The sequence below is a fragment of the Hemiscyllium ocellatum genome, chromosome 2, assembly GCF_020745735.1.
Source record: "Hemiscyllium ocellatum isolate sHemOce1 chromosome 2, sHemOce1.pat.X.cur, whole genome shotgun sequence".
Classification (NCBI taxonomy): Eukaryota; Metazoa; Chordata; class Chondrichthyes; order Orectolobiformes; family Hemiscylliidae; genus Hemiscyllium; species Hemiscyllium ocellatum.
This window is the reverse complement of record NC_083402.1, coordinates 120,438,209-120,726,566: the sequence shown is the minus strand read 5'-3', so window position 1 is coordinate 120,726,566 and position 288,358 is coordinate 120,438,209. Positions and strand designations below refer to the sequence as shown.

The 288,358-nt window shown below is 41.3% G+C and overlaps 5 protein-coding genes across 7 annotated transcripts in view; 1 reads left to right on the top strand and 4 right to left on the bottom strand.

Moving 5' to 3' along the window:
- The window catches only part of LOC132824792 (coronin-2A-like), a 153,829-nt gene extending 129,904 nt beyond the window's left edge, over positions 1 to 23,925 (bottom strand). Inside the window, exon 1 of the mRNA XM_060839539.1 lies at positions 23,533 to 23,925. The gene's annotated coding sequence lies outside the window, so the exon portion shown is untranslated. The remainder of the gene's footprint in view (positions 1 to 23,532) is intronic.
- Positions 23,926 to 89,705: 65,780 nt separating this feature from the next.
- On the bottom strand, positions 89,706 to 168,838 carry tbc1d2 (TBC1 domain family, member 2). 3 transcript variants are annotated; one of them, XM_060839517.1, is made up of 14 exons: positions 168,486 to 168,838; positions 167,416 to 167,838; positions 156,280 to 156,427; positions 136,821 to 136,956; positions 126,963 to 127,102; positions 123,180 to 123,367; positions 119,323 to 119,706; positions 117,932 to 118,042; positions 115,180 to 115,361; positions 112,389 to 112,892; positions 101,845 to 101,965; positions 98,301 to 98,486; positions 92,903 to 93,024; positions 89,706 to 91,893 (listed from the first exon to the last, which is right to left on the bottom strand). In XM_060839517.1, exons 2-14 carry the CDS (start codon positions 167,806 to 167,808, stop codon positions 91,638 to 91,640), a joined length of 2,871 nt encoding a protein of 956 aa, XP_060695500.1. In that variant the 5' UTR covers positions 167,809 to 167,838; positions 168,486 to 168,838; the 3' UTR covers positions 89,706 to 91,637. The 3 variants fall into 3 exon arrangements, with proteins under 3 accessions (XP_060695500.1, XP_060695490.1, XP_060695509.1); XM_060839507.1 differs by lacking the exon at positions 168,486 to 168,838 and adding an exon at positions 168,307 to 168,446; XM_060839526.1 differs by lacking the exons at positions 98,301 to 98,486; positions 168,486 to 168,838 and having other exon boundaries at positions 167,416 to 168,447.
- Positions 168,839 to 175,745: 6,907 nt separating this feature from the next.
- On the top strand, positions 175,746 to 247,015 carry elp1 (elongator acetyltransferase complex subunit 1). Its single transcript, XM_060839496.1, has 37 exons — positions 175,746 to 175,868; positions 177,821 to 177,978; positions 180,596 to 180,748; positions 181,877 to 181,958; positions 184,113 to 184,193; positions 185,383 to 185,468; positions 185,954 to 186,053; positions 187,954 to 188,044; positions 192,364 to 192,487; positions 193,841 to 193,934; positions 195,875 to 196,105; positions 197,634 to 197,804; positions 199,589 to 199,688; positions 202,915 to 203,091; positions 203,691 to 203,797; positions 205,378 to 205,481; positions 206,047 to 206,100; positions 206,210 to 206,315; positions 206,661 to 206,776; positions 211,089 to 211,162; positions 211,991 to 212,069; positions 215,962 to 216,041; positions 216,723 to 216,854; positions 217,688 to 217,773; positions 218,556 to 218,704; positions 222,658 to 222,781; positions 224,834 to 224,931; positions 227,329 to 227,530; positions 228,410 to 228,471; positions 234,005 to 234,067; positions 238,711 to 238,771; positions 239,043 to 239,156; positions 239,267 to 239,378; positions 241,112 to 241,239; positions 242,643 to 242,797; positions 245,444 to 245,522; positions 246,635 to 247,015. Exons 2-37 carry the CDS (start codon positions 177,829 to 177,831, stop codon positions 246,694 to 246,696), a joined length of 3,987 nt encoding a protein of 1,328 aa, XP_060695479.1. The 5' UTR covers positions 175,746 to 175,868; positions 177,821 to 177,828; the 3' UTR covers positions 246,697 to 247,015.
- A 10,749-nt stretch (positions 247,016 to 257,764) lies between these two features.
- On the bottom strand, positions 257,765 to 259,060 carry LOC132826076 (actin-like protein 7B). Its single transcript, XM_060841760.1, has one exon. It carries the CDS (start codon positions 259,058 to 259,060, stop codon positions 257,819 to 257,821), a length of 1,242 nt encoding a protein of 413 aa, XP_060697743.1. The 3' UTR covers positions 257,765 to 257,818.
- Positions 259,061 to 269,753: 10,693 nt separating this feature from the next.
- Positions 269,754 to 270,915, bottom strand: LOC132826060 (actin-like protein 7A). Its single transcript, XM_060841758.1, has one exon. It carries the CDS (start codon positions 270,913 to 270,915, stop codon positions 269,755 to 269,757), a length of 1,161 nt encoding a protein of 386 aa, XP_060697741.1. The 3' UTR covers position 269,754.
- Between the last annotated feature and the right edge of the window lie 17,443 nt (positions 270,916 to 288,358).

Here is a 288,358-nt window from a genome sequence, read left to right as displayed (position 1 = left end):
GGTGTTTGGGAATTTTTTTATTCACACAGACACAGAATTAGAAGAATTCACCAATATCCCCAGAAATTATCATCGCTTCATTAAAGTTAAAATAACAAAACTTTAAGGAAGCATTAATTTCCTGGATAGCATAATACTTAATTCAACACAAGAAACTAGGCATGGGTTGGGAACAGAAATGTACATTTAAAAAAAAAACAAACACTTCTACACACAAAAAGCCATCATGCTAAATGTGCTTTCAGTGGAATGGTGAGGTAAGAATTAAACCGTTGCATGTTTGGCTCTAAATTTATAATATTAAGACAGCTTGAGATATGACAGCTCATAAATACAAATGTTTATGAAATAAAGCTGATCAATTTTGAATTACATAATTGATACAGTGTTCATTCCAATTGCACCCATCACCTTTTCCCCCTATGTAGCGAATCAGCATACAGGTTGGTCTGCTGTAACTTATACCCGCACATCAGGTGAGGCCAAGATTATTTCTATAGTTGAACTGTCTGCACAACACACCACTTGGACAAGATTGCAAGTGAGGATGGTCACTGTCAACAGACCTACACCTGAGCATTACGTCAGCCTCTTCAGGAAAGTGTGAAAATCTAAACTAAAACTAGCATAGAATTTAACACAAGAAACCTGTCCACTTAGCCTAACTCATCTACGCTGTGTTCATGCTCAACATGAAGCTCCTCACTCCACTGTATCTCATCAGTATGCCCTTCCATCCCTTTCTTTTTCATGCGTTTATTCACCTTTTTCCTGTGATATATCCATGTTATCCTTAACAAGCACTCCAAGTTGTTCCACAAAGCAGAGGGAGAAGGGAGAATAAATGTTCTTTCCTTCAAGCTATCTGAAAGAGATAAATTAGCTGCCATGAACTAACAATACCCTGATGGTCAAGTGCAAGGTAATCTGTAGATAAAACCACCTTTGCAGAAATTGCAACATAAACCCTGAGATTGGTGTGAGCTTTAAAGTGGCATTTAAATATCTACACAGCCAGACTGACCAAAAGAAATAAGACTGTTTAAATATCAAGAATAACATATGCTTGCTTTGCCTCATGCATCTTCCCACAGCACCTTATAATCAACAGATAGATCCAGCTAGCAAGAACTATTTTTCTTTTCATGAGGATTTTCTGCAAAATTGCAATAGTGAAAGAAAATTGCTTCCAAGTTAAAAGATTATACCTTTCATACTAAAGAATAGTATAAACTCTTCCCAAAGCTATAGCTAGATCAACCAGCGTAAAAATCTTCAAAAACTTGCAGCACAGAATGTCACACATAATGTTCAAATTTATTCCCTGCCAGAATAAATGTGTAAATATATGCCAGAATACATGTGTAAATATATCTGTCTATATACATAGCATGATTTAATTCACCTCTCATACACCAAAGTGAAATTAGAGGCAATCCACAGGCACTATTCAATTTAGAGCTTGGTAAGCCAATTGGAAAAGCAAATGAGCTCCAGGCAATCTCCACACCTTGACAGTAACACACAAGAGGGTCATCAGAAACGTACTCTGTGGGCTATTAGCATTAATTAATACATATTGGAAACAGAAGTTGACCAAAAAAATGATAGTCAAATAAAATAGTAAAGAAAAAATAAGTTCAAAGCTCACTGAAAACAGATGAAATAAAATGTCAAAATTCTCCTTCAAAGGTGTGGAAGATTAACTGACTAAAGTCCAAGATTTATCATGTACGTTTCAGAATAAAGAAGTTCACTGCACTGGTATCTCACTTAAATCCTGTTGCACCTTAGACAGTGCAGAATGTGGAAAAGTATTTACCAGAATTCATTATCCACAGTTCCATCTGCACTATACCTCACAAACATATACAGACAGAGGCACACTTACAGTAATGAGGAAGGGTTCACATGCAAACAAGAACAGCAATGCAACTGGAGTCCTAGTCAGTGCCAAGTAAATTGTTTGAAGCCACGTATGATTGAAAATACCCAGTAGATTATTCATGAATGGATTAGAAAGCAAGCCTCAGACATCCGTATGCATCTTATACCACCCCCTTCATACCAGGTAAGGAAAGGTCGACCTGGACGATTACAAAATAAAGCTAGCCAGCATTCTGAGTTTGTTTCAAATTTCCAACATCCTCAGTATTTTGCCACAAATCCTGGGGTCTGAGTGAACAGTAACACATATATAACAATGAAATTAGGTGTCTGCACTGATAATTTAATATTACTTTTGTAAAAAGATTACTTTGCAAAGTGCTGTGATTACTGGTACATGACTGAAATTTATTCAGTTATAACTTCCAAAAGGGAACTGTCTCAATATTTGACAGCAGAATAAATTAGTGTTATGAGAAAAAGAAAACAGGGAGAAGTGAATCTAACTGGACCGCTCAAAACACCCAACAATGAATCAATGGGCCGAACAGCCTTATTCTGTGCTGTATTATTCTACAATTCTCAAAGCTTCTCTCAGAAACAGAACTGTCATAGTGGATTCACATTACTTCACTGTCAAACTCCACCTGTTAGCAACCCATAAAGCACTCAGTATGCAGTTAGCAAACTGCATAGAAAGGCTTTTGTCCGCAGCCTGACTCCTTGTTTTGTTTCTTGTACAATTGCCTATGAGAAGAGGCCAAACGATCATTTCTATCGTAGGGTGTATGTTATCATGGTGGGTAGCATTTTTGTAAGCAGAAACCAGGTGGAAATATATCCAGGGACTAGAAGCATTGTCATATTTTCACACTGTAGGGATTCTATTAAAACAAAATAATCATTGTGCAAAAAGCCAGTCAGCAGATTCATGCTATACTGACTGGTATAGAATAGCATCCCAACTGTGAATATTATAGCAGCCGATTGGTATCCATAGGCAGGTTTCAGCGGCTTAGTCTGCTGGCAATTAAGCAAATAAAGTAATCCCCCACTTGGATACTGAGAGGACAGAAAGAATTGCATTTATATAGCACCTGTGATCATGAGATACCTAGGCACTCTAGGGATTCTATGTTTCTATGAGAAGACATCCCCATTGAACTTTGTAGCCAATCATGTACTGTACTTTTAAAGTGGAATCACTTCATTATGTAAGAATGATGGGAACTAATTATGACACAGCAAACACTCACAGGTAGGTAGGCTTTTTGATGCTGGCTGAGGAATTAGGGAATGAATCAGGCCATTTATCGCACACGAACAAGTACAAAATGATAAATTCTGATCAGGACAACAGGGAGAACTCGTCAATTCTTATTTAAAATAGTAATATGGGATCTTCGATGTCCGAAAGGCAGCACCTTCAACAGTGTCGAACTGGGTGGGTGGGTGTGTCAGCAGGGGTCAGATAAAAGATGCAATCACGTCTCAGGGGTGGGGCTTTAATGCACAAGGTTCTAAATCAGAGGCAACAATGTCACCCACTGACTCAGGAAGATTGAACTGATGGCTGCTTCCCATCACTATAAAAAGGAGAGGGAAAGCAGAGCTGCTTGAGGCTGTTAAAATCATGAAGCAATTTGATATAGTCATTTGAAGAGGAAACCAGACCCAGTAGCCAAACAAAAATCATCCATAATAAATCCCAATAGGAGCCTCAGGAGAATGATCTGAATTGCTTCCTAATGGAATCACCAAATAACACATTCATTTAAGAGGAAGCCAGATAAACACATGCAAAAGAGATTTTTTTCTTAAAATCCAGATATCAATGGGGTTGGATGAACAATGAAGGGGAAAAAGGTTCCTGTGAAGCATGACACTTTTTATTCAGAGGCAAATAGACTTTTCCTGTGCTCCAAGTTCTGTGTCTTGATTTCAGTTTTAAAGTTCACATGGAGTGAGGGCGAGATAGGGCCCAGTCGTTTACCCCACCCTGTTGAATTGCCCATCACTCACTGACTCAGTTAATATAAATACAATGGTCACTGGAACTACTAGAAGACTGCCAGTAGCCCTGGGACTGTGTCCTATCAGGTACAAATATCACGGAGACAGAAGCCGAGAAACAACTAATTTATTTTTTTTAAATCGGCAGTCCTGGAACCAGCTAATAGCATGTGTTATTTTGTGCAAGAGATGAGCTCTGATGCAAAATATATGATGTCACTGGAGGTTGAACATAGCAACATTCATAACCATAATGCAAAAACAAAAAGGATGTACATATCTATCCATGCTATTAATCATTTGCCCGTGCAGCAAGATATTTTTTCTTCAATTCTCACTATGAATTGTCTGCGGCTGCCGCATTCCTGTATGTGGGAAAATATTCTCCCCATTATTGCCCACACCACAGTGAGAATACATTGCAGCTTCCGTTCTGTACAGAACAGGCTAAGCCAATTCACTTGCACCCCAACACGCTCAGGAACTGGCACAGCCTCTTCACAGTCTAAGCAAAAACAGTGGCCTGCACCTTTTGGACTCAGGATCATCGGACACAGCAAATACGACCAAAGATCTGCTTTGGAGCCTCATGTGTATCCTGACGCACTGATCTCCATGGCAACTGCTCGGAAAGTTTGAACTTCTGACAAGCAACCACCCTGCTCCCTCTGGACCCTCCGTGAAAGTCTCAGAGACTTTATAAAGTTCTGATGTATTGACCTGAATAGTTACCCAGGAGATATTAGGCAGCATAATTCTAGTCTAACTCCTGGATAACCACACAACTGACCTTCCATGCCCTTCAATCAAATTTGCCCTCCAACTCCCTGACATCACCTGACTAACTGCCTACTACCCAACAGACCCACCTTCTGACCCAACTAGCTCCCATCACCCAACATTCCCTCCTGACTCACACATCCATTCATCAACCTACCAAGCTATCCACATACCTATTCATTCTAATTACCGTCCATTCACTCATATACCCAATCACTAACATTCATGAACTTGCCTTACAGCAGCTGGTGCTGCCAAAAAGCGGTACTGGTAAGCCTTCCCACCTCCTGACAAGCCAGCACTGCAACATAGCTCTCTGCAGGACTTTATGCTTTGCATTCCAGGCTCAAAAGACCTGACCAGAAATGCTGAGCCATGCCAGGGCACAGAAACATAAGAGCAGAGTGACAATCCTATGATGACTGATGCTCAGCCGAATATCCAGGCCAGTCTCACAGCATTATCAGTGTACTGTACTTCCTGTAGTTAATGTCAAACATTGACACAAATGACAGCTGAAATTTCTGTTTAATTTCCATTTATCCGATGCAACAGAAGGTTATAAATAATCAATGAATTTACTACATATATAACCATTTCACCAGCATCTGTTTTAGTCAAACAGATAGAATGGCATAGTGTTACTCTCAATGTAAGCAGCAGCAGCTCATTTCTGATGGATGGGCTTTCTACACAGTAATGAATTGACTCAAAGAAACTAACTTCTTTTATGAATTTCAAGTATCATTCAGATTATTTTTTAAATGTTTTCATATGTCACTGGCAAGGCCAGAATTTGTTGCCGGTCCGGATTTGCTCTCAAGATGATGATGGTGAGCCCTACTCAAAAAGTCGACTGCAGTCCATGTGACGTCAGGACACCTACAGTGCTGTTTGGGAGGTGTCCCAGGATGTTGACCCAGAGGCAGCAAAGAACAGCAATATGGTTCCAAATCAGTCAGTGTGTACCTTTTACTGGGGGGAGACGAGACAGAGAGAGAGAGAGAGAGAGAGGGAGAGAGAGAAGGTGTTGTAGGTTGTGGTGTTCCCATCCATCTGTTATCCATGATTATCCTCAATTGTATTTGCTCCATTACTGATGGCCATTCCTTCAGCTGCCTGAACCCTAAGCTTTTCCTAAATCTCACTCTCTCTTTTTATAACTGACTTTAAATGTTGGGCCTCATTTGACAGTTGCTACTTCAAGTATCTTGTTAAAGATGCTATGTTAATATTGTTGTCAGTGGCTTGGTGGCTTTGCAAAGGCATTTACAATTTTACACAGCTGAGATTTCTGTGCAATTTTGCCTCAAATCCAAATCTGCACGAAACAGTAAAAGAGTTGTCTTATTGTCAAACGATCATTCCCATTGAAATTCTCCAAAAGCTTATGGCATAAAAAGAAGTCACTTGACCTATCATGTCTTTAACACCCAAGAAATAAGTCATCCAACCAGATCCCACTCTCCAGCATTTACTCTGCAGGATAGAGGGCATGAAGCTGATAGATTTAGAAAGTGCTTTTAAAGGATGCTTGACTTGTTGTTGCAGTGCATCTTGTAACTGGTACACTGTTGTCGGTGGTGGAGAAAGGGAATGTTCAAGTTGATAATCTAAGGGAAAGAAAGATCTTGGCTTAGAATTGCTTTTTGTTATGTGCCCCATACTGTTCTACTATCCACCTTATAACACACAGTCTATCTTGCCTCCCCAGAGTCAAAGTATTATTCATTCAGCTGTCATGAACTAATACAATGTCAACACAAAGTCCACAAAAGTAATTATCGAACAGAATTTTTGTTTAATTACATAGTTACAACACCTATTTGCTCAGTATTAATAAATCCCTATAGACTGAGCTATGTCTATACAAGTTAATTTTAAAAAGTTTCCAAGTGAACACTCTTTTTTAAGAAAGTAATTCTACCCCGGCGCATTTTTTAATGGCAACAATTCATCTTGCCATAGTTGATTTTAATTTCATTATTGGGCTTATTCGATGTGAACAACTTTTGAGGTGCTAAAGTTGCAGCCTCTGCCTCTGAAAGTTAACTCAGCCACCATCTAACCTGTCAATGTCCTGACTCCAGTCACCCATCACTGCAGTGCTCACTGACAACTTCCTCCAGTGTCCTGCAGCACATTACCTTATAACTTCCTCCAGTACTAACAGTCTAACACCTCTACTCTCTTCCAATTCTGATCTCAAGAGTCTTCAACTTTAAATTACATTACTGTAGAAGGCAATGACTTGAGCTGTACAGGACCTAATTCCGACCCTAAACCTCACTGATGCTCAGGGAGTTTGATAAAATAGATGTGGAAGGGTTGTTTCACCCTGGGGGAGTCGGACCACAAGGTGCACTCTCAGAGATCACCCAATTAAGACAGAGATGAGGAGGACTTTTATTTCTCTCAGAGGGTAGTGAATCAATGGAATTCTTTAGCAATGAGGACTGCAGAGTCTCGGTCATTCATACTCAAGGCAGAGATAGAAAGATTTTTAAATCAGAAAGGGAATCAAGGGATATGGGGATAAAGGAAGAAAAGTGGAGTTAAAGGTTATCAGCTCAGCCACAATTTCATGAATGAAGGAGCAGACTCAATGGGCTGAATGGCCTACCACAATGTAACTATCAAGGAATGAACTGAATCTAGTTGAAGACAAGAGCCTCGTCTCATGAGAGTACAAGTGGTTTTCCTCTAATACATGAAAGGAATCGAATCCTGTGGATCCCTCCAAGAGGAAGATGATATAAGATCGGTCTTATAAGGAGAAACAACACACTTCACACAATATGATGAGCGGGAATACAGAAGGCTCATATAAAATTAAAATTTCTTGATTAACCCACATGCCTTTTCAGTCACTGTTTTATCTAGTCTCTCAGAATAGATTTCAATAATTTGTTAAGGTTTGAGAGGCTTGACAAAGTAGTCCATAGTAATTTAGTTTATTCATTGCTGTCATTTTAAACAAAAGGCAAATATTGTCAATCCGCCATGTAATCATTTACAAATAGCTTATAGGACAAGGAAACATGGACAGCATACTTACCTGAGCTGGAAGGATGTGGATTCAGGATTTCAGCATAAAAATCAAAAATGATGCTCCTGGAGTAGTGTTGACTGATCGTTATGTTGCCAGAGGTACTGTCTTTCAGATGTGGTGTTAAACTGCGACCATGTCCACCATCTCGGGTGCATTTTAAAAGAGCACACAGCACTATTTTAAAGAGGAACAAGGATGTCACCTACCGGTGTCCTAGCTAATGTTTATCCTTCAATCATCTCAAAATGCAGCATAACCACTAGAAGAGTGGCATCAATGTGCACCTTCCCCAAGAAGCGCTACAGCAATTCCCCAAAGTTCCTTTGAGAACACCTTCCAAACTCATGGCTTCTAACGCCCAGAACACGAGGGCAGCAGATTCATGGAAACATCAGCACATGGAAGTTCTCCTCAAACCACATACGATCCTGATTTGGAACTGGATCATCATTCCTTCACTATGATCAAAATCCTGAAACTTCCTCACTGACATAGCTGAGCAAGAAAAGCAGCTCACCATTAACTTAGCGAGGAGGGCTATTTGGGACAGTTAATGAATACCAGCCTAGCCAGTAATGCCAACACTCAAACAATTTAATTTTAAATGTTCATGAACTCCATTTTTTAAAATTCCATTGTGTTGTTCTTTGTTCCATTTATGTTTTATGTACATTTTTAAAATTCTGTTCATTTCCCATTTTTAGTCCCTCATGAAACAGCCTGACATCTATGATCAGTAGTGATGTTGACACTTAAAACAAAAATTGTTTATGAAGAATCGATTTTTCTTTCCACTCAGTAGCAAGGTTAAAGTGCGTTTCAGTTTATCTAAGTGATTTGTTCTGGGCTGGAAAATGAACGTTAACTATCAAATTCCTTCCACCCAGCAGCTGCCCACAAATTTGTGACGCAACTTCACAGAGTCCAGTTCCTTTCATTAGTACCTAACCATTCGACAGGTCTCGTAAACTTGTGATCTGACATCTTGTATAATGTACAAGGTTGTGATAAGATTATCACAAAAAGAAATACTTGCATTTATATAGCACCTTGTATATGAACAGAAGATGGAACAGTTGGTGGCAATGCAGCCCCTCCACAATTCAATCTGGCTGATCTCATCTCAGTCCCGACTCCATTTTCCTGCCTGCTATCTTAAACACTCAAACAAATGCCAATTAAAAATCTATTGCCTCTTTAAATTTACTCAATGCCCTTGCATCCAAAACACTCTGGGGGGGGTGAATGACTCTTTGAGAGAAGAACTATCTCATCATTGGTGTTTTAAATCTGCTATCTCTTATCCTGAAACTTGGACCTCTCGTTCTGCAAAGCCCCACAAAAGGAAGCATTTTTTACACAACTACTTTGTCAATCCTCTTTAGCATCTCATATACCTCATTAGATCTCCTGTCTTGCTTCTATACCCTGGAGAGTGTTCCTGCTCAATCTCTTTTCATAAGACAAACCCCTCTTCTCTGGGATCATTGTAGTGAACGCCCTCTGAACTGACTCCAATGGAACTACAGCCCTCCTCAATAAGGTGATTAAAACTGTACACAGGGAGTCCTTGTACAATTACAGTAACACTTCTCTATTTTTAAACTCTATTCTTTCTGCCAGAAATTCCAAAGCTTCTTTATCACCTGCTGTACTCGAATATTAATTTTCTGCACGTCACACACAATGGACACTCAGATCCCTCTGCACCAAAACACTCTGAAGTTTCGTAACCTGAGGACATCCCAAAATGATTACAGCCAGTGAAATATCTTTTGCCAGTGTAGTCACTGCTGTTAAGTAGAAAACACAATTTGTACACAGTTAGTGCCAAACTATAATATGGTGAACTGAAAATGTTCTTTTTTATGACATTGGTAGAAGAATAAATATTGTACCCTGAAATAGTGCTCAGGGATAGCAACAAGGAACACAAAAAAGCCATTCAGCTGCTCTGCCTGCAAAAAGGACAATGGCTGGTTCTGATTGTAATCTCTATAGTCCCACCTATCCCCAATAACCTTTCACCACAACCACCTTTACTCAACAAGAATCTGCTCTGCTTAACAGTATTCATGGACTCTGCTTCTACCATGTGGGTTTCCACAGACTCTGGTTTAAAAATAGTGACACCAAGTTCTTGATTCTCCTATAAAGAGGAAGCATTCTCTCCTCATGTACCCTGTTAAGATCCCTTGGAGTCTCACATGCTTCAAGTCGGCATGGCACAGTGGTTAGCACTGCTACCTCACAGCACTAGAGACCTGGGTTCAATTCCCACCTCAGGCAACTGTCTGTATCGAGTTTACACATTCTCCCCGTGCCTGTGTGGGTTTCCTCTGGATGCTCCGGTTTCCTTCCACAGTCCAAAGATGTGCTGGTTAGATGAATTGACCATTCTAAATTGCCTGTAGTGTTAAGTGAAGGGGTGAATGCAGAGGAATGGGTCTGGGTGGGTTGCTCTTCGGAGGGTTGGTGTGGATGTGTTGGGCTGAAGGGTCTGTTTCCACACTGAAGATAATCTAATCTTCTCAACCTCACCAGGTAGAAGCTGTTTTTGCTTAAATTTTTTGCATTGAAAGAATGATTTTAAATTCCTTATTGTTAAATTGTGTCAAGAGGGATAAGTGGCATCTAAACAAGACCTTGACCTCATTTTCTGATAAAGCGTCACACAAACGCATCATCATTTGTTGATGTTAAAAATCATACTAGCTTCCAAATAAATCTGTTGGACTATAACCTGGTGTTGTGAGATTTATAACTTTGTCCACCCCAGTCCAACACAACACCTCCAAATCATTTGGTGATGACAGAAAACATTAGCACATTTACAGGCTATTAACAAATGTAGATAAACAGCTTAATGTCTCCAGTAAGACAGTAAACAAGAGAATGCCACATGATTGCATTGATTTGTTATGGTCAACAACAATTTCTACACAACATTGTTCTTTTGTACTCAAGTTTACAAGTTGAGATGATTAAAAATGATAAAGGGATTCAAGTAAGATGGGGACCGAAAACCTGTCTCAGTGAGTGGAGAAATCAAGAACAAAAGGGCCAAATGTACTAATTAGATATTGGTCACTTACGAACAAGAGGAAGACATTTTTTCACATAAAAGATTAATGGAAATCTGAATGTCTCTCCTCATTCAATCATCTCTGGTCAACACTGAGTGGGGTATCAGTCAAAACTTCTGAGACAGAAGTGGGATTGTTTTAAACATCTGTTCATAGGAAACAGAGGCTGTTTCCTCTGAAACCAAAGTAATACCTTTCCAGCCTTGAATTAAATTGAACTTATTGTCACGTGTACAGAGGCACAGTGAAAAGCTTTGTCTTGCGAGCAATACAGGCAGATTACATAGTTAATTTGCATAGATAAGTAACTAAATAGGTAAACAGTGGCAAAAACTAAAACACAGGTACAGGCGAATGCTAAGAGTTTGTGAGCCCATTCAGTATTTCTTACAGCTTTTCTTTGAATTACCCTGGAACTCAGAACCTCAAAAGAGTCACATCCAAATTGAAACATTAACTCAGCATAGATGCTGCCATACTTGCTGGGTTTCTGCAGCACTTAGTTTTCATTCTGGATCTCCATCATCTCAGTATTTTGCTTTTATTTGTGGAGGTGGTAAGGGATCTGACCAATCTTTTAACCACACTCCAAAGTTAATTTCAGTTGTTGCACTGTCCTACAGGTTACCATACAAATTGAAAGCTGCCGCTACTCATCGTGCAACTGGAATCCTCACATTATCAACTGTCAAACAAAGAAGATAAACCCTCAGTCACTTCTTTACATGAACATGGGCCAGTTTTACACAATAACAGGATGCTTAATGATGTTTTTAATTTTAAAATTATAATTTATTCATAAAAAACCTTTTTATACATACATAGTTACAAATGGTTCTGTACATTGCACATCAAGGAAACAAACAAACATTGGAGTTTGACTATCCAAACAAACCAAAGGCATGTCTTACTTAAAACACACAACATTTACGTGCATTTGAGGCACTAGGAGCATCGGATAACAGAATGGACCCCCATTTCAGCAGAAATTGCAATGAGTTTGAACTGCCCCTGCATCTCTCAGTTCAAACAATATTTGCCCCCAAGGTTGCTTCATTATAAGCTCCCATTTTCGGTGAGGGTAATAGGACATAAAGACGAGAATGAATGAGGCAAGCAGCAGGACATCACCTTGACAATGAGATTGAAGGATTCGTAAATAAAGGTTTGGAGCGAAATGGGCCGGGTACTGGCAGGTGGGACTAGACTGGGTTGGGATGGTTGGTCAGCATGGACGAGTTGGACCGAAGGATCTGTTTCCGTGCTGTACAACTCTATGACTGTAAGTCTGAGAAAGATAGTGAATTCAAGAGGCTCAATTCAATATAAGAACGAGAAATACCAAAAGGGAAACAAAGACTGTCATAAGAGGAAGAATTATATTCTGTGTGCACTCTGCCAAAAAGCTGGTCTTTGGCTGATGGTTCACCCTGAACTGTTTTTCTTGGCAAATTTCATCAGTGGCAGTTTGCCACCCTCTTCCAATCTCAGGGAAGAGGGCAAGGAGGCAGATCCTAAATCAACATCAACAGGGCAGGAATTGAACTCATGATAACAAAACAAAGAACTCTGAAAGCTGAAGATCTGAAGAAAACAAAAACAGATATTGCTGGAGAAACTCAGCAGATCTGACAGCATCTGAACTAAAGAAAGGTCACTGGATTCGGAGCGTTCACTCTGTTTTCTCTCCACAGATGCTGCCAGACCTGTGAGTTTCTCTATCAAATTCTGTTTTTGTTTTTTATTGTTTGTTTTTATTGAATCCATGATGTTAATGTTGTTCTGAACTACATGCTGGCTATCTATGGAACTGAACTAACAATCTCTTCAGAGGGACATGGAGAATGAAAGCAAAAGATGAGTGAGAAAAACAAATTAAATTAAAATTTTAAAAATGGCATTTTTTAAATGTCTCCCTGAAGGTTCAAAACCTGATTTTTTTTACATTTGTAACGAATCATTTTCAGCGTCGTGACAGCTGGCTGACAGCAATTAACATCTAGCACATTAATATAAAGGCACTTAATTGCATGATAATTACTAACTTCACTAATGTCTGAACAGCAACTAATGGACAAATGCAACCAATTTGCCTGTTAAGAAAATTGGAATTATAAAAGCAAGATACAGTTTATGAAGCAGACCGATAATGGAAAGGTGCAAAAATTGGACAAATACATTAGAACATACACATTTAAACCTTGCATCTGCCCCTCAACTGAAGCTTCCATATCATATACATATGGTAATAATCTTGTTAATTTGTGAGAAAATATATTGGTCCATCGTTCCTCTTCAATTAACCTGTATTGACATTATTTAACCTGCTTTTTACAGCAAAGATTTGCTTTAGGGTTACATTTCATAAGCCTCATTGCAAGCTGCTGCTTTTACTTTCATGATTCAAACAAATAAATTAACGAATGTCAAACAAGAAATACAGTAAAGAAATTTAGAAATTTTGGTCTCTGAATGTAACAAGATATTCTTTTAAAAATATTAATATGATGTTTAAGTTTTGTTAAGTTTGTAGGCCTAAAATGTTGAACTTTATAGATTCTATATTCATTTCAGCATTAAAGGGTCTTTCACCTAAACCATGTGACAGTTCATTGCTAATGTCTCTTTTTATATTGTCTTTGAGCGCTTGGAATTTTTTTATTCATTCAGGGGATAAGAGTGTTGCTGAAAATGTGTTGCTGGTTAAAGCGCAGCAGGTCAGGCAGCATCCAAGGAACAGGAAATTCGACGTTTCGGGCATAAGCCCTTCATCAGATAAGAGCGTTGCTGGCTAGGCCAGCATTTAATGCCCATCCCTAAATTGCCAAGAGATAGTTTCCTTCCCTAAAGGGCATTAGTGAACCAGATGGGTTTTTCCTGATTATCATAAGACTCTGAATTCTAGGTATTTATTGATTTCAAATCGCACCAGCTGCTGTGGTGGGATTCGAACACGGGTCCCCAGAACTTTATCTGGGTCTCTGAACTAAGAGTCCAGCGATAATACCATGTGGCCATCACCTCCCCTTGCCCATTGAAAATGGTCAAAACAGACCATAAGGCAGGATGGAGTCGGTGGAGGCATGCGGTCTGTAAAGAATCTGTTCCTTGGCCAGGCCAGTGCTAATATGTACAATTACAAAATGAAACCATTTACAGTGACTGTACTAGGCTGAAACAAAATAACAGTTATGAGGACTGATGTAATTCAGTAAATTCAGGAGAGGGTGAATGCTATATAGTGCGAGATAGAATACTATTTACTGCAGTTTACTCTCTCGGCCCAGTATTTCCTCTGTGAGCATACAACTATAAATTTGAAAGGGTTCCCATTTTCCTGATGTCAAATTCTAGCCAAGAAATCTGTCCAATCTTTATAAGGATTTATAGCCTGTGGAAACATCAGAAGCAGATCAATAACACTTATCAAATTTTGAAGTTCCAGATCTTGCAATCATCATTTGTAAATATTGCATCATGTGAGACAGCCTACATCCAGATCCCATATGGGAAGAGAGCTACAGTGTTGGAGATGCCATCTTTGTGAAGAGGCAGTAAATTCAGGCCTGTCCTGGCTGCATGCAAAGTACCCCACAGCCACTATTTTGAAGAGCAGGAGAATTAAAAACTAAATTAAAAAGTGCTTTGCTGGCTACAGTTTGGGAATATGCTGAGGTTGAGGAACTTGCAATAAAAACACAAGTTTTTCCTTTCACCTACTGGGAACTCATTCATACCCAAAACTGCACAACTTTTAAAAATCACAATGTTCATGTTTTGCCAGGTTTGTTTATCAAGAAGAGGTTTTCTACTCTAGATTTTGAAGAAAGAAGACATACCTTGACTAGTTGCCAAAGGTCCTAGCAATTAAGCCGAATGAAATAGCAATTATTTGTTCTGCTATTGTGCAATGCACCTTGTTGTTTAAGAAAAACAACTTCTAAAATGCCTCCTAAAAGAGGTGATGTATTCTTATCCATTCATCACTAGATAGGCCCATGACAAAGGAGAATTGACTGAAGCAAACTACAGTACTACAAACAGTCCTTTCCACACATTAGTAAAGGTGTCAAACTCTCCAAATGTCAGCAGTGGTCATCTGGGAAACAGCACATGGTTGCAATGCTGCAGATCTGATTCCCACCACAAGAAAACCAGGAAAATCACAAGGGAAAAATCTCAAACCAGTGAATTTGATTATTCTAGGATTACATTGACAGTCTGCAGCTGAAATACAATATCTGTGGGAGCAGCAAAAGAAAAATGCAAGTCCAGCAAATTCAATCCAAATCCGAAACTTCATCCAGACGCTTCTAAGATGGAATGGGTTAAGAGTGTGTGCTAGGCAAAAGACAAAGACCGACAAGCAAGCCACACTTAGAAAATGATGTGGAGGTGCCATTGTTGGACAAAGTTAAAAATCACATAGCACCAGATTATGGTGCCACAGGTTTATTTGGAAGCACTAGTTACGGAGCACTGTTTCTTCGGCAGGTTTCGAGCTATAACTTGGTGTTGTGTGATCTTTAACTTTGTACACTTAGAAAATACAGAGGCCTTCACCAAGGAGGCTCTGTAGAAAGCAACGGGAGACTCCAGCAGGTGATGTTAGAGATCATGAACAAAGAACATTAAAGCTAAGGAACAGGCTCTTCAAGCATGCAAAGATCCAGTTCCTTTAAGTAAACCTGTCACCTATTTTCTAAGGATTTGTATCTTTTTGTTCCCAAGGTGAAAGTGAGTATTGCAGATGCTGGAGATTAGAGCCAAGAGTGTGGTGCTGGAAAAGCATAGTCAATCAGGCAGCATCCGAGGAACAGGAAGTTCAACAGGCAAAAGCCCCCCACAAGGATTCCTTCATTCCCAACGAAGAGCTTTTACCCAAAACATCGACTCTCCCGCCCCTCGGATGCTATCCGAACAGCTGTGCCTCTCCAGCACCAAACCTTTGGCCCCTTTTGCTCCCTGCCCATCATGACTTGATACATCTTGAAAGACGCGATCATTCCCACCTCTACCAACTCCGCTGGCAACGTGTTCCAGGCACCCATCACCCTCTGTTTGAAGAACTTGCCATGCATATTTCTCCTAAACCTTTCCCCTCTCACTTTGCACTTGTGAGTCCTCCATTCTGGGAAAAACTGTCTTGCTATCCAATCTGTCTACATCTCTCATTATTTTGTAGGCCTCAACCTCCTTCTTTCCAATGAAAATAATCCTACTCTACTCAACTTCTCCTCATAGCTAACACCTTCCATACCAAGCAACATCCTGGTGAATCTCTGCTGTACCCTCTCCAAAGCATCCACACTCTTTTGGTAATGTGGCGACCAGAATTATATGCAGTACCCCAAATGTGGCTGAACCAAAGTCTAATACAACTGTAACATGACCTGCCAACACTTGTACTCAATACCCTATTTGCTGAAGGAAATCATGTCGTATGCCTTCTTGACCACTCTATCGACCTGTGTTGTCACATTCAGAGTACAATGGACCTGAACACCCAGATCTCTTGATACATCAATTTTCTCCAGGACTTTTCCATTTACTTTATAGTTCACTCTTTAATTGGATCTTCCAAAATGCATCACCTCGCACCCGTCCGGACTGAACTCCATCTACCACCTCTCTACCCAACTCCCCAATCTATCTATATGACTAAAGGAAACGATCAGAATGGGAAAGCAAAGGAGTGAAATGGAGATCTCACAAGAAGCTGTCATAGACATTACAAGATGCAGCTGCAAGTTGTGATGAAAGAGCCAAAAAAGAAATTTAGACCAGGGCTACAGAATCACAAAGGTCTCAGAATTTAAGCTGAAAATAAGTAAATTTAGAAGAAATCGATCAAACGATTCTAGCACTAGAAGAGTCAGGTAAAATTCAAGATTTAAGGAGGACTGGTAGTTAAGCTGGGCAAGATTTATGATGATCGCAGCCAGAGAATGTTTGATGCTTTGGACTGTTAAGAAACAGGAAAGCACCCTTTCATCAGGGAAGAAGTGGGAAAATTCCAACTTGGCTGTAGAAAGTGGAAAACATTTTGATTACAAAAGGTAGGGAAATCCAATAAGCATCATAGAAACACAGTATCAAAAGATAAATAAATGAAATTTTAAAAAGCTTGACAGCAGTAAATCACTGCAAAACTCCCAATAATACAAGTTAAGACTTTATAGAAGAATTTAACATGGTCGCACAGAAATACAATAAAAGGATGACAGATAAAGGGAAAGCTGCACAAAGCTGCAAGCTTGACGCCAATTAAACAGAAAACATTTGTGAAAATAAAAGATAAGCTTAAGGAATAGAAGATTACAAATAATATTGTGATAATGCAGATAGATTTAAAACAGCTTACTGAGATTAATCAGCCCATTAAGAAATGGAAAAAGATATAATTCCTAGCATGCTCAAGGTCAGAACTCAACCATACAAAACACCAGACTGGACTTCATGGAGGCAAGACTTCTAAAAACACAGCATTTCCCTAAAATCAAAGTTAAAAATCACACATCAGATTATAGTTCAATTGGAAGCACTAGCTTATGGAGCATCACTCCTTCATCAACCACCTGATGAAGGGGCCAGTCTGATGTCCAGTATCTGCAGTCCTCACTTTCTCCTATCTCAATAGACAGCCTATTAAACTTAAACTTGACATCAATGTCAAGATCACTATCTATCAGACCAATTACCATAGCTGAAGCAGCAGTTATAGCTTATAGAGATGAGATTCCATGGCTCAGCTGAGACAATTGAAATGTCTATGTTGTTTTCAATCAATCAACTTCACTTTTGAACTTGCAGGCATATCATGGCTTCAAGTTCCTTCAGAGATTAGGAGTTTGACTACCTTTCAAAGAACAATTTGGTCCAGAAGTAAACCTTTGTCAAGCAACTAGATAAGAGGCAACCTGTAGAAGATTTCATTGTGTTTCTTATACTTTGTTGAGATTATCTACCATGGAGTGAAAGAAACATTTGATATGGCAAAGAAGCAAGCCAACAGAGGCTCAATCAAATTTGACAAGAGTGACAGACTGACCAAGACTGTGCTAGCATTCACTAGTATTGTGCTGAAGGAATACCACAGCAAAGATTCAGTGAGAACACATACCATCAGCATTTCACAATGATGGACAATTTTCAAACCATTTTTAACTATTCACACATCTCATTAGCACCTTGCTTAGCATTTAGATCTCTCTCTTAGCTTATCATCAGCTCTTTCTTTGTCTATCATTCCCTCTCTTTCTGGGTTCTGTCTCCAAGTATTCTATTCAATACCCTCCCACTCTGTCATCAGCATAAACTCAACCTTTCCCAGTTGTCTTCAATTCTAACAAAATGTCAGTGGACTCAAAGGGTTCACTCTGCATTCTCTCAACAGATTCTGCCAGACCTGCTGTGTTTATTCAATATTCTCCAGTTTTGTTTCAGATTTTCAGCATCCACAGTTCTGTGCCCTTATTCTAATATGAACTGCTCCTGTGGTTTAACGGCAATGTCCTTACCTCTGGACCAGGAGGCCTGAAATCAAGTCCCACCTACTTCTGAGGCACATAATATCTCTGACAGATTGCTTAGAAAATGACCTGCCCTTTGGCTGATTCCAAATGTGATAGAATCCGTACCATATGGAAGCAGTCCATTTGGCCCACTGAGTTACACCAACCCTTCAGAAAGCATCACACTCAGATCCATTCCACCACCCTAGCCCTCCTGCACATCGGGCAATTCAGCATGGCCAATCCACCCAACCTGCACATCTTTGGGCTATGGGAGGAAACACTCACAGACACAGGAAGAATGTGCAAAACCCACACAAACAGTCGTCTGAGAGTGAAATCGAGCCCAGATCCTTAATACTGTAAGGCAGCAGTGCTCACCACACAGCTACTATGCTATTCTAAAAAATCATCTCAAAATATTCCATGAACTCCTCACCCAGGCTATTACTGCCAATCTGAATTTTTTTTCAGTTTATTGATCGATTAGTCATCCATAACTGCGTTCTCCCTTTTTCATAAGTAGGGAGAAAGTGAGGACTGCAGATGCTGGAGATCAAAGTCGAGAGCGTAGTGCTAGAAAAGCACAGGTCAGGCAGCATCCAAGGAGCAGGGGAATCGATGTTTCGGGCACATGCCCTTCATCAGGAATCCTGATGATTGCAAATACTTTCAAGATACTCGGAGTGATCATCTGGGAAATACCACAGAAAGTACAGTATAATGCCATTCTTTCACTGTCACCGAGTGCAATCCTAGAACTTCCACTCCTCATCATGTGAAATGCAGTTATTCAAGAAAGCAACTCACCAGCCCTTTCTCAAGGGCAATTAGGAATGCAGAAGAAATGCTGGACCAAAGCTCACATTCAATGAAAAACCAAAAGCCTATGCAGAAATACTTAAGTAAACTGGATCTAACACGTGGACAACATGCACTGGCTCCAAGTAAGAACAAAGGGAGATATAAGATGGACAAACATCAAGGTACAACTACTTTGATTCAAGAAACAAAAACATTTTACAAAATAAAAAGATGTACAATTGTATTTCATGGATTGCAACATGATTTTGCAGTTCTGGTCACCTGAGTCCTTCAAGCTCACTTTACAAATTGAATTATTACATTACTGTCTGAGTACAGACGCCCATATACAGACACTGCTCAGAGATAAAAGGTCAAGACCCAGCTTGTTTGTCTTCTATCATCTTCAATACAACATGATAGAACAGTTTTACTGACTAATCATAGCAAGCAGTCTTTCTTGCAATTAGTCCACAACAGACCCAGACATGAGGCGAACTTTCAATCTTCTTATTTAGCCCATTTCTCTCATCCATACATTAACAGTTCAAAGACATCTAAATGATCTTTAGCACAATAGCTTTAGTAGTGTGCATTAAGTAAAATATGATAATTATCTTCCACCCACAGGACAGACAGTTGATTAAAAGTCATTGCTGCATCCTTTTGGAGCTTTGTAACAGCTCCAGTTCCTGAAATAGCGAAATGCAGTTGACTCTGTTGACCTGACCACTAGCTGTGAGAAGGCACAGTACAGAATATAAACAGAGTAATTTTTAAAATCCTCATTTTTAATACATTAGATAATACATAACAACAACAAATGGCCACACAGATATTTTCTGCTTGAAAAGGGGCTTTTACTTTGTATTTTTCCCAATGATCAGTTTCAGCAACAACCTTTATATATTTAGTACCTTTTGAGGTTATTAGATGGGCAGTGAAAGTGGATGGCATCATAGGAATATCCCTGTACTAGAAATCTAGAGGGCAAAGCTAACGCATTGGTCACATGGATTGAAATTGCATTGCAGCAGTGGAATTTAAATACAGTTAATAAATCTGGAATTGAAAACTTGTCTCAATGATGCTAGCTGTGAAAGCCTCACCAACTGTTGTAAAAATCCACCTGGTTCACTATGTCCTTTAGGAAAGGAAATATATGCGTGTCTCCAGATCCAAAACAATGTGTTTAAATCTGAAATGCCCTCTGAAAAAACCCAGCAAAGCATTTAAAATCGGAAGAAAAAAAATGCTGGCTTTGCCCATCCCCTATGCAAGAATGCTCTTCAAAATATCCCAAGGCACTTCACAGCATGATTAATCAAACAAAATGTAAGACAAGTTGCATAAGGAGCTAGGAGGATACACAACCAAAAGCTTGATCAAAGAGGTAGATTTTAGGGACTATTTAAAAAGGGGGAAAGAAGACAGAAGTGAAGGGAGTAAAGCGCAGAGCTTAAAGCCCAGTCTGCAATACATGCAGCTGCCCTTGTTGCAGAAATTAAAATCTGGGATGCACATTGAATCAAAATTGGAGGAGTGCAGATATGTTGGGGAGTTGGAAAACTGGAGGAGGCTAAAGAAATAGGGGACAACATAAAGTGGATTGAAAACAAGGTTGAGAGGTTGTAAATTGAGACTGTTTGAAGAATATTGTCATAAACTAATGCATAGCATTGAACAGTTTATCCTCATAATTTGACATAATGTTTAACTTTAACAAAGAGGGGAGAGAGGAATTGATTTGTGCTACAACTTATTTTTGAATCAAGTCAAATTTTATGCCCCCTCCGTATACATTCACACTCCGATTCTCTGCTAACCTGTGAATTTGAAGTTCAACCATCCAAGATCAGCTCCAAGAAATGGAGCATTTAATCAGAGCTGGCATTCCAAGAGCTGTACAAGACAGAGTCCTGCATCTCTGGAATTTTTCAAATTGATAAGATTGGTGCAAGGGGAGAGACTCTCCTGGGGAGGAAGGAACATTCTTGTATCCATTACATTGAAATTAGAATTACAACACTTTCTATTAACGCTGTTTGAAATTGGATTAAAGAAGGTGGGGCATAGGATGTATATCAATAATCGTTTGGAGTTTATACTGCAGGATTAACGGTTGGCTATTACATTTTAGATGATTTGCCACCACAAATTTAGATTAGCATTACAAATGCTTTCATTTTAAGCTCTTGATATTGTGGGGCAATCTCTCATCAAAATAAAGAGAAGGCACTCTTATGTCCACTGCCCTAGTGATCAAGTCTGCTGCACCCACCCACTTTTAACAAACATTTTCCTTGCCGGTATTCTTGAATTTCTGGACTCTTTACTAGATTTCAGCTCCACAGAGCGACAGACTAAGTCTTCATGTCTCCGGTTTCAGTCTCAGCACAGACCTGCCAACCATGCAAGTGTGACTGCAACACCACTGAGGCCCAGACCATCCTCATGCACACTTCCTGTAGGAGTGTCTGGTTACTCATCAGGACTATAAACCATGACAATTTTTAACTTCCTGACCTCATTGCCATCACCAATTGGATGCAAATCTGAAAATATTATGTTGTTGGTTGAAATAACTTGAATCTCTCTCGAAGACTGCTATCTCTAAAGCAGTAACTTCATTATAACATATTTACAATGATGAAAACAGTCCATTACACTAATGTCTTTCCATGCTACTTTCTCTTAGGCTCAAAGCACAAGCGTATATTATTTTCCATTCTATCAAAGATTATTACAGACACAATTCAATTCTGGTCTTCCTGCAATAGGGAAGATGTAGTTCAATTTGAAAGGGTGCAGAAAAAAGGTTTACAAGGATGATGCCAGGGTTGGAGGATTTGAGCTATAGGGAGGGGCTGAACAGGCTGGGGCTATCTCCTCAGAGCGTCGGAGGTTTATAAAATCATGAGGGGGCATGGATAAGGTGAATAGTCAAAGTCTTTTCCACCGGTAGGGGAATCCAAATCTAGAGGGCACAGGCTTAAGCTGAGAGGGAAAAGATTTAAAAGGGACCTAAAGGACAACTTTTTCACGTAGAGGGTGGTGCATGTAGAATTACAACATTTAAAAGGCATCTGAATTGGAACATGAATGGGAAGGGTTTAGAGGGATATGGGCTGGCAAATAATTTGATTAATTTAGGATATCTGGTTGGCATGGACAAGTCAGACCAAAGGGTCTGTTCCCGAAACGTCGAATTTCCTGTTCCTTGGATGCTGCCTGACCTGCTGCGCTTTTCCAGCAACACATTTTCAGCTCTGATCTCAAGCATCTGCAGACCTCACTTTCTCCTCAAAGGGTCTGTTTCCCTGCTATATAACTCCAGGACTCTGTGTTATAGGACTTACTTTTAACACACTCCATCCGACTACCTGCAACAACTCACATTTACAGTATATAGTGCCTTGAGCGTGAAAACATTCCCAGACGTTTCACAGGAATGGTCTATGACAAAATTTGACAAGTGATTTACTTAAGGAGACATGAAAACAGGGCGGCAAATGTTTGATCAAAGAGGCAGGTTTTAAGTACTCTTAAAACAGAATTCTGGAGCTTGAGACCTGGCAGTTTAAGTTAAGGTCACCAAGCCAAAGGACGGGTTGAGGTGAACAATTGATAAGAATTTAAGGAAGTCTGAGATCCAGGAGGGGAGAAGGTTAACGCTACTGTGTACAGGGTGGGGATCTTGGCGCCTGCGGGTTAGTAACCATGGAGAAAAATTTTCTCCACCAGAGGAACGAGGGTTTTGACGCTTAAAACTCACTGAATTAGGAATCTCGCATTTACTAAAACAACATATGCAGATGTCACACTCCAGTAGATCCAGGAGAGGGCAAGACTGAGTTTAGGAAACATGGCCAAATAATAAAAAACAACACGAGTTCTTTTTGAAAAAAAGCAACGTTCATCTCAGAGAAAGGGCAGGCAGAACAGCTTAGTAAACATACAGCAATATAAGTAAACATTTAACAATCAGAAAAGAATTATACATTTTCTTTTTTTGTGGGGGGGGGGAATGGCTAGGCGCCTTGTGGGTTCAGGATATTTTTGTTTAGAGACATGATCTTACTTCAAGAGGCTGAAGGAAGTGAGGGGCTGATTTTCATTGAACAGGTGCCGGCTTCAGCTCTTTTACCCCATCATTCTTTTATTATTAACGTTGCTGTTCTGGTCAAACAGCAACAAGGGTGGGAGATGATTTACCTTCATGCGCCAACAGAATAGGGTATTGTCTTATCGCCAGTCATGAGCATTTATACAACAATCTTACAGTTTAAATAATGCCCATGTAAAAGGTAACTGGTAGGCAGGAGGACAGGTGAGGTACTTAAGTCTCTATTTACATTGCATTGCCATGTTTTTTTTTTCTCTCGTTGTTTCTTACCTTGCAGGCACTCCTTCAGTCAGGTTTCACACACACACACAGCCAGGTAACAAGCTAAGCACCAGCTCAAGTTTCTTTCTCTCTCCCCCTTTTGTTCCTGTTCAAAAATATCGTGCCCGTTCCTCTGCCAGCAGCTTCCCGGGGGTGACTTGAAAGCCCTGAGCTTCTGCCGAGGTCCAATGTTCATTCATAAAACATGCCGTCAGTACCAGGCAGAACCGGGGGGGAGGGGGGAAGAGGTGGGGCTGGTTTAAAGAGAGAGGGAGAAAGGGCACCCAGAGAAGAGAGGGGCACACAACGTTGTAACCAGGACTGAGAGGGTAGCAGATAGTGATGATCCTCCTCCCTTTGTGCAGACTAGAGTTGAAAGCAGGGAGATTTAACAAGGCGGAGTCTCTCTCTCACACACACACACACACATACAGCAGCAGCTGCAGTATTCACACGTAACACAGCAATAACAGGGTGCGGCAATTTCCCGCATCTGTGCCGTTTTTTTCTTTAAATGTGTTATTTTCTGTGCATCCAAGTCTCTTCATGCAAAATAACATTCTGCATGCCTTCAGTCAGTAAGAATTCAACCTTGCACCATCATCCCTTTTGTCATTTAAGCAATTCCCCTTCCCAGACGTTTCCCAAGCCTCCTCTCTGTACCTGCAGCAATCTGCAAATAACTTCCAAACTCACAACATAGTGGGGAGATCTTGAAGCCCAGAAACAGGTTCTCCAGCTCTGGAGAAAATCTCGCCGATAATGACACGGGGTGTCCCCGAAAGACTGACTGCTCCTGGATCTCAGCAAATTCTTTCCATTCCGTCTAAGTGCCAGGCCAGGGCACGAGAAAAGGGGTGACTGGAAAGAAAAACTGGCATTGAGTATTTATATCTGACAGAAATGGCCTCAACGGGAGAATGGCATTGTCAAGCTGTAATGCAATGCTCTGCACGGATTATTTTGTTTTAAACTCCGTGTTCAAAAGTAAATTCTTTTATTGGTAAAAATATTTAAAGGACTTGACAAGGTAGATGTTGAGATTGGTTTTCACCTAGTTAGGGTACATAGACCATCGGGTCAGAGTAAAAGGTCAGACATTTAGCACACAGATGATGAGAAATCAGAGGATTGTGAATCTTCAGAGTGGTTTCACTTATTCAATACTGCAATCAGTCGATTTTTGGGAATTGAAGGATGTGGGGTTGAGACAGAAGGTCAGCCTTGAATTCATTCAATTTATTGGCTCATGGGAGACTGTCTTCCCTGGTCCAGCATTTATTGCTCATCCGTAATGGCCCTGGAGGTGGTGCTTTGAACTGCTGGAGTCCATGTGGCCCAGGTACATCAAAATGTGCTGGAAGAAGGGAGTTCCAGGATTCTAACCCCAGTGCCAGTGTGAGGGGACAGAGATATAGTTCCAAACCAGGATAGTGTGTAGGTTGGAGGGGAACCTGAAGATATTGGAGTTCCCATGTATCAGCTGTCATTGTCCTTCCAGATGGGCATGGGTATGGAAGGAGCTGTTGAAGGGGCCTTGGTGAATTGCTGCAGTGCCTGTTGTAGATTGTCTACATTTTTGCCACTGCTCACCCACTGGAGGGAGTGAATTTTGAAAATGCTGAATGAGGTGCCAACCCACTATGCTGCTTGCAGACAGAGTGGCCCAGGCCACTTTCTACCTATTACCTTCGTGGATGTTTGGTCAGATCAAAACAAATGAATATCAATTAATCTAAGAAAATGATGCCCTGTAGTTGCTGCAAGAATTAAAATGTATTTAATGTACCTTTTAGCAATAGCAGGATAAATGAACTCAATAATATTCATCCTCAATATGGGATGTAGGCATCTCCTCCTTTCTGATGTGCATTCTGTGTCTGCAATGACACTAAAAATCAGACACGTAAACTCCTGAAGTAAGACAAATGAAAATTCATTGCTCAATAATTGCTTAAACTAACTGGACTGTAGCTGATGGTATGATAACAATCTTGGAATCCAGATAACTAAAATAAGAATTACCATGTGGCTTTAAGATTCAATTTCTCAGCATTTTTTTCAAGTGGTCATACTACCCAATTCTCTCCCCTCTCACACAGTCCCACTCTTCCTGCACACCCCCATGACTATCCCACTCTCTCCTTGTGAGATAGTCCCAATCTCTACACCTTGATACTGTCCCACTCTCTCCTGCCCATGGCTCTCCCACTCTCTCCCCAGATACTGTTCTCCTTCTCCCCGAGACTGTTCCTCTTTTTGTCTCCCCTTGAAACTGTCCCTGTTCTCTTTTCGACACTGTCCCACTCTCTTGGTCTGAGTCTGCTCCATTCCCGTCCTGCCTCAATTCTGAGCCACTCCTAGTGCACTGTGGGTAACACTGTTCCCTCCAAGCTGTGGGTTCAAGGTTCACTCCAGAAACCTGAGCATCAAAATATAGGCTTACACTGCAGTGCAGTACTAAGGAAGTGCACATCTAGATAACATCTTGTGGGTAAAGAATGGGGCCTTTCGTTCATGATCAAAATCCTGGAACTTCCTTCCCTTTGGCATTGTGGATGTCCATACACCACATTGGGGGCTATGATTCAAGAAAGCAGCTCACTCACCACAGGAGCTATCAGGGATGGACAACAAATGGGTGACACTCTCATCCCAATAAACACACATTTCAAAGTAATGTCAGACATGATCAGAGCGATTAGTCCATCCACATATAATTGTGATGGCTCTGCCTTTCATAAAGAGCACTGTTATCATCTACAACTAACCTCTCAGAGGTTTGTAATATCTTAAGAGATGTAGTGAATATAGAGAAGAAAATCAGATGAACTAATTTGCAGTACTGCGGGAGGGGATATCTGAAAAACTCTTCTCTGGTCTTTTCAAGTGATCAAAACTAATCCAGGAAATCTCATCAACATAAACTTGTGGTACTGGGCACACACTTCTCACAGGTAGTAATGTATCTCCATCCTAACCAGGAAGATGTTAGCTTGCTATTGAATCAGTATTCATTGGAAGAGTCAGTAGGTTCACTCTAACCTGGAAAACAAGCAGCTACCTTGTTTTGTTCTCCTCAGTGTTATGATGAATCCTCATGAGACATTCCCCAATTTGTTATGGTTCCAGATGGGGCACATCAAATTGTCAAGCTCTGGGATGAGGACAGATGAATTGCTCCTCTTGGTTATTCCCCTTCAGTTGGTCAAAACAAGTTCATTTTAAAAGATCCTTTACTTTGTGGATGTCTTTCGCCCAGAACTTCAAGTAACTTCATTTTAAAAGAAGCTAATTTAACTGGGCTTTCCAGAATTAACAAAAAGAATAAGTTTATTTATTATTAAACATGAGAAGAAACCCACACACATTATAAATAAGAGCTGAGTCAAAGAATGATAGAGATGTAAAGCATGGAAACAGACCCTTCAGTCCAATTCATCCATGGTAGCCCAATCCAATCTAGTCCCACCTGCCAGCACCTGGCCCATATCCCTCCAAACCCTTCCTATTCATATACCCATCTAAATGCCTCTTAAATGTTGCAATTCTACCACTTCCTGTAGCAGCTCATTCCATACACATACCACCCTCTGAGTGAAAAAGTTGCCCCTTAGGCCTCTTTTATATCTATCCCCTCTCACCCTAAACCTATGCCCATCAGTTCTGGACTCCCCCACCCCAGGGAAAAGACTTTGTCTATTTATCCTATCCATGCCCCTCATGATTTTATAAACCTCTATAAGGTCACCCCTCAGCCTCCGACGCTCCAGGGAAAAAAGCCCTAGTCTATTCAACCTCCCCCTGTAACTCAATTCCTCCAACCTTGGCAATATCCTTGTAAATCTTTTCTGAAACCTTTGAAGTTTCACAACTTCTTTCCGATAGGAAGGAGACCAGAATTGCACACAATATTCCAACAGTGGCCTAACCAATGTCCTGTACAGCTGCAACATGACCTCCCAACTCCTGTACTCAATACTCTGACCAATAAAGGAAAGCATACCAAATGCCTTTTTCACTATCCTATCTAACTGCGACTCCACTTTCAAGGAGATATGCACCGGAATGCCAAGGTCCCTTTGTTCAGCAACACTCCCTAGGACCGCCCCATTAAGTGTATAAATCCTGCTGAGATTTGCTTTCCCAAAATGCAGTACCTCACATTTATCTAAATTAAACTCTGCCTGCCACTTCTCAACCCATTGGCCCATCTGAACAAGATGCTGTTGTAATCTGAGGTAACCCTCTTCATTGTCCACGACACCTCCAATTTTGGTGTTATCAGCAGACTTACTAACTACACCTCTTAAGCTCACATCCAAATCATTTATATCAATGATGAAAAGTAGTTGATCCAGCACCGATCCTTGTGGCACTTCATTGGTCACAGGTCTTCAGTCTGAAAAACAACCCTCCACACCACCCTCTGTCTTCTACCTTTGAGCCAGTTCTGTATCCAAATGGCTAGTTCTCTCCGTAATCCATGAGATCTAATGTTGCTCACCAGTCTCCCATGGGGAACTTCTCAAACGCCTTATTGAAGTTCATATAGATCACATCTACTGCTCTGCCCTCATTAATCCTCCTTGTTACTTCAAAAAACTCAATCAAGTTTCTGAGACATGATTTCTCATGCATAAAGACATGTTGACTATCCCTAATCAGTCTTTGCCTTTCCAAATACAGGTACATCCTGTCCCTCAGGATTCCCTCCCACAACTTGCCCACCACTGATGTCATGCTCACTGGAATATAGTTCCCTGGCTTGTCCTTACCACCCTTCTTAAACAGTGGCAGCATATTAGCCATACTCCAGTCTTCCGGCACCTCACCTGTGAGTATTGATGATACAAATATCTCAGTAAAAGGCCCAGCAATCACTTCCCTAGTTTCCCACAGAGTTCTAGGGTACTTCCTTCTCTGTAATATGGACATTTTGCAAGGTATCACCATTTATTTCCCTACATTCTATATCTTCCATGTGCTTTTCCACATTAAATATTGATGCAAAATATTCATCTAGTATCTGCTACATCTCCTGCAGCTCCACACAAAGGCCGCGTTGCTGATCTTTGAGGGGCTCTATTATCTCCCTAGTTACCCTTTTGTCCTGAAAGTATTTGTAAAAACCTTTGGATTCTCTTTAACTCTATTTGCCAAAGCTATGTCCCCTTTTTGCCCTCCTGATTTCTCTCTTAAGTATAGTCCTACTGCCTTTATACTCTTCTAAGTATTCACTCAATCTATCATGTCTATACCTTACATATGCTTCCTTCTTTTTCTTAACTAAACCCTCAATTTCTTTAGTCATCCAGCATTCCCTATACCTACCAGCCTTTCCTTTCATCCTGACAGGAATATACTTTCCCTGGACTCTTGTTATCTCATTTTTGAAGGCTTCCCATTTTCTAGCCATCCCTTTACCTGCGAACATCTGCGCCCAATCAGCTTTTAAAAGTTCTTGCCTATTACAGTCAAAATTGGCCTTTCTCCAGTTTAGAACTTCAACTTTTAGATCTTGTCTATCCTTTTCCATCACTATTTTAAAATTAACCCCAAAGTGCTCCCCCACTGATGCCTCAGTCACCTGCCTTGCCTTATTTCCCAAGAGTAGGTCAAGTTTTGCACCTTCTCTAGTAGGTACATCCACATACTGAATCAGAAAATGTTCTTGTACACATTTAACAAATTACTCTCCATCTAAACCCTTAACACCATGGCAGTCCCAGTCTATGTTTGGAAAGTTAAAATCCCATACCATAAACACCCTATCATTCTTACAGATAACTGAGATCTCCTAACAAATTTGTTTCTCAATTTCCCTCTGACTATTAGGGTGTATATAATACAATCCCAGTAAGATGATCATCCCTTTCTTATTTCTCAGTTCCACCCAAATCACTTCCCTGGATTTATTTCCAGGAATATCCTCCCTAAGTACAGCTGTAATGCTATCCCTTATCAAAAACACTACTCCCCCTCCTCTCTTGCCTCCCTTTCTATCCCTCCTATAGCATTTGTATCCTGGAACATTAAACTGCCAGTCCTGCCCATCCCTGAGTCATGTTTCTGTAATTGCTATGATATCCCAGTCCCATGTTCCTAACCATGCCCTGAGTTCATTTGCCTTCCCTGTTAGGTCTCTTGCATTGAAGAAGGGCTCATGCCCAAAACATCGATTCTCCTGCTCCTTTGATGCTGCCTGACCTGCTGCGCTTTTCCAGCTCTTGCATTGAAATAAATGCAGTTTAATTTATTAATCCTACCTTGTCCCTGCCTGCCCTGACTGTTTGACTTGCCTTTGTTCTCAACTCTATCAGCCTCAGATTGAAGTCTTTCCTCACTATCTCTCTGGGAGACAACCCCCTCCATGTTAGTAGTTTAAATTCTCCTGATTAGCTCTAGCAAATTTCCCTGCCAGTATGTTAGTCCACATCCAATTTCGTTGCAATCCATCCTCCTTGTACAGGTCACCTCTAACCCAAAACAGCTTCCAATGATCCAAAAATGTGAATCCTACTCCCTTACACCAGCTCCTCAGCCATGCATTTATCTGCTCTATCCTGCTATACCTGCCCTCACTACCTCATAGCACCAGGGGTAATCCAGATATTACTACTCTCGAGGACATCCTTTTTAAATTCCTGCCTAACTCTCTGTCATCTCCCTTCAGAATCTCAACCTTTTCCCTTCCTATGTCATTGGTTCCAATGTGTACAATGACCTCCTGCTGGTCCCTCCCCCCTTGGGAACATTCTGCACTCTCTCTGAAACATCCTTGATCCTGGCACCAGGGAAACAACACACCATTCTGATTTTTCACTGCTGGCCACAGAAACGTTTGTCTGTACCTCGGACTAGAGAGTCCCCAAAGACAATCGATTGTTTGGAACCCAACATACCTCTCATTACATTAGAGCCAATTTCAATACCAGAAACTTGGCTGTTTGTGCTACATTCCTCTGAGAATCCATCATTCCCTACATTTTCTAAAACAGCATACTTGTTTGAAATGGGGATAGCCATAGAAGACTTCTGCAGTACCTACCTACCTCTCTTACCTTTCTTGGAGTTAACCCATCTCTGTGACCATATCTGAGACTTTCCCCCTTCCTAAAACTGCCATCCATCATATCCCCTTGCTCTTGTAAATTTCTCATTGCCTCTAACTGCCTCTTCAACTGATCCAATCGATCTGATAGGATTCACAACCAACAGCATTTATTGCAGATATAATCCTCAGTAACCCATAAACTCTCCCTAAACTCCCACATCCGACAAGAAGAGCATATCACTCTACTAAGGGCCATTTTTGCTTCTTTCACTCTACAGACCCAGAAAATAGCACTGTCCTATTTCTGTACAAAACACTACTCCAGGTTAAATTAATACATAAGGCTTATATTTTAAGTTTAATCAAGAGACGTAGCTCAATAAAACATGTGATCAAGAAAGAACCCGCTCTACTCACTCCAGCAGACTTATTTTAAGGCCACGCTTTAAATTCCTCTTAATTGCTTCTGTGCTTTGACCTCACCCGGAAAGGTTCCTCCAAGATCAATTGTGAATTCCACTGTTTTTCAATTTTCCCAGATACTCTCCAATGTCCAGCGATACAAGAATTCAACAACAAAGGCAGTAATTGCTAACTCTGTCAGTTAGCAATGTGGGTTTCTCTCTCTTTCTCTCTCTCTCTCTCTCTCTCTCTCTCCTGCACTGACCTCACCATGTGCTTCCTTTGTCTGCTCTTCTCCCTTTTAAAACTGCTGTTGTTTTGACTTTTTTTTTCTCTCCAAAGTTCCAAAACAATGCAACAGCATATAAAACAGTAATTGCTGCTCCTGGAATTCGAGAAAATCACCTCTAGCACGTAAAATACCTCAAAAAAGAAGCAGCTCTTACAGCCAGAGAGTTTTTTAGTCCTCTATCTTGGATTACCGAGTCCAAGAAGATAATTGTGAAGGAAATGGTATGAGTCTGAATTGTTTGTGTACAGCAGGTACAATGATATTTCAGTCATTATTGGATGGCACAGTAGTGTTGATGTTGGCAGTTGTGCAGTTGGTTTTGAGATTCTTGGTTTTGCAAGTTGGTAGATATTCTGTTGATCTGCTTCCTTTCAATATGACTGAATTCCAAAATTCAGAGTGGGAGTGTGTCTTCCTCTGCAGTGTTTTACCTGCAGTGTAGGTGTATTTAATATGGATGTTCTCAAAGCTGTGACCACCCCTCCCCCCACCCCAACAGCACTGTAATGCAGACACTAGGATGTTCAGATAATAACACACAGACATATTGCTGAAGTTAATTTTTAAGATTGTATTTTTATATATTTCTGAAGGATAAAACAGGCAAGTTGACAGGAGGTGACTTTCTGATGAGAAGGTGGACAGCGAGTCTCTTATTATCTCTTCTTATTATTTAGATTAGAGTAGATTCCCTACAGTGTGGAAACAGGCCCTTTGGCCCAACAAGTCCACACTGACCCTCTGAAGAGTAACCCACCCAGACCCATTTCGGTCTGACTAATGCACCTAACACTATGGGCAATTTGGCATGGCCAATTCACCTGACCTGCACATTTTTGGACTGTGGGAGGAAACCGGCGAAAACCCATGCAGACACAAGGAGAATTTGCAAACTCCACACAGTCACCCAAGGCTAGAATCAAACCTGGGACCCTGGTGCTGTGAGGCAACAGTGCTAACCACTGAGCCACCGTGCCAGAGTGTCTCTCTCTCTCTCTCTCTGTTTGAAGTTTCCCCGACACTTTGCAGGTGCAACATTCCATGGGCTTCACACACGATATTGCCAGACAATCAACTGATATACAGTTTTCCTCTCTGTAGTCATCCTTTTCAAAAATAAACAATGTTTGAAATCAAAAGAATAACACGTCTATAAATATTTTGGGGTTCTGATCCATCATTGTAAAACCTGACTTGATTCTAATGGCCCTGGACTAAAGGTTGTGAGTTCAAGTCCCACTGCAGAGATTTAAATTCAATTCTCATGAACCACTGGGCTTGTCTGCTGGATGTCCAGAGTCATCACAAATGAGAAAATTTGATTATATCATCAGATTGCACAATTTTACATAACTGTCTAAACCAGGTTAACAGAATATGCACACTACGCGTGTTAGTTAACCAGAAAGGAACACTAAAGCTTGAAATCTACCCCCTTTGAAAACATCAATATACAAACAAACTGAAACACAAATAGACAGGATATGAAGGATGGGAAATGATTGGCAGATCAAGAAGAAACAGTTCAAGTATGATTAGTGAGTTTTCAGATGACACCAAAATTGGAGGTGTAGTGGACAATGAAGAAGGTTACTTCAGAGTAAAGTGGGATCTTGATCAGATGGACCAATGGGCTGAGGAGTGGCAGATGGAGATTAATTTAGATATATCTGAGATGCTGCATTTTGGAAAGGCAAATCAGGGCAGGACTTATACACTTAATGGTCAAATCCTGGAAAGCGTGGCTGCACAGAGACCTTGGAGTGCAGGTTCATAATTCTTTGAAAGTGGGGTTGCTGGTAGATAGGATGTGAAGGCCGTGTTTGGTATGCTTGCCTTCATTGGTCATTGCTTTGAGTATAGGAGTTGGAAGGTCATGTTGTGGCTGTACAGCACATTGATTTGGCCATTATTGGAATACTGTGTGCAATTCTGGTCACCCTGCTATTGGAAGGATGTTGTGAAACTTGAAAGAGTTCAGAAAAGACTTACAAGGATGTTGCCAGGATTGGAGGGTTATAGAGAGAGGCTGACTAGACTGGGGCTATTTTTCCTGGAGCTTCGGAGGCTGAGGGGTGATTTCACAGAGGTTTATAAAATCATGAGGGGTATAGATAGGGTAAATAGACAATGTCTTTTTCCCAGGGTTGGGGGAGACCAAAACTAGACTGCATAGATTTAAAGTGAGAGAGGCAAGATTTAAAAGGGACCTAGGTGCAAATTTTTCACGCAGATGTTGGTGCTTGTATGGAATGAGCTGCCAGAGGAAGTGATGGAATTGCAACATTTAAAAAACATCTGGATAGATATATGAATAGAAAGGGTTTCGAGGGGTATGGGCCAAATGCTGACAAATGGGACTTGATTTATTTAGGATGTCGATCAGCATGGTTAAGTTAGACCGAAGGGTCTGTTTCCATGCTGTATGTCTCTATGACTCTATAACAGTATCAGGCAAGAACTTTTAAAAGCTGATTGGGGGCAGATGTTCGCAGGTAAAGGGATGGCTGGAAAATAGGAAGCCTTCAGAAATGAGATAACGAGAGGCCAGAGACAGTACATTCCTGTTATGGTGAAAGAAAAGAGTGGAAGGTGTAGGGAATGCTGGATGATGAGAGAAATTGAGGGTTTGGTTAAGAAAAAAAAGTAGGCATAAATCAGGTATAGACAGGAGAGATCGAGTGAATCCTTAGAATATAAAGGCAGTAGGAGTATAGTTAAGAGGGAAATTGGGAGGGCAAAAAGGGGACATGAGATAGCTTTGGCAAATAGAGTTCAGAAGAATCCAAAGAGATTTTACAAATATTAAGGGCAAAAGGGTAACCAGGGAGAGAATATGGCCCCTCAAAGATCAGCAAGGCAGCCTTTGTGTGGAACTGCAGGAGATGGGAGAGATACTAAACAACTATTTTACATCAGTGTTTACTGTTGAAACGGACATGGAAAATATAGAATGTAGGGAAAGAGATGGTGACATCTTGAAAAATGTCCATATTAAGAGGAGGAAGTGCTGGATGTCTTGAAATGCATAAAAGTGGATAAATCCCCAGGACCTGATCAGGTGTACCCTAGAACTCTGTGGGAAGCTAGAGAAATGATTCCTGGGCCTCTTACTGAGATATTTGTATCAATGGTATTCACAGGTGAGATGCCGGAAGACTGGAGGTTGGCTAATGTGGTGCCACTGTTTAAGAAAGGTGGTGAGGACAAGCCAGGGAACTATAGACCAGTGAGCCTGACATCAGTGGTGGGCAAGTTGTTAAAGGGAATCCTGAGGGACAAGGTTTACATGTATTTGGAAAGGCAAGGACTGATTAGGGATAGTCAACATGGCTTTGTGCATGGGAAATCATGTCTCATGAACTTGATTGAGTTTTTTGAAGTAACAAAGAGGATTGATGAGGCCAGAGCAGTAAACGTGATCTATATGGACTTCAGTAAGGCGCTCAGTAAGGTTCCCCATGGGAGACTGGTGAGCAAGATTAGATCTCATGGAATACAGAGAGAACTAGCCATTTGGATACAGAACTAGCTCAAAGGTAGAAGACAGAGAGTAGTGGTGGAGGGTTGTCTTTCAGACTTGAGGCCTGTGACCAGTAGAGTGCCACAAGGATCTGTGCTGGGTCCACTACTTTTCAACATTTACATAAATGATTTGGATGTGAGCATAAGAGGTATAGTTGTTAAATTTGCAGATGACACCAAAATTGGAGGTGTCATGGACAGTGAAGAAGGTTACTTCAGATCTTGACCAGATGGGCCAATGGGCTGAGGAATGGCAGATGGAGTTTAATTTAGATAAATGTGAGGTGCTGCATTTTTGGAAAACAAATCTTAGCAGGACTTATACACCAAATGGTAAGATCCTAGGGAGTGTTGCTGAACAAAGAGAACTTGGAGTGCAAGTTCAGACCTTGAAAATAGAGTCACAGGAAGACAGGATAGTGGAAGAAGGCATTTGGTATGCTTTCCTTTATTGGTCAGAGTATTGAGTACAGGAATTGGGAGGTCATGTTGTGGGTGTACAGGACATTGGTGAGGCCACTTTTGGAATATTGTGTGCAACTCTGGTCTCCTTTCTATCTGAAAGATGTTGTGAAACTTGAAAGGGTTCAGAGAAGATTTACAAGGATGTTGCCAGGGTTGGAGGATTTGAGCTATAGGGAGAGGTTGAATAGATTGGGGCTGTTTTCCCTGGAGCATCAGAGGCTCAGGGGTGACTCATAGAGGTTTATAAAATTATGGGGGGCATAGATAGGATAAATAGACAAAGTCTCTTCCCTGTGGTGGGGAAGAACTAGAACTAGAGCGCATTCGTTTAGAGTGAGAGGGGAAAAATATAGAAGAGACCTAAACGGCAGCCTTTTCAAGCAGAGGGTGTATGTGTATGGAATGAGCTGCCAGAGGAAGTGGTGGAGGCTGGTACAATTACAACATTTAAAAGGCATCTGAATAGGTATATGAATACAAAGGGTTTGGAGGGATATGGGCTGGGTGCTGGCAGGTGGGACTAGATTGTGTTGGGATATCTGGTCAGCATGGACGGGTTGGACCGAGGGGTCTGTTCTGGTGCTGTATATCTCTCTGACTCTGTGACTCTAATTCTAGAAGGACCAATCTGGAAAACAGGAGTTGATCCGATATTTTACTTTTAGCTGCTTCCATTTTGCTTTTCTCTTTCCATGTTCTTATTGTGTCATGGGAGGTGGGCATCACTGACGCGACCAGCATTTGTTACCCATCCCAATTAACCAGATGGCAGGAGAAGCTCAAACACATGCTGTGAGTCTGGGTTCACATGGAGAGAAGTTTCCGTCCCAAAACTGAACCAGATGGGTTTTCTTGACAATTGACAATGGATTCATGGTCATCATAAGACTCTTAATTCCAGTCTTTAATTGATTGGACATTGTTGTTGCTGAGGTGAGATTGATTGCCCATCAATGCCATCTTTCATCCATTTTACTATACTGAGTCCCTTTCAACCCACACAGATGTTCAATTGAAAACTGCACCAAAAGACTTGTTCCTGGGCACACTTGTCCAGAATGCACCCAGATAGTGTCATTCCATCTAACATTCCCCACTACCCCTGCCCAAACTCCCAGCACCAACTGCTTGAATAAGGCAACAGGACAGTCACAACTCGTTAAATTCCATTAACTCATTTGTAAAACTGCAACATCATTTCCACAGTTTCCTTGGCCCGAAACATTATATCTTCCTATTTTTCAGTCCTCGGATCAAAGAAACAAAAGTAATCTTTAAACAACATCTCAGCTGACACACCAATGCATCATGAAGGGAGTGTTGCACTGTCAGAGACGCTGCCTTTCAGTTCAAACATCCTGCTGCCTGCTCATTAGGATGTAAAACATTCCGTGTTACTGTTTTAATGAAGAGCAGGGAGTTCTCTCTGAGATTCTGGTCAATATTCATGAATTAATACCAGCAAAACAGAATATCTGATCTTTATTATATTACTATTTGTGACTTTACCTCGTTTTATTCTTTTCCAGGATGTAGGCATAGCTGACCATTGTTGCTATCACTAATTTCACCAGAATTGCGTGGCTTTGCTGTGGTTTTGGAGTCATATGTAGGCCAGATCAGGTAAGAGACAGCAGATTTCCTTCTCTAAAGCACAGTAGTGATCCAATTGTGTTTTTATTGCAATTGAAGATAGTCTCCTGTTCATCCTGACTGAAACTTGTTTTTAGAGTCATAGAGATGTACAGCATGGAAACAGACCCTTCGGTCCAACTGGTCCATGCTGACCAGGTATCTTAAACTAATCTAGTCCCATTTGCCAGCACTTAGCTCATATTCCTCTAAAATCTGGTGCTGGAAAAACACAGCAGGCCAGGCAGCATCTGAGGAGCAAGAGAACACATTTCGGGCATTAGCCCTTCTTCAGGATTCCTGAAGAAGGGCTTATGCCCGAAACATTGATTCTCCTGCTCCACGGATGCTGCCTGGCCTGCTGTGTTTTTCCAGCACCACATTTTCCAACTCTGGTCTCCAGCATCTGCAGTCCTCACTTTCTCCATATTCCTCTAAACCCTTCCTATTCATATACTGATCCAGGTGCCTTTTAAATGTTGCAATTGTACCAGCCTCCACCACTTCCTCTGGCAGCTGATTCCATACACGCACCACACTCCGTGTGAAAATGTTGCCCCTTAGATCCCTTTTATCCCTTTTCCCTCTCACCCTAAATCTATGCCCTCTAGGTCTGGACTCCCCCATCCCAGGGAAAGGACTTTGTCCATTAACCCTATCCAGGCTCCTCATGATTTTGTAAACCTCTATAAAGTAATCCCTCAGCCTTCAATACTCCAGGGAAAACAGCTCTAACCTATTCAACCTCTCCCTATAGCTCAAATCCCCCAACCCTGGCAACATCCTTGTAAATCTTCTCTGAACCCTTCCAAGTTTCACAACATCCTTCTGATAGGAAGGAGACCAGAATTGCACACAATATTCCAAAAGTGGCCTAACCAATATCCTGTACAGCCACAACATGACCTCCCAACTTCTGTACTCAATACTCTGACCAATAAAGGAAAGCATACCAAATGCCTTCTTCACTATTCTATCTCCCTGTGACTCTACTTTCAAGGAGATAGGTACCTGCGCTCCAAGGTCTCCTTGTTCAGCAACACTCCGTAGGACCTTATCATTAAGTGTATAAGTCCTGCTAAGATTTGCTTTCCCAAAATGCAGCACCTCACATTTATCTAAATTAAACTCCATCTGCCACTTCTCAGCCCTTTGGCCCATCTGATCAAGATCCCATTGTAATCTGAGGTAACCTTCTTCACTCTCCACTGCACTTCCAATTGTGGTGTCATCTGCAAATTTACTAACTATACCTCCTATGTTCATATCCAAATCATTTATATAAATGATGAAAAGTAGTGGACCCAGCACCGACCCTTGTAGCACTCCACTGTTCACCTTTGAGCCAGTTCTGTACCCAAATGGTCAGATCTCCCTGTATTCCATGAGATCTTATCTTGCTAACCAGTCTTTTGATTTCAGATTTTTATTGACTGAATTGAAATTCAACTACTATGGTAGAATTTAAATTTATGTTGCTCATTACATGAACCTAGTCATCTGGATTATTAGTCCAGCAACATTACCATTATGACTACCATATTTCCAGCATTACTTCAAAATTGCTTTTTTAGCTGTAAAGCACTTTGAGACTCTGAAGGTTGTGAAAGGTGCTCTATAAATGTAATTCTTTCTTTCTAACACATAATGAGAAAGAAGTTTTGGTCAATAAAGCAAATAACTTGGCTGACCCTTTCCTCCAGAGACATTGAAGCTGAATCCAGTGACGCCCATTACTGCCCCATTTCTGTCAGAAATAGGAAAACATTAAGAATAGGATTTATGTCTTACAGGAATATCCCAATAGCTTTTGCAGGCAGTAAATTGTAATAACTTCAGCAGATGCTCTGGTGTGTGCATACTTGCAATGAGGTCTTCACAGATTGTAACCATGAATCTCTGCTTGCCTCAGTTCCAAATCACTTGATGCATTTATCCATTGCTGCTTTGGGTGTGGTTAATATTAGAAGCAATACTACAACAAAACCTTGAATTTAGATCGCATTTTGTAGGTGCAGCTTGGAGGGATCATTGTTCTAAGTTATATAAATGATATGTAGAAACACTGGAGAAGATGTAAAAAAGATTGGCAAGTATAATACCAGAATGGAGATATTAGGGTGGCACAGTGGCACTGTGGTTAGCACTGCTACCTCACAGAGCCAGGAACTTGGTTTGATTCTACACTTGGGTGACTGTGTGAAGTTTTCACATTCTCCCTATGTCTGTCTGGGTTTCCACTGGGTGCGCCAGTTTCTACTGGGTGCACTGGTTTCCACTGGGTGCACTGGTTTCCACTGGGTGCACCAGTTTCCTCCCACACTCCAAAGATGTTCGGGCTAAGTGGATTAGCCAGGGCAAATGCAGGGTTTACAGGGATAGTGTAGGGTCTAGGTGGGATCCTCTTCGGAGGGTCGGTGCAGACTCAATGTGCTGAATAGCCTGATTTCACACTGCAGAGATTCTATGATGGTTATAAAATATCAGGGAAAGAATAAATAGGGTGAGACTCTGCACGAGAAAAGAGAAGACCAAGGTGCGACCTGATAGAAGAATTTAATATTTTGAAGATTTAAGATAGACTTTGAAAATATTTCCATTTGTCAGGGAATCTAAAACTAAAGGCCATAAATACAAGTGTCACTGATAAATCCAATAGGAAATTTAGGAAGAAAATTCTTGCACCAGACAATGGTGAGAATGTAGAGTAGTTGAGGTGAATACTATAGTAATTGTAATGAGGTCAGCCAGATGGTCCTCATAGAATATGATTTCCCTGATTGAGGGTGTAATTGTGGTCTAATCAGGGAGTTCTGGCTGACAGATATAAACAGCAGTGTCAGAGGTTCTGTTCACACTGAGACTTGGCTCTGAGGGAGTGGGTTCAGTGTCCACTTGTAAATAAAGGGCAACTTAGTGTAGGATACCAGTTTTTGTGGAGTTATTTCAGTGCCAATGAGAAAAAAACATTTCTGAAAAAATCCGCTCACAACAGTCATCTTTGAGTTGGGATAAGCATTTCTGGCATCATGCCGTTATTCAGGAAGCCTGACTCATTCAATGCTACCACCGAAGACTGGGCCCAGTATGTGGAAAGAATGTGTGGCCATTTCCAGGTAAATAACATTGGGGCAGATGTAAAGGAATGAATAATTCTCCTGATAGCTTGTGGACCCACAGCTTTTTTGGGTATTAGGAGCCTAACTTTCCCTGAGGCACCAGGTACAAAAACCTTTCAAGAGTTGACAGATTTAGTTTAGGATTATTACAACCCAAGCCTCCTCAAATTCTGAGCTACTATGGTTTTTCTCAACAATTTGACAACTGGGGAAATCCATATTAGGATTTTTGATTAGGTTTAAGATGACTAGCAGAGACATGTGAGTTTGTTTTAACCCTTAATGAAATGCAGAGAGACTGTTGATATATGGGATTAATGATGTCACCCTGCAAAAGTGTCTACTAGCTGAAGCCCAACTCAACTTCAAAATGGCAAATGGCACGTATGAGTTGCAGAGTATTCTGATGAAAGTGGGCACCCTCTCCAATCCGACAGTGCTTGGGTAAAGGCATTTGTGTAAATGCAATTGCACAGCCTCATTCTGGACAGATCCTGAACAGAGGGATTCCAGGTCAGCACACAGCAAAACCCCAAACAAAGCCAAGCCTTGGGCAAATGGTTACAATTTTCTTCAGGATCTGGGCCAGTAAGTCATTGTAGTTGCTGGTGGTATGCAGACTCAAGACAGCAAAAGAGTCCCACTAAACTTAAATGGAGTAAAATAACTCATAGACCAGTATCCAGAAGAGTGCAGACCCTGGAAGGTCCACATTCATCTGGTTTGGAACGGTTACATTGCTTAGCAACATCCAAATCAGAGCCAATGAAAATAAACACTTGGTTAAATGGTCACCCAGTATTAATGTTTCAGTAATCGCAGAACCAGGCTTTAACAAAATTCGCTATAACTTCAATCATTAAGTTTGCAAAAGACCTCAGCCAGACTGAGAATCTATGCTGGGAACCTTACAGATTAAGGGTAAAACTTTGATCCCAGTCTCTTATGAGAAGCAGCTGGTTCAGTTCCCACTGATTGTAGTAAAAGGCTCAGGTTAGTGCTTGAAGGTGGAGAAAGATTCATCTTGATTGGCTCAACATTTTCCCTTTAGAAAATGGTTGTCTAAATATCCAGAAGTTTTTCAGGAAGGTCTAGGGACTAACAAAGGAGCCAAGGTCACCTCTCATGTTGACCAGGAAGCAGTTCAACGATTCTACAAGGCCCACCCAGTACCATTTGCCATATGGGCAAAAGTAGAGGCAGAAATTAGAAGGCTGGGAAGTGAAGGAATCATCAAACCAGTCCGGTTTGTGGAATGGGCAGCACCAGCTGTACCAATTGTGAAGTCTGATGGGTCAGTTTGCCTTTGTGGGGATTTTAAACAAACAGTAAACAGCTTTTTGCAGCTGGATAAATGCCCAATCCCATAGAGGATTTATACACAAAGCTCACAGGGAGGCTGTTCTTCACAAAGCTGGTCATGAGCCAGGCTTGCTTGAATTTGCAATTAGGTGAGGATTCCCAAATGTCTGCTACAATTAATTACACCCATAAGGGTTTGTACCAAGATACAAGACTGCCAATTGGGGTATAGTCAGCCTGTGCAATCTTTCAGCAGATGATGGAGAACATTTTACAAGGTCTACCCCAGGTCACCATTTATCAGGGACCTGGGTTCAATTCCCGCCTCAGGCGACTGACTGTGTGGAGTTTGCACATTCTCCCCTTGTCTGCGTGGGTTTGCTCCGGGTGCTCCGGTTTCCTCCCACAGTCCAAAGATGTGCGGGTCAGGTGAATTGGCCATGCTAAATTGCCCGTAGTGTTAGGTAAGGGGTATCTGTAGGGGTATGGGTGGGTTGCGCTTCGGCGGGTCGGTGTGGACTGTTGGGCCGAAGGGCCTGTTTCCACACTGTAAGTAATCTAATCTAATCTAATCTATCTGAATGATGTGCTAAAAACAGGGAAGACTAGTAATGAGCACTTAGAGAACTTGTACATAATCCTTAAACATTTCTCCCAGGCAGTCGTATGCTTTAGAAGGAAAAAATGTGTGTTCCAGGCACCCCAAGTGATCCACTTGGGCTACAGAGTCAACCAGAGTGGGTTACAGCATTGGACGATAAAGTGAGGGTGATCAAAGGTGCCCCGGCTCCCACACCAACTTAGATCTTTCCTTGGACTGGTGGATTATTACGGAAAATTCATACATGATCTGGCCTCCATCCTGGCATCTTGGCATCAATGTTTAAAAAAGGTTCAGCCTTGGAAATGGTCACATGGCCAAGACATAGGCTTCAGGGAAGTGAAGAAAGAGATATCATCCTCTAAGCTGTTAGCACATTGTGATTCCAAGTGAGATCTGGTATTGACATGAGATGCCTCCCTGTACAGCATTGGGGTAATATTAGCTCATAGGTGGAAAAGTGTGTCACTGGAAAAGCACAACAGGTCAGGAAGCATCTAAGGAGCAGGAGAATCAACGCTTTGGGCTTAACTCTTCATCATGAACATTCCTGATGAAGGGTTTATGCCCGAAATGTCGATTCTCCTGCTCTTCCGAGGCTGCCTGATCTGCAGTGCATTCCCAGCACCAAACCTTTCAACTTTGATCTTCAGCATCTGCAGTCCTCACTTTCTCCTTAGCTCGTAGGTGGACAAACAGAACATGCAATAGCATATGCAGCCAGGACTCCGGCTAATGCAGAGCATAAGTACACCCAGATAGAGAAAGAAGGTTGAGTGGTCTTATTTGGAGTTAGAAAGTTCCATAAATTCCTTTACGGACATAAATTTGCAATAATTACAGACCACAAATCCTTGCTAGATCTACCTAAAGCAGACTTAGCAGCACCACCCATAGCTTCAGGCTGAATTCAGTGGTGGGCTCTAATACTAAATACATAAAATTACAAGATGGAACACCAACCAGGAGGCCATGTGGCAAATGCAGACGCATTGAGCAGCCTTTCGCCGACAGATACACCACTGGTGTTACCACCACTAGAAGAGTCAGTAATGGTTTTATATTTTCTGGACACTCTACTAGTCACAGCTAACAATATCAGACTTTGTTCGCAGGAAGATCCATTCCTGGCAAAACTGAAACAGCTGGAGGTGATGGGGGAAACGCAAAGGGCCATCACAAACAGAATTGAAACCCTTTTGGACACAGAGAAACCAGATCACAGTACTGGCTGAACTCTGCCAGAGTGTTCCAGGAGGATGTTGGCGAGAAGTTATATCTGGTGGTCAGGATTGGATGCAGACATAGCTGCATCCAATTGGTGGGGCAGTACCCAGAGTGCCAACAAAGACAAACATTACCACCAGCAGCTTCCCACATTCATGGGAATGGCCGTGTAAACCCTGGACTTGGTTACACCTTGACTATGCAGGTCCTTTCATGGGCTCAATGTTCTTAATCATTGTGGATGCCCACTCAAAACAGTCGGACATGCACTGAGTTTGTCAAAAGGGGATGATGATACAAAAACTGTGCATATCTTGTGTACAACATGGACTCCCAGAGGTACTTGTCACAGAAAACGGGCCATCATTTACCAGCGGGGAGTTTGAGTATTTCTTAAAGTCAAATGGTGGGGGTATCTAAGATGGCGGCAATCTGAGAAGATCACACTGCAGAGCTTCTCATCGCAGCAGGAGCGGGACGGTCCTTTAACCCACCCAACCCAGGTCATCAGGATTTCTTGAGGCGTTGGAAAGATTGTGGAGCCCCAAGAAACATTTAAAAATTGACTTACCTGTATTTTCAGCTGTCCAGAAATGCCTAAAAAGGGAGGAGGAGCATCTGAGGCCGGGCCTGCAGCTCAGCCTGCAGCAGCCTCAGAGCAGATTACTCTGGGGAAACAGATTGAAGAGAAGCTGGCTCCAGTCTCTCTCCTGCTGCAGAAGCATGAGCACAGGGTCACAGTGGTGGAAGCTGATGCCAGTTCATTCAAGGAAGAGATCCAAGCCCTGAGGACACAGGTTCATAATTTGCGTGACCAAGTGGATGATCTTGAAAAGAGGGGCAGGAGAAAAATCATTCGGATCATCAGTCTGCCCGAGGGTAAGGAAGGTGAGCGGCCTGCGGAATTTGTTGAAGATTGGTTTCCGAAATTCCTTGACTTGGAGACTGGCATGAGAGGACTGAAGATAGAGAGGGCTCACCGGGTCACAGCATGGAGGTCGGGTCTGGGTCAATGCCCTCATCCTTTTCTGGTGCGGTTCCATCATTACCGGGATAAGGAGAGAGTCATGGAGGCTTCCAGACTCCAGGGGAAGGATCCAAAGGCCCTAATGTACGAGGGGTCGAAGATCATGTTTTTTCAGGACTTTTCAGCGACAGTGATCCAGAAACGAAAATCGTACGATGGTGTCAAGAGAAGATTGAAGGAGCTTGGGATTCAGTACTCCCTGAGATATCCGGCAGTGCTTCGGATCATCTTAGATGGATCTATGCATCTCTTTGACACATCGGAGAAGGCAAGAGACTTTGTGGATAAACTAACCTAAGTTAAACAATTGCAGTATGCATAAATATTGTTGCTTGGGTATGCGTTTATCATTCTGTAAAATAAATGGAGGAAATCCGGTTGGAGCTTTGTTTTTTCCCCTTTTTTTCCTCTATTGATAATAATTTGGTTCAAACTATGTCTGGCGGAGGTTAAGATGTACATCTTAAATTTCTAGGTTAGGACTTACGAAAGAATGGGTGGGGTATTTAGAACATAGAACAATACAGCGCAGAACAGGCCCTTTGGCCCTCGATGTTGCGATATTCCCCCTTTTTTTATAAAAGAATGTTTTTTTAATTCATATTGATATTCTATGGGGTGTTTATTCTTTTTAGCTTGTGCTTGTGATGTGGCTCTAGCTGGGAGAAGTGAAGGTAGTTGAGATGGTTAGATGCCTATTTATGGGCAGTTCGGGATGGGTAGTTGCCCCCTCCAGGAAGGGGGTGAGTTCCCCTACTCAGCACTATTGGCGCTTTATATGTTGGTTTGTTTTCTGTTTTTTGTTGTTTTTTTATTTTTAATAATTTTGTATGTTTGTTAAATGTATTGGTTTTAGTTTATGTAGTTTTTATATTTGGTGGATCATGAGACACTAAGGCTCAGCAATTTGTGATTCGGGTTCCTCCTCTCTGGAATTTAAATGTAATTGCAGAAGATTATGACTAATGATTTGATTAAATGGTGTACCTGGAATTTCAAGGGAAGTCACTCAACAATTAAGAGGAAGAAGGTACTCTTGAGTCTTAGAAAGGAGAAGGTGGATATTGCTTTGTTACAGGAGACACATTTGGATGACAAGGAGCATCTGAAATTACAGCAGAATGGCTTTGACTGAGTGTATTTTTCATCATTTAATACCAGAAGTAAGGGAGTGGCTATATTGGTTAGGAAAAAGCTCTCATTTAAATTGTTGGAATATGTTAAACACACATACGGGAGGTTTGTAATTCTTAAAGCCTTGATAAATGGGAAAGAAAATGGCATTTTAAATGTTTATTGTCCCTCAGCTCATCCTCTTAAATTCTTGGTAGATGCTTTTTCTAAACTGATAAGTCTCAAGTCTATGCACATCATTATAGGGGGAGATTTTCATGCTTCATGGACCCCATAGTAGACAGATTGCCTAAAGGTCCCTCGATACCCTCTGCACAAACTAAACAGTTATTGGGTTTGTGTAGGGAATTAGGATTGGTGGACGTCTGGAGGTGTCTCCACCCTACTGGTAGGGATTTCACGTTTTTCTCCAATCCGCACAGATGTCACACGAGGATTAATTTTTTTCTGACCCCTGTGGTAACCCTGGGTCTGGTGGCATCCTGTACCATTAGTAATATTGCCATCTCTGATCATGCTCCAGTTTACCTCATGGTTAAAATTAAAGATGTTACAGTAGATTCAAGGTACTGGCGAATGGACCCCTTTATTCTCATGGGCAGCAAGTTTGTGGAGTATTTCTCTAGGGATTTTCAGGCATTCCTAGACATCAACATAGGCTTGGTTGATAGCTCATCTGTTCTCTGGGAAACTGCCAAAGCTTATGCCAGAGGGTTAGTTATTTCATATTCCACAAGTAGGAAGCGGCAGAAGGGTGAGCAGCAATGTCTCCTTGAAGCACGGTTGAAGGCAGCCGAGAAGGCCTATTTTGACAGACCCTCATTGGTCAAACCACAGAGGATTACGGCACTGCAGTCTACACTAAATTCCGTGCTCACGTAGACGGCAAAGAAGAAGCTGGCTTTTGCAAAGTAAAGGTTATACGAGCATGGTGACAAGCCAGGCAAATACTTAGCATACCTTGCCAGAAAGAGAAGTGCCCCACAAACCATTACAGCGATTAGGGAAGGGTCTGGGAACCTAACATGTGATTCTAAAAAGATTAATGTGGCATTCCAGAGATTCTACTCTAAGTTCTATCAGTTTGAGAATTGTGAGGAGGGGCAGGCCAAAATGGAATCCTTTTTTAGAGATCCGAAGCTCCCGGGTGTGACTCCCGAACAACAGTCCTTTCTCAATGCCCCATTATCAGAGCAAGAAGTGCAGGAAGCTGTGAGGCAGCTTCAGAGTGGAAAGGCACCCGGTCCTGATGGACTTCCCAGTGAATTCTATAAGGAATTTATAATTATACTGTCAGGCCCGATGCTGAATACGTTTAATGATTCATACGTCATGTTTGTCTCCCACCATCCCTAAGAGAGGCCAATATTTCACTGATCCTTAAAAAGGGAAGGATCCGGAAGAATGTGCTTCATACAGACCCATCTCACTTTTAAATGTGGACTTTAAGATCCTTTCTAAGGCTCTTGCGTTAAGGCTGGAGACTGTGTTACCTTCTATTATTAAAGAGGATCAGACGGGTTTCATAAAGGGTCGCAGATCCTCCAATAACGTTAGGAAGCTGCTTAACATAATTCAAGCATGAGTAAAAAGTGAGGTCTGCAGATGCTGGAGATCAGAGCTGAAAATGTGTTGCTGGTTAAAGCCACAGCAGGTCAGGCAGCATCCAAGGAACAGGAAATTCGACGTTTCGGGCCGGAGCCCTTCAATTCAAGCATGCCAACAACAGTCAATACGGGGATTGGTGACTTCTTTAGATGCAGAGAAGGCATTTGACTGAGTTGAGTGGCCGTACCTTTTCTATACTCTAGACCGGTTTGGTCTGGGCGAAGTTTTCATAATATGGGTAAAGGTTCTCTACGGTGTACCTCTCGCTGCGGTCATTACCAACGGGGTACGATCAAGCAATTTTAATATTTCTAGGGGAAGCCGGCAGGGCTGTCCCCTTTCGCCATTACTTTTTACGTTGGTGATTGAACCGTTGGCAGAGGCCATTCGTGGGGATCTCAATATATCAGCTCCAGAAGTGGGGTCAAAATTACATAAGATCTCGCTGTATGCAGATGATGTTCTAATTTTCTTGACAAATCCAGCAGTCTCAGTCCTTGCCTGATACTATGCATTCACGCGTTTAGCGCTTTTTCAGGGTATAAGATTAATTTTGCTAAATCAGAGGCTATGCCTATGGGTGGTCTTACAAAAGAGTTGGCTCTTGAGAGTGACTATAAATTCCCATTTCCCACAGGGGGGTTTTGTGTATTTGGGTATAATCATTACTCCAGTTCTGGATTGGCTGTTCAAAGCCAATTTTACTCAATTATTTGAAAAAATTAAACAAGATCTCCAAAGATGGGAGGCACTTCCAGTCTCATGGTTGGGTTAGATAGCGCTTATTAAGATGAATATTCTCCCTCGTTTGCTATACCCTATACGGATGCTGACCCTGATTTTCAATAAACAAACACTCTGGAGACTGAACAGTTGGTTCAGCTCCTTTATCTGGCACCGTAAACGGCCCCTCATTAAATTAGCCAAACTGCAGTTGCCTCACAGATTGGGGGGAGTAGACCTTCCGGACATTAAAACTTACCAATTACGCTCGCTTTTGATCTACGTAGATATCGAAGTCTCCCTGGCAAGGTGCCCCCTTACCAGTTTGCTGTTTTTGGACAAGGTGAGGACAGTTAGGGAATATTGCCATAACCCAATAGTCATCAATACTGTTAAAGCATGGAGGGCAACTCGGCAGAGGGAAGGTAATGTTGGCAAAACATCTTTGTTTACACCTTTAGTGGGTATGCCGAGTTTTCAACCAGGTATGATAGATTCAGGATTTAAACGTTGGGCAGCTAGGGGTATATCTTGCATGGGTGATTTATTTGAGGGAGATGTAATGATGTCCTTCGATCAGTTAGTACGGAAGTACGAGTTGCCTAATAGAGACCTCTTTCGTTTTTTTCAAGTTAGAGATTTTATTCAAAAAAAGGACCACACTTTGGACTGATCCCTACAAATCTGACATAGAAAGAGGGGTACTTAGGGCTAAGAATACATTCTCTGTCAGTACTCTATAGCACCAATTGGGGGGTGCCACCTCAGATGAGTCTGATTGACTCTGCAAGATGTGAGAAAGAGAGCTGGGTGTTGAAGTTTCCTCAGAGGCATGGGAGGATATTTGGGAGAATGCAAGGAAGATATCAATTTGCAATAGGACCCATGCTTTACAATTGAAGATTCTCCACAGGGTCCACTTAGCACCAGACTGTTTGTCAAAATTTAAACCAGGGGTATCTTCAGCATGCCCCAAGTGCAAGGTCTGTACGGGTACTCTTACCCATTGTCTTTGGTCTTGTGACAGGCTTCAAACATATTGGAGCGCTGTGGTGGGTGCAATGGAGAGGATTTTAGGTGTAGGGGTGGAGAAGGACCCTATTTCGCTCCTTTTGGTCCTACCCATTGTATTTCCTGCAGACTCGCATAAGGCAAAACTTTTCAATATTCTTACATTCTGTGCAAGGAAGAATATCTTGCTAGGTTGGATATCAGAAAGCCCCCAGGCCTGTCGGGTTGGCGGAAGATTGTTATGGAGCATATTCCCCAGGATTTTCTCACAAATATGGTACACCATAAAACTGAGAATTTTTACAAGACATGGCAACCCTTTTTGAAATACCTGGACACAGATTTATCTGCCGCACCAACAAGGGCTTTTATGTAGCCGTAACGATTGTGTTTCATGAGTCCAATATCCAGGGAGGAGGAACTGTGAATGTATGAGTGTTTTGTTTGGCTGGGCTGAGTTATTACTATTTATTTGTTTGTTGTTAGGTATTTATTTAGTTAGTTAAATAGCTAGTTTAGGTTATTTTTTAATTTTATACTTCTCTGTATATGTTTATACATTCGTATAGGAGGGTGGGTTGGGGAATTTTTCTTATTATTTGGGTTTAGTTTTGTACTATTTTTGTACTGTTTCGAATTGCATTGTTTTGTATTTGTTGTAATATTTAAAAATCTATTTTTCTTAATAAAGATATATTATATAAAATATGAAAAAAAAGTCAAATGGTATTTGTCATATAAGGACAACTCCACACCATCCATTATCTAATAATCTGGCAGAAAGAGCAGTCCAATCTTTGAAAGCAATCTTAGAGAAAAAGCTTACAGCCTCACTGGGCACCAAACTGTCCCAGTTCCTATTTGATTATAGGACAACCCCTTCTACAAATATGGGGTTATCTCCAGCAGACTTACTAATAGGGAAAGGATCCTGCTTCAGGTTAAATCTGATGTTCCATCAGACCTGGGGGCGAGAATGAAATGGCATTAGGAATACCAATGCCAGACTCAAGACTCCGCTAAGCGAGAGAGACAGTTTACTGCAGAGGATGTAGGAACACGGGAATGGCCCTGCATGAGTAAGAGGCATGGTCAGTGTGAGCTCAGGTCCAGTGACATATAAAGTTCAGGTAGGTGTGACGGTCCTGAACAAGTACATGGACCATATGAAAGCTGCAAACTTGCAAACAGTGCAGGCGCAAAACGTGCCAGGCTCCTCGACTGCCTTTCTGACTGTTCCAGAACCCGTGGGTTCGCCGTCTCCATCAAGTGTTAAAGATACCTCAGAATCTAAAACAGACATGGTGGATCTTGCTGCCTTGATGCCTTTGCGACCTGAAGAGGAGAATTAATTTCTTTTGAGATGCTGCAGGTACATGAGGCGAGGTGTTATACACACCCGTAGGAGAAGTAGAGTTGGAGAAACCTGACCTGGTGCTAAAACACCCCAGGAGGAGCCACAAATAATGAACAGGCCTATGTCCTCAGATTCAGCGCAGGAGGGATGTAGTGAATGTGATGAGGTCAGCCAAGTAGACCTCATAGAATATGAGTTCCCTGATAGGGGCTGTTAATATGGTCCAATCAGGGAGCTTTGGCTGACAGATATAAACAGGAATGTCAGACATCCTGTTCACTCTGAGAACTGGCTCTAAGAGAGCTGGCTCAGTGTCAAGGACTCTCCACGTGAAAATAACAGGTGACTTGGTGACAGGATACCGGTCTCTCTGGATTTATTTCAAATACAGAAGTGTAAATTAGGAAGCTGGAAAGGCAGTGATAAGAAAAGAAATATAAGGATATAGAGTGAGACAATGTTAATACAATGGGAGAATGCTTGCGGAGTGTAATAGTGATGTAGATATATTGACTGAATGGCCTATTTCTATTTGTTAACTCTCTGTAACACATATTGTAGAAATAGAGCCTATGAACAAAAGTAAAAAGGCACAATTGAAATAGATTCAGCTGTAGAGTTGCCAGGCAGCATAAACAGGACAAACACACTCAGAGAGACACATACTCCAGCCTATAGCACTGAGAAGGGTGTATGATTAGCTTTTCTGGATAATATCAGCTTTTTTGGATCTACCTGAGATCACCTTATCTGAATAGGTTCAGCAATCAATGTTTATTAAAACCATGTTTGTTTTTAATTTTTCAGCAGATAGCAACATTAGTATTAATTTGTTTACACACAATGCTTTAAATGAACCTTGTCGAAGCACATTAGTGAGTTACCTGAGCTTAGCAAATACGTTATGAATATTCTTGAGCTCTGTCCACAGTATAAACAAGCCAAACTCACCTGTTCCAAATGTACATCTTGTTCTATGATTTCATTGTCAGGGTAATGAGCCAGTTTTAGAATGGTAAACACAGGGAGCTAGACCTGCCCACTGTGTTCTCTGCTGGATTTCCTATACCACCACACCTCCTGGGACCAGCTCCCCATCGTAACAATGAAACAAATGAGCAGTATAAGGACACAGTCCTCTCCTACATAACTGAAAGGTAGAAATGACAAAAAAATGGTTGGTCAAATCAAACTACTACAGAGGATTACTTAGTAAAAACAGACCATTTGACTGCGTATTAATGTTTATTCTCCACGTATATCTCGCTCCATCTATTTACTTCATCACAATATGCTTCTATTCCACTATCACTCATGCTTATCTGGCACATGTTGCAGTTCACTCAAGGAGTTGCTGTTGCAACATGCAGTTTTTACCTAGATGCTGAGGTCTGGAGCTGTGGATAGCTATGGTATACCATTGTACCATAGACCAGTGGTTACCTGGCAACATCAGCTTACTGCAAAGAGCTTCCATGCTGGGCAGTGCAAAACAGCATCTCAGAGTAAGATCCATGAGTATCAACCACACGTACCTTTGTCCACATCTCTGATCCGTTTGTAGGATGATTACAAAGATCTGATTTCCAGGCAGACCATCAACTAGCATTGAAAGGCCAGTGTATGTAGGGACAGGCACCCAGCTCACAGATTATACTAGGCTGAACATTAAGGTTTCTTCCTAGCTCTCTTTACATTCACTCATTTAGTGCCTACCTCTATGCTTACAGCATCCAGCCTTGCCTTTCCTGTTAGTCCATTGATTCTTCAGCCAAAGCCTATAAAGTCCATCAGTGCTGCCATATTGACATATTTTCGTATGAAAATATACACACATACAGACAGCTTGACAGCAGGGATCTATCTGGTGGATGGATGAACTCTTGCTGTCTATGGCGTATCAAGGCATCAATCTGACATCTACCACATGTAGTGGTTACCTGCATGGCAAATGCAATGCACGTCCATTCATATTGAAAACTGAGTAGGAGCTAGTCTTTGGTTCAGTTAAGGAGGAGGGGCTGTCATGTCTTTTGTGTTCATTAAAGGACACAACAACAAGAGATCAAGCACCAAATCTGTGGTACACTACTGGACGCAGGCTCCCGGTCACAAAACTAGTCTTCAACTATCATCCTCTACTTTTTGCCACAAAGCTAAGATTGGATCCAATTTGTCAAATTACCTAGGATCCCATGGTCTTTCAGCTCCTTAACTAGTCTGTCATTTGAAATTTTTTACAACCCTTGTTGAAGTCCATGTAGACTATATCAACGACATTACCCTCACCTACACATCCAGTCATCTCCTCGAAAATTTCAATCAAATTTGTTAAACATGATCTCTGCCTTACAAAGCTATGCTGACTATCCTTGATTAATCCTTGCCCCTCCAAGTAGAGATCAATTCTGTCCCTCAGAATTATTTCCAATAGTTTCCCAACCACAGACTTGGACTCACTGATCTGTAGTTTCCTGGTTTAGTCCTACCACCCCTCTTCAACAATAGTGCCTTGAATAATTACTTTGTTCATTTTCACCAAGAATCATGTATCCAACTGCTGGTGAGATGCTGATTCCTAGGCAGAATGATGGTAGATACATTAGGATGAGAGCTAATGGCAAGTCCTCGTACAGCAGTAGCAAGATTTGAGGAGCAACCAGCACAGGCAGAGGTTTTAGGTGCAGGGCTCATCAGGATGTATGGGCTTCGCAGGAGGACAATGCCTTCATTTACTGGGAATGAGTGAGGCTCAGTGCCAGTGTAGCCTCTATATGCCTCAGGACACTGCAAATGAACTGTGCCAGCTGCTAGACCAGGACCTGAGGGCTGCAGGAATGGGAAACTATCCTCTGCCAGTGGCTAGAGAGGTGACAGTCACTTTAAACCTTTATATACTGGCTCTTTCCAGAGAGCAATGGGTGACCTGTCTGGGGTCTCTCTGTCGTGCGCGACAAAAAACATCAGGACAGTAACTGATGCTATCTGTGCAAAGACACACTGGTCCATTTCATTCCCCCGTGTGGAGGTTAATGCTGCAGCCCATGCAGTAGGATTGGGGAACAAAGCTGGTTTCTCCTTGTTGCCATCGACTGTACACAAGTGCACATTGAGATGGCAGTGTCACAACATTGCAGAATTCATCAACAGCAAGTGGTTTCATTCCATTAGTGCCCAACTTTTACCACTTCCTGGAGGTGAGTGCCCATACACTGGCATTATCATGTACCTGATGCAAATGAAGGTTCAGGTGTCTTAGAAGGCTGGTTGTAGGAGAAAAGAACTATCCACTGCAACCATGGCTCATGATACCATTACACAAAACCCTCTCTGATGCAGGATGCCTATATAATGCCGATCATGTATCAACTTGGACAAATTATAGGGCTGCTGCAGATGTGGTTCTGCTGCTTTGACCAGTCTTGTGTTGGTGTGGAGGAGGTGCAGTATGACCAAGACAGAATGTGTTGCATTATTCTGGCAACACAATAAGAGCAAGCAATCTGGTGACCTGATAGATGATAAGGAACCAGGGGAACAGGAACAGTCTTCCAACGAGGACACTGGGGAGGATGAAACTCTCCTTGACCATGACTGAGTTCAGCTGCATCAGGCGCTACAAGCTAGACATCCGGGTCAATAGATGGGAGCTGGATGCAACAGACCACCATGGATCGTGAAACAGTCATTGGTCACGATGCTGGTGTTTGGTTTGCCTTGTGGCAGTGAACTGCAGCCTTTAATCATTTTGTTTGTGTTCTATTTAAAAACTAACTAAATAAAAACTCATGTTTGGAATTATCCAATTGTTCAACTCTATGTGATGTTCTCAGCAACTAGGAGAAAGTGAGGACTACAGATGTTGGAGAGTCAGAATCGAAAAGGGTGGTACTGGAAAAGCACAGCAGGTCAGGCAGCAATAGAATCAACATTTCAGGCATAAGACCTTCATCTTATGCCCAAAACTCTTGACTCTCCTTCTCCTTGTATGCAGCCTGACCTGCTGTGCTTTTCGAGCACCACTCTTTTCGATCCTATGTGATGTTCACCAGCTGGACAATGGCAAGCTGCAGGTCTAGAGTGAGTATTGGACACTGGAGGGTAGCTTAGAAGGTGTTCAAATGGGATGTAGCTAAGGAGAGTTAAAATATGCAGTTAAACAGCGACTAGGGAGGGAGAATGAGGTTGTATGTGCAGGCAAGTGTTAGTCATATTCAGCAAGTCTTTGTGGCTGGTGCATCATAAGGGGCAATAGTAGATTGCCAACATTTACCCTGGTGCTCAGCAGCCTGTTAAAGATAGCACGGGCACCAGGAATGTGGTTTTTTTCAGCAAATGTGCGGTAAGTGGCAAGTTGTTCTGGGAATAGTAAATATCACAAAGGGGCTAGAATTGGGTGAGAAGGTGCAATAGGGGTTTGATAGATAGCTAACGAGGCAAATTTGTTAAGATAAGGCAATGGATCTCGCGAAACATCACAAAATCCTCCATAAAACTCGGCAGTCAAAAAAAATGTGAGAATCAGCCCTAATTACTTTTGGAAAGGGATGCAGCCACCTGGCGCGATAAATTAAACGACGTAATCGGGATCAAATTTAATTTTTCAATCGACCGTTATTTTCATGGTATTCTCTCTGAAGTTAGACACATTTTAAGTTGGTCAGCATCAAACATAATTCAAGTGAGGCTAGTATGGATGAACTAGGCTGTAAGGTCTATTTCTGTGCTATAATTTCTATGCAATTTGCTTTAATATTATACTCTGGCACAGGTATTATTATGGAGACAGGAATCTGAAGCACAATGCCATTAAACAGAGAGATACTTTATTGTTGCACATGTTAACAGAAAGAATGCAGAGAGGCAATAAAATGGTCTGATTTTACAAAGCACAAAGAAACAAGCAGTCATAGAAATTCATCTATACAATTCAATAAAGGTCACAGAGAAAAGTTTGACATTGAGCCACACAAGTAGGCATTAGGCTGAATTTTACATTTCTTGATGGAGGTAGGGGAGGCAAAACAGAAACTGAACAGTGCACTTGGTCCCTCCTCCTAACCTATCAAGAATGGGCGGCACGGTGGCTCAGTGGTTCGCACTGCTGCCTCACAGCAGCAGAGACCCAGGTTGATTCCTACCTGTCTGTGTGGAGTTTGCACATTCTCCCCGTGTCTGCATGGGTTTCCCCTGGGTGCTCCACCTTCCTAACACAATCCAGAGATGTGCAGGTCAGGTGAATTGGCCACGCTAAATTGCCAAAAAAGTGTTAGATGCATTAGTCAGGGGTAAATATGGGGTAGGAGAATGGGTCTGGGTGGGTTGCTCTTCGGAGGGTCAGAGTGGATTGTTGGGCCGAAGGGCCTGTTTCCATACTGTAGGGAATCTAACCAACTGGTCAATTAGAAGAGCTGGGAGGTTGGAGGGAGTACATCATGTATTGAAGAGGTGTACAGCGAATGGGCTGGAATGGCAAAGGCTCCCTGCTGTTAAAATGTTTTGTAATTTCTTACGGCTAGCTCCAAAAAGTTAGAGATATGAACAGATTTTATCTCATCTGCCAACAGAACCTACTACTACACAGTGCTGTGGTCCTAGCAACAGGGCCTTTTCTGCTGCCCTGGTTCTGCCTAAGCACAGGCTTCTGAAAATGCATTGAAACCTTTCACATCCAATGCCCGAGATAATGCAGTGATCAGAGGAAATTGCAGGTGGTTGGATTATTGACAAGCTTTGTAATTAGTCATTTCAAAAAGTGGCAATTCAATGTCCAATTGCCAACCATTGTTTTGGAGACTGGGATGATGACATTGTATTACAACCCTCATTTTATGTTCAGGCAGAGTGGGAGACTGTGTCCAACCCAACTGCTTTTGTGGATATAAAATTCAGCCTATTAGGACAGATAACCAGAAGCTTGGCCAATGAGATACATAAGAACATAAGGCCTAGGAGTAGGTATAGGCTGTCTGGCCCTTCCAGCCTGCTCCACCACTCAATAAGGTCATGACTGATCTCTTCGTGGAGTCAGCTCCACTTACCCATGTTTTCACCATATCCCTTAATTCCTTTTTTTTCAAAAAAGTATCTACTTTTACTTTAAAGTAGCATCAACTGCTTCCCTTGGCAAGGAATTCCATAGATTAACAACCCTCTGGGTGAAGAAGTTTCTTCTCAGTTCAATTCTAAACCTGCTTCCTCTAATCTTGAGGCCATGCCCTCTTGTCCTAGTCTCACCTACCGGTGGAAACATCCTCTCTATTTCAATTTTAACGATTCCCTTCATAATTTTATATGTTTCTATAAGATAACCCCCTCATTTGTCTGAATTATAATGAATATAAACCCAATCTCCTCAGCCTTTCCTCATAAGCCAACCTCCTCAACTCCGGAATCAACCTTGTGAACCTTCTCTGCACCCCCTCCAGTGCCAGTACATCCTCTCTTAAGCAAGGAGACCAAATCTGCACACTGTACTCCAGATGTGGCCTCACCAGCACCCCGCACAGCTGTAACAATACCTCTCTGCTTTTAAATTCAACCCCCTTTAGCAATGAAGGACAAAATTCCATTTGCCTCCCTAATTACTTGTTGTACCTGCAAACCAAACTTCAGCGATTCATGCACAGGGACATCCAGATCCCTCTGCAAATCAGCGTGCTGCAACGTCTTACCATTCAAGTAATAATCTGTTTTGCTGTTACTCCTACCAAAATGTGTGACTTCACATTCACTAACATTGTAGCTCCTAAATAGTATCTGAAAGGAAAAGGGAAAGAAAGAGACATTTAGGTAGCTTAAGGTTTAGGCACAGTTGCTAAAAGTGGAGCAATGAAAATCAGGGATAAACCAGAGACTAGCGTGGAGAGCTGCAGAGATCTCGAACAGTTACAGGGCTGGAAAAGATCCCAGCTTTTGGGGTGGGTTAGGCCTTGGAAGGATTTGGAAACAAGTATTAGAATCTTAAAATAAACAGCTGTCACTAAAACAAACTTTAAAAGAGAAAGAGCAAATGGGAGTGGAATAGATTTTCTTAGTGAAATGGATAGACCCAATTTTCATGCCGGGAAATGATAATGCAAATTTGGTGTTAAGCATTTAATCCATAAAACAATTTTTACCTTTGTCCCCTGACAACAGAGTCCTTCTTTGTTATTAAAGTGAATTGCAATACCCACCTTCGAATGCTTATGATCAATTTAAACCTGTGCTGCTAACATCGAACCTCCAAGGGGATTACATTATCTGGATGTTTTAATGGACAGCTGTAAGTGATTGTTAAAGAGAAGCTCAATTGATTTAGTTTTTAAAAATCTGTTCTTTGGATGCAGTTGTCATTGGCCAGGCAAGGATTTGTTGCTCATCCCTCATTGCCATTAAAACAGCACAGTTGAGCTGCTTTCTTGAATAACTGTATACTCTGGAGTGTAGATACACCCACGGTTTTATTAGGAAGGGAGTTCCAGGATTTCAAAGTGAGGGAGCAATGATATATTTCCAAGTTAGAATAGTTTGTGACTCAGAAAGGAACTTGCAGGTGCTCATGTTCGCAGGTTTGCCTGGTACTGCCAAAGCAACCTTGGCAAATTGTTACAGTGCACCTTGTGTTGACAAAACCTTTCAAACCGTGCAATGAACAATATAAATGTAGAAGCAACACAGTGCAGAATAAAGATGGATACTTTTATTCCTATGAATATTGGCTGTCATTTAGCAAAAATATAATGGACTTTTAAGTACATATTCAGCAATGTAAATTGCTTATGCCTGTAAAATTTTATTCATTTACACAGTGTTAGTTAATTCATGGTTCTGTGTTTTGTCCTGCTGATTAGATTCTCTAATTGAATTCAGGAGGCTGCTTTTGAACCATAATGCATCGAAACATTAGCTTAGACAAACAAACCATAGACAGAACACTGATAAGATTTGGAGTCAGGAACTGCCCTTTTCATAGCCATATTGAAACAAAGGCTGCAGTTTGAATACTGATGAGATTTGAATCAAAACTTTCTCCATCTAGATTTAGATCTGTATCCACTCTGCTGCTGGATTCAATCTCTGCTGATTTTAAAAACTTCCATTTCTGCAAAAACCAAGTAAAATCAGTTTCTGAATTATTGCATTGATGATATATCCTGTAATTCCAGTTCTGATTTAAAGCAGTAATGTGATGCAGTCACACCTTCTTACCAGAAATCAGGTTATTGAGTCCAAAATGAACTTTGCACTTCCTATGATAAAAACAACACACTGAGGGCTCTTGTGTTGTAATGGTAGTGTATGGGTTCAAGCGCCATCTGCTACAGAGATGTGTGATAACTTACCTCAACACGTTGATTAGGAAAATACCTAAAAGCCAAATACTGGGAGTGGGTTAGAAATGTGAAATAAAAACAGAAAATGCTGCAAAAATTCAGAACCAAGGTGAAATAACTCTCAGAGGCTTTATACCATCATCAAATCACTCTTTATTTAGACGTGGAGAGTTCCTTGACACCGATCCAGCTCCCTCAGTGCCAGCTCTCAGAGTGAACAGAAAATCTGACAATCCTGTTTTTATCTGTCAGCCAGGACTCCTGGTTGACAATAGACAATAGACAACAGGTGCAGGAGTAGGCCGTTCTGCCCTTCGAGCCTACACCACCATTCAATATGATCATGGCTGATCATCCTTAATCAGTATCCTGTTCCTGCCTTATCTCCATAACCCTTGATTCCACTATCCTTGAGAGCTCTATCCAACTCTTTCTTAAATGAATCCAGAGACTGGGCCTCCACTGCCCTCTGGGACAGAGCATTCCACACAGCCAGCACTTTCTCCTCATCTCTGTCCTAAATGGTCTACCCCGTATTTTTAAGCTGAGTCCTCTGGTTCGGCACTCACCCATCAGCGGAAACATGTTTCCTGCCTCCAGAGTGTCCAATCCTTTTATAATCTTATATGTTTCAATCAGATCCCCTCTCAGTCTTCTAAACTCATGGGTATACAAGCCCAGTCGCTCCAGTCTTTCAGTGTAAGGTAATCCCACCATTCCAGGAATTGACCTTGTGAACCTACGCTGCACTCCCTCAATAGCCAGAATGTCTTTCCTCAAATTTGGAGACCAGAACTGCTCACAGTACTCCAGGTGTGGTCTCACCAGGGCCCTGTACAGCTGCAGAAGAACTCTTTGCTTCTATACTCAATCCCTCTTGTTATGAAAGCCAGCATGCTATTAGCCTTCATCACTACCTGCTGTACCTGCATGCTTACCTTCATTGACTGGTGTACAAGAACACCCAGATCTCTCTGTACTGCCCCTTTACCTAAATTGATTCCATTTAGGTAGTAATCTGCCTTCCTGTTCTTGCCACCAACGTGGATAACCATACATTTATCCACATTAAACTGCATCTGCCATGCATCTGTCCACTCACCTAACTTGTCCAGGTCACCCTGTAATCTCCTAACATCCTCATCACATTTCACCCTGCCACCACCTAATACCATCTTCTAGATCATTAACATATATTGTAAAAAGCTGCAGTCCCAGTACTGATCCCTGCGGTACCCCACTGGTCACTGCCTGCCATTCCGAAATGGAGTCGTTTATCACTACTCTTTGTTTCCTATCAGCCAACCAACTTTGAATCCAAGTTAGTACTTTGCCCCCAATACCATGCGCCCTAATTTTGCTCACTAACCTCCTATGTGGGACTTTATCAAAAGCTTTCTGAAAGTCCAGGTACACTACATCCACTGGATCTCCCTCGTCCATCTTCAGAGTTACATCCTCAAAAAATTCCAGACGATTAGTCAAGCATGATTTTCCCTTCATAAGTCCATGCTGACTCTGACCTATCCTGTTACTATTATCCAGATGTGTCGTAATTTCATCCTTTACATTAGACTCCAATTTTCAAGAGCCTCAAGCTCATCCATCTTTTTTCTAATGCTTCGTGCATTCATGTATAGTATTTTGAATTTGTTACTGCCCTCACCCTTCCCATCAACTCTTATTTCACTCAACCTTACAGCATGACCCCTTTCTGAATTTTCTGCCTCATTGATGCAGTTGTCTTTCTTGACTTCCCTTGTTCTAACTTTCCCTCCAATTTCCTTCTTAAACATCCAGTTTGTCCTCTCCCCCCCACACTACTTAGTTTAAATATAGCTGTGTTGCAGTAGCAAACCTGCCTGCCAGAATGCTAGTCCCTAACCTATTAAGGTGCAAACCGTCTCTCTTGTAGAATTTATGCTTACCACAAAACATACCCCAGTGATCCAAGAATTTAACTCCTTGCTTCCAGCACCAGTTCCCCAGCCACATGTTCAAGTCCATTATCTCCCTGTTTCTGGCCTCACCAGCCCGAGGAACTGGAAGCAAACCGGAGATAACAACCTTGGACGTCCTGCTTTTCAGCCTTCTTCCTAGTTCTTCGAAGTCCCGCTGTAATATGTTCCTCCTCTTCTTCCCCACAGCATTTGTGCCGACATGTACCACCACCTCTGGCTCTTCACCTTCGTCCTTGAGGATTTCCTGCACTCTGTCTGTGATGTCTTTAACCCTGGCACCAGGAAGGCAACACACCATCCTTAAGTCCCGTCTGCTGCCACAAAAACCCGGGTCATTTCCTCTCACTATGGAGTCCCCCAATACCACGGCTCTGTGCGATGTCTGACTCTTCCGCTCTGTCTCCACGCCAACTTTTGATTGACAGACCTGGCCGCCTTGCGGACTGGCAGTGTCATCTGTCTCAACTGTTCCCAAAAGATTCAAATTGTTCCTGACAGGTACTTCCCCCGGGATCTCTTGCACCTGTCTCCTCTCTGGTTGGACCTGGTTAACAGCCCTAATCAGGGAACCCATGTTAAGACCTTAAGATATAGGAGCAGAAATGAGGCTGCTCAGCCCATCGAGTCTGCTCCGCCATTCAATCATGTCTGATATTCTAGGAGGGCCACCTGGCTGACCCTCGTTACAATCACTACACAAGGTGACTTGTGTTCCAGTTGCAATTTTAACTCTGTCAGTCCACAGATCTAGGTAGACTTTCTGAGTATTTACACCATTCTGTTTGTAATAGTGTTCCCTTTATCTGGAATATAATTTGTTCTGCTGATTATCAAAGTAAATGAAAGCAATTATATTAGGAGTAGAATGGCTAGAGCCCCATATAGACTATTGTGTCCATTTCTGGGCATTGCACTTTATGAAGGCTACCATGGTCTTGGAGATTGTACAGAGGAGATTTACCAGAAATGTAGTGGGAATAAGCAACTTAATTTAGAGTCATAGAGATGTACAGCATGGAAACATGCTGTACATGTTTCAGTCCAATCTGTCCACACTGACCAGATAGCCCAACCCAATCTAGTTCAACCTGCCAGCACCCAGCACATATCCCTCCAAACCCTTCCTATTCATATACCCATCCAAATGTCTCTTAAATGTTGCAATTGTATCAGCCTCTACCACATCCTCTGGCAGCTCATTCCATACACATACCACCCTCTGCATGAAAAAGTTGCCCCGTAGGTCTCTTTTATATCTTTCCCCTCTCACCCTAAACCTATGCCCTTTAGTTCTGGACTCCCTGATTCCAGGGAAAAGACTTTGTCCATTTACCCTATCCACGCCCCTCATAATTTTGCAAACCTCTATAAGGTCACCCCTCAGCCTCCGACAATCCAGGGAAAACAGCCCCAGCCTGTTTAGCATCTCCCTATAGCTCAAATCCTCCAACCCTGGCAACATCCTTGTAAATCTTTTCTGAACCCTTTCAAGTTTCACAACATTTTTCCGATAGGAAGGAGACCAGAATTGCATGCAATATTCCAACAGTGGCCTGACCAATGTCCTGTACAGCTGCAACATGACCTCCCAACTCCTGTACTCAATACTCTGACCAATAAAAGAAAGCATACCAAACGCCTTCTTCACCATCCTATCTACCTGTGACTCCACTTTCAAGGAACTATGAATCTGCACTCCAATATCTCTTTGTTCAGCAACACTCCCTAGGACCTTACCATTAAGTGTATAAGTCCTGCTAAGGTTTGCTTTCCCAAAATGCAGCACCTCACATTTATCTGAATTAAACTCCATCTGCTACTTCTCAGCCCATTGGCCCATCTGAACAAGATCTTGTTGTAATCTGAGGTAACCTTCTTTGCTGTCCACTAAACTTCCAATTTTGGTGTCATCTGCTAACTTACTAACTGTACCTCTTATGCTCGCATCCAAATCATTTATGTAAATGACAAAAAGTAGAGGGCCCAGCACTGATCCTTGTGGCACTCCACCAGTCACAGGCCTCCAGTCTGAAAAACCACCCTCCACCACCACCCTCTGCCTTCTACCTTTGAGCCAGTTCTGTATCCAAATGGCTAGTTCTCCCTGTATTCCATGAGATCTAGCCTTGCTAACCAGTGTCCCGTGGGAAACCTTTTCAAATGCCTTCTTGAAGTCCATATGGATCACATCTACCACTCTGCCCTCATCATTCCTCTTTGTTACTTATTCAAAAAATTTAATCAAATTTGTGAGACATAATTTCCCACGCACAAAGCCATGTTGACTCTCACTAATCAGTCCTTGCCTTTCCAAATACATGTGTATCCTGTCCCTCAGGATTCCCTCCAACAACTTGCACACCACTGATGTCATGCTCACAGAGTTTATTCCCTGGCTTGTCCTTACCACTCTTCTTAAACAGTGGCACATTAGCCAACTCCAGTCTTCCGGCGCCTCACCAGTGACTATCAATGATACAAATATTTCAGCTAGAGGCCCAGCAATCACTTCTCTAGCTTCCCACAGAGTTCTAAGGTACACCTGATCAGGTCCTGGGGATTTATCCACCTGTATGCGTTTCAAGACATCCAGCACTTCCTCCTGTGTAATATGGACATTTTGCAAGATGTCACCATCTTTTTCCCTACATTCTATACCTTCCATATCCTTTGCCACAGTAAATACTGATGCAAAATACTCGTTTAGTATCTCCCCCCTTTTCTGCGGCTCCACAAAAAGGCCGTCTTGCTGATCTTTGAGGAGCCCTTTTCTCTCCCTAGTTACCCTTTTGTCCTTAATGTATTTGTAAAAACCCTTTGGATTCTTTTTAATTCTATTTGCCAAAGCTAGCTCATGTCCCCTTTTTGCCTTCCAGAATTCCCTCTTAATTATACTCCTACTGCCTTTATATTCTTCTAAGGATTCGCTCGATCTATCCTGTCTATGATTCCTCCTTTTTCTTAACCAAACCCTCAATTTCTTTAGTCATTCAGCATTCCCTATACCTACCAGCCTTTCCTTTCACTCTGACAGGAATATACTTTCTCTGGATTCTTGTTATCTCATTTCCCATTTTCCAGCCGGGCCTTTCCCTGTGAATATCTGCCCCTAATCAGCTTTTGAAATTTCTTGCCTAATACCATCAAAAGTGGCCTTTCTCCAATATAGAACTTCAACTTTTAAATCTGGTCTATCCTTTTCCATCACTAGTTTAAATCTAATAGAATTATGGTTGCGGGTCTCAAAGTGCTCCCCCACTGATACCTCAGTCACCTGCCCTGCCTAATTTCCCAACAGTAAGTCAATCAGAAAGTTTTCTTGTACACACTTAAGAAATTCCTCTCCATCTAAATCCGAAACACAATGGCAGTCCCAGTCTATGTTCGGAAAGTTAAAATCCCCCACCATAAGCACCCTAGTATTCTTACAGATAGCTGAGATCTCCTTACAAGTTTATTTTTCAGTTTTTCTCTGACTATTAGGAAGTCTATAATACAATCTCAATAAGGTGATCATCCCTTTCTTATTTCTCAGTTCCACTCAAATAACTTCCCTGGATATATTTCCAGGAATATCCTCCCTCAGCACAGCTGTAATGCTATCCCTTATCAAAAATGCCACTCTCCCACCTCTCTTGCCTCCCTTTCTATCCTTCCTGTAGCATTTGCATCCTGGAACATTAAGCTGCCAGTCCTGCCCATCCCTGAGCCATGTTTCTGTAATTGCTATGATATCCCAGTCCCATGTTCTTAATCATGCCCTGAGTTCATCTGCCTTCCCTGTTAGGCCCCGTGCATTTTAATTTATTAGTCCTACCTTGTCCCTGCCTGCCCTGACTGTTTGGCTCGCTTCTGTTCTCAACTCTACCCGTCTCAGATTGATGTCTTTCCTAACCATCTGCCTGGGTCCCACCCTCCCTCCATCCGCGCCCCCACCTTACTAGTTTTAATCCTCCTGAGCAGCATCTAGCAAATTTCCCTGCCAGTATATTAGCTCCTCTTCCCCTTCCGTCCTTCTTGTACAGGTCACTTCTACCCCAAAACAGCTTCCAATGATCCAAAACTGTGAACCCTTCTCCCATATATCAGCTCCTCAGCCATGCATTCATCTGCTCTATCCTTCTATTCCTGCCCTCACTAGCTCGTAGCACTGGGAGTAATTCAGATATTACTACTCTCGAGGACCTCCTTTTTAAATTCCTGCCTAACTGTCTGTAATCTCCCTTAAGAATCTCAACCTTTTCCCTTCCGATGTCATTGGTTCCAATGTGGACAATGAGCTCTTGCTGGCCCCCCTCCCCCTTGAGAACATTCTGCACCCTCTCTGAGACATCCTTGAGTCTGGCACCAGGGAAGCATCACACCATTCTGCTTTTTTGCTGCTGGCCACAGAAACGCCTGTCTGTACCTCGGACTACAGAATCCCCAAACACAATTGATCCCTTGGAACCCGACGTATCCCTCATTGCATAAGAGCCAGTCTCAATACCAGAAACATGGCTGTTTGTGCTACATTCCCCTGAGAATCCATCACCCCCTATATTTTCCAAAACGGCATACTTGTTTGAAATGGGTTTAGCCACAGAGGACTCCTGCACTAAGCTGCCTACCTCTCTTACCTTTCCTAGAGTTAACCCATCTATGTTAGTGTATCTGAGACTTTCCCCCCTTCCAATAACTGCTGTCCATCACATAGTGTTGCTGTTGCAAATTCCTCATTGTTTCTAACTGTCTCTTCAAACGATCCATTTGCAGCCTGATAAGATTCGCAACCAACAGCATTTATTGCAGATATAATCTGCAGTAATCCTTAAACTCCCTTTAAACTCCCACATCTGACGAGAAGCACATATCACTGCAAAGGTCATTTTTGCTCCTTTACAATCTACAGACCCAGAAAATAACACCGTCTTATTCCTCTACAAAATACTGCCCCAGGTTAAATTAATAGTTGTGGCTTATATTTTAGGTTTAATCAAGAGACATATCTCCAAAGACATATAATCAAGAAAGAACCCACTCTAATCACTACTGTAGGCCACACTTAAAACAATTCACTTATCTCATTCTGTGCTGTGAACTTCACCCAAACAGTTCCTCCAAGATCAGTTGTGAATTTCACTGTTTATTAATTTTCCCAGACACACTCCAATATCCAGCGATACATGAATTCAAACAGCACAGGCAGTAACTGTGCAGGTCCACTGTGGTGTCAGTTTCTTTCTCTTGCTCTCTCTCTCTCCCTCCCTCCTGCACTGACCTCACCATATGCTTCCTTTGTCTGTTCTTCTCCCTTTTAAAACTGCTGTTGTTTTGACTTTATTTTCCCCAATGTTTCAAAACAATGCATATAAAACAGTGCTGTGTGTCTGGAGTAACATGTAGACCAGACCAAGTTAGGAAAGCAGTTTCCTTCCCTAAAGGACATTAGTGAACCAGATGCACTTTTCCCAATGATCAGCTGTGATGGTCATCATAAGACTACTAATTCTACATTTTTGTGGAATACAAATGCCACCATCTGCTATGTGGGATTCAAACCCAAGAGCCCAGAACATTCCCTGGGAGTCTGGATCAATAGTCTAGCAATAATATCGCTAGGCCATCACTTTCTGCAAAGTCTTTGGGTGGACAATGAGGACTCTAACATAATGTTTTGATAGAGACAGAGGTATCATCTCTTGCTCCTGATAGTCTTTGAAATTCTGCCTAATTGGTCAGAGTAACTTGTGCCTGTTACCATAATGCAATAATTGACCTTTATATGAGGCAATTGCCTCCACTTATGAAGACCAAATAGTGGTTTATCCTCTACCACTGTATATTACTTAAGCTGTTGGACTCACCATAGAACTTTATTTATTATTTTCTAATTTATACAATGAATCACTAAGGTAATGTAACTTTTTTATCTTTATTTGTCTATTTTGCCTATATGTACCTAGGTACTTTGTATCTAAGATGTCACCGTAAGGGGCAACATTGTAAACTGTGCACTGTACTCCTATACGTCTGTACTTTAGTACACATCACAATTAATATAATTCTAATTCTAAAAGAGGATTGTTTTTCAAAACTGGTGGGAACTGCTGGGGCGGAGGTGGATCATTGAACCAGATAATGTTTTGACTATTTTGATTTGATTTTGATAAGTTTTCATTCCAGTTCTGTAAGTTTCCACATATCATTTGATTTAGTTTCTATTGACATGTCCCAACATTTAATGTTTGTTCTTAAAAGAGTAGAAAAGGGTAATATTCTATCCCAACCACAATTCACCATTGATTGGTATCACAGCATATGGCATGAAGACAGTAGTGGGAACTGTGCTATAAGTACTTCAAAGTAACAATGATTAAAAAATATCCTTTTCACATGGAAGAAAAATATTTTCAAAAGAAAAGTGAATTTATCCCTTAAAGAATATTAACATATTAAGAATAGTCTGATAATCAGCAGCATACAAACAGTCAGTAAACCTTATGGTAGCAGCAGGGCAAACAAAACACTCCAGAAGAAAAGCTTTACTTCACAACTGATAAAAGGCACTGGAAAAACAACATTGGCGAGGAAGGGATAAAAACTAGTCACATTGAGAAGTGACAACACCCTTACAGTAGAAGGATTTATAGAGTCATTGAGTCATAGAGATGTACAGCATGAAAACAGACCCTTCAGTCCAACCTGTCCATGCCGACCAGATATCTCAACCCAATCTAGTCCCACCTGTCAGCATCCAATTCATATCCCTCCAAACCCTTCCTGTTCATATACCCATCCAAATGCCTTTTAAATGTTGCAATTGTACCAGCCTCCACCACTTCCTCTGGCAGCATGTTCCATACACATACCACCCTCTGTGCGAATAAATTGCCCCTTAGGTCTCTTTTATATCTTTCCCCTCTCACCCTAAACCTATGCCGTCTAGTTCTGGACTCCCCAAACCCAGGGAAAATATTTTGTCTATTTATCCTATCCATGCCCCTCATAATTTTGCAAACGTCTAGAAAGTCACCCCTCAGCGTCTGACGCTCCATGGAAAACAGCCCTAGCTTGTTTAGCCACTCCCTGTAGCTCAAATCCTCCAACCCTGGCAACATCCTTGTAAATCTTTTCTGAACCCTTTCAAGTTTCACAACATCTTTCTGACAGGAAGGAGAACAGAATTGCACGCAATATTCCAACAGTGGCCTAACCAATGACCTGTACAGCCGCAACATGACCTCCCAACTCCTGTACTCAATACTCTGACCAATAAAAGAAAGCATACCAAATGCCTTCTTCACTGTGACTCCATTTTCAAGGAGCAATGAACCTGCACTCCAAGGTCTCTTTGCAATAATCCCTAGGATCTTACCACTACGTTTATAAGATTTGCTTTCCCAAAATGCAGCACCTCGCATTTATCTGAATTAAACTCCATCTGCCACTTCTCAGCCCATTGGCCCATCTGGTCCAGATCCTGTTGTAATCTGAGGTAACCCTCCTCGCTATCCACTACACCTCCAATTTTGGTGTCATCTGCAAACTTACTAACCATACCTCTTATGCTCGCATCCAAATCATTTATATAAATGACAAAAAGTAGAGGATTCAGCACCAATCCTTGTGGCACTCCACTGGTCACAGTCTGAAAAACAACCCTCCACCACCACCCTCTGTCTTCTACCTTTGAGCCTGTTCTGTATCCAAACGGCTAGTTCTCTCTGTATTCCATGAGATCTAGCCTTGCTAACCAGCTTTGTGGTAGAAATTAATGGGTCCATGAATAAAGTTAGAAATACCTATGGGCAACGTGAATGAACAAACAGTAATGGCACTGAAGACCATCTGGCAGGGATCGAAAATGAAATGAAGTGCCTGCTTATCAAAACAATCATCACTGCCATGTGAACAGACTCCATAAGGTACAGCTGCAGTAGACAGAGCAATATCCAGAGGAGTACGTTATATAGAGATCACTGTATTGGAAAACTGTCAGTGTACATTTAGGGTGGCTAAAGGCCAATATAAAAGAATTTGAAGAAAGATTCTAACAGAGGAAGATAGACAAATTTTAAGATTGTACAAATTAATCTGCGATTTTGGTGGCTGCGTTTACAAAGCTGCAGCCAGAGAATTTGTTTTAAAAAATTGTGCGAGGGGAGTGAGCATTGTGTTTTAGATTGTGAAAGGGAGGAAAACGTGCAGTTTGCCAATGAAAAAGCGAGCAGTACTCACCTTGGTTGCAGAAGGCTGGAATTCAGAAGGTAGAAAATCAATGTGATCTGGAAAAAAGTGCAAAAATCCCCAGTGAGCCGCACAGAGATAACTTATTGCAATTAAAAAAAACTTAAAAGAAATAAACCATTCTAGTACTGTCATTTACAATATTCAAAACTTTATTAGAATGAAATGTAACAGCACTGTATTAATACAGCATTTAAAGGCTTGGAGACAAAGCAAAAATGACAACATAGCTTTTTTTTTAAGATTCCCTATAGTGTGGAAACAGGCCCTTTGGCCCAACCAGTCAACACTGACCCTCCGAAGAGTAACCCATCCAGATCCATTTCCCTCTGACTAATGCATCTAGCACTATGGGCAATTTACCTGACCTGCACATCTTTGGACTGTGGGAGGAAACCGGAGCACCCGGAGGAAACCCACATTCACACGGCGAGAATGTGCAAACTCCACACAGCCACCCGAAGCTAGGATAGAACGTGGGACCCTGGTGCTGTGAGGCAGCAGTGCTAACCACTGAGCCATCGTGCTGCCCCAAGTTTAAAGAGACTTTAAGGCAAGAGAATTAAAACAGCTTTCATTTGATGCAAGCTTACAAGCTTTAAAATCCATCAGCATTTATCCATTACTAAATCATTAAATCCCACAGGGAAGTAGAACAAACAGCATTGAGATACTACAGATTTAAAAATAGCTTTAAAGTAAGGTCGTTATGTTATATTGCGCCTTTCGTCAATGCAAAATCACTGTCATGCGGTTGACAAATTGGGAACGCAGTTTCTAAAGTGCAAACCTTTAAAATGTGTTTACAGGACCAATTCTTTCAGCACTGTTTCTAAAGTGCGATGTTTCTATAGCAAGGGGTTGCACAAAAACGCAATCATTGTGCTATAGGAGAACTGACTGTAATAAGAATAATAACCACATTGAGGAGAAATGGCAGAAGAAATAATATTACATTGTTATGACCTATACCTGGGTGAAATTCCCTAATTTGTTTCACTTTCATGTATCTCAGTACATGTGACAACAATAATTCAATCAATCAATCACTTCCAAGTAGGATACCTCAAGCCCTTGAGTGGTGAGGTCATGAACTCGCTCACCTTCCCTTATTCACCTGCCCACAAAATAAGGTCACATCAAGGCTAACTTTAAAACGTTCGCTCTTCTTGTGAATATTTTTCTCTTAGACCTAAATAAACTTATGTTGTTAAAGGAGCTAATTTAATCAGACTTAATTGAATTAACATGAAGATTGAGTTTATTAATTACTAAATACGAGAAGAAACAGCCATTCATATACACACAGATTAGAAATAAGATACAAGTGTAAAAAGATAGAAGTAGAAGAGGACGTCAGTCAGTTTTGAGGTTCCTGGCTTTGGTCTAATTCCTTTCAATAGTGACTGATTGGCACCACTAAAAGTGAGGAAAAATCTTTTTCTCTTTCTTTGCTTGCAGGGATTTTTGGATGGCTATTTCAGAGCTGTGATCCTCACAGCACACCAACTCACACACTAGTATATTAGACTGTTAACACATATATTAATATTGCAATCAGTTTTTAAGCCCTTCGCTGTGTATTCCTGGAAGGCCAAAACAAAGGTATTCTGCAAGGTGTGTCCTTCTGCTAAGGTTTGGACCAGGGTGAAGATATTCATCCCTTTTACTGTCTCTTCCTGTAATAATTCTGCTTCTGTTTGAGATTTCCCAGACATTCTACAACACATGGGTCCCACTCATGTCTTTGCCAAACAACGACTGAATTTATATCTGTAGTCATTTTTTGGCTGCAGCTTACTTTCTTAAAAATACGCATACACATTTTGGAGTTAGAAGTTAACAATGTCCATGACATTAGAGTTTTGATCCATTATCATGACATCACGATCAAGATTTAACGTCAGAAATAAGCTAAACTGAACACAAGATTGGACATCTCAGAGAAAATAGGTCTGCTTAAAAGTTAAATACTAAATCTCAAGCAGAACAAATATATACACTATTGTATTCAATGGGTCTTGCAGCCAAAATATCTGAAGTCTCAAATGTTTGAACGCGTTCTCTCTGATTTTGCTAATTATTTTATCTGAGAATTTAAATAAACTTATCAAATATGCAAAATTTACCTGTAGAATTAAGCATCCAATACAATTCATAATTTCTGTAATGACTTGTACAGATTAATGGATAACTTGGACTATGGAGTTCTGAAAGCAGAATGAACAAGAGACATAATTATTGTTGGAATTATTAATGAGTCCTTGTCAAATTAATTACAGCCCGAGGAAGATTTGTCTTTGGAGAAAGTACTTCAAATTGTGCAGGAAGCAATCATCAGGAAGACTCATGGCCAAATCCTGAGAGGAGAAGGTCAATTTTACCTCAGGAGACAAACAGAACCTATCCAGTTTAAGAGATACAAACACTTTGCAGATATAGATGACAAGCCAACACAAAGAAGAGAAACACCAGATATTAAAAGTCAGTGACAGTGCTATATAACAAACAGAGCTTCACAAGCAGTAGCAATGCAAAGCTATGAATTCTGTCCAAGTATAAATAACTTCCAGAAGATGTGTAGAGGTAGGAACAGTTTCAGAGCAGCAAAAAGCCAAATGCTTAATCGCACAGAGTGTATAATGTGCTAGAACCTCTGTCTTTAGAAAAAATGTTAACATTGGACAACATGTCTCCATTAGAAAACACACGTGAGGAATTCCAAAAGGAAATTGATGATCCAATCAATTTGAATTTGACAGAACTTTTGTATGTCCGGTGGACATTCCATTAATGATATAACCATGAGTGTCGCTGTTCTCTCTGATCAAAAGCATGGCTGAAGCAGCAGGCAGTACAGCCTGCAGAAATTAAATTACATGGCACAGGTGGAATTACTATCAACAGCAAAGGTCTGTTACAGATAATAATGCAACATAAATAGCGTAAGTATGTTGAAATGTCTCTGTAATTTGCAATCAACATTTCTCACTTATAAGCCTGCACACAAGTCTTGGCCTTAACATCCTTTCAGTTGCAGAAGGAATGCACTGAATGAATTTCAAGAAGGAAATTAATTCAGAAACAAACCATGGTTAGCTAACCAAACAAGGTGCAATCCACAAAAACATGTCATTGTATTATCCGTTGCAGGAATTGTGGAAATGTTCTCATTCCCACCATCATAATCATACAGTCATAGAGATGTACAGCACGGAAACAGACCCTTTGGTCCAACTGGTCCATGCTGATCAGATATCCTAAATTAATCTAGTCCCATTTGCCAGCGCTTGGCCCATATCCCTCTAAATCCTTCCTAGTCATATACCAATTCCAATGCTTTTTAAATGTTGTAATTCAGAAGATCAGAATCAGGAAAGCTCACTAGAAAGATCAAATATTGAGAACAAGAATGAGCAGTACAATCAATTTGAACTCAATGACAAATCACTGACCGGAATTGTTCACAAAGTAAAGCAGAGATTAAAAGTCTTCCAGATAAGGTAACATATAAAATGTCAGGTTTAGCAGCAACAACATCCTCGAAGAAGCATGCCCAAGAGACAGACAATCCTCCAACAGATAAATGATTTACAGAGAATCAGAAACGAGATCAAAATCTTCAAGGCAGAAACCTACTAATCTTCCAACTCTATTCAACCACAAGCATCATGGGATAATTGGCAATGATCTGGAATGTTGGAAGGGTGACAAAGCAGATTCAATCATAACTTCCAGAAAGGAATGGGTAAATACTTAAAGGGAAGAATTTTCCAGGGTTGTGGAGGAAGTGGGACAATGGCGCTAGTTTGAATTAGAACAGTTATGAAAGGCTGAGTGGTCTGCTTCTCTGCTATGCCATTCACAATCCTAAATGGTGCACTTTAATCACAACCATCTAGCTCGTCCTAAATTGACTATAATATGAAGACATACTCCTCCAATTCTTTCTTCATTGTAAAGGCAGACTAGTTCCAATCAATACTTTAGGAGTAATTCTCAATTTACTAGAAGAAGATAAAACTGGGTTCACAGTTTGGGGTATAGTCTGGAAACTATCTAAATCATGATACACTTTTAAGCTCCCCACCAGCTTCCATTGTTACCAACTGCATGACAAATGATAGAATCTTCCGCCTGTGTTGTAATTTACACGAAATCCCATTGTGCCTTGTCATACCTGTGATCACTGACCAGGGCATAAATGTTTTGAAAATAGGGCTTTTCTTGAGATATTTGGGGGATACTTGGTGATGTTAGCAGGTTCCTTTTGATTTTTAAATCTCCTTTTTAAATCTCACTAACTTATATATCAGGTGATGCACTCCTATAGTAACAATACCTTCCACGTTTGTGTTGACATATGAGATATCTGGACTCACTTGAAGGCAGAATTGGAAGAAATCTTTAATAATTACCAATCCTCCATTATGCTTAAAGCCTCAATACATAAAGAAAGTATTAATTTCTGAGACACCACACTTCACAACAAGCATCCATTGAAGAGGATTTTTTTCTTCAAAACAACTGACATGCTCTATGATTCACTTTTCAAGGAATTATTATTTCAGTCATCACACATTTTCCTAGCTCCCAGTTTGTGAGGTATTTCTAAATTGACAGGTATAAACTGTTCACCCCCCACCTTCTGGCAGCTTCCATCTCTCCTCCCACCCCCCTAACTGTGCAAGGTCTCTACTCCCAATCCACCTTCTACCCCTTTCCCATCAACCTTGCAGTCTTCCCTCTCACCAAACCCCTTGCAACCTCTCCCTTTCTCCATCCCCTTGCAGCCGTCCTTCTCTCCCTACCTTCTTTGCAGCCTCTCTATCTCCTTCACCCACCTCAATGACTTCCTCTCTCCCCCACTCCCTTACAGTGTTTTCCTTCACCCTATTACACCCTCTTCCCTTCGATCTTCTTTCTTACCCTTCCTGCCACAGAGATTCTTTCTCCACCCTCGCCCTCCCTGGAGTCTGTTACTTTGCCCACCCAGCCCTGCCACATAGCACTCTTCCGGATGATTACCCAGCCCCTCACTTAGCAAAAGATCACTGGAGGCTCACTCACTTGCTCTTTTATTCTTGCCAATTGTGCTTCTTTAATCACAGGCTGCTTCTCTCCAGTATTCGCTGCTGATGCTGTGAGCCTATCAGCAGCAGTGAACGCAGAAGACAAGCCGTCTGTGATTGGAAGAGCAGCTCCACATAGATTCTATCTATTCTCCTCATGGAGGGGTCTTTTCCCAATCTGGCCACCCCCGTGATCGAGTATTCTCAGATATTATTTGGTCTTACCCATGTATTTTGAGCACTGCCATTGACTTACTTTGGTTCCTAGCTAAGCAATTACTGATCCTTGTCTTGAAATTCCTTCATGGCATGACCCGTCCCTACCTTTGTAATCTGCTCCAGCCTCCCGACCTCTGAGATATCTAAGCTGCACTCATCCTGGCCTCTTCAGCAAACCCCCACTTCTATTTGCCTCATCACAATGGCCTTCTGTTGCTTAATCTTCAAGCGACGGAATTTGGTCGCTATACCTCTCCAGCTCTCCAACTCACTTTCATCCTTTAAGAAACTCATAAAAGGCACTTCTTAAGCATCTCTCTTTGACCAGTTATTGGTCACCTGGCTGTGGGCGGCACGGTGGCACAGTGGTTAGCACTGCTGCCTCACAGCACCTGAGACCCGGGTTCAATTCCCACCTCAGGCGACTGACTGTGTGGAGTTTGCACGTTCTCCCTGTGTCTGCGTGGGTTTCCTCCGGGTACTCCGGTTTCCTCCCACAGTCCAAAGATGTGTGGGTCAGGTGAATTGGCCATGCTAAATTACCCGTAGTGTTAGGTAAGGGGTAATGTAGGGGTATGGGTGGGTTGCGCTTCGGCGGGTCGGTGTGGACTTGTTGGGCCGAAGGGCCTGTTTCCACACTGTAAGTAATCTAATCTAAATCGAAATGATTCCAGATACGGCTTAGTGCCATTTTAAGTTTTGTAAAGCTCTGGTGAAGTACTGTGGGACTTTTGTTAAGAGATACTATGTAAATATAAGTTGCTGCTGGATCTTCCCTTGAAAGTATCCTTTCTACCAGTGAATTGTATAACAACCCAGTGCATAAAATAAATTCTTCTCATCTCCCCATCTTACCAATTCTTTAAATATGTATTCTCCAGCATACTGCCACCTCTACCATGAAGTCAGCATCTCTCTATTTATTCTGCTTCTTGGTTTTGTACTTCATCAAATTTTTGTTTAACCTTCTATACTTTCAGGAGAACACACTTAGCTTCACTATTCTCTCCATGTTGTTTGAAGTCCTTGAGACACAGGTACCATTCCATTAAAATCAGTCCTGAGTCTTCTGACCTCTAAGAAGAACCTGAACGCAAACATAATGTGAATAGGAAGTTAATTATTCTAAAAAGATATCTGGAATAAAGCCAATGGTAGCTTATGATTGCCTTATGTCTGCTATTGATTTTTCATGAATTTATGGGCTCCAATGAAAATGTCTTGCTCACTCTTAAAAACCAGAGGACACCAGTTTAAGATAATTGACAAGAGAGCAAAAGGTAACAGAGGAAGAAAGATTGTTGATAGTGAGTGGTTAGGATCTGCACTGTGGTGGAGGCAGATTCAGTTGTTGTTTTCAAACAGAATTGGATCATTATACAAAGAGATAGCAAAATTACAGGTAAATGGCATAAGAGCAGGGACATGTTGCTCATGCAGACAGCTAACAGGAAATGATGGATCAAATGGCTTCTTTCTATGTGTTAACTATTCTATTATTGATGTACTGTGTTTGGACAGGACAAATTTAATTGTTCCATACCAAATAGGCAATGAGCGGCTTCCATACTCAACATGGGTACACACCTACCTGCTCACATCAGTCATGTCATCTTCCAAAAGGGATAGAAAAACAGCAGGAGAACCCGTGAATGTTCAGTGCAGGAGAAGAAACATCTAGGAAATTCCTCTCAGCTTCATAGGCAATATAAATCCATCTCAGGAGATCAATTGTAAAGCAGATATTTTAACAACCTTTCATAAAATGTGATCTTCTTCCTTCTTAGGATATGATCCAACATTCTGTCAAAGACACAGTCAGCATATGATAAAGTAATTTGTCCCATATGTGTACCAATCTCTGGGAAATGAAAAATGTGTACCAACCTCTGACACTGAACCCAGGCTTATCTTTAGTACCAACAGTTTATATGCAACCTTCTCAACATATCTAATTAAAAGGGCTTCTCAAGACAAGCACAAATTCAAAATTCATTTCATGTCATTATCAAATCACTCCAAAGGGAAATGGGCTGAATAGCCTACTCTTGTTGCTGTGTCAAAGGTGGGGGTCCAAACTTTAAATCCATTAACTAAGGTCTTTTATACTGAGAATAACTAAGATTTTTACTTTAAGGAGTGTCCTCAACGTCATACTTTGAACCGATTCCAGGCATTTCAAAAGTATCATCAAAACTACGTGTAGATATTCAAAAATGGCCTAACCACTGGTCATACAAGAATAGGTTGCAGCACTTTGTTTAGTTTGATTTAAGCACCTTTTTAACATGGTAACTTTAGCTATGATTTTGTGGTGCTAATCATCAACCTTAGAGAGTATTGTACTGAGTAGGTCACAGCAACAAAAAAAAGGAAAAATCTCACCTTGCACAATTCTGAGCTGGTTTCATGGCAAGGATATTGAACTGGGCAGAATCAATATACTTTTAAATAAGGAAGGAATTAAAAGAGAAAGGAAAGCAAGTGAGAAAGAGTCACAGAGAAAGAAGATGAATGAAATCCTTTAGAGAAAGAGACAGAAAGAAAGAGTTGCAGTTTGATAGTTCAAAACTTCTGGATCCCAAATGCTTCACAGTTAATAAAATGTAATGCTGATTGGAAAATAGAAAAGACAGCAACCAATTTACACATGACTAGGTCCTCCAATCAGCACAGAGATAATAGCCAGGAGATATATTTTTAGTAATGCTGGTTAATTAATAAATAATGTGTCTGAGACAGAATGTGTTTACTAATTGTAGTCAGTATATTTGCACGTAAAAGAAGTCTGCGTTCTTATCCCCATCATTGAGCTTTTGTGTTTTTCATTTTGTATTGGGATGTGAGCATCACTGACTAGTCTCATATTAATTACCATCACTAGCTGTCTTCTTGAACTGCAAAGTGCTGTGGGTAGACTCCTTTGGGACCCATTAAAGCCATTAAATGAGAAATTCCAGGAATTTTGCCTAATGACACAAAAGGAACAGCAATATATTTCCAACTGACAATGGTGAGTGGCTTGGATTGAGACTTATGGGTGATGGTGTCAATACAACACAATACAATATGTCACCATTGCATCTGCTGCTCTTGACCCTCTAAACAGAAATGGCTGTGAGTTTGCAAGGTGCTACCTTGTGGGGCATTGGTGAATTTCTGCAGTTCATCTTGCAGATGGTACACACTGCTGCTACTGGACGTCAGTGCTGCAAAGAGTGGATATTTGTAGACATTGTTCCAATCAAGTTGGCTACTTTGTCCTGGATGGTGTCAAGTTTCTGGAGTGTTGTTGGAGCTGTAGTTGCCCGATAAGTGGGGGATATTCCATCACACTCCTGACTTGTGACCCTGGTAGATAGTGGACAGGCTTAGGAGAATCAAGAGGTGAGTTGCTTTCTTCAGTATGATTGGCCTCTAACCTGGTCTTTTAGCCATTGTGGCTTGTCCAGTTCAGTTTCTAAATAATTAATATTAAAATAAATTGTTACATTTTTCCAGCAATAAGCTTTTCAAAAGTTCAAAAGTAATCAATATTTATTATCACATACTTACCTCTAGTTTAATATGGCACTAACTCATCTGAAACCACAATGATCAAATATAGGTAAAGGTATAGATTGTTAGAGCATTGAGCAGGTCAATTATGAAATAGTTATAACTATATAATTGTCTGGGCTCTTGGGTGCACTGGTAATGTTTGAAGGCCCAAGTTCAGGTCCAATGTTGTGTTTTGTTTAATCTAAAATTGTCAGTGAAATAATGGAACAAAGTAATATGGTAGGAATATAAAACCTGCTGTAGTTGTCTTGTGATATAGTGTAACGTACCTACCTTTAGGCCAAGAGGCCTGGTTTCAAGTCCCACTTGTTCTAGAGCTGTGTAACAACACATTTAACACATTGATTAGAAAATATCTATAATTATCAGTACTTTCCTTGGCAGCCCTATAGTTTCTTGGATGGAATTAATGCTTTCACCTTAAACAAAAATCTTGTGAAATAAAGGATTCTCAGCAGACTGTGAAGATTCTTGAATGAAATGACAGTATGTTGGTTTTCTGGTGGTTTGAAACCAAAAGAGAAAATGCTGGAAAATCTCAGCAGGTCTGGCAGCATCTGTAAGGAGAGAAAAGAGCTGACGTTTCGAGTCTAACTGACCCTTTGTCAAAGCTAAAACCTTTTAGTTTTGACAAAGGGTCAGTTAGACTCGAAACGTCAGCTCTTTTCTCTCCTTACAGATGCTGCCAGACCTGCTGAGATTTTCCAGCATTTTTCTCTTTTGGTTTCAGATTCCAGCATTCGCAGTAATTTGCTTTTATTCTGGTGGTTTGAAGCTGGAACAGGTTAGGAGTCCTTCTCTCTGTTCAGATCTTCCACTTTCAATCAATTCCTGTATATTAACTTGGCTAATTGGATATCTACCCACATACTTTGATGGCTTTTGGTGATATCTTTCTGTAAGATTGCTTCTTGCAAATTTAAAAGCAGGCAACAAAAAGGCTTTCCACATCACCTGATCTCCACATGCTCATAGTCCTTTTCTCCCAAAATGGTTGGTGTACATACTGATTCCAGTCAACCTGTTTTGTCAATTGCCACCTCTAGATTTATCCAGTCTATTATAGATAAATAAAACTAATCATAACACAATGAAAGATCAATTGGATCCATTCACATCTGTCTTATGTGCAGTGAGTTTCAATGTTTCTTTTGTCCAGGGTGAAACAGAAGAGCTGACTGGAATTCTGTTTTTTTTAAAACTTGATCCATTCTTAAACAAGGGAATGTATGAATTTCCCAGATGCCTGTGAATGTCCATATTTAATGAAGTATTCAACTGAGACTTAGAACTGTTTAAAGCTCAAATGTCAAAGGTCATGTGATTTAGATCAGGCATTTTAATAGTCTCTGTGCACAACTTTAAAAGCATTGTTTGAAAGTTCATGATTATCTGGGATATGGCACCTCTCAGGTGATGTGAAAAATCCCATGACACTATTTCAAAGAATAGAAGGAAATCTTTACCTATTCAGAATTATGATAAATTGCTTGCTTTTGTACTCCATGTCCCTGACTGTGTCAGTTAAATGGACTACTTTATTATTAAGGAGGCAGAGAATAGAGGAAAACCAAGGATTCATTAGCAAACAGCCTCATCCTACTTTTAAGTTGGAGGAAAGTTAATTGATGAAGCAGCTGAAAATAGCTGGGCTATTAACTCCTTCACAGTCAGCATGCAATTGTGATGACGGCTAATGACAAGCACAATTGTTGTGAGATCCCTTTAGTGCTGAATAATGTGACTCAATTAGTTATTTAGTAGGATACTGGTAAAGTGCATTGTGGGATAATGTGCAATTTTGACAGCATGATTTGGCTATAATGCCTCTGAAGAACTAGGGAATGGTATTTTGGAGGATGCTTACCTCTGTTGGCAACAGCCCTATTCCAGCATGGATCAGTTCATGCACTTCATTCTGCACATGCATGAATGTTCTTGCCGTTCTCCGCATGCAAGACATCAGTGCCAGTCTTTGTGCCATTCTGCACATGCACAATGCCAGCTATTGACAGACCAGCTTTTTGTGAGAGGTACTGTACAGAGAGCAGCTTTCTTATTTTTTAAAATATACTGTGTTAAATTTACTTTTGATCCATTAATAAATACAATTTCAACCTTCATTCAGATTGTGCTATATTTTGTGTTAGACTTTTGGATGATTTTTGAGCGATCATAAGTGATTTTTTTTTTGCTGATCTACCCCGAACCCTACTTTTCCCAAAGGCCCCATTATTTCTATTAAGCGATTTTAAATGAAGTGAGCTTTTGCTGGAACACAACTATGGTGTTATAGGAGAACTACTTGTATAAGATAGACTGGACCCCTTCTGCATAGACCCCTTCTTGTAGTCTATTGGAAAAGTAAAAATGATTAAATAATAGAACATAGATCAGGACAGCACAGGAATGGGCCCTTTGGCCCATGATGTTGTACCGATCGTGACGTCAAATTAAACTAATCCCTTCTGCCTGCCCTTGATCCATATCCTTCCATTCCTTGCATATTCATGTGCTTATCTAAAAGTCCCTTAAATGCCCCCATTGTAGCTGCCTCCACCACCATCCTTGCCGTGTGTTCCAGACTCCTACCACTCTCTGTGTAAAAACACTTGCCCCTCACATCTCCTTTGAACTCCTGCCCCCCCGTGTAAGACATTTCAATTCTGGGAAGAAGATTCTGACCGTCAACCTTGTCAATGCATCTCAATTTTGTAGAATTCTATCAAGTCTTCTCTCAACATCCTCCATCCAAAGAAAGCAGCCAGAGTATTTTCTAGCCTATCCTTGCAGCTCATACCCTCTAATCCAGCCAGCATTCTGATAAACCTCTTCTGCACTCTCTCCAAAGCCTCCATATCCTTCCTGTAATGTGGTGACCAGAATTGAACACAATACTCTAAGTGTGGCCTAACCAAAATAATGTTAACAGTATGTCTTTTGGTTTGAATTTGAATTCAGTTTGAACGTAATTTGAATTATTGAGAAGTGGCTCCCTGATATTGGAGGGTCAGCAAACAGCATCACACAGTGGGGGGATGTAATTCCTCTTTGTCATCTGAGTTGCGATTCTCAGCTGTGTTCTCCTGGAAAAGATGTTGAAAGCAAGAGCGTCAAACTGCAAAGACCAGAGTAATGTTTGTTCAGGAGGGTCTCATTTGGAAGGTTGTAGGTTCAAGTAGGTCCATTCCAGAGGATGAAGCACTAAATGCAGACTGACACTCCCAGTATGATACCGAGGGAGTCCTGCACTGCCAAAGGTGCCCTTTTTGGATGAAATGCTAAATTGAGGCCTGTCTACCTTTGCAAGTAGTAATTATTTAACACTATTTCAAAAGACACTCCCTTGGTCTCCTGGGCAGAATTTCTCTCCCAATTAATGTAATATCACATAAACCTGTTGGACTATAGCCTGGTGTTGTTTGACTTTTGACCAGGATCTCCACATCATCAATATAATTACAAGTAGAAAATTTGAATAATTTCATATTGCTTTTTGGGAGAGCTTATTGAGAGCAGATTGACTGCTCTAGTTCCTGCATTACACCAGTGTCAACATTGCAAAAAATATTTCACTGGTTCTGAAAGGTGCTGTGTAAGCCTTTCCTTCTAATTAGTTGTTCTTTGATCAGGGTCCCAGTGGGGATAAATGAGCCAAGAATCAGGAAATTTTGGAGAAGTGTCAACTTCCTTGGAATTCATATGCCTTGTAATAATATAGCTCATAGATACTTCTAGCTAAAATGCAAATTTGTAGCAAATTCCAGCTCATTTTTTTCTTCAATGATAAACCAATCTCCTGGGTTACCATTCCTGATGACGGACTTATGCTCAAAACGTTGACTCTGCTGTTCTTCAGATGCTGCCTGACCAGCTGTGCTTTTCCAGCACCACACTCTCGACTCTAATCTCCAGCATCTGCAGGCCTCACTTTCTCCTGGTTTACCATTACCAACATACAAACAAGGAGACTACTCCAACATGTAATAAGACCATGGCTGATCTGAACATAACCTCTCCTCCATACTTTCACCCACCACGATAACCATCACCAGTTTGTTCGACAAGAACCTATCTACTCTGCACCTTTTGAGGAAGAGCTTTCAAAAAATTCACAACACTATCAGAAAATATTTTGCCTCATTCTGTTTTAAGTGGGTGATCTCTCATTTTTGAACAGTTTGATTCTCCCATTACAGGAAATATCCATTCCACATCTACCCTGTCAAAATCTTTCAGGATCTTATATGTTTCAATGAAGCTGTCTATTACTGATCTCAACTTCAGTGGATACAGGCTTAGCCTGTCCAATCTTTCTATAGGATGATCCATTCATTCCAGGTAGATCTGCTAAATCTTCTCAACTATTTGCATCTTTCCTTAAATAAAGTTAAAAATCACACAACACCAGGTTATAATTCAACAAGTGCTTCCAAATAAATCTGTTGGACCATAACCTGGTTTTGTGTGATTTTTAATTTTGTACACCCCAGTCCAACACAGCAATTCCAAATCATTCCTTAAATAAAGTGAATAACATTGTACACAATACTTGAAATGTGATCTCACTAGTGCCCTTGTAACTGAAGCACAACTTCTCTAGTAATAAAAAAAACTGGTTGACCACTTTGCCAAATACTGACACTTGTTCATAAACATGACCCCAAATTTTCAGTAGTCTGTCACTTCAAACACCACCACATTTCTGTACGAACATATCTAGATCAGGCCTGTTACAGTGATCCAGTGACAGTCAAACAGGTTTATTTGGAAGTACAAGCTTTAAGAGCACTGCTGCTTCATCAAGTAGCTAATGAAAATTAAGATTTACAAAATCTCCGATTTACTTGTGTGATAGATGCAAGTTAATAGAAATTATTGTCTGAGTTTCAGTAACTAAAAAGTAAGATGAAGTCACTATCATCCTCTCAGACAATTGGGCTGCTCTTTCATTGGCCTTGTTGATCGTAAGAACACCGTGGAGCAGGTTAATGGGCTTGAACAGATTGATATAAAGAAAGTGGATGTGTTGCAATTCTGGGAAGCATAAAGATAGATAGGTCCCCAGGGCTGGACCAGATGTATCCAAGGTTACTATAGGAAGTGAGGAATGAGATTTCTGTGCCTCTGGCGATGATCTTTGCATCCTCACTCTCCATGGGAGTAGTACCGGATGATTGGAGGGAGATGAATGCTGTTCTGCTGTTCAAGAAAGGGAATAGGGAAATCCCTAAGAATTACAGACCAGTGAGTCTTATGTCTGTGGTAAGAAAGGTACTGGAAAGAATTCTGAGAGATAGGATTTATGATAACAGAGGAAGGAGATGGGCAGGCACGATTTTGTTCGGATAATTGAACATTTGGTTAATCGATTCAATGCCTCTCTTCTGGGGATCAAAGTTTTCAGTTAAGTTCGCTCCCCATTCAGGAAAGGAGACTGCAGCACACCACGTGCGAGCCCCGCCCTCTGCCTGCCTCCAACCCCGCCCCCCTGTACACCCCTGCCCCATCAGCCTCCCTCCGGCAGTTGGACTGTACACCAACAGTAGGACTGCTGCTGCCTTTGTGGGTTAAGTTTCCAAATAGCGCGCGCGCACACAACTTTTTGATAACTTCCCATTCTGCCCTGTACAGGACAATGTCAGAGAGAATATCTGGGGCAGGGGAGTTTAGGATTCACCCATGTGTAGAACTCCTCGGAAAGTGTGGGGAAGGAGGGAGAGTAGGCGGGAGGTCAGTCATTTGGAGACAGTGCCTGGGCTCCCATCGATGTCTACGACTGTTCTCGGCAGCATTTCAGTGATCCTTGATCGTTTTTAATCATTGTAAATAAAAGATGTGATTAGGGTTGAAACAGCTCTTTGATGTAATGTTTCTATCAGGATATCTAGATCTCCTTCGGATAATCGAGGTTCCTCTGTATTTGGAAATATATAGTTTGATTAGAGATAGTCAGCATGGCTTTGCGAGGGACAGGTCATGCCTCACAAGCTTTATTGAGTTCTTTGAGGATGTTGGTTAGGCCACTTTTGGCACATTGCGTGCAATTCTGGTCTCCTTCCTATCGGAAGGATGTTGTGAAACTTGAAAGGGTTCAGAAAAGATTTACAAGGGCGTTGCCAGGGTTGGAGGATTTGAGCTCTCGGGAGCGATTGAGTAGGCTGGGGCTGTTTTCCCTGGAGCGTCAGAGGCTATGGGAAGTTTATAAAATCATGAGGGGCATGGATAGGATAAACAGACAAGGTATTTTCCCTGGGGTGAGGTAGTCCTCAACTGGAGGGCATAGGTTTAGCATGAGAGGGGTGCTATGGACTAGGCCAGACCATTCAAAACATTCTTGAGTTGGCAACCCAGACCATTACTTTGCAATTTGTTTTGGTAAGTGTGCAATGAAAATTACCCAGAGTAAGGTAGCTAGGTTGACAGCCAGGTTTTAAAGCAGACAAATGTATTCACAAAATTACACAATGAAACATGAAGAGCAGAATAAAGAACCCCTACAGAACTCGGTCTATCCAAACTAGACCTAATTATGCTGTTCCGAATATACACAATAGTTCCACCAAGCAAACCTCCTTAAAAAAACAGTAAAAACAAAAGGAACAGATGCTTACCAGTCCAAGTTAGAAAGGCAGAAAGAGAGAGAGCTTGTTCACAGTCCATAGTTTGAACCCACAACTAGTTCTGGACTATTCAGCTTGAGAGCTGACCATTCCCCTTTCATTCTACAGGTCAATTCTAAAACATGACCACTTTGGCCTGAAGTCTCATCTGTTTACATATAAAGAAAAGGCCTCTCAAAATCCTTTCCATCTCTGTACCAAACCAGACTGATTGGAGCTTAGCATTATTTATGACCCCTCTGAAAAAAATCAAGGACATAGTATCCTTGAGAAAAGGAACAGCTTTTCGAAAAAAGGGACCAGCTTTGTGACGGGGCTAAATATAAAAGCGATCTAAGGGGCATTTTTTTTTAATGCAGAGTGGTGCATCTATGCAATGAGCTGCCAGAGAAAGTGGTGGAGGCTGGTACAATAGCGACATTTAAAAGGCATCTGGATGGGTGTATGAACAGGAAGGGTTTGGAGGGATATGGGCCAGGTGCTAGCACCTGGAACTATATTAGGGTGAGACACCTGGTTAGCATGGATGAGTTGGACCGAAGGGTCTGTTAGCGTGTTATACATCTCTATGACTCTATGTAACGAGACAAGTTAATGAAGGTTGAGCAATGGATGTAGTGTATATGGATTTCAGTAAGGCATTTGATAAGGTTCCCCACAGTAGGCTCATTCAGAAAGTTAGGCGATTTGGGATACAAGGAAATTGGCAGGCTGAAAGAAGACAGCAAGTGAAAGTGGATGGAAAGTATTCCACACGAAGATTGGTGCCCAGTAGTGTCCCACAGGGATCGGTTCTTGGGCCTCTGCTCTTAGTAGTTTTTATAAATGACTTGGATGAGGAAGCGGAAGCATGAGTTAGTGAGTTTGCCGATGACACAAAGGTCGGTGGTGTTGTAGATAGTGTCAAGGGCTTTTGCAGGCTATAACAGGATGCAGAGCTGGGCTGAGAAGCGGCTGATGAGTTCAGCCCGAATAAATGTGAAGTGATTCATTTTGGAAGGTCGAATTTGAACGCTGAATCCTGGATAAAGACCGGATTCTTGGCAATACGGAGGATCAGCAGGATCTTCAGGTCCACGTACATGAATCCCTCAAAGTTGCCACCCAAGGTGAGAGGGTTGTTAAGGTGGTGTATGGTGTTTTTGCTTCAATTAACAGAGGGATTGAATTTAAGATCCAGAAAATTTTGCTGCAGCTCTATAAACCCTTGTTAAACCACACTTGGAAAATTGTGTCCAGTTCTGGTCACCTCATTATAGGAAGGATGTAGATGCTTTAGAGAGGGTACAGAGGAGATTTTCCAGAATTCTACCTGAATTGGAAGGCTTGTCTAATGGCAAGAGGTTAAACGAGCTAGGATTTTTCACACTGGAGAGGAGGAGAAAGAGAGGTGACTTGATAGACGTGTACAAAGTATGTGAGGCATAGATAAAGTAGATGGCCAGAGACTTTTCCCCAGAGCAGAAATGGCTGACATGAGAAGTCGTAATTTTAAGATGATTGGAGGAAGGTATAGGGGAGATGTCAGAAGTAGTTTCTCTACACAGAGTGGTGGGTGCATGGAATGCACTGCCAGCGGTGGTAGTAGAGCCAGAGCCATTAGGGACATTTGAGCAACTGCTGGACAAGCACATGGACAGCAATAAGTTGAGGGATGTGTCGGTTATGTTGATCGTAGATTAAGATAAATGCTCAGTACAACATTGTGGGCTAAAGGGCCCGTACCATTCTATGTTAAAACAATGGCATTGCTTGTCTGCAAGATGATGCATGTCTGTGAGCACTGTGGTGATGGGTGAACAGAATCTGGTGCAAGTTAGGCTCTAGACTATGTTTGACACTTTCAGAGTGTAGAATATGGGAAGATGGCTGGCAATGCATTTGAATAGTCAAGTCTTCAAGTAATAATGACAATAAATGATGGTTTTGGCAGCAGTTGAGCTGAGCTGAAAATGTGTTGCTGGTTAAACCACAGCAGGTTAGGCAGCATCCAAGGAATAGGAAATTCGATGTTTCGGGCATAAGCCCTTCATCAGGAACGAGGAGAGTGTGCCAAGCAGGCTAAGATAAAAGGTAGGGAGGAGGGACTTTAGGGAGGGGTGATGGAGAAGTGATAGGTGGAAGGAGGTCAAGGTGAGGGTGATAGGCCAGAGTGGGGTGGGGGCGGAGAGGTCAGGAAGAAGATTGCAGGTTAGGAGGGCGGTGCTGAGTTGAGGGAACCGACTGAGACAAGGTGGGGGGAGGGGAAATGAGGAAACTGGAGAAATCTGAGTTCATTCCTTGTGGTTGGAGGGTTCCCAGGCGGAAGATGAGGCGCTCCTCCTCCAGCCGTCGTGTTGTTATGTTCTGCCGGTGGAGGAGTCCAAGGACCTGCATGTCCTCGGTGGAGTGGGAGGGAGAGTTAAAGTGTTGAACCACGGGGTGGTTGGGTTGGTTGTCCGGGCGTCCCAGAGGTGTTCTCTGAAGCGTTCCGCAAGTAAGCGGCCCGTCTCCCCAATATAGAGGAGGCCACATCGGGCCTCCACCGGCAGAACATAACAACACGACGGCTGGAGGAGGAGCGCCTCATCTTCCGCCTGGGAACCCTCCAACCACAAGGAATGAACTCAGATTTCTCCAGTTTCCTCATTTCCCCTCCCCCCACCTTGTCTCAGTCGGTTCCCTCAACTCAGCACCGCCCTCCTAACCTGCAATCTTCTTCCTGACCTCTCCACCCCCACCCCACTCCGGCCTATCACCCTCACCTTGACCTCCTTCCACCTATCACATCTCCATCGCCCCTCCCCCAAGTCCCTCCTCCCTACCTTTTATCTTAGCCTGCTTGGCACACTCTCCTCATTCCTGATGAAGGGCTTATGCCCAAAACGTCGAATTTCCTATTCCTTGGATGCTGCCTAACCTGCTGTGCTTTAACCAGCAACACATTTTCAGCTGTGATCTCCAGCATCTGCAGACCTCATTTTTTACCAGCAGTTGAGCTGAGACAGGGATAAAGTTATGAAAAGAGAAAAAGGTGATCTTAGTGGTGATGTGAACGTGTGATCAGAACCTCTTTCAAAGTACTAACATGAATTGCTGCACATCACAAGCCAAAAAGGATCAACTATTATACATGTATGCTTCAAACATTAGAAAATTCTAACTTGCATTCTGGATGAAACAATAGGTAAAACTCTAAGTCGCCATAGAGTCTGAAGTTTGATTAACAGATCATTGTAAATCTCCAGGCTGAATTACAAGGTAATACAAAGTGACTTCCAGTATAAACTGCTGGATCAGTTTCCATAAAGTTTTGCAAGCAGAAGATTATTAGAGACCAGTCTTGTTTTCTGGACAGGGCTAGACTTTATTCCAGTTGTTGGAAGGAATGAACACAAGGTGCAGAGAGGAAATGCTAGGGTAATGCTAGCCTATCCTTTCCAATCTCCATGGAAATATCCCCTCCAATTGTAACTTGCCATATGATCTTAAAGATAAAACTCTCTGGGATCTACAATTTAATTGCTACTAATAAAAGAACCAAATAATAAACACTGGACACATGACAAGTCATATTTCAACATTGCCAATGGTTGAATGTTTGTAACACACCATACAGCTGGTCTCAAAATGGCCACTGTGCTCATTCTCTCCGTAGCTCCTAATGCACAACAGGTGGAGCGGGAGTTCAACAATGAACCATCAACAATTTCCTTTTGACATTTACTGTTTTGCATGATTCAGACATGAATGGTGGCAACTTATTAGATGAATAACTTAATTTATTGTCAGTCAGTCAGCGTGGCAAATGTTTTACATCAATACCAAGGAAGACAGGAAAAGCTCAACGATTGTAAGGTAAAAGTGATAACACGTTAGATTCAATTTTGTGCTTTAACATTCCAATTCAGGATTTTAATGTTTTGTTTTTCTTAAAAAAACATTTTGTTGCTGATAGGTCTAGTAACATATTTGTTGGTAAATTGATAAACAACTAGCCTGAAGCTTGATGCTACGGTTTGTCATCATGCTCCATTTAGCTACGTGGAGAATGCATTTTTCTCAGAAACACTAGTTTTCATTGTTTTCTTTGGGGAGCATCCATCCAGCACCTCTATAAGATACAAACATCCCAGTGATTATAATTTTTAAAGTGACATGTATAGTTGCCACGAATACTCGTGGAGATTTCAAAAGGTGGTTTGCAACCTCGGGACACCTTATACAGTCAAACATTCAACATTCCTCCATTTCTGATATTTTTTAATGTGTACAACAGAAAATACTCTGAAGATTTTATGCTGCTTACAGCAGTGTGTGGAAGCTTAGGCTTTCATTGGTATAGATTCCAGAATTATCCAGGGAGTGTTGGCAATCCTACTTTGAATTTAAAGTCTGGTTGAAGATTTGTAGCTCGAGTGTCCGTTGTTGTGGTTCTGTTCGCCGAGCTGGAAGTTTTTGCTGCAAACGTTTCGTTCCCTGGCTAGGGAACATCATCAGTGCTATTGGAGCCTCCTGTGAAGCGCTGCTTTGATGTTTCTTCCGGTATTTATAGTGGTTTGTTCTTGCCGCTTCCGGGTGTCAGTTTCAGCTGTAGTGGTTTGTATATGGGGTCCAGGTCGATGTGTCTGTTGATGGAGTTTGTGGATGAATGCCATGCCTCTAGGAATTCCCTGGCTGTTCTCTGTCTGGCTTGTCCTATGATGGTAGTGTTTTCCCAGGGAAAATACTACCATCATAGGACAAGCCAGACAGAGAACAGCCAGGGAATTCCTAGAGGCATGGCATTCATCCACAAACTCCATCAACAGACACATCGACCTGGACCCCATATACAAACCACTACAGCTGAAACTGACACCCGGAAGCGGCAAGAACAAACCACTATAAATACCGGAAGAAACATCAAAGCAGCGCTTCACAGGAGGCTCCAATAGCACTGATGATGTTCCTTAGCCAGGGAACGAAACGTTTGCAGCAAAAACTTCCAGCTCGGCGAACAGAACCACAACTACTTTGAATTAAAACAAAAGTGCTTTCCCTGAACAATAGCAAACATGCTGTGGATGCTGGAAAGCACTCAGAAGGTCTGGCAGTATCTGTGGAGTGGAAAACAGAGTTAACATTTGAGTTCTATGATCATTCATCAGAAAGAAAGGATATAAATCTGAATTCTTAACTCACTTTCTCTCGCCACACGTTACCCAATCCACTGACGGTTTCCAGCATTTTCTGATTTTATTAATGCATTTCCTGCTGTGGTCTGTGTCACTGGCCTATGTGGGAAATGGACCATATGGTGCAGTTGCCAATCACAGTCAGATATGAGAAAGAGGCAACCATAAGCTAATTGGCTTGAGAACAAACAGCATGGATCCCAGTACTTGAACCCTGAGTAGGAACTAACCCAATGCCTGCATGGATATTGACCGAGCACATTCATCAAGTGAAGAGAGAGAGTTTAACACAGTTGAATGTCTGCTCACATAGCCAGGTTTGTCCAACATAACTTTAATAGAGATCAAGACCTTTGGATAGGATGGAAGAAATTTGGATAAACAAGTATACATTTTTTTAAGTGGATTTCCCAAAAGGTCTTTTGGAAATATTTCTGAGTTATACAAAAATAACTCATCACAAAAGGTGACTGATGCAAAGACGTGACTTTTGAGATATTTGGAAACGGTTGTGCACCTTTTGACAAAGTAAGAGTGAATAACTCAATGTTAAACTTCAGGTGTGGTTACACATGGTTGGAATTTATTGTGTAGTTGGTTGCAAGTACTTTAATAAAACCAAACAAACCGATGTCTATGTTGAATGGTCACTGTGCCAGACTATTGTATACTTTCAAACAGCAGCGAAAAAATATCATACCAGCTCTGGATTGCAGCATAGTCAAGTGACAAGCCAGTCTCCTTGGGTAGTTAAGCACTAATTCATCTTAAAAAGGAATATCAGACATTCCTGTAATGATGTCTCAATATCAAAATGTTACAAAACTATTTTAGTTCACATTCACCTCAGCATCACGAACACTATTACCTGTGGCAAGTCGAAGAGACATCTCAGGTGAGTTGTGGCTCTTATCATCTGAGCAACATTAACTAACTTGGCAATGAGGTAATTGATACAGGGCCTACTTGGACAGTCTGTAATTGACCACTCTGGTTACAAGCTTACAGAGGGTCATAGTTCACACACTTTTCCGTGCAGCCCCAGAAGTGGAAAATGTGAGTTTCTGAAAGTCTTTTTAAAAAAATAAACATTTTAAATTTACATGTATGTTGGCCATGTGCCAGGTCAATTAATTGCACCTGAATCCTGCCAATTCCAACGATGTTACCCCATGCATACCAATGATGCAAGTTAGGCATTTATCAATAATAAATATTTGTGTGGTTATTTTGAATCATTCTCTCATGAGATGATGGTATTTTTGGTTAAGCCAGCATTTATCTATCCCTAAATTCCTTTGAGAACCACCTTCTGAATGCTGCAGTCACTCAGATGATGTGTGAAAGAAGGGGATCGTTGGGGTTGGGATTAGATTTCTGTCCCATAGATGGGCGATAAGTCACAAATAAATTTCTGCACCTAATAGCTAACAATTTAACTGAGACTTTCGGTGTATACATTCATTTAACGAGTTCCAAATTGGGCTAAAATCAGGCATCAAGATTATAACTAATCATCTTGAATGACAAGGCAGTGTGTAGCTCGTTCTCCTCTCATCATTGAACAGGAAAAGGCCATTCAGTCCTTCAAGCCTGTTCCACCATTCAATTAGATCATAGTTGATCGGAGGCCTAACTCCATGTACCTGACTTTGGACTTTTACCTTTGCATAACAAAAATTTATGTGCATCAGTTTTAAAATTAACTGATATAGAATGAACTTCTGATTGTTCCAAACCTCTGCCAGCCATTGTGTACACACATGCTTCCTAACAACTCTCCTGAACTGTTTGGCTGTAATTTTCAGACTCTGCTTCTTACTTCTAGAATCCTCAACCAGTAGAAATAGTTTATCTTTATCTACCTTGTCTTTTCTTGTTAATTTTTTGAAGATTTCAATCAGATTATGCTTAAACTTTCTATATTCTAGAGAAAAATGGGCCTAGTTTACATTCTTTCTCCTCCTGACTTAATCTCTGAAGTGCAGGTACCATTCTATGCTATACTCTTGTCTATTGCCAATATATCCTTCCTAAGGTGGGTTTGTACCAGTTTGAGCTGATGGGATGGAATCTTTCCTCACTCTCAATCATTGTTTAGGAATGAACCTGAGCAGGCCGCCTCCAGATCCTGGCAATCATGACTTCAAAAGCATTATTTCAGGACTGATTCACTCAATCCTATTCACAGGGTGTTGGAATGAGAACAAAAAAAATTTCAAAATGACGGAGGTAGCAGTCTTCTAAGCTTTGGTAAAAGGAATCTTTGCTTATGGCAAAGTAAGTCATTTTTTCCTCTTCTTCTGGATTCCGCTGCACCAAAGCTTAAAGACTTGATATTGACAATAATAAGCACAAGAAAGGTACCATATAGTGAAATCTAACAACTTTACTTATGTGTTTTCCCTTGTAATTGAAGGAAAGATGTCTTGAGGGAAGTTAATTCGTGACTGGACAACTTGAGTATAGGTGCTTGTTGTTGAAGAGCATGGTTCATGATTTTGAGGGATCCCCTGGGGAAAATTCAGGCGATGCCACTCCGGGACGATTCCTTTCAGCTTCATCCTCATCCTCACTAGCACAGTCCATAATGATCTTCTGTTCCACTCTTTCTTTCACATACGCTTCACGTATCCTCTCCAGCTCGCTCAGCTCAGCTTTGAGTTTCTCCAGGTGCAACATCCGACGGTTTCGAAGCAGCTTCAAGGGAAACGGGTTCATTTCAACAAATGCAATGTTCATGAGCTTCCTGTGGAACATGAAATAATTATTGACCATTTGTGATTCTCAGGACAAATTTGCAGCGTAAACAATTAGGGCGGCACGGTGGCACAGTGGTTAGCACTGCTGCCTCACAGCGCCAGAGATCCAGGTTCAATTCCTGACTCAGGCGACTGACTGTGTGAAGTTTGCACATTCTCCCCTTGTCTGCGTGGGTTTCCTCCGGGTGCTCTGGTTTCCTCCCACAGTCACAAAGATGTGCAGGTCAGGTGAATTGGCCATGCTAAATTGCCCATAGGTGTTAGTTAAAGGGGTAAATGTATGGGTGGGTTGCGCTTCGGCGGGTCGGTGTGGACTTGTTGGGCCGAAGGGCCTGTTTCCACACTGTAAGTAATCTAATCTAACCTGGGGTGTCCAAAAACATTTTACTTCCAATGACGTACCATGAAACTCGGCACCTAACAAGTTCCCATAAACCATGATCAGGACCAAGTACATTATCTTTATCACATGGTCTGGGAGAATGACTGGAGCAACAGGTAATCAGGGTGAACCCTCTGGGGTTCTTCTTTAAAGTAATGCAGTGGAGATCTTTTACATCCACACTAGGGAGAGGAGAGATGTGTCATTCTCAAGACACCACCCCTTAGTGCAGTGCTCTCTTCTATAGGAGAGCCAACCTAGATTTTGTACTCACATCTTTGCAGGTAGAAGTCCAAACCTTCTAGATTCAAAGACAGGTTAGTGACCAGCTGAGTCTGGGCTAACACACAAGTATCAAGGGTAATACATATAGAAAAGAGAGCAAACTCAGAACAGAGAAATGCAGGCCTGCAGTGCACCTTGGTAGAAATTGGATGGAGCATATCCTCAACCACATTGAGAGTTTCAATCAAGATTGAGAGACTTCCAATTAGTGGTAGCAACAGTATGTTATAAATATCTCTTGAGAGGAACACTAATGCCATTATTATTAAGAGTAACTGTTTTCTAAACTACCAATTATTTTATTAAAGTCTAAGTAGGTCAGATCTTACCTTCCCTCAGAAATATTTTGTGTCAAGTATCTAAGGTAGTCATAAATCGCCAGGTTGTCATTAAGCTTCAAAATTTCTTCCTCGTTGTATTTGAAAATTGCTAGTGCATATCGAAATATAACCTGGAAAACAAGAGGTATAATGCTGAAGTCTCAATCATTCTGTCCCTATCACCTTCATAGAAGGTCAGATGCCCAGCAAGTTTTCCTCTTTACGTACATTCATCCAATTCTCCCTTTAAAAGTTTAAGGTTTTTGCCACCACTCGAGGGAGTGTATTCCATAGGTTATTTGACTGCATCAAAAATAATTGTCCATCTGCTTGTCCTCACTCTTTTGCCAATTATCTAAAAATCAGTGTCCTCTCTCTCCACCCATCAGCTGCCAGTTTGCCCACACAAACCTTGCCCAAGATGTTCTCACTTTTATTCAATTGTCCACACTTCCAACACTTGATATTAGCAGACACCACAAGCATAATGGGTCAAATAGCCTCCTCCTGTGCTGTATCATGCTGTGATATTTTGGTCGACTCGCTTTGCATAAGCTATTGGATACCAGAGCATATTGCAATGTTCTGTCTAGTTCAAATCATGTATCATTAGTGATAACTTCCAGGAAAGAAACTCATAACTTCATCCATGCACCTTCTGTGAGTGAGCGTGAGAGAGCGAGAGAGAGCTGCTAACTGCGTGAAGAACTTTTACCCTTGTTATCATTGCTTCTACGAACATAGGAATAGGAATAGACCATTCAGCCCTTCAAGTGCTGTACCGTTTAATATAATTAACCTTCAGGATTTGCTCATAGAGGAGCAACATTCATTTCAACTATCGGATTCCTTTTTAAAAAAAACTTATGGAAACTCTTAACATCTATTTTTATATTTCTAACTAGTTTTCTCTCATACCCTCACATTTTTCTCCATATATTTTAGTCATTCATTGCTAGTTCTTAAATTCTGACCAGTTTTCTTTCTTTTTTTTTGCAATTTAATACTATCCTCAACTTGTTTAGTCACCCATTCAGCCTTCCCAAAGAGACTTTCTTCTTCACTGGGCTAAAACTTTGCTGAGAGTTACTAAGTATCTCCTTTAAAAGTCTGCCACTGCATATCTACTGTCCCACCTTTTAATTTAGTTTCCCAGTTCACTTTAGCCATTTTGCCATCATATCCTTATATGTCCCTTCAATTAGATTTAAAACACTAATCTTGGACTCTCATTTCTCACCTTCACTCTGAACATGGAATTATAATTACTTGATTGCCATAGCCTAGATGTTCCTTTATTGTAATGTTATTGATTCGGTTTCTCTGCATATTAAGGAGTCTTTAATACCCTGTCTCCTGGTTATTCCAGCATACATTACTCTGAGAAATTGTTACAAAATTACATATCGTTTTTCATGCTGCTTTGCCAAAACTACATGAAACGGGCAGCAGTGTCTCAGTGGTTAACACTGCTGCCTCACAGCGCCAGGGACCCAGGTTCAATTCCGGACTCAGGTGACTGTCTGTACGTACATTCTCCATGCGTCTGAGTGCTCCGATTTCCTCCCACAGTCCAAAGATATGCAGGGTAGGTGAATTGGCCATGCTAAATTACCTTCAGTGTTCATGTAGGTTAGGTGCATTAGTCAGGGGAACTATAGGATAATAGAATAGGGGAATGGGTCTGGGTGAGGTACACTTTGGAGGGTCAGTGTGGACTTGTTGGGCCAAATAGCCTGTTTCCAGATTATAGGGATTCTATTCTATATCAAAATTAGAGCCACTCAATTATTGCAGTTCCTTTCTTACATTTGTTGTCCCATTCATTTCTTCCTGTATACTCTGTCCTGCAGTGCAAATATGGTTGGGGAGCCTATAAACTACTCCCACAAGTAGCCTCTTAACTTTCTATGTCTTGCCAATCTGATTTTACATCCTGCTCTTTCAAGCTAAGGTCATCACTCACTTCTGTACTAATGTCATCCTTAACAAACAGAGCAATACTCCTGTGCGCACACCCCCCCATCTTTTCCTAATCTTTTATTCTGAGAAATGTTAAATGCTCTTTAATATTGAGGTCCCAGGTTTGGTCACCTTCACATGTCTTTTTAATATATACTTATTTTTATCTCTGCTAACAATTCATAAATTTTATTATGAATGCTGTTTGTGTTTAGATGTAAAGCTTTTAAATCTGGTCTTTTTCCCAATTCTTGCGACCTCTGGCCTTAGTTAATGCAGTCTGTCCCTCACTTTCACACTCTGATAATTATGACATAAATTATAGCTTAGCTCTTAACTTCTGATTTCCCCTAACTTACTACATCTCCCTTCACATGATCCCCTCCTTTGCCACTACTATTTAGTTTAAAGCCATATCTCCCACCCAACTTTTATGGTTTGCCAGAACACTAATTCCATCATGGTTAAGGTGAAGACAGGCCTAACAGCAGGGCCCCCACTTTCCCCAGTAATGATGCCAGTGCCCCATGAACTGAAATCCATTTCTTTCACATCAGCTTCATCTAATATCATTTACCCTATTTCTGCCAATGACTTCAATTGTGTGCTCTCTGGTTCTCAATCCTTTTATTAATAGGAGAAAGTTTATCCACATCCATTCTCTCCAGGTCCCTCGTGATTTTGATTACCTCTATCAAATTTCCTCTCAATGTCTCTTAGAGTCATAGAGATGTACAGCACAGAAATAGGCCCTTCAGTCCAACTCGACCATGCCAAATTGATATGCTAAATAAATCAAGTCCCATTTGCCAGCACTTGGCCCACATCCCTCGAAGCCCTTTCTATTCACGTATGCATCCAGATACCTTTTAAATGTTGCAATTGAACCAGCCTCCACCACTTCCTCTGGCAGCTCATTCCATACACACACCACCCTCTGCGTGAAGAAGTTGCCCTTAGACCCTTTTTACATCTTTCCCCTCTCACCCTAAACCAATGCCCTCTAGTTCTGCATTCTCCCAGGGAAAAGACCTTGTCTATTTACCCTATCCATGCCCCTCATGACTTTATAAACATCCAATCTAACTACACAATTGAACTTTCTCACCCTTGTAACCAATCCATGGTATTTACACTCTAAGGTCTTCGAAATGTGCTTTGACAATAGACAATAGGCGCAGGAGTAGGCCATTCTGCCCTTCAAGTCTGCACCACCATTCATTATGATCATGGCTGATCATCCTCAAATCAGTATCCTGTTCCTGTCTTATCTCCATAACCCTCGATTCCACTATCCTTGAGAGCTCCATCCAACTCTTTCTTAAATGAATCCAGAGACTGGGCCTCCACTGCCTTCTGGGGCCAAGTATTCCACACACCCACCACTCTCTGCGTGAAGAAGTTTCTCCTCATCTCTGTCCTAAATGGCCTACCCCTTATTTTTAAACTGTGTCCTCTGATTCAGGACTCACCCATCAGCAGAAACATGTTTCCTGCCTTCAGAGTGTCCAATCCTTTAATAATCTTATACATCTCAATTAGATCCCTACAGGATGGAATTATACAGGACAGAAGGAGGCCATTCAACCCAGTGAGCCCCATTTTGTTAAGAGAAAATTTCTGAGATTTACCTCTCAACCTTCCCACAATCTTGTGCTATTAATTTTCTCTAAAAGTACTTATTCAATTTCCTTTTGAACATTAGTATGAATCTGAATCCATCATAATATCAGGGAGGGAATGATTCCAAGTCCTAAGCACTCTTTGCATAAAGACTTCTCACTTCTGCTTCTTCCGACATATTAAGTTTAACAAAATTAACTCAAGGTGAAACAAAAATAGAAGTTGCTGGAGAAACTCAGCTGGTTGGGCAGCATCTGTCGAGAGAAAGCAGAGTTTACATTTTGGGTCCAGTGACCCTTCTTCAGAACAGATTGTAACTTGTTAAATATTGGTACATATGCTGAAGATGGGGGGGGGGACTGGAATACAGAGAGAGAGAGAGAGAGAGAGAGAGAGAGAGAGAGAAAGGGACGGGTAATAGCCACCCTGAGAGAATCAATAGCTGCTAATAGGAACAATTAATAAACAACAATAGGTTGGTTTTGGTAGCAGTTCTTATGATGACAGAGCCTGAGGTGTGGAGGTGGGTAGAGGACATGGAAGAATATGCTAAGGCTGGATTGCATCAAACTACTGATACCATGTTGGAAAGGATTTCCACTTTAAGACTCTGTCTTAGTTAAACAGAGGAGCTATATTACATATTATTTAGTAATTAATTATATTGTATCAAAGAAATAGGATTGTTTCCGATGAGGAAATCATGCCCAAATCAAATATACCTTGCTATTTAACTGGATGCTGTTAACAGCAGGAACTACCACTGAAGAATTCACTGCAATGCTGGGAGAACACATACAGCACTGGTTAGCCCCTCCCAGGAGCAATCCTGGGAGCTGATCTTCTGATGTCAGTTAACTTTTTAAGAGTACTAACTGCCTTATACAACAAGCCCCCAGTCCGAGTCACGCTAGAATGGGGAGGGGACCAGCACTGAACTAAGGGGCAAGGTTTAACTAACATGCATTTTGTCTCTGGCGGAACATATTCTGACCTAGTCTTGGTGGAATACATATTAGATTGCCTACCAGCTTGGCTTTTTCCCCTCATCTGTTAGATTTAGAAAAGATTTGCAAGCCAGAATCAACTCCAGGTCCTTACTCCACTCAAGTCACCAATAAATTAGAAACTATTCTCTCTGAACTGCAACACTAGCTTGGGAAGAACACAGCTGATCTTTCTATACTGTCCTGTGATTTGTTTAGCACCCTGCTTAAGTTTTTTTTCCCTGACTGATTCTCAAGACATCTCCTTTCCAATGTTCTCCAGTATTTTTTTAATATACCTACACACCAACGGACTGTATTTGAGTGTCTTCATTTCTGCCCCTGTTGGGTAAACTTCCCTTGGAAGGAGACAATTATGATGCCACATTCATGAGATCTATCAGGCGAGGGACAACTGCTGGGTTTCAGAGTTGGGACATGCTGTTTGTAGGGATGGCCAGTTGTTACACGCACAGAAGGCAGTGTTGCCTGTGGGAATGCCCATCTTTAGTCAAGGCAGGGGGACAATGCTGCTTATAAAATAAAAGCTGAGTGTTGAGCCTAGGGTCCCCAAATGTCCCCACCTCCTCCATGGAGGACATGGTCCCTCTGGTCTTGCTGTCACTGACTCCCCTGGGGAACTTGACTATAAACCTCCCTCCAGCCCAGCGAACATCCATTAATAGCTTCCTATCACTTAGTTTCTTAACCATTTATTTTCCTTTTAGAAATAGTTGATCTTTTTTCTAACACCCTTTTATCCTCTTTTTATAAATCCCTGATGCATATTCACATTGCTTCACAACATAGTATAATTCCAAGCCCTTAAAAGGTACCTTTGTTCCCTCATAGAGGAATGCATCCCAGACCTTGAGCAGAATGTTACTCTGAAGGCTGTCAACAAAGACAACGAGGAACCAGTTAAACGTGATGTAAGAGAGGTCCACATTATACTGATCGAAGTGAGACATGAGCCTGGGCAGTTTCTCTGACAGGAAGTCCTTAAACACCCTCTGATCAACCTGTAATTACCACAAACACAGAATAAAATGATCATCTATCAACATTATCCCAAGTTACAAGCCTCGACAAAATGCTGCTCGTTAGTGTTCTGTTCCCTTCTGTGTACTGATGTACAGAAACATTTTTGTTCCAGAAAATGGGTAACAGAGGGACAGAGCTCTCAGAAACAAATAAACAAGTCCAGCACAGACTAACACTGCATAGACAGACATGGTATTTAACGGCACAGAAACAAGATATTCAATCCAACGGGTCCAGATAGCTGTTTATGCTCGACACAAAACTCTTCCCCACCCTACTTTATCTCGGCCCATATTGGCATATCCTTCTTTTCATTTCTTCTTCTTCCATTTATCCAGTTTCCATCTAAATTCATCCATACAATTTATCTCAACTCCTCCCGGAGGAAGGGAGTTCTGCCTTTCCACTATTCTCTAGGTAACTACATTTTTCCTAAAAATCCCAATTGGATTTGTTAATGACCATTCTTTCAGCTTTATAGTCCCTAGTATTGGACTTCTTCCATTGGTAGAAAAGTCTCTGCCTAATTATCAAACCCCTTCAAATTTAAAAAAAATCTCTAATAGAGTCAGAGTAACTCTTCAAGAGAATAAAGCCCCAGCATGTTCTTTTTCTTCTGATAATTGTAACTGATCAGATTAAATATCTCTCCAATACTTCAAATGCAGAGTGTCTTGTTAAGGCTAAAGCATCATAACTTCCAGACTAAGCAATAAATACAGTTGTTGTCTAATTAGAGATAGTCCTTAATACTAGCTGGTTACTTATTTCATTAATATTTTGGGAGATTGCTTCCTGCAGAACATTGACAGCTCTTCAAAAGTAGCTCAATACATACAGAGTGCCTTGACATGTTTGACAGAAAATGTTCCAAATCCCACCATGACAGACATTGGAATTTCAATCAATTAAAATCTTGACTTAGAAATCTAATGATGACTGGGAAACCATTGATAATTGCTGTAAAAAGTACTCCAGGTTAATCACTTATGTCCTCACCTGATCTGTCTACATTTGACTCCAGATTCCACAGCAATATGGTTGACTCTTAACTGAAATGGCTCAGGTGTGTGATTTAGCTAAAAGAGCTAAAAATGTCTCAAATAAAGGAATTAAACAGATGGACCAACTGACAATGACAAAGGTACTGTAAATGACATTGGCAAACTCAACCCTATCAACCCTGTAACATCCTCCTTTCTAACAACTGGGGCTTAGTGCCAAAATTGGGAGAGCAACAGCCTGACATAGTCACGCTCACAAAATCATATCTTACAGTCAATGCCCCAGAAACTACTATCACTATTCCTGGATATGTCCCATCTCAGTGGCAGAACAGGTCATCGTGTTGGGTGGCACTATCGTGCTTGATAGGAGACTTCCAACAAACTTGGTGACTCAAGTCTGGCATCCATGAGATGCTGTGGACAATAGCAATTTGCACTCCTTTGGTTCAGCATATCCCCCACACTTCTATAGTTCATTTAGGCTTCTTTTTAGATTTACACATTCTAATTTACCCATAACCAGTAGGAAAATGTTAGTTTTAAGCAAGATCAAAAGAGTAGTTTATTCCACAACTGTTGCTAAAAATTTCAATACTTATTTAAATAAGTGATAATCATTTGATAAAACACAGATTGAAAGTAGTTACAGGTTACAAAAATACTATTAAATTGAGAATAAGATTAGTCTATCATTGCAGCCGTGTTACTGTGCTGAGATCTTCTTTCCAAGTGTGAAGGGATTGAAAGTTTGACTCCCGAAATCTGCAGCTTCAAGTTAAACAGTTGAAGAATTTTTCTCCCCCTAAAGGTGAGATGACCAGAACTGGTTCTAAAAGAGAGCGAAGGCTCTTTTATTTTGTTTGTAAAGGCATTGTAGGTTAAGATCCTTGGTGGCTTGTTTCAGTGCCATAACCCTCAGCTAGTTTATGTTGTTGGCTCTCTTATTAAGAGCTGAAAATGTGTGGCTGGAAAAGCGCAGCAAGTCAGGCAGCATCCAAGGAACAGGAAATTCGACGTTTCGGGCATAAGCCCTTCATCAGGAATGAGGAAATTCCTGATGAAGGGCTTATGCCCGAATTGTCGAATTTCCTGTTCCTTGGATGCTGCCTGACTTGCTGCGCTTTTTCAGCCACACATTTTCAGCTCTGATCTCCAGCATCTGCAGACCTCACTTTCTCCTCTCCTGTTATGAGCCCATTCTTTGACGCTGTCTTCAGAATTCTTCTATGTGAACTTTTGATTAGTCATTGTATCATGAAACAAACTTAACTAATTGTGGAGTCCTTCAGTCTCCTGCTTTTCTAAGAAGCTTCGAATTCTCACTTCCTGAGCTGGACTCATTACATTGCCTGAGGTTCATCAAATTTTAAATGGTACCCTAAGTGGTTGATAGTGAGCGAGTACATTGGCATATCTGCCTTTTTGGCTGAAGCGAATCAACAGGGATAATCGAGTGACCAATCTAGGAACCAGTTTAGTGGATATTACATCCAATTTAGTTGAGATTAGCCTTCTTCATAAAAACATACAGTGTACTTACACAGTCTTGTCACGTTCCTTCAGAAAGCACCTTAACTCATTCATCCAATCTATCACTTAAAGAACTCACTTCAGGGTCAGATCTTATAAAGAGTGTGTGCACCCTGCATATCAGGTAATGAGTATTTTAATTCTGGATTGATACCTCACTAACTTTCTTTACACATTTAAACATGGAGACACATTTCTACAAAAGTCAGATGGTAACAGGATGACAAGAAGTTCTGCGTATTTGTTAGCAATGGGTTAAAGGATTATGGGCAGCAGTCAAAGTGGAGTCAAAGCCGAGATGAAATCAGCCATAAACTGATTAAACAGCAGAGCAGATTTGAGGGACTGAATTGCCTACTCCTGCACCTAGTACTTATGCATTACAAGTGTTAACTATCAGTACTGTGATTAGTTCCAAACAACCTAATGAAATATTATGAATCTTCTGAACCTTCAGGCATCCTCCTAATTGTATAAGGCAATTTTATTGCAGTCTCATGAAAAGTAGAACCAGGCTGGAGGAGGAAGTGTGAAAGTTAACAAATCCTTTTATCAGTACTTGGTTTATTTACGGAATGCTGCTTTGCAGATGTCGGTCTCTTACCTACCAAACCATTATCCCAGAAATCTCTCCTTAAATGTGCTCTACTGGTTTAGAAATGCCCTTCACATTTGCAATTTAACTTAATGAACACAACATTAACATCCCTAACAGATGCATCTCTACCCCCAGCCACAAACCATGTTCTGGCATTTGTGAGGAACATATGTAAAGGATCAGAGGGGGACAGATTCTCACCTGGGAGCCAGTGAGGGTCTTGCTGTAGTAATCCTCTGGCATAATGCAGTCAATTATGGCCACGAGGCACCAAAAAGCATCTTCTTCCTCTCTCAGGATCAACAACGCAATGGCTGCCAGTCTGAAAGAAAGCAATCTCAATAATTTCCTAGTAATTCGTCTTTTTTTCTACTGAAGGCGGTCCAGAGTAACAGTGGACAACAACAGTTTCCATTTATGTAGCCCCTTTAATGCAGCAATGCTTGCTTCTTGGGAGCATTACCAAGTAAGAGGTTGACACCAAGCCACATTGGGAGCCATTGGACATTTGATCAAAAGCTTGATCAAACAGGGTTTTAAGAAGCCTCTTATAAAAAGTAAACAGGGAGAGGAGTTTAGGAGTGGAATTCCTGAGCTTAGGACCTCAAGAATGGCAAGCACAGGATCAGAATCACTCAAGTGGCCACAATTGGAGTACAGAAATCACAGAGACCTCACAGAGACAGAGATTAGGAAGAAGGTGAGGCCATGGTGGAGTGACATGCAGGAAAGAAAATGAAGACATTGCCAAACCTAGAGTCTATGTAGGTCACTGAATACAGGGAGTGGTACGCAAACGGGACTTGGCGTGGGTTAGGGCAATGTAGAGGAGCTTGTGTTTATGAAGGGTGGAAGAAATGTGACGACAATAATTCAAATCAAACCAAACCAAACCAAGCCTAGAGGCAAAGACACGTGAAATTCCCTCATTATAATGCACAATTCCCTCATTGACTCAGGTGGTCTTTTCTTCACAACAAAGAATGGAGATTGAGCTATTCCAGCAAAACCAGCAACTCCTCAGAGGCCTGTTTCCACACTGTATGGAATCTAATCTAATCTAAACACATAGTGCCCTCCCAGAAGATGAAATAATATAACTGACCTGATCTGGAAGGATCACATCACCACCTTCACACTTCCTACCCTAGGGCCACCACATTCACTCAGTCTTAAGCAATCCACTGAGTAGGTGCCAGAAAAGTAGTGAGTTTCAAGTGTTGCTTTACTCATTGAATATGTATGGCAGGCTGAAACTCGCAGTGCAGCCTTATCAAAGGTGCCACCCTACAAGTGAGACACTAAACTGGGAGAGAAAAACAGGGGTTGCTGTAAAAGCTCAGCAGGTCTGGCAGCATCTGAGAAGAAAAATCACAGCTAACGTTTCAGGTCTGGTGACCCTTCCTCAGAACTGATGGTAGCTAGGAAATGTCGGTTTATGTGCAGTAGATAGGATGGGGTGGGGGGGGTGGGGGCATCAACAATAAGTAAGGATAGAACCCAAAAAGGTTAGAGGGTGGTGGGTGGTTGTCTTTCAAACTGAAGGCCTGTGACCAGTGGTGTGCCACAAAGATTGGTGCTGGGTCACTGCTTTTTGTAATTTATACACAGAGGAACCTAGAATATCCGAAGGACACAAGCGGGGAGTATTTCAGTTAGTTAATCGAATTCTGAATAATTTAGCCAAGCATCAGGACCTTGTGATCTTGCTGGATAGTCCAAAATTCAGATAATCGAGGTTCCTCTGTAAATGATTTGGAAGTGATCATAGAAGGTAATAGTAAGTTTGCAGACCACACCAAAATTGGAGATTTGGTGGACAGCAACGAAGGTTACCTCAAAGTACAACAGGATCTTGATCAGATCTTCTTTACTCAGCGAGTCGAGAGTTCATGGAATGCCCTGCCAGTAGCAGTGGTGGACTCTCCCTTTTATGGGCATTTAAACGGGCATTGGAGAGACATATGGAGGATAGTGGGCTAGTGTAGGTTAGGTGGGCTTGGATTGGCGCAACATCGAGGGCCGAAGAGCCTGTACAGCATTGTAATTTTCTATGTTCTATGTTAGATGGGCCAATGGGCCGAGTAGTGGCAAATGGAGTTTAATTTAGATAAACAGCATCTTGCTGGAGATGGCGGAAATGGAAGCTGATGATGCCACCAGAGATGACCACTACCAAGCACACATTCCCCTCCTCTCTGTTGTCCACCTTCCACAGGAACCGTTCCCTCTGGGACACCTTGGTCCACTCTTCCTTCACTCCCAATGCCCTCCACAGCCCCAGAGCACCTTCCTCCACAGCCGCCAAAGGTGTAATACCTGCCCATTTACCTCCTCCCTCCTCAGTATCCAAGGGCTCAGGTGAAGCAGCACTTGACCTGCTTCTCACAAAGCATAGACTGGGTGACTGCTTCGTTCTGCCCACAGAAAAGACCCTGAAGCTCCAGTTGCCTGCCACTTTAACACATCACTCTGTTCCCTACCTACCATCCCTGGCTCAGGTTTGCTGCAGTGTTCCAGCAAAGCTCAGTGAAAGTTAGAAGAACAACACGTCATTTTCCATTTGGGGACCCTGCAGCCCTCCAGACTCAATATGGAGTTCAATAATTTTAGGGCCTGAACTCCCCCATGTCCCAGCCCCCTACCACACATACCAGACCTTCCTGAAGGGCTTTTGCCCGAAACGTCGATTTTTCTGCACTTTGGATGCTGATGAACTGCTGTGCTCTTCCAGCACCACTGATCCAGAATCTGGTTTCCAGCATCTGCAGTCATTGTTTTTACCTTGTTATCACATAGTCTCCCATTACACACTACCCATTGTTAACCACTAACAGTCTGCATTAACAGCTATTCACCCTCCCAGCCAGATCGTTATTGACTTCTTTGTCTGTCCAACTATTCTTCACTCTCTTTGGGCTCTCTCCCTACCTATCGTTTACTCCTTACCCCTTCCCCCATCCTATCTTCTGCATGTAAACCAACATTATCCTAGCTACCATCAGTTCTAAGATTAGGGTCACTTGACCTGAAATGGGAGCTGTGATTCCTCTTCACAGATGCTGCCAGGCCTGCTGAGCTTTTCCAGCAACTTCTGCTTTTGTTTCTGATTTACAGCATCAGCACCAAGACATAGCTTGGCTGGTGGTGAGAAGGGCTCTGCTTGTGAGATCCTTTATGCACGCCTGGATTCTCAGCCGCACCACACGCTGCCCTCGAAGCGGCTGCGGGGGGGGGGAAACGAGACTGAAATGTGCCTAGGCAGAGGAAGTCTGGAGAGGAATGCAGTGGTGTTTGTCGAGGTTCGTCCCGAGCAGCGCCGTGACACGGGACTCTGTGCTCTACAGCCTGTTCCCCGGGACGCACACAGAGACGAACATCAACTGTGCCTGGAGGATCATCAACTCGGTGAAGGACGCTCTCCGGGCGGTCTGAAACCTGTTGATCTTCCAGCTGAAGGAGTTGACCCCGACTGAGTGTTGCAGACTGGCACATTCCAAGGTCCAGGACTACGTGTTGAGGGATACGCTGATGCTTGGGGCAGCTGCCGCCAAGGCGCGGTGGGGAAAGACCACCGTGTAACATCTGACTACCTAAAGAAGAACAGGGGGCCCACGTAGTCATTTGGGCTCTGCTGACGCCTCAGCTAAATATATGGGCATATGATTGAAAAATGTACAGACCTGTATATAAAAATGATAAATTCTGATCTGTGTATGTAAATGTTTACATATGAATGGCATGACCAACTGTACAGACCATCAAATTATTTTATGAATAATTATTTTATTATTTTTGAAATTTTTCTAAACTGGGACAGTCTGCTCCCCTTGAGTGGATCTGAAAGATTCATGACCAGGATGATGTCAATGGGAGGGACTGGTGTTCTCCCTGGTGCATGTCAACATCATGTTACAGAAAAGGCAGTTTCTCTATTCATGATCAGATTGCTATAGGTGGAAGCTTCTGCTGCACACAAAGCCTGCTGCGTCTCAAAGGTTACAACAGCCAATACACTTGGTCTCTTGTGAAACTCTCCAGCATATCCCAAGTTGGTGAAAGGTGCTGTAGCAATGTTAATTTCTCTCTCTTATATAGTCAATGAGTGCTTTGTAACCAGACTGGAATCCAATCTGGTCTGAGAGGTGCACAGAATTCCCCCAACTTGTGTTTTGCTCAAGCCTCCCCTTTGTTTCCCACTGATTACCTGAGCTAAAAGTGAGGACAAAACAATGTGGTGGGGTAAAATGGTGCTTGCTGACTTCATGCAGCAACTGGGGAGGGAGCCAAACTCCAGGGGTTTGACCTGGAGAGGATGGGGCAGCTTCCCGACAAACACACGGTGGAAAGGAGGCTGCTGGCAGCTACCCCAGAGAAAAACTCAATCTGCCGGCGCCCTTGCCCTCATCAATGTTACATTGCAGTGTTCTTGTAATCAAGGAATGAAATCATCTGAATGACTGGGTCCTGGCAAGACACGTTTGATGCTGGAATAACAGAGAAGCTGTCTAAACAGGCCTACGGAGAGTTACTGTTCTAAACCAGCCATGAATGACCGAGAGTTGGTCGACACACAAAAGAAAGAAAATACAAACCCGCCTGGGTGTTGAGAGAAATAAGTGTGCCCATGACAGGTTCCACATGTACTTTGCCCATAATTTATTGTACAACAAATTGCACTCACCCAACACTCAGTCCTTGCTGAAATACAACCGCTTCAATCCCCCATTAATTCTCATTCTTTCACAGCCTCCCTGTCACATTCTCTCGACTCACAGAGCTTATCAAATTAATCCTACTCTCCTGCTCTATTCCTCAAAACCTGAAAACTTGTCCCTTCGAATATTTTCACCCTTTTGAAAGTTACAACTGAATTTGCTTCCACCACCCTTTCAAGCAGCATATTCCTTCCTGATCCTGGGAGCTCACTGCTTCAAACTCTTCTTGCCTTTGTTTTTTTTTTGCTAATTACCTTAAATCAGTCTCTCCCAGTAACTGACCCTCCTCCTGCCAGTCCAACTTCTCCAGTCTCTGCACTCTCTTATCCCTGATAGCATTCCAGTACATCTCCTCTGCACCATCTTCAAGCCTTTGACATCCTTAAATATAAAGCTTCTTCTGAGGACAGTACTGTGTAGGGAGATAATTTTCACAATCATTGCTACTTATGTGGTTGAGTAACGTCTTCACATTACTCATTGAGCACATTGCAAAGTTGGTTAGTCATGTATGATAACTGTACAAATACATGGACATATGCATGTTTGGGAGCAACGCTTCTACATACAGATGGAACAAACTGGCCACGAGACACAATGGCAAGATTGTGAAATTAATATTCTGTATGAACAGTAGGTTTAATCTCATTAGAATGTTGGTTTAAGCTGCTCTGACAGATTACAAAGCCAGGGGAACAGGTGCTGACTTTATCCTCTCAGTTGTTGAAAGGGGACCTTGATTCTTCAATGTTTGTTAGAAGTGATTGATGATGATTAAAATGTCAGAGAAAGCCAAGAAAGCAAGCAGAAAATGAGGACTGGTGAAAAATTCAGATTTTAATAAAGGTTGTCATTATCCAAAGGTTGATAATGATTTGAAATAATGCATCAAAACAAAGTAGTGTATTGCTTACAGATTGCAGAGATATCCTACTGAGCAGATAGAGGCCATTCAGCCCATCATATTTACACCAGCCCTCTAAACAGCACCCCACCCTATCCCTGTAACCCCACATTAACCATGGTTAACCCACCTAATCTGCACATGCTTAGACCCTCTGGGCAATTTAGCACGGCCAATACACTTAAACTGAATAACTTTGGACTGTGGGAGGAAACTGGAGCCTCAGGGGGAAAACACACGCAGACACAGGGAGAGCATGTAAACTCCACATAGACAGTCACCCTAGGCTAGAATTGAATCCAGGTCCCTGGCGCTATGAGGCAGTGGTGTGAACCACTGAGACACTGTTCCACATGCAGATTGTCCACATTCTATCCCATCATTCCTTCCTGGATTAATTGTTTGATTGCTGACAAAAGCAAAAAGGTAATGGATTTGTTTATTTGTAATCTGTCTGGGCTAGCAGAGAACCGCAGGTCACAATTGGTGTATGACCAGATTGGAGTCAGTGTTGGCCGGTGAGAAGTTCTCAGATGTTTTGTAGGTTAGCAGTGATTTAGCTCTGGGGACGGCAGTCTAAGATCATGAAGCAAACGGAAGAGTTCAGGAAGCAGAATCGAAATTTTGTTCTTGGGGAAAGCGATGGTCATCAGAGAAACAATTCAGCAAAATGTTTCAGTTCGGAGGCTGCAAAAGGGAAAGTGGGCATAAGCCATTTTTCCAGAAACGGTTCTCCCTCCAGATCCTTCGCCTTCCACCTTGGAACCCTCCAACCATACGGGATCAATGTTGATTTCACCAGTTTCCTCACTTCCCCTGCCCCCACCTTATCCCAGATCCAATTCTCTAACGGGGCACTGCCCTTTTGAACTGTCCTACCCTTCCCATCCATCTGCTCCAAGCTTCTCTCTGACCTATCACCCCCAACCTCCAACCACTTATCGCATTCCCAGCTACCTTTCCCCCAGCCCAACCCCCTCCCATTTATCTCTCAGCCTCCTTGCTGCACCCCCAACCCCCATTTCTGATGAAGAGCTTATGCCCAAAATATCAATTCTCCTGCTCCTCAGAAGCTGCCTGACTGGCTGTGCTTTTCCAGCACCACACTCTTTGACGATAAACCATTTCTCTCCAAAATGAGAAAAAGTGTACCAACCGCCATTGTGAAATCTCTCTGGTGTCACAGTGACAAGCCGTACAAACAGCAAGGCAGTAGAATGCTACAACTCTGGAAAAAACAGGTCACTTTGTCACAGTCGGTCAGCTGAAAATGTACACAACCAGTAAACTCCTACAACCCCTTCGGTCAGGTAGAAGATACAGAAGCCTGAACATATGCACCAGCAGGTTCAGCAGCAGCTTCTACCTGGTTATCATTAGACTGATGAATGGACTCTCTAGCCTCAAGTAATGTTGATCTTGCTAACATCAATTGTACCTAGCATACACCTTGTGCAATTCAACCTCTATGCCTCGGTCTAAGACGTTTTGATCTGTATGTCCTTGCTTACTATGATCTGCCTTTTCATTGTATTTTGGTACACGTGACAATAAATCAAACAGAAGCAGAAATCCTTAAAGTACATAGAATGTGGAAAATATACAACAGTCTAAATTCTTCCTGGCAGAAATAAACAGTATGGAAATCAAAGTATTGGAGTGTTAAACTAAATATAGATGAACACCATAAAATTAGTTATGAGAGCCAGTGTGTTGGTTTTATCAGATTAATCAAAGGCTCAAATAAATTGAATTACAGACAACATCTTTCATATTCTAAAGTTCATAGAGAAGCATTATTAAAAATTAAAGACCAGCTCATGGCTGAAGTTAAATATAAAGACTGAAGAATTCTTGATCTCTCTCTCTCTCTGGTTCTCTCAGCATGCGGGCCTAACATATAATAAACACTAAGAATTTATCAAACCTGCAATAATGTTTATTGGAAACATTGAAGACGACATTGGAATCATTTGATCCACACAAAAAAAAACTGCAAGAGATTTTTCATTACTCGGTACCATCAAAGAGCTTCAAAAGATTCTTTGTTATGGTGAATCAAGTTACCAAATTTGTACCAAATTTGAGAGATGTTGTGCAAAACCTGACCTACTCTTGGGAAATAAGGCAGGGCAGGTGACTGAGGTTTCAGTGGGGGAGCACTTTGGGGCCAGCGACTATAATTCTATTTGTTTTAAAATAGTGATGGAAAAGGATAGACCAGATCTAAAAGTTGAAGTTCTAAATTGGAGAAAGGCCAATTTTGACGGTATTAGGCAAGAACTTTCGAAGGCTGATTGGAGGCAGATGTTCCCAGATAAAGGGACGGCTAGAAAATGGAAAGCCTTCAGAAATGAGATAACAAGAATCCAGAGAAAGTATATTCCTGTCAGGGTGAAAGGGAAGGCTGGTAGGTGTAGGGAACGCTGGATGACTAAAGAAATTGAGGGTTTGGTTAAGAAAAAGAAGGAAGCATACATCAGGTAAAGACAGGATAGATCGAGTATAAAGAGTGTAGGAGTATACTTATGAGGGAAATCAGGAGGGCAAAACGGGGGCATGAGATAGCGTTGGCAAATAGAATTAAGGAAAATCCAAAGGGGTTTTACAAATATATTAAGGACAAAAGGGTAACAAGGGAGAGAATAGGGCCCCTCAAAGATCCTTTGTGTGGAGCCACAGAAAACGGGGGAGATACTAAATGTATATTTTGCATCAGTATTTACTGTGGAAAAGGATATGGAAGATATAGACTGTAGGGAAATAGATGGTGACATCTTGCAAATGTCCAGATTACAGAGGAGGAAGTGCTGGATGTCTTGAAACAGTTAAAAGTGGATAAATCCCCAGGACCTGATCAGGTGTACCAAAGAACTCTGTGGGAAGCTAGGGAAGTGATTGCTGGGCCTCTTGCTGAGATATTTGTATCATCGAAAGTCACAGTTGAGGTGCCGGAAGACTGGAGGTTGGCAAACGTAGTGCCACTGTTTAAGAAGGGCGGTAAAGACAAGCCAGGGAACTATAGACCAGTGAGCCTGACCTCAGTGGTGGGCAAGTTGTTGGAGGAAATCCTGAGGGACAGGATGTACATGTATTTGGAAAGGCAAGGACTGATTCGGAATAGCCAACATAGCTTTGTGCGTGGGAAATCATGTCTCACAAGCTTGATTGAGTTTTTTGAAGAAGTAACAAGAAGATTGATGAGGGCAGAGCAGTAGTTGTGATCTACATGGATTTCAATAAGGCGTTCGACAAGATTCCCCATGGGAGACTGATTAGCAAGGTTAGATCTCATGGAATATAGGGAGAACTAGTCATTGGGATGCAGAACTGGCTTAAAGGTAGAAGACAGAGGGTGGTGGTGGAGGGTTGTTTTTCAGACTGGAGGCCTGTGACCAGTGGAGTGCCACAAGGATCGGTGCTGGGCCCTCTACTTTTTGTCATTTACATAAATGATTTGGATGCGAGCATAAGAGGTACAGTTAGTAAATTAGCAGATTACACCAAAATTGGAGGTGTAGTGGACAGCGAAGAGGGTTACCTCAGATTACAACAGGATCTTGACCAGATGGGCCAATGGGCTGAGAAGTGGCAGATGGAGTTTAATTCAGATAAACGCGAGGTGCTGCATTTTGGGAAAGCAAACCTTAGCAAGACTTATACACTTAATGGAAAGGTCCTAGGGAGTGTTGCTGAACAAAGAGACCTTGGAGTGCAGGTTCATAGCTCCTTGAAAGTGGAGTCGCAGGTAGATAGGATAGTGAAGAAGGCGTTTGGTATGCTTTCCTTTATTTGTCAGAGTATTGAGTACAGGAGTTGGGAGGTCATGTTGCGGCTGCACAGGACATTGGTTAGGCCACTGTTGGAATACTGCGTGCAATTCTGGTCTCCTTCCTATCGGAAAGGTGTTGTGAAACTTGAACGGGTTCAGAAAAAATTTCCAAGGATATTGCCAGGGTTGGAGGATCTGAGCTACAGGGAGAGACTGAACAGGCTGGGGCTGTTTAACCTGGAGCGTCAGAGGCAGAGGGGTGACCTTATATAGGTTTACAAAATTATAAAGGGCATGGATAGGATAAATAGGCAAAGTCATTTCCCTGGGGTTGGGGGGTCCAGAACTAGAGGACATAGGTTTAGGATGAAAGGGGAAAAATATAAAAGAAACCCAAGGGGCAACATTTTCACGCAGAGGGTGGTACATGTATGGAATGAGCTGCCAGAGGATGTGGTGGAGGCTGGTACAATTGCAACAGTTAAGAGGCATTTGGATGGGCATATGAATAGGAAGGGCCAGATGCTGGCAGGTGGGATTAGATTGGGTTGGGATATCTGGTCGGCATGGACGGGTTGGACCGAAGGGTCGGTTTCCATTCTGTACATCTCCATGACTCTAGATGTTAAAAACTTCTGAGACAGAATTAAAAATGCTGCTGAGTTATGGATTAGCAAAACACTTTGGAAAGAATTAAACAATTCCTAATCTCTTCAAAAATTACAATACATTATAATCTACATTTATCAAGCATAATACTAGCAGATGCACCATCTACACTACTATGGACACTCATCTTTCAATAGCAGAAATACCACAAGCACAACTTGTTAATGATCTAGAGGCAATGATAGAGACAGAATCCACTCCACCACAGAGAAAGAAGTTTTAGCAGTAACATGGGCATGTGAAACATGTTATATACATGAATGACAGTTCAAAATCAAAACTGATGATATACTTTGAATGTGATTCATGGTTTAAAAGAAATCACCAAAACACCCAAGAGAATTCAGAAGTTCATATTGAGACTTAGGAAGTATAGAGCAATCTCTGAAAACATGGAGGGAAAGTACCAAACGGCAGTTGTTTTCAAGAATACTATCAAATGAAACAAAACAGGAGGACTTCAATCGGGGAGTTGAGTCGTTCGCATTATTAGTCAGTTAGTTATTGAAAGTAAGTTGCAAAAGATAAAACAAGTTGTGTGCGCGCATGCTTCTCTGTCCGCGCACTTGTCTGTCCATCTCTGTGTTCATCTGACTGTTTTCCCCTCTCTGTGGAGCGGTCCACGTGTGTGTGCACATGTGAGTCTGTGTCTGTGTTTCTGTAAAATGTTAAGACTAGATACCTGTTCAGTCCCTGGCAGTATCCAATATGAGGGTTTTGCCACGAGTATGCCAATAATACTCGGCGGAGTTTCTGAACCATCTTGGAGTTCGGGGAGGTGAACAGCCTGTTATTGGTCAGAGTCCGGTGCAGGTCCAGTTCAATCTGCTTGGATGCTGCCTGGTCTTTGTTCTTGCACAGTTTCAGCAGCTCCTGATAACGCTTAGCATCGTAACGTTCCCTTATGCGACGCACCCATCGATCGGTGCACCACTTCCAAACATGCCTTCGATATTCCTTGGGAACGCCATTACGGATCATGTTCTTTAACTCTGGTGAAGGCTGAATTTCACCAAAGGACCTGCCTGATAAGTGGTTTGTCCATTTCATCTGGAAGGTTTTCTCTTGACTCTCCTGAGTGGCCATCAGTTGCATGGATTTTCGTTCAAGTGCCTGGATTTTGACCAAGAGGTTATTCTCCTGCACTGGAGATGACACCATCTTGAAACCATATTCATCATACTCACTGGCACAGGGAGAACAAAGACAACACAGAGATTGCTGGTGAATATAACTGCTCTTTAAGAGAAGATTAAATAAAAAGGCAAAACTGTTACTCCGGTCACACCACAAACTACTGAAAGTCAGTCGTGCCTCAATTGGTACCACGTTCTTGCTGATTGGTACCACGCACTCGCTGAAGGTCTCACTGCAGAGATCCAGACACAAAACTCCAGAGAAACATTCCTATGGCAGTCCTGAAGGGAGTGCTACACTGTTGGAGGAGCCCGTCTCTCAGGTGACATGTTAAATCAAGGCCAATCAAGTAAACTTAAAAGGAAGAGAAGTTGCTGGAAAAGCTCAGGAGGCCTGGCAGCATCTGTGAAGAGAAATCAGAGTGAACGTTTCGAGTCTGGTTACCCTTCTTCAGAACCTCTGAGAAAGGGTAACCAGACCCGAAACATTAACTCTGTTTTGTCTCCACTGATGATGCCAGACCTGCTGAGCTTTTCCAGCAACTTCTGTTTTTGTTTCTGATTTACAGCATCCGCAGTTCTTCAACTTAAAAAAAGTCATATTGAAATATTTCAAAGAACTGCAAGGATTGTTCGTCCCAATGCCCTGACCCTGATCAATATTACAGGAAAGCAGGTTATCTGGTCATTTCTATACAATTGGTTTGTGGACTCTTGCTGTGCAGAACAGTTACATTTCCTCCATTACACCTTGACAGCACCTTCCATAGCACCCCATTGGCTATAAAGTACTTTGATACATCCTGAGGACATGAAGGACGCCAAAGAAATGCACATCTTTTTAAAATTCCAGCTGATATTTTCCCATAACTTTGCATTGTTCAAGGCTGATTCTGTCGACCTGAAGCTGTAAACAGGCCTTCAGGTGAAGGAGGAAACGGAAGATGGGACAGAGGAGTAAGTGTAGGCCATTCAACCCTTTGAGTCTGCTCCTCCACTTAACAATATCATGGTTATGGTCTCAGCTCCACTTCCCTAACCATCGATTCCCTTGTCAAAATAGTTCACTGGTGAATCGAGGAATCTTTTCAAATCAACAAACAACCCTGGTCTCAACACCTCAGGTTCTTAATTCTTGGTTTTGAATTAAATACACAATCTCTTCTCTTTCCCCTGACCCCTGTGAATGCTCTCTCATCCTGACTTTGGCAGGAGAGAGGTGGGAAATTCTGAAGAAATGGCAGATTCCCAATTCCCAATGACCTGTTTCATTTGGTCCCAGGATGTGAAGATCCCTGGCTTGGTCAACATTTGTTGCCTTTCCCTGTTCACCCTGAAGGTGGCATTGGTGGAAAGTCTTCTTAAACCATGCAGTCCATATAATGGGGCGAGGGTTGCAGAACTTTAACCAGGAACAATCAAGGAATGGCAATATCATTTTGTAACTATATAGCTTTAAGTCAGGATCGTGAGTGACTTGGAGGGGAACTTGCAGGTGCGGGGGTGTTCTAATACATCTGCTATCCTTGACCTACAAAAGGTCATTTAGAGACAAAAAAAGTAGACAAGCAGGAGGCTGGAAGAACACAGCAAGCCAGGCAACATAGGAGGTGAAGTCAACGTTTTGGATATAATCTTTCTTCAGGAATCTGAAGGAGGATTATACCTGAAATGTCAACTTTCCCCATTTTCCTGACATTGCCTGGCTTGCCGTGTTCTTCCAGCCTCCTGCTGGTCACCCTTGACCTACGGAACAGAAGGAGAAAGTGAGGACTGCAGATTCTGGAGATCAAAGCTGAAAATGTGTTGCTGGAAAAGCGCAGCAGGTCAGGCAGCATCAGAGCATCCTCTCCTGCTCCTTGGATGCTGCCTGACCTGCTGCGCTTTTCCAGCAACACATTTTCAGCTACTGAACAGAAGAGACAGATTTGGTAGATACTGTCTAAGCAGGCTCGATGAGTTGCTGCAGTAGATTTTGTAAATTGTACACACTGCTACTCACTACCCACTGGTGGTGAATGGGGTGCTGATTAAGCAGGCTGCTTTGCCCCTGGATGGTGTTGAGGCTCCTAGATGTTGTTGGAGCTTCATTCATCTTAGGCAAGTGCAGTGTATTCTACCGTGCTCCGGATTTGTTCCTTGGAAGTGTGATAACATGAGATATGGCAGGAGACTGGCAATTCTGCAAACAGCAGGGACATGCACCAACACTGAGCTGTTACCGTTTACACCGAACAGTGCCGTCGCCCTGACAGACACATGGATGTTCTTCAAACCTTCATAACAAAGAATGAAAGAGTTTAAATGTTAAGATACACCATCTTGTTCTCTACTCACTTGCAGATAGCACCAACATTGCTGCCAGGTTGAGTTTTATTCTCCAGTTTTGATTGGTCAGCAATAAGCTGCTTGACCATATCCTGGTCTGTCTCCTTTTGGTTGTTGTCATCTTGAAGCTTATGGAGTAATGTCAAATACTTGCTCTCGATCCGGCAGTAACTTGCCTTCAAAAAAGCACACTGGGGCAAACAAAAAAAAAACTTTTAAAGATTGGAACAGGTTGGAATTAGTTCATGCCTTCAACGTCAACACAGTTATTTCAGTAAAATAAAACTTTAACTCCAGAGATACAGCATGTAAAATTTCTATGGATGATAGAGGGAGCAAAGGGAAAGTGTTTGCACTGGCAGAAGGGTTTGTAATCAGGAGACAGAGATTTTCGACAATTAGCAAAACAAATTGAAGATTGAGATTTTGCTGTTTAACCAGTGAGTTATGATGATTTAAACTATGCTTCCTGAAGATGAGACAGAGCAAGATTCAAGGGTAACTTGAAAAAGAAAAATGTATAAGGTTGTGGAGAAAGAGCAGGGTATTGGGAGTTTGGGACTAATCAGAGCTAACAAAATAAGAGAGTGTCAAATTAACTTCAATAGCATTGAGGACATGGGGCATACAAGTGCTGATGGAAGAGAAACATGGTTTTACAAAAAATAGACGCGAGGATATCCTTTGGATTGTGGAATCATGAGAGAATTTCTGCAAATTTCCATCAGGGGGAGACATTGCCTAATTCTTCAACACAGCTCTGTCCCAGACTTTGCCATTATAACCCTCTGCATTTCAGAGTACAAGGATAAAGGCCACCAGTTGTGAGCAGAAAACATAGGGTTGATCACATCAGAAGGGATCCAGATTTTAATTGGTAAATTCGCGGCACAATTTCCTGGAGAGAAATTAAATAATCAATTTCTAAAACATAAATAAGTTTGAAAAAACTGCAGCCAAAACACTGGTTCCACTTTCTCTCCACGGATGCTGCCAGACCTGAGTTTTTCCAGCAATTTCTGGTTTCATTTTTGATTTCCAACATCTGCAATTCTTTGGTTTTTATATTCAGTTTGTAAACTGCTTGAGAAAAAAAAAGAGGTTATAGTTCTGAATTTCCTCAGCCACCCCTTATCTGCACTGAATTTCACCTTCAATAACTCTTCTCCAAAAGAAAAACTCAGCCAGTTTTCTCTGTAATTTTCTTTTAATTGAACCTACACATTCCCATCTCCCTTACCTGTCACACAACTTCCAGTCAATTGCCCCTGTCAGATTTAGTGTCAATGCTTCGAAATGTAGGATTTAGATCAAAGATAAGAAAACCTCACTTAATACCTCTCTCTCCATGTGAGAAGTCTAGAGGTTATTAAAATAAGACCATTATTAACAAATCCACTTGGAAGCTCAGGGAAAATTTCTTTACCCACAGAGTGCTGAGAATGTGGAACTCACTACCACAAGAAGTGGTTGAGGTGAGTAGTGCAGGTGCATTTGAGGGGAAACTGGATAAAATGAGGAAGGCATAAGTAGAAGAAGGACTCAGATGAAGGAAGGGTGGGAGGAAATAGGTGGGAAAAATGTGAAAAAATGTTCAAGAACAGAGAGAGACAAACTATCGATCACTCAATGTGCCATCAGGAAAATGTTAGACTCAGTTATACACGAGGTGGTCACAGGACTTTGAGAAATTCAGTTGGACAGAGCCAACATGTGAAAGAGAAACAGTCTTTGACATATTTATTAGAGCTCTTGAGGATTGAAAGCAGGGTGAGTAACAGTAAAACTTTAGATGCAGCATATTTGGATTTCCAAAAGACACTTGACACTCGATAAGAGTTCAGTGTTGGGGTGATATATTAGCATGGACAAAGGGTTGGCTAACTAACAGAAAACAGAGAGTCAGAATAAATGGGTCATTTTCACCTCGATGAACCGTAACTAATGAAGTGTCACAGAGATCAGTGCTGGGGTTTTAACTATTTTCAACTGATATCCATGACTTGGATGAAGGGACCAATAGGACTGTACCCAAATTTTCTGATGATATATAGTTAGATAGAAAAGCAAGTTGTGAGGATAGAAGAGTCTGTAAACTGACATAAGTCAACTGGACAAAAATTTGGCAGATGGAGTACAATGTGGGAAACGGAAGTTGTGCACTTTGGCAGGAAGAATTGAAAAGTAGAAGATTATTTAAATGGAGGGAGACTGCAACCTGTTGCAGTACAGGAGGATCAATGTATCATTATAAATAAATCACAAACATAGTGTGCAGATACAGGAATTAACTAAGAAGGCAAATGGAATGTTGGCTTTTATTGCTGGGAAAATGAGCATAATGGCAGGGAAGTCTTGCTATAACTGTACTGAACTTGGTGAGATTGCACCCAGTGTTACTGTGTACCGTTTTGGTCTTCTTACTTAAGGAGGGATGCACTTACACTGTAAGCATTTCAGAGACTGTTTACTAGTTCTTATAGATAAAGGTGTTGTCTTATCAGGTAAAGCAGGCTGCATCTAAGCTTATTAGAGTTTAGAAGAATCATCAGTAGGAGGTTGTCAGTGGGTGGGGGGGGTGAGGGGGTGATGGTGATGGGTTGGAGGGGAGGGTGGAGCGGATAGGTGGGAAGGACGATACACAGGTGAGGGGAGATAAGGAAATTAGTGAAGTCGACGTTGACGCCGTGTGGTTGGAGGGAGGGTCCCAAAGTGGAAGAGTTCGAAGCACAGTGTGTGTTCCATGAGCTGGGTTACTTACCTTCATTGCCAGAGCAATCTCCCGATCTGCTGTGGCCTGCCAAAGTTTGGTGACCTGGTAGATCTCGGAGTTTAAGAACTTGTTTTGTGTTTTGTAAGCTTCTTGATCATCCTGTCAAAAAAGGAAAAACCGCATCATGATTAGATTCCCTACAGTATGGAAACAGGCTCTTTTGGCCCAACAAGTCCACACCGACCCTCTGAAGAGCAACCCACCCAGACCCACTCTCCCAGCCTACATTTACCCCTGACTAAATGCACCTTTCACTACGGGCAATTTAGCATGACCAATTCACCTAGCCTGCACATCTTTGGATGGTGGGGGGAAACCGGAGCACCCGAAGGAAATCCATGCAGACACAGGGAGAATGTGCAAACTCCACACAGACAGTTGCCCAAGGTGGGAATCAAACCTGGGTCCCTGGTACTGTGAGGCAGCAGTGCTAACCACTGAGCCACCATGCCACTCCTATTCATATTGGAAACAAAACACTTCTAGAATTAACAACCATTCACATTTGATTCATTTTAAAGTGAAGTTGAAGAATTATAGCTGCAAAGTTGAACTGTAAAATTTATTTTTTTAGAAAAACACAAAATGGACTTAAAGCCATCAGACCAAGCATTGAAACAGACACTTTGACCTTGGCCTGGCTTCATTTTCATGAATTCCTGCTCAAACTGACAACCTTTCAACTAAAATTAATTTGCTCCAACCAACCTCATTAGGTAGGGGTAGAGGGAAGGGCCAGGTCACAGACGGGCTTGAGAATTGCGGAGATTGGGCTTGCACAGGGGTGTGCAGAATTGGAACAGCACAGAGTGTTTGGAGGACTGGAGGGCAGAACTAAAGTGAACATGAACATGGACTCTACCAATAATTCAAGTCACATTTGAGTTATGCACGCATCCACTTATTGGTCCACCACTGCGGACCCTGCCTCAGCCTCCTGGGGTCCAAAGCTCTGGAATCCCCTCTCTAAACATCTCCTCCTCTTTCGAGAGGCTTGTCAAAAACATACCTCTTCGACCAAGCTTTGGGTCACCTACCCTAATTGCTCCTTCAGCGCCTTGTCGTCAAATATTGGAATAATTGCTTCTGCAAAAAGGCTTTAGAATGACATGAAATGCCTGAAAATCAGGGCTAGACTTTTCTAAGGGCTGAGACAAGAAATTCATGTACAGAGGACAGACAATGTTTGGAGGTCTCTTCCAAACACAACTCAAAATCTATTGTCAACATAATGTGAAAGATTTAGTTAACCAAAGATGTTAAGGGATATGGGGCTGGTGGATCAGCCTTATGGATGGGGGTGGTTCAAAGAGTTAAGTGGCATCCTCTCTTTGCTATGTAAAGGTAAGTTTTTGTTGTCATCAGTCACATCTAGTTACCATTAAATGCACAATTCTCTCCTCTAGCTTCCTCATGGTCTCAGCGGTGACTTCGCCACACATTTCTGATGAGGAGATGTCTTCCTTGACCATCTGCTCAGAGAGTTTCAGGATGACCTCTTGCTTCGCGTTGTTCTTCTCCATCAGGAGCTGAGCGTGCTGCTTCAGCTCCTCCACCAGGTCCCTCTGCAGCCTCAGGCTCTGCTCCAGTTCCTGCTTCTCCTTCTCCAGAGCGCTGACCCGGCTCTCCAACTCCCTGACCTGCCTCACCTTGTGCCGCACCAGTTCCAGTCGGGTGGACTCGTCGGCCGAGAGGTAGGAGTTACAGGCCCTCTTCTCCTGCTGCGCTGCCTCCAGAGCTCGGTGCAAGAGCTTCACCAATTCCTGGGGACAGCAAATTCACAAAAAAAAGGTCAGCGCTCAGTTCATTTTATCATTAGAAGAGATGGCAAGGCAATTCTTCAATCCTGCCTCAAAAAGAGGGCCTGAAATGAAAGAAGACCTGACCTGAGCAGCACAATGAGAGGCAGCAATGCTAATCACTGTGCCAGAGCCAGCGACCTGGGTTCAATTCCAGCCTTAGGGCCGAAGTCAGTGTGGAGTTTGTACAATCCCTCCCACCCAGTGTCTGCGTGAGTTTGTTCTGGTTTCCTCTCAGAGTCTAAGATTATGTAGGTGAGGTGGATTGTCTATGGTAAATGCATGGTTACAGGGATAGGGTGAGGATTTGGGTCTGAGTGGGATGTTCTTCAAAGGGGATTGGGGGGGGGGGGGGGTGGCCAGTGCAGACTTGATAGCCCAAATGGCCTCTTCCTGCACTGTAGGGATTGTATGAGAGCATAGGGAATGTCTACCAAGATCATATTGGAAACAAAGGATAATGGTATTGTCCTCCATGGATCAATGATCGTTAAAAAGAGACAGAACAGAGACATTGAAAATAATGATAGAAAATAGGAGCAGGAGTAAGTTATTCAGCTCTTCAGGCCTGCTCCTTCATTCAATATGGTCATGTCTGATCATCTAACCCAGCTCCCTTTTTCTGCTTTCTCCCCATATTCTTTGATCCCTTCAGCCTCAGTAAACAGACTGAACTCCTTCTTGGCCTCAACAGCTTCCTGTGGCAGAAAATTTCAAATTCTCACCACCCACAGGGTGAGGAAACTTCTCATCATCTCAACCCTAAATGGTACACTCCTAATCCTTGGCCAACAGCTCAGAGTTCAGAACTCCCAGATAGAATGGGGAAGAAAACGTTTCTCTAGGGAAGAAAAAGTTAATCAACACCCAGAGGTCACCGATTTAAAATAATTGATAAAAATAAAGTTATTGGGGGGGGGGGAAGAAAGGAGAAAAATGTTTTTTTTTTACAGATTTGCTCTTTTTAAAGATTTGTAGCTATCCTAAAGCATGGTGGAATCAAATTCCACAATAATCTGCTGACAGGTAGTTTAACACGTACTGGAAGAAAGTTAGCTTCCAGGGTTATATGAGGAAGGGGATTGAGGTGCGAAACGGAACAAGTTTCCAAAAAGTGATCAGACAGGTCAAGTAGCCTCCCATGCTTTGTTGATGATTTTAACATCACCCCACAGCCACCCTAGAACCGGTTTATCCTGGTTAAAAAAAAAATGCAGGCATGTATTACAAGGTGCATTGTAAATGAGTACAAAACAATGTTTTCTTAAAAACAGTTTGATTATTGGGATGAGGAAATTAATCAGCTTTAGCTGGTCATCCTAAAGAAGTGGCACTTGAGCAATGCAATCGAACAAGGGTTTGTTACACCCTCAAGGATGGGTGAGGGGGGAGTGATGGAAAATGGTGGCGGAGTGACAGTGCCCATCGATTTGTAATTCAGAGGAGCAAGCTAATGGTTTGAGGACAAAGGTTCAAATCCCACAAGGGAGTTTAAACCCAATTAATAAAAATCGAGAGCAAGAGCAAGTCTCAGTAATGGCAGCTATGAACCTGTCATTGATTATTATTGAAAACATGTTCACTGATACCCATTAGGGAAGGTAATCTACTATTCTCAACTAATATGATTCCAGACTCACTGTAATGTAGTTGATTCTGAAACGGCCTAATACTCCAATTCACTCAACAAATACTATCCACACCCCGTGGAAGGAAAGTAAAATAACCAACACAAACAGAAATTGTTACAGAAACTCAGCAGGCCAGGCAACATCTGTGGAGAGAGAAACAGCATTAATATTTCAAGTCCAGTTACCATTGTTCAAGGACTCCTCTGATGTGGCTGATAGATTTTTTAATGAGTAAAGGAATCAAGGGTTATGGGGAGAAGGCAGGAAAGTGGGATCCCCCAATCTGCGTCACCTTTGATTGCAGCTAACTTTCTGATGACAGGGTACAGTGATTGTGGGGAAGAAAGCAGAATCAGCTGAAATCATATGAGGACATGAGGATAAGGAGCAGGAGTAGGCCATTTGGTCTTTGGAGCCTGCTCTAACATTCGATAAGACCAAAGCTGATCTGGTTGTAGTCTCAATTCCACATTCTCTGCTGAACTCTCCCCAACCCATCTTACCTCCACCCCCACATACTCCACAAAGTTTCACTCCTCCAACACCCCTGCCCTCAATTACCCTCCAATCCCTTAACCATCGACCTCAGCCTGGTCATGTTCGATGATCCATGCTCAACTGGTCTCAGAGTAAGAATTCCACAGACTAATCGTATCGGAGAGGAAAATAAAACCTTTTCACCGCAATGTAAAATGGGCATCATCTGATTTTTAAAACCGTCCCCTCATTGTAGCCTCCCCCACAAGGGGAAATATGCTCTCAATACCCACCCTGTCAAGTCCCCACAGAATCTTCTGTATCAGTAAAGTCACTTCTCATCCTTCTCACCTCCCATGATAGAGCCCTGCTCAATCATTCCTCATAAAACCTCAAATAACCAAATAACTTTCTCTGAACTGCTTCAAATGCAAACAAATTATTTCTTAAGTAAGATGATCAAAACTCCTGCCATGGGTTTAGCAATTAGTCGGTTACCATCAAAAAAAAATCATGAGAGCTGTTCAGCTAATTATGAGGACGTTGACTTTATTAGCGAACAGAGGAGCAAAGGATCACTGTTGAGCAATGGATTAAGGCTTGTTGTAAAAATACCACACTTAACCAGTCTGGCCTATGACGGATTCCAGTCCTGTATTACATGGCTGATATCAGTGGGTGACAGTTGGTGGAGTAAGTCCCCATTCTTGAGGCTTGACCACAAAGCTTAGCTGACATTTCCAATGCTGTATCGAGGGAACATTGTTTGATGTCTAAAGACAGAGTATTTGACAGAGTCCCTGACAACACACTCAGGAGGATGTGGAAGATTGAAGGGCCAATTTTTGGGACAAGTGTTAATTTATTCCTCTGTGTCCTGAGATCAATATAATCAATCATCAGCATGCAAGCAGCACACAGTCATTAACTCATTCCATTTTGTAGAACTTGCTGACAGCAAATTGGTGCCACATTTCCTTCATTCCAAAGTAAATACACTTAAAAAAAATGAAGAAAATGTATAGAAATATATATAAAAATGTATAGAAGAAAGTATAAATGTAAGTTTTTTTAAAATTTTAATACCTTTAAGATACTATCCAAACCTATCCAAAGTGAAGAGGTCAAAAAATATCGCAAGGCTATGGGGAAATGACAGGGGAGTGGGACAAACTGGGTGGCTCTTCAAAGAAGCTTCCTTCTAAGTTATACCATTCAATCTTTCTAGTATACTTTACTAGAAATTTATGAGAACAATTTATGCTGGTTTTCAGCAACCTTGTGGAAAATGATCCCAATACTAGAGTTAATGCAAATAGATCGCCTTACCCTCTGTGCATTAAGCTCGTTAGTGAGTTTCAAGATGTCATTGTCTAAGCTCATGGTTTTGTCTGGGTTATTCCCATCCTGCTGTGAAGGCAACGTTGTATTGTTGATTCGATTGGTCAGCAATTTCACACTGCTCCTAGGACTCTTCCGAAATGGAGTTTTCTGCTCTTCCTCCTGCGAATCCTTAACTAAAAAGAGACAAACACGGGCCAATTACACCCTACTATACACACAGCAATAGCCTTTTATTAAAATCATTTGGACCCACATCTGTGGGATAAGTCCGTGAGAGCACAGTTCCAACGTCTGTTTCATGTAATTGGGGAATTGTAACCTTCATCCTCAGTGGTGACTAAATTTAAAACCACCATCAGTGGATTGACCTTCATTTAAAGAAAATCAGGAATTTTTCCATATATTTTATCAAGTATCTCTGTATTTATGGGATCAAACAGCACAGAGGAAGGCGATTCAGCCCTCAGTCGTTATGCTGGCTCTTTGAAAGAGCTCCTATGCCTGGAAACTATTCCATTTCATATATCCATCCAATTCCCTGTCAAAAACTTTTAAACCTACTTCTATCTTCTTTTAGGCAGCTCATTCTAGGTGTATTAACTCTCCTCATTGCATCTATGGCTACACTGTCAAGCCAAGGGTCTATAGTCCTTTAGATCGGCCCATCCCAGGCCAAAGGAGCAAGATTCTGCCCTCTGGGTCAGAAGATTGATAGACCTCTGTCTGACTGTATTGAGGGTGCGCTGCAAGGTTGGAGGCACTGCATTTCGGGAGAGATTTTAAGTGCCTGCCTGCCCTCTTAGACAGACAATCATAAAAGACTCTGCAGCATTATTCAAAGAAAGAACAGATATTTAAGCCAATACTCAACAAATATTGTGACAAATTTATAACTCAGCTGCCTGTGGGAGCTTGCCTGTGTATTGGTGGCCATGTTTCTTATACTGTCATACTTCAGTTAGAAAGAACTTTGGATTATCTGGGGGTTGTGAACAGATCTATATACATGGTAGTTCTTTTCTTTCTCTTCTAGTCTAAAACAATAAGAGTGATGACTGCAAGGAGAAAGATGAAGTCCTCCTTAATGTCAATTATGTGTGAACTGTGACAATGAGTCCCTTTATTAACTCCAATGCAGATTCTCCAGCATGGAACCATAGGAGCCATTAAACAAACCTACAGTTAACAGGAATACTCAGTTTACCTTTATACACTCGATAACAAAGAGAATTACGGCAAAACATTGAAAAATGAGCATAATTTCAAATGAAAACCACCACTTACTAAACGAGGTGGAATTCAAACTTTAGCTTTCAAATAGAGAATTTTGGCTGGAAAGTTTCCTAAATATTTCAGAAAGGCTTGGAGATCTGCCTGAACATGCCAAACTAATCTTTTATAATAAATCTAAATCCCTTATTTGCTCAATGCTAATCCTTGGCTCCTCTTTTCCAACATGGAATGGATTTGCTAAAGTTGCTAATCAACAAATCACCCATAAGGAAAGACCAGAGGAACTAGCACATTTCAGAGCAACAGCAGTGCACACTTCCGCTTGCTGGTATAACAGAGTAACATAAAAGATAATGATCATCAAGGTTATGAGAAGACCACAGAGATCTACGTACCACAGCTCTGCTCCAGCATCAGATTTCCTACCACACTGAAAAGACGAAGAACACATTCTGAAGCTAGATATCTCTGCACTTCAGACTCAAACCCAAGGACCAGATCTCCTCCAAAGAAAACGCAAGGGAGGATATTGAAGAAGTATGGTCAACTTTCAAATTAAAAGCCTTGGAAGTTGCCAAAGATGTCTTGAGAACATGAAAGAGACTACTGGAACCAATCAAATTAAGGAAACTCTAAATTTCTAAATGGCTGGAAAACTGAAATTCATCTGCTGGAGGCAGACGCAATGGAATCACTCCAGGAGAATGTGCATGTGCCCCCCCCCCCCCCCCAAAGGCTACGTATGTGTTCTCACTGATACAAGGAATCTTTCCTGATCAGACATTGAAATTATTGAAGATTGCTGGGTTGAGCACTTAAGGTGTGCGTTTAATATAGCATTTGTCAATGACTATCACTATGTATATGGTCTGCAAATGGATCACAATCGGTTTCTGGAAAGTGATTGAGGACAATGGGCTAACCATCAACTTAAGGAAGACAGAGACACTCCATCTACCATCAAATTCTAACTATAGCACATCTACCAGAAGTATCAATAACACAACCCTGAAAATGGTAGATAACTCAAAAACAATTAGAAATGTCTGCACCATCAATGAATTACCAGGTGAAGCTCCATATTAGCTTGTTTTTCAAAAGATTGGAAGGAAAGGAGGTATCAAACTTGCAACCACACTAGTTTTGTGCAAAGCTGCTCTCCTGGGAGGAAACAAACATGTGAAGCAGCTCAGCAGATTCTCCAGGAGATGCATACGGAACATCAAGGACAACAAGTGGGAGGACAAACTGGCCAACACTGAGATACTTCAAAGAACAAAAATATCTGGAGAACTTATAAGCAGAGACCAGCTCCAATACAGTAATGTATATGATCACAAACAAAATCTTCAAGGCAGTCACAATTTCACAATGTAAAGAATAAAAAGTTCTGTTGTTAATCACTATTGTGCAACAACCAGATTAGTGTAAATATATCGGAGGAATCTGCTACCCACATCTCATCTGAAAAAATGTGACTCCAGACTCATTTGCAATATTGGTGGTTCTTGATTGCCTTCTTGAATGTCCTAGCAAGACACTAAATAATTTTCCATTGCACACCCCTAATTGCCCTTCAGAAGGTCAACATTTCGAAGCATTGCTATCTGTATTGTGTAGGCACAACTAGAGTGCTGTTAGAAAGTGATTTCCAGGGTTTTGACCAGAGATGATACAGAAGCAGCGACATATTTCCAAGTCAGAATGAAGTATGGCTTGAAGGAGAACTTACAGGTGATGGTGTTCCCTCATCCAAAGTTCTTCTCCTTGGAGGTAGTAGATGTCATGAGATTGGGACATGTTGTCGATGAGTTACTGGAGTGCACCTTGAATGTAGCACACTGCTTCCATTTGATGTCCACAGATGGGGTGCCAATTAAGCATGTGACTTTGTCCTGCATGGTGTTGAGCTTCCTGAGTATTGTTGGAGGCATCATCAGTTAGAAAAGTGTGGAGAATGTCACATTGTACTCCTAATATCTGCCTTGTAGATTCTGGGGAGTCAGGTCATCAGTTATTCGCCTGCCACAGACAGCTCATTACCACTGTTCAAGAGCAATGAATGTTGTCCCGTGCCAATGATTCTCATTATACAACAGCAAAATAAATTAGTTTAATGATCTCCTTGGTTGTGGCGGTGGGGGTGGGGGTCAAAATTTAAACAAAGGCAAGCAATTCAGTACATAAATAGGCTCTCTAAAGCAGAATTTGCAGAAGTTGCATCAGAAAACCTTGATCCCATAGAGTCCAATGTTCCTCTGATCCTAGTGCTGGATCTATCCTCACAGGCCTTATCAAAAGCAGCAGTGAAACATCGTTCTCAACTCGGTACTTTCCAGGTATGTTCTTTCCAAAAGTCACATTACTTCCAATCTGCACCCACTATGATTCAGGAAAAACCCAAATAAAAGGTAGATAAATCAATAAGTGGCAAATCACTATAGTTCACTGAGGTGAGGAGTACAGATGCTTTTGGAAATGCAAGCAGGTTAGTTTTTGATTGTTATCTGGATGTATTAAACGTTGTAGCCCTACCTGGTATATCTCCTTCCTTGTTCTGGGATACATCTTGTCCAGTCTCATTTGGTCCCTTATTAATTTCTTCAAAACAGGTCTTACTTTCTCTTAATGACTTGCTTCTGGAGAACTGAAACACAGTTTTAGAACCGAGATTCCTGTTTGGGGGAAAATGAACAAATAATAACCAAATTAACAAAGTTAGAGTGGTGACTCGATTAAGCAAATCTTTGATTTTGAAAAACAGTGCACACTATATCCAACATCAAGCAAATATGAAGAATTACAAATCCAGCATGAAATGATTCGTATCTTACCATCTGTCAATGTCTTGCATTGTCTAAACAAATTGTTAAGTCATAGAACCATTTGTGATCTGTATGCATGTTGTAAGATCCCTTTTTGATAATTCTGCCCAAATGTAGAATGCTTCAAATTCCCAAGTCCAAGGTCAGTGCATGCATTCTATTGACATTAAAATCGCTTAGGGACTTTCCACTTGAAATTGAAGATGCCAAACCATAAACACAGATAATGTAGCCGAAGAACAAGTCATTTGGCTTAACTAGTTCATGCTGCAGCTAAGTCTCCTCCTTCCCACTTTAACTCATCAAATCAGTACATCCTTATTCCTTTCTGTTTCACGTGTTCTTCTTGCGGCCCCTTAAATGCATCTGTGCTATTTACCTCAAGGACTTCCTGTGGTAGTGAGTTCCATATTCTCACCACTCTCCAGATAAAGTTTTTTTCCCCTAATTCCCTACTAGTGATTTACTAGTGACTGGAATGGACCCACAATGGCCTTGGATCACTTCAGGTTGGGTGAAAAGAAATAAAGCAATAAAGTTTCCCATTTCAACCCTGAGTGAGAGAATAGCTTACTGAACAATTATGTGTGCATACCCTAGGAAACAATAGTATGGGATAATATTGTAAGAATTTGTAATCCTGAGACACAAATGTGAATTGCATTACAGCAATTAGGGAACTATATTTACGGAAATCATCTAACTTGTTATCTAAAGTCCATTTTGGTTCACAAATTTCTTGGAGGGAAGGAAATCTGCCACCCTTAGCTGGTCCAACCTATAGCTAAGTCCTGATCCATTGTCATTGTTTGCTAGCTGCCATCTGCACTGGTCTAACAATCCACTCATTGTCAGAAGGAGCTTTAGCACCACCTTGTGAAGGGCAATGAGGAAATGCCAGCATTATGCACATCCTTTGAATGCAGAGTCAGCTTATCTGATCTGGACTGTACCTCACATAATTGACTGGTAATTGCTGATGTCACAATCCATTGGAGTAATGGGCAGCCAATGCAAACATCTGAAACACCACCCACTGCTCAGGAGGTGCCCAGGATGGGTGATGAAGTTGACAAAATTCATCATGGGAGCAAAATCTCCCATGGGAGCCTGGGACAGTATATCAAGCAGGCAAACCAGACAGAAAATTTGGGGAAATGCCAAAAAAAAAGCAGCTTTTTGGAGAAAATGAAATGAATCAGAATTGCCAATTCCACTGACAGTTGCTGTGAGCAGCAGCCTCTGCTTCCGAACTTCAGGCAGCTTCATGGTTTGCTGGTGGGCTTCAATGAAAACTGAAGGAGTTTATTTTTTTAAAAGCCCACTGAAATACTACAAAGCTGTTTGAAGGTCATCAGCAGCAGTTCCCACTCAATGCAACTGTCAGTGGGATTGGCTATTAGAGTCATAGAGATGTACAGCACGAAAACACACCCTTCGGTCCAACTCGTCCATGCTGATCAGAAATCCTAACCGATTCTAGTGCCATTTGCCAGCACTTGGCCCATATCACTCCAAACCCTTCCTATTCATATATCCATCTAGATGCCTTTGAAATGTTGCAATTATACCAGCCTCCACCACTTCCTCTGGCAGCTCATTCCATAAGGTTGCCCCTTAGGTCCCTTTCTATCTTTCTCCTCTCAACCTAAACCTATGCCCTCTAGTTCTAGAGTCCCCCACCCAAGGGAAAATACTTTCTCTATTTATCCTATCTATGCCCCTCATGATTTTGTAAACCTCTAGAAAGGTCACCCTTCAGCCTCCGACACTCCCAGGAAAACAGCCACAGGCTATTCAGCCTCTTCAATAGCCCAAGTCCTCCAACCCCGACAACATGCTTGTAAATCTTTTCTGAACCCTTTCATGTTTCACAACATCCTTCCAATAGGAAGGAGACCAGAATTGCATGCAATATTCCAACAGTGGCCTAATCAACATCCTATATATCTGCAACATGACCTCCCAATTCCTGTATTCAATACTGTGACCAAAAAAGAAAAGCCAAATGCCTTCTTCACTATCCTATCTACCTGCGACTCTTCTTTCAAGGAACTATGAACCTGCACTCCAAGGTGTCTTTATTCAGCAATACTTCCTGGGACCTTACCATTAAGTGTATAGATCCTGCTCAGATTTGGTTTTCCAAAATGCAGCACCTCACATTTATCTAAATTAAACTCCATCTGCCACTCCTCAGCCCAATGGCCCATTTGACCAAGATCCTGTGGTACTCTGTGGTAACCTTCTTTACTGTCCACTACACCTCCAATTTTACAAATTCTTACAATATTATCCATACTATTGTTTCCTTTGTTCACATCCAAAAATCATTTATATAAATGAAGAAAAGTAGTGGACCCAGCACTGATCCTTGTGGCACTCCAATGATCACAGGCCTCCAGTCTGAAAAGCAACCCTCCTCCACCACCACCCTCTGTCTTCTACCTTCAAGCAAATTCTAAAGAACAATGAAAATTTACAGCCCAGAAACAGGCCCTTCAGCCCTCCAAACCTGAGCCGATCCAAATCCATCGTCTAAACCAATCGCCCAATTCTTAAGTGTCCATATCCCTCTGCTCCCCATCTACTCATGCATCTGTATCCAAATGGCTAGTTCTCCCTGTAATCCAGGACATCTAACCTTGCTAACCAGTCTCCCATGGGAAACCTTGTCAAATACCTTAATGAAGTCAATATAGATCCCATCAATCACTCTGCCCTTATCAATCCTCCTTGTTACTTCTTCAAAAAAAACTCAATCAAGTTTGTGAGACACACATTTTTCCCCACACACAAAACTATGTTGTCTATCCCTAATCAGTGCTTGCCTTTGCAAATACATGATAATCCTGTCCCTTAGGATTCTCTCTAACAACTTGCCCACCACAGATGTCAGGCTCACTGGTTTACAGTTCCAAGGTTTGTCCTTTCCACCTTTCCTAAATAGTGGTACCATGTCAGCCAGCCTCCAGTCTTCCAGCATCTCACCTGTGACTATCAACAATACAAATATCTCAGCAACGGGCCCAGCAATCACTTCCTTACCTTCCCACAGAGTTCTACAGTGCACCTAATCAGGGCCTGGGGATTTATTCACTTTTACGCAATTCAAGGTATCCAGCACCTGCTCCTCTGTAATGTGGACATTTTTCAAGATGTCACCATCTATTTCCCCACATTCCATATCTTCCATGTCTTTCTCCATAGTAAATACTGATGCAAAATACTGGTTTAGTATCCACCCATCTCTTGCAGCTCCACACAAAGGCCGCCTTGCTGATCTTTGAGGGGCCCTATTTTCTCCCTAGCTATCCTTTTGTCCTTAATATATTTGTAAAAACCCTTTGGAGTCTCCTTAACTATTCGCCAAAGTTATCTTATGTGTCCTTTTTGCCCTCCTGATTTCCCTCTTAAGTATACCTCTACTGCCTTTATACTGTTCTAAGGATTCACTCGATCTCCCCATCTATACCTAACTTATGCTTCCTTCTTTTTCTTAACCAAAACCTCAATTTCTTTAGTCATCCAGCATTCCCTATACCTACCAGCCTTGCCTTTCACCCTAACAGGAATATACTTTCTTTGGAGTCTCATTATTTCACTTCTGGAGCTTCCCATTTTCCAGCCATTCCTTTACCTGCGAACATCTGCCCCTATTTAGCTTTTGAAAGTTCTTGCCTAAAACTGTCAAAATTAGCCTTCCTCCAATTTAGAACGTCAACGTTTAGATCTGGTCTATCCTTTTCCATCACTACTTTAAAACTAATAGAATTATGGCCGCTGGCCCCAAAGTGCTCCCTCACTGACACCTCAGTCACCTGCCCTGCCATATTTCCCGAGAGTAGGTCAGGTTTTGCACCTTCTCTAGTAGGTACATTCACATACTGAATCAGAAAATTGTCTTGTACACTTAACAAATTCCTCTCCATTTAAACTTAATACTTCCTCTCCTTTACACTATGGCCGTCCCAGTCTATGTTTGGAGTGTTAAAATCCCCAACCATAACCACCCTATTATTCTTACAGATAACTGAAATCTCTTTACCAATTTGTTTCTCAATTTCCCATGACTATTGGGAGGGGTCTGTAATACAATCCCAATAAGGTGATCATCCCTTTCTTATTTCTCAGTTCCAGCAAAATAAATTCCCTGGTTGTATTCCCAGGAATATCTTCCCTAAGTACAGCCATAATGCTATCCCTTATCAAAAACACTATCCTCTCTTGCCCCCTTTCTATCCTTCCTATAGCATTTGTATCCTGGAAAGTTGGGCTACCAGTCCTGCCCATCTCTGAGCCATGTCTCTGCAATTGCCAACGATATCCCAGTCCCATATTCCTAATCATGCCCTGAGTTTATCTGCTTTACCTCTTAGGCCTCTTGCATTGAAGTAAATGCAGTTTAATTTATTAGTCCTATCTTGTTCTCTACTTTGTTCCTTCCTGCCCTGACTGCTTGACTTGCTCCCTTTCCCAAATGTACCAGTCTCAGATTGATCTCTTTCCTCACTATCTCCCTGGGTCCCATACAGATTTTACTACGTTCAAGGATCTCCTTTTTAAATTCCTGACTAACTTTCTATATTCCCTGTACAGAATCTCATCATTTTCCCTTCCTATGTTGTTGGTTCCAACATGTACAATGACCTCCTGCTGGTCCCTGTCCCCTTTAAAAACATTCTGCACCCTCTGTGAGGCATCCTTGATCCTGGTACCTGGGAGGCAGGACAACATTCTGATTTTTCGCTGCTGGCCGTAGAAACATCTGTCTGTGCCTCTGATTAGAGATTCCCCTATCACAGTCAGTCGCTTGTAACCCGATGTACCCCTCATTACATTAGGGCCTGTCATGATACCAGAAACTTGGCTGTTCATGCTACATTCCTCCGACAGTCCATCACCTCCCGCAATATCCAAAATACCATACATATTTGAAGTGGGGATAGCCACAAAAGACTTCTAAATTACCTGCCTACCTCTCCTACCTTTCCTGGAGTTAACCCATCTATCTGACTGCATCTACACTTTTTTCCTTTCCTATAATTGTGATCAATCATACCCCCTTGCTCTTGTAAACTCCTCACTGCCTCTTACTGTCGCTCCAACCGATCTATTCGATCTGATAGGATTTGCAACCAAAGACACTTGCTGCAGACACAACCATCATTAGCATGTAAACTTTCCCTAAACTCCCACATCCCTCTACTAAATGCCATCTTTGCTCCTTCACAATCTACAGACCCAGAAAATAGCACCATCTTATTGCTGTTAAAAAAAAGTGTTCCAGGCTAACTTAAATATTTATGGTTTATACTTTTAAAACTTAGAGTAAAAAATGAGGTCTGCAGATGCTGGAGATCACAGCTGAAAATGTGTTGCTGGTCAAAGCACAGCAGGCCAGGCAGCATCTCAGGAATAGGGAATTCGACGTTTCGAGCATAAGCCCTCCCTACCTTTTATCTTAGCCTGCTTGGCTACTCTCTCTCATTCCTGATGAAGGGCTTATGCTCGAAACGTCGAATTCCCTATTCCTGAGATGCTGCCTGGCCTGCTGTGCTTTGACCAGCAACACATTTTCAACTTTTAAAACTTAACCAAGAGACAGATCTCACTATAACATGCAAACAAGAAAGAACCCACTCTACTCACTACTGTAGACTTAGTGCAAGGCTATACATAACAACTATTCACTTGTCTGTTCCTGTGCTGTGAGCTCTCCCACACAGGTTCCTCTAAGGTCAGTTGTGAATTTCACTATTTGCTAAGTTTTCCTAGATGCACTTCAATGTGCGGAGATACATGAATTCAAACAGCAAGGCAGTAACTGTGCAGATTCACTATTGTGTCAGTTAGCAGTTTGGGTTTCTTTTTCTCTCTCTCTCTCCTGCACTGACCACGTGCCACATATTGTCAAGATTAGAGTGGTGCTGGAAAAGCACAGCAGGTCAGGCAGCATCCGAGGAGCAGGAAAATTGACCGTTTCAGGCAAAAACCCTTCACTAGGAATGAAGCTGGGAGTTTTGGGGTTGGAGAGATAAATGGGGGGGCGGGGGTGGGGGGGCTGGGGAGAAGTGCAATAGGTGGATGGAGGTGGAAATAAAAGTGATAGGTCAGAGGGGAGGGTGGAGTGGATAAGTGGGAAGGAAAATTGACAGGTGGGACAGGTCATGAGGATGGTGCAGAGCTGGAAGGTTAGAACTGGGGTGAGGTTGTGGGGGGGGGGGGGGGTGGGGAATGAGGAAACTGAAGTCCACATTGATGCCACGGGGTTGGAGGGTCCCGAGGTGGAAGGTGAGGCGTTCTTCTTCCAGGCGTCGGGTAGTGAGGGAGTGGCGATGGAGGAGGTCCTGGACCTGCATGTCCTCGGCAGAGTGGGAGGGAGAGTTGAAATGTTCAGCCACAGGGCGGTGTGGTTGATTGGTGCGGATGTGCCGGAGATGTTCTCTATAGCGCTCTGCAAGAAGACATCCAGTCTCCCCAATGTAGAGGAGACTGCATCGGGAGCAACGGATACAATAAATTAAATGTGTGGAAGTGCAGGTGAAATTTTAATGGATGTGGAAGGCTCCTTTGGGGCCTTGGATGGAGTTGAGGGGGGAGGTGTGGGTGCAGGTTTTGCAATTCCTGTGGTGGCAGGGGAAGGTGCCAGGAGGAGAGGGTGGGTTGTTGGGGGGCGTAGACCTGACCAGGTAGTCACGGAGGGAATGGTCTTTGTGGCAAGCGGATAGGGGTGGGGAGGGAAATATATCCCTGGTGGTGGGGTCTGTTTGAAGGTGGTGGAAATGTTGGCGGATGATGTGATTTATGCAGAGGTTGGTAGGGTGGAAGGTGAGGACCGGGGAGGGGGGGGGGGGTTGCTCTGTCCTTGTTGAGGTTAGAGGGGTGGGGTTTGAGGGCGGAGGTGTGGGACGTGGATGAGATGTGTTGTAGGGCATCTTCAACCATGTGGGAAGGGAAATTGTGGTCTTTAAAGGAGGCGGCCATCTGGTGGTGTGTTCTGTGGTGGAACTGGTCCTCCTGGGAGCAGATGTGGCGGAAGGGGAGGAATTGGGAATACTGGATAGCATTTTCACAGAAGGTAGGGTGGGAGGAGGTGTAATCCAGGTAGCTGTGGGAGTCAGTGGGTTTGTACAAAAATGTTAGTGTTGAGTTGGTCATCGTTGATGGAGATGGAATGACCCACTCCGCCCTCCCACTCTGCCGAAGACATGCAGGTCCTGAGCCTCGGTCATTGCCACTCCCTCACCACCTGATGCCTGGAGGAAGAACGCCTTATCTTCCATCTCGGAACCCTCCAACCCCAGGGCATCAATGTGGACTTCACCAGTTTCCTCATTTCCCCTCCTCCCACCTTACCCCAGTTCCAACCTTCCAGCTCAGCACCATCCTCATGACCTGTCCTTCTTCCTTCCCACCTATCTGCTCCAGCCTCCTCTCTGACCTATCACCATTACCCCCACCTCCATCCACCTATTGCACTCTTAGCTACCTTCTCCCCAGCCCCACCCCCTCCCATTTCTCTCTCCAGCCCCAAGGCTCCCAGCCTCGTTCCTGATGAAGGGCTTTTGCCCGAAATGGTTGATTTTCCTGCTCCTCGGATTCTGCCTGACCTGCTGTGTTTTTCCAGCACCACTCTAATCTTGACTGTAATGTCCAACATCTGCAAGTATGCTGCCTATTGTCCATCCTTTTTTAAAGTGCTATTGTTTTGACTTTTTCTAATTTTAAGTCAGCTAATGAGCCATGAAGGTACCTAAAGGACTTGGCCACTCTCAGCAACTCCACTTTCTATTTTTCCAAATAATGACAACTGTCAATCAAACTGACAAGTTGCCCTGCCTAAGGTCTGACTGTAATGTTGTGATTGGAGGAGCAGTGAGTGCAGAAGCCTTGGAGCTGCTTTTCCAATCACAGACTCTAACTCTGCCAGTCAGAGATTCTGTATCAGGAAGAGCAGTACAAGCCACAGAGAGAGAACCTGTGATTGGAGGGACAGCAAGTGCACAAGTGACAGATTCTGTGATTGAAACAGAAGCTCTCCTCTGCCCATGCGCCATTTCTCCAATCACCACTTAGGCTGGTCCCAGGAGATTTTAGCTTGTTCTCTCCTGTTGAGTAGTTATTGATAGCAGTGGCTAAAGCTAGGACTTCGATATCTCACTCTCATTCCCTCCCGCTCCTGAGGAACATTATCTTTCTTATGCAATAGTCCCATGGTCTGAGAGCTATCAAGCACTCAGTCTTGAAGTGGGTGCTTTTCTGAATATTAAACAAATTCTCCAGGTGGTCCAAACGTTTAACAGCTCCTCCACTGTGTTCCTTTGAACATTCAATTATCAAACAATTCTCCATGACTTTAATCATTGTTCTCATTAATATTTAGGTTCAGCTTTCTCCTTGTTCTGTTAATATTAGTAAAAAAAATTTAGATTATGATTGGGACTAAAGTAAAACCAAAGGCATTATTCACATAAGGTGTGTTTAAACTACTTTTACAGTCTGCTAGCCCCATCAGTTTAGAGGATTTGCATGTTGCAAATTAGCAGCATAAATATAATTAAAAGTGGCTCCAAAATCTGAATCTATAAACATGCTCCACCTAGTTTCAAGTTTATCTAATTTAACCCTCTCCATTTCATTGCTGCTGAGTGGTTCTCTTTATTGAGCTATTCTGCAGATGATAGTCTTTCATTATAAATACAGCATGCTCTGCCTATTGTTACTCAAGGAACCTTTTGTTTTTTCTGTATGCAGGTGTGTCTGTGTCCATGTGTATGCTTGTTTGTTAATGCAGCATCCCTGATGAATTAAAAAAAAGTTCACATGGCCATTGTGAGGACAGAAAGGGGGGCTAGAGGGGACAGGGAATGCAAGACTGAAAACTCCCCCCAAGCACAATACACTTTCACCAATCCTAGAAATGCCAAATTAGATAGCACAGAACAAAGTTATTTTTGTGGCTCATTGCACCTTATCTGACTCTTTAACAGAGCTGCCAAATTTGTCCCATTCCACAACACCCCTTTTCCCAGAGTCCTGACAACATTTCTCAATGCAGAACAATGCTCAGTGGGTTAGCAGTGCTGCCACACAGCACCAGGGACATAGGTTCAATTCCACCCCCAGGTGACTGTCTGTGTGGAGTTTGCACATTCTCCCTGTATCTGTGTGGAGCTTGCTCATTCTCCCCATGTCTACATGGGTTTTCTGTGGGTGCTGTGGTTTGTTCCCACGCTCCGAAGATGCGCAAGTTAGGTGGATTGGCCATTCTAAATTGCCCTGTAGTGTCCAGGGATGTGCAGGTTAGGAATGATTAGGGTTACAGAGATAGGTTAGCAGGGTTCATCTGACTGGGATACTCTTCGGAGGGTGGTTATGGACCTGGTGGTGTGAGTGGCCTGCTTCCACACTGCAGGTTCTATGATCAAATATGTGTCCGACACCTTTTGTAAGTTACTGTTCAATCTTCTTCCACCATCCTGTCAGGTAACATACTCCAGACCATAACCCTCTGCACATCCTACACAGCCCTGCTGAAAAGTACTGTGATGTCAAAAACACTTACTGGATTTCTGTTCCCAGATGTTTGAGAGAGATGTTGTGCAAGGTAGTGGGCTGCAGGGGGGCTGGGAGAGAAGCTGCTTCCACTCCGACAAGACCAGTAGGTGTTTTCACGGGATCCATGAACTCATCTGTTTCCTCTGAAGAAAATGAGAATTCTTTTTAACCACCCTCATTAAAAATGCATGAAAAAGTGACTCACTTCTCATCCGTGCTGATCATTTCCAAATTTATGCTTTCGAAACTCAATTGTCTGTTCCCACTTTTTCCAAGCAAGGTTTTTCATTCGCTATTCCAAATGCCAAGCCAGACAAATTTTATAGGCTTTCATACTTAGAAGTAATGATTTCAAAACTTTGTACAGTCCACAATCAGTCTATTTTTGTTAATGTGTGCTCATAAGGAACAATGTTACTTAGAATTACAAAGATTTACAGAATAGAAACAGGCTGTTCAACAGTAAGCCAAACCACTAGCCCTAAGCAGCTCTTTATGATGTACCACATTTAAAAAGTTTGCATAAACATTCAATAACATACACAGTCAGTAGGGAAATTGACTGTTGGTCTTTATTTGAAATAGAATGGGATAAAAATTTGGGGGGGGGGTCTCTTGCTAAAATTATACAAAGCACGAATCAGACCACATCTGGAATATCTGAACAGTTTTGAACCCCTAACCTAAAGAAAGACGTACTGGCATCAGAGGCAGTCCAGAGAAAGTTCACTAGATCGTTTGCAGATGTGGAGGAGAGAACGCAGATTCGGCTTGTAGTCATTGGAATTTAGAAGAATGAGATGTGATTTTGTTGATAAGGGTAAATGTTTTAGGGACTTGGCAGGGTAAGTGCAGAAAGATTGTTTGCCCTTGTGGGAGAGGCTAAGACCAGAGGACATAATCTCAGAATAAGGGAGTCAATGCTTAAGGCAGAGATAAGGAGGAAATTCTTCTCTCAGAGGGTAGTGAATCTGTAGCATTCTTTATGACATAAAAGCTGGGTCACTAAATATATTCAAGGCTGAGGCAGACAGGTATTTTCATCAGTAAAGCAATCAAGGGTTATGGCAATAGACAAGAATGTGGAGTTGAGGATCATCAGATAAGCCGATATCTCTTGGGATGACATAGCAGTCTCAATGGCTGAATGGACTGCTTCAGTTCCTATTCCTTATGGTCAAGCCTCCTCACATCTTTTGTCATTTAAATTTATCATAACCATCTATTATCTTCTCTTTCATGTGCTTCCCTCATTTCCCCTTAAATGTCTTGATACTATTCACTTCAATCACTCACTATGCTAATGGAGTTCTTTATATTCTCACTACTCACTGGACAAAGAACCTTCTTATTAATTATCTCTTGGAGACTATTTTATATTGATGGCCTCTGGTCCTGATCTTTCCCACAGAGGAAACAGCCTGTCTGTATCCACTCTATAAAATCCCTTTAGAATTTTAAGACCTCCATTTGGTCACTCCTCAGCTTTCTGTTTTCAAGAAAGGAGACCCAGCTTGTTCATCCTTTCATGATACCTACCCATGCAGTGCTTCAACCATGTATCTCTTTTCAGCAATGTTTATGTTCTGTACTACTAATCAAGTATTTGTAACTTTTCAGTAGACCCTTTTCATAATATGACAACCAATACATTATGCAGTAATTTATTTGCAGGTTAAAAACAATGACTGCAGATGCTGGAAATCAGATTCTGGATTAGTGGTGCTGGAAGGGCACAGCAGTTCAGGCAGCATCCGAGGAGCAATAAAATCGACGTTTCGGGCAAGTCCAACTAAAATTCAATGCAGGTTTAGCATAAGAGTTACTTTTCCATTCTATCCCTGCAGAAGAAATAAAACCCAACACTAAGTTTGCTTTTTATTTCACGCACAGCATGACCTTTTATTGATCTCCTGTACTCAGATCTCCTTTATTTGTCCATCTCACCTAGACTGGGAACTTGAAGATATTAGTGACATCTCTCCTCTTCCTACTAACTGTAATGCTTCACAATCATTGTGATGAATTTCATTGGCAGACTGCTTACACATTCTGCAAAATTTATATATTTCTTCCAGCCCTCCTCAGTATTGACTATTCCCTCTGTTTGTTATCATGCGTAAATGTAGAAGTGGTGACATGGACACTTGAGGATGCTAAAGACATTGTTGTGTGTATTAGCACTGGTAATACTGCTTGGTTCACTGTGGGTACCATTTGTGAACAAGTGCATACAGGAGTCTTTCTTGGTTTGCACAGCCAATAAGTTATTATTGCATAATATTTAAATCCCTGAAACACAAAATTCAGCACAATAGGTGCTTAGGAACCCATATCTGAAGTCACCATTTCCATGTGACCGGTGCATGCAGTGAGATCTCACAAGCAGTAGTATAATCATCACACAGAGTCATAGAGATGTACAGCATGGAAACAGACCCTTCGGTCTAAGCCATCCATGCCGATCAGATATCCCAACCCAATCTAGTCCCACCTGCCAGCACCTGGCCCATATCCTGCCAAACCTTTCCTATTCATATACTCATCCAAATGCCTCTTCAATGTTGCAATTGTACCAGCCTCCACCACTTCTGACAGCTCATTCCATACAAGTACCACCCTCTGCGTGAAAAAGTTGCCCCTTAGGTCTCTTTTACATCTTTCCCCTCTCACCCTAAACCTATGCCCTCTAGTTCTGGACTCCCCGACCCCAGGGAAAAGACTTTGCCTATTTACACTATCTATGCCCCTCGTAGTTTTGTAAACTTCTATAAAGGTCACCCCTCAGCCTCCAATGCTCCAGGGAAAACAGCCCCAGCCTGTTCAGCCTCTCCCTGTAGCTCAAATCCTCCAACCCTGGCAACATCCTTGTGAATCTGTTCTGAACCCTTTCAAGTTTCACAACATTTTTCTGATAGGAAGGAGATCAGAATTGCATGCAATATTCCAACAGCGGCCTAACCAATGTCCTGTACAACCACAACATGACCTCTCAACTCCTGTACTCTGATCAATAAAGAAAAGCATATCAAACACCTTCACTATCCTATCTACCTGCAACTCCATTTTCAAGAAGCTATGATGGAGAAATTTTGACCACAGCATCATGTACTTATTCAATATAATGGCCATGAGGTCAACTGAATCCACTTGGCGGAGTAGCCAAGGCATTTAAAAGGCAGCACACCTGACAATGCAGCATTCTGTCAGTGTGACAATGCGAGTGTCAGATTAGATTTTGTGGTCAGATATCTGAAACGGAACTTGAACTCATCTTCCTACTCAGGCAAAGACCACTATCTAGTGAGCCGTGGCAAGCAGTGTCCTGACATACAGAAATTATCCAGCATAATAATACAAAAATGCAAGCTAGAAACAGAAAACATGCATTTTAATTTATAAAGATTGAATTATCTTGAATCAAACATATGTAACAACAATAAACAGTTTGCCAACAATGTTTAGCACTGAAAGGATACCACATTGCAGATTAATTTACCACATGTCCAAACATATAGTTTAGTACCTCAGTTCTGCTTCACTCTTCTCCTGATAATCAACAGTTCTGAATTTGTTTTTAGACAGTTGCTGTTCCCTTTCTTTGTATTAAAAAAACTGCTTAATTTAGATTTAAAAAGAAAAACAAGAAAATATTCTATTGCGAAAATGAGTCCACCAAATAGATGGTGCAAGAAAAACTAAAGGAAGGAATAATACTATTTGATTGCCATCTCAACAATCTACAAGTCACAATATTTTCATGGTAAAATTGCTGAAAAGTGGCCACTGCACAATGTTTAAACAAGCTCCAGTTTAACATGGGTTAGAATCCATTGCATTGTACAGCACTACCCTTTTTGCTGACTGCAATTGATTCAGAATAGATCCATAAACTCAAAACTAGCACCCTTGAGGCACTATGGACCATCAATAACAGCAAAAATGCATTCAACTGCAATCTGTAACCTCAGATCAGCATATTATTTGCTCTGCCATTATCAAGCTAGGGGACCAACTCTGATTCGATAAGGATCAGCAGATGGCACACCTAGAATATGACATGCCAACAATTGGATGTGCAAAACAGGACTGCATCCGTGCTAAACAGTAGAAGCATCTTATTATGGCCACAACCAACAAATCTGACCTTCAGTCTTGCCACATTCGGTCCTGAATAGTTGTGGGCAATCTAATATTTAACTAGAGGAGGAAGCTCCACAAATGTTCCTATCCTTAATAATGCAGAAACTGGCATGTTACTGAAACAGTCAAAGCTGAAGCTTGTGTTTCCACCTTCAGCTAGAAATACCATGTGTATGATTCATCAAGGCTTCCACCCATGATCCTCAGCATCATGCCTGCTGGTCTTCAACCAATTAGGTTCATTGTGCATGAAGTAAAAAAAAAGGCTGAAGACACTGCATTCCACAAATGTTACAGTCCCTGACAATATTCTGGCAATTGTACAAAAGACTTGTGCTCCAGAACTAGCCAAGTCTCTCTTTAAGCTATGTGACTGCAACTACAACACAAGCATATACTTGACCATGTGGAAAGTTACCCAGGTATGTTTATATACAAAAGGCAGGATAATCCAACTTGGCCAAACATTCATCGACAAGGCTATCATGTGACACTTGAACAGTATTATCCTGCTCACCAATGCCCAACTTGGTCCGCTTAGCTCCAGATCCCAGTTTGAACCTTAGTTCAAACATGGACAAAAGGACTGAGTTCCAGCATTGAGGTGAGAATGTTAAATGCTGCTTTGATGACAAACATAGTCAGAGTGTTGCCTCAAGGAGGAGACAGTAAGGATTGCAGATGCTGGAGATCAGAATCAAAAAGTGTGATGCTGGAAAAACATAGCTGGCCAGGCAGCAACTGAGGAGCAGGAGGATTGACATTGAGCAGGAGATTTTCATCAGGAATGTGGGAGGTAGGGGACAGCGGTGCTGAGTGATAAATGGGAGGGGTAGGGTAGCTAGGAATGTGATAGGTAAATGAAGGTGGGGGTGATTGTGACAGGTTGAAGTGGAGGGTGGAGTGGAGAAGTGGGAAGGAAGATGGACAGGTAGGACAGATCAAGAGGCTGGTGCCGATTTGGAGGGTTGGATGTGGGATAAGGTGGGTTGGGGAAGATGGAGAGATGAGGAAACTGGTGAAGTTGATGTTGATGCTGTGTGGTTGGAGGGTCCCAAGTTGGAGGATGAGGTGTTCTTCCTCCAGGCGTCAGGGTGGCTCAGATTTGGCGGTAGAGGTGGCCCAGGACTTGCATGTCCTACTTGAAAGGCTGCAATTTCACCTTCCAGGGAGTCAAAAATGCCCTCCAGTGCATCTCCTCCACTTCCCACACCTTTACTCCTGAACATCAACCCTCCAACCTCAAAATGGACAGAACTTCACTGGTCCTCACCTTCCACCTCACCAACCACCAGATACAATGCACCATCCTCCGCCACCTACAGTCAGACCCCACCACCAGAGATATATTTCCCTCCCCACCCTTTTCAGCATTCTGCAGAGACCATTCCCTCCGTGACTCCCTCATTAGCTAACTTGGTACCTTATCTGTCACGTTGAACATTTACCCCCTCCACACACACAGTACACCACAGCAATAATGTGCAACAAGATACATTATAATAACTCTCTGAGGCTTCTTTGACAGCACCTTTCAAACACAGACCTCGATCAGTGAGGTGGACAGGCACAGCAGGTACATGGGAAGACCACATCCCACGGGTTCCCCTCTAAAGCATACGCCATCCTGAATTGGAACTATACTGCCATTTCTTTACTGTCACTGGGTCAAAATTCTGGAATGTCCTCCCTCCATCTCTGACAGTGCTAAGGGTTCAAGAAGGCACATCCCCACCATCATTTGAAGGGAAGTTAGAGATGAGCACTAAATGTTAATTTTGACAATATTGTTCACATGCCTTGTACAAATTATTAAAAAATGATGGTAAAGTTCCTCATCCTCTAACCCCACATCCTCCTATCTTGTGGGGAAAAACAATGGACTACCAATCTCCAGTCAAAGCCTAACTTGTACACTCTAAATGTTGAGCATCCCTTTATTGCTTTTGTCACAAAGACTCTAGTCATAAAACTCAGAATTATGTTTATTTTCATACTAAATGATCCTACACCCAATAGTATAAATAGTATGAAAAACAGAAAGATGATGATATTTGCCTTAACTACTTCTCCTCGAGTAGGAAAATGCAGTTACTTTCATTGAGCAAAATCAGGAATTTTATGTTATCCCTCCTTCATTTGTTCTGTCTAATCCTCACTTTCTGACAGTTTCTGAAGGACAGCTAGATTGAAGTAAGACAGAGATAGATTTCCGAAACCCTTTGAAGATCCATGAAAAACAATTGGGAATTCAAGGACTTATCTCAAACTGAAATAGAGCTGCCAATCAAACACATACACACACAGACACAAATAGTTTCAATTCTCGGGACTGGATTTCCTGGGGTGTCAAACTCAGATCCATTTATCAACGGAGTATAAATTTCTTCTTAATAAAAGAATGAGTATTGTGACCAAAGTCCCAACCAAACTAAAGATGATTGACTAATTTTCTTGACAGTTAAGTCTTGAGCTCAGACTCTTATAAAAGGTCAGAGTAATGTGGGCTGTCTGAGATGTACAGCAGGAGTTCCAGGGCACAGCCTACAAAGTGAGGGTGAAGATTTCCCCAAATTGCCACAGCCAGGGAAATTGTCAGCAAGGCAACTCTGAACTGACAGTGTTTGTCTGGGTATACAACAGCCTTTTAAAATGTAGTGCCTACACCAAGGATACCAGCTGATTCTAGGATATCCGGTGAGCAGCTAGTTGTTCAGGCTACAGCCTGTGGTAAGGTGGGGTGAATATTGATTTGATTTATTATTGTCACATGTACCAAGTTACAGTGAAAAGTATCATATTGCATGCTAGCCAATCAAGTCATACCTTAGATAAGTACATGAAGCTTCTAACAAATTCAACAAGACTTGCACTTAGCCAAAAAACTGTAAGATTCACCCTTATGTATCTAGTATTGGTCATGTCTTTGGAAGTTGTATTATTTAACTATATTCCACTCATTGTAATCCCTGGGAGAAATAATTTTGCTTTTATTGGGATACTTTGCTGTAATGCATAGAGGCTCAGTTTGCTGAGTAAATAGGCTGCTGATTATTAACAGTTGTTTAAAATAGCTGAAAATGTGTTGCTGGAAAAGCGCAGCAGGTCAGGCAGCATCCAAGGAGCAGGAGAATCGACGTTTCGGGCATGAGCCCTTCTTCAGGAATGAGGAAAGTGTGCCTAGCAGGCCAAGATAAAAGGTAGGGAGGAGGGACTTGGGGGAGGGGCGTTGGAAATGTCTTAGCCTGCTTGGCACACTTTCCTCATTCCTGAAGAAGGGCTTGTGCCCGAAACGTCGATTCTCCTGTTCCTCGGATGCTGCCTGACCTGCTGTGCTTTTCCAGCAACACATTTTCAGCTCTGATCTCCAGCATCTGCAGTCCTCACTTTCTCCTGCTGTTTAAAATATACAGTCTATCTTACAGGAAACAATGTACCATAAATCTTGTTCAAAGTCCCATACCATCTCCAGTTCATTGTAGGCTAATGAGTTGCAGTCAGAGGTGTCAACGTTCATGAAATGGTTTGACAGGAATGGGTGTTATCAATGCAAGGACGGCCATGGGTGCATATGCAGATGATGCCTGTGAAGAATTATTTTCAACTGTGACTTTGGAGGAAATGTTCTAATTAGCCATTAGGATCATAAGAGGCTCAAAGGGCTGAATGGCCTACTCCTCCTAATTCTTATTAGACAGTTAAAGAGCTTGCTGGGCAGGACTGTGCTCATCTGCTGGTCTTGAACCATTGCCCTCTCCAGGAAACATCTGTGCATACACAGCTGACGTCAGCACTTGCAAACAAGCAAACAACTAAATCTACAGTTTTATTATGTCTGCATTTCCCAAAGCCTTATATCAATGGTCAGTGGAACTTCCAAATGTGTATTTCCTGTGAAGAACACAGTTACAATGAAATATTTTGAGCACTGGCATGTAATTGCAAAACCCTAAAGACGAGAAAAGGTGTCATGTCAATAATTCCCTCCTGACAACAGGAATCTGAGCTGCACTCAATGCTTTATTTTCACAATTTTTAAAATTCTGATTTCAGTGTTGTGGATTTCGATTTAAATATTGTTTAATAATGAACTTAGCCTTTCCACAACAAATTTGTTAGAATGATAAACTGTGAGCTGTTACTTTGGAGGGTGCAAGTCCTTGTGAATTGCAAGCTGGATGGGAAGGAAGCAGATAGCAAAATGTCCATTGATTTCAGTGACAGGGAGCTGATGCTCAGAAGTCTGTCTCTGCCCTTCTGGTGTCTATATGGACAGTACCCATCTATGTTCCAGGCAGTTGTCATCCTCTTGCTTAGCATTCCCATGCCACTGTTCTGCTTTGCTTGTGCACACGTGCAGATGCTCTGCCATCCAGCAACAGTGCTGACAATAAACATGATCTTTGTTGTATTACACAACACAAGGCAAATTGACAAATGGTCTATCTGGCATGAAGAATGTAGGATTGCATGGATGGTTTAGTAAACTCTGTAGACTGAATCGAAGCTATTGGACTCACCAGCAAACTGAATACTTGGGAAACATTTCACTTAACCATTACAAGAAAGAAAAACTAAATTTATCACAATGACCATTGACAGCATAAAAGATCGTTGTCAGAAATGTGATTCAGCTGTGGGGTGGATATTTCTGTACTATAGTTCAGGACAATGGCCCAGCAAGTTCTATTTTAGTGGTTAATAAGAATTAGGCGTAGGCAGCCATTCAGCCCTTGGAGCCTGTGGTGATCCTAACGGCTAATTGGAACACATCTTCCAAAGTCACCTTTGAAAATACATCTTCACAATTACAGTCATAGGAATTTACAGCAGGCGAACAGACCCTTCAGCCCAACTCGTCCATGTCGACCACATATCCTAAGTTAATCTCGGATCATTTGCCAGCATTTGGCCCACATCCCTCTAAACCCTTCCTATTCACATGCCCATCCAGGTGCCTTTTAAATGTTATAATTGTATCAGGCTTCACTATTTCCTCTGGCAGCTCTTTTCATACACACCTTACCCTCTGCATGAAAACGTTGTCTCACCTTAAACCTGTTGGACTCTTTTACCATGGGGAAAAGACCTTGGCTATTTACCCTATCCATACCCCACATGATTTTATAAACTTCTATAAAAGGTCACCCCTCAATCTCAGACACTCCAGGGAAAATAGCCCAGCTTATTCAGCCTCTCACTATAGGTCAAACCTTCCAAACCTGGCAATATCTTGTAAATCTTTTGTGCAGCCTTTCAAGTATCACAACGTCTTTTTTTATTAGCAGGGAGACCAGAACTGAATGCAGTATTCCAAAAGTGGCCTAACAATGTCCAGTACAGCTGTAACATGACATCCCAACTCCTACACTGAATGCACTGACCAATAAAGGCAAACACACCAAACACCTTCTTCACAACCATGTCTACCTGCAGCTCCACTTTCAAGAAAGTATGAAGCGCATCTCTTGGTCTCTTTGTTTGGCTACACTCCCCTGAACCTTACCATGAAGTATACAAGTCCTGCCACGATTACTAAAATGCAGCACTTCTCGTAGAATCATACAGGAAGAAAGCAGTCCATAATCCCAAACTAAATTAGTCCCACCTGCCTGCTCCTGGCCCATATCCTTCCAAACCTTTCCTATTCATTAAGTTATGCAACGGTCTTAACTTCCAGAAGACTCAGTCCAACAGCACTTCACAGGAATCTCCAAAGCAATGAAGATGTCACCATACAAGGGAGAAAAAGCCTACAAATCAACTTCACAGCTTGTCGAACATACCCACAACCACAGCAACCTGCATCCAAGCTACAAATCTTAACACAAACCTTGTCTTTTAAATGTTGTATTTGTGCCCACATCCATACTTCCTGAGGAAGCTCATTCCACATGCAAAACTCCCTATGTAGAAATATTTGCGCCATGTCTTTTTAAAAATCTTTCTCCTCTCACCTTAAAAACGTGCCCCAGTCTTGAATCCCCTGTCCTACTATTAACCCTATCCATACCCCCATGATTTATTAACCTCTGTAAACGTCACCTCTCAACCACATTCTTTAAATTAAACTCCATCTGGCACTTCTCGATTAAATGGCCCACCTGATCAAGTGCCTGCTGTACTCTGAAGTAACCTTATTTGCTGTGCACCACACCATCAATTTTGATGTCATTAGCAATCTTACTAACCATACCTCCTATATTCACATTGAAGTCATTTACATAAATGACAAAAAGCAGTGGACTCAGCACAGAACCTTGCGACACACTGCTGGTCACAGGCCTCCATCCAAAAATCAATCCTCCAACACCACCCTCTAAGTATCCAAACAGTCACTGCATCAGAGGTCAGATCAGTCTTCATTCGTGTGAATCCAAAGAAAATGATGGCACCAGACAGAGTACCAGGCCGTGCACTCCGGGCACGCGCAGATCAACCTGCAGAGGTCTTCTCAGACATCTTCAACATCTCCCTGCAGGAGGCTACTGTCCCTGCCTGTTTCAAGAGGGCCAACATCATCCCTCTGCCTAAGAAGGCTCATGCAGCATGTCTCAATGACTCCCACCCAGTGACCCTAACTTCGGTGGTCGTGAAATGCTTTGAAAGGCTGGTCATGGAATTAATCAACTTCAGTCTCCCCACTAATCTTGACCAACTCCAATTTGCCTATCAGACCAGGCATCCATGTCAGATGCCATAATACTTGCCCTTCACTCCGCTATAAAACATCTTGACACCAAGAACAGCTGCATAAGAATTCTATTCATTGAAGGCTGAACTGTAGTCAACACTATTATCCCCTCGAGACTGATACTAAAAACTTAGTGATCTTGAACTAAGCCTCACTCTCTGCAACTGAATCCTCAGTTTCCTGACCCACAGGCCACAATCAGTGAAGATTGGGCACAATATTTCATCCTCACCAACACTCAACACTGGACACCCCAGGGTGCATACTAAGCCCCCTAATGCACTCACTGTATACCCATGACTACATCACCAAATACCAGACTAATGCCATATACAAGTTTGCTGATGACACCACTATAGTTGGTCAAATCTCACATGGCGGATGAAACAGACTACAGAAGAGAGGTGGAAGACCTGGAAAAATGGTGCACTGAGAACAACCTAGCTCTCAATGCCAGCAAAACCAAGGAACTCATTAATGAGTTTCGACAGAATGTTACTCATGCTCCCCTACACATTAACAGCACAGAGGTGCAATGAGTGGAGAGTGTCAAGCTCCTGGGAGTGGTCATCCACAACAAGCTTTCTTGGACTCTTCATACGGACCTGGTCACAAAGGCCCAACAACGTCTCTTCTTCCTCAGGCAGCTGAGGAAATCTGGCATGACAGCGAATATCCTTGCCAACTTTTATAGTTGCACCATCAAGAGCATTCTGTCTGGATGTATCACTACCTGGTATAGCAACTGTACTATTCAAGATCGGAGACAGTTACAGAGAGTGGTGAACTCGGCCTGGACAATCACAAAGGCCAACCTCCCATCTATAGAATTTAACTACCAGGCCCGCTGTCAAGGAAAGGTCACCAGCATTCTCAAAGATCCACCACACCCTGGCAATGTTTTTCTACAACGTCTACCATCAGGGAGAAGGTACAGAAGCCTGAACACACACGCCCCAGCCAGTTTCGTAACAGTTTCTATCCTACTGTTGTTAGAATACTGAATGGACTCACAAACTCTTAGCATTCGCCTATACTTGTTTTTGTTTGTTTTTGCTGCTGTTTACGTATTATGTACTTATCTACGCTACTTAACTCTGACCTGCCTGTATTGCTCACAGGACAAAGCTTTTCTCTGTATCACAGTTCACATGACAATAAATTCAATTCAATTCAATTCAAAACTCCTAACTTTGAGCCAATTTTGTATCCAAATAGCTAGCCCTCCCTGGATTTCATATGATCTACCTTGCTAACCAGTCGATCATGCAGAACCCTGTCAAATACCTTACTGAAGTGTCCATATAGACAAGGTCCACCGCTCTACTTTTATCAATCTTCTTTGTCACATCTTCAAAAAAAAAACTCAGTTAATTTAGTGAAATATGATTTCCCATGCACAAAGCCATGTTGACTATCCACAATTAGTCCCTGCCTTTCCAAATATATGTAAATCATGCCCCTCCAACAACTTGCCCACCAATGACATCACACTCACCAGTCTACAGTTCCCTGGCTTTTCCTTACCAACTTTCTTAAATAATGGCACCATGTTTGCCAACCTCCAGTCTTCCAGCACCTCACCTGTGACTATCAATGAAACAAATATCTCAGCAAGGGGCCCTGCAATCAATTAGGTGAAAGTGAGGACTGCAGATGCTGGAGATTAGAGTTCACAGTGTGGCGCTGGTAAAGCACATCTGGTTAGGCAGCATCTGAGGAGCAAGAGAGTCGATGTTTCAGGCAAAAGTCCTGCAATCACTTCTCTAGATTCCCACAAAGTTCTGGGGTACACTTGATCAGATCCCAGGGATTTATCCAACTTTACATGTTTTAAGATGCCCGAGCCCTTTCTCCTCTGCAATTTGGACATTTTTCATGATGTTGCTATTTATTTCCCTGAGTTTTCTATCTTCCATATCCTTCTCCACAGTAAACCTTGATACAAATACTTGTTTAATATCTCACCCATCTCCTGCAGTTTCACACACAGATGGCCTTGCTGATGTTTAAGGAGACAAAAGTGAGGACTGCAGATGCTGGAAATACCCGATGAAGGGCTTTTGCCCAAAATGTTGACTCTCCTGCTCCTCAGATGCTGCCTGACCCGCTAATGTTTAAGGAGACCTATTCTCTCCTTAGTTACTCTTTTGTCCTTAATGTATTTGTAGAAATTCTTTGGATTCTCCTTAACACTTCTTGCCAAAGCTATGTCATGCCAGCTTTTTGCCCTCCTGATTTCCCTCTTGAATATACTCCTACTGCCCTTACACTCTTCTAGGAATTCACTCGATCCCTGTGTCTATATGTGACATATGCTTCCTTCTTTTATTTGAGATGCAGAAGGCAAACAGAAGGCAAAAGGTTCCTCTCTCTTAATAAAATAACACAATGTTAGTTTCTGGCAAAGAAAGCCACATCAGATTACAGATGAAGTCAGTCAGCATCATGGTATGACTCCTAGTATTATGACTCACCTTCCTTTCCAGAGTAGAAGAACGAGATTAACAGGTTTGATACTGAATTTTACACAGTGTTTCAAGCAAACACCAAGCAATGTTTGTGAGTAACTTGCATGTTAAAACAAACCAGTCATTCCCAAACAGTGAGCACAGTGTCTATCATTGCTCTGTGAGTAGCACCTTCACTTGAGTCAGAAGGTGATTGGTCCAAGTAGCATTGCACAATCTTAAGTACAAAAACATCAATACTGAGGAAGTGCTACACTGTTACAGGTGCTGAGTTGCAGAGGAGCTGTCAATCTATCAGCCTGTGTGCTCTCTTTGGTGAATGTGAAAGGCCCCAAAGTCACTATTTTGAAGGAGAGGAAACCTCTATGTGTCCTGGCTAAACATTCATCAGCTCCAATCAATATCAGAAAATAAAACAGATCATCTGCTGATGGCTGTTTAGATGAGTTTGTTTGTAAATTGGCTGCTGTTTCCATCATTACAACAATGGCCACCTTTCAAAAGTAATTTGGGACATCCTGAGGTTGTGAAGAGCACTATATGAAGTGTTTTCCTTCCTTTATAAATGGAATCATTAAAGTATTGACTCTTCCTGAATATTGCCAATGAAGCTCTTTTGGATGGCTCAGAGCATTGGAATACTTTTACCATTGGAAATAAAGTTCATTGTAAAGCAGCTGCAGCATCTTAACTGATTTCCAATTTAGTTACCCCCTTAAATGCAAATATAATGAGTAAAGCCTTGGGATTATTAGATTAGATTACTTACAGTGTGGAAACAGGCCCTTCGGCCCAACAAGTCCACACCGACCCGCCGAAGCGCAACCCACCCATACCCCTACATTTACCCCTTACCTAACACTACGGGCAATTTAGCATGGCCAATTCACCTGACCCGCACATCTTTGTGACTGTGGGAGGAAACCGGAGCACCCAGAGGAAACCCATGCAGACACGGGGAGAACGTGCAAACTCCACACAGTCAGTCGCCTGAGGTGGGAATTGAACCCAGGTCCCTGGCGCTGTGAGGCAGCAGTGCTAATCACTGTACCACCGTGCCGCCCTATTCCCTCAAGATTACAAAGGAAAACAAAGGGGAAAGCACCAGTGCTTCCAGTATGTCAACATTACCTTGCACCAGTTCTCTCAAGCAGTATCCTCACCACAGAAGCAGAAAGCACATAAAACAGTAGAGCACAGGAATGGACCCCCCTGACCACGATGTTGTGCTGAATGTGATGGCAAATGAAACTAATCCTTCTGCCTGTCTTTGGTCCATATCCATGTGTTCATCTAAAAATGCCTTAGATGCCCCTATCATATCTGCCTCCACTACCACTCCTGGCAGATGTTCCAGACTCCTACCACTCTCCGTAAAAACAAACTTAACCCTCATATCTCCTTTGAGCTTTCCCCCTCTCAGCTGAAATGCATACTCCCTAGTAATAGGCATTTCAACTCTGGGAAAAAGATTCTGACCATCAACCATATCCATGCATCTCATAAATTTTATAGACTTCTGTCAAGTCTCCCTTCAGTGTCCGCCACACCAGAGGAATCAACCTGAGTTTTTCTAGCCCCTCCTTAGAGCTCATACCCTCTAATACAGAGAGCTTCCTGGTAAACCACTTCTCTCCCTCTACAAAGCAAAGCTCTTTCATCCTACTTCAAATATGGACAAATAGTCTCCTGTAAACCTTCTATACTGAGTTCACAAATTCATTTCCTTAAGATCACTGGACAAAAGTGGCCATTTTTTTCTAAGTATTCAGATAGATATTGAATTTAGACGGTCTTTCAGGTAGCAGGCCTGTGTAGTCAGTAAGATCCAGAATTCTGTAAATGGAGAGAAATGGAATGGTTGAGATCTCCTCCAGCTCCAATTTGGTCTCCAGTATTGGAATCCCTACAGAATCCCTACAGCATGGAAAAAAGCCATTTGACCAAACAAGTGCACACCTACCCTTCAAAGAGTAACCCACCCAGATCCTATTACTCTACATTTACCCCTGACTAATGCACCTAACCCACAGATCCCTGAATACCATGGGCAATTTAGCTTGGCCAATTCACCTGACCTGCACATCTTTGGATTGTAGGGGGAAACCGGAGCACCTGGGGTAAACCCACACAGACACGGGCAGAATGTACAAGCTCTATACAGTCACCCAAGGGTGGAATTAAACCCAGGTCCCTGGTGCTGTGAGGCAGCATTGCTAACCACTGAGCCATCATGCCACCCATTAAGATGTGGCCTTTGTGGGAAGAATATTCTCATTCCATATTAGTTTCATCCTTTGGTGCTGCAGTGTCCCATTCCTCTATGACATATTCCCACTGCTGTAAATCTTGCCAAACGCCTTACTGGCCGTTCAAGCAATCCCTTCCAGCCTGCTCTAATAAAAAGTGGGTTTGAGATCATATCAGGGTGAATGATTCTGGCAAATGACCCATTCCTGCCACTCCAAAAGAGGAGATTGCAACTTCTTATGGACACATTGCTCACACTTAATTAAACTGTTTTGCATGCAAGGTACTGTCAAATAATTGGATAAGAAAGTAATATTTCTCTCACGAGCAACTAGGTTTCAGGTCAATGCCAAGGATTGCCTTAGGGTTATGAGGAATTCAAGGTTATTTCCTGGTCACTGCTTTGAGCAATCCCGGGAAAAATATCACAGTTACACTAAAAAGACGACCAGCTGCTGGGGTTTGAATTTCATCAATAATTTATCAACAAATTGAGGTTAAGATTGTGTTAGGTTTAGGGAGGATTTTCCTTTACTCAAGTTTATGCTTAAACTTATTCAGAAGATTTCACATTCAGTCCATCAACCAACCAGCATGCTTTTTGCATTAAAAACATTCTTTGACATGGTTAACTGGTAATCAGGTGCAGCTTTGGTTATGCACCTGAAAGTAAATTTAAGGCCAAAAATAAGCACTTCATTCAGAGATTAAAAGAAAACACAAAGTGCTAGAGAAACTCATCTGTGGACAGAAAAAACATAGTTAATGTTTCAAATCTGATGCTATGACCATTCTTTGGAACTGAAGAGAGCTAGAAAATGATGGTCTTTAATGAGTTATATTGACTTGAAAACATTAAGTGTTTTTTTTTCTCCATGGATGCGGTCAGACCTGCTGCATTTCTCCAGCACTTTTTGTTCTTATTTCAGAACTCTAGCATCCATAGCATTGTACTTTTAGTTTATTCTATTCAGAGAGTCTTCCATCTTGTGTTTAATATTATCAACAATGACTTCAAAAGTGTACAGAATGACTATTAATGAATGTACAGTGGACAATTGTAGTAAATTAGTTTTTAATATAATATTTCTAAGCTTTTAAAATTATGCATATTAGCATCTGTCTGCCTAAACAAAAAAAATTTAATTTGATAAACCTCTGTGAGGGGCCTTTACATTGATGCTGTCAGTAGAACCTTGCCATAGTGATTAATTCAATTGAAGAGGTGATCACTTTCATGAGTGGGCCCCATCCATCCCTTGCACCAACTGAAATTTGCAATTGAATTTCCATGATCCTTTCCATGATCCTAGCTTGCTTGAAAGAAACCAGCACAATTAGATGGAAACCCCAAGTCAAGATGTTATTCTTTACATGTTAGAAGTATAATCACACAGATGTCCATTAAGCTCATTGACTCTCTTCCTATTCTCTGTTCTGTTCGGCTGCAAATTTATTTCCCTTGAGTGCCTAAAATTTCCTTTTCAAACTGTTCAATTGTTTATAGGTTTATCAAAACGGTTGAGAAAACAAAGAGGCTGTTTAATTATAAAATGCCGTGGGAGGTGGGAGATCATATGATGAAACCTCCAGGAATATGGCCAACTGGAACTGGCAATCCTAGATTAAAATGTCAGCTAAGCTCTTTGCAATGGACAGAAATATCACTTCACTCTCATACTGAAAAAAGTCCACCAAAGACTATTTTCTTCCAAATTTGTGAAGGTCATCAGATTGTCCAGTAACAACGTATATTCCTCTATCACTTTTATTAAAGTTAGAAAATCTAAAGGAGCAGAATAGATGGGTTACAAAATTTGACAACAAGCCACACATGTTTGAACAGATGACCAAAACTTGAGTCAAAAGATGCAGGATCTTAAAGAGATTCTTAAAAGGGTAAAAATATCAGAGCAACAGACAGGGAGGTAATTCTAGACCTTGGGGTATTGGCACCTGAAGGCACAGCTATTGAATGGTTGAGGTACAGCTATTGAATGGCAAAGCAATTAAATTTGGAGGCCAGAATTAGATGAATATAAATATCTCAGTGGATTGTGGTGCTGGAGGTGATTACAGCAATAGGGAAGACTGTTGAGGTGATGGAAAATTTGAAAACAAAGATGAGAATTTTAAACTCAAGGTGTTGCTTGACCTAGTGTCAAATGAGCACATGGGTGGTAGATGAATGGGAAATGATAGTCACAGGTTTATGGAGGGTGAAACATGAGGTGCCATGCAATAGTCAAGACTAGAAATGACAAAAGCATGGATAATTAGATTACTTACAGTGTGGAAACAGGCCCTTCGGCCCAACAAGTCCACACCGACCTGCCGAAGCACAACCCACCCATACCCCCTACATTTACCCCTTACCTAACACTACGGGCAATTTAGCATGGCCAATTCACCTGACCCGCACATCTTTGTGATTGTGGGAGGAAACCGGAGCACCCGGAGGAAACCCATGCAGACACGGGGAGAACGTGCAAACTCCACACAGTCAGTTGCCTGAGTCGGGAATTGAACCTGGGTCTGAGGCGCTGTGAGGCAGCAGTGCTAACCACTGTGCCACCGTGCCGCCCACGGCAAGGACAACATCAGGTGCATCTAAGGGGGCTGTGCAATAAAATCACGAGGGGCATAGATAGAGTAAATAGACAAAGTATTTTCCCTTGGGTGGAGGAGCCCAGAACTAGAAGACATAGGTTTAGGGGTAGAGGGAAAAGATATAAAAGAGACCTAAGAGACAACGTTTTCACTCAGAGGGTGGTACGTGTATGAAATGAGCTTCCAGAGGAAGTGATGGAGGCTAGTACAGTTGCAACATTTAAAAAGGCATCTGGATGGGTATATGAGTAGGAAGGATTTGTAGGGATATGGGCCGGTGGGTGGCAAGTGGGGCTAGATTAGGTTAGGATAGCTGGTCAGCATGGATAAGTTGGACCGAAGGATCTGTTTCCACACTGTACATCTCTATGACTCTATGTGGCTGAAGTTCATCTTGGAGTTAAATATGACACTCGGGTGGTGAATATGCTGGAGAAGCCAGACCAAAATATATAAATATCTTTAATACTGTTCACAAACTCAATATTTAATATTTTCTAAATATCTATTCCATCAGCACTTTTTTGTGCTTTCTTTTTAAAACTACGGGACAAATATCATGATTTGCAACTAAAGTCAGTCAGGATCAGTGGCTGCACTTTGAACTCCTGGGTGTGACAGCTGTTCTGCCTGCAAAATTCAATATACAATGTTAGCAGACACTTGGGGAGTGTTTGGTTGCCAGAGGCCTTTCAGTCTGCCTGTGCAGGAAAAGGTTTCCCTCATGTCATTTTTAAGGGTTTTTTTTGCCCGTCATTTTAAATCCGTGTCCTCTGATACTCAACATATTCACCAAAGGCAGGAGTTTCTCTCTATTCTGTCTGAACTCAGGATTTTGAACACTTGTATCAGATTAACTTTCAGTCTTCTTTTCTCCAAGGTAAAGAACTCCAACTTCTCCAATCCAGCCACTTAGCTGGATTCTCATCCTTCTTGCACGCTTTCACATCCTTTCTAAAAAGTGTGCTGTCTAGTTTTGGTCACAATACTCCAATTGAGATCAAGCCGAAGTTGTATGTGGGTTTTTTTATAACTTCTTTATTTCTGCAGTCTATATCCTAATTTATAACACCCAAGATCCCATATACATTAAGTAATTCCTCAAATTGCCCCGCCACCTTAAATGATGTAAGCCCATATAACCGCAGGTCCCTCTGCTGTGGTATCTCTTTTAGATGTGTATACTTAATTTTATCTTGACTTCCTTGTTCTTCCTCCTTAAATAAATCTGTTCACACTTCTCTGCTTTAAATGTTATGTTAAGCATTGAAACATTCCAGTGAAAGAGATGGACATACCTTCTGTGTTGAATGCTGGTGGTAACTCCGTATGCTCGGTTGAGATGCTGAGATCATCTGTAAGGGCATATTTCTGCTCCTCACCATGTTCCCAACGTTTCTGCTGCAACTGCTGTAACCAGTACATCATGACATCTTTATTCTTTGCCTGAAAACAAAATCAAGTGTTTCTCTCATCAGGGAATAGATAATTTCATTACCCAAACTTAGATTTCCCACACCCTAATAAACCGTGTCCATAAGTGCTTTTGTATTTTATTTTGAAAGCCATAAAATTCAAAGAAGTTCTAATAACAATAACTTGCATTTGCCCATCACCTTTTAATGTCACAAGACATACCCTTACACAAGCAATCATCAGACAAATTCTGTCACTGAGTCACATTAGGAGGTATTAGAACAAAAAGACAGGCTGCAAGGACCATCTTTAAGGAAGTCCAAAAAGTAGTGAGACAAATGTTTAGGGAAATAATTCAAAGCCTCTCCAACTGCTATATACTCATGTCAAAATAAAGTTTGAGAAAAAACATTTTAGCCAAAAATACAGGCTGACTTCTACACCAGAAATTACTGGTGAAACTCGGCAGGTCTGGCAGCATCCATAGGAAGAAAACAGAATTAACATTGAGTCCGGAGACTCTAATGAATATGAAGAACAGAGTAAATTCTATTTTGTTTCATATAATCAACATCCACAATTTTTGTTTTATTCCAGAGCTTGGAATCTGGGCTGATAACACTGGCATCAGAGGTAGAACTATGAAAATCAGCAATGTATAAGAGACTAGGATTGGAAGAGAATACAGATCCAAGGTTGTGGGTCTGGAGGAGATTAGAGACTTAAAGAGGGGGGTGAGATCAAAGAGTTTTATGCACAAGGCTAGGATTTTAAATGTGAAATACTGTTTTCAAGGTGCACATGTGGGTGATGGCTGAATGGGATTTGTTTTGCTTCTCGTTTTCCTTAAGGCTTTCAACTACATACACATATCAGACCTACTCTATAACCAATAATATCTCACAACTGTGAATTCCAGACAAGTTAATAAGTATTGATGAGGTAATGAGGCCTACTTTCTTTCCTTACTATTGCATCAGGTGAGAATGGTTAATAAGAAATACAATATAAGTCCATCATAAATTGCAGAATGGGTCAAACAGTAAATTGTCACTCAAATACTACAATCACAGTGCAAAGGTTTGCTGTTTTAATTCTGTAATCAAGGTGCTGCTGTGAATTCACAGAATTTATTATAGAGTCCCTGCAATGCAGAAACAGTTCATTCGGCCCAAAAAGTCCACACCAACCCTTGGAACAGCATCCCACCCAGACCCTATAACTGTGCATTTTCCATGGTTAAGGCACCTAACCTGCACACTATGGAATTATTTAGCATGTCCAATCCATCTAACCTGCACATTTTGGACTGTGGGATGAAACTGGAGCACCTGGAGGAACCCCACGCAGACGCGTGGAGAATGTGCAAACTCCATACAGACAGTTGCTGAGGATGGAATTGAATCTGGGTCCCTAGTGCTGTGAGGCAGCAATGTGAACCACTCAGCCACCCTAAAGAAACAGGCCCCATTCATCCCACCAGGTCGAGTGTATATGCAGCTCACAAACCTCCAATCCTATTTCATTTCACAACAGTAGCTTATCCTTCTTTTTCTTCCTAGCTCCTATGTTTAATTAGCAACCTGCACTCCCCCTGCCCCCCCAACCAAATCCTTCAAATCCTCCCCAACTGCTTTATACTCATGTCAAAATAAAGTTTGAGAAAAAATATCTTAACCAAAAGTGCAGGCTGACTTATACGCCAGTAATGTTTTTGAGGAGTTAAAATCTACTCTCTACCATCACCTCACTACACAACACTTTACAGCATTACCTCAGCTGATTGCAGATTCGTCAGGTCAGAGACTGCATCTACCAACCTCGCCTCCCAAAACGAGACCAAATAAAGTCAAAAAAAGTATCTTTATTAATCCTTGCAGACCCAGAAGATGCCAAACAGCCACTTTCAAATCAATGGGTTTGCACTGGACTTCAGTAACAAGTTTGGATTTTTTTTTGACCAAATATCATAAGTCAGCTTTTTACACATGCTCAACTAATATCTCTTTACATCTTGAGCTAGCAATTTCCACCTGCTCACCACTCGCTGGATAAAGGAGTTTCTCCTAAATTTCCGATTGGATTTATTAGAGAATGTTGTTATTTTTATGGCCTGGATTCTGGGTTTCCTCCAAGTGGAAACATTCCCAGTGAAATTACTAATTGGACCCAGAACAGCACTTATCTGACAACCCTTTAAAATTAAAAATCCCTACCTTCACATTCATTTCCCACAAGACCTCTTTCTTCCCTAGCCAGCTTTAGCAGTACAAGTTAGAACCATACTCAAATCATGAGGTTATATTGATCATGAGTACTGAACACTTTGGAGGTCTTTTCTCAAGTAAAACTAATAGAGGAATAACTTGATAGGGGTCTTTGGGAATATGAAAGCTTACGATTGGGTAAACATAAGAAGATATTTCCACTTGTGGGTAACACCAAAATTAGAGCCCACGAATATAAACCCAGTAAAGAATGAAGGAGATAGGTATTTACCCACAGAATGAGGGAATGTGGAACTGGTTACCACAGTGGGTAGTTGAGGTGAATAGCATAGACAGACTCAGAATATAATTCTAGAACTATTAAAGTACAGGAAGCCATTTGACTGATGAAGGACTTATGTTCGAAACGTCGAATTCCCTATTCCTGAGATGCTGCCTGGCCTGCTGTGCTTTAACCAGCAACACATTTTCAGCTGTGATCTCCAGCATCTGCAGACCTCATTTTTTACTCGACTTATTAAATCTCCACTGGCAGCCTGTAGTAGCGACTCAGCCAATCCCACACAGCAGGCCTGTCCCATTGGCCCTGTCTTTTCTTTTGCCTTCAATTCACTGTTTGAAAAGCTGCAACTGAATCGGCCTCTTAACCTCAAGCAATACACTCCAGTTCCAAACTTCTCACTGCGTAAGAAGGATTTTCCGCACACCATAATGGGTTATTTGATCATTGACCTTCAATTGGCATCCAGCAGTTCCAAACAAGCATTCTGCTAAACAGGACCGTTTAGCCATATCGGATGTGTCTGGGCTTCTGATGATTTTGAACAGATCTCCTTTCAACTTTCTCTTCTTTCAATCTATCCAACACAACTGAAGACTTTCATTGTCAAGTCTTTTCTGGGGAAGCCAGGTAAATATATGAGACACGAAAGAACATAAGGGGAGATGAAGAGGGGTGGGAGGCAGAGTGTACGGAGCAGAAATGCTGGTACAAGTATAATGGCCTATTTCTATTCTGTAAATATTTGATAGTTAAAATGGTTGCAAGGAGTACAAAGAAGTCATATTTTAGTCCATTGTCACACGAAACAGTTCAGCATTTTCTATTTTTAGTTTCTCATATCCAGTTTCTGTGGTGCAGTGCAAGTCTTATTACACAGATGTCACAATCCAAAGAAAGAAATTGCATTATCACTGAAACATTACCAAGAAAACTCTTATGTTCTCCTATTTTTAACTGGCAAAATGAAAATTTAAATGAAGATTTCTCTCTTTTAAGAGCAACAAAACCCCTATGCACTAAGCAAATGCACACTATATTGAGCCAATTTATCATGGACTTATACTGTATTTTAAAACTGTTTTTGTTTCCAAACATGGTAAATTTCAATGGAAAGGTTAAGAATGGATGAACCAAGGTAAAAGGTAGTGGATAAGTTCGGGTTCATTGGCTTAATAATAAACACCAAAGTTACAATCAAGAATGAAAACCAGTTTAGATGAGCTACAACGAGAGGCATGACCTCTAATTTAAGAATCAGTTGACCTTGCAGAAGCATCAGCGTGAAGCTTTAAACATGTCTAATACAGCCCCTAGTGTGGAGTATTGAGTGTGAAGAAAGACATTGAGCGTTTATAACAGCTTTTGAAATGTGGGTATGGAAAAGGATGGTCAGAATCAGCTGTAATGCCAGAAGGATGAAAATGTGAGAGTTAGGTGAAGGTAGGAAGCTCTGGAAACAAAACGGGATTGCCAAGGACAGTTAGAGAGTGAAAGACAGCCAAGTGCGGATGCCTTGTCCTGGAAACAATTGAACCACAAACCCAGAACAGACGTTTAAGAGGAAGAAGAAAAGTCAGATGGGCTGATAACATGGAGGTGAGGCAATCTTGAAGAAAGCCAAAAAAAGAAAAATGACGCCAACAGCCCTACTAAAGTTATGTTGATAATAAAATAACGAACATTTAATGTCAGAACTCAATGTTAGATATTACCTTTGCTGTGCTTCAGATAATTTAAATTATGAAACATTAATCCTAGAATGAGATTATTTTTAGAATGGCACATTTCCCTTTTTCTTCATTGAGGCTTAAGTTACTGTAAGTTACACTTTATGAAAAACATTTCATTGGTTTAAAACTTATAACTGGTGATAAACTTAACTCTGGGCTCCTATGGACTTTGTACAACTCTGCTTTTAATTGGAAACCAAATCAGGTAGGGTATAAAGTTAGTGATGCACCAAATCCTGCTAGCTTCCTAGTGTGCCAGCTCAGCTAAAATTGTGGAGGCTTTTGCTACAAATATTTGTTATGACCAAGGTTGAAGTGGTGAACTAACTCCTTTCCTAGTTCAACTCCTCCACTGCTCATAACAAAGTTCAAATTTAAAAAGGAGAATTATTTAGCCAAATGTATACGTATCAAACTATATTTAGTTCAGTATCAGGAACAAATTGTCCAGGTTTCTTTAGTTAACAATAATATCTAGTTCATTACAAACAGAATAATCTTTGCATATTTGCCTGATTAAGTTGGCAAAATGATTAGACGGTTCAAGTGTATGGAAACCAACTCTCACTCAAAAAAAGTCAAGTCTAAAGAACAAATAAAACAAAACCTCCCCAAGGTTTAATCATACAAGTGACGAGACAGATAAACTGAGAGGAAAAGGACTATTTATGGATTTCTCCAAATATTGATTTGTCGCCAAATTTACTTGCCACACACAAGCTATTGGCACTGGGATGTCCTCCGAGATTATTTGTGCCTGGCTGAATTTCCATAGTCAGAGACAGATTTTGAAATTTTCTTTAGAAACCCTCACAAGCAGAGAAGAGGCCATCTATTTCAGTTTCAGCTCACACACTTTGTTCAGAAAAAGAGAAGGAACAACAGCTGTTGTTTCTTGAGCAAGACATGTCTGACCATCTGGCTTCAAAATGCCATAGCTTTATTACGTCCACAAGCTGGGCCATGTGACCTATCAATGCAGGCACTTGTAGAGTAGAGGTCTCCAAACAAACATGTCCTTTACAACTGCAAATACCATCTGGAAATCCTACAGGAATACCCATAGATACCATGCGAGCAACATTCTCAAAATATGTTTAACTTTGTTATCAGGCATGATGACTTTCTGATCAGCTCATACTTCTCTCAATACTCAGCTGTTCCCTCCTTCACCTGCTGTTAATTCTAAAACTCCCTCTTTGTCACCAACAATTAGTTAACAATTGGACAATGATGTAAATTACACACCAATGTATATGAAATAATGTTAGACACAATATTTCCAATCATGTTGCTGCAACAGCAGAGTGATACATGGTTAGCTCACACATACACAGACAAATTAAGAACAGTTTTGCAAGAGGTATGACTAAAATATTTCCAGTTTTCTTGACATGAAATTTTTTTGCTAGACTAAAAAGAGGAAGAATTGATGGCTGAGAATACTTAGATAAAGTTTTAAAGACATAATGACCTGAATAGTCTCCTCCTGCACTATGCAATAATAAATGTGAGTGAGAAGTAGAAACTTCACATGTGAATATCAGACAACCAAGAGAAAATTTACTCGATTTATTTTGGACATTGCGATGAGAAATTGGGTAATCAAAATGTAGTCAAGAGTGTGTTGCTGGAAAAGCACAGCAGGTCAGGCAGCATCCGAGGAGCAGGAGAATCGACTCTTCAGGCATAAGCCCTTCATCAGGAATCCTAATGAAGGGCTTATGCCCGAAGAATCGATTGTCCTGCTCCTCAGATCTGCCTGACCTCCTGTGCTTTTCCAGCAACACACTCTTGACTCTGATCTCCAGCATCTGCAATCCTCACTTTCTCCTAATCAAAATATAGTCAGGTTAAACTCTTTATTTGAGAAATAAAGAGATATGACAACACTGAAGACAATCAGCTTGAACAAATTATTCAAGGTGGTAAAGTAGAGTACACAAATACTTCAATATCACTTGACTCTATTCACTCCCTATCTGGTCAGGGATCCTCCCAATATTGCAGAAATTGTAGGGTGGATAGAATACTTTTCATATCAAAATGTCTCTAGGTACTTTAGATAATGCATGCCAAGGAATTCAATAGCATGGCTCATTTAAGCAACTTAAAAAGCCATTATCACATGACAGAACAGCCAGCCATTTACAAATTAATGGCATTAGCCAAGGGAGGAATATGGTCCTTTTGAAAATGCTGCTCAATTTGGAATGACATCATGGGTCTGTTGATATCCAAATGGAGCACAAGAATAAACAGCAGCCAAGACAGCAATTTAACCTTTTCACCAAACGATGACACATCAATAATACTCCTAGAACAGGTAGAAAATAAATTTTAAAAGTTGATAATAATTCTGGCCTTCATATATATAAAATAAAAGTGTAATATTGAAGATAACTTTTATACCAGTTGCAACACATTAACCATTGTATTATTAGGATGCACTTAAGCAGCTCGAGCTCGATGCTGTACATTGCCCAAAGGGACTGTGAGAGACATCCAATCATAACCTGCAAATGGAAATCGATATTATTTGAAAAAAAAGGAAGATTGCAGGGCAATGGCCAAACATCAAGGGGAGTGAGATTTATTGGAGTTCTCTTCTAAAGAGGCACAATGGACTAAACAGCCTCCTTCCATGCTGTATGGTGATGCGTACGTGGGCAGCCAGCTAGTGTAATGCTGCTGACTTGCTTCATATTAATTAATGTGCAATACCCTCTATATTCACTTAACCCCACCTCCTAATAATTCAACCCCACTATTTTTACACTGAAAGCAGGTAAGTTATCCAAACGCATTTAAAATGTGAGTAAGATTTGGAGTGCACTGATTGACAGGTTGTTGGAAAATGCTTCAATACTAGTCTTCAGAAAAGCCTTAGATAATGTCTTGAATAAGAAAAAAAAAATCAGGGTCAGGGGGAAAGGCAAAACAAAACCGAGTGGGATTAACTGGACGGCCCTTCAAAATAATGGATGCAGATTGATGGGCTGAGTGGCCTCCTTTAGTACAGTAATATTGGATGATACAAACCACTGGAACAGAAATTTAGTCATATTTAAATTATTAAGAACACTTGATTTATTCTAGCAAGAATGAAAAGGACCAAAACATGCTCAAAGTGTTCCTGCAACCCCACATCAGCAGCTGTCGACTGGGTTTGGAGTGAGAGATTTACTCTCCGATGCTCAGCACTGTTGGAAACGTTTAAATAGAATTCAATGAGAGGCTTCAGAGAGCAAGAGCAAGCAAAACATCACAGGGTTACAAGTTCGAGGAACGCAAACAGAGTCAGTGATCGAAGCAGCGACCAGGTCACTATTCAACAGAAAGTTGAAGAAGGCCTTAGAAAAAAGGGAATAAAGGGATTCAAGAACAGTGGAAGCATGTAAAATTAACACAAAAGGAGGAGCACATACACCCCCAAACACAGTGGGGCCAAATGGCTCATTTCCCTGTTTCACTCCTATGCAATTCTCCAACACAAGGCCTCTGTGTTTCTTTGTGTGATGCATTAAATTAAAATACTTGCAATGCAGCTGCAGAATATCTCCAAACCCACCACTCTAGATGGACTGATTAGTCTCATGTCAGGCTAGAACAAATGAGAATATACCCATAAAGACATCCAAAGTAATTAAAAGTATGACCATCATTACAATTTCTTCACTGTCCTATAAAGGATGCATACATAATTTCTCCAGTCCATTCCTACATTCCATGAAATTCATGGATGCCGAGTCTTAGAAAAACTTGCCTTTATGGAGTCCTGGCTCTGCTTGTACATGAATCACAATATTACACATACAGATATGCCAAGTAATTAGAAGACAAATGATATGCTAGTTTTTGCTATGAAGGATTTGGAGTATAAGAGTAAACAATTCTGACTATAATTGTGTGGTGCTGGTAAGAACATACCTGAAGGCATGTTTGTTTCGCTAAATGGAATGTCAGGATGAGGGGATTGTATTATAAAGGAGGGATCAAGTGGAGAAGGCATATATTGCCCAGAGTTCAGAAGAATGAGGGTCACCTAACTGAAACACATAGTTCCTGAGGCACTTGATGGGTAGATCATAGGAAAGTTCCCCTGGTGGGGATTCTAGAACATAAGGTCACAGTCTCAGGATAAGGCGTTAGCCAGTTAAGACTGAAACAAGGAAAAATTTCTTCACTCAGAGGGTTTTGAAGCTTTGGAAATCTCTACCATAGAAAACTGTGAATGTTCAGTTGGGATATACTCAGAGGTCTAGATTAGATTACTTACAGTGTGGAAACAGGCCCTTCGGCCCAACAAGTCCACACCGACCCGCCGAAGCGCAACCCACCCACACCTTTACATTTATCCCTTACCTAACACTACGGGCAATTTAGCATGGCCAATTCACCTGACCCGCACATCTTTGGACTGTGGGAGGAAACCGGAGTACCCGGAGGAAACCCACGCAGACACGGGGAGAACATGCAAACTCCACACAGTCAGTCGCCTGAGTCGGGAATTGAACCCAGGTCTCAGGCGCTGTGAGGCAGCAATGCTAACCACTGTGCCACCGTGCCGCCCACGTTTGGGTACTAAGGATCAATTGGCCAATCCTAGCTCATATCTCAAATGATGTGTTTTTTCTAGGAAAGGCAAACTTATTTACAGAACTGACCAGATGAACAGCAGCAACATCCTCGATTTTCATCTCTGAACTCACCAGCACTACCTTAGGATGGTACAGTGGCTCAGTGGTTAGCACTGCTGCCTCACAGCACCAGGGTCCCAGGTTTGATTCCAGCCTTCGGCAACTGTCTGCATGGACTGTGCACGTTCTCCCTGTGTCTGCGTGGGTTTCCTCCAAGTGCTCCGGTTTCCTCCCACAGTCCAAAAATGTGCAGGTTAGGTGAATTGGCCATGCTAAATTGCCCGTAGTTTAGATTAGATTACTTACAGTGTGGAAACAGGCCCTTTGGCCCAACAAGTCCACACCGACCCGCTGAATTGCAACCCACTCATATCCCTACATTTACCCCTTACCTAACACTACAGGCAATTTAGCATGGCCAATTCACCTGACCTGCACATCTTTGGACTGTGGGAGGAAACCAGAGCACCCGGAGTAAACCCACACAGACACGGGGAGAACGTGCAAACTCCACACAGTCAGTCGCCTGAGGCGGGAATTGAACCCAGGTCTCCAGCGCTGTAAGGCAGCAATGCTAACCACTGTGCCGCCCACAAAGTGTTAGGTGAAGGGTAAATGTAGGGGAATGGGCCTGGATGGGTTGCTTTTCAGAGGGTCGGTGGGACTTGTTGGGCTGAAGGGCCTGTTTCCACACTGTAAGTAATCTAATCTAATGTGCAGGTCAGGTGAATTGACCGTGCTAAATTGTCCATAGTGTTGTTAGGTGCATTGGGTTACTCTTTGGAGTGTCGGTGTGGACTTTTTGGGCCGACACTGTAGGGAATCTAATCTTATAAACTAAAATTAGATTAGATTAGATTAGATTACTTACAGTGTAGAAACAGGCCCTTTAGGCCAACAAGTCCACACCGACCCGCCGAAGCGCAACCCACCCATACCCCTACACTTACCTAACATTACGGGCAATTTAACCTGACCCGCACATCTTTGGACTGTGGGAGGAAACCGGAGCACCCGGAGGAAATCCACGCAGACACGGGGAGAACGTGCAAACTCCACACAGTCAGTCGCCTGAGGCGGGAATTGAACCCGGGTCTCTGGCGCTGTGAGGCAGCAGTGCTAACCACTGTGCCACCGTGCCACCCACTTAAGCTTGACCAACCAGGTAAGAGTCATAAGATGTCATTACCTCAATAGGACCTGTCCCTGAAAGGTTCCACCTCATTTGGATTGTTGTAGCAGCAAAGTTACACACACAAAACCAAGATGCCCAAACATCTTGTTACCACCACATAAACTGGTTATTGTTTCTGGAGCAAATACTTTGATTATTAATGACTAAATCTCGCAGATAAATCACCCGAGATTCACTATGTATCTCATCTAAAATGGAATTTATTCTTCCATTTAATAAAAATGGTGACTTGCATTCTATGTTGTGGGACAAACAATTCCGAGGCTTCAGCTAGGCAAAGATAATTACTTGCTTGAGTGAAAGAGGAAAGCTGCGAAACAAGTACTTGGAGGAACGAGTTCAAACACTGCATTGGCTCGCATGAACAAACAGAGAATGCTGGAGAAACTCAGCAGGTCTGGCAACATCTGTGGGGAGAGAAATAGAATTAAAGTTTTGATTTCAGTGTGATACTTCAGAACTTTTATTAGCTTGCAGGAGTTAGAAAGTCGAGTAGGAGTCAGAAATTGCCTTTTGCCACAGGAAGGCAAAATCTGTGATTACAGTTTTATTTTTCAGAATGTTGCAAAGCTTTTACATGATACCACGGAATCCACAGCCAAATTCACAAGTCAATTGGGAGTCAGTCAATTACGTTATAAGAGGATGGAGAATCACAGGAGACCACAATGTTCTGCAGCATCCAAAATTACACGTTTTAAAAGCCCACTCCAACCACTGTACTACCGATACATACTGCTAAAATCGGATACAGGGGAATTACTCTCTCATGTAAGACATGGAAAAACCTGATGAGTTTGTTTAAGTTTTTTTGTTGCTAACAAGTTTCTCTTACTCCTTAAACACTGATTGTGTTAATAAAATGCACGATCCGAAAGTTAATCGGCATTTTTTTTCGCACAACGAGCCGCAAACTTAACATGCCTGTGATTTAACACTCACCTTCAATGTATAATCCTTTTCTGGAGTTGAGATTTCAAATGTTCCTTCCTCTGCCTCCACGCAATAGTTGAAGGCAGCCTTGGACAGGTCCATTCTCCCTAACGGGCTATTGTCCTGGGCTGTTCGGAAATAATAGAGATGGCATGTCTTCTGGTCGTACACAAACCAGCGGGTCTTGCAGCCTTTCAGCGGCCCTTTGCCTCCCAGCTTGTTGAGGTAGCCGCACAGTTTTTTGTCCGGGTCCCTTGCTTCGGATTTTATTTCCAAATAGTTCGCCAGGTCATCGGGCTCACAGAGTTCCACCGAATCTTCAGTCTCAGCGCCACTCCTTGCTTGTCCACCCAGCTCTGCAGTTGGACCAGGCTTGTCCACTTCCAATTCATCTGCCATCATTGTCCGGTAAACACACAACACCCTACACTACTGTCAGTGAAAATACAGATAATGGATGAGCATGTCAGGAGGCAATATTGACATTAATTTGATAGCAAATTGGCTTTTGAGAAATCGCATTAAACAAGAAACAAGTTTTAGAAGTTCTAATGTACAGTACAAGATTTAGGATTGAACATCTAGTGCTCTTGATCCGAATAAACGAGGCCAGAAAAGGTCGGCCATAAGAGTTTAGCTTTCAACTAAGTAAACGGCTGTGATGAGTTGGTTATTTTAACAGTTCCAACAGCTTAATCTATTCAATTCCAATTAAATTGAAGCATTCTCTTTACTCCCAACTGTACAGCAGTATTTGCATATCCTGGCTACATTTCAATCTTTCCTGTATTCAGGGTGCGCCCACATTTATAACTGGGCACAACACATTTCCCGACTCCCCGTCCCGACGCCTTGATCTCTTGCCGACTTAACATTGCGCCAGGGTACAGCGACACGCACTGGGCTGGCCCTTTCCCGAGTTTCCTGGCTCCAGGCGCGTTCCCTCACATCCTCCAGCCGCTGCTGAAACTTGTCCCTCGCTCTCTCTCTCTCTCCAATTTCCAGACCCAGGAAACTCCAAGCCACACGCGGCACCGCCAATGAACGCGAACAGACTCAGCAAGCAAAAAAAAAGTCACCTCGGGAAATCCCAATGCTCGGAAATTAGAAAAGTTACCGGGGCAACCGAAGGAAACACTGCGGCCGTGTTGCAAAACCTCGAATTGCAAAACGTTCAATTGCAGTAATCAACTTTAAACAAGTTCAAACCAACACCCCCGAACAACCTCCTCCTAATTTACATGTCCAGATGTTTTGGGTTATAAAGGCACTTCACATACTGTACATTGGAAATTCATGAACGCGACAAACATAGTATCAAAGTTTGAATGAGAGATAGACGGGGAAGTGGAGCTGAGGCCATTAACAGATCAGTTGTGATCTTAATGAATGACGTTAAAAATCACACAACACCAGGTTATAGTCCAACAGGTTTAATTGGAAGCACTAGCTTTCGGCGCGTCGCTCCTTCATCAGGTGATTGTGGAGGGCTCGATCGTAACAGAATTTATAGCACTGTAAATTTTTGCTATAAATTCTGTTACGATCGAGCTCTCCACTATCACCTGATGTAGGAGCGTCGCTCCGAAAGCACGTACTTCCAATTAAACCTGTTGGACTATAACCTGGTGTTGTGTGATTTTTTGTACACCCCAGTCCAACACCAGCATCTCCAAATCAAAATTAATGAATGACGGACTCGAGGGGCAGATCACTTCTTGTTGCTTCTAATTCATGCCAGTAATGTTTATTTCTACATTTCCGTTCCATCCGGAACGTAGTGATAACGTTTGCTGGAATTGTTTTAAGTTCAGTTGTACAAATAAAACGACCTGCATATTGCGTGTACAAATAGATGTTTAATCGCAGGGCAAACATCATACTGCGAACATCAAAACTGAACAATTTCACTTTCACAGTGGTCATGTTTTGCTGGAGAGAGCAGGTACAAACAGGCTGTACAAAGTAGCCTGATATTTTCACTGGCTGAAATCCAAACTATTGCTTCAGAGTATTCACTTTAAGATAAAAGCAAATTACTGCGGATGCTGGAATCTGAAACCAAAAGAGAAAAAGCTTTGACAAAGGGTCAGTTAGACTCGACACGTCAGCTCTTTTCTCTCCTTACAGATGCTGCCAGACCTGCTGAGATTTTCCAGCATTTTCTCTTTTATCTTCACTTTAAGAAGTTGGCCATTTCTAACCGAGATAAGATTTTTTTTCACTCAGAAGGTTGTGAATCATTGGAATTCTGTATCTCGGAATGTGGGAAAGCAGAGGTTGAAAGATATTTTAGAAATATAGAGTATAGAAGCAGGATGCGTCAACTCTCCAAGCCTGTCCTCCATCCTTCTATATGATTATGGGTGATTAATTTTGTTGAATGAGATGTCTCAAGGGGCTGAATGGCCTACTCCTGCTCCTATTTCTTATGGTGACAGCACAATCATTTAGGTTTGTATTAATCCCGTGAAATTAAGGTAAAGCAAAGCGAGTTTTGTGAAGATTTGAAGCTCAGGTAGAGGTTTTGGATGTAAGTTTGCTCACTCAGCCGAAAGGTTCATTTCCAGACGTTTTGTTACCTTACTAGGTAACATCTTAAGTGGACCTCATGCAAAGCAATGCTGAAAATTCCTGCTTTCCATTTATATGTTTTAGTTTCTTTGAATTGCTACAAAAAGACATGACCCTCTCTCACTAGAGATGAGGAAGGACACCACTTCGAGTGGGACAATACATCCCCATCCTAGGACAAGCCAAACAAAGACATGGACATGAATTCCTAGAAGCATGGCATTCCAACCGGAACTCTATCATCAAACACATCAAGTTAGTCCCCATCTACGACCCCCTGAGAAAAGGAACAGGAAGTGACTTCGCCACAGGAAATGACATCACCAACCCAAAGAAACCCAAACATATAAATGGAAAGCAGGCATTTTCAGCATTGTTTTGCATGAGGTCCACTGAAGATGTTACCTAGTAAAGTAACGAAACATCTGGAAATGAACCTTTCAGCTCAGCGAGCAAACCTACATCCATAAGGCAAAGCACCTGGGAATTACATATCTGAAAAATCTTCCATAATTACACAAATTTTTGGTCAACCTCTCTCCATTCCTTCAAGTCTCTTAAGTATTTTTTTATCTTGCAAGATGTTTATTTTAATTTTGCCCCTAGTTTGGTGCTAAAAAAGCTCCAGACACATTTTCAATTAAAAAGGATTTAGCTATGTTCCTTTCCACCTATAGATTTGTAGGACATTGCTTTTTTTACTGACGAAAGTTTGAAGCTTTCTAATATTGTGCAAGAACCTCTGATAATGTTGTCAGATTCTTGTGTCTAGTTCTTGTATTTTTGAGCACAGGCCAAGTATAAACTGATAGTAATCTCTCTAGCCTGGTCAAACATAATAGCAACAACTTTTATTTATATAATGCTCTCAACTTTGTAAAAGCATTTCATACAGCATTGTCAGACAAAAGTTGATATTGAGTGTACATGAACCTATTAGGGAATTTGACTAAAAGCTTGGGCAGTGTTTGGTTTTATGAAGAGAAAAGCAGACTTTCAGAACTTAGGGCCCAGATAGCTGAAAGCAGGGCCTTCAATGTCTAGGAAAAGGATATCCGAAATGGACAAGTGGTAATAGTTGGAGGAGTGCAGAGACCTCAGTGAGCAAAAAGATGTGAATTTTTACATTGTGGGGTTGCCAGACCAACATAATCATTGCTGTCATCACTTTCATGCCATAGTGGCTCAGTGGTTAGCACTGCTGCCTCACAGCACTGGGGCCAGGTTCGATTCCAGCCTCGGCTGACTGTCTATGTGGAATTTGCATGTTCTCCCTGTGCCTGTGTGCATTTCCTCCGGGTGCTCCAGTTTCCGCCCACAATCCAAAGATGTGCAGGTTAGGTGAATTGGCCATGCTAAATTGCCCACAATGTCCAGAGATTAGGTGCATTAGTCAGGGGAATGAATATTGGTGGGTCACTCAATGGAGGTTCGGTGAGGACTTGTTGGGCTAAATGGTCTGTTTCCACACTGTTGGGATTGTATGATTGTATGATCACTCCCTCAAAATGCAGATGCTGTTTTCCAGATTTCATGATTTGTGTAACATCAGATGACTCAGCAGGCATTAAGCTCATTTTTATATGACTCCAGGAGTTTACTTCCATTAAATTACATAAAAGTCCAATGCACATTTGATCAAAAGCAAACTACTGAAGATATTGGACCTCTGAAACAAAAGCAGGAAATATTGAAAATGCTCAGCCTATTTCTCCACAGCTGCTACTTAATCTGATGATAGTTTGCAGCATTTACTGTTTTACAGGAAAATGAATCTTGTATTTTAATAGCATCTTTCACAACCTTAGGATATTCCAATCCAGACCAATCCAGTCCCCCTTCTCCAATACCCTTCTCAGCCTCGTTGAACTAGTCCTCACCCTTAATAACTTTTCCTTTACTCCTCCCATTTCCTCCAAATCTAGGGAGTGGCCATGGGCACTCAGATGGACCCTATCTATGCCTGCTTCTTTGTCAGCTACATTGAACAGCCCTTCTTCAATACCTACACAGGCACTGTGCCCCAACTCTTCCGCCATTACATCAATGACTGCAGCAGTTTTGCTGCCTGCACTCAGGCTGAACTGGAGCAGATAATCGACTTCTCCCACAACATCCACTCCCAGGTCTATCTCGGACACCTCCCTCCCATTTCCTCACCTTTCCACTTCCATCTCGCCGACATTTAATATAAACCTATAGACTACCTGGACTACACCTCCTCCCACCCAGTATCCTGCAAGAACTCCATCCCGTTTTCCCAATTTCTCTGCCTCTGCTGCATCTGCTTAGACAAGGAGACATTCCACTCCCAAGTATCCCAGATGTCCATCTATTGTGAACAATGGGCTTTTTCTCCCTCTGTCATCCAGAAAGCCCTCCACTACACCTCCTCTATTCCCTATTCCACTGCTCTAAACCTCCCCTCCAAATGAAATAAAGACAGGGTTCCCCCCTATCTTCACCTACCACCCCACCAATCTCTGAATACAGCATATCATCCTTAAACACTTCTGCCAATTCCAACTAGACCCCACCACCAAGAACACCTTCCCCTCCCTACTCCTCTCTGCTTTCTGCAAGGACCATTCCCATCGCCAATCCTTGGTTCACGTCACTCTCCCCACCAAATCCTCCAAACCCCCAGGTACCTTCCCCTGCAACTGTAAAACCTGCAAAACCTGCCAGGCCCCCAACAGTCTTTCCAGGTGAGATAGCGGTTCACTCACCTTTCCTCAACCTAATTTACTGGGTCCAGTGCTCCCAATATGGTCTTCTCTACATCAGTGAGACCATACGTAAACTCAGGGCATGTTTTGCTGAGCATCTCAGCCAGGCCTGCAGGGACTGACCTGAACTCCCAGTCACCAACCATTTTATTTCCCCTTCCCACTCCCTTTCCAACATGACCATCCTTGGTCTCCTCCATTGCCACAACAAATCAGATGAAAATTGGAGGAACAACACCTAATCTTCCACCTCGGCAGCCTACAGCCAAGACAACTCAATATTAATATAACCTCCTTTCTCATCCCCCTTTCCAGCCCTTTTCCCTTCCGTTCCTCTGATCAATTCTTCCTTTGAGCTATCAAACCCATTCATTTCTCCCATCGACCTCTACCTGTGTTCATCTATCGCAACCTCACCACTCCACCCCTCTTCCGAACCAAAATCCTCTCCCACATCCCCTTTATCTGCAGCTCCCCTTACACCCAACCCTAGTCCTGAAGAAGGGTTACATCTGAAACATTGACTTCTTCACCTCCTGATGCTGCCTGGCTTGCTGCGTTCTTCCAGTCTCCTGCTTGTCTACCTTGAATTCCAGCATCTGCAATTTTTTTTGTCTCATTCCAAAATATTTTGCAGTCAGTAAATATTTTGACTTAATTACTGCTGAATATTAGAAATGTGATCACCATTTGCACACAACAAGATGTCACAAATAGCAATATGCACAATCATGAGCCAATAACCTATTTTGATTAACACTTCCTGAAGAATTCTCCTGCCTTTCTTTGAAATAGTGATACAGATCATTTTGCATTCACATTTGAAAACTGACAAGGCTGCAGTCAAATCTGAAAGCTAGTACCTTTGGCAGTACAATACTCCTTCAGTGACCATAAGTGACTAATATTAAACATACAAAATGATGTGCAGCAAAGGTACAGTCTCCCCAGCACCATAATGACCAGAGTGTCATGGCTATACATTTTTCAAATATCTATCACCATACTCAACTCACAGCTCCAGTTTCAAAAAAGAAGTAACAATGTGATCTCCTGAGGCACCCCTCACATTGCAGCACTCTCTGAGTGTTAGCTCAGGTCTTGAGCTTAAACTCACAGTCTTATTTCACTAACTGTGTGTAGAACCCCTGAATGTCAGCCACTACTTTGCAATTTACTTGATTAAAACAGCAGCTTCTCCTTTACTTTCTCTCCAAGACTCTAATACTGTACCCCACGATTCACAGATTCAGATTAGAGTCAACCCACAAGACAAGGTGCTGTTGATGTAACTGCCTGTCCCTCTTCTACAGTCTTGTCCATACCCAAGCAACTCTAGAAAGGGAGCGCATTGATACACTTGATGGCCTGCAGAGACTGGAGTACCTAACAGATGATGTTATCAATAGTTTAAGTTTTATAAATGTTCTTTTAGTGTTGTTGTTGCATTTTCTATACATTGTGCCTAAATGATAGGCAGGAAGAGCACATTGCATTGTGACTGGGGACACTCACACGATCAAGTTCCCTCAGAATCCTTTATGATTCAATTTGATTCTCATTCTTCAAAACCCCAGTGGGTATAGCTCCAATCTATTAAACTTGTTTCACAAGATAACTCATTCCTGCAATGGGGGTTTGAGTGAACATTCTCATGTTATTTTCTTTTCAAATACGTTACCCAGTTAACAGTACTCCAGATATGATCTCACCAAGACCCTGTGGGCAGCACAATGACTCAGTGGTTAGCACTGCTGCCTCACAGCGCTAGGGACCCGTGTTCTATTCCTGTCTCGGGCGATTGTCTGTGTGGAGTTTGCACATTCTCCCCATGTCTGCATGGGCTTCCTTTGGGTGCTCTGGTTTTCTCCCACACTCCAAAAGATGTGCAGGTCAGGTGAATTGGCCATGCTAAATTACCCATAGAGTTAGGTGCCTCAGTCAGGGGTAAATGTAGGGAAATGAGTCTGGGTGGGTTACTCTTTGGAGGTTCAGTGTGGACTTGTTGGGCCGAAGGGTCTGTTTCTGCATGGTAGAGAATCTAATCTATACAATTGCAATAAAACTTCACTACTTTTATATTCAATTCCTCTTCTGAACTATTTTATTATACATTCGTTCAACCTGGAGATCTTGTGAAGAGAACTTCGTAGCTTTTCAGCTCTGATCAAATGGCCAAAATACTGACATCTTATTTTCTGAATGTCACTTTTTGAGAGGTAATTTTGTTCTTCCAAGTTCAAGCACTTTGCCTCATAAACTGTGCATGGAATTTATCTTCAAATATCTTAGCAACCACATTTCAAAGCCCTCTATTTTCTTCCATAGATCTTCATGTTGTCTGGATTTCAATTTGCAATTATAATTGCAACCAGCCAGTATTCTCTTATAACTGCAGCCAATTTATAGTAGTATTTTTCAGCTCATTTCTCAATCTACCATTGATGCTCAGTAGCAGCTGTGTGAACCACATACAAGGTGCACTGCAGATCCTTAGGCACATCTTCCAAACCCACAGCCATTAACATCCAGAAGAAAGGCAGCAGATAGACAGGAACACCACCATTTACGAGGCCACCTCTCATCCTGAACTGGTCATGTTCTGCCATCCCTTCAGTGTTATGGGTCAAAAACCTGGAGTTAGTCTCTAACGTCATTGTAAGTTTCCCTAAAGCACGTGGACCGCAAGGATTCAAGGAGGAGAGTCACCACCTCTCAAAGGCAATAAATACCTCACCAGCCAGTAACACCAGTCCCATAAGTGAATTACAAAAAAGTTACAAGCGAACCATTGCTCCTAGATACAACTACAACAGAGTACAGTGCATAATTTAGCAGCTTGTCAATATTCCCGGTTATTATTGCAGCCAGTCAGTTTGCCCTGATATAATTACAATGAGTATAACATTTCTGAGTTAGCAGTCAGGCTCTCACCATTCCCAGACATAATTACAACCAGCGCAGTAAGCTCGGGCTGCAAGGAGCCCTCCTCAGCTCCAGGGGGCGGTCGATGTGGAGTGAGCGGCCGGTTGTTGTTGGATGAGGTCAGAGGTCGCCTGGGTCCGGCATGGTCGCTGCTGTGGTGGGGGCTGGGTGAAGATTTGCTGATGGTTTGAGGGGGAACACTCCCAGGATTTCAGTGGATTGAGAACGGAGAAGGTGGGGAGAGATTTTCCATAAGGCGCTCAGTGTGCTTAAGGCTCAAAGCTGCGGCCGGGTGCGCGGGGGATGGGGGCAGAGAGAGAGACTGACCAACCCAGAGTTCCTTAGGGCTGTATCTGATCCCATCATATTCCTGTTGACTGAGGGTTTGATCTCTGCTTAAATTGTTGTGCTGCGGGACTGGGGGCATCAGGTTTGGGATTATCACCATCAGTACTGTACCACTCCCCTCATCTGGCAGAGCCCTGTGACTTGTTTGCTGCTGCTGCTGCTTAAGCAGGGCTTCGTGATCATTGCTGACTTCTGAGTTGACTAAGTCCATACGTGATCTATCACATCTAGTCCCTGTGGTCCTTGGAAGGGTTGGGTGCAATGGTTGGAGGTTTGTGTGCTCCCCCGACTCCTCGATTTCACCTCTGCAAGTTCCAAATGAAGTCCCTTCGATGGACTCGGTGCCATCCAAAATAAACGTTTTTCTTTTACAAGCCAGGGTCTCCTCTCTGACCCTCTTCGTGGAAATGTTGCCCCCTTGGTCCCTTTTTTAAATCTTTCCCCACTCACCTTAAATCTATGCCCTCTAGTTTTGGACTCCCCATCTTTAAAGTGTCTCTGCTGTACTGCTTGGAGTTTCCTGTCAAGGATTCAGAAAAAATCCTTTGGATGTGAAGTGTGCTTAAGACATTCCTTGCTGTACAGAGCTGGTTTTGAATGAGCAACATCTTAATGGTAGCAAAGGTGGCATGAGAGAGGAATCTGCTGTTGGATTGCCATTCTTGCCACTGGATTTGAAGCATCTTGCAAAGGCACCAGTAATAGTACTTTGCTACTGCTTTGAGGTACTTGCAGTAGGTTGTTCAAGTTTCTGAAGTATATGAGGGCATGGCAATCACTGCTGCCCAATAAACTATTGTCCCAGTTTCAGCTTTGTAATCATGGTTTACAAATACACTTCTCCACAGTCAGCCAGAGGCTGAACTTGCACAGTTAGACTAATTCATAGAGCCTTCAGCCCCAGAATGCAACTATTTCCTTCCAACTTTCATTTTTCCCTCCTCCCTACCCTAAGTTTCTGTTTCTCCCCCTCACCCCTAATTTATCCAGGTTGTTAACTGGCTTATGTGATTTGACTCTGATAGTTGGAAGGCTCTATGATATCGATGAATATGGTCCTGGCAATCCTTATCTCTACATAAGCAGCAAAGAAGGAGGCAATATTACTGAATACCAGTGAGTGTGAGCCCAGATTTTAAAAATATTTTCTTTCAATTATGGGAACGAAGTTGATTGCAGCAATCTCAATTACCTTAATTAGCACAGACTGTGCATCAAACATGGGTTTAGAAAGAAGAAGGAAATTAAAAGTTAGTTGGAAAGAAGGAAGATGCTTATTAATGATGCAGCACTTTGATTGACCTCAGACCATCAAAATACATTTTAAAGCCAATTAAATACTTTACTGAAGTGCAATCATTATTCTAATGTAGGAGATGCAACAGTCAAATTGCACACAATAAATTATTGTTATCAAGACTAGAAAATCAATTTTTGTGAATTTTGGTCCAAAATGGGAAAAATGAAAGTTGGAAGGAAATAGTTGCATGCTGGGGCTGAAGGCTCTATGAATTAGTCTAACTGTGCAAGTTCAGCCTCTGACATTGGTTCAATGTCAATGGGTGCCTTGGATCATTGGGATTTTTGTTTTACCTTTTTGGTATTTTCATAATAATGAGGACCTGTAACACCGAGAGGCCTTTTAACCCATCACACCTATGATGGCTCTTGTGAAAAGAAGTTACCTAGCTTCACACCTTTATATTTTGTCAGCACTGTGTTAGCTCTGCTAAGTTATGAATTGTTTGATCGTAAGTTACACAAATTGCTGTGTCTGACTATATCACTGATTATGTGAGTTTATGTTTATCTCTGCTCATTTGAAAAATCCTTCACAGCACTAGCCATGCGGAATCTGAAATTGCTGCATAGCCTGCACTGCAGCAGGTGGCAAGGTCTGGGCAAGCCCCAGTGTCTCACTATACGGGTAGATACAGGGACGGTGCTTGTGGGATCAAACCAAGGAATCACCGAACTCAACGCACACACTGAGCAGGTACAGATCTATTTTAATACTTGTGGATTTTTATGTGACAGTTTTGAACCTTGCAATGTCAATTCTTGTAGGAGAAAGCCATTTAGGATACTGTATGTTGCAAAGTGAATACTGCCTCTCAGCTGAGAGATCTCACCCTTCGGTACTTTGTTAATTAATGAATGGTAACACTTCTGTATTTTAAAATGAGACCTGGCATTTCAGCTGCAGAAAGTTGGGAGTTGTAAGTGCATTATTGTTTATAAGGTATATCAGCTAGACAGTGTAATAAGGGCCAGTGCGACAGGCATGATATATATCAAGACTTGTACTACTTAACACCTTTTCGAAGCTTGAGGCATCCAAAACAGCTTCATAGCCAATGAAGAACTTTTAAAATGTTTTCTTTCATTGTAACATAGGAAATATATTAAAGCCATTCAATCCAAATTGTCCATGCTGTCTGTTTAAATGACCTATCCAGTTTGCTGTTTTCCCCTCTTTAGTTTTCCTCATAACTTTTGATGCATTCAAGTCTACATCGAATTCCCTTTTGAAAATGACTATTGAAGGAAAATATTATCGCTGTAAAGGTTGTGAACCTTTGGAATTCTCCACCCCTAGAGAGCTGTAAATGATCGGTCATTAAGGATGTTTATTCCAGATAGATGTTTGTAGAATTTCTGCGAACTGGTGAGAAGAAGGGTTACGGGGATAATACAGAAAGGGAGAGTTGAGGTAGAATATTAGCCTTGATGCCCATAGAATAGCAGTGTAGGTCCAAAAAGTCTAAGGCCCCTCCTCCTTCTGTCCTTGAATTCTTACAAGATCATTGTATACCAGTCCAAGTGAGGCAACATTGGGTTTGTGAAAATAATTACTTTTGCAGCATGGGGAATTACGTACCCCGAATGCAAAGTAGCAGAGAAAGGGCTGAATCTCTGGGATTGAATGTCAGCATGTCTTACTCCAAGGAGTAAACCAGTTTCCCTGTTTTATAGTTATTAGAGTCTTAGAGAAATACATCATGGAAACAGACCCTTTGGTCCAACGCACCCACCACCAACCAGATATCCTAGATAAATATAGTCCTACTTGCCAGCATTTGGCTCATATCCCTCTAAACCCTTCCTATTTGTATATCCATTCAGCTGCCTTTAAAATGTTGTAATTGTACTAGCTTCCACTACTTCCTCTGGTAGCTCATTCAATACACGTACCACCCTCCACATGAAAACGTTGCCCTTTAGGTCCCTTTTAGATCTTGCCCCTTCTACCTTAAACCCTATGCATTTTAGTTTTGCACTTCCCCACACCAGGGAAAATACATTGTCTATTTAACTTATCAATGCCCCTATGATTTTATAAGCCTCTATAAGGTAACCTCTCAGCTTCCAACACTCCAGCCCCAGCCAATTCAGCCTCTCCCTATTGCACAAACTCTCCAACCCTGGCAACATTCTTGTAAATTTTTTCTGAACCCTTTCAAGTTTCACAACATCCTTCCTACAGCAGGAAGACCAGAATTGCAAGCAGTATTCCAAAAGTGGCTCAACCAATGTCCTGTACAGCTGCAACATGACATCCCAACTCCTATACCCAATGTGCTGACTAATAAAGGAAAGCATACCAATGCCTTCTTCACTATCCTATCTACCTATGACTTCACTTCCAAGGAACTATGAACCTGAACTCCAAGGTCTGTTATGTTCAGCAATACTCCCAGGACCTTACCATTAAGATCTGCCCTGATTTGTCTTTCCAAAATGCAGCACCTCCCATTTATCTAAATTAAACTCCATCTGCCACACCACAGCCCATTGACCCATCTGATCAAGATCCCGTTGCATTCTGAGGCAACCTTCTTCGATGTCTACTACACCTCCAATTTTGGTGTTTTCTGTAAACTTACTCACCATACCTCCTTTGTTTGTATCCAAATCATTTGTATAAATCACAAAAAGCAGTTGACACAGCACTGGTCACAGGCCTCCAGTCTGGAAAACAACCCTCCACCACCACCCTCTGTCTTCTATCTTTGAGCCAGTTCTGTACCAAAGTGACTTGTTCTCCCTGTATTCCATGTGATCTTACCTTGCTAACCGGTCTACCATGAGGAACCTTGTTGAATGCCTTACTGAAGTCCATTGAGTAAAGTACTTCTCATATGTTGATTTTCGTTTTTTAAAATGATGACGGCAACGACTGTTTTGAAAATAAGCATTCCTGTAAAAGAGGCAACTGATGTCAAGTAACATAGGATCTTTGATATTTACAAGTTTCAGTGTGCTTTTATTGAGTCTTGAGTAAGTGACTCAGGCGGCTGACTGTGTGGAGTTTGCACGTTCTCCCCGTGTCTGCGTGGGTTTCCTCCGGGTGCTCCGGTTTCCTCCCACCATCACAAAGACGTGCGGGTCAAGTGAATTGGCCATGCTAAATTGCCCATAGTGTTAGGTAAGTGGTAAATGTAGGGGTATGGGTGGGTTTCGCTTCGGCGGGTTGGTGTGGACTTGTTGGGCCGAAGGGCCTGTTTCCACACTGTAAGTCTAATCTAAAAAAATCTAATCTGAATCAAACTTAAATTTAAAAGTTTATTCAAGAAGACTTTGATTCATTTCTTTCCTTTCTCCCCCTACAGGTAGTCAGAAGAGTATCCCTGGTTGAAGAAGCATTTCTCCCTAAAGATGGCACTGGGTGTATTGTTGGTATTGAGGACCTTCCAGACCAGGAATCTGTATGTGTGGCTACTGGATCAGGGGATGTTATACTTTATAATCTAAACTCAAATCAGGTAAAACTTGAAATGATGGTCTTAGTGAAATAAATATTACCTGATATATATCTTTATTTATAAACATGCTTTTTAGCAAAGTGAAACTGGTCAGATAATGGCTTATATTTCTTAAAGATGAAAGGTGCCAAGCAACCATAAAGAATCGACAGCAATAACTTTCATTTATGTAGCACCTTAGACATAGTAAAACATTCCAAACTGTTCCAGAGGAGCTTTGACAAATTAAATTCGACACTGCACCACACAAGTGGGCAAGTGACCAAAAACTTGGTCAGAGTTTTAAACAGCATCTTAAAGGAGGTGAAAGAGAAAGGGAGGGGTGAAGACGTTTAGGGAGGAAATTTCAGAACTTAGGGCCAGTACATCTAAAACATGGTTGCCAATGGTGGAGCAATTAAAATGAGGAATCTACAATAAGTTAGAATTGAGGGCATACAGAGATCTTGGTTGGAGGGGACCAGAGCAGGTTCAAGAAACAGGGAGCGGCAAGCCCTTGGAGTCATTTTGAAAATAAGCTGACAGTTGTAAAGCCATGGTCCTTGCCAGATGAGTATTAACAAGCATGCAGATGCTGGAGCAACAAACATTTTTTATACATTCATGGGATGTAGATGTCATTGGCTGGACCAGCATTAATGCTTATCTGTAATTACCCAGAGAGCAGTTAATAGTCAACCACATTGCTGTAGGGCCAATCCGGTAAGGATAATAGAGTTCCTTCCCTGAAGTACATGAGTGAACCAGAATTTTTTTTTTTACAACAATCAATGGTGATTCTTATGTTGCTATTAGGCTAGCTTTTTATTCCATGTTGTATCGCCATCTGCCATGGGGTGGGATTCAAACTCCTGTTCTCAGCACATTACCCTGGGATTTTGGATTACTAGCACTGTAACATTGCCAATATATCACCATCTCCCAGTATTTGGTGCGCGATGGATGCAGGCAACATAGTTTTGTATGAACTCCGAATCTTAAGAAGTTGAGGAGCAACTGGATTCTCATGCTCAGGGCTTTGGGTCAAAATGTGGTTCTGGAGCAGACATTAAAGAGGGTGAGAAAGTATATGATGATATAGTTACAGAAGTGTTGTAGTTAATTGTAAATTTCTGTCATTTCCTCTAGCTGGAATGTGTTGGCAGTGTTGACAGTGGGCTGACTGGGATGAGCTGGAGTCCAGACCAGGAACTTGTTGTGCTCACCACAGGTATGTGTCGATCTGAAGGGGAATGGGGCTAAACAAATAGCTTTTTTGAAAATATTGCAAATATACGTCGTGAATGACAATGCCGCTCCTGTAACATCCTATGATAGCTCTACATCTCTTTTCCTTCTCTGTAAAGACTGTTTAGGGAGATCTTGTGGTGCAGTGCATTGTGTTCCTGCATCTGAGCCAGAAGGACCAGGCTTAAATCACGCCTCAGGCCATGGTGGCCAAAGAAGGTGCATTCATAACATGGTCAAACAGGTTAATACCCTTCCTGGAAAATCCTTCCAATATATGTCAATGGCATATGGTAAGAGTGGGAGAGATTCCTAGTCAGCCATGTGATGGAAAGGACATTGAAGCTTCTATTGTTATATTTTGCTCCAGGCTACAGCATTTATGTAAATGTGCATGTAGCTACCGTAACTCAAGATTCTCAGGTTGAGTGGGGAAGGGGCTGCTGTTGTCCTTAGTTAGCTGGATGGCCAGTGTGTTAGATTGTGCCAATAGCATATGGTTTGATCCCTGTTCTCATTTGGGTGGATTTAGCAAAGGTTTAGGGAGAGGATTCCAAAGCTTGGAGTCTATGTATCTGAAGGCAAGGTTGCCAGTGGTAGAATGATTAATACTGATGATGTATAAGAAGCCAGAATTGGAAGAGTGCAGATATCTCAGAAGTTGTGGGACCAGTCAAGGTGTGAGATGTTGCAGTGAGGTGTGAAGATGTGAAGAGGACAAGACGAAGGTTTTAATTCGTGCCCGTCTATCTTTCTTGGGGTGAAAGGCCAGTGAATGTACATTAACACAATTGATTTTTAAGGTCTAGCTGCATATTGAAAGATTTTGCATTTGTAAGGAGCTAGAATTCCTCCTGCATTGCTGACTAGTCTGTGCTAGCTATTTTCTGATTATTTGGGTATGTGACCAACGTGGGTTCCAGAAAAAATAGAACTTATCCCAACTTTACCTTGGTGGCCAGCCCCACAGGCAAGTTCTATAAAACCCAACTAATTCTGTATGAACTTATTGTAGCTGTAACCGTCTGGTCTCACCATTTTCTTGCTCCTACAAGCTTAACCCTTATTTCAGCTGTGTAGCCAGTGGAGTTTGCTGTTGCAGGAAGGACCTCGGACACCTTTAACAGTCTCCAGCAATAAGTCAGTAACATCAGAGAATGATCCTTAACTTCTTCAACTCCTTGTCCCTCCTTCCCAGTGGTAAATCTGCAATGTCAAGAAGATGCTGCTGTTGTTTTTGTTTTACCTTCTTGTGCCGTAGCCTCTCCAGGGCTAAGGAAAGGTTCAGCCAGATTTCTGACCCCATAATCTCCCCTCTCCTGAAATTTGCATACATGTGAGAGAATGTTGTGTGAGGATATAATTGGTCTTGCTTGGAGTGCCTTTTACATTTCAACAGCCTTTCAAAGTTGGGACCGCTCATTTTGTATATTGGAAATGTTAGGGACCAAAGGGATACTGCAGTATCCTATTCCTCTATGATGAAAGAAAAGAGTAAAAATTGTTGAGGTGTGGAATTCATAAGACTAATTTTTAGATCGAAGCAAGTACCTGGCCGTTTCCCAGATCTTTTCTTTACTTCAGCAGTGATTTCATTTTTCTACAACTCTTCAAAAAACCTTCCTGAAGAACTGTGTCAGTCCTCATTACCACCTCCAGGATGCCATTCCACAAGTTGTTCCAAGAAAAATAAAAATCTGCACATCCAGTTTCATTGCTTCTATCCCATGACACTCCTTGCACCAATGCGCAACAATATTCCATTCACTTGCATGTTCCCTTTAAGTCTATGCCTCTCCATAAAATCAAACCAAAGATGCAGTCTGATTGAAACACCTTTTGACAAGTGTAAAAATGATTTGCAGTTAAAAATACAACCCAACACATATGTTGCGTGAAATAATGTTCCTGGAGTGAGGTACTTCCACTGCAACGGTAGCAAAAATACAAACAAATGCATACAACACTTCAAATCTAGTTCATTCAGTTCTTAGAAGCAAAACCTCGTCTTCAGAAAGCACTATTGTGTTGAGTATTTCTGTTACAAAGCAGCAAGTGAAGTGGAAACACTGTTTTAACTATGTATCTTATTCTGGCAAAAGACCAGAGCAACAAGTTAAATTTATTGCTTTTGTAGGGCAGGAGACCATAATAATGATGACCAAAGACTTTGATCCAATTACTGAAGTCAAAATCCACCAAGACAGCTTTGGTGAAGGTAAGTGAGCTCTCTTGTTTCACAAGTACATTTTAAGACCTATCTTTTTAAATAAAATTCCAAATGAACACCCAGTTATTTGTTTGTACTGTGCTAAGATTTTGTGAATAATAAAAGAGCACATTTCTGTCAGAATAAACTGAACTACATTCAAACTGTTGAGTTAGAAGAAGGTTTGCAACAACCTGTTCAGATTTGTTCTACATCCTGTCACAAATTCACTCTAATTTACAAATATAATTTTTACATCACTGTTACCCACTGTTTTACTATGCAATAATTCTGTACAGGTTAAGATCAGAATTGGATTTTGATATGTACGCAGGGTAAGGAAGGGCTATCATGCTAATGTTAACCCACCCTGATTCTTACTGGACCCATCCCCGGTAACCTGCACTTCTGACCTTTCTCCCTCCATCTCTTGAGGAAGTCAAGAAGGAGAGCCATAGACAATTCAGGAAAGGTCAAAAATTTCTTTCTGATCCCTTAAACACGATCTATTGGCTATTTCTTAAAATCTTTACTTTCTTCTGCAGTGATTTCATTGTTCTACAACAGCTTCAAATGCCTTCCTGACAAGCTCACATTCAGTTCTTGCTGTCACATCCAAGATGCTGTCCCACAGGTTATTCCAAGGAAAAGTAAAATGTCAGCAAATCCAACTTCACTGCTTCTATCCCATGACTCTCCTTGTGCCAATACACAAGAACATTCTATTCACTTGCATGTTTTGATCAAATCCCCTTTTAAGTCTATGCCACTCTGGAAAACCAAGCCAAAGACACAGTGCACACCTTCACACTTTATGTGGCACGGGTCTATTGGTCTGAATGTCCTCCTTCTGTTCTCTAAGATAGTTCAGTGACAATTATGACAAGAGTCATTCTTGTTACCTAACTTTAGTGGAGATTCTACAGCCAATTTCAAAAGGGAGAATAATTCCAGATTACTGGGCTGAACTTTCAAGTAGCTCTTTCAGACCTTAGTGGAGACTCAAAGACCCCCTCTGCTTTTCTCTTTTGCAAAAGTGTAGTATCTGGCAAATAAAATAATGTAACAGAGTGAGAGATAATCAATACCTTTATCTTAACTTTGTTTTTAAAACTTAACAGAAAAATAAAATTATAATGTCTTATTTCCAGCAAGCAGTTTTATATAATATGTACCTATAAATTGTCTTACTCTTAAGGAGAATTTATCACTGTCGGTTGGGGTAAGAAGGAAACACAGTTTCATGGCACAGAGGGTAAGGAAGCAGCTCGTCGTAAGCCAACAGTAAGTTTTATGCTGAATTTTTATACCTAGTCTCTTGTCTACACATAAAGGGATATAAGGAGGAAAGTGGGAATATGGGACAGAGGATTAACCATTATTGTATTAAATGATGGAACAGGCTCAAAGGGCCGAATCGTCTACTCTTGCACCTAGTTTCCATGTCTCTTGTACAGTTCATGGTCAACTGAGTTAATTGCTGTGAACTATTTAGTTTGTTTAGCAAGGGGTTGAACATGTCTTCCTGGTCTATCTTGGCGGGGTGGGGGGGAAAGCAGTGCACTGCTACCTCAACTCCCAAGTTCAACTCAGCACAGCCAGGGTGTCAAACCTGGACATTGACTGCTCTGAATGTCTCAGCTATTCACTGCTTTGAACAGTCAAGGTAGAGAACTTTAACTATTCCTTCATGTGTTTTGGAATAGTATGCATTGCCTTCAGAAATATGCTATAGTTCTGATCATGAAATTTCTTATTCTCTTTACTAGGAAATTCAGCCAGCATTTCCTTGGGATGATCGGAGATCGCGTGTGACCTGGCGAGGAGATGGGCAGCTGTTTGCAATCAATGCCATTTGTCCTGTGTCTGGTTAGTATATAACTTCAGTTTTGACATTTGAACAAAGAGCAAGTGAATGACTTGCACTGTTTCTAGATTACATTATAATACTGCATGTCTGTGCACAAATATTGCTTCCATGTTGTCTTGCAAGGTTTGGGCTACTTCCAAACCATTTGAGAGATTTGAGTCCAAATTATGAGATGGACTTTTATATATAAAAAAGAGAATAATTCGAAATAATGCAGGTTGTGATCTATACCAACCTTCCAGAGTCCTAAGGTGGTTTTTCACCTTCTTCTAATTTTTCTTAAACTATGTATAGAAGCATAAGGTATTTTCATAATTTGTACATGTGTGAGATCAGTTCAAAATCATTCAAGTGATGGAATAAGTTAATCAATGATGATGGATATGCCTGGTGCATGACATTGGATGTAGATGTCTACAACATCAATCTGGCTGCTAAACCAAGTCTTCCCATGTATGCCCATGCTCCATTCTGATGTATGCTATTGTTGATGATTAAACTCTGAAATCTAGGGCTGCTACTGGCCAGATTGACCTGAAAGTCAGGCATGGGAATGTTTCCTTGGTTGATGTCTGTACAATTCTGTTAAGGTCAGCATCTTTTAATGAGTGATACTATTACTCTGGGATGTGATCAGCAACCTTACTGTGTCATGTGTACTCATTTTACACTAATTGTTTTAGCTTTACCTATCTGCTGTTCATCTAATACAGACTCCCATCCTTATTGATTGTCTGAAGACAAGCGAGTGCCACCTTACGTGGTTAGGGTGATAGGCAGAGCATCTAGGTTCTGTTGAATCCACGAAGACACACCAGTTTGATGGAAATTTGGAATCAACACATCCCATCTTGGCAGATTGGATAATTAAATTCTGAACAGGAAGATTGGCAGTATACTGAGCTACTTTTAATAATTGTCTAGCCAGTTGGTTCACTGAAGGAAATCAGAGGGTTAAGTTATCCCAGGGGTAGGAAATGTGGCGTGAGGGGAAGCATGCCTGTGCTGTAATACTACTCAAACCATTAAATCTTGTGCAAGGAGTAGACTTCCAACCCCTCTGAGGTTAAAAACCATGATGTGAGATTAAATTGTGTCCAAGCAGGTTGAATTCTTTCCCATGCAACTCCAGATAACCTTTGGTCAAAAACTGTAAAGGGTATAGTGATCCTAGCTGTACAGAGTGGGAAACCAATCACTGGTTTGTATTTGGTATGATGTAAATTAAGTAAACTGCAACAATACCTCTGCATAAAACTGAGAACCCCTAAGTATTGGATATGTCAGCATAGATTAAAATTCCCTGGTATTGGAAAATGGGATCTGTTCCTACAAGGCAAGATTATCCATTACCTTTGGGGTAAATGGAATTGACAACTCTTCAACATAATATCGAATAACTAGCTGGTCAAACAGAAAACATGTTATTGTTGAAAATATTTTTGTGGAGTCAGGTTAGGAGCTGATAATTTTCCCTTAAATGTACCATTTTCCTGTAGTGTCCTGTGGGTAGCAGTCGAAACTCACGGTGACCTGCGAAACAAGTTTTAGAATTGAGGATTGTCACATAATCTTTAAAACAGTCTGTTTTTAAATAGTAATATTCATTGTGAATTTTAGCAAATCCTTGCAAAAGTGTAATATTTGAACTGATTTTACCTGTCCTGATTGGGGAAGGAGAATGTCTTTAGCTTAGATATGTCTATATTTTCATTGCACTGAACTTCACTCATTAGAAGGTACACTAATCAGTTTTGAACAAGCTTTAATATATTTACTCTGCTGGATACTGATAAATTATTTTTGTCTTTATTTCTCATCTTTTCATCTTTCCAAACTTATGTATTTTCCTAATTTCTATATGTCTGATCTAATTTCAGTACAAATTTCTTCCTCTAGGATCCAGAAAGCTGAGAGTGTGGAACAGAGAATGTGTGCTTCAGTCAACCAGTGAGTCTGTTAGTGGTCTTGAACAGGTCCTGTGTTGGAAGTGAGTAACTTAAATCAAATTGCGTCCTAGTGTTTGTGTGGAAATTTCTAAGTTTATGCATTTGCCTTCACTTGATTCATGCAATTTGGAAAGTAACTTGCTGTGAAATGCAACTCGGTGCTAACAAAACACTATTATTACAATACAAGTCATCCAGCAAGTTCAGACAAGCACAAGTTGCACTGAGTTGTGAGTTTCCATTTACATTTTGACATTACTTGTTGCATACAGATGGAATTTCTATAGAGAGCTTGCTGAATTTACTTGCCCTTAACCTCCCTGCCATTGTTTAGAACTTTGCACGTTAAAGCCCATTTATCACCCCAGAGTGGAAAGTCTACACATTATCACATAGCATATTTGTCACCTACAGCCTATTATAAAAAAGAAGAAAATTGAATTCAAATTCAAGGAAAAGGTGAATTACCATCATAAGTGCTCCCTTTATTATTATCATTCAGGAATGAATTGCAGTCTAAAGGAAACCTTGTCAAAATGAACTCATGGAGTGAGCCTCAGTAGCTGCCTATTGTATATTGGAAGTGGAAGACACACCTTCTTATGTCTGCTTGAGTTCATTTTTCATGGATTAAAAAACTGGTAGAATTTATCTTGCTGAATCAGAATTTTTGTAAATATATTGCTTTAAGAAACCCCTCCTGGCACTCTGGATATTCCAAATTACAGACGAAAAGTACTTCTGAATTTTTTTTCACTGCTCTAATGTAGGAAGTTATTTTGAGCATGGCATGTTGATAGCAGCAGCAATGTAATCATAATCACATTACTGTACAATATATTGGGTAATCCAATTGATAGATCAGAACACATGTTGGTTTGGATACTATGGTAAAGAAATTAAAGGAATTTTATAAAGAAGCGGTTTGGCTATTTTGAGGATTAAAAGCATTTTCAAAAAAAAAAATTGAGGAGAGATTTGATTGAAATATTCAAAAACTTAAGAGGTTTGGACAGAGTAGACAAGGAACTGTTCCTATTTGTAGAAGGGTTAGAACCAGATGGAACTGATCTAGGGTAATTGACAAAAGAAGGGATGGCGACATGGGGATTTTGTTTTCAAGTGATGCATGTTTAGGACCTGGAATGCCCAGCCTGAGAATGCAATGGAGGCAAGATGAATTAAGGCTTTCAAAAGGGTCTTCGATTATTATCTGAAAAAGAAAGAAATCCAGGTTTAGAGGCTAAAAGCAATGGAGTGGCACATGGGAACTTGCTCTTCCAGAGGTCCTGTGCAAACACAGCTTTCTCCTTTGCTGTAGCCATTTTGATAATTTGAACATGCCACACAATTCTAATAATTAACAGTACGTGTACAAGTTTTTTTAACCATGCGATTACTGTCAATGACTGGCAATTGCTTCTTACTCAGGCAAACTTTGGACTGCCACAATATCATCCCTGTACCATAATTTATAATGTGGAGACTTTACAGATATTGAAACATTTTAAAATATTTTGTGCTCATAATCCAATATTTCTTTTCCGTACTTTATTTGGATTTCTATACATGATTTGATGCTAATTCACCATGTTTCCTTCCTGTAATTGCTCTGTTTATTTATTAAATTTTAAAATTTATTAGTTAAGCTGTTTGGACAGTTCATTCCTTCATTCACACAAATCCTAGATGCCTCGTATCCTCCGCCATGTATTTATCAACATGCACAGCAAGTTGCTGGACAATATCATTTTCAAGCTGAAGATATCGGAAACATCTAACAAAAAGGCCATGCCATGAGGTGCTGTATCAAACAAATTCCACCTCATAGCATTTATAAAGTTTTTGTCTTATAGAAAATATTCCTCATGAAAAATTCTTCCATCAGAACGTTGCAACAACCCAAGAATGTTGTTTGTAGTTCTCTAATTTTATCTCTGGCATCTTTTGTACTTCGTTCTACCATCGTCCTGTTGAAAGCACTGTTCAGCAATTCCCTCTCAGGTTTCTGACAGTTTTTCTCTATTACAAGCTCACAGATGGGACACTGAGGTGGCTTCTCTTTCTGTGACATACTTATAGGATCAAACAATAGTTGCTGCATTGAAGGACACATTTGGTCTGTGTTTGTGCTGGCCCTCTGAAGAAATAGTTTACCTACTGGCCACTCCCCTGCCTTTACTTCATAGTCCTGTAAATCTTTCCATTTCATCCCTTGAAGTTTAAAATGTATGCGGCTTGTTCTGCCACTGCAGTATAATCAATGGCTCAGGTGTATCTTAATTCTCATGGATGTAGGCTTCACTGGGAAGGACAGCATTTGTTGTCCATCATTAAATGCCCTTCAAATGGGTGGCTTACCCATTCAGAGGGCAGTTAAGAATCAATCTTGTTGTTGTGGTCCAGAGTTGCATGAAGGCCAGAATGGGTAAAGTTTGGTACATTTCCTTCTCTAGTGTATTTTTACAGAAACCAACGAGACAGTCAAAGATCAAAACTAGTCGTTATCTAGTTGTAAATTTGTGAACTGAATTCATAAAAGCTGTCATGGTGAAATTAACAAAATGGCACTATCTCTTACCCAACTCTGACTTCTGAGTTAGAAGACTAGATTCAAGTCCTGGTCCAGAAACACCATTGTACAATCCAGGCTGAAACTCCTAGTTCAATGCTAAAGAGGTGCTACACTTTTGAGGTACTGGCTTGCAGCTAAACTTTTAAACAAAGGCCAGTCTGCCCTCTTAGATCAATATAGATTATTTCAAAGAGGAGTAAGGGAGTTCCACCTTATTGTGGCGAATTTTCATCATTTAGTAACTTCAAAACAGTTTATCTGGCTATTATTTCACTGTTATTTGTGGGATATTCCCTCAATTATTGGATGTTGCATTTTTCTACCATTTGACAGTGACCATACTTTTTAAAACAAAGTTACTTCTTTGGCTGTAAGTGCTTTGGGCGATCTTGAGTTGCTGTAGAGATACAGGCTGTTTTACTGAGATTGGAAAATTGACTTATATGAAGATAGATGAATAACCGTTGCTTTAGTGTACAATGACTTAGTTTTCCAGAACATTGCACCATAATATGTTTGCTGTGTTTAAATTTCTTTCAAAACAACTTGTTAAAAATTGGATGTGACTTTGGCTCAGTGCAGTACTCCTGCAGTTCAGTCAAAAGGCTGTAGATTTAAACTTAATTTAGGATTGAGATGATGGGGAACCTTTACTGATAAAAACATCAAGGGAAACAAGGAAAGTGAAAGAAACTAGTGTGGGAGCACAGGACAAGCTATGATCCCTTTGAGGAATGATTCAAGGGCTGAATGGCTTTCTCTTCCTATTTCTTATGTAAATGCTCTTGTGTAAATGTTAGTGCATTATTATTGGACTGGCGTTAGCACAAAGCATGTTCTCATTGAACAGTGACCTCCACGTTCTGAACTCCTTGGTCTGATATGTTTAGTCTAGGACAATCAACATCCATTCCTTAGAGCTATGAAGATGTGGGTGTACTGTACCTTTACGAGAGTTAGAAGCTAGCAGAACTACCTGACACAGCACCAAATGTTCTGAATAGGTAACAATGTAACACTTGAGCAGAAGCTAGATTAGCTAGTTGTCTGGAAATGACAAAACAGATTTGTATTAGGCTAACCAGTTTAAATCATACCCTGAAAAATACCAAATTCCAATCAAGTTTGAATATTGTGTATTGACAATCTTAAAAGCCAATGACACCCCGCCAAGGGTTGTAAAAGACCGGGGAAAATTGAACATTTGTGGGGAGAACTGCCAAGGAAACAACATCTGACTGTCCGGGGAAAAGCTCTCTTAAAGGTGCCTTTATTGATCCGTGATCTGTGAAGCAGAAAACACTAAGAAGAAAAAGATTTGACATGTGGTCGGTTTTTGAAAAGTTGAGTTTTGGTAAATCTTAAAAATTCCACCCCCCCCCCCCGATTATCGGACTAGTATTATAGAAGGGAAAGTAAAAGATAGCTTAGAGGAAGGAGTTGTCAATTGTTATACATTAAGAAATAAAGTTGTTACTTTTACTTTAACTAGTTCTTGGCTTCTTGAATTTTCACAGATTACTGCAAGGGATAAATCTTTTCTGTGTTGCTGGTTTAAATTAAGCAGGAGGGTTTACCCCATGTCATAAAACTTAGAGACATTCTAGCTATTGATCAGAGCCACACAATTTCCACAGTTAGGGTTGTGCACTGCTATCATTCTGTGATTAGTTTGAAAGGGTGCTTGTTGGGGATGTGTGTTCTATTTTTAATGCAAGTAAGTTGTATATCCGTAAGAAGTCTCAATTTTCCATGGTCATGATATTTGCAATATTCCATTCCTAGACCATCAGGAAATCTGATTGCATCCACACAACGAAAGCTTAACAAACATAATGTTGTGTTTTTCGAACGAAATGGTTTACTACATGGAGAGTTTTCACTTCCTTTTCATAAAGACCAAGTTAAGGCAAGTATTGAAGCTCCCTTTCTCCCTCTTGAATTTTTCTCTCCGTTCCACTGGTACGTTGCCCAGATGGTCATTCTTTAGAATTGACTATGAGCTTAATGGCCTAAGTTGGCTTAATGCTCATTTGAAAGACCACTCCTCCCCATGTCCACCATGTGCAGTGAAGGTTGCTTTACGATACTGTGAACTCTAAATATTGTTTCCTACTGTAGTTGACATATAAAACACTAATTCTATTACTGTCTGCATTCTACTGAGATTGAAAGTGCTAACAAGGATACATTATTCTTTGTAAGCATGTAGTCCATATTGAGGAACACTGCAGCAAAATATAAGTATGTTAACAAACTTGATGAACGCATTAATTAATGGCAAAAGAATTGTTTTTTACATATACATTTTAGTGAAGTGGAGACCATTCTACTTCATGCACAGTAATGATAGTAAAAGCACAGAAGCACAAATTAACAACTCATTCAAAGTAGCAAAAATTTAATCCAAAATATGTAAACAGGAAACATATAGAGAACTAAAAATCATGAACAGTAGTTATGTTAAACTTGTATAGAACCTTGGTTATTACAAGTACTGTGTAGAATTCTGGTCTCCAATTCTAGAAAAGATCGGAGAAAGTGCCAACTGATTTATAATGCAACAGTTATAGGGGTACAACAATCTAATGATTAAACATGCTTGTTGAGGGGTGGAGGTTGTCCAGAAATGTGAATCTAACACACATCTCAAAAGTAATGGTAGAGTCGATGTGTAGAGAATGCCTCCTCTTGTGGCATGTAAAATGTCATAATTTCAACATATTTGTTATTAACTCCAATCAGAAATTCAGGAGAAGTTTCTTTATCCAGACAGTGATGATAATTTGAAACGCATAACCAGAGGGAGTGGTTAATCTCTGATAAAGCTAAATAAGTATATGAGAAAGGAATAGAAGGAGTTGCCAAAGCCTCGAGTGCAGCATAATTCTTTTGTTCCTGTGCTGCATATTCTATATAATACTCACTAAAACTTTTGAAAGTTTGTAATTTATTTGTTTGAGATTACATTTGGATTCTTCATGTTTTGCGTGCCAGGTTATCATCAGTGGTTGGTACATCTTATCTAACCTACTCTTCAGTTTCTGACTGGTTTGGATAATTGATTTGGATTAGAAGCTGGTGAATTGAAAGTGTGGTTATATTTTAGTTTTCATTTTATATTTTAGATATATTTTAGTTTATATTTAGATATGTTTTAGTTTATATTTTAGATACTGTAGATTTTCTGATTTTGTTTGGGAGTAATCCACCTGCAGTGTTCTGTATGATCCTAATGAACTTGATTTTTACTATTAATTAGGTAAATGAGCTGTTATGGAACAGCGACTCTACTGTACTAGCGGTTTGGCTGGAGGATTTGGAATCAGATAAGGATGACCGTCAAAATACATACGGTAATAAGTTATCTTCTAGACTGTCTGGAGTTTGTTTTTTCTTTCGTTCCTATCTGACATCCTGCACCGAAACGAAATGTTAACTTAATTTGAACAAGAGCTTTTGTTCTCTATGCTTTGCAATATGTCAGAAAATTTACTGCCTAAAAATACCAAGCTGGGACAAACTTCTAATGTTATCATAAGTATGGTTTACAATCACACAATTCAGGAACAGACCACTGTGACTATCATGTCTGTGCCAGCACTTTGAAAGATCCTTCCAATTAGTCCTACAGTTTCACCACAGTCTTGCAATTTGTTTTTGTTTTTCAATTATTTATTCAATTATTTTGTAAAATTTACTGTAAAATCTGTATCTATCCAGCCCTTTCAGGCAATACTTTTCAGATCATTATAACTAACTACATAGAAAAACATCTTCCTTCACACCCCTTTGGTTCTTTTGCCAGTGTCTTCTGGTTACCTATCATATAAACTGTTTCTCGATGTACATTGTATCAAAACCCCTCATAACTTTGAGCATTTATAAACCTTGTGACAGATTGTGGTATCAACTGTGGATTTTCATTAAATGAATGGTAAATTTGAATTAATTGATATGATTCCATTTCTATAAGACCACAAGACAATATAAAATAGGTACAGGAGTAGGCCATTCTGGCCTCTTGAGCCTGCTCTGACTCGTGCCTTATCCATCTGACACTCCTGCCCATTCCCCATAATGCTTGGTTCCACTACTAATTAAGAATCTATCCATCTCAGATTTAAATTCTCACAAGAACGCTGCCTCCACAACTCCCTATGGCAAGGAGTTCCAAAAACTCTCAGCAATCTGAAAGAAAAATTCTTCCTTACCCCATTCTTAATTCAGGCACCCCTGAATTCTGAGACTATGCCTTCTGGTCCTCGACTCTCCCATCAGGGAAATCATCTTCTCAGTATTTATCCCATTAAGCCCCTTTTCTATCCATGCCAATATGCTACTTCCAATACCATAGGCTATTTTTTTAATGACGCCTTTTTGTGAGTTAGCTTGTTGAACGCCTTCTGGAGGCCTGAATACAACACATCATCTAGTTCCCTACCATCTAAGGAATTCTCAAGACTTCCTTGAAAACCTCTAATAGAGTATTCAGACATGATTTCCCTTTCATGAAGCAGTGCTGACTCTGCTCAATTAGATCATGATTTTTCCAAACGTAATGCTATTACTTTCTTAATATGATTTTATGATTGTATTTTCTTAATAATTGATGCCAGTATTTTTGAGCAATAGATGTTAGGTTAATCAGCCTATAATTACCTATTTTTCTTTTCCTCCCTTTTTAAAAATGGGTGGCAGTTTTCAGATCTTCTGGTAAATCTCCAGAATCTAACGATCTTGGGCAATTACTATGTTTTCAGCTACCTCTTTTAGGATCCTAGAATGCAAGCCATCAAGACCAGGGGACTTATCGTTCTTTAGCCCCATTAGTTTGTCAAAACTACTTCTCTACATATGGTGATGCTACTTCATTCCTCCCCCATATTCTTTAATATTAGTGGGACATTCGTAGCATCTTTGAATGTAAAGAATGATACAAAATATTTATCGAAAGTCTCTGTCCTCTTAACTATCTCCCCAGAATTCTTGTGTTAACTCATCCGAGAATTATTGATCATTGCTGATTGGGGGTGAAAGAAGGTTGGGTCACTTGTGAATGTCACAAACCTATAACCAAGTCAACCCTGCATCCAAATTCACATTGTGTGGTAGTGAACCTACTTTGTGGTTCATGTTCTGTCCTTCAGCTGCCTGCATACAAGTACCCACATGGGAGGGAAGATCTTTTTAAAAAAAGAAAATAAATGAGCATTTAATAATTGGAGATGATAGCAATTGTATCCTTGGTGACTAAAGCAATACTTGCAATTTTTTTATTGTTGTTGTCTTGCAGTTCAGTTGTGGACAGTGGGAAACTACCACTGGTACCTGAAGCAGAGTCTGCATTTCGGTTGCACTCAGGTGGAACGGATTGTATCCCTAATGTGGGATCCTGAGCGTCCCTATCGACTGCACATCCTCCGCAGTGGGTGGCTTTACCAGTCCTATAATTGGCAATGGACCACCAATCGAAGTACAGGAGAAGACAGCAGTGACCTTGCTAACGTAGCTGTGATTAATGGAGGTAAAAAGAATTTTGAGCCTAAGAATTGTTAGTCTGTAACATTTAGCATTTGAAGTAGGTAAATGTCAAAACTAACCTTTTTATTTTTAAATTGTATAACTTTTATAAGTGAAAATATCTATTTTCACTAAAATCGATACTGTCAAGTACATGTTTTCACCTAGCCATTCAAAAGGGAATTGAATCAAGCAATTGCCTTCAAAACTATTTATTTAATTATATATATATATATATATATATATATATATATGGATAGTACAATTAAACAGCTCAGAGGGGTTAGCTTAGCTTTTGAGACTTAGTTTTTTGAAAAGAGCTGTCCACTTGGGATTTCGCTTGATGACCTTCACGTTGTTCTTTTTTATGTATGTATCAAAACTATCTTTTTCAAAGTGAAGATTGTACCTGATTCCAATGACTTTTGAGCTAGCACATTGCAAATCACAATTCAATACATGAAAATGTTTCATGTCCTTTCCCTCTCCAGCCCTGGCTTGTTTTGTTTTTGATGGGATTCTTTTGATAAAAATGTCTGAGGTTTACTGCAACAATTAGCTGGATTAATGCTAGAATAGCAGCAGTTTTTTTTCCCAGCACATAGAAACAGTAAAAGTGCAGCAGGCGTTTTGCATCCCATTCTAGTAAATTCTCGTGTCAGTGTAGGAAAGGACAGCATTCAAACATAATTGTAATGCGTTGACAGTTAAATAACCAATTTATGTTCACTTTATTTACTTGCATGTGTGGAATGACCTTTTAGGTGCAGTCTCAAAGATGCTAGAGTCTGTGGAACCAGCCTATAACAATGGCAGCTTTGGCAAAGAAATGGAAAATATGAGAGAGGTTTCTCCCTGCTGTCTGAATGTCTCATTGCTGTTTGTGATAGCTTGCTTTGTGTAAACTGGCTGCTGTGTTTCCAACATTACAACATTGATTCGGTATTGAAAGTACTTTGGTATTTTAGCATGCCCTGAGTTGTTTATTTAATTGCAGTTTTTAATATTTCCCTTTGTTTTACTTGTATTTCAGGAGATATTGTGTACAGATTTACAGTTTTCTCAGCGCATCTCTTGGAAATTATTTCTAATATTAGCCCCAGTAATGCAACAGGTTTCAAATTGAAACTTGAAACACCTTACACTTGTACATTAGTGAGAAACAGAGGTGGCATTTCAAGTCCTTATGTTGGATGCTGATTGACCTATTTCCAGCATTTTGATTTTTTTAAATTTCAGATTTCCAACACCTGCAGTACTTTGACTTTTCACTTGTGTAATGCTTTTTGTATGCCAAAATAATTTTGAAACCAATGGATAATTGATGAAGTATCATCACAGTTTATGTGTGCAGAAGTATATTTCTTTCAAACAAAGAATATTTCCTGGTACAACATCAATGGAGATGCCTTAGATTAATGTTTCCTATTTGAATCATGCACAATATCAGTTTTCAATGATGACACAACCAGTAGAGCTTTTAATTTCTATTTTGTTTGATTTAAGTAATTTTTTTTTCTTGACATTGACAGATAACGTACTAGTGACACCTTTTCGCCAAGCTGTGGTGCCTCCGCCAATGTCTGCATATCAGTTGCACCTGCCTTGCCCTGTGAATCAGATAATGTTCTCTTCAGACCCACAAAGGAGCAATGATTTTGCAGTCTTGACAGCAGATAACTATATTTCAGTCTTTGAGGCTGGTGAGTGTCATTGGATAGTGGCCAACTGTCTTAACGTAACAATTGTGAACCAAACATAAAACTTGTAATTTTGTAATCATGAGGATCCTGGTGATGTATGGAAGTCTACTAATTCTGTTATGGTCCCAGTTGATGGTAATAGCTGACAAGGTAAGCCCCAGAGTGAAACCTGGCTCCATAGATCATATGTTTACTTCCTGCAGTTGATTAACATAGTGGTTTTTATATTAAAGTTACAATGAAAAAGCAAACCAATAAAGCTTTATATATGTATATGTAAATTCTAAACTTACAAAGGCATTAACATAAATAACAAAGTTTCAACCCATTTGCAAACATTCCATTTTATATGTTAATGCTACAGTTCTATTACTTCATTCTCGGGAAGGTTAAATTTATTCAGTTGAGTTATTGCTGACTTTAAATTCTCAACTGATTTTAAATCAGTCCAGCAATTTAACTTTACTGCTGGTCCTACTTGGTCCTAAAGTAAGATGCTTTCGCTCCCAGGAATTTTATATATTTATTTTATTAAAGATATTTCAGAATAAAATATATGATGTAATAGAGATAACTCACTTGAATTAACCAATCTCTGTACATGGAATTCTGCAATGACAAATCCTAGAGAATTCTAAAGATTTTTTTATTCATGGAATTTTGAGGCATTAACTATATATGTACACTTTTATAATGACTTCTTAATCATGGATTGTAGTAAAAGTTACACTATCATGGCATGTTTATTCAAAATTGTTACTGCATCTAAAAATAATCGTTGGTGGAATGAATCCACTTAAAGATAAATTCAGGATTTACAAGCAAACAACTAAATTAAGGTTATCCTTGCAATCCAAGTATCTAATCTAAGATGGTTAATTACCTGTGCATACCCATGAAGGCTGATTTAATAGAAATTTTCTGATGCTGCCTGTTCATCTGGAAAACAGCTTTTATTGTTTATTGTTAAATCTTCCATGAAAGGGAGAATTCTGGACGAGAAACTAAGGAGTTTTGTTCACTGTAAATCGTTTCAAGGATTTGAGCCTCACAGCTAGCAAGTGCAAGTTACCCTGCATTTTCTGTAAAGCGTTTACAACTTTGCTAATGGCAAACATTCAAATTCTGCACTATAGATTTTTAGTATAGAGGTTTCTTTTAAAAGAGTAATAATTCGAATTCTATAAATTCATAATTAATTTTTTTGTTTACACAGTTTGTTTTTGCTAGCTACAGTAGGCATCAACCAACAAGCTCCAAAGAAAATTCTGTTTATGTCTATCCATTATTAAATCAAACATGACAATAATTGATATGGCTTAACCCATGATAATGCTAATTGCTGAGTCAAAAGAAATTGCTTGTATTCAAGCCCCTGTTAAGATTCTTGATAACATGCTGGAGGCTGGCATTTTGATGAGGAGCTGCTGTTAGAGGTACAGTCTTTTGAATGAGATCTTAAGCTGCTTTTTTGGCATTGGTCAAAGAAGGACACAGTTGTCTTACAGGTATTTATCCCTTAACTAACAACAATAAAATAGATCATCTGGTCATTGTCAGATGGCTGTTGGAGGGAGCTTGTAAATTGGATGCTACATTTCTCTACATTACAGCAGTGACAACAATTCAAAAGTATCTTGTTGCCTGTGAAGTGATCTGAGATATTCTGAAATTATGAAACCATAACCTTATAAAAATGTACATTGTTTTCAACGAACAAAATATATTTTTTTGTATTATTTAATGAATTTTCAGTGATTTGTATTTTTTCTTTACATGTGCAGGTGATGGTGTGAATCATGATTCTGCAGTTAAAATTGATGCTGTTGGTGAAAGTGGATCAAAGATATGCACCAGAACTCTGAAAAGGGTAAAAACATACAGGTCAGTTTATGTTGGTAGTATTCTTTGTCCCTGTACTTTCATAAACCTCTTGTGCAATATGAACTTGATCTCAGACTTTATAAATGCTACTGTTAAGGTGCCCACTAGTAAGTACGTGTGAAAGCTACTTTCCTATGTGGGTGTGGAAGGTTTTCTTTTTATTCATTATTGAAGAACAGTGCTTTAAAACTCCCACTGTTTTTCTTGAGAGGTTCATTGATAATGCCGATCTCCAATTTTAATTACTCTAGTGCTTTCAGTACCTAATCCTTGAGCTGTGGAATACCCTGCTTTAACCTCTCTGCCGCTGTCACCTTTGAGATCCTCCTTTAAAGTCAATTTATTATCTTTGTGTGAAGATCAGTGTCAATTTTCTTTTATAAACAGTATCCCTTTGAAGTGCCTTGGGCATGTTACTACATTGAAGGTGTTATATATAAATTCAAGTTTTTGCTGTTATGCATAAACTAGGTTAACGTGCTCTATACTGAACTTCAAACAGAAGTTTTTCCTGCCAGATGATACCAGTAGAGTCATAGAGTCACACAGCACAAAAACAGATCCTTTGATTCAACTCATCCATGCTGATCAGGTTTCCAAACTAAACTAATCCCATTTACCGGTGTTTGGCTCATATTCTTCTAAACCTTTCCTATTTATGTATATATCCAATTGTCTTTTAAATGTTGTAACTGTACCTACATCTACACTTCCTCTGGCAATTCATTCCACATTTGCATACAGTTCTGGTCGCCACACTACCAGAAGGATGTGGATGCTTTGGAGAGGGTACAGAAAAGGTTTACCAGTATGTTGTCTGGTATGGGGGATTTTAGCTATGAAGAAAGTTGGATAGACTGGGTTTGTGTTCACTGGGGAACACAGGAGGTTGAGGGGGCTTCTGATAGAGGTTTATAAGATTGTGAATGGCATGGATAGTGTAGAAAGTAGGAAGCTTTGTCCCCAGGGTGGAAGGGTCTATTATTAGGGGACAAAGGTTCAAGATGCGAGGTGAGGAAGTTTAAAAGAGATGTGTGAGGCATGTTCTTCACACAAAGGGTGGTGAATGCCAGGAATGTGCTGCCAGAGGAGGTGGTGGAAACAGACACAACAGCAGCATTCAAGAAGCACCTGAACGAACGCATGCGTTGAGGGATGCGGATCCTGTAAGTGAAGACTGTTTTAGTATGGAAGGGCAAAAGTGCAGGCTGAAGGGCCTGTTCCTGTGCTGTATTGTTCTTTGTATACGAACCATTCTCTGTGAAAATGATGCTTCTCATGTCCCTTTTAAATCTTTCTCCTCGCACCTTAAAAATATGCTTCCTTGCTTTGAATCCTCCCACTCTTGGGAAAAGACCTTAGCTGTTCACCTTATCTATGCCACTTATAAACCTCAACCTTCTACGCTCTACTGAAAAAAGTCCCAACGGTTCCTGCCTCTCCTTATAACTGAAATCCTATAGTCCCAGCAACATTCTGGTAAATCTTTTCCGAACCCTCTCCAATTTATTAATATCTTTTTCAGCAGGGTGACCAGAATTATACACTGTACTCCAGACGTGACCTCACCAATGTCCTGTACAATCTTAACATGACACCCCCAACTCCTATATCAGTGGTCTGAGCAATGAAGACAGACATGCTAAATGCCTTCCCACCCTGTCTACTTGTGATCCAACTGTGAAAGAACTATGTACTTGAAGCCCTTGATTTCTCTGATCGACAACACAACACAAGGCCCTACCATTAACTGTATAAGTCCTGCCCTTGTTTGCTACACCACAATGCAGTGTGCTGAGAGCTTAACTGATGAGAGCAGGTTGTTTGATGAAACTTCTATTCAAATAACTGCAGAAGATTAAGGGGTGTTTTAATTTAAACATATATAAAAAGATTTGTTTGAGTGGACAGAAAGAAACTGGTTTCCCCATTCAGGCAATCTAGAATAAGAGGAGACTTAACTTTAAAGTTATAGCTTGGTCATTCAGGCATGCTATCAGGAAGTACTTCTTTATGCAATGAGTATTGGAAATTTGAAACACTCTCAACCAAAAAGCTGTTGTGGCTGGAGGTCAGTTGAAAATCTCAGATCTGAGATTGATAGATTTTTGATGGGCAAAGTTATTAAGAGTTGTGAAAACAAAGTAGGTAAATAAAGCTACATTATGGACCATCCGCAATCCAACTGAATGGTTTACTCCTGCTCTTAAGTTCCTGAACTTACTGACCCAGACACAATGGGATCAGTAGTCTTCTGCTGTGCTGTATCATTTCGTGATTGCAAATTCTGACTCCTAAGTGGTGGCACTATGATTAATTAGCATGTTTTTATACATGGTGCATTGAATATCAAACTTCTAACAGCTATTGTTCAGCACATTAGCAACGCAGTTGAAAGGTGTGCCACTGGAAAACCACTGCAGGTCAGGCAGTATCCGAGGAGCAGGAGAATCAATGTTTCAGGCATAAGCCCTTTTTCAGGAATAACGTCGATTCTCATACTCCTCAGATGCTGCCTGACTTGCTGTGCTTTTCCAGCGCCACCCTTTTCGACTCTGATCTCCAGCATCTGCAGTGCTCACTTTCTCCAAATTAGCAACGTATCCTGCATAACCTAGCACCATGCAAGAGAGACAGCCCACCACAACCAATATAACAATTGACCAGACCTCACAAACAGTAACTCGTGTAAGCCTCTAAAGAAGTGGTAAACTTACGCTTGCAAAACAATCTCAGGCTTGCTACTCCACAAGCCAATCCATATTGTGAGATTCACTGAGCATTTCAGAGTACGTAGGCTTTTCCATGGGTTGCGAATGGGTTCCATTCTGGCATGTAAAAGTCAGAGCACAATTCAGGACAATGTAAAGCAGCTGTTGTACAGGAAATGTTTGGATATCAGGTCTTTACATTTTAAATCCATGAATGGGACCACGTTTGTAAATATGAATTTTTGTAAGTCAGGCATTTATAAATCTGCTACAGTACATTAAGAATGTAACAGAATGTGACAATGTATTATCACCAAAAAGCAGTATAAATAGAAAATATATGTTGAAATAATACTATCATTGTAAGTTTTACATATTAACTCTTCACTAGAATTAAATTTTGAAAATGTAATTTGGTATTCAAGGCATTTTATTCATATTAATTAGTTATTTAAGGATGACTAAATATGGAATTATTTTCTTGTTTTCACTTTTTGCTTTCATGAAAATGAAAGAATTAAGTTTGAAGAAGGAGGAAGTGAGCCCCTGACTCCATTGAAACTACGAATGATAACCTGGGTAAAGGAGAATGTATTCCTGGCTGTTAGTCAAGGTCCTAGGACCTCTCAGTCTATTGTTTGTCAGTTGCTAATGTCTTCAGAGGAGACTGAGGAAGGAGAGATTCAAATCAGGTATGAAATCTGATCCATTTTGTAGACTCAGAACTCAATCCATCCATCCTAATGGTATTGTAATTGTCCAAGTGCCAAGTTCTTATTTTTTGGCATATTAGGCGTGCAGTCTTAGCAGCATGTGGAAATAGTAAGGTTATGATACTTACAATGTCCTTCATCTTAGAACTTTAAAAGTTTGTTTTTCGTCTCCATTGTTCCCCTCCTGATATTCTATTCACACCTTTGCCTGAAACCATGCTGTGAACCAGAATTTATTGTCTACTCCCTTTAGTTAAATCCAGTTAATTAGAATATATCTTTAATTTTTTTTTACTCGACAAATGCCCTCTCCAATAGTTAAAACAAAATTCCTTATTTTTTCTGTCTATGTAGAGTCTAGAGTACAAATATAAATTAAAAATGCTGGGAATGCACAACTGGTGAAGCAGCATCCTGTTTCCTCACGAGTTTTAGCATTTCTTTTGCAGCATTGACAGTATTATTTCCTGTGGTATATCAAGTACTGTCCTTAAAATCAAATCCAGTTCTTTGAGGACAGCGACGGTTTATTGTTTTCTATAGTAGGTTTACAATGATGGTGTTGTTAATTGTTCCAGGTCTCCTGTAACTGTGGATGGGCACATAATCAATCTGTGTCACAACCAAAAGACTGAGACTGTAGCTTTGGAGCTTTCCAATGGACAGATTCTAAGATACCTCTGGGGTTTGTATATTTCTAATCAAGCACTTAAATAGAAGATGGACAGTGTTTTATCTTGCAAGTTTCTGTTAGAGAGCTTTGTTCAGCAGCATATCTCATGAGCACATATTTGTGGGTTCACTGCATGTCATTTTACATCTTTTAATTTTATTGGGCTGAGCATTCTGTGCAAAATACACTTTTGGTGGATAAAGACACTCCATCACAAACAGAATAATTTACTTGCATTGGTCTCATAGCCAAGAATAAAGATCCTTTTGAAAATAGGAGAGTGAAAGGTAACCTAATAAAGACCTTCAAAATGATGAAAGTTATTACGGAATGCTTCGCAACCGTTTCCGCACTTTGATCCTATTTCAAGGTTTGAACATTGTTGCAAACTCTCAGTAAGAACTAAGAGAGCAGAAATTGGGGGCTGTGAGAGAGGGGGCCTTTTGTAAGAGTTCCGTGACAGTCAGTGCTGCCTTGGAGTTCATGATCCCAAATTCCGACTTCTTGCTTGGGATCTCGATTCCCACTTTGGGAAGACCCAGAGTAAACACAGTAAGTGTTTTCGTTCATACGGAAAAACAAAATTAAAGGCTATCAATATGAGGTAGAAATTAAATTGGGAACTCAAGATAAATGTCATTACCCAAACCATGATGAGAATGTTTCAATTCACTACAGCATGGAGCAGTTCAGGTAAATAGTGTTGATGTTTTCCAAGAAGAAACTAGATACATGTAAGAGGGAGAAGGGAGTAGAAGGTTAAGCTATGGATTTAGATGTGGAAGGATAAGAGGAATCTCGGTGATGTATTGTCTTAAGTAACTGTTAACCTTTTTCAAGCATGTAGAAGGAATTTTCTCTCCACTTCTCCACAACTTTGCTGCCAAGCTTTCATCCTGACTTCAACTTGTACTTCAGTATGTTCCCCTTTCCGCATACCAAATTTAACTTAGGCAGTGCTTTAAGACGTAGTTGTTTGATCAGCTACAGTTTCATTGCCTTATTGTTGGCCAGTTATCACTGTCAATTCTCTGGCTACTACTTTGCGGGATGATGATGACTAAATGTATTTTCTGAACAGAATTTTGCTCTTATTTGCTTTGTGGTGCAGTACTCGGTACCTATTGTATTGAAGTAATATGGTCAGTAAGTTGATTGATAGATTGTTAAGACAGTGTTGTGCTGAGTATCTTCGTGCTACTTGTGTTTATATTTAGTTGAGTGAATTATAGACTTGCAGGTGTGGGGTCTGAGGGAATGGCACTAAAAACGTATGTGTTTTTATTTTGTGAAGAACAGATCTGTGTAATTCCACTCTTTTCATCATGTATTCATTTTCCTGAACCCTAAAGTGTGGAAATTCTGTCCCTGAACACATCACTCGATCACTTTCTTCAGTACTTTATTTTAAAATACTGTTTAAAATCTTCCTCTTTGACCAAGCTTTTGCTTGGTGCCATAATGCCTCCTTCTGTTAATTGCTTTCATATTTTGACAACATTTCTGTGATGTAATCTGGAAGAAGTTGTATGAATGTAAGTCATTGACGTATATACAGTATATTACTATTTCAATGTCTCTTTCACCCACAGATTCCTCTGAGGCATGTATACAACAGTGGAAGTCAACTACTGGATGTTTAGTACAGTTTCCTCAACCTTGTGTAGAGACAGCTCTATGTACAGTTGATGGTGAGGTGAGTAACTTTAATTTCTCTCCCTCCTGAATGTGTCAGCTGCTTGCCAGGCCACTGTCCCACCGGCACCAGATTCAATATGGATTCTTGTGCAGAATCCTATTCTGAATGCTCATACCTGTATGTTAAGTTTGGCAGGCTGTCAGGGCATCACAAAATCAGCTCACCTATTGAACTGTAGACCTTCCTGCTTTTATGGTTCAGCTATTTATTTCCTCAACCTTCCCTTGGGCAGTCAGTCCGAATTGGAAGGGCAGGGCATGCTTGAACGATTAGGGAGCTGGTTGGAGGTTTGTGCACTCCCAGTGACACATTGACTTTCCCTCTGTATGTTCCTGTCAAAGTATCTCAACGTGTTTGGTATTTTTTCGGATAAGCCTTCTCCATTTTGCTGGTCACAAAGCCGGCAGCAGATGTAGTTGACCTCTTGAAGGATTTTTTGAGAACTGAAGTGTTTCCTGTATCTCTTACATCATTAACAAACAGAACGGGATAGCTCTGTTTTAGTACTTCAAGCATCTGTACCTAAAATTCTTGCAGTATCCCTATCTGCTGTCTCTTCTAGGAAATGGTCTTGGGTCTGACAGAAAGATCTCGTTTCTTTATTAATGACTTAGAGGTAAGTTGTGACTTTACTTTGAAAGCATTTGGTTATCTTTTTCTTTATATACTTGAAACATTGAATGCCATTTTAATATTATTTTGGTGATGGTTTTTGTTCTAAACAGATAGCCTTCAATGCCACTTCATTTATAGTGTGTGATGAGTTCCTGTTGTTCACAACCCATTCACACATCTGTCATTGTCTGAATCTTGGGACTACTTCATTAAAAGGTGAGTGCTTAAAGCACATGCAGTAACCCGGATTAAGGTGTTTAAAAATCAGTGTCATTTCTAATTTTGTTTGTTGTGAGAAGGAATTCCAGGGTAAAATAACAATTCTGCCACCCATCTTGATGCAAGTTCAAGTATCACCTTCTCAAGGACAATTAAGGAAAGCTGGCCCAGCAGCAACTCCTACAACCTATAAAGAAATAAATAAGGAAAACTTGAATCCAATTGAGCAATCATTCTCTTTAACCAGAATGTTTTTGCCAGTATTTGTGAGCAACTTGATAAAGCTTTTACAATGAGAATTTGACCATCTAAGATTGTTGAATTTGCTGTCTGCACAAACAGCTTTATCCCAATTTTCAAGCCATGTGTCCCAGCCTAATGATGAAACAGTTCGTAGGGTGGAGAGAGGATCTCGTATAGTGACTGTTGTACCCCAGGACACCAAACTCATCCTTCAGGTTAGTAATGACATTATTTATATGGTTTGCTGTTCTTTCTCCCAGGTATCGTGCAGCAGCTAGGATAAGGGGTTTAATAATTGGGAACAAAATCAAAACACAAGCCTCTTTTTATAAACAGATAACTTCTCTTTGAAATTGTGATTCAACTTTGAAATCCAGCGCTGTACCATCATGGCAAATTTAGTGACTAGATTTACAAAAGATGGTGGGAAATCTGGAACTTACTTCATGAAAAAACTGTTGAAACTGGTGCCAATTGAAAATTTCAAGATGGTGATTGATAGTTTTTTGTGAAGTAAATGTTACAGGACCAAAGTAAGTAAAAATACAGAGCCACCATGAATGGCAGAGCAGTTTTGAGGGGCTGAATTGTCTCCTTCTGTTCCTATGTTTGTTAATTTGCCTATACAGTTATGTTAGGGGGAATGACTTCTCTTTGGTATCACAGAATAATACAGTACAACCTGTGATGCCTAACTAGTGGTACTATGACTAAGTAGCTAGACTTTTTTTTTCAATTAATGAACAAAATGCCAATCTCAATTATTAACTAGTACCCCAATAACATCTAGTAAATAACCGGATAGTGTAATAAAGTCCCGTCCCTATGATCGCTAGAACAGGAACAGCAGGACTGTTAATACCCATGGAGCATTTTCCTATTGTTTCACTACTTTTATGGGAAGGATGAAAAGCCTTAAAGAATGTGCTAGAGCTGCTCGGGAGGATTTAAACTAGGAAGATTTTTGGGGTGGGGGGGGAGGAGAGGATGTGGAGTGGCGTTTTTGATAAGGAATATCCATTACAGCTGGACTTGGAGGATATTCCCAGAAATTCATCTAAGGAAGTGATTTGGGTGGAACTGAGAAATAAGAAAGGGATGACCATCATATTGGGATTGTATTATAGACCCCTAATAGTTAGAGGGAAATTGAGAAACAAATTTGTAAGGAGATCTCCGTTATCTGTAAGAATAATAGAGTGATTATGGTAGGGGATTTTAACTTTCCAAACATAGACTGGGACTGCCATAGTGTTAAGGGTTTAGATGGAGAGGAATTTGTTAAGTGTGTACAAGAACATTTTCTGGTTCAATATCTAGATGTATCTACTAGAGAAAGTGTAAAACTTGACCTACTCTTGGGAAATAAGGCAAGGCAGTTGACTGAGGTGTCAGTGGGGGAGCACTTTGGGGCCAGCGACCATAATTCTATTAGTTTTAAAATAGTGATGGAAGAGGATAGACCAGATCTAAAAGTTGAAGTTCTAAATTGGAGGAAGGCCAATTTTGACAGTATTAAGCAAGAACTTTCAAAAACTGATTGGGGACAGATGTTCACAAGTAAAGGGATGGCTGGAAAATGGGAAGCCTTCAGAAATGAGATAACGAGAGTCCAGAGAAAGTATATTCCTGTCAGGGTGAAAGGAAAGGTTGGTAGGTATAGGGAATGCTAGATGACTAGAAATTGAGGATTTGGTTAAGAAAAAGAAGGAAGCATATGTCAGGTGTAGACAAGATACATCAAATGAATCTTTAGAGTATAAAGGCAGTAGGAGTTTACTTAAGAGAGAAATCAGGAGGCAAAAAAGGTCACATGAGATAGCTTTGGCAAATAGAATTAAGGAGAATCCAAAAGGTTTTTACAAATGCATAAAGGACAAAAGGGTAATTAGGAAGAGAATAGGGCCCTTCAAAGATCAGCAAGGTGGCCTTTGTGTAGAGTCGCAGGAGCTCGGGCAGATACTAAACGAATATTTTGCATCAGTATTTAATGTGGAAAAGCACATGGAAGATATAGAATGTAGGGAAATAGATAATGACATCTTGAATAAAATGTCCATATTACAGAGGAGCAAGTGCTGGATGTCTTGAAATGCATAAAAGTGGATAAATCCCTAAGACCTGATCAGGTGTACCCTAGAACTCTGTGGGAAGCTAGAGAAGTGATTGCTGGGCCTCTTGCTGAGATAAGTGTATCATCGAGAGTGACAGGTGAGGTGCCGGAAGACTGGAGGATGGCTAGCGTGGTGCCACTGTTTAAGAAGGGCGGTAAAGACAAGCCAGGGAACTATAGAGCAGGGAGCCTAATGTTGGTGGTAGGCAAGTTGTTGAAGGGAATCCTGAGGGACAGGATGTACATGTATTTGGAAAAGCAAGGACTGATCAGGAATGGCTTTATGTGTGGGAAATCATGTCTCACAAACTTGATTGAGTTTTTTGAGGAAGTAACAAAGAGGACTGCTGAGGGCAGAGCAGTAGATGTGATCTATATGGACTTCAGTAAGGTGTTCAACAAGGTTTCCCATGGGACACTGGTGAACTAGGTTAGATCTCGTGGAATACAGGGAGAACTAGCCATTTGGATAGAGAACTGGCTCAAAGGTAGAAGACAGAGGGTGGTGGTGGCGAATTGTTTTTCAGACTGGAGGCCTGTGACCAGTGGAGTGCCACAAGGATTGGTGCTGGATCCACTACTTTTTATCATTTATATAAATGGTTTGGATGCGAGCATAAGAGGTATAGTTAGTAAGTTTGCTGATGACACCAAAATTGGAGGTGAAGTGGACAGTGAAGAAGGTTACCTCAGATTACAACAGGATCTGGACCAGATGGGCCAATGGGCTGAGAAGTGGCAGATGGAGTTTAATTCAGATAAATGTGAGATGCTGCATTTTGGTAAAGCAATCTTAGCAGGACTTATACGCTTAATGGTAAAGTCGTAGGGAATATTGCTGAACAGAGGGATCTTGGAGTGCAGGTTCACAGCTCCTTAGGTAGATAGGATAGTGAAGAAGGTGTTTGGTATGCTTTCCTTTATTGGTCAGAGTATTGAGTAGAAGGGTTTGGAGGGATATGGGCCAGGTGCTGGCAGGTGGGACTAGATTGGGTTGGGATATCTGGTCGGAATGGATGAGTTGGACCGACGGGTCTGTTTCCATGCTGTACATCTCTATGACTCTAATGATGAGACTTGACAGTCCAAAAAGGATTCGAGGCCCATCATGGCTTTTTTAAGGAGGCAGTTAGTTGTCCTATACTACTCCTCAAAACCCAAAAAATATATCCGTATAAACATTTATCAAAAGAAGCTTGTTTACAAAAGCATGCTTTGTTTAAAAAACAAGTTGCTGGGAGTTGCCACATAAAGTGTTTTTTTAGCAGGGCCTTTAGCCAGGATTGCACTGAGTCACTTTTTTATTTTTTAAAAACCATTTTTTTGTAATCAAACAAACTCAAGGAATCAGAATTATCTTAAAGCTAAAGAATTATGAGTTCTGCATAAAAAGCTGACCCCAATATTCATGATTCTAGGCTGTATTTCACTGTGCGTGTTTAGTGATAGTGTGCAAGCCATTGTATTTTATGGGAGTACAGTAGTATTATGTTCAGAATTGTGAATGGCCAGAATCAGTGATTCAGACCATAGGAGAGCAATAACATGGAGATAAACTAAGGAGTGTGTTCAGCTCTTGATGCAACTGTTTAAGTGACAGAGTTATACAGCATGTAAACAGACCCTTTGGTCCAACCAGTCTACGCAACCATAATCCCAAACTGCCCGCGCTTGGCCCACATCTCTCCAAACATTTCTTATTCATGTACTTATCTAAATGTCATTTAAATGTTGTAGCAATACCCGCATCCACCACTTCCTCTAGAATTTCATTCCATGCAAGAACCACTCTGTGTAAAAAGAAATGTCTTTTTTAAATCTCTCCCCCCTTTAAAAAGTATCAAGTTAAAGTACATAAAAGAAGTTTTAAATAATCCTTGGATGATCAAATGGATGATGATGGAATAGTGTAGGGGAACGAGCTGAGAATAGTTCACAGATCGGCGCAACATCGAGGGCCAAAGCGCCTGTTCTGTGCTGTATTGTTCTATGTTCTAAAGGTACAAATATAGTGCTAAAGAAATCTGTAAGTGAATAATGTAATTTCCCCTCTCTCCCTGCTTTGTGAGCTATTTTACTAGCTTAAAACACTATATATTTGTTCTACAACAATTTGTATTTATGTAACACCTTAAAAAATGTTCAAAGGTGTATCATCACAATTATCAAACACAATTTGGCACTGAGCCATGTTAGTAGATATCAGTGCAGGTGACCAGAAACCTGGTCAAAGACAGAGGTTGTGAAAGATAAGAGAAGTTAAGATGTATAGAGGTTTAGGGAGGGATTTCCAGAGCTGCTGTCAAGTGGAGCTGCAATGAAAATCCGGATATGCATAAGGCAATAATTCAAGGGCAGAAGAGAGTTGGAAACACTGTTTAGAATGTATTGTAAGATCAATGTTGTCTGTGCAGATGCCACGTGGGAATCTGGAAGTCATTCATCATCGAGCACTGGTATTGGCGCAGGTGCGAAAATATCTGGACAGGTCTGTAACTCATTAATCATTAAAATCAGAGTTGAAGTTGGGAACCATTTTAAAATTTCAGATTTTGCAGTGATTTACTATTAGGGTTTATGCCTCCTTCTTGAAAGCTTTAATTGCTTTCCTTAAAGCAGACAGTTTAAGGGGACATCTTGTAGAGGTGAGAAAAAGTATAAATAGTTTGGATCAAGTTTACTGGGAGTAACTGTTTGCATTGGCAGATGGTTAGCATCAGAGGACACATCTAAGATGATTGACAGAGAAGTTGGCGGGGGGAACCATAAAGATTTTATTTTCTCAGCGAGTTACAATGATCTGAAATGCCTGTGCACTGTCTTAAAGGTTTTTGGGAGAAGATTGAGCAGTATCTTTCAAAAGTGAATTGGATAAATATTTTGACAGGAACAAAAATTGTAGGTCTCAAGGGAAAGTGCAGAGCTTGGTGGACAAATTCACCAGCAGTTCCCAAGAGCCTGGATAGACATGAATGAGCAAATTGTTACTTCTGCTGTAAGATTTTATATTTGGAGGAAAACATGGATCTTGACCCCTCCCAGTGTGATTACAAGCTTAACATTTAGTATGGCAACCTCTAAAATAAAGGTGGCTGTTCTGAAGCTCCAACCAAATGCTAACAGCTGCAAGGAATTTTTAAAGCTTCACAGTTTAACATATAAAGTTTTAGAGGGTCTCAATAAGTGGCAGCATTTTGCAAATCTCCATTCATACGGGTTTCACTGTCTATTAATAGAAACAGGAAAACTGTTGCAAAACAATTGGAGCATAAACCAGTGACTATAAATCCAGCCTGTTTATTTACCTCTTCTTTAGGCTTAAGTTCAAGGAAGCCTTTGAATGTATGAGAAAGCTGAGAATAAATCTCAATCTCATCTATGATCACAACCCAAAGGTGAGTATTATTATCCAGCCTTTTGAAAGTCTTTCACCCTGTTTGCCATAATACCATGTTGTTTTGCTGAAGGGAGCAGATTGATACCCAAACTACCAACACCGTAATTTCCACATTACAGCTGATAAACCGATATCTTTTGTTGATTCTGCTTCCTGCAGAAGGCAAATGTGGCACCGTTGTAGATGTATTCCTGGTTATGCATCTGTAAACTGAATTATAACTGCCAGCACAGTGAAGCAGCATCTTTTTTGTTATTGAGGAGGCAGAGATAATGCAATTCATTCAGAGCTAAGCCAACCCTAATTAACAACTATCCTTCCATAATTTGCCAGTTCACAAGGGATCATGAGCATCTTTCTCTATTCACTGCAATTCTGGTATTCTTCCCTCAGGTCAGTTTCTGATCTTGTATATCCATCTTGTCATTAGTCAGTCTGGCCTTTTCTTTCCTGATGTTTCACCTTCTAATGTATTTCACGCTAGATTATCACAGTGCTTTTTCTGTTGGTTGCACTTTCTTAGTTTCCATTTCTTTGCTTCACCATGAGATGCTTGACTCTGATTTTCCTGTGAACAAGTTCATTAGTTCTTGCTCTCAGCTGGTGCTCAGGACCATTTGCCAGAGACGCGTTTCAAAAGCTGTAATTCCTGTCTCATCAGCCTTATTGAGTGAGAGTCCAGCTCTCACAGCCATTCAGTGCTTTACTCCATACCAAACATTTGTTTTTTTTTTGTCAAGAGTTGGCAAGTATTAAATGCTGAGACAATTAAATTTGACAGTTATTAAAAATGGTGAAGAGTTTAGATCTAAATAAAAACGAATAGAAATCTTTCAATGGTTGATGAGTCCATAACCAGTGGGCAGTAATTTTAAGTAGATTGACAAATTTGAAGAGGAATACTTTCAGGGATATGAGAAAATAGCAGAGGAATGAATGAACTTCTGAAAAAGAGTCGTACCAGACTCAAAGTTAACTCTGTTTCTCTGACTACAGTTGCTGTAAGACTTGCTAAGTTTATCCAGCATTTTCTGTGACTATTTAAGATTTCCAGCATCTGTAGTATTTTGCTTTTATTTGGGGAATGGAACTAACTGATTGGTCCAAATATGCAAACATTTTCTATGAACTTGCCGAATGGCTAGACTGTCGGGACTTGTTTGAATTGAGGTAAATCCCTGTGGGTGGAAATTGAGGGGCATTGATAGGATAAATAGACAAAGTCTTTTCCCTGGGGTCGGGGAGTCCAGAACTAGAGGGCATAGGTTTAGGGTGAGAGGGGAAAGATATAAAAGAGACTTAAGAGGCAACTTTTTCACGCAGAGGGTGGTACGTGTATGGAATGAGCTGCCAGAGGATGTGGTGGAGGCTGGTACAATTACAACATTTAAGAGGCATTTGGATGGGTATATGAATAGGAAGGGTTTGGAGGGATATGGGTCGGGTGCTCGCAGGTGGGACTTGTTTGGGTTGGGATATCTGGTCGGCGTGGACAGGTTGGACCGAAGTGTCTGTTTCGATGCTGTACATCTCTATGACTCTATATTGTTGGTAAGAGAAAAAAAAGCAAGTATAGATTTCTAAGTTTTCTGATTGAAGTATTTTTAAAAATCAAGCTACAATGAATTTTTTCACATTAGATTCCTCATTGACTTCAGAGAAGGCAAGCACATGATTATTTTGTTGGAAAAGCTTGAAAATCACTGTTAAGCTCCCTGAACCAGGCAGACAACGTCAGCACTGGCCAAGTATGGTTCTCAATGTGTCTATTTACCAAAAGGACATACTGCAGAAACTGAAGTGCCAATCTGCAATCATTCCAAAAACAAAAGCAAAATATAAAATCTGAAACATAAGTGAAAATTCTCTCCAGTTCCTGCATTATCTGTGGAGAGAAAGAGTCAATGGTTCAGATTTGTGACTAATAATCTATAATTGTTGCTTGTACATGTTTTCTACTTCGTATTGGTGTAGTGACCGTTGATGGGTTTTGAAGCTGCACAACTAGAAAAAGTATAACATTTTTATGTTCTTAATTTTATTGTACCTGAAAAATTAATTCGTCAGGGATATTTAAATTGTGAATATGCTTGTCACAATGTCCATGTGCATGAAATAATTGTGCTTAGGTATGCACCATGGTGTTTGATATGGTAACATTTGTTGTTAGTGACAGCTAGGTTATTATAATTTTATAGAATTAAATCTTTCAAGACCAACCTTGGTATTAGTATAATTTTAAAAACAATGAATACCTTGTAAATATTGCACTGCTGTCCTAGTGATGGTGATGTGAATTTGTGGTATAACATGAAATTTTCTTTAATTCAATACCAATATAAACATAGGTAACCTTTTGTTAAGGCTGTTCTGAACATTTGGATTTCTCTTGCTGAACACTTAGTGAAATAATTCCTAGACCGGCTGAGGTGCTTCCTTAGATGCTTTTTAAAAAATGTTTGTAACGTTTTTCTTCTACTTTTGTGGAATTTTTATTATCTTTAGTTATATCATTCCCCAGATTCATAAGTGCATCGTGTGTTGCAGATTGAGTAGGAAACAAAAATGTTGCATTTTGAATCTCCTTTCAGGATCTTGGGACATTCCAAAGAGTCTTAAAGCCAATGAAGTATTTTGAAGTGTAGTCACTGTTTAATGAGTAATATGGAAGTTACTGTGCACACAAAAGTTTAACATGATAGATTGATAGAATTTACAGCATGGAAACAAGTCTTTCAGATTTACTGGGCCATGCTGTTTTTTATGCTCAAGCAAACCTCCTCCTCCATTTCTTCATCTCACCTTTCAGTATTCCTTTCCATTCTCCTTCATCCAGTTTTTGCTTAAATGTATCCATGCTCTTCACCACAACCAATCCTTATGATAGCAGCTTTCACATTCTGACTACTCTGCCTAGATAAGAAGTTTCACCCTCATTCCCTATTGAATTTGATAGTACCTTGACTTTATACTTACGATCCCTTGTTTTGGACTCTCAAATAAACGAACATATCTTCTCCTCAGAATCTTAAAAGACTCCTCTTAATTCACCTTCCAGTCATCTGTAGTAAAAAGAGCCCTAGCCTGGTCAGCCTTTGCTGTAAGGGTAACCTCTCAATTCTGGCATCATTCTTATGATTTTTTTTTACCGTATGCTGTGCATTTTATATCCTTTATAGTATGGGTCTGGAACTGCATGCAATAATCTTAAATCAGTCTAGGAGGAGAAAGGCTGAAGAAGGTCTTATGCCCAAAACGTCGATCCTCCTGTTCCTCGGATGCTGCCTGACCTGCTGCGCTTTTCCAGCAACACATTTTCAGCTCTTAAATCAGTCTAACCAGCTTTTGATACAAATTTATAGATTTCTTTGTTAATTATCTGTTTTAGTGATGTTGGTTCAGAGGTGAAAATTGGTTCAGGGAGCACTCCCCTGCTCTTCTTAATAATATTATCATAATCTTTTACATTCAGCAGAAAGAGTAGGCAAGGCCTTAATTTATTCTAAGGAAGAATACAAATGTGTAGCACTTCCTCGTCGTCAGCCTCCGTTCGGTAGATTGCAGTATCAAATCAGGCTGAATGCTCAGTTAACTTCACCCAAGGGAACATGATAGTGATTAACTGAAAACTCAGTTTGCTGCTGTAACCAAAATTAACAACTTACACAATAGGAAAAAAAAATTACTGTTAATAATTGTCCTGATAATGGGTTATAGTAGGGAAAAATATTTGATTGATCCAGAGCATGACTAAGTGTATTGTGCTGCTCAATGACCATCGAACACAAAGGTAAAACACTGATGTGCATTGATTGGGTGTTGTCTAGGGTTTCACTTATTTGTAATACGAGTATGTATTTGCCAATGTTTGCACATCTTTTTATCTTTAGGTATTTTTGGACAATTTGGAGAACTTCGTAAAGCAGATCAATTCTGTAAATTACATCAATTTATTCCTGACAGAATTGAAGTAAGTGCCATTAGAAGTAAAACGAAAACTTTCATTTCTGCAGCATCTTGACTACAAAAGGTTGTCCCTAACTAAACTTTTTGAATCATGGGACGGGGCATTTTATATCCACCTAAGAGGACAAATCATGGGGCCTCAAAAGAAAAGCAGCACCTTGGACAGTGCAGTATTCCCTCAGCACTCCACTGGAAATGTCAGTCTAGATTTTTGAGTTTACTTCTCTAGAGTTGGACTTTAATTGCAATTTTCTGGCTCTAAAGCAAGGCATTGTTACATAGCTAGCAAGGAACATGCACTATTTCTCAAAGATTTTGTTGTGGTTCATGGCTATAACAGCCCAATCCTCTGTTGCATCTTTGACAGATTAAGTGTACTTCAAACAGCGTGCAGTTTTCTTCCTCCCTCAGGACTCCATATTGCTCCAGTGCTGACATCCCCAGCACTAAATTTCCTCCGGGTTGTAGCAAGCATGCCACATCATTGGGTGTAAGCTATACCTCCAATCCTACCATGTTACCACAAACTGAGGCCAGTTTCATGGTCCTTTAGCACGTAAATTTGGCAAATGTACATTCAATGGGCATTTGGAGGGAGAAATTATGTTTTAACAAGTTTTTTTTAAAATCAAAGACTCAGCATCCTTAAACCCAATGTTGTGCATATGCTACTCTTCTTTTCCAGAGAGGAAGATGTCACAATGACAATGTACCCATATTTCCACTGCTCATCAACTTCAGCACGTGCAACTGGGACTAAGGTGAACACAGTATGTGATGCACTGTGTAAAACTATGGAGAGAATCAACCCTCACAAGTAAGAAAGGATTGCATTATATATTGCTTTGCATAGCCCATGGTGGCATAAACACTTTGCAACCAATGAAGTATTTTCTGAAGAGTAGTCAGTGTTGTAATGTAGGAAACATGGCAGCCAATGTGCACAGAGCAAGTTCCCACAGTCAACGAAGTGGAGTCATTAGATCATCTTGGCCTTTATTGTTGTTGGTTGAGGGATAAATGTTAGCCGAGGACATTAGCAAAGTCTCTCCTGCCCTTCTTTCAAAATGCTGGTGTGGGCTATTTTACTTTGATCTTAATCGGCAGAGACGCCTCAGTTTAAATTTTTTTCTAAAGCTCAGCAATACCAACAGTGCAGCGCTCCCTCAATATTGCACTGGGTGTGTCAGTCTGGATTTCATGCTTAGGTTTCTGGTTTGTGGCTTGAACCCAAAACCTATTAAACCAGCAAGTGTGCTTCGCACTAAGCCACAACTAAAACTAATGAGATGATTGCATAAGCTGAAAGTGGGATAAAATGATTCTTCCTACCTAAGAGGAGCAGAGGTCAGAGAATCTGTACTGCATTGTGTTATCCTTAGTACTCATTGTCCATAGTCGTTGATAAAGTAATATTGTAAGGTCATTCATTATAGTAAATCAGTAACTTTCAGACAAGAATGAACTAACATTCAAAACCATTTGGAACAGGACATCTTTCTTATCTTCCTTTAGAATGCCTCAAAGTTACTTTACAATACTTTAGAGATCAGTTCTTTATAATTATTTCCCATGTAAAAATGTATATATTATAATCTTGTAAATTATTACTTCTAGAATGCTGTTCATTTATCTGTGATTTTTATATAGATACAGTTTGTCAATACTGACCTGCCATGTGCGAAAACGTGCTCCAGAACTGGAAGTTGCTCTTCAGAAAGTCCATGAACTGAGAGGTAATACTTAAGTAATGTAGACAAATATTCAGCTATATTCTAGCACTTTTCTGAAGCATGTTGGTGATATCATTACACAGGAAGGAGCCCTTCAGTTGAAACCAATAACAGAAGGACTTCAGTTGCAGTTCTCATTAAGTGGCTACATTCTGTTCCTGTTTTTCCATAGCATCACTCTGTTACCTCTAGGAAATAATTAGAATTCTATTCCTGCCTCCTTCAGAGGTATGATGCTGTAATGTCTGAACCTGTACTATACAAAAAAGATTTTTTGGAAAATAAAATTATAAATATATTTATATTTTACCTTCAATAAAATGTACAAGTCATATAGCCCTGAGTTGTTAATGAAATAAGGTTAATACTAGCTATTCTTAGTTCTCACCCAGAATTTACAGCGCAGAAAAAGCCATTCAGTCCAACTAATCAATGTTGGTATTTATGCTCCGTTTAGACTTCCTCTTAATCCTCCTTTGTTACTCTATCGGTATATCCTTCTATTCCTTTTTTCTTAAGTCTTTCCAGCTTCCCCTTTAAGGAATCTTTTAGTTCTTCACATAACTACTGCATATAGTACAAGAATTCCATTCTTTTGGGTAAAACAGTTCTGCCCAATTTTTCTATTGGATTCGCTAGCAACTTGTATATTGGTTGAATGTTATTGTTAAACTAGAGTGACTAGAGCTCTTTCTGTAATAAGGTCCTCCTCCTGTAACAAATGTGACCAGCACAAATGCACTGTCCTTCATTTCTTACTATCATTTCTAATTGCAAACTTGCAGTGAATCCTCCATCTGACCCTGAAGCAGTCAGTGCTGAAGAGGCCCTGAAATATCTCCTCTTCCTGGTGGATGTTAATGAACTGTATGACTATGCAGTGGGCACATATGACTTTGATCTCATGATGATGGTCGCAGAGAAATCACAAAAGGTTGGCATGCTTTGTTTTTTTTAATACTTGGTTTTGTTTTAGCAAATGTTTTTTCCATGCTCTGTAGAGAAGATTGTCAACTACAGTGAACTTATTATCCAAGATGTGGAATGTGTGAAATTGTTACAATTAGAACAAATATAGAAATTGCTGGAAAAACTCACAGGTCTGTCAGGATATATGAGAGAAACACCATGAATGTTTCTAGTTCAATATGACTCTTCCTCAGATGTTCTGAAGAAGGATTTTGAGTCTGATATTATTCTAACTTAATTTCTCTCTCCTTGAATGCTGCCAGACCTGCTGAGTTCCTCCAGGACAGGTGTTTGTTTCAGACTTCCAGCATCTGGAGTATTTTGCTTTTACCAACAGTTGGACACAGTTTATACAATAATAAATAAAATTGGACTCTTTGAAGAAGGTCCAAAGTAAAAAACACAAACTGCAAATGCTCAAATTTGCAATAAGGAAAATGTTGGGAAAAGTAAAATAAAGCATACACTGAAAACATGTCATTAAAAAAAGAAAGAGCTCAAAATACTGGGCGACATCAGTGGAGAAGGTATTCTGACAAAAAGTTATCAACTTGAAATGTTAACTTTGTTTTTTTATTCACAGATGCTGCTGACCTGCTAAGAATTCTCAGCATTTTCTGTTTTTTGTTACTGGGAATATACAGCAAGGTTTAGCAGAATTGATAATAGGGCAGCACGGTGGCACAGTGGTTAGCACTGCTGCCTCACAGCGCCTGTAGACCTGGGTTCAATTCCCGACTCAGGCGACTGACTGTGTGGAGTTTGCACGTTCTCCCCGTGTCTGCGTGGGTTTCCTCCGGGTGCTCCGGTTTCCTCCCACAGTCCAAAGATGTGCGGGTCAGGTGAATTGGCCAAGCTAAATTGCCCGTAGTGTTAGGTAAGGGGTAAATGTAGGGGTATGGGTGGGTTGCGCTTCGGCGGGTCGGTGTGGACTTGTTGGGCCGAAGGGCCTGTTTCCACACTGTAAGTCTAATCTAATCTGATAACTTGTTGAACTGTGTTTTTTTGGTAAAGAGCCTTTCCCATCACTGATGACTGTAGGCATGGTTTCCCTGTCTGCTGTCCTTCAGAAGGATTCTCCTTGTCTCCGCTGTTAAGAGACAATGCAAAGATAAGGTAGTTCTTCTAGGGTAAGATAAAGAAGTGAAAGAATAAGCTATAATGGATATTTTTGACCAACTGTGTTTAATGGCCAGTTACGGGCAGCAGAGCCCAACATGTTTTTTTAGATTGCTATTAATAGAAAACAGAAGACAGTGGCTGAACAAAAAGGGTAAGGGGTTGTTAGGTTCAGATTTTATTGTCACTTGTACTCAAGGACAGGAATACAGTGAAAAGTGTTAATTGTCACCACACATGGTGCCATCTGAGGTACCTAGGTACAAAAACAACTTAGATTCAAAGTAGTAAGAGAAATGAGCGTTTAAAAAGTTAAGCATTACTACATAGATTAAGTAGAAAAGTAAAGCAAGGAGGACGGCACGGTGGCACAGTGGTTAGCACTGCTGCCTCACAGCGCCAGAGACCTGGGTTCAGTTCCTGCCTCAGGCAGCAGTCTGTGTGGAGTTTGCACATTCTCCCCGTGTCTGCGTGGGTTTCCTCCGGGTGCTCCGGTTTCTTCCCACTGTCCAAAAAGATGTGCAGGTTAGGTGAATTGACCATGCTAAATTGCCCGTAGTGTTAGGTGAAGGGGTAAATGTAGATTGCTCTTTGGAGGGTTGGTGTGGACTTGTTGGGCCGAAGGGCCTGTTTCCACCCTAAGTAATCTAATCTAAATAAGGTAATACAAAAGTCTTTCATAGTTTAAATTAGGAAAATAAAGGAATAACTTTAAAAGTTCAACAGTTTTCATAAGTCCTCCAGTTATGTTGCTCTCTGGGAGACCTCAGCTATCTGTTCTCGTGCTGCTACCATAGAAACCATCGCAGCTGCTGAAATTGCTGCTTCTCTGATCTTGCCTGGTGCTTCGGGAACATGCAAAAGGCAGGATCCACTCGCATGCCAAACCAAGACACTGCTACAAACCACTGAGAGACTGGCAGGCAAATTGTCAAGGGACTAGGCTGAGACCCACCATGACCCACTGAGAGACCAGGCTGAGGTCTGCCATGAGCTGCTGAGACACCAGGCTGAGAACTGCTGAGCGACCAGGCTGAGACCGACTATGAGCCGCCGAGAGACCAGGCCAGGAGCTATCGAGAAACCAAGCTGGGACCCATCATAAGCTGCTGACAGACCAAGCTGAGACCCGCCACAAGCCACTGAAAGTTGCTAGGAACCAGGCCAAGTGATGCCAGGAGACCAGGCCAAGATCCTCCTTGAGCCTCTGACAGACCAGGCTTAGACCCACTGAGATACCAGGCCATGTAAGAGGTGAACACCAAGAAGGGGAAAACACCAAAAAAAAGGGGAAATAAAGAGAAGCAAACAAGAAATACACAGGAGTGGAGGAATTCCAGTTGGACTGTCCTACTGCACGAGGCAGTGGATCAGGAGAGAGAGGTGACTGGATAGCAAGGGTACTTACATTCGTGATAGAATTTTTTGAAGAAGTGAACAAATAGTGGATAGGGAACTGTCCATAGATGTTATTTTTATGGACTTCCAAAAGGTATTTGATAGTGTCTCTCATAAGACATTTGGCAAATGTTGAAACTTCTGCATTTGAAGACAGTATATTGACCTGGTTAAGATGTTTGTTGAGCAACAAGTGACAAAGAGCACAAGCAAGTATCATTGGCAATGCTGTAATTCGTTGGGTCTGACTAGTAATATCTTAGGTATCTGTATTGGAGCCTCAACTATGCGCAAAATGTATTAATGACTTCCATGATAAGATAGACAGCTGCATATTTAACAATGCTAATGATACAAAAATAGTCAGCATTGTAAGTAGTGTAGGTGGAAGCAAAAAATTAGAGGCATTAATATATTAAATGAACAGGAAGAACTGGCAAATGGATTTCAGCATAGGCAAATCAGATGCCTAGGACTTAGAAAAAGATGCAAAAAAATGCTGGTGAACAATTAGAAACCGAGGAATTCAAAGAAACAGACAAGAAAACAAGGACTTAGAAGTCCAACTGCAACTGGACAAAACCCTGATTAGAGCAGATGTGGAGCACTGAGAGCGATTCCAGGCACCCAACCTTGAAGGATACATTGGCATTGGAAGCAGCGTAGATTTACTAGCGTTTTCTTAGGTCTCCCGAAGCTAAATGATCAAAGACGATTAAATACATTTAGTGTTGTATCCCCAGGAAATTTAAATTAAGGGGTAATTAAATCAAAGTTTTCAAAATATTGAGAGTGATAGATGGAAGAACACTATTTTTATTGTTAGAGAATCTAATACTAGGGATAGCTTAAAATTGGTATGAAATCAAGTCTGAAATTATTAAACGTTTCTAACAGAAAAGATGGTAGAAGTTTAGAACTGTCTTTTGCAAAGGTGGATGCAGTTGGTTGTCTACTTTAAATCTGAAATTGATAGCTCTTTGATTATCAAATGCGTAAATGATATGGGGCAAAAGTGAGTACATAGTTAGCCACAGATCATCTGTGATTTTGTTAAATGACACATTAAGTTTGAACCACAAAGTGATCCACTGCCATTCCATGTTGAAAATGTGTTGCTGGAAAAACGCAGCAGGTCAGGCAGCATCCAAAGAGCAGGAGAATCGACGTTTCGGACATGAGCCCTACTTCAGCCCTTTTGCCATTCTATGTTCCAACTTATATGAAATAAAATGAGGTTTTGAAATTTTTTTTGACCGCATTCTATAGATTTGACCTTTTCTTAGAAAAGAAAGTACTGACTTAACTTGCATGAGGTCATTTTTGCTAAATCAAAACCTGCTTCTGCTAAAATTAGATAACTAGTATCACAAGTGTACTGGAATATTATTCTTGTTTCAGGATCCCAAAGAATATCTACCATTTTTAAACAACTTGAAGAAAATGGAAACTAATTACCAGCGATACAACATTGATAAATATTTGAAGCGATATGAGAAAGCTCTCAACCACCTCAGTAAATGTGGTAAGTGCAACTGCAAAACATTGTATACGTTGTGATTTCATGCTTAAACAGCTCATTGAGAATTTGAGGTGTTCAGGGGGTGGGCGTGCCAAATTATCTCCAAAGAATTTGTGTGTCAACATAACATCCTGTGGACAGGCTTGTACATGTTTAGAGGAGGAAGGAAACACTAATTTTGAAATTTATTTTGGCATGATCATATTCGGTATTAGAAGGAATTTTTTTTGACTGTATTCTGCAGATCTGATTTTATTTTAGGAAGGGAAGTATGGACTTGACTTCCATGAGGTCATTCTTGCTAAATCAAAACCTGCTTCTGTTGAAATTATGTAACTAGTTTTACAAATTTCATGTAAAACAAGTCTGTTGCAAATTAACAATATTATCAGTCATTATGAGGTTAGTTATCAGAGTTTGTATTATATGGAATATTGGTTACTTTATAATATATAACATATCAGCAAGATGTTGTATTTGTATAGTGCCTTTCAACTTGAGAAAATGTCCGAAGATGCTTTGCAGATCTATCAGACATAATTCAACACCACGCTACATACGGAGATATTGGTACAGCCAAAGCAGAAGTTTAAAGGAGCATCTTAAAAGATGGAGAGGATTATGGTTTAAGGCTGCTTAAACACAGCCACCATTAGTGAATCAATTACGATTAGATTGCATAAGAGACCATAAATAAAGCAAATCAGACATCTTAACAGGTTGTAGGACTAAAGTTGAGTCCTAAACTAAGGATGAGTGAAGCTGTGAAGACATTTGACTATAAGAAAAATAATTTAAAATTTGAAGCTTTTGGCAGTCAACAGGACAGGGTAAACAGAACTTGGTACAAGTTAGAAAGTGGATTTTTGGATGAGCTCAGGTTTATGAAGGGTTGAGGTTTAGACCAAGAGTATTTTGAATACTAAGTCTAGTGGTCAGAAAACAATGGAAATGGGTTTTAGGAGCAGATGAGCTAAGGTGAGGCAGAGTCAGAGTCAGACAATGTTATAGATCTGAATGTGAAACCCAAAATGTTTTTGAATGACAATACTGAGGGAATAATTTGTGTTTAAGTAGTGCAAGGAGATGAAGGATAGATCCTTTTGAAACTCCAAATGTAACATTGCAAATAATTGTCTAACTATAACCATATAGAAACAAATGGAATCCAATGAGAACAATCCCACCCAATAGGACAGCAGAAGAGGCATTGGAAAATGATATAGTCAGCTATGACAAAGGATGTATATAGTTCAAAAGGGTCAAGGAAGGATACTTTACTATAGCTGCAGTCAATGAACTTTGATAGATACCATTTCAGTTCTGTGGCAGCAGTGGAAACCTGACTGGAAGAACTCAAGCATGGTTGCAAGAGATGATAACACATCCAAGGACTTTGGAGGTGATGGGTGGGATGGAGAATGGGTAGTAGTTTGGAAGGACAGAGTGATCAAGATTATTATTTTTTGGCCAGCACTTTTGAAGGACTGGGCACTACCTGTGGAGAGAGTATTCAGTTGGAGTTAACTTTTCACTGACTGCTGAGATCAGTTCTTAGCTTTGAAAATTGCTCACCAATATGTGCATGTTTATAATACATGACACTTTTTATTTCCAGTGTGATGGTTTCTACTGTCTCTGTGCCATCCAATTAATATGAGTGTACTCCATCAATTGGCACCTGTAAAATACGCCTTACTCCTGTCCTATGTGCGCTGAGGATTCATTGTGGAATTGTATATTCAGTATGTGCTTTGATGCTCAGTCAGTGGGGCTGAAGTGGTTGAATCTATAGTGCTGCAAACAAAATGGTGTCAGGTGGAACCCCACATGTCTGCTGTGAGTGCCTTGTAAAAACTAAAATTTATGCTGAATTTCTTTTCCTTCCTGCCCCATCGAAACACAGTTAGCTCCTTTATTTGATGACTTGTGAGTGTAGAATTGCCTGCATACATAACCCACATTTTATTCCCCTTTTAAGCAACATTGCATGGTTTGATATATAAGTGCAGTGCAATATTACCTCCATGGTTGTCTGATGTTGCTTTCTTTCAGGTCCTCAGTATTTCACAGAGCTTCTTAACTTAGTAAAGGACCAACAGATGTATAGTGAAGCCTTGAAGATATTCCCAGTAAACAGCCAGGAATATAAGGTATGGTGTGAGGTTTTGTATCTAACAGCAATCCCCAAGGGTTATTGATGTTCAGAGAATTGTCAAAAGATTATCAAGTTTAGTAGCGATAGTTGCGTTCAGCCCTTGACACTAATTCCATCCTTTTCCTCAAGTAAGATGAATTAAGATTAATCTGATCAACTCTAAACTGAGCTTCTAACCCCATATATTTCTAGCACAAAGATGATCAACTTCCACCTCCATGGAGTCATTTGTGTCCATTCCAACTTTAACCCATCAGTCTCTGAAGCTTTCATCCATGTCTTTCAGTTGCAGATTTGATAATTCCGATGTTCTGCTCAGTGGACTTGCATTCTCCACTCTCTGTGACCTGCATTGGTTTAAAATTCTGCTTCCTATATGCTATCTGATTTATCCACGAGTTCCTCTCATTGCTGATCTATGTTGACTTCCCTCACCACTCCAACTTTATTATTTTCGTCCTCGTATTTAAATCTGTTCACAGTTTTCTTTCTTTTTCTCTCTTCGTAATCTCCAATTTTACAAGCTGACCCTCCAACTCTGTCTACTTTCCTCTGATCTTGAGCTCTTATGCAATGTACTTTCCTCCATCACACCACGTACAGCCACCTTGATTCCAATTACAGTCCCTCTTACCACCTCCACCTCCGTTTCCTTCTTTAGGAATCTCTTTTAAAGCTAATCTCTTAGACTAGGTCTGAGCAACCCTTTAAACGAAAAGAGAAAATGCTGGAAAATCTCAGCAGGTCTGATGTTCAGCTCTTTTCTCTCCTTACAGATGCTGCCAGACCTGCTGAGATTTTCCAGCATTTTCTCTTTTTGTTTTCAGATTCCAGAATCCGCAGTAATTTGCTTTTATGAGCAACCTATAATTTGTTGCTTAATATTTTGTGATAGATCAATTCAGAGACAGTGGTCAGAGCCCCTACTGAAGTAAAGTCAAGAAATTTACAGAAGATAGAACCAAATAGAAGAGGAATTGTTAGTTAGATAAACATTATTATTTATAAGTTTGCGAAGTTATATATAGAGGAATCTCGATTATCCGAATATCAATTATCTGAATTTTGGATTATCTGAAGGGGATCTCAAGGTCCTGAGAGAAACATTACGTCAAAGAGTTATTTGGACCCTGATTGCGTCTTTTGTTTACAGGTACAATGATTTAAAACGTGACTCTGCTCACTGAAATGCTGCATGGACCTCCTGTCTCTCTCTCTCTCTATCTCATCTCACTCTCTATCTCATCTCTCTCTTTATCTCATCTCTCTCCCTCTCTCTCTTATCTCTCGCTATCTCTCTCTCTCTTCCCACACACATTCTCTCGAGTTTTACATAGGGGTGAACCCTAAACCTCCCCGTTCTCCAGATAATCTCTCCAACATTGTCCTGTACAGCGCAAAAGTTGTGTGTGTGTGTGTGCCTGTTTGTTTTTTGGAGAATTACCCCACAGAGGCAGCAGCAGTCTCACTGTTGGTGTCCAGTCCAGCTGCTCAGGGTGGGGGTTCAGCCAGGGGTGGGAGAGGTGGGCCTGCAGGCACAGATAGGTATCTGACAGTGGGTATGGATGGGAGCGAACAGTATTGGGAGGTGCGAACAGTGTCGGAGCAGACTTCACAGAAACCTCCGAGCCCCAGAGGAAAATCAATTAACTGAATAATCAATTATCTGAGTAAAATAGTGTCTGCCCATCTCATTCGGATAATTGAGGTTCCTCTGTATATATTTGTATGGGGCGATGAGAATATAATTCTTAGATGCAAAACTTAAATAATTATGGATGAAGAACAGGCAGTTCTTATTTTCATGTGTTCTCAAACTGATAGTATTCAGTTAATTTTTGTGAAATCTCTGAGGAATTATTAACTTAGTACGGGAATGAAAATTTCAGACAGTCAGAAAAGATTGAACATGTCGGGGCATTTTGCTTTGGCAAAGAGAAGACTTTAAAATTCAGATTGATTGGATAGGGTACATGGAGAATATGTTTCCATTTGCAACAGAATCCAAACCTAGAGGCTGTAAATATGAGATAATTGCTAATAAATCCAAAAGGGAAACAAGGAAATATTTCCTTATTCAGAAAGTGGTTAGAATGTGCAGTTTGCTACCACAGAAACTGGTTGAGGTAAGTTGCTTAGGTGTTATTGAGAGGAAACTTGACAAATACATGAAAGAAGAGAGGCTGCAAAAACATGACAAGAGGCTGAAATGAAGGAGATGGAATGGGGGAGATTTGAGTAGGACGTAACCATCAACACAGGCCTGTTGAGCTGAATGGGCAGCTTCTGTGCTGTCTTTTTTTTGTTATATGTAACATTTAATAAAAGAAAGTGGAGAGTGCACCTTATTTTTTTGTGAGGATGTCAGCTTTTGATTCTCCTCTCATTGCAGGACATAAGTATTGCGTATGGTGAGTATCTCATCAAAAAACAGTACTACGAGCAGGCAGGGCTAATCTTTGCACGATGTGGGGAATGTGAAAAGGCACTGGGTGCCTTCCTGCTGTGCAACAGCTGGCAGCAGGTTTTCTGTATGGCCGCTCAGCTCCACTACACTGAGGACAAAGTGGTTAGCATCGCACGAACTATTGCAGGTAAGGACTGGTAGAACTTTGAAACTTTTTTCAAAGAATTGATAGGGTTTAAATATTGTCTTTTGTCTCTCAAACCTAGACTGGATTGATGGATCTCTGGCCCTGTGTACCTTATGTGAAATGAGTTCAGAGTGTATAATCGGAATAAAAGGAGGCAGTTTTACCATTTAAATCCATTTAGCTATTGAATTAGATCGGGGCAATCCATATCTTAACTCCATTTACCCTCTTCTCTCATCGAACAATTTCAATTGATCACTCATGTCCCGACCACGAGCATAGAGAATTCCAGATTTCTGTCACCTGTGATGCACAGCCGGCTCAGCCAGCAGCACCCCCCCCTTGGGCCTTGGCCAGCACCCTCCTCCTGGGGAGCACTTATTACTGATACAATCATGAATGAGCTTATCAGCAACAAGCATAGGAAAGAATGGGCTTGTGATTGGAGGAGCGGTTTCTCACTATTTCCTTCAATTCTTTTAATGCGGGTAACTTTTCTCTGGCTGCCCCAGGAAGCGAATTTCCAGAGTAATTTATGGAGATTTAGATGTGGCTTTGTCCTTTGCTCCTGTGTATTTTCAGGATAGGAAGAGTCACTGCTGATGATTGCTGAGGAAATCCTGCCTGCTTTTTACACAGTGGTTGCATCATGCAGTGTGAATTGGTGCAGCTTTGAGATTGTATTCAAGTGCACTGGGGACCTTCTATTTTGAGGCTGAATTAATCAAGATTGCTGAAATGACGATAAAAACATGGAGTACCATTTCATTAAACACCACTAACATTCTCCATCTTTATGGTCCCAAATGCAATTTTCTTTTATTGGGAATTCCACAAGTTCGGAAAAGTGAGTAAAGTGTCTGCCTGTTCTGCTTACAGGTAAATTGATGGAACAGCGGAGATATTCAGAAGCAGCCTTGGTGCTCGAGCAGTATGCTAAGGTATCATTACATATGGACATCCGTGGTAAATGCAGAGAGATTACCTCAACTTCAGGAGTTGCCAGCAAACTAATATTGTTACAAAGCTGCTCTGGAGACATTGAGCCTTAAATATTTCGGCCTCCTATGGAACAACTTCAAGTTGTCCTGAAATGTAGCATTCTTTTGCAACTACCTCAATTAGCAGTTAATGTTTCCCAGAAAAAATAGAAAACCAGGTCAATGCATGATGAACTAAAGTGCTATGATTTGTTACATATAATGCATGTCATTTAATTTTTTAGAAATGAAGTCAAAGAATTGGGGAATGTGAAATTTGTATGCTTTATATATTTTAAAATGGGCGTAATAATATCCTGTCTTAGATTAATCAAAAAATACAGATTATTTTTACAGATATTTTACAGCATTGGTTCCTATTTGAGCCAAGTTCTAACTCTTAGTTACACTTCCATTCCTGATGACTTGCATTAGTTTTTAAGAAATCTTTTTTTCCTTCAAATCTCCACTCACCAAATGTAAAATCCATCTTGAATCAAGCCATGCTCAAAATAAAATTGATTTAATATGTATTGTGTGATATCAAAGGGGTAACTTGATATCTGAGTGGTAACCTAGCAGTTTCATTAATGGGCTTGTAACTAAAAAGGCAAGCACAATTTAAAAGAACACAAATGACTTTGAGAAATGTCAGTTGTCTGCACAATTGTGTTACAGTATTTAGCTTCATAGTATTTTTTTGAATTGTAAAAGCTAGAAGAATGTGTCCATTTGTTTAATTTTGCCCAAAACACCCAGCTTCAGATTAGAGTAATCTGAGAGGATCACAAATGGCTACAATTAATGGAAATTTGTCAGGGGAACTACTTCATCCTAGGATTGTGGCCAGTTTTATGTTCAGGACAACATTCTTTAAGCTCATGCAAAAGAATGAGGAAGGTTAATTTGCACAATAGGCCAGTCTTCCATGACTTCATTTTTGCATGGGTTGCAAATTTCTGGCAAATTGATATGGAGAGGGCAGAAAATGTTTTTAGGAACAACACAACTACCAGAAATTCCAGTCTCAATAAGTACTCCAGAAATGTAACAAATTTAATGCAATTGAGTCTCCGTGACATTTATAAAACTAGGACGTGTCTTTTGAAAGTATGTAAGGATAAGGCTTTGTAACTTAACATTTTACTAAGAGGTAGAATGGGGAATAGCCTTGTATTTTTAACTTCAGATGTTACATGGTGCAGGATACCAACACACAACTGGCTGAGTTTACAGATTGCTGAAACTGTTCATATAATATTGGGAAGGGAGACAACGGAAGTTTTAAATTTAGATTGCCAGGGAATTTGTTTCTTAAGATTAAATTTTAATCTGTCTTCTCTGCTTTTTTCATTGGTGGTACAGAGCGTACTATAACACATGGGTTTACACGTGAAACTCATTGCGTGCTGATTTATTTATTTTGACCACGCTACCATGAACTGATCAGGGTCTTCCTGTAGGATATGGGCAATCTAGAGGGTGACTACCTGAACTGATTTTATGATGTATCAACAGCCAATATTTGTAAAGAAAAGCCATTCAAAATAGGTGCAGAATTCAGCCATTCAGTTCATCAAATCTGATCCACTATTCTGAGATTGTGGCTGATCTGATCATCCTCATCTCTTGCCATATTTCTAAAGGCCCCAATTCCCTTAATTATTAGAAATCTGTCTATTTCAGCCTTGAATATCCTTGGTCCAGCCTCCACAGCCTTCTGCAGTAAAGAATTCCACATTTGTTACCATCTGAGAGAAGAACTTCTCCTCGCCTCTGCTTTAAATGATTGATCCCTTACCTTGAGATTACCTCCTGTGGCCCTAGATTCTGTCGCAAGGGAAAATAATCTATCGGCAACTACCTTACTCAAGCCCCCTAAGAAACCTGTATGTTAAAATGAGATCTCCTCTCATTCTTCTAAACCTGCTCAATCTCCTCCATATTCAGAGTCAAGATTAGAGTGGTGCTACAAAAGCACAGCAGGTCAGACAGCATCCATATCCAGGGTCAACCTACTAAACCTAATCTAGACATGTCTGTCAGTGTGTGTCCATGTGCCTGTGTCCGATACATTGATTACAAAAATAAAGAGGGTTGGAAGAATTGCTGTACAGCTTGGACCAACTCATTTGAAGAGCAACCAAATTTCATAGAGTCTTATAAGATTTGAATTTTCAATTACAGCATTGTAATTGTAAAAGAGGTATTCCACAATTAAGATAGTTACACTAACTATGTTGTACAGCTGTTAGGCCCAGTTTACAGCATTGTAGCTTGTTCTGGATTCCACATTGTACAAAGGGTGTCAAAATTTTAGAGATAGTACAGAGGATCAGAATGAATGCTACCAAGGCTAATAAACTTGTGTTACGCAAAAGTAAAGAAACTAGGATTTTGTTTTCTTGAAGCAGAGAAGGTTAAGGGAAGATTTGAGATGTGCTCAAAATTATGAAGTATTTTGAGAGAGTGAATAAGGAGAAACTGTGTTCAGTGGCAGAAGATTTGGTAATACAGTTGTTAATCCATCATGCTTCTTCGGTGGTTGAGTCATTGTGGGACTAAGTGGCTGTAGAATACTCGGAGTGGAGAAAGTCAGCTAAACAGGAGTCAAAGATTATCCGGAAAAGTTGTAGTTGAACAAATAAACTGTCCTAAAACAAGTAATAATTTGGGCATAGTCCAAGTATAACCCTTGAAAGGAAAATATAATACCTGGATAAGTAAAAAGATAGAAATTATGAAAAGAAAAAAATATGCTTATGACTGATAGGTGAGCTTGAAAACACAATTGAGAACAAAACTGAATATAGAATGTTCGGAGAGATGATGGGAAAGCAAAGAGGGAATATGAGAAGAGACTGGCAGCTAATGTAAAAAATAATTTCAAAATTTTCTGCGTGCATATAAGTATTATAAGTGTAGTCACAGGAGGAATAGGGTTGTTTAGAGATCAAAAAAGGGATTTACACATGGAGGCAGAGGACGTGACTGAAGCATTAAATGACTGTTTCACATCTGTCCTTAGCAAAGAGAAAAATGCTACACAGGCAATGATGGAAGAGGAGGAAAATAGGTGGATGGAAGGGTTTAAAATTGATAAGGGAAAGGTTTCAGATAGGATATTTGTACTTTACGTTAAGACGAAGATAAGATGGATGCATTTAAGGATCTTAAGGGAAGTGAGAATGGAAATTGCAGAAGCACTGACAAGTTTTCAGTCTTCCTCAGATGTAGAGGTTATGCCAGGAATCTGGAAAATTGCAAATGATACAGCCTTGTCGAAAAAGAGTGCCAGGATAAGCCTAGTAACTACAGACCAATCCAGTTTAATTTCTGTGATTGGAAAACTTAAAGAAACAAAACATAACAAAATTAAAGCAAGGTGGACAAATGGGGGTTAACTAAGGAGAGAGCCAATATTGATTTTTTGGGGGAAAATTGTGTTTAACTAACTTACTAGAACTGTTTTGCTGATGTAACAGAGAGGGTTAATCAGTGTAATGCTGTTGATGTGATGTACATGGACTTTCAGAGAGCACTTGATACAGTACTGCACTACAGATTGTCAGCAAAGTTAGACATCATGGAACAAAAGAGACCATAGCAATGTAGATGCAAAATTGGCTGTCTAATAGAAAAGAGTTAAATGCTTAGTGGATGTTTATCAGGTGTGAACAAAAGTTCTCCAGGGGTCAGTGTTAGGACCATTATTCTTTCTGATATATATTAATGTTCTAAACCTTGGGACGCAGGGTTCAATTTCAAAATTTGAAGATGAATCTAAACCTGGAAGTATCATGAAGAGGATAGTGTAGAACTTCAAAAGATCATAGACAAGTTGGTGGATTGGTGAAATAGGTGGAATATGAATTTCAGTGTGGAGAAGTATAAGATGATTCAATGTAAAATAAATGATATAATTGTATCAAGGTCCATAGGTGCAGAGGAGTTTGAGTGTATATGTGCATAAATGATTAAAGGTGTCAAGACAGGTTGAGACAGCAGTTCATTAAACACAGTGTCCTAGGTTTTACTATTAGTGGCATTGACTACAAGTGTAAAGGCATTATGTTAAACTTCTATAAAATATCAGTTTAGCCTCAGCTGGAACATTGCATTCAGTACTGGGTGCCACACCTTAGAAAGGATGTGAAGGCATTGGGGGAAAAGTGCAGAAGAGGTTTTACGAGAATGGTTCCAGAGATGAGTAATTTCCATCATGGCGATACATTGAACAAGTTGTTGCTGTTTACCTTGGAAAAGCAAAGGCTGAGAAGAAATCTGATTGAAGCAAATGGAAGTAGAATTCAGAAGTAACTCTAAAAAGGGTATTGGAATAGCACTTGAATGCTAAACATTTGTAGGCATACAGAGAAAGAATGAGGGGAGTGTACTTGGATAGCTTGACCAAAGTTGGCACACACCTGATGGTCTGAATGGCCTCCTATATTGTATGATTCTATACATTTCCACCTGGTTCTCTCTCGTCAAACCTTCTTTCAGTAATTATACAGGTGGCCCTCGATTAAAGCAGTTTGATTAACATGACTTTGCCATAACCTGGTTCTAACTGTACTATCCATCATTCCAATAATGTGTGCCAGTTTCACAATTACGTGGTTCTTATCAATTCCAAGCAGCATTGAGGAATAAATGTGCATCAAACTCTGCATTCCTGGTAAAGTTTGTGTTTGTTCAACTTGTTCTGGCTGTTGCCTGCCTCAATAAAGGCTGGACAAACATTTAAATTGACCCCATGGACGTTCAACCCTTTACTTGCAAGAGCAGTCTCATAATCCTCAAGCTTCCATTTTCAGAGTTGCAAATGAGTTAGATGAAGATCCATAGCCTATCACCTCCAGATAAGAAATGTTGTACATGAGATGATAAACATTATAAGATATTCTTTTTGCATATTTTCATGTCTTTTTTGGTGTTTGTATCAACTTTGAGGTTGTTCACCTTGCCGGGGAATGTAGCCTGGACGTTTACGTGGGCTTCAATGGGAGTGTGTTTTACAAACAGTGTGTTTTTGCTGAACATAGTAATTTTCAAGACCATAACGATTGTGCTAATTGAGGATTACCTATATGCTGATTTTTGTGCATTTGTTGTGTCTGAATCCTGAGGAATCTCCTTAGTTAGTTTCCTTGAGATGTGATCCAGACCTGGCTCAACTTTGTTACTTTTTGGAAAACACTTCATTGAAGAATGTGGAAGGCTGTACAGTGACTGTAGCCTTCCCACGTTCATGTCACACAACTGTTTTATAAAAATATACTTTAATCCTAAAAAAGAGAGTAATTTTAAGTTTACTGTGCTGCACATTTAGGAAATTATCCTGTTCCAGAGTTTAGCTAATTGGGTACCATGCTTGTCTAAAGAATAGTAAATGTTTGCAGCTGCGAATGATTATTGCAATGGATTTTTTTTCCAAAACTTTAAAAATTTAATTAAACGTGTAAATGTTTTTTGACATCTTTCATAACAGGACTATGAGGAAGCCATTACATCACTTCTAGATGGTGCAGCCTGGGAAGAATCACTAAGATTGGTAAAGATTTGAATAGCATGTCATCTGAAATAATTGATTTGTGGAGTACACAAACATTTATTTTCCATTTCCTTGGTTATCTTGCAGTTTTACCTGATCAACATGAAAACTATAATTGGCATAATTTCAACTGCCATCCTTACTTGATCTAACCTACATGCAACTCCAGACCCAGAGCAATGTTGACTTAACTGCCCTCTAGGCAATTAGGGATGGGCAATAAATGCTGTTCAAGCCAGTGACACCCTTCTCCTGCGAATATTTTTTTTAAAAAAAGAGTTGTTGACTGGCTTATACAGCAAGTCTGACTATTTTTAAATAAATAAACCTTTTCTCTAATTTTAAATCTTGCCACCATGCTGAGATTCACCCCTTCCTATAGTAATCTCTTTGTCTTTGGCATCTTGATGGTTAATTAACATTATATATATTTATATTTGGAATTGCAGTCAGAGACAGCTGATATATCCAAGACAGATATAATTCTTGTGTGAAGTGAACTGGATATACAGGGATAAACAGTGACAGTTCATTTCCAATGTTCTTTACAACGTTGAGGATTAAAATTGAATGCAGTAATATTGGATTATAATCACTACTCCCTTTTTTTTTTCAGACAACAGCTACTGTTAATGATTCTGCTGTGGTTATTTATAGAGTCATAGGGTCATAAAGTACAAAACAGACCCTTTGGTCCAACCAGTTAATGCTGACCATGTTCCCAAACTAAATTAGTCCCACTTGTCTGTGCTTGGCCCATAATCCTCCAAATCTTCTTACTTGTGTACTTATCCAAATACAGAGGAACTTCAATTATTCTCTCCCTCTCCCCACTCTTTCCCTGGAGTTCTGCATAGGAGTGAACCCTAAACCCTCTTTCCCCAGATATTCTTTCTAACATTGTCCCATACAAGGCAGAGGTGGAACTTGTCAAAAAGTTGCAGTTAAAAATTTTGTGTGTGTGTATGCGCGTGCGTGTGCTATTTGGAGACTTATCCCAGAAACGTAGCAGCAGTCTTACTGTTGGTGTCTAGTCCGGCTGCCCTGGGGGTGGCTGAGGGCTGGGGCACGTGGGGGCGGGGCCATGGTCAGGGGTCAGACAGTGGGTGGGGCAGGCGGAAGGCAGTACTGAACCCGATTGGGTGGCGCTATGGGAAGGTGTTAGGGGCGGGTGGAGGGAGGGAGGAGTTGGGGCGCAGATGGGGAGGCACTGTTAGGGTCGGGCAGGGGGGTGGTTTTGTGGGGTGGGGAGGCGGGATGCGGTGTTGGGGCAGGCGGGGTTGGACAGGGTTTTGGGGTCGGGGCCTCGCACGCGGTGTGCTGTTGCTGTCTCATCGAAACAGGGAGCAGACTTGATAGAAAACCCCCGAACCCCAGAGGAAAGGCATTGAATCAATTAACTGAATAATCAGTTATCCGAACGAAATAGTGCCCGCCCATCTCATCTGGATAATTGAGGTTCCTCTGTATATTTTAAATGTTGTAATTGCACCTGCATCCATCCCTTTCTGTAGCAGTTCATTCCATACACAGACCATTCTGTGTAAACAAAATAAATTGCCCCCATGTCCTTTTTTAATTCTTTCTCCTCTCACCTTAAAAATCATTTTGAACTTCCCCACTCTAGGTAAAAGACCCTTGTGATTCACTAATCTATGCTCCCCCCCCACGATTTTATAAACTTCAATAAGGTCACCTCTCAACCTTCTATGCTCCAATGAAAAAAATCTCAGTCTTTCCAATCTGTTTTGTATCTCAAACCATCCATATCCGGCAATAATCCTGGTAATTTTTTCTGAACCCTCTCCAGTTTAATAATAGCCTTCATATAACAGAGCAACCAAAACTGCTAGTGTAGAAGAAGCCTCCATAACATCCTGTACAACCTTAACATGATGTCCCAACACCTATACTGAAAGGTCTGAGCAACTAAGACTAGCATGCTAAACGCCTTCTAACCACCCATAATGTAAATTTCAAAGATTTATGTACCAGAAACCTTAGGGGTCTTTGTTGTCCAACATGACTCAGGGCCTTCCCATTAATTGTATTAGTCATGTCCTTGGTTATAATACCAATATGCAATACCTCACATTTATCCAAATTAAAGTACATATGCCACTCCTCAGCCCATTGAACCAATTGATTAAGATCTATCTGTAATCTGAGATAACCTTCTTCATTGTACACTATACCACCAATTTTGGTGTCATCTGCAAATTTACTAACCTCCTATGTTCTCATCTAAATCATATTTATATAAACGACAAACTAAAGTGGACCCAATATTGATCCCTGTGGAACTCTGCTGGTCACAGGCCTCAAGTCCAAAAAACAACTGTCTGCCATCACCACCTGTCTCCTACTATATAGTCAATTTTATATCCAATTGGCAAGCTCACCTTGATTCCTATGTGATCAAACATAACTAATTAGTCTACCATGTGTAACCTAGTAAAAGGCTTTACTAAAGTCCAAGTAAACAATACCTACCACTCTTCCCTCATCAACCTTTTTGGCTACTTCATTTAAAAAAAACTCAAATCAAGTTTGTGAGACATGATCTTTCCTTGCACAAAACCATGCTGACTGTCCCTAATCAACCTACAACAAATCTGAACATCTCTCCTGACCCTAATCAATCCTTGCTTCTCCAAATGTATGTAAATCCTATGTTTCAGAATCACCTCCAATAATTTACCCACCACTAATGTCAGACCTACAGGTCTATAATTTCCAGACTTCTCCTTAAGCTTTTCTTAACTAAGAGCACAACATTAGCCACCCTTCAGTCCTGTCCTCCAGTACTTTACCCATGAATATAGATGATACAAATATTTCTGGTAGATGTCCTGCATTTTCCTTCCTAACTTGCCACAATGTCCTGGGATACACTTGATCAGTCCTGGAGATTTATCCACCTTTATGTTTCTTAAGACCTCCAGCACTACTGCTTCCGTAATGTGAACTGTTTTCAAAACATCGATATTTATTTTCCTGAGTTCCCTAGCTTCCATTTCTTTCTCAACAACAAAAACTGACACTGTTTCTTTAGTTTCCCCATTACTAATCCCTTTTGTCTCACACCATCATTTAATCTCTCTTGCATTCCATCCAGTACACCATAGATCCTCTGCTGTTCTTTTCTTCTCCTCTCTACTTTTCCCTCTTTCTGAATTTGCTTAAAACATCTTACGTCTCTAACCCTTCCCAGGTCTCTCAAAAGATTATTGACCTGAAATGTTCGCTCAGTTTCATCATGAAAGATTCTACTTGATCTGCAAAGTATTTCCAGAATTTTTTGGTCTTGTAGAAGAATCAAGGTTATGGGGAAAATGCGGGAAAGTGGATGTGAGGAATGTCGGGTCATCCATCATCCTATTGAATAATGAGGGTTGAGGCACTGGACAGTGTATTCCTGTTCCTTTTTCTTACAGCTTATGGTTTAACACAATAAATATGTGAAGAAAGACTGAATTTTAACAAGATACTGACTAAAAGATGAAAAAAAATACAATATTCATAAACCACCTTTCATAACTTTAGGGCATTTTAAAGTGCTTTCAGGGTAGTCCAATGACGAGGCTGAGTAAATCAGGCCTTAATTCTCTAGTTGAAAAGAATGAGAGGGAATATCATTAAAACAATAAAGATTTTGAAATGGCTTTACAGGGTAGGCAGACCATATAGTGCACAGTCTCAGGATAAGAGGTCAATTATTTAGGACTGAGATGAAGAGAAATAATCGCACTCAGTGTCATGAATCTTTAGAATTCTCTACCCTAGAGAATTGTGGATATTCCATCATTAGATATGTTTAAGGTTGACAGATTGTTGTTCTGTCAGGGAGTTAGTGGATATGTAGAGTGGGTAGGACTGTGGAGCTGAAGCCCAAAATCAGCCATGAACTTCTTCCATCTCAGTGTCTCCCACCTTAAATCACCCATGTTTCTCACACCCAAGCATATAATTGAATCAAGCTTCTGTTCATTCTTGGCCTGCTTCTGATCTCCATCTCTGATCAATTTATCTTCCAGAGTGCCTCATTTCATTACAAAACAAATAACTCTAACCTCTACTAATTTAGCAAATCATTGAAAGAATCTGAGTGAATTAAAATAAACATTTGGGAGAAAAGTGTCAAAAGGAAAATGAGATAGAGATAAAACGATGACAGAATATGCAAGAAAGAAAGAAAGGAAAAGTAAAATGTACAGAGATCAGTGGAGAGTAAAGCAGACAATTACAAGATATTTTAAACATCTTGCTCAGCATTGCCTTTTGCCAGACCTTGTTGAACATCTGAACAACTGGCTAAACATTAAAAGGTAACAGTGGACTTGGGCATGTGAAACATTTTAAAAAGAAGGTCATGACATACAGATTTGCACAGCAGTAAGTACTTGCATTTGATGGGTTGGTTAGAAGAACAAGCAAACTTAAATTTTATATAGTGCGTTTCACATGCCCAAGTTCTTTGCAACCTGTACTTTTAACATTTAGCCAGTTGTTCAGACATTCACCAAGATCTGGCAAAAGGCAATGCTGTAATGGGCAGTTAATCAGCTTGGCAATTTGAATGTGAGGTGAATATTGTCTTAAATCAAAAAGAATGATTGAACAAATTTCTCTTATTTTCTTAGGTTTATAAGTACAACCGGACTGATATTTTGGAAACTAACCTAAAACCTTCCATGTTGGAAGGTAGGTGATACCTTCTCCACATTTACATAATGTTTCACTGATGAACTTCAATACAGTCTTGAAAAAATTGCATGTTTTCCATATCAAATTCATGTAAATTTGTTTCTTATTGCTAGTATTGTTGTGTTACCACTTCGGTCAGGAGCTGATCCTGGAATGCTTCTGTGCCAATATTTTACAAGTAATCAGGTGATATTGTAAAATTCTGTCTAGATAAAAAAAGAAATCTGTAAAATATTAAGCTTGCTCACTAAACTTCTTTTCCCTTCAGCTCACAGTAATCACATGGCATTCCTAGATGCACAGAAAACCTTATTTATACGTCATAAGTCTCGACTGGCAGTTGTTCGAGAAAACAAAAAAAAGGAACAGGAAGGATTTTTAGGTAATTGGAAAGATTCCTCACTTAATGACCCTTCTTTCAAATCCAACCCAGTAATTTTGATTTAAAAAGAAGTAGAAATTGTGACTTTTATGTCTTAATTTTGTTTTAAGATGAGGATATGGCTGACGGACTAAATGCAGACCTATATTCAGAAGCTAGCAGTTTACAGTCAGCCAGCGGAATGAGCTCCAAATATTCTCACAGTAACTCCAGGATCTCAGCGTAAGTGTGAATTTAATAGTCCCAACAAGATTTCTATTTCTTCACTGTCTGACTCTGCTGCACAAAATAAAGCGTTGGAATTTAAAGCAGATTAGTAACGTGACAAATTTCAGAATACCACCACAGTTAGAGACTTCACTAATGGGCAGGAAATGGAGAGTGGGGATAAAGGTTCTTATTGAGATTGATAACCTTGTGACTAGTGGACTTGCACAGGGATCACTGCTGGGATCACAATTGTTTACAACATATTTTAATGTTTTGGAGGAAGGAAGGAGGTGTACTGTAACCAACTCTGCAGATGACACAAAAATAAGTGGAAAGATAAGTTGCAAAAGAGATACAAACAATTTACAGAGAGATTTTGGAAGGTTAGTAAATGGGCAAAATGTTGGCAAATGGAATATGATGTGGAAAAATGTGAAATTGTTTATTTTGGAAGGGAGAACAAAAGAACTTTACAGTATTAATTAAGTGAAGAAAAACTGCAGAAAGATACAACACAAAGGGACTTGGGGGTCCTTTTACATGAAACACAGAAATTTGTAAAGTAATATTAGTTGAAGGTTAAATATTGGCCAGGACACCTAAAGAACTTGGACAGAGGTGGGGAGTGGATAATCCTCCAGAAACAAAGAGAAGAGTGTAGAGTGGCTTCAATAAAGACTACATTGTGTTTTTTAAAAAATTAAATAGTGTCTTTTGTTATTCCATTAAATAAAAGATAATCTTTCATTCTCTCAGTTGCTGCTGTCTTTGATAAAAGGTAGTTATTTCAAGTTTCCATTTGCATTTGCAACTATTGTGATACTTCGAGATGGTGTGCATTGCAAGTTGATATTTCAGGTCTGATATTGGATGAGCAGTCCTTATTCATTTATTTGAAATGCAATTGAGATAACAATCCTATGCAAGAAGTTGTAATAGTACATCAGTGAGCGTTTATATGGGCTTTATATTCTGTTAAATACATGATTTGTAGTTTGATACATATGATTTCACAAAACCTTTTAAAAACCACTAAAAATGAATCTTGAGGTTTTTGGTTCTGCTTAATTTATGCAGATATGGCATATGACTTAAGCCATTTTAGGGTATTGTCAGTAAGCATGCAACTTAGAAATACTTAGGACTCGGCATGATTCAAAAAAACAGACTCCGATGATACCTTTGAAAGCCTCAAAGGGATTTACAGGTAATTTACTACTTTTAAAAGAATTTCCCTGATATAGTATCTTATTGCAATATAGGGAAGCACAGGATCAATGCTCATGCAACAAAAACTCAGAAAACAATGATGAGATAATCAGCCATGTCATTAGCTTTGTAAGCTTTGAAGAATAAATACTGATGAGCAACCGGGAATAATTCACTTGCTGTTTTTCTAAATTGTGAAGTGGGATATTTAACATCCAATAAAAGGACAAATGGGCCTTGGTTCAGCATTTCATCCACAAGTCTGCACCTTCAACAGTTCAGCACTCTCTCAGTGCTGCACAGGAATTGTTGGCCTAGAGTTTTGTGCTGGGATCTGTGAATTGAGTTTAACTGTCACCAAAAACTTCAGACTCTAAACCAAGGACGCTACTTATTGACCAACAACTGATGAGAATACTTGTCATTGATACAAAGGTTTTTATTATTCCTTATTTCTCTAAATCTGTATGTCTTCAATGCACCAGTGAGGATATCTGAAAAAAGGTGCCATGAGTTTGTATGTGTGAATTTCACAGGCGAAGTTCAAAGAATCGTCGGAAGGCAGAAAGGAAGAGGCACAGCTTGAAGGAGGGAAGTCCATCGGAGGATGTGGCACTGTTGGAAGCATTAGGAGAAATAATATCCGCTCTGGACAAATTGACTGGTATTCCTAGTCCTATTTCTATCATTGCTTACAAGTAAACACAAGGCTCTGGATTTCTCTTGCAGAGATTAGGTGTATAGTTATGGGCTTTTACTTGCCCACTCTTTAAGGTTTCAGGGATTTTAAAAAAAATTTATGAGGTGATCATAGGACAACAAGAATACACTGTCATTTGTATCATCATAAAATGGATTCCTAATTATTTCCTAAGTCTGCAGCAGTTAGCTGTGTGAGGTTCTTGGGGAGAAACAGTCATATATTCAGGCAGAATTGAATCAGAACTGCATGTGCAGGATTTTTCTTTATTTTACACTCATTCTGCTGGTACACATGTGTAAGATAGCTTTCAGTGGACTAAATGCACGGTGCAATTTTCAAGCTAGTATAAGCTTATTTTTATTCAGTCCAGATGGCTCATGATGGTCCTTATTTTCTGCGGAATGGTATTCTTACTTGGAGATTAACGGTGAAGTATTTGAATTTCCTTACCATGGTTAACACACTCTCATCGTGCCTTTTATTGTGATGAAAATTGAAAGGCTTTGCATTCAGTTTTCAAATTCCTTCTATAAAGTAGAAATTTGATTCTTGGCAAATGAATTTTTGATGCTGAATTGTAATCGTACTTGCAAAATTTTGCCTTTTTAGATGTACTTAAAGGAAAAAAGAATTCTATAGCACTGTTCACAACATTGGCATGTCACAAAGCACAGAATAGCCAGGAAATTATTTTCATATCTATTTACTTTTGTAAAGTAGGAGTCTTTACACCTTGAGCCCCTGCAAACAGCAGTTAGATAATTGAATATATAATTTGCATTTTTGTTTTGTTGGTTGCGGGGTACATAGTGGTCAGAACACAAGGAGAATTTCACTGCCTTTCTTTGAAATACCAGCCTGGAAACTTTTGCATCCACCTTAGAGAGCAGATAGAGCAGTTTAATGTTTTATTGAAAAGACAACATCCTGATAATCTAGCACCCATCATTGCAGAACTCCCTCAGTCAGCTGGGAATGTCAGCCTAGATTCTATGTTCAAGTCTCTGAAACTACATTTTAAAAAAAATAAAATTACAGCTGAACCTGTCATTCATTATCAGCCTTTCTTCCCCAGGTTTCAATCTGTAGCTATTTTAAGCAATTTTTTTTATTTATTATTAGTTTTAGCTGCATAAAGACAACTACACAGTGCAAGTAAGTCATCTCTGAGAGACTGTCTGAGAAGAGGGGAGGAAGAACATTAATATTTTTGATGTATAATTGATTTCCTCCTATGCATAATTTTTGCAAGCCATCTGGTTTTTCTGTTCTCTTGTAAATGATAGGTCCCTTGGAGGGTATTTTTGAAGATAATTTTGTCAGCTTTTTAAAGTCACTATGTTTGTGGTTCTCTCCATCTGCAGGTGAAGTGCACAAATTGCTGAAGATTTTGGTGCTTTTTGGATATGACATTCTAGCTTCAGAGCTTCAGCAGGCTCTGGGAGAAGCCCTACAGCTTGTGGAAAAATCCATCCCTGAAATCTGGCTTCCTGACCTTAAAAATACAGCTGCCTGTCCAGTAAGTAAAGTCACAGCATTCTTCACACATAACATAAACTGAGCTTTTTTTCTCAATTCAATGTTGAAGTCTAGTCTTGAAATTACCTCTATTACTTAATCTTGTCTTAAAATCTAATCTCCTGATTATCAAAAGTCACATAGTTTGCAAAAAGTCTGTCAGAACATTGAGCACTCAGATCATGTCCTTGATTTGTACCGTTTTGGAGAAGTGCAAAGGGGAAAATGGAGGTCTGTGTTATAAGTACAATCTCTTGGCTGTTTCTCTCAAGCTAGTAAATGTTTTCAGTAGTCACTTTTAAATAAAAGTGTCTAATGACATGCATTTGTATTTTCTAGAAGCACTAGATGTTGCCTTTTCTGGCAAAATCAACATTTATTTCTCATTTCCAAATGATCTTAAAACAACCGTCTAGCTGGGTCATCTCCCTGTATGTTTGAAGTCACACTTAGACCTGACTGGGTAAGAACAGTAGATTTCCTTCCCTAAAGGACATTAGTGAACCAGTTTGGTTTTTATCATACTGTGTTACTATGATTATCACTATATTGATGCAGCAATTTAATGATACATTTTAATTAACCAATTGTTGTAGGTTTCCCAGCTGCTGTGGTGGCTATGAATTCACATCTTTGTATTCTTAGTCCAACCCTTGGGATTATTCATAACATAAGAATGGTACCAGAAGTGGAAAACCTTCAGCTCCCTGTGAAAATAGAGAAACTTTTTTTCTAAAGCACAAAAATAAATGTAATTGTATTCTAAATTATTAATTGATTTGAAAAGGTGAGTTAGGAAAAACTACAATTTAAGAAGACCTGGTAAACACAGGATGCAGGTTTAAGAAAATTGCCAAAAGAACCGAAGAGGAGATGATGAAAGAAGAAATTTATGCAGTAAATTATGATTTTCCGGAATGCACTGCCTGAAAGGATGTTGGAAGCAGACCAATAATAACTTTAGAAAAGGTATTGGATAAATACTTGAAGAGAAAAATTTGCTGGGATACAGAGAAAAAAAACGAGAATGTTCATGATTGAATAGCTGTAAGGCAAAGCTGGCACAAACTTGTTGGGCTAATTGGCTTCCTATGCTGTATGATTTTAATGACCATGCTACCCTGCCCCCATTCAGTTGGATATTTGATGTTGCACATTGAGATTCTTTCTTCTTCAAGATGGTCATTGCCTGACAGTTATTTGATGTGAATGTTTCTTGTCACATATCAGACCAGGCCTGAATTTTATCCAGGTCTTGCTGTCATTGGGTATGGTCTACTTCTGTTTCTGAGGCATCGTGAACGGAGCCAAAAATTGTGCGATCATCAGTGCACATCCCCACCTCTGACTTTATGTAGAGGGAAGGTCTTCTGATGAGACAGGATCAGACCTAAGGATGGTGACAGTGGTGTTCAGGACATTGTCTTTAAGGCATGATTGTGTATGAATGGCTGTCTCAGGCTGTGTTTTGACTAGCCTGTGGGACAGCTGTTTAAATTTTGTCGCAAGTTCCCAGCTGTTGTGAAGGAGGACTTTACAGGGCCAACAGAACTGTGTTTACCATTGTTGTTTCCGGTGTCTTTGCTTGATACTGGGTGAGTTATTTGGTTTAATTCCATTTATCAAAACTTGTCGCTTGGCTATTTTAATGTAAACTGTACTTGTAAGGATAAGGATAGCACATTTTATTGAGCTAGGCAGTTTGTAGTTCCAGATTTGAATCCTTGTCCCCAGAACTTGAATCTGAGTCTTTGAATTACTGAATCCAGCAGCAGTGCAATTGCACTGTCGTCTTCTCCTTATTATACAGATGGCAATCCAAACAGTTTGTACTGAATCAACAGCAGTGATAAATCCATCATCAAAACCCATGGTGAAAATTAAAATGCAAACTTTATACCCAGGGCTCTTCTAGTGCAGTGCCCCTACATCTGGACCAAGGCCCAAGTTCAAGTTCCACCTGCAGCAGAGGTGTGTAATAATATCATTGAACAGTTGGATATAGAAGATAGCTCGCCTTTCTTGGAAGGTTTGACAAAAGCAGTTCACAGTATCCCAGGAGTTGTCTCAGCAATGTTCCAGACTTGACACCACATTCATTCATTCATTCATTTCATTACTGTGAACATAAAATTATTTTCATTATTAAATTAAAATCATAGTGGCTGCATATCCGTGTTCCATCTCCCTGCCATGGTTCTGTAGATTTTAATTCCCTTACCCAAAAAAATTCCTCAGGCCCAGTTTTGAAAATTTTAATTGACTCCAAGCATCAACAGCTTTCTGAAGAGATTTCCAGATTCCCTTTGACATGATCACTGTACAGTGTAATTCTAGATCTATGCCTGCTCAACCCTAACACGCGCACGCTTTCTCTCTCTCTCTCTCTCTCTCTCTCTCACCCCCTCTCCCCCTTTATAGGCTTGAATTGAGGGACTGAAGGGCTACCACGTCTTTCAGTAAAAGACTCCACTTTCCTCTAAAATGAATGAGGAAGAAATAATGTGATCAGAGGTTTTGTACTATTCTTTCATTGGATCATATGTACTGTTTGGGACATTGTATATTTGTAGGCTGACTTTGTTGGGGAGGCATGTGGACATTAGAGATTGCAATATCAAAATATTTTTTGTTTTACTTATTGTAGGTTCTTGGTCCTCACTCAACAGCAAACAGCATTACTGCTTCCTTTCAACAACCAAGGAATGGGGGAGCACCTCAGCAAGGTTGGTGTGAAGTGGGGTTAATAGCAAAGCCCTGTATTAAAGCTCCATAATGTATTTGCTCATTTTGCCATCGAAACAATGATTAAATTAAAACTAAGCCTTCACTTAAAGTGCAATTACCTTGCTGTAACAAGTTCTAAAAAAGACTTGTTTCACAAACTCAAGATGTTGCCAAAATACTTTACAACCAACAAGGTACTTTTGAAATGTAGTAACTGTTCAAATGCAGGAAGTACAGCAACTAAACTGTGCATAGCAAGATCCCACAAATAGCAACACCTGCTTTAGACATTGGTTGATATGTAACCATTGGTTAAGACAGCAAGGAGAATGCTAAATTAAAAGAAAAACACTTTGCATACTGAAAATCTGATATGTGGGAAATTCTCAGAAGGGCTGGTCCAGCAGTTCGGTTATGAAGAGGAGTCACATTCAACTTGAAAGTGTTAACTCTCTTCTCTCCACAAATGTCTCATACCCACTGAGTATTTCCCTGTTTTGATTACAGCAGAGGGACTCCCTTGTTCTCCTTCAAGATTGGCCTGTGAAATCTTGAACGGCCTTTAAGAGAGCAAATAACGCCTCAATTTAGAACTTCATTTAAAGGTGTCACCTGTGATGGTATAGCAGTACCTAGTACTGCACTGGGATTGGCAACTTCGATTACCTGCTCAACAGAAAACTGAAACTTGAATATTTATATACAGTGAATGTTGGCACTCATGATTGAGATGCTTAGAAAAGTGAGTGAGACCTGCCCACAGAAGAGAATTAATGTATAGCCTTGAAGTAATATGTCTGTACTTCACACAGTTAGCAGCAAGCAATATTGTAACTTGAGAGAATTTAGCTTCCCTCTGATCAGTTTCTCTGACATGTCAATCTTTATTGGTGATCAAAATAACAAACTGATCGGAATAAATTGATTTAGAAAAAGCTCACATTTACCTAATGCAACTGGGTGAATATATTTTAACAAAAATGTCTAAATATCAAGTTAGGGGCTTTTATCTGGAGAAATTTGGCAGGAATAGTTTTGTTAGTGACACCTCCATCACATTTCATTATGCATATCAATTACTAATGTCTTCTTTCATATTTTTCTCCCCCAGAAGAAATTTTTGTCCCTCCTAAACTCAATAAGAATGTGAAGTGGAAGCTAAATATTTTGTGAAGATACTCCAGTTTGCCGTGTTCCATTTTTGTGTTGTATTTCATTGCACTGTAAGCATTACTGTCAATGCAGAGCAACCCAACAACAAGGATGCTGGTGAAAATGGATAGGTATGGCGGTTTTCCATCAGGCACGTGGATAACCTCCTGACAGCTGCAGAATTATGATGAACTAAGCTTACAGTGATGTCAATGTAACAATCAGAACTGACAGACCTGTAATCAAAGGACAAAATGTACTTCTGCTGTTGTATAGTTTGGTTACAAAATGAAGACAATGCAATTTAATTGTGTCCTTTCTATAAAGAGTTTATTGAAAATCTTGGATATTAAGTATTTGTTACGTTCTTCTCCTATCACCTTTGTTCTCACATGTTTCAGTTACAAATGCTAGGTGTTTATAAAGGCCACGTGCTACACATGATAAAAGCAAATTGTGCAGTAACTAATGAATTATTCATAAAGTTTTAATGTAATAGGTAAATTTTTTAGGCTTCAACACAACCACTTCTGTGATCTTATGAAGCATTAATAATAACAAACTTCACAAATTAGGCTTTCATAATGCATTTAGAATTTGTCTCTATCGTGTCTATGGTCAAAGTTTTTAATAATTAAAGTTGTACCAGGGCTTTATAAACACTCTGTACTTTTGACAGAGTGCAGTCTTAAAGATAATTATTTTGGGTCAGTACCTGTTCTGAAGCGAGTTTACAGTTTTGGTTGTCATGATGTTCTGTAATAGTTTCTCGAATGGTATGAGTGATGGTGTTTCAGCATTCATGCATGCTGTCATTTTTCCAGGAATCCTCCTTGTTGGTATACAGCTGATCCTATTTAGTGGAGAAGGGTCACTTAGACATGAAATGTTAATTCTTGTTTCTCTCCATAAATGCTGCCCAACCTATCATGTTTTTCCAGCAATTTCTGATTTTGTAACCCATATTTTCTTAAATTGTAAGCTCACCCCTCATTCCTTCCCTTACTGATCATACTAACTCCCACCTCACCATTGCCTCCACCATCACAATTTCACCTTTGTCTTTAAAACCATTGACTTCACCCCTCTCTTCACCAGCTACAACCCAAAGGTCCACCCGGAAGTCTCCTTCTCTGACTCTGATTGCTTGTGCTTTACTGTTGGCATCTTTCACAATTCGAGATGATGAACATGCAGCAAATAATCCATTTAGAAGGGGACTTCACAACCTTCAATAAAAGTAAATGAAGTCCATTCCTTGAGAGGTAGACTATACCATAAACACCATACCATACCTGATATTGCCACACAACATGTGTTTTCCCCACCTCACCTTTCATTCCCACCATTGTGGGCCATGTCACTAGTTTAGGACACATGCTTTGGATATGTTTCCCAAATTAGCGATTTTTGAGAAGATTTGTAGCTCAGGTTGATACGTATGTTAAGTTAGCTCACTGAGGTTGAAGATTTGTTTTCAGAGGTTTTGCCACCATACTAGGTAACATCATTAATGAGAGCCTCTAATGAAGGGCTGGTAGTATGTCCCACCTCTCTCTTTGTAGGTCTTGGTTTCTTAAAGTGGGTGATGTCCCGATGAGGGGAGAGGCCATTCTAGACTTAGTGCTCTAGACGAGCAGGTATCAGATCTTGTGGTGGGAGAGCATTTTGGTGATCGTGACCACAACTGCCTCACATTCTATGTAGCTATGGAGAAGGAGAGGATTAGGCAAAATGGGAGGATATTTAATTGGGGAAGAGGAAACTATGATGCGATTAGACATGAGATAGGAAGCATGGATTGGGAGCAATTGTTCCATGGTAAAGGCACTATAGACATGTGGAGACTGTTTAAGGAACAGTTGTTGCAAGTGATGAATAAATATGTCCCTCTGAGACAGGCAAGAAGTGGTGAGATAAAGGAACCTTGGATGACGAGAGCGGTGGAGCTTCTCATCAAAAGGAAAAAGATAGCTTACATAAGGTGGAGGAAGCTAGGGTCAAGCTCAGCTCTACAGGATTACAGGCAGGCGAGGAAGGAGCTTAAAAATGGTCTGAGGAGAGTTAGGAGGGGGCACAAGAAAGGCTTGGCAGAACGGATTAGGGATAACACAAAGGCATTTTACACTTACGTGAGGAATACGAGAATGGTCAAAGAAAGAGTAGGGCCGATCAGAGATAGCATAGGGAATTGGTGTGTGGAGTCTGAGGAGGTAGGGGAAGCCCTAAAAAAGTTTTTTTGCTTCTGTCTTTACGAAAGAAACGAACTTTGTAGTGAATGAAACCTTTGAAGAACAGGTGTGCATGCTGAAATGGATAGAGATAGAGGAAGTTGATGTGCTGAAAATTTTGTCAAACATTAAGATTGACAAGTCACCAGGCCCGGACCAGATTTGTTCTCGGCTGCTTTGGGAAACGAGAAATGCAATTGCTTTGCCACTTGTGAAGATCTTTTCATCCTCGCTCTCCACTGGTGTCGTACCTGAGGACTGGAGAGAGGCAAATGTAATTCCTCTCTTCAAGAAAGGAAATAGGGAAATCCCCAGCAATTACAGACCAGTAAGTCTCACGTCTGTCATCTGCAAAGTGTTAGAAAGGATTCTGAGGGATAGGATTTATGACCATCTGGAAGAGCATGACTTGATTAAATGCAGTCAACAAGGCTTTGTGAGGGGCAGGTCATGCCTCACAAACTTTATCAAGTTCTTTGAGGATGTGACTAGAAAAGTTGATGAGGGTCGAGCTGTGGATGTGGTGTATATGGACTTCAGCAAGGCATTTGATAAGGTTCCCCATGGTAGGCTCATTCAGAAGGTGAGGAGGAATGGGATTCAGGGGAACATAGCTGTCTAGATACAGAATTGGCTGGCCAACAGAAGACAGCGAGTGGTAGTAGAAGGAAAATATTCTGCCTGGAAGTCTGTGGTGAGTGGTGTTCCACAGGGCTCTGTCCTTGGGCCTCTATTGTTTGTAATTTTTATTAATGACTTGGATGAGGGGATTGAAAGATGGGTCAGCAAGTTTGCAGATGACACAAAGGTTGGAAGTGCCGTTGACAGTATTGAGGGCTGTTGTAGGCTGCAGCGGGACATTGACAGGATGCAGAGATGGGCTGAGAGGTGGCAGATGGAGTTCAACCTGGATAAATGCGAGGTGATGCATTTTGGAATGTCAAATTTGAAAGCTGAGTACAGGATTTAAGGATAGGATTCTTGGTAGTGTGGAGGAACAGAGGGATCTTGGGGTGCAGGTACATAGATCCCTTAAAATGGCCACCCAAGTGGACAGGGTTGTTAAGAAAGCATATGGTATTTTGGCTTTCACTAACAGGGGTATTGAGTTTAAGAGTCATGAGATCTTATTGCAGCTCTATAAAACTTTGGTTAGACTGCACTTGGAATACTGCGTCCAGTTCTAGTCGCCCTATTATAAGAAAGGTGTGGATGCTTTGGAGCGGGTTCAGGGGAGGTTTACCAGGATGCTGCCTGGACTGGAGGGCTTATCTTATGAGGAGAGGTTGACTGAGTTCGGACTTTTTTTCATTGGAGAAAAGGAGGAGAAGAGGGGACCTAATTGAGGTATACAAGATAATGAGAGGCATAAATAGAGTCGATAGCCAGACACTATTTCCCAGGGCAGAAGTGACTAACACGAGGGGTCATAGTTTTAAGCTGGTTGGAGGAAAGTATAGAGGGGATGTCAGAGGCGGGTTCTTTACACAGAGAGTTATGAGAGCATGGAATGCATTGCCAGCAGCAGTTGTGGAGGCAGGGTCATTGGGGACATTTAAGAGACTCCTGGATATGCATGTGATCACAGAAATTTGAGGGTGCATACATGAGGATCAGTGGTCGGCACAACATCGTGGGCTGAAGGGCCTGTTCTGTGCTGTACTGTTCTATGTCCTATGTCATTCAAGGTTCTTTTTTTCAAAGGAAGGAGATTGATTCAGATCCTATGTGTTTCTTGACGGAGTTATGGTTAGAATGCCATGCCTGTCAGAATTCTCGAGTGTGTCTTTGTTTTGCCTGTCCTAGGATGTGTGTGCTGTTCCCATCAAAATGGCGTCCTCCTTTGCTTGTGTGTATAGAAACTAGTATTAGTGGATTGTGTCTTTTGATGGCCAGTTGATGTTCATCTATCCTGGTTGCAAGTTTCCTGCTAGTTTGCCCGATGTAGTGTTTCTTGCAGTTCTTGCATGGTATCTTGTAAATGTTAGTTTTGCTGGTGGTATCTATTGGATCCTTTAGGTTCATTAGTCGCTGTTTAAGTGTTTTGGTAGGTTTGTAGGTAACCATGATGGCAAGGGGTCTGAGTAGTCTGGAAGTAATTTTTGATATGTCTTTGATGTAAGGTAATGTGGCTATAGTTTTTGGATGCATTGTGTCTGCTTGTTTGGGTTTATTTCTGAGGGATCAGCGTATTGTGTTTTTTGGATATCTGTTTTTCTTGAAAACGTATAGATATTTTCCTTCTGTTTTTTTTATAGTTCTTGGGTGCTGCAGTGTGATGTAGCTCGTTGAAATAATGTATTGATGCAGCTCTGTTTGTGGGTGTTGGGATGATTGCTTCTGAAGTTAAGTTTTTGGTTCATGTGTGTTGTTTTTCTGTAGATGCTGGTTTGACATTCTCCGTTAGTTGTACTTTCAACTGTCACGTCTAGGAATGGGAGTCTATTGTTGTTTTCCTACTCTTTTGTGAGTTTTATGCCTGTCAGGATATTGTTGATGATATTGTTTGTTTCCTGTGATATGTTCCATTTTGTGATGACGAAGGTGTCATTAATGTAGCGGAACCAAAGTTTGGGTTGGATAGATGGGAGGACAGCTTGTTCAAGTCTCTGCATTGCTGCTTCCTGTATGAGCTGTGATATTGGTGATCCCATGGATGTTCCGCTGACTTGTTTGTTGGTTTTGTTATTGAATGTGAAGTGGGTGGTGAGGCACAGGTCCAGTAGCTTGAGCATGTTATCTTTGCTGATGAAGTTGTTGCTGTCTGGTGTTTGTGGTCCTGGTTTACCTAGCAGTAATGCCAGTGTTTCTTTGGCCAGGTTGATGTTGATTGATGTGAAAAGGGCTGTAACGTCAAAGGAGACCATTATTTCCTCCTCTTCTATCATGGTATCTTTGGTGTTCAGGAATTCTAGCATTAGTGAATGGAGTGGTGTGAATCTTCAGTTAGGTGTTGGAGTTCTTTGGCTAGTCTGTATGTTGGTGTACCAGGTAGGGAGACTATGGGTCTGAGTGGGGACTACATTGGACAAACTAGATGGAAACTTGCCACCAGGCTACATGACAACCACTGGCCATCAAAAGACACAACTCACTATCACTAGTTTCTATATATATATAGACAAAGAAGGACACCACTTTGACTAGGACAACACACACATCCAAGAACAGGTGGAACAAAGACTCACACGAGAATTTTTGGAGACATGACATTCTAACCAGAATTAATAAACACATAGGGTCTAAATCAATCTACCTTCCCTTGAAAAAAAGAACTGGAAATGACATCACCCACTTAAGAAACCAAGATCTATAAATAGAAAGGTGGAACATACCACCAGCACTTCCCCAGAAACTCTGTGATGATGTTGCCTCATATGGTGACATAACGTCTGAAAACAAACCTTCAAGTTTAGCAAGCCAACTGATATACTTCTGTTCCCCAAATCCTTCCTTTGAGACTCTTCTAGTTAGTCTGACCAAGCTTCTGATGACTTTTTCCTTTGGCAAAGTGCCCTTTTTTGTCTGATTAGACTTTGTGTGGATGGTTTCTGATGTTTCGTAATTGAAAGTTCTCCTGAATTTAATTTCTATCTGAACTTTGAACATGATAACTACTTTGGCATACCGATTGTACATCTGAATCCAGCACTCTGACATGTTCAGGCAACTCTGCAGTACTTCTGGTTATTATACTGACAGGTACAGATCATCGATGTTCTCTAACATTTCATTTCAATTGGTGTTGCACAGCACTTTTAAGAAGTTGAAAAGCTCATTCGCTGACTGTGACAATGCCTTTTCGTGGCCCAGCAAAGGCCTTGTCCCAAGGCTGCTGGATTACCTGTGGCTTTTAGAAAGCTCTCTGGAGGTGTACGTTATCAAACGTACTTGCTATTTCTTACTACCACCCCCAGCACCTACCTGATTCATCAAATATTCAATATATGGAAATTGAGAAATAGGAGCTGGAGTAGACCATAAAACCCCATGAGCCTTCTCTACCATTCAGTAAGATCTGGGCTAATCAATTTGCTCAACTTCCCTGTCCTTTCACCATATCCTTTAAACTTGAGAGATCAAAGTTCTATTAATCTCAGCCTTGAATTATACTCAAGAAAAAGAGCGTCCACAGCTCTCTTAGGGAAAATTCCAAAGCTTCACAATCCTTAAGTGAGGAAATGTCTTTGCATCTCAAACATAAATGGCTGTTGTCCAGTCCTAAGACTCTAAACCCTAGTTCTAGACTCCCCAGTGTGGGGTGGGGTGGCATTAAAACACCTACCAGTATTGCTCCTGAAAAACTTTACACTTTTCAAATAAATTACATTAATTCTCTGAGTTCTAAGAAATTTTGTGACCTGTTACAGTTCACTGAGGAAGTCTGGATTGCTGTGTCAACAAGCACAGTATGTTATATGTCGCTTGCAACTGGATAGTGATGGTAGAGGCTACAACATTTAACCATCACAAGGCTGATCAGGAACTGTTCCTACTTTTACTCATGCAAGGATTTGTAGATTAATACTTAAACAATTTTACATTATTATGAATGCACCATCATTGGCCATCAAATTGATTGGGTGGGGCTCAGATTCTAATCTAGGATTTTTGACTCAGAGGCAAAGATGTAACTTCCTTTTGTCAGGATACCAAAAATAATTCCAGATATGGTAGCACCAAAACCCTATTACAGTTGCAGTAAGATGCCTTATACTTGCATTCCACCAACATTTACGCAGAAAAGGCTAATGGACCATCTACCCTCCTAAATGTTTACTGCACCTACATACTTAATCTCCTGTTTTTTCTTCCCCCCCCCCCCTCACTGGATGAACTTCCAAGTTATGTCCACAACAACAGCTTCCAGAAGCGGAAGTCAGTGTTCGGCTTGCCAATCAGCATGAACTGAACTTCCAAGGAATTACACAGCTTAATGGAAATGTTGTCTGTATGTTAACTTTCTATGCTTCACACGCACAAACACTCCAGTCTCTCTCTGCCAAATTAGTATTAATTCAGAAAAGGCCTATTGGAACCCACTACCCTTGATGCTAAAACTCTGAAAATTACATCTACCACCTAATCCAGTTAATGACATGAAATAGCAATTACATCACAGCAACTACGTAACTCTTGGTGAAATCTTAATAAATAACAAATACACATCAAATATTTAAAGTACAGACTAAGATTAATTGTATAGCAATTTTAAATGTTGACAGTTTTCGAAGCAGTATTTATAGTATATTGATACAGGTTTTTTATTGTGTCCATGATAAAGAATTTTATTTTCCATCTGGTATTATAGTGCATATTTATTTAGTTAGGAAGTTAGTGTACTACAAGATTGTGTAATATGACTGACAACAAGCAATTCAGTATTTGGCCAGAAGTATAGGTTTGACAAAGTCCTTGGATCTGAAGTCAGTTTAGATCTTCAAAACATGCTAATTTCTGCTGGAAGATTGTGATCAGGATTCGTTTTGGATTATTTTAATGGATCTCAGATACTGGTTTATAAGAGTTCTCAAGCCTGCATTCCTGTTCAGTGATGCCTGATACTTATCTCAATGCCACTGTCTCATGCTATCCCTATGCCCCTTTATGTCATTAAGTCTCCAGAAAAGTACTGATTTCTGTAGCGTGCTTAATGACTAAGCTTCTACAGCCTTCAGGTGAAGAAAATTCCAAAGATTCATCTGCCTGAGTGAAACAATTTCCCAATTCTGTCTTAAGAATCCAGAGAAAGTATATTCCTGTTAGGGTGAAAGGAAAGGGTGGTGGGTATAGGGAATGCTGGATGTCTAAAGAAATTGCGGGTTTGTTTAAGAAAAGGGAAGCAAATGAAAGGTATAGATAGGATAGATCGAGTGAATACTTAGAATAGTATAAAGACAGTAGGAGTATATTTAAGAGGGAAATCAAGAGGGCAAAAATGGGACATGAGCTAGCTTTGGCAAATAGAATTAAGGAGAATCCAAAGTGTTTTTACAAATACATTAAGAAAAAAAGGGTAACTAGGGGGAGAATAGGGCCCCTCAGATCAGTAAGGCAGCCTTTGTGTAGAGCCACAGAAAATGGGGGAAATACTAAACGAGTATTCTGCATCAATATTACTGTAGAAAAGGATACGGAAGGTATAGACTGTAGGGAAATAGATGGTAAAAACAAGGTAAAAACAATGACTGCAGATGCTGGAAACCAGATTCTGGATCAGTGGTGCTGGAAGAGCACAGCAGTTCAGGCAGCATCCAACGAGCAGCAAAATTGACGTTTCGGGCAAAAGCCCTTCAGGAATAAAGGCAGTCAGCTTGAAGCGTGGAGAGATAAGCTAGGGGAGGGTGGGGGTGAGGAGAGGGTAGCATAGAGTACAATGGGTGAGTGGGGGAGGGGATAAAGGTGATAGGTCAGGGAGGAGAGCATGGAGTGGATAGGTGGAAAAGGAGCTAGGCATTTCGGATAAGTCCAGACAAGTCATGGGGACAGTGCTGAACTGGAAGTTTGGAACTCGGGTGAAGTGGGGAAAGGGGAAATGAGGAAGCTGTTGAAGTCCACATTGATGCCCTGGGGTTGAAGTGTTCTGAGGCGGAAGATGAGGCGTTCTTCCTCCAGGCGTCTGGTGGTGAGGGAGCGGTGATGAAGGAGGCACAGGACCTCCATGCCCTCGGCAGAGTGGGAGGGGGAGTTGAAATGTTGGGCCACGGGGCGGTGTGGTTGATTGGTGCGGGTATCTTGGAGATGTTCCCTAAAGCGCTCTGCTAGGAGGTGCCCAGTCTCCCCAATGTAGAAGAGACCGCAGCGGGAGCAACGGATACAATAAATGATATTAGTGGATGTGCAGGTAAAATTTTGATGGATGTGGAAGGCTCCTTTAGGACCTTGGATAGAGGTGAGGGAGGAGGTGTGGGCACAGGTTTTACAGTTCCTGCGGTGGCAGGGGAAAGTGCCAGAATCGGAGGGTGGGTTGTAGGGGAGCGTGAACCTGAACAGGTAGTCACGAAGGGAACAGTCTTTGTGGAAGGCAGAAAGGGGTGGGGAGGGAAATATATCCCTGACGGTGGGGTCTTTTTGGAGGTCGCGAAAATATTGGCGGATGATTTGATTTATGCGAAGGTTTGTAGGGTGGAAGGTGAGCACCAAGGCATTCTGCCCTTGTTACGGTTGGAGGGGTGGGATCTGAGGGCGGAGGTGTGGGATGTGGACGAGATGTGTTGGAGGGCATCTTTAACCACGTGGGAAGGGAAATTGCAGTCTCTAAAGAAGGAGGCCATCTGGTGTGTTCTATGGTGGAACTGATCCTCCTGGGAGCAGATACGGCGGAGGCGGAGGAATTGGGAATAAGGGATGGCATTCTTGCAAGAGATAGGGTGGGAAGAGGTGTAATCCAGGTAGCTGTGAGAGTCGGTGGGTTTGTAAAAAATGTCAGTGTCAAGTCGATTGTCATTAATGGAGATGGAGAGGTCCAGGAAGGGGAGGGAGGTGTCAGAGATGGTCCAGGTAAATTTAAGGTCAGGGTGGAATGTGTTGGTGAAGTTGATGAATTGCTCAACCTCCTCACGGGAGCACGAGGTGGCGCCAATGCAGTCATCAATGTAGCGGAGGAAGAGGTGGGGAGTGGTGCTGGTGTAATTATGGAAAATCAACTGTTCTATGTAGCCAATAGAGACAGGCATAGCTGGGGCCCATACATGTGCCCATGGCTACCCCTTTGGTCTGGAGGAAGTGGGAGGATTCAAAGGAGAAATTGTTAAGGGTGAGGACCAGTTCGGCCAAACGAATGAGTGTCGGTGGAAGGGTACTGTTGGGGACGTCTGGAGAGGAAAAAAACGGAGGGCTTGGAAGCCCTGGTCATGGCGGATGGAGATGTAGAGGGATTGGATATCCATGGTGAAGATGAGGCATTGGGGGCTGGGGAGACGGAAGTCTTGGAGGAGGTGGAGGGCGTGGGTGGTGTCTTAAACATATGTAGGGAGTTCCTGGACTGGGGGGATAGGACAGTGTCGAGGTAGGTAGAGATGAGTTCAGTGGGGCAGGAGCATGCTGAGACAATGGGTCGGCCAGAGTGGTCAGGCTTGTGGATCTTGGGAAGGAGGTAGAACCAGGCAGTGCGGGGTTCCTGGACTATGAGGTTGAAAGCTGTAGGTGGGAGATCTCCTGAGGTGATGAGGTTCTATATGGTCTGGGAGATGATGGTTTGGTGATGGGGAGTGGGGTCATGGTCGAGGGGGCAGTAGGAAGGTGTCCTCGAGTTGGCGTTTGGCTTCAGCGGTGGAGGGCAGTGCGCCAGACTACCACTGCGCCCCCAACACCTTACAAAATGTCCATAGTAGAGAGGAGGAAGTGCTGGATGTTTTGAAACGCATAAAGGTGGATGAATCCCCAGGACCTGATCAGGTGTACCCTAGAACTCTGTGAGAGGCTACAGAAGTGATTGCTGGGCCACTTGCTGAGATATTTATATCATCGATAGTCACTGGTGAGGTGCCAGAAGACAGGAAGTTGGCTAGTGCGGTGCCACTGTTTAAGAAAGATACTTAAGACAAGGAGGCAAACTGCACACAATTCAGCATCAGATGTGATCTCACTAAGACCCTATACAACTGCAGCAAAACGTTTTTGCTCCTGTACCACAGCAGTCTCCAGGAAGGAAATGATGCCCGATCTGTTCTTGAATTGGATGAGAAGTCAATGGGACAGCAAGAGTCCACTGACTGTACCCAATTTGCAGACTTTCCCTCTTGCAGAAACCAAATAAAACTGACCAGTCAGTTTGCAAATGCTTTATTACAGTTATGACAGTAGTGCTGCGGCCTGGTAGCAATCATGATAAATTAGATGTACTTAAAATGTCGGAATTTTAAAAATGTGCAACGAAAGAAAACGAAGCCACGGCTGCAATGAAGCAGTCTTTAGAAGCACTTGCGGTAAATGACATAGGGACCCCGTTCATCATAGTCTCTCTTGCGAACCCAGAGCTGCTGGAAGGATTTGAGAGAGGCCATGATGGAGCCTCCGAGCCAGACCGAATACTTCCTCTCGGGGATGGCGTGCACGGTGGGGTTCATGCCTCGCTCCATCTTGTTCATCTCCTTCTGCAGGCGGTCGGCGAAGCCGTCGAAGAGGGTGGAGCCGCCGCACAGCAGGATGTTGCTGTACATCTCGTACTTGAGGTTGCTGTCGCACTGGTCGAGGCTGTGCAGGGCCAGCGAGTGGATGCCGGGCTCCTTGGAGCCGATCATCGACGGGTTGAAGAGGGCCTCGGGGCAGCGGAACCTCTCCTTGCCGATGGCGATGACGTGACCGTCGGGCAGCTCGTACTCCACCAGGTACTCGTTGACGTCGAGGTTCATGTCCTGCTCGAAGTTGACGGCGGTGTAGCAGCACTTCTTCTTGATGTCCTCGACGATGTGCAGGCCCTTCTCGGTGAAGCGGTTTCCCGCCTCGTTCAGCAGCCGCAGCAGGTAGTCGTTGAGGTCCGCGCCGCCGTAGTCCGCCCTGCCCGTCACGTGCGGCATGGTGTAGCCCTCGTGCACGGGCACCACGTGCGTGACCCCGTGACCGCACTCCACCACGAGGCCGGTGGTGCGGCCGTACGAGTAGAGCGACAGGATGGACTGGTAGGCGATGTGCATGGCGGGAGTGTTGAACGTCTCGAACAGCAGCTCCGCCATCTTCTCGCGGTTGGTGCTGGGGCTGAGCGGCGGGTCGGCCACCATCACGGCGTGCTCCTCGGGCTGGATCCGCATGCCGTAGTGGAAGACGTGCGCCCAGATGGCCTCCACCGCCTCCCAGTCCACCACGATGCCGTGCCGCAGCGGGCTCACCGGCTTGAGCTGCAGCTCCGACCTGGAGAGCTCGTCGGCCACGAAGTTCTCCTGCCGGTTGTCGCCGGTTTTGGCGCTCCTCTGCACCGGCCGGCCCACCACCGAGGACATCACCACCGAGGGCCTCGGCTGCCCGGCGTAACCCGCCTTGCAGTAGCCGGTGCCCAGGTCGATCATTACCGACCGGATCTCCTTCAGCACCTTGCCGGACTTCACGTCCACGGACTTGACGCTCTGGGTCAACCGGGAGGTAGATTTCTGAGCTTTGCTGGAAGGTGGGGGTGTCCCCGTCTTCCTGGACCCGTGGCCCACCGGTTTGGTCACCATCCTTGTGTCCTTTTCCCTGCTCCACCTGTCTCTCACACAACAGCCCGCCTGTCTCCCAGTCCCTAGCTGATGTGCTCGGCTGACCCGACGCTCAACCTTTTTGTAAGTTTTTTTTTGCTGCTGTCTCCAGGGTGACTAGACATAAGCCATTGCCAGGTCATCTCCTAGCTCCCTCAGTGACGAGTTCATTCATAGTGACGCCTGGCTTTAAATCCCCGCACATAGCCACACGTATGCGCACTTATGAGTTGTGGACACAGGGGATCAGTTAGAATCTGTTGTGTCACTCGAACCTTTTAGACACAATTTCCTGCATTGTGGCTGCCATTCAAAAATTTTCCAAGTTTTTCCTGACCATTGAGTGATCTAGTGAACAATAATGCACTTTAACACTGCTGTTAAAACATTGAGAGAGAAACTCAGTTGTGCAATGATGAATTCAATGACAGAGACAAAATTGCTACCATTGTGCTTGAGAGAAATGTTGGAAGATCACACCAGATGTACCACTGATTCTCCATTAATTCCAACAAAACTAGAGCTGTATGCACATAGGCACAGGAGGACATTCAGCCTATCCAGTATATTTGGTTTTTTTAACTTTTTTTTTCTAATTACCCCCACACTAACTGCAGTAGTGCTTATTTTTCCCCCCGTACCTATATTGTATGTGCACAGGTGGGAGACATTGTGAAAGGTGTATGAATCTTTAATCAGTTTCCACCACCAGGAAGAAAAGAAACACCCAAGTGTTCAGTGACAAGCAGTGCCCTTCACATCAAAGGGCAATGCTGTGTGATCAAACAGTGAAAGGGAGGGCAGGGGTTAAATCAAAATAGAATTGGAGAGGGAGATAATGTACCACACCCCCTCCGGTGCCCACCTGTCCCTGAACAGCTCAAGGGTGATGGTGGACACCATGTGCTCCTTCTGAGACACCTAGGTTCTATTATAACTGTGGAAGAGGGACAGGCAATTGGCCCTAATGACTCCCTCCACAGCCCACTGCCTGGACCTGTTTATGGCCAGTTTGGCCCAGGGCTAGGAGCAGTTACACGAGGAGGTCATCTGACCTGCCCTCCCCGCTCTGTACCAGGTGCCCAAAGATCAGGAGCGTGGGACTGAAGTGCAACCAAAAATAGAGAAGAAGGTTTGCCCAGTATATGCTGAAATTCACAGTCCCACTCCCCCTCTCAGTCTCCCTGATCCTGCAAATGTATTTCCCTCAAGTGTCACGTCCAATTACCTTTTTAAAATCAGTGACTGTCTCAGCTCCCACCAGTCTCCTAGGCAGTGAGCTCCAGTTCATCACCATTTGCTCATTTTCCCTACTGTAAGTCTTGTCCAAAGCCTTAAACTTGGCTTGAGACCAAATCTCTGCTCCAATTTCCGATTTATAATGGAGCTCCAAGAACAAACTATTTCCTAATACTGTGTTGTGAAGCTAACTTTACAATCTTGCAGTTACATTGCAGATCAGACAAAGTTGAGTGTGTGAAATGATTGACAGAGAAGAATAATAACTAGCTACAGTGATAATGTTCCTCAGCAATATATTGCAGCTGTTTAGTGGATTAATTATATTGGTCTTAAATATTCAGTGTTTTGTGGTGCACAACTTGTCAGATTATCTTGAATAATTCCCCTGGATGTAGGTTTGCTTGCTGCGCTGGAAGGTTCACTTTCAGACATTTTTGTCACCATACTACCTTTATTCCTGATGAAGGGCTTTTGCCCAAAACATCGATTTCGCTGCTCGTTGGATGCCGCCTGAACTGCTGAGCTCTTCCAGCACCACTTATCCAGAAAGAGTAACAATGGCCCAGATCTTCCAGTCTCTGGATTGTCAGAGGCCGGACATGCCTCACCAGAAACTTGTCAGGACCCCTCAGAACTCCCTAACATAATGACTAGATGGGATAGTTCAATGGACAATTATTAAGCATCCAGAATGCTCCATAAAGATCTAGAATTCTGAGCTAGCATTGGAGACCTATGAGGATTCCAAGTCACTGATGTGAATAGTTACCAACTAAGTATCAGACTGATTAAGTTCAGTTCTAACCCTTAGATCACTGTACAATTGATCCCTTCCCCCACTCAACCCCTCCACTGGACCATCTCATACTACTGTATGAGAAATTAAATAGCTGCTACCAATATCAAATTCTCTCTCTTCCTGACTGGGGAAGCACTTAGTGTCCATCACAAATTGCCCAGAGGGCAGTTACGATTAACCACGTTGTTGCATCTGTTGAGTCAGATGTAGACCAGGCCAGGTAAAGATTTCCTTCCTTAAAGGAAGCAGATGGAATTTTACAACAGTTGACAATAGTTGCATGGTCACCATCAGACTAGCTTTTCATTTTATTCCAGATTTTTGTTGAATTTAAGTTTCACCATCTGCTGGGGTGGGATTAGGCCTATGTTTTCAGAATATTATCCTGGGGTTTTGAATAATATGTGCAGTGACATTACTGCTATCTCACCAACTGCTGAAGCACACACAACATGCATGGTTTCCAATTTCCTGCCTGGAAGACAATATTGTACCTTTTCCCCAGATGGACCATTATTTAAGGTATGCTGCTGGCTCCAGGGCAACCAGACAAAAGCTAATTACTTTGTGCTGACCTAATCTGATGGCAAGTACTCTCTTGAGCCATCCTGATTAACCAAAAATATCACCACCTACCCGACCTGACTTGTCTACCATCCCAACCAACCTACCAATTCAGCACTGCCATCCTAACCTCTCACCTACTTACTTGCCATCCTACTCTCTTATCCATTTGCAACCCTAACCCCCTCATCTACTCATCTGTGAACTTAGAGCCTCATCTGTCGGCCACCCTGTGTCCTTGCCCATGTGCCCCCAAACCCCTGCCTTCCTACATTACTTACAACTCACCTGTCTCGCTACCTCCATACCTGCCTGCCAACCTAACCCATCACTCAGCTGCCACGTAAAACCTCACATATCTGCCATCCTAAATCCTGATCCAGGTGTCTCTCTAACCCCTTCACTTTCTGCGATCCTCTGTCCTCACACACCCATTTGCCATCCAATTCTCATCCACTTACCTCCTCTCACAGAGAGTTTTGGTATTTAAACTGTTTTTGTATTAAAAACTGTAGCTATTACCATAAAAATAGACTATGGCTTCTCTGAAATTTCCCTCTGCTGGTACTGTAGAGAAATCCTATGTTTTGTAAGTTCTACAGGATCATGAAGACAGACATGAAAAATCAGTGGTGGGCAAGGAGGCATTTTTTTTGTCAGAAATGGTTTGTGACTCAAATCAGAAGATTTGGGTCACTGCATTAGTCTGCAAAGTTCATGGAACGATTGAAAAATGCTTTTAAGGAGGCTCCAGCATTTTGAGTCTAAAGGTTTGATTATATAAATTCAAATAACCAGAAGACACAACATGATGGGAGCAGGTTTTCTGTGAGTAAAAACGTGAATATCTTCATTTAAGCCTGAATTCAATTGAAAAATCAGTTTGTATACATGTCAGAAGGAGGAAACAATGAATTGTGTAAAATTAAATATCTGCTGCCACAGCAATGAATGCCCAGATCCACCCCCTGATAAATGATGGGTTGATGTGGTCAGAGAGGCATTTGAGAAGTTTAAACAGAAATGACATTCTAAAAGTAACTAGTGAAGAGGAAAGGGTCAATTAGCCAAATTCATGTGTACAGGAGAGAAAGGATTATTTGTGTTTGGTAGCTGGGAGTTGAGCAAAGATGACAACAAAACCCCATACATTTTTGAAAAATTCAGCACATCTCTCTAGCCAAAATTAATCATGGGGTCAAAAACAATTTGCTGAAAAAGCTCAGCAGATCTGGTAGCATCTGTAGAGAGAAATCAGAGTTAATGTTTTCGATAGAGCACTCTTACATAAGCTCTTCCAGCAGCACCGATCCTTGTGGCACACCACTGGTCATAGGCCTCCAGTCTGAAAAACAACCCTCCACCACCATTCTCTGTCTTCTACCTTTGAGCCAGTTCTGTATTCAAGTGGCTAGTTCTCCCTGTATTCCGTAAGATCTAACTTTGCTAATCAGTCTTCCATGGGAAACTTTGTTGAACGCCTTACTGAAGCCCATATTGATCACATCTACTGCTCTGCTCTCATCAATCTTCTTTGTTACTTTCTCAAAAAACTCAATCAAGTTTGTGAGACATGATTTCCCACGCACAAAGCCATGTTGACTATCCCAAATCAGTCCTTGCCTTTCCAAATACATGTACATCCTGTCCCTCAGGATTCCCTCCAACAACTTGCCCACCACTGACGTCAGGTTCACTGGTCTATAGTTCCCTGGCTTGTCCTTACCAACCTTCTTAAACAGTGGCACCATGTTAGCCAACCTCCAGTCTTCTGGCACCTCACCTGTGACTATCGATGATACAAATATCTCAGCAAGAGGCCTAGCAATCGCTTCTATAGCTTCCCACAGAATTCTAGGGGATTTATCCCTCTTTATGCAACACTTCCTCCTCTGTAAAATTTTTCAACATTTCACCATCTATTTCCCCACATTCTATATCTTCCATATCCTTTTCCACAGTAAACACTGATGCAAAATACTTCTTTTGTATCTTCCCCCATCTCCTGCTGCCTTGCTGATCTTTGAGGGACTCTATTCTCTCCATAGTTACCTTTCTGTCCTTAATGTATTTGTAAAAACTCTTTGGATTCTCCTTAATTTTTTTGCCAGAGCTATCTCATGTCCCCTTTTTGCCCTCCTGATTTCCCTCTTAAATATACTTCTACTTCCTTTATACTTTTCTAAGGATTCACTCGATCTATCCTGTCTGTACCTTACATATATGCTTCCTTCTTTTCGTTAACCAAACCCTCAATTTCTTTAGTCATCCAGCATTCCCTATACCTACCAGCCTTTCCTTTCACCCTAACAGGAATATACTTCTCTGGATTCTCATTTCTGAAGGCTTCCCATTTTCCAGCCGTCCCTTTGCCTGTGAATATCTGCCCCCAGGCAGCTTTGAAAGTTCTTGCCTAATACCGTCAAAATTGGCCTTCCTCCAATTTAGAACTTCAACTTTTAGATCTGATCTATCCTTTCCCATCATTATTTTAAAACTAATAGAATTATGGTCGCTGGCCCCAAGTGCTCCCCCACTGACACCTCAGTCACCTGCCCCGCCTTATTTCCCAAGAGTTGGTCAAGTTTTACACCTTCTCTAGTAGGTACATCCACATACTGGATCAGAAAATTGTCTTGTACACACTTAACAAATTCCTCTCCATCTAAACCCTTCAACTATGGCAGTCCCAGTCAATATTTGGAAAGTTAAAATCCTCTACCATAACCACCCTATTATTCTTACAAATAGCAGAGATCTCATTACGAGTTTGTTTCTCAATTTTCCTCTGACTATTAGGGTGCCTATAATACAATCCCAATAAGGTTATCATCCCTTCCTTATTTCTCAGTTCCACCCAAATCACTTCCCTGGATGTATTTCCAGGAATATCCTCACTCAGCACAGCTGTAATGCTATCCCTTATCAAAAATGCCACCCTCCCCTCCTCTCTTGCCTCCCTTTCTATCCTACCTATAGCATTTGTATCCTGGAATATTAAGCTGCCAGTCCTGCCCATCCCTGAGCCATGTTTCTGTAATTGCTATGATATCCCAGTCCCATATTCCTAACCATGCCCTGAGTTCATCTGCCTTCCCTGTTAGGCCTCTTGCATTGAAATAAATGCAGTTTAATTTATTAGTCCTATCTTGTCCCTGCCTGCCTTGACTGTTTGACTCGCTTCTGTTCTCAACTGTACCAGTGTCAGATCAATCTCTTTTCTCACTATTTTCCTGCCCCCCTCCCCCCACCACCACCACCACTTACTAGTTTAAATCTTTCTGAGCAGCTCTAGCAAATTTCCCTGCCAGTATATACGTCCCCTTCCAATTTAGGTGCAATCCATTCTTCTTGTACAGGTCACTTCTACCCCAAAAGAGATTCCAATGATCCAAAAATGTGAATCCTTCTCCCATACACCCTCAGCCATGCATTCATCTGCTCTATTCTCCTATTCCTGTCATCACTAGTTCGTAGCACTGGGAGTAATTCAGATATTACTACTCTCAAGGACCTTTTTAAATTTCTGCCTAACTCTCTGTAATCTCCCTTCAGAATCTCAACCTTTTCCCTTCCTATGTTGTTGGTTCCAATGTGGACAATGACTTCCTGCTGGCCCCTCTCCCCCGTGAGAACATTCTGCACCCTCTCTGAGACATCCTTGATCCTGGCACCAGGGAAGCAACACACAATTCTGCTTTTTCACTGCTGGCCACAGAAACATCTGTCTGTACCTCAGACTACAGAATCCCCTAACATAATTGATCTCTTGGAACCTGACGTAACCCTCATTGCATTAGAGCCAGTTTCAATACCAGAAACTTGGCTGTTCATGATACATTCCCCTGAGAACCCATCGCCCCCTACATTTTCCAAAACAGCATACCTGTTTGAAATGTGTATATCCACAAACAACTCCTGTACTAGCTGCCTACCTCTCTTACCTTTCCTGGAGTTAACCCATCTATGTGACTGTATCTGAGACTTTCCCCCTTCCTATAATTGCTATCCATCATATACTGTTGTTGCTGCAAATTCCTCATTGCTTCTAACTGTCTCTCCAACCGATCCACTCGATCTGATAAGATTTGCAACCAACAGCATTTATGGCAGATATAATCAGCAGTAACCCTTAAACTTTCTTTAAACTCCTACATCTGACAAGAAGTACATATCACTCTATTAAAGGCCATTTTTGCTCCTTCACAATCTACAGACCCAGAAAATAACACCGTCTTATTCCACTACAAACACTGCCCCAGGTTAATTAATAGTTATGGCTTATATTTTAAGTTTAATCAAGATACACTTAATCAAGAAAGAACCCACTCTACTCCCAACTGCAGATTCTCTGTAGGCCACACTTAAAAAAAGATTAACTTCTCTGATTCTGTGCTGTGAATTTGCCCAAACAATTCCTCCAAGATCAGTTGTGAATTTCACTGCTTGTTAATTTTCCCAGGCACACTCCGATGTCCAGCGATACATGAATCGCTGTTTGCCTTTACAAACAGTAAAGGCAGTAACTGTGCAGGTTCTCTCTCTCTCTCTCTCCCCTGCAATGACCTCCCCATGTGCTTCCTTTGTCTGCTCTTCTCCCTTTTAACACTGCTGTTGTTTTGACTTTTTTTCTCCAAAGTTTCAAAACAGTGCAATAGCATATAAAACAGTAATTGCTGCTCCTGGAATTCAAGGAAATCACCTCCAGCACCTAAAATACCTCAAAAAAGGAGCAACTGTTATAGGCAGAAATTTTTCCCGTCCTCCATCTTGGATTACCCTTGGATGTGAGCATAAGAGATACAGTTAGTAAATTTGCAGATGACACCAAAATTGAAGGTGTAGTGGACAGTGAGGAGGGTTACCTCAGATTACAACAGGATCTTGACCAGATGGGCCAATGGGCTGAGAAGTGGCAGATGGAGTTTAATTCAGATAAATGCAAGGTGCTGCATTTTGGGAAAGCAAATCTTAGCAGGACTTATACACTTAATGGCAAGGTCCTAGGTAGTGTTGCTGAACAAAGAGACCTTGGAGTGTAGGTTCATAGCTCCTTGAAAGTGGAGTCACAGGTAGATAGGATAGTGAAGAAGGCGTTTGGTATGCTTTCCTTCATTGGTCAGAGTATTGAGTACAGGAGTTGGGAGGTCATGTTGGGGCTGTACAGGACATTGGTTAGGCCACTGTTGGAATATTGTGTGCAATTCTGGTCTCCTTCCAATCGATGATGTTATGAAACTTGAAAGGGTTCAGAAAAGATTTACAAGGATATTGCCAGGGTTGGAGGATTTGAGCTATAGGGAGAAGCTTAACAGGCAGGGGCTGTTTTCCCTAGAGCGTCGGAGGCTGAGGGGTGACCTTACAGAGGTTTACAAAATAATGAGGTGCATGGATAGGGTAAATAGGCAAAGTCTTTTCCCTTGGGTTGGGGAATCCAGAACTAGAGGGCATAGGTTTAGGGTGAGAGGGAAAAGATATAAAAGAGACCTAAGGGGCAACTTCTTCACACAGAGAGTGGTACGTGTATGGAATGAGTTGCCAGCGGAAGTGGTGGAGGCTGGTATAATTGCAACTTTGCAGAGACATTTGGATGGGTATATGAATAGGAAGGGTTTAGAGGGATATGGGCCGGGTGCTGGCAGGTGGGACTAGATTGGTTTGGGATATCTGGTTGGCATGAACAGGTTGGACAAAAGGGTCTGTTTCCATGCTGTACATCTCTATGGCTCAAAGACCAAGAATAGCTTTGATAATAATGTGTCAGAGATAACATCTCATTAGATAGATCCAGAATGTTTTACCTAAAATGATGGAGAAAGAACTTATCTAGAAGATACATGGGAGCCATGGGAATTCAGGAAATGTAACCTGTATACTGGATATGCATCTAAAGATATCAAGAATGGTATCTACATGCAATAAATGCCAGGGCTATAGAACAACACTTTACAAACACATAATAAGGTAATTATCATTGCTCAAAGATCACCTTAAGCATACTGTGGGAGCTGTTTTATTCACATATAGTAAATAACAGTATATCACAGTTGTGAACTTCCGCACAAAGTTCCCTTTTATACAAAAAAAATGAACTGCTTGAGAGCTACAACAGTCATCTCAGCAAAACAATTTCTCAGCTAAGAAATCCCTATCGGCTCTGGAGAATTTGAGGGATTCACTGAAAAGTGTATGATTAGCATCTGCAATTCATCATTACCCTTGGAAAAAAAGTGTTTATAAGTAGACACATTTAGATGCGCAAGATAACTCTTTTGTAATGTCAAGAGACACAGGAAAACCTAAACCTTGCCTTGTCTCTCCAATAAACATTTCTGAAGGTTGATCTAAGTTTTTGTGCAGAGCTGCTGAGTGGAACAAAGTGTAAAATGACACTGCCAAGCAAGATATTCCCTGCCAGTGACCAGGGGAAACAATGTTTTGTTGCACAGGTAGGAGGTGGTCAGCACTTCCAACGAGCTGTTAAAAGAGCAATCTGTATATTTGTAGTCTAATCATGAAAACCTGAAAATAAGTAAATGCCATTGGTGAAACTGAGCCTGTAAGGTCATATCATTGACACCAAAATTGGTGACTAGATGAGAAGGAACAGAATTCATATTTGACCTACAACAGAGAAGGAAAAGTAATCAGCAATACCACTAACCAGCAAAACAGCATCAATGGTATCACTAACAAGAGATGCAACATCAACAATGTCAGCAAGTGATATAAATTTAGCAACATTAAAATTAGACTTCTGCAGCAGCAGGAGCAATATGCACAACATCACCTATGCAGCAGACCAACTCGGTGAAAGAGATGAGTACCAGCAAGGTGGATAACAATATCCTTCAACCTAAGTGATACCATCAGCTCTATTTTTAGAAAAGAAACCATGCTATAAATGATTCTGAAGGTATTAAGTTTATTTATAAAACTTGATTGTTAAGCTTTTGTTGAAGAAAAAATGTTCATAACTGAAACAGTAAAATTGATTTCAAGGCACATCTTTTAAGGAATTAGGATGCTATGTTATATTATTCATAAAGATCTAGGAACTAATTGTTATGTCAATATACTGTATTATTGTGCTACAGCCATGTGATGAATAACAGTGGGCTGAAACTCAAGGTAATGGGAGCCTCAGGCACCAGTTGGAAAGCTGGTGAGAGCCCTGCATCACCTCTTTTCAACAAAGCCCATTATATGTCACTTTAGTAGTAACAGACCAGTGATGATCGTCCTCCAGTTCATGAAAATGAGGGGTTGGATGGCCTACCCTCCTGTACTCATCAGTGCCATGGGGAAGTCAATGGCCACTGCTGGTACTACATCAAATCAAGGAGGAACCCAGGCACATGTGTGTGTTGACGAGAGATGGGGTTGCAGAAGAGTTTTGATCAAGGTCAATACCAGGGACAGGAAGTTGACTCTTAGCCAACATCCTTCCTTCCCAATTCTGCATCCCTTGATCAGGTACTGCATGCATCTGAATGAGAACTGCCTTTGAGAATCTGCAAGCAAACACACTAGAGTTTGTTTGTCATGCTCCCCATGTGGAGAGTTTGCCTCAATTAGCATTGGGACAAGAAGTCTCTTTTCAACATATTGGAATATAGTGCTACAACAAAAGATGAACAGTTATACCCAGTAAAATAGTCTATATTGTAACAGAATACAAATTAATGTCAATGAACATTGCCCTAAGAGGAGGCATTTAAGTGATGTAATGATCTATCCACACTATGAGTAGCACAATTGGCTCTACATTGATCTGAACATCATACACAGCAGCCAGACATATTCCTGGCCTTGTTACAATTCACATGCACAGCCAATAGTCCTGGTTCACAAAGTCAGTGGAACTCATTAAGATTCTATGTGACATCATGCATCTACCATTTAATCACATCTCAATATCCATGATCATCTTTCAATAATCACACGGATTATAAGACTTTATTATTTTTGCGTGTTTAAACCAATCTTCAATTAATTTAAGTTACATTCAGAGATGGAAATCAGCTGTATGCTTTTTTTTAAAAAAAATAATGTGTTTAAAACCTCAGTTTCAGAAACATTTTCTATAGATAGCCAGTGGTCCACGCTCATCGTAATCCCTTTTGCTAACCCACAGTTGCTGGAAGGATTTGATGCAGGATAGGATTGAACCTCCAAACCAGACTGAATATTTTCTCTCAGGAATTGCTTGCACTTGCGGGTTCATGTCTTGTGCCAGTTTTCTTAATTCCTTCTGGAAACGAACACGGAACCCAGAGAACATGGTTGAGCCCCCACAGAGCAGGATATTTGTGTACATTTCCTCTAGCAGGCTAGGGTCACATTTATTGATGATGTTCAGAGCCACTGTATGCAGCCCAGCCTCTCTGGAACCGATGAGTGATGGATTGAAGAGGGCTTCAGGGCATTTAATCCTTTCCTTGCCAACCGTGATAATCTTACCGTCTGGCAACTCAAAGTGTGCTATGTACTCTTTGTTCTCACCCCGCATCTCACCATCAAAGTCAATAGCGGTGTAACAATACTCCTGTTTAATTTGCTCCAGGAGATGATAATCATTGGCACTTAACTTGTGCCCATTCTGGTTGATGAGTTTTAGCAAATATTTGGTAAGATCACAGCCTCCATAATCAATGCTGGCAGTGATGTGAGGCAAGATATAGCCTTCATGGATGGGGACGACACAGGAGGAACCATGGCCACTCTCCACCACCAGCCCACTGGTGCAGCCATAGGCATAGATAGAAAGCAGCGACTGCCTTGTGATGTGTATGGCTGGAAAGTTGAAGGTGTCAAAGAGGAGTTCGGCCATCCTCTCGCGGTTGGTGGTGGGGCTCAGGGGTGGGTCAGCCACCATCACGGCATGGTCTTCGGGCTGCACCTTCATCTCCTTCTCAAAGATGTAGGCCAGGATGGCCTCGGCACCATTCCAATCCAATACAATGCCATGCCGGAGAGGGTTGATGAGCCGCAGCTCTGTAGGGGCTCTCAGCTCACTGCCCACGAAGTTCTCCTGCCGGTTGTCTCCAGTCTTGGCACTCCGCTGCATGGGTCTACCCACTGTGGAAGAGATGACGACTGAAGGCTTGGCATGGCCACCGAAGCCTGCTTTGAAATAGCCTGTGCCCATGTCAACCATCAGTGCCCTGACCTCCTTGACCACCCTGGTGGGATTGATGCTCTGACTGTCTATTGAGGAGAAGGATGGCATCCTGGGCTCTGATCTGATCGATTGAGTGGTATTCGAGGAGAATTTCCTGCAGAGAACCCCCATGGGTAAGGAACACTTTCGGATCTGCAAATTTGATGACATCATCCCTGTTCCTGTTTGCATTATTTCTTTATATTGACAAACCAGCCCTTTTCAGTGGCCACCTGTCGTTGTTAAGGTGGAATAACAATGCTGTTTCTCTCCGATTATTACCTTTTATAGCCTTGTTGTTGCTGTTACTATGGGCGTCAGACAGAGGGACCATTATCAAGTCATATCACACGTTGATCTGAGAGGATCCTTCCGTCCAAGTTGATTTTGCTGATGAGTTAAGTGGCTGGCTTCCCGCCGTGTCCAGAAGTTTAATCGGAAAACCAAACCCACGGGAGTAGAAATATTTATTTGTTGAACTAGTCTTGGTGCCACAAATCTCCAAAATCTAATGAGGGCAGAACGTTGGAATGCCTTAAAGTGGCTTCGCTCCAAAGTGATTAGCTCGTGAACCACAATCTTTTAATTGAACGGGAACATACTTTAAAATGCTTTGAAGACTCAAAAGCCATTTGGTGGGTATCACAGCATTTGGATATTATCCAATATCCAGGATGCTGCGCTTGTTGGACACTGTGAACAAGTGAACTGCAATTTAACATGTCCGAGATTTTCAGAAGTTTTATCTAACCAGGGATCATAGAGAAAACGAACAGTTAAGATAAACACTTATATTTCTGAAATGCCTTTCAGGCCCCCAGGGCTTCACAGCACTGAAGTATTTATCAGAAGTGTAATCACTACTTTGTTAAAAAGTGAACAACAAATTTGCACACAGCGAATTCCCTCAAATAACAATTTGACAACCACCAAATCATCTGCTTTAATGATGATTGGAGATATAGATTGTTCAGAACACCAGGGGAAGAACTCTCGGATTTTTTTTCTCAAATAGCACCTTTGGATATAGAAAATAGTTAATACATATAGTGCAATATGCTTTATAAACTAGGGACAAGAGGTGGTATAATTCTGTAACTTTCAGAGCAGAAAGTATTTGCAAATGAGAGTGACCGGTTATAGAGTACAGATTGCTTGAAAATTCTGCTTATTTTTGTAAATTTGTCAAAATGTTAAACTTCCAATAAAAATATCTATTAAAAAAAATAGAGTACAGATATGTGATATTTTGACTACATTAATTATTTTGAAGCTGTATTACATATGTTAGCTTGAAGTTTGCAGGTAATGCCAAAAACAGATAGTAAAGCAGGTACACTAATAGGGAGAACCAAAACAAAGTTCAGAAGGTTAAGTTAGTTTTGTTGAAGTTCCTATATCTCCACCAAGACAGAAATTTCTCCATATGCCACATACACTTTCCAACACACCCTCCACATGCTTACCCACTCAAACCTTCCATGAGCCCTGTCTGACCCCTTACCACTGTTATACATTTCCCTCTCTCTTTCTCAGCTAATTTTCTAGTTAGGGTTGCAGAGTCATACAGCATGGTCCAACTCATGCTGACCAGGTTTCTCAAACCAGTCCCATTTGCCTGTATTGGCACATATCTCTCTCAACCTTTCCTATTCATGTATTGATCCAAATGTCTTTAAATGTTATTATACCTACATCTATCAGTCCCCCTAGCAGTTCATTCCATATACACACCACCTTCTGTGTGAAAAAGTTACACAAGCTTCACTTTCTACTTTTACAAAGTAACACTGACACAGATTAACGGATCTATAATTATTTTTCCTGCACATCTTTGATACAGTCATCAAGTAAGTTTAAGACAGAGATTGATAGATTTTAGCGAGTTTTAAGAAGATTTGTAGCTCAGGTTGAGGTTTTGCATGGAACTACGAGAGCAGAGGAAAATCACCTATACCATGCATTCAAAAACAATGAGTACCCAATGAACACAGTTCACCGATTTCTCAGCAACAAACCCAAACAAGCAGACAAAGCACATCCAGAAACCATAGCCACTCTTCCCTACATCAAAAATAACTTGGAAATGACTGCCAAACTACTCAGACCCCTTGGCATCATGGTAGCTCACAAAGCCACCAACACACTAAGACAGCAGCTAATGAATTTGAAAGACCCTATACAGACAATGAGCAAAACTAACGTCATTTACAAAATACAATGCAAGGACTGTAACAAACACTACACTGGACAAACAGGCAGAAAACTAGCCACCAATATACATGAACACCAAGTAGCCACAAAAAGACATGACCCTCTTTCACTAGTATCCTCACATATGGATGAGAAAGGACACCATTTCGACTGGGACAATACATTCATCTTGGGACAAGCCAAACAAAGACACATATGAGAATTCCTAGAAGCATGGCACTCCAACCAGAACTCTATCAACAAACACATCAAGTTAGACCCCATCTACTACACTCTGAAAAAAGGAACAGCAAGTGACTTCACAACAGGAAATAACATCACCACAGGAATGACATCACCAACCCAAACATATAAATAGAAAGCAGGAATTTTCAGCATTGCTTTGCATGAGGTCCACTGAAAATGTTACCTAGTACGGTAATGAAATGTCTGTAAATGAACCTTTTAGCTCAGCGAGCAAAACCTACATACATTGATAGATTTATAACTACTAATGAAAATCAAAAGAAATTGGAAATATGACCTTCAAGTTGATAATCAGCAATGATCTAGTATTGTGGAGCAGATTTTAAAGGCTGAGTGGCCTACTCCTGCTCCTTTGTTCCTTTGAGAAGGTGACTCACCACTACCTTTACCAAGCACAATTTCTTTGTCAATGATAGCAACATCTTTTAAAAGAAATAGAACAATCTTGGCCCTCGTATTGAAAAAAAAGAACTGCAGATGCTGTAAATCAGAAACATAAACATAAGTTGTTGGAAAAGCTCAGTACAGCTGAGTTCAGAGGAAAGATCACCAAACGTGAAACTTTAACTTTGATTTCTCTTCACAGACCTGCTCAATTTTTCCAGCAATGTTTGGTTTTGAATCAACCTATTGAACTATCTTTCAAATCATTTTCCTCTCATAATCAGTAAACACAGCCTCTTGGATTTATGATTTCTTCTGCAAATAATTTGTGTTGCTAGAAGCTGTTTTCCAAACCTCCCACAGCTCTAAAATATATGTTACTGAAGTTATTAATTACAATTGTCGTGGGAATTAAATCAACTCGACTCAACTGCTAGCAAGAGCAAAGAAAACGCTTTTCTTTAACTTCTGCAGGCAGGGGGACCAATACACTTGGCAAAGGTGCTTTGTGTAAGGGCCGTGAACAAAATTCACATAATCTTTTTATACTATCCTTATCACATGCTCAAGGACAAGGGCTGGGAAACATTTGAGCTCTTATTTTCTCATTCTCTTGCCATGGACATAACTGTCTTATGTTTTCCTTAGCTTTTTGCTTAATTTGGCTGCTTGCAAGGCCAGGTTGAATGTTTGCAAAGTTCAGCAAAGACAAGTTGTCTCCTCAACTGCAGAATTCAGCAAAGTGTTTGCAAAGTTCAGCAAAGTATTAAATTGTTAATTTTTCATTACATTTTCCCCCTTTTTGTCATTTTATGACAACAAGGACAACATCCCAAAAAAAAATACAGAGCCAGATAGCTATACATCAAAAATACTTAGGGAACACCAGGCCTTTCCTCAGACACCACCTAGCTGTAACACAGCTTTGTGGTGGTATCGTCACTTACACTGGTGTGCCCTGTACACAGCCCATCTTCACACGTCACACTTGTCAACGTTGTGGTGGGGTGGGGTCCTCACAATCGGATCTTCCTGCTGTGGGGCCACTGATCGTTTTACCATTTGATATCCTACTGCACTCATAAGCAAGCGGCATAGGCAGGTACACAAGCAAGGTCCTATACAAAGCCCTATTGAGTAAGACCAGTCCTACAACTAGTAGAACATGTAGGATCCAATACCCCCATCCTCCCGAAAGGGAAGTGAGCCATCAGAACCAGGAGTCATCTGCTGGGGGAGGCAGTCGTATCGTTGCCTTCATATGATTTATTACACTAGTGATATTCTGTGACTCATCAGGAATATTAAAACAGCATGAGGTAACTAACATTTTGCAGTTGCCCATTCTCTCGGCCATCCATATGTCTAGTATGAAGTGATTTTGTATCACTGCTTCCCTAATCATCATTAGCTCAGTGTTGATGAGTGCTAGGCCTTCCTCTGTCTCATTTGCTAACAGTAATACACTATATGCGAGGCCATTAATCTTGTTTATTGCTACTGTTGTCCCTGTTCCCAAGAGAATAGACCACCCAATGTTCGCTCCTGGTATAGTCCAGGAGTCTGTGAGTGTGTACTCATTTCAATGCCGTGGGACATCCCTTCAGGTTCGCCTGTTGCTGGCCTTTGGGACGAACACTGTTGTGCCAGTGGACAGTATTGCAGGGCAGCAGCACCCTTTCCATCCCAGGGGAAGGTGGTGGTACCCTTTCTTTCCATAGGCCCATAATCATGGTCTGATTATTGATAAAGGAACAAGCAATGTTTATGATTGTACCATTTGCATAGGGAGAACGCCAAATGGAGTCTCCCCCGATTGGTGCAAATACACATTTCTCCCCTGCCTTCCACTATGTGGAAGGCTGTGCAGTTAGCCTTGAGTTTGGGGTGGCAAGATTTGCCCTAATTGCTCCCCCTATCAGGGTCAGGATAGTCACCGCCCGCGAAAGCAGACAGCTTGCATTTCTCGCCAGGCTCTCCGTGATTGGTTCGGCAGTCCACCGTTGGGCTGTGTGCAAACATATCCAACAAGGGTAGCCAACATCTAATCTCCAGTGTTGTATTAGGGCCAAAGCACATGCTCTGATCCCTTCACATCTAGCAATGACTCTTTGCACCTCCCAACCTACTGGCGTCTCATTTACGCCATTTATCTCCCGAAGGGTCTATCCCACTACCGAGTTAGACTCACTCTCTCACCCCGGCTGACTCCGTTCGGGTTCGAGCATGACATTAATGCCCTGTGCCCTGGTTGGGCTTAGGTTCATGATCTGGTTTAGTTGGTTGCCATGCCCTGGTGCTACTACCTTCTTTAGGACCTTCTGCACAGCATCTCGGTGGGGTGGGAGGGGCAACTGTACCACTATATTCACTTGCCTATAGATGTCGGAGAAGGATCTATCTATTCCACATCACCAGACTCCCTCATCACTCTTCTGAGTCTTGGATATTGTCAACCATGCCCTGGCACCCCCAATCTTGATTATAGAATATCTATTTCCCGTGTCAGGTGTCCTTTTGCCCATGGTGGCTACTACTAAGTGCCAGTCACCAGCGCTGCAAGGATCCCTGCATAAATATTTATTATCCCATTTACAGTCGTTCTGGTTTCTAAACAGCCATGGGGTCGCATGTAAAGGTCTGCTTAGCACCCTCAGTTAAGATTACTGTCTGCAGCTGTATCCCAGATGCCCCTGCCCTTATGAATAGTCCTACCAGGGCGCTTGCTAACAGTGTGAGCTGGGGCAGCCCCATATTTGCATGAGGCTTCTAATAACTACTTGAACTTAATTAATTCCAGTGTTGTCCGATGTCCCCTCAGGCCCAGCTACATGTTTGCAATGGCTGGCATGTATCCACGTGGCTCTTTCGGTGATCTTAACAGCTGTCTGTGTTGTAAGAAGCATTTAAAACAGTCCCAGCCACCTCCTCACTTTCCAGTTTTTCCTCCTGAAGTCTTTCACCACTATCCAGTCTCCAGGTTCTAGATCGTGCAGCTTCCCTTCTGCTGGTTAGAGTAGTGCTACTTTCACTTGATTCTGTATTTGGGACAAAAGTGCAAAGAGTTTTATACAGTAACACAACTTCTCATCCTCACAGTGACCTGTTATCTGTCTTACCTTAGGTCTTGGGTCAATTCCTGCATTGGGCAGCCTACCAAACAAAATCTCAAACGGGCTAAGATTAGCTCATCCTCTCCTCTTAGATCTCATATACATTAGCACATTTGGAAGTGCTTTTGTCCATGTCACCCCTGGTTCCTCACAACATTTTGTCAGTTTATTTTTTAAGGTAGCATTTTCTCTTTCCACTGCCCCACTGCTCGCTAAGTGGTAGGCACAGTGTTGTCTCATGTTTATTCCCAAATAATCACTGATCTGTTGTAGGACATTATTGACAAATGGTGTCCCATTGTCATTACTAAGCCTCTCAGGGATGCCCCATCTCAGAATTATTTCAGTTAGCAAAGCTTTGGCTACTGCAAGGATCCTGTTTAGACATGGGGAACGCTTCCACCCATTAGGAAATCATATCAACTATTACCAGACAATACCTTTTTCCTTCACTGGGTGTTAGTTCAATAAAATCCGTTTGTAACTGTTCAAAGGGTCTTTGGGGTTGGGCTGTGCTGCCTGACTCATCTGTATTCCCTTCCCCACATTATTAGTGGTACAGACAACACATCGTTCACAATATTTCTGGGAGTAATGAGTAAATCCCTTAGTGTACCAGTGTGCCGAAATACTGTCATACATCCCCCCCACCTTTTGACACATGGTCCTTACTGTGTGTCAGTTTGGCACAGAATGGAAATAATGATCATGGTAGGCAAGGATTAGCTTTGGAGCCATACCATACCCCTTCCCTCACGCTACACCCTACTTTTGTCCACTCACTCCTTTTTTCCAGCGTGGCCTGCGACTATAACTCCCGTACGCCTGCTGTTGGGGTACAAATGTTTGTCATACACATGTCAAACTGATCATTTGGCGGCTGCTGGGCTGCCATCCTTGCCGCTGAGTCTGCCTTCGCATTGCCTTGAGAAATAGAATCGTTATTTTTCATGTGGGCTTCACATTTACACACAGTGATTGATTTAGGAGGTCAGAAATCAGGCCACGGTGTGTGATGGGCTTTCCAGTGGAGGTCAAAAAGCTCCTATGTTTCCACAGAGTTCCAAAATCATGTACAACCCCGAATGGTATCTGCTATCGGTGTAAATATTCAGTCTTTCCCTTACCCAACTTACATGCCTCAGTCAGGGCAATCAGCTCTGCTGCTTGCGGTAACAGATGAGAAGGGAGTGATCCCGTTTTGACTACCTCATGGATAGTTACTACAGTATACCCAACACAATTCTAGCCTCTCCTTGCTCTTGAATGCTGACTCATCCACAGAAACCTCCATATCTGATTCTGAAGTGGTGAATCCTGCAAGTCTGGTCTAGGGCTGCAAATTTCATTAGTTACAACCATGTGGGTCTCCGTCTCCTGTGGGGAGAAGACTAGCAGGATTAAGGATGTTACACCTCTTTATTGTAATGTTAGGCATCTCCAATAACACAGTACTGGATCTGAGCCTATGTGCTGCCGACATGTGTGCAGTCTTTTGCTCAGAAAGCAGTAAGGATACTGCATGTGTGGACCAGTAGGGTTAATTCATCATAGCCGACTATATTCCTGATACTACAACAGGCTTTTCAGCTGCAGCCACGGCAATCCTGCTGCTATGGGGTCTAGTTTACCTGAAAAATAAGTTACTGGCCTTAATTTTCCCCCATGATCCTGCAACAGCACAGATGCCCTGCAGTCACGGTTCTCATCGACTGTTGGTACAAAAGGCTTGCTTGGATTCGGAATCCCCGGTGTAGATGTAGTTTGGAGTGCCTTTTTCAATTCAACAAAGGCATTCTCAGTCTCTGGGGTCCATTGCAACAGACTCTGGTTCTGAAACCCTTTGCCATGGGCTGTATCACTTAGGGTCACCTCAAGGGTTGCATAATGTGGGATAAACATTCCACAGTAGGAGCACATGCCCAAAAAGAATAGCAATTGTTTCTTTGTGTGAGGCTTTGGAATTTTCTGGATTGCTTAAAATCTGTCTTGACCAATGGTCTTCCCTCGTTCAGATATTAAGTGACCTAAGAACTTCACCTGTTGTTGCACAAATTGTAGCTTGGTAAGATTGGCTTTGTGCCCTTCCCTCGCTAGATGGCAGAGCAACACAAGAGTATCCTTCTCACACTGTTCCTCTGTCAGTGCTGCTATTGAGCAGTTGTCCACATACTGCAGAAGTGCTGACCCCGGGGTTAAAACAAGAATCTCCAGACTCCTGCATAGAGCCTCATTATATATGGTGGGGAACTCACAGTAACTTTGACAAAGTCACATGAAGGTATATGATTTCCCTTTGAATGAAAAGTCGAACCAGAATTGACTATGTGGGTGTACTGGTACACTAAAGAAGGCATTTACCAAATCCACAATAGAGAACCATTTACTGTATGGTGGAATTTGAGCTAATATAGTATAGGGGTTGGGAACATTTGGGGCGCGCAGGACAACAGCGTTATTGACTGCCTGCAGGTCTTGAACAAACCTCCATTCCTCTGGTTCACCTGGAATATTTGCCTTTTTGACCGGAAAAATGGGGGTTCTTACCGGTGAGTTTTCAGAGGGGATTATCACTTCAACCTTTAGGAGGAATTCAAAGACTGGAGTAATTACTTCTATGGCCCCGGGTTTGGTGGGTATAGTACTCAGACTTTGGGGTTATTCTTATGGGTTCACAGCTCATATGAGCCCCACATCATGTTTGCCTTTTGCCCACAATTCAGTAGGGACTGTTTTTAATCTTGGGTCGAGACTTCTATCTGAGGGAAACGCCAGGCTACCCTCTTAGGCTCTTCAGGGCTAGCAAGGTTTACCTGGACTGTCCTATCTGCCTGAGTTAGCCAATTTAGTTTTTTCCTAAATGTCCACATATTTGCATTGAACCAGATACCCACATTGTCCCTGAAGACCCAACCTTTTTTTTTGTGCCTTTAGCACCCATGGTCCCAAATCTTACCACCTGTCGCTGGACGCCTTCGCCAGTGACACGTGACGAAAAGAGCCTTCCACATCAAAAAGATAGGGTCTACTTGCTGTCACAGATACTTTAGATAAGTTCACACTAACTACACATCTGTGATCACTCCAATAAAATACACACAATAACAATTGATCTGGTTTAACCAATCTCCTGAACCAATCCTTCTCATAGGATTTGTCAGGGCCATCGCGGTGTATGTGTGCTGTGCAGTGCAGTATTTCCCCAGCAAGAAAATCGGTGTTAGTAGGATTAACATGGTTACTTGCTTCCAGGGTGAGTGAATCGCTCACTGAATTTTTCGCTCTCTGGCTTAATCGCCACTCATAGACATACATCAGGGGTCGTGGGTTGCATTTTACAGCCTGGGTGGGTAAATCTTCCCTTTGAATCACCTGCAAGCCTGTCAGGGGTAGTGAGCAAATCCGACCCCAGTCTCCCTATGAGATCCTGACCTTTCTGATTTAAAGGGCAGAATTCTGATAACAAGAATGAGTTGGAATGTTTCCCCATTACTAGTTTCTTTGTACCACGACTCCTGATGCACCCATTGTGTTCAGGAACCTTCCACTCTTCTTTATTTGTGTCGATTGTCTAAAGTGGCTTAATTTAAGGACTGAATATGTTGCCCCTGTATCTACCAAAAAGGTAACTGGTGTACCTTCCACATATAACATAAAGGTAGGCATCGACTTATACCGCATCATTGTCGTACTGAACGTGAAGTCCGCACTTCGCAATCTTAGTACTCAATATAGGGGTGGGACTTGTTTCAGTGCCCGTAAGGTTAGTAGAAGAGATTAGCATAAGCGAGTCTTCTTTGTCAAGCATAAGGGAAAGAGGCTTTCCTGGACATTATGGGCTGACAACCTCCACCTCAACCTTCCCCTGTCAGTCATCCTGTCGCTCAGTCTCCAGGGCCGATTGGGGCTGTCTGTGCAGGAACTGTCTCGCCCAGTGGTCCATTGTACCCGCCAGATATACCTCTGCCAGTGACTCTTCCACAAGCCCTTTCTCTTCCATTTCCGCAACCTCAACCTCTGCTTCTCTCTCTTCCTGCAGCATCCCCCTCCAAAAGCTGGGTGACCATTTGCATCATAGTAAGCTGAGCCTTATGTGCTTGCTGTTCCATCTTTAGTTTCTGTTTATCCTTCTCTTGGGCCAGCAATTTTTCAGCATATATCACATGTTGTTCTTTCAAATTCAGCTTTCCCCTGTCCCAGATAAAACAGGTGTCTTTTACCTTTTTCGCTATTTCATCCTTCATTCCATTGATGAAGCTGTTCCTCAGGTGTGCCTCATGCCACCATTATGTCTTCAGGTGGTCTCAGTCCACTATGGGCATTATGGACTTCAGTAAGGCACGTAAGGTACTGGGACACTGTCTCAACTTCTTGTTGTTTACACATTGCGATTTTGGTCATGTCCATTTGCACTGGGAATGCCTCCCTACAGGCAGCTGCCAGCGCTGCAACAAAAGCATTAAAGTCTCCATTCTCTTCCGCTTGCGGGTCGGTTGATCTGGCATGGATGTTTACGACTGGCCATTTGTACTTGATTTTGGAGACATTGGCACCCAGTTTTTGTCCCAGGAGACATCTCATCTCATGTGACATGGGACGGAACTCGATACAGAAATTTGTCACTTCTTCAGCGAACTTATTACCTCCAACCTCGCATGGGTCAGGCAACTGCCCATAGGCACTTTCCAAATCCTTCATGGTCCATGGTCGGTGGACCAGCACTGGGTGCCCTTCTGGACCTACAACCTCAACCATTGGTGCTTACAGAACTACCTGGTTAGATGATCGCACATCAGCACTCTCACTGTCTGACTCATCGTCCGTTGTGGAGTAATCGTAGACAGGCCTTGGATGCCTTTCCATCTTGGAGTGGCCATCTTTTTTTTGGGCTTCTTGCTTTGATCTGTTGTGGGTACGAAGTGCTACCGGTGATTCGGCAGACCCTGAGGCGGCGGCTGCTGACTTGGAACCTTCACCAGGCGGATCTCTTAAGGGGTCTGTAGGTTTTGGAAGGCAGTCATCAAGGTCAGGATCTGGAACAGACTTGACACATTACAGCTTCGTTAGATTGTTTTCAGTGCGCGTCTGCATGTGCGCTAATGTTTAATATGCATATTTGATCTATCTTTTACTTGAGATTTCCTTTCCTTGATATCAGCCTCAGCCTTCCAATATTATAAGGACTCCAATTCACAGGTTCCATTTTTCGAGTATAAAATGAGGTCTGCAGATGCTGGAGATCACAGCTGAAAATGTGTTGCTGGTCAAAGCACAGCAGGCCAGGCAGCATCTCAGGAATAGGGAATTCGACGTTTCGAGCATAAGCCCTTCATCAGGAATGAGAGAGAGTAGCCAAGCAGGCTAAGATAAAAGGAGGAGGGACTTGGGGGAGGGGCGATGGAGGTGGGATAGGTGGAAGGAGGTCAAGGTGAGGGTGATAGGCCGGAGTGGGGTGGGGGCGGAGAGGTCAGGAAGGAGATTGCAGGTTAGGAAGGTGATGCTGAGTTGAGGGAACCGACTGAGACAAGGTGGGGGGAGGGGAAATGAGGAAACTGGAGAAATCTGAATTCATACCTTGTGGTTGGAGGGTTCCCAGGCGGAAGATGAGGCGCTCCTCCTCCAGCCGTCGTGTTGTTATGTTCTGCCGGTGGAGGAGTCCAAGGACCTGCATGTCCTCGGTGGAGTGGGAGGGAGAGTTAAAGTGTTGAGCCACGGGGTGATTGAGTTGGTTGGTCTGGGCGGCCCGGAAGTGTTCTCTGAAGCGTTCCGCAAGTAAGCGGCCTGTCTCCCCAATATAGAGGAGGCCACATCTTGTGCAGCGGATGCAATAGATGATGTGTGTGGAGGTACAGGTGAACTTGTGGCGGATATGGAAGGATCCCTTGGGGCCTTGGAGGGAAGTGAGTGTGGAGGTGTGGGCGCAAGTTTTACATTTCCTGCGGTCGCAGGGGAAAGTGCCGGGGGTGGAGGTTGGGTTGGTGGGGGGTGTGGATCTGACGAGGGAGTCACGAAGGGAGTGGTCCTTGCGGAACGCTGATAGGGGAGGGGAGGGAAATATATCCTTGGTGGTGGGGTCCGTTTGGAGGTGGCGGAAATGACGGCGGATGATCCGTTGTATGCGGAGGTTGGTGGGGTGGTAGGTGAGAACCAGTGGGGTTCTGTCTTGGTGGCGGTTGGAGGAGCGGGGCTCAAGGGCGGAGGAGCGGGAAGTGGAGGAGATGCGGTGGAGGGCATCGTCGATCGCGTCTGGGGGGAATCTGCGGTCCTTGAAGAAGGAGGCCATCTGGGCTGTGCGGTGTTGGAACTGGTCCTCCTGGGAGCAGATGCGGCGGAGACGAAGGAATTGGGAATATGGGATGGAGTTTTTGCAGGGGGCAGGGTGGGAGGAGGTGTAGTCCAGGTAGCTGTGGGAGTCAGTCGGTTTATAACACCGCACAGCCCAGATGACCTCCTTCTTCAAGGACCGCAGATTCCCCCCAGACGTGATCGATGATGCCCTCCACCGCATCTCCTCCACTTCCCGCTCCTCCGCCCGCCACCAAGACAGAACCCCACTGGTTCTCACCTACCACCCCACCAACCTCCGCATACAACGGATCATCTGCCGTCATTTCCGCCACTTCCAAACGGACCCCACCACCAAGGATATATTTCCCTCCCCTCCCCTATCAGCGTTCCGCAAGGACCACTCCCTTCGTGACTCCCTCGTCAGATCCACACCCCCCACCAACCCAACCTCCACCCCCGCACTTTCCCCTGCGACCGCAGGAAATGTAAAACTTGCGCCCACACCTCCACACTCACTTCCCTCCAAGGCCCCAAGGGATCCTTCCATATCCGCCACAAGTTCACCTGTACCTCCACACACATCATCTATTGCATCCGCTGCACAAGATGTGGCCTCCTCTATATTGGGGAGACAGGCCGCTTACTTGCGGAACGCTTCAGAGAACACCTCTGGGCCGCCCGGACCAACCAACCCAACCACCCCGTGGCTCAACACTTTAACTCTCCCTCCCACTCCACCGAGGACATGCAGGTCCTTGGACTCCTCCACCGGCAGAACATAACAACACGACGGCTGGAGGAGGAGCGCCTCATCTTCCACCTGGGAACCCTCCAACCACAAGGTATGAATTCAGATTTCTCCAGTTTCCTCATTTCCCCTCCCCCCACCTTGTCTCAGTCGGTTCCCTCAACTCAGCACCGCCCTCCTAACCTGCAATCTCCTTCCTGACCTCTCCGCCCCCACCCCACTCCGGCCTATCACCCTCACCTTGACCTCCTTCCACCTATCCCACCTCCATTGCCCCTCCCCCAAGTCCCTCCTCCCTACCTTTTATCTTAGCCTGCTCGGCTACTCTCTCTCATTCCTGATGAAGGGCTTATGCTCGAAACGTCGAATTCCCTATTCCTGAGATGCTGCCTGGCCTGCTGTGCTTTGACCAGCAACACATTTTCAACAGGTTCCATTTTTCCCTTCCAGTTTTCCTTCTCTCTCTCCTCCAACCCTGATCTCAATATTTCCAACTGCCTTTTACTAAAACTTCCTCCCTCCAGAAAACCACATTCCTTAATCCATTATTCTAACTGCTTTACTGACTCTGGGCCGTAATTGTCTAACATGTACTGTATCTTTGGTTTACAACTCCAAGTCCTCTGTGGACCCTCTTTTTGTTTGCTCTTGCTGGAGCCCATTTTCAGCATTACTGGAAAAGTGTTCCGCTCTCCCCTCTCTCTCGCGGTACCATTATCTTTTCCCTTTGATTTGCTTTTACCTCCGGAGGTTCCCTTTCGCATTGGGCGTGTCCGCCTCAATGCCTTGGTTTTTGTAAACCAAGAAACCATGTACCTGGTACGTCTTTGGCGAGTCCAACTCAGCCGATGGTGGCTCCAAGTTTAAAACCACCCTTAAACTTGCTGTCTATTAAAACACCCTAGAGACAGCAATGCCTTCCCTTGGGTTTTACTCAAATACCGTGCGAGAGTTCACTGGACCCTTTTCCTGCTTTATTTATTCTCTTAGAATGAGTCTCTATATAGGATTACTTAAGCCATGACTCTTACCCTGACCCTATATGATCGAACCCCGGCGCTGGCGCGATCCACAGATTCCCAGTCCTCTCACACAAAGGGGCCAATTCAGTGCTCGAGATGAAGTGAAAGACATTAAAGGCGCTGGCGCCTGTGCCTTCTGGGAATCCTCAGACTCTCACCCAGTCGCGAGATCCCAGATGAGCCCCCAAGTTTACTGTCATTGAAATTAAATCAGACTTGACACAACTGTTAGCAAAAGCAAAGAAAAAAGCTTTATTTTTTTTTAAACCTCTGCATACAGGGGGACCAATACACTTGGCAAAGGCTCTTTGTGTAAGGGCCGAGAACAAAATTCACATATTCTTTCTATCACATGCTCAAGGACAAGCGCTGGGAAACATTTTAGCTGTTATTTTCTCATTCCCTTGCTGTGGACATAAAGACAGTTATGTTTGCCTTAACCTTTCGCTGAATTTGGCTGCTCCCAAGGCCAGGTTGAATGATTGCAAAGTTCAGCAAAGACAAGCTGTCTCGACTGCAGAATTCAGCAAAGTGTTTGCAAATTTCAGCAAAAGTATTAAACTTAGCAAAGCATTATCTTTCAGATTTCACAGTAAATGTTAATTTTCCATTACACAATCTAAGAGATTATGATATATTATCACTCATTTGTGTAGCTCCTGTCATATTTGATCATACTTCTGTCAACTCCTTCTCTCTTATTTAGTTTGGTGGACCTACCTTCATCTGTTGCATTTTGTCCAGTCATAGCCATTTCAACCAAAAAATGTCACCTTTGCTTTGGTTTTGAAATATAACTATTCCAAAGCTCTCCAGCTTCCAGAAACATTAGCTCACCTAAAACTGTTGCCAGTATCCAATCTTGCACCAAATCCCATTCACCCATTATGCTATCCTCAAACAATCCCCTTGATATTTAATATTCTTGTTTTAAACACCTTCACAGGCTTTCTTAATCCCATTTCCATATATTCCTATAAACACCACCCTTACCAAAACATAATTTCTCTGATCTTATTGACAATAAGCTCTGGGATTTCCTTTCTAAACCTTTTTAAGTTCCCTTGAAAATGCTATCCAATATTTGGTAGCTACTTTTACAATCTTCTTTGTAAGCAGAACTGGAAAACAGAGAAGTAACTGGGTCACACAAGATTTAAGACCAGGAATAGTTCATTCTTATCTGTCCAGGTTTCAATTCCACTTTTATGCTGGTTCCTCATATCCGTCAATTCCTATACTTCAAAAATCTATCTACCTTCTCCGTAAATACTTTGTGTTCCAGTCTTCAGAATTCTCTGGGCATTCCAGACATCCACTGCCCTCAGAAGAAATTTCTTTGCCTCTCATTTTAAATGAGTTCCCCTTATTCTGTAAGTATGCTCCACAATTCAAGTTTCCCCAAGTAATGGAAACATCTTTTCAACATCTACACTAAATTCCTTCAAAATCTTGTGTTTCATGAATCATTAATTATGACAACGAAAATGGCAAGTATGAAATGAAACTCTAGTAAAGCACTTGATGAAAAGAAATCTATGTTTATAATGATCAATTAATTAAACTTCAAGGCTAGAAATGTGGTTTTGCTGCAAGTAACACTGCACAAGCCTGACTTTGCTAGCTGCCCAAAATGCCAAAGAAGAAAACCTGACCCAGAGCCACTTAGTGCTTGAACTGCTCCAGCTGGCATGGGTTACGCTGGGAAACACAAACCAGGAATTCAATTAGCTTTGTAGGTTGCAGTACTACAACCCAACAGTTCATCTTACCTGTAGAATACCAGGGAAGCTTTGGAATCTAACATCAGAATTTGCAAATATGTATAGCAGCAACATGCAATTATACCATATTTTAATCATAAAACATCCAAGGCATTTAACAGGAACTTCTATGAAACAAAGTTTGATACATATTACATTACACAATTGAGTAAATGACTGAAGGCTTGTAGATTTCAAGTAGCATCACAGCGGAACAAAATAAGAGGTACGTTTAGGAACAGAATTCCAGTGCTTCAGGGAAAGAATGGTGTCACGAATAAAATCAAGGTTATGCAGAAGGCCAGATTAGACTAGGGCTAAAGTTCCTGCTGTGGAGCTGCAGCTATTGAGTTGAGCACGTGGGTAATGACGCGTATACAGCACTTTGAAAACAAGGATAGGAATTTTAAAATCGAGGATTAAATTGCTTAATCATGACCCAACTTAAGTCAGCGTGCACACAGGTGATAGACAAATAAGATTTTGCAAAGGTTAGTATTGCTACAATAGAGATTTGGAAAACCTTAACTGTATGCAGAATGGAAGATATGGAGAGTGTTGTAATATCAAATCTGGAGTTAACAATAGCATGAGTGAGGATTTTAGTAGCAGATGAGCGGTGGCAGGATAGAGCCATGAAATGGATGATCTTATTGTTAGCACGGATACACGGTTAGGAGCTCATCTCAGTCAAATTAATAAAAGTCGGAAATAGCATAACTTAGTTTCAGAGTTGCCAGATTTCGTGGTTGAAGAGTTGAGTTTTGTAGTGGGTACCAAAAACAATTGCTTTAGTCTTCGCAATTTTTTTTGAGGAAATTTTTCCTCTTCCAGTACAGGATGTCACACAAGCAGTCTTACAATTTAGGAACAACAAAAACACTCTACAGTACAAAGTGGTGGGGAAATATAGCAGGGTTTCATCAACATGCATGGTCAGGGGTCAGGAAAATGATTTAATTTGGTTTTCGGTAAGGAAGCCAGGTTTACCCTGGAATAGTGGGCAGTTTTAACACAAAGGAGCAGTTTAATAGTGCCCTAGTTGTCCCAGAAACTATTATGAATGGCTAAACAAGTGTAGGGAGGATAGGAGAGTAGTTTTTTTGAAAATGAGAAATGTGATGAGATAATGTTTGAAATCAGAGAGATTGACAAGTTGCTCAATGTAGAACGCAAGGGAGGAAAGCAGTGAAGACATCATGGTAAGAAGTTTTGTTTTATCTACGTGGACAGGCAGGATTTTGACAAAGTGGTGAGAAGGGCTGGAATAAATGGAAATGTTTAAAGGCGAAAATGTGAAAGCAGAAGTTCAGGCCAAGAGGGAATGTGGTGATAAGAACCACACCAGTATGTGGGTCTGGCCAGGGCAAGTGCTGGAGGGTAAAAGGTATCATCACCTTTCAGGCAAGTTTCGGTCAAGGTCACAATGTTGAGGCCATTATTCTAAATTTGGCTAAGAAGTGACAAAGTGCCTTATTCTGAAATGTACTGGTACTCAAGGGGGCAATGGGGCATTGTAAGTATCCAGTGGAAAACTCCACATTATTATCAGTTCAGGCTGAAAGTTGAACGAGAAGATTGGCAAGATCACACCCTACTCAATACGACTGGACAGGTCAGATAGTGGGTGACGGGCAGTTGTGGGTCGTTGTTCCCTATAAGTCAGCACAAGTATTTCAAGCTCTTTAGAGAGTGCCAAGAAAGACACAAAGATGATGCCGTTGTCTAAGAGAG

Excerpts from the sequence above, each read along its gene's own strand:
- elp1 (XM_060839496.1), top strand. The coding sequence starts at position 177,829 with ATGCGGAATCTGAAATTGCTGCATAGCCTGCACTGCAGCAGGTGGCAA. Across the intron at positions 186,054-187,953 it reads TGCCATTTGTCCTGTGTCTG|GATCCAGAAAGCTGAGAGTG; the intron begins GTTAGTATATAA and ends TTCTTCCTCTAG. Across the intron at positions 197,805-199,588 it reads TATTTCAGTCTTTGAGGCTG|GTGATGGTGTGAATCATGAT; the intron begins GTGAGTGTCATT and ends TTACATGTGCAG.
- tbc1d2 (XM_060839517.1), bottom strand. The coding sequence starts at position 167,808 with ATGATGGCAGATGAATTGGAAGTGGACAAGCCTGGTCCAACTGCAGAG. Across the intron at positions 156,428-167,415 it reads AAAAGGATTATACATTGAAG|GCAAAGAATAAAGATGTCAT; the intron begins GTGAGTGTTAAA and ends TTTTGTTTTCAG. Across the intron at positions 123,368-126,962 it reads CAAGGAAGGAGATATACCAG|TTAAGGATTCGCAGGAGGAA; the intron begins GTAGGGCTACAA and ends GTCTCTTTTTAG.
- LOC132826060 (XM_060841758.1), bottom strand. The coding sequence starts at position 270,915 with ATGCCATCCTTCTCCTCAATAGACAGTCAGAGCATCAATCCCACCAGG.
- LOC132826076 (XM_060841760.1), bottom strand. The coding sequence starts at position 259,060 with ATGGTGACCAAACCGGTGGGCCACGGGTCCAGGAAGACGGGGACACCC.